Source organism: Mytilus californianus, unplaced genomic scaffold (genome assembly GCF_021869535.1).
Source record: "Mytilus californianus isolate M0D057914Y unplaced genomic scaffold, xbMytCali1.0.p SCAF_7, whole genome shotgun sequence".
Lineage (NCBI taxonomy): Eukaryota > Metazoa > Mollusca > Bivalvia > Mytilida > Mytilidae > Mytilus > Mytilus californianus.
The window spans coordinates 41517722-41774274 of record NW_026262723.1 but is presented as its reverse complement, the minus strand read 5'-3'; the positions used below and the strand labels follow the sequence as shown (position 1 = coordinate 41774274).

Below are 256553 nucleotides of genomic sequence, written 5' to 3'. Positions count from 1 at the left end.
TTGTCGTACTTGAAAACACATGAAATGCCTTGCCATCAAATTCATCTTTCAGGTATTACATTATATTCTAGAAAACAGTTAAAATTTAACTGAAAATAAATAAATATGAATTCCTATATAGTTATCAAAACTTACAGTGCTACAATACATCCGGCTTACTTGTACAAAAAACTCATCAAAGATACCAGGCAATAATTCTGTACACCATACGCGCGTTTCGTCTACAAAAGGCTCATCAGTGACGCTCGAATAGAAAACAATTACAAGACCAAATAAAGTACGAATTTGAAGAGTATACAGTGTCAAAAATTCCGAAAGGTTTTTTTTATCAGAAACAGGGTCATTTCAGACACCTTTACCTGACAGATTGGTCTTTAAACTAAATCCATTGGATGTGTACTGATTGCTATTTTAGTTTTGGAAACAAGATTTATACATACATGTATTAGTTGTAATTGGCCTTGAACTAGCCTTCAATACATACGAGTATTCTAAGATAGGTATGTTTGAAGGCCTTACTTTGACCTATAATGGTTTACTTTTACAAATTGTGACTTGGATGGAGAGTTGTCACATTGGCACTCATACCACATCTTCTTATATCTATTTTGTCTTTTTGGTACTTGTGGTTATTTTATTTTTTTTGTGTCGATCTGATAAGTCAAGCCTTTTTCAACTGATTTTACAATTTAAAATTGAGAACAGAAATGGGGAATGTGTCAAAGAGACAACAACCCGACCAAAGAGCAGAAAACAACCCAAGGCCACCAATGGGTCTTCAACACACTCACGGCGAAAAAATCCTGCACAAAAATGTGTACTAGTTCAGTGAAAATGAACGTCACACTAAACTATGTTTTGCTGTTTCATTCTGTTAAAGATTAGGAGAGGCCGGTTGAGCGCTTGCTAATATGATTAAACACGCCACATTCTACATGTACCTGTCCATTGTCAGGAGCCTTTTATTCAGTGGTTGTCGTTGGTAGATGTCTATCTTATTTTTTACGTTTATTGTTTTGTCGATATTTCAGGCCGTTGGTTTGGTTCATTTGAAATATTATTCGTTTCTAATGTCGAGGGGAGGGGGGAGGGGGTTTATAGCTTACTATACCATATATGTTTTGTTCATTGATGAAGGCCGTACAGTGACATATATATATAGTTGCTTACACCTACGTTTTAATCTTAGCCATTTGTATTCTGATGGACAGCTGTCTCATTGGCAATCATATACCACAAATTCTTATTTTTATATGACATACAAATATAGATATCAAAAGTCAGGCCTGATTTTTATTTTTTGTCTTTTATCAATGTTTTATTAGTAGAAAGTGGGCTTTGAACTAGCGAGCACTCTTAGGTTGACGGCAGAAATTTGTTAATAGAAAAGAAAGGATGCCCGGGTATTCATCCATGACACAAAATCAGTATATGCACAGCAACAAAAAATAAAGGAATTACGCTTTTATTGTCTGTTAGATTTATTTACCACTGTTGTACTCATGGCACCTTAGAGTTTGTTATATTGTATTGGCACCTGTTTATTGTTTAAGACCGTAAGCTGACCTCTGATTTTTAATTTTTTTTTGTTATACTTATTGTATAGTGGCACGCTTTCTATTGTTGAAGACCCGTGTATTTTATTTCTTTTTTTAACTCTCCCTTTATTCATGGTTATATGAATCAAGTAAACTATTCAACAATGCATAAATGTGAAAATGAGGAGATGTGGTATGATTGCCAATGAGACAACTATCCACCAGAGACCAAGGAGATGTGGTATGATTGCCAATGAGACAACTATCCACCAGAGACCAAGGAGATGTGGTATGATTGCCAATGAGACAACTATCCACCAGAGACCAAGGAGATGTGGTATGATTGCCAATGAGACAACTATCCACCAAAGTTCAAATGAAGTTAGTTTTGTTATACCCCTTTATTCAATAACAATTTTTCCGAAGTATCACTGAGTTACTCTAATTTCAGTAATCTTGATTCTGTGAGCATTAAATGACCATGCATTACCATATACCTTGCGTTTCAGATTTATTTCATAGTCGTGATCAAACCAAACCACGCCGTATGTATTTTTAAAACCATTTTACTTCATTTTGTAAGCGCTACACTGAATAGAATTCAGCTTTTAAATTAGAAAATTTTAACAGAACTATTAAAAATAAATAAAAATACTCTTTCATATATAGAAAATTTTGTTTGAGAAAAGTGTACATGCATTTTCAAATTGATTTTTTGGAGGAATTATTTCAACCAATTAGGTAAACTACTCACTGAACTCACCTTCTGTCACTGCATCGCTTTTTGAGTTATGTTGTTTATAAAGTCAGCAAAATTAGATACGATCCCTGTATATTTATTGACCCTTTTTTTTAAAATAAACTTTTTCTTAAACCTTATCAATTTAAACATTTTCTTTTCTGAACTGTCATTTATTTTGTTTTAAATAAATTAAAACATACCCTAAGTAGTTATAAACTGTTTTAGTGTCTCATCTTTATCTGCAGAAGTCACACCAGTTAAACAAGAGACACAACAAACACATTCTAGTACTGAAAAGTGCAAAATAAGAATATGTATTTATGTGGTTAATAGGTAGGAGCCTGAAACTGATTTCAATATATTTCACAATTTATGATATGAGGGCCACGTGTGGGGCATGACCCCCGTCCCAACATAAGGGACAAAATATATGGTGCACTTAAATAGTCTCGTCATGGCAGATAAATAGATAGGAATCCCATCGAAAAAAATTTATGCTGTACTGAGGGATGTTGTCATGCATCCATTTGCCAAATTTCGAAATATATGGTTTTAGGATGGGGATCTGAACAGTTTATATGAGGGGCATGGCCACCAGCGGAAGACATTTATTGTTAACCTGATATATACGGTTCAGGGTTGGTCTATAAACAGTTTTCAAGCTGTTTAATCATTTTAATAATATGCAGAGGTCGGGACAAGACCATAAGGGACAAAACATATGGTGAACTAGAAATAATTATGGTGGGGATCTGAACCATTTTTGGAGATAAATGACAAGTTTATTATATGAGGGACGGGCATAAAAGTACGGACAAATCCTTCGTTGCACCTAAAAGGTCTTGCCTTGGCAAGCAAGAATGTACTGGTATATGGTTTAAGGGTTGACATATATAAATTATAATTTTCAAGATTATAGGCAAAAACGAAAAAAAAAAATTGGTCAATTTGTCATTTAAGGGGAGTTACTCCTAGAAGAAGTCGTCAGACAGTTTTGATGCAAATAGGTAGAGCTCATCATTCTGAACATGTCTACTCTTGTGTGATTTTCCCTATTTATAGCGGTTTCAAGGTAATAGACAAAACTTATAGTTTATCCATATGTTTTATTTTTAATTAGCCACGATGGCCATGTTGGTTGGCAGGCGGGGTCATCGGACACAATTTTAAAACTAGATACCCCAACATGCAGTGAGTGTGGCCAAGTTCGGTTAAATTTGGCCCAGCAGTTTCAGAGAAGAAGATTTGAGTAAAAGTTAACGGACGACGACGACGGACAACGGACGCCTAGTGATTAGAAAAGCCTATCGGCCAGGTGAGCTAAAAAGAAAAAAAACACGGCAAAAATTGTGATGAAAGAGTTATTGCTCTAATAGGGAGCAAACTGACGATTTCGGTCATTGACACTTTAGATCACTTTAATATTTGTAGATCTTGTTTTGCTGATTATTTTCGCTATAAAAAGTTCATGTCCATCTATTATAGTTTTGAACATAATAGACAAAAATGAAAACATTTGTAAAATTCGTCATTTAAACGGCAATAATTCCTACAAGAAGTCGTCTGACAGTTTTGATGCAAATAACATATGTATATCTTATCATTGTGGACAATTTTGCTCATGTGAGATTTTCTCTATCTACAGTGGTTTTCGAGAAAATAGACAACACTTGCATTTTACCCCTATGTTCTATTTTTAGCCATTTCGCTCATGTTGATTGGTATGCAGGGTTATCAGGGTTATCGGGCACATTTTTTTAACTAGATGGGGGTCTGGATGGGGTTTCAGAATAGAGAATAATGGGCAAAATATAGAAAGAATAGAGAAAATCAGGCAATAATTTTAAAGAAGAGAGAATAATGGGGTACTAAAATATAAAGAATAGGGAATAACAGGCAAAATTTATAAAGAGTAAAGAAAATGGCCCGAAAAAAATAAAGAATACAGAAATATAGAACCCTCAATCATGACCCCCTAGATAATGCTAATAATGGTCAAGTAACACAGTTTTACAGTAAGATATCAATTTGATGAAAATCGGATTAAGTTTGTCGGATTGTGATTGTGTGATTTCTTTCTTTATAGAAAAATTACATTCTTTGTTTTACAAGCAAACCCAAAAGGACTTGTCGACTCACATTGATAATTAAGTCTGGGTCCAGTTATTAAGCCTGGGTCAAACATATTTCTTACTAGTTGAACTTGAAGCAATTAAAGTAACATTGGGAACCACTATAATCAGCCGGTAAAGTGTTAAAAAAAACGACTATATAAATAATTTCGCCTAAAAGACAGCCAGCAGCATGGTATTTGAGAATTAGAACAACTAGCAGACAGTTCTGAACTTCACGAAATGAATAGAAAAAATAGGGACTTAACAATAGTCGCCCGTTTTATACGGGAATTCCCTTGAAATTTCAAGGCTGAACCATAGCGCAAGACAAGCGACTCTTTTCACAAAAAATCTTACGATTAAAATTGATCGTTAGTTATACTGAAATGTGTATGACTTAAGAGTATTTTTACTCTTAAGATTTTTTGTGAAAAGAGCCACTTGATCTTTCTTCATCCTACTGAAATACCAAAATAAGTGCTGGTTCTGCCAACAATCCTTTCTAAATTGGTAACATCTGTTCTATTTATATCAATCTAAATAGCGCTTCAAACTACTTTCTCCAGGGAGGTGTCAATACGATGATGATTCTAAAAAATGGAAAAAGTTTGGGAATCATCAATCGCGAATCCAGCCATTTTTAAAAGGGGGTTCCAACCATATTTCCCCATACAAAAGCATTAGATGTCAAACAAAAAGGTGGATTCCAACTTAATTCTAAAGGGCAAATAACATGTAAAAAATTGGCAGTAGATGATTAAAAAAGTGTATAAACTTTCTGCAAGTCATAATTAAAAACACATCTTTAGATTCATGATATTTCGCGATTTCTCGATTTCTCGATTTCGCGTGAAAGTGAAAGGAGAAAACGCGAAAAGGCGAAACGGCCGCATCCGGCCTCCATATGATATGTCTTCTACCACAGGCACTTGTCTCTGAAAAAAAAATCCTATATACCTTAATATATAAGGTATATAGGAATTTTTTTTTTCGGAGACAAGTGCCTGTGTCTTCTACTCAGAATGCTGCACCATCTTCAAATCCCGAGTGATTACATAGATCTAGCAGAGCTTGATAAAAATACACCCCCCCCCCCCCCCCTTAAAAAAAAAACAAAAAAAACACACACATTAAAGACATTAAATTACCAAACATACATACAATAGTGACCATCTTTGCACAGGGTCAAAGATTTAGGGTCAATGTGTCTGACTTGACTTAAGAGACTGAAGCCTGAAGGCAATGTATATCTTCAATCCTGCATCTATTAATATTCATCAAACATTTTCCATTGCTTGGTCATAAGGAGAGCTTGAATCAACAAAGGACAATCAGAGACAAGAAATGATTTTGTGTCACACACTGGTTTATATGTTTGTCTTTCATCTAGACAGAAATGATTTCTTTTTAAGGTATTTTAATTATATTGCTGCAAAGTTTGGTTAAGATGGTAGTTTGAAAGATGATTATGAGATTACCCTAAGGATTCATTTTGAACAACTCACATTGTTTAAAAATATTAGACCATGCAGTTTTAGAGGGAAAAAAATTTAAATTTGAACTTAAAATCAAAATTTAGAATTGTTTCTGTACTGCATGTTTGCTTGAATAATTTGAAAAAATGTGGCCTTTTTTTATACAGGACCCTTCATTGTTTAGTGAATAGTTCCTGTCCCTTTGGATTGACCGTGCTAAAATACTGTAAATTCAGAAATTATTGCAAGGTTTCTATTATTGCAAATAATGTGACTGGGTGAGTATCGCAATAATAAGAACTCGCATTCTGATGTTTGATAATATATCTGTATGTGGATTTTTTGGAAATCGCAATAATTAATCCCGCATTTTTGTCCTTTCTTAAAAAATCGAATAATAATAAATGCACACAATAATTTCTGAATTTACAGTACTTTGTTTCAACTTTATACCCATATAAAGTTAATCAACAAAATATACAATTTGCAATTGTAAGAATTTAAAGATAGGTTCAAATTTCAACTTTTTGTCTTGTCTGAGATGAAAGTCTTAGAATGTGAGACATAAGGATTCTAATCTGTTAGCAGTGACAATGGCTTTCCTTTATTGCATAAAGCCTAATATTTTAGAAGGCAGATGAGCTAGACAATCCATCTTTTTAAATACAGTCTATTCGATAGTTTAAGAGTTGTTTTCGATCCACTTCATTTAGACTGTGTTGGATAGTTGTCTCATTGAAAATCATACCATCTTTAGTTGCTATTCTTCTACATCATTTGGTGTCTGGTTGAGAGTCGTCTCATCGGCAATCATACCACATCTTTAAATTTTTATACCAAATCTCCTTATTTATAATATTCTCTAAAAATTCTGTATGCTATATGTTACATGTCTTTGACCTCATTTTTGTGATTCAACCCAAATGAATAAATTTTCAGTTTCTATGTGTAGGTCACTTTCTCATTACTGTGAATAAATGGTTTATTAAATTTGGACTATATTTTTAAAATATTTTCATATGTGTCTGACAAGATTTTTTTTAACCCAGACCTAATTTCATTGTAGAAACATGAAGTTTTCATGCTTAGTCACTTTCTGAGACAAGTAATAGGTGAACAATCTATGGTCTACAGCATCATTCTGTCTGACAAGAGTCACCTGACCTTGATCTCTTTTTGTAGTTAAATGAGCTAGTAGATATTATCTTGTTGACAATTTTTGCTGTTTTCTCTCTATCTATTATAATTTTTAAGAAAATATATTTTTCATGATAATTGCCAATAACAGAAAATTTTTGGAAAAACAAATTGCATGTCATGTAAGGTCAATAACTCCTCAAAGGAGGTTATTGGCAATTGTCATAATTTTATTTTGTAGAACTTATCTTGTCAATCATTTTGCTGTTTACAACTTCTCTCATTCTATTATGGTATTATTTGGAAGATCATACCCAAGCAGCGGTAATAATCCTCATTTCAGGGCAATAACTCCTATTGCAGTAGACTGACAACCTATTTGTAGATCTTATCTAACAGATAATTTTTGCTGCTAAAGTTTCTCTCTAGCTATTATAGTTTTAAGAAAATAGCAAAGAACACACAAAAATAAAAGAAGAATATATCTGAGGACACGAATGCCCCTGCTCAAGCTTAGGAATTTTCCAAGTTAAAAAGGAGCATAACTCTAGAACAGTAAATGACTCACTGCCCAAATTCGAACTCTGTCTGTGTTTTGTTTTTTTAAGCATTGTGTGAGTTTCATAAAATTTGGATGAGGCAAACTTACCTTAGAGTGTGGATTCAAAAAGAATTTGCAATTTTTCAAGTTATAAAGGGGCATAACTCTAGAACGGTAAGTGACTTACAGCCCAGCTGTCTTAGAGTTTTTGATCTAAGTATTGTGTATTGTTTTCATAAAATTTGCATGAGGTAAAGTTAGAGTATGGAAATGAAAATGGGATGAAAGGAAGGACAGACAGGCGAAAAGATGGATGGATGGGGCATAAAAATTGGAAAAACAATAATTCCTTTAAAGCAGTCTAATGACAAATTTGGTCATGTTAACTTATTTGTAATACTTGATTTGCTTATTATTTCTACTGTTTACAGTTTCTCTTGAACTATTATAGATTTCAAGAAAACAGCCAAGGAAACTTATAATGGGCAAACATTGTCATTTCAGGGCAATTACTTCAGTTAGGAATTATTGACAATTTTGGTTATGTTACTAGTTATAGATCTTATCTTGATGAACATTTTTACTGCCTATTGTTTATATCTATTATAGTTTTCGAGAAAATAAAAAAAAAAAGAGCAAATATTGGCAAAACTTGTAATTCAAGGGCGATAACTGCTAAAATGAGTCGTTTGAAATTTCATTAGTGTTGACTTCTTTGTAGATTTAAATTTGATGATCATTTTACTCCTACAGTATCTCTAAACCTGTTTTAGTTTACAGAAAATGACCAAAAGATGTCAGACCACCAATTCACTTACTCAATTTAGGATGTATGTAAAAGGGGCACTTCCCTGACAAAAAATAGTGCTTTTGATGTCATTGTTTACTTAAACTAACCAACAAATTTGCAGAAATGAAACTTGTGTTGAAAGAGAAATATATGCAGATCATTTTGAGCCAAAATTTACTTGTCCATGAGTTTGCTTTAAAAACTGAGAATTAATGCGCTTTTAAGATTTCAAGAAACCAGGGGTTATTTTTAGCAGTACTTGTCTTCCAAACATTAGTAATTGGCTACAAGACTTTAAAAACACTGCTTGAAAATTGACATGCACAAAGGTGATACATGTACTATTCAGGATATACCTGGTTTCTATGAAGTTAAAACTTAAGGTAAAATATTTAAAAAGCTGTTAAAATTGCAAAATTTGGTTGAATAGATAGGGATTTTGAATTGGTGGCCTGACACCAAAAGGGCAAAATACAGGTCAAATCTTTTCATCAAGGTCAATAACTCTTAAAATAAGTCTATTGATTTATTGGTAGATTTCTATTTGCTAATCAGTTTAACTGTTTTTACCAATAAGGAATTAATTAAGAATTTCCATCATGCTGACGTGTTTGTAGATCTGATCTTGATATTGGTTTTCACTGTTTACAATATCTCCCTATCTATTATAGTTTTCAAGAACACAAAATAATTGGCAAAATTTTTATCTCCTTTAAGAAGTTGAATAACAATTTATGTCATGTTGATTTATTTTTAGTTCTTATCTTGCTAATGATTTTTGCTGTGTACAGTTTCCCATATCTAAATTTTAGTTTTCATCAAAATAGCAAAAAAGGCAAAATATTGGCTTAGCTTGTAATTTAAGGGCAATAACTCCTTACATGAGTCTATTGATCATTTCAGTAGTGTTGAATTCTTTGTAGATCTTAAATGCTGATCATTTTTACTCTTACAGTATATCTTTGCCTGTTTTAGTTTTCAAGAATATGGCCAAAAACACAAAATATTGAAACAAGAATGCACATGCTGAAATGTTTCTGACCATTGATTTAATGCTGATAGTCCTAAATATAAAGCTTTACTACAAGTATCACATAACTTAACATGATCCAAAATAAGGTCAAGGTCAGATAAACCAAACTGGAAATGCATGTACACCTTACAATCATTCCATACATCAAATATAGTTGACCTATTGCTTATAATTTATAAGAAACAAACTTAACCAGGAAAACTTAACATTTACCAATGAACCATGAAAATGAGGTCAAGGTCAGATGAACCATGCCAGACAAATGTATACACCTTACAATCAATATATGCATTAAGTATAGTTGACCTATTGCTCATAGTATCTAAGAAACAAACTTAACCATGAAAACTGAACATTGACCAATGAACCATGAAAATGAGGTCAAGGTCAGACGATACATGCCAGACACTGAGTGAGACATGATACATCTAACAATCATTCCATACACGAAATATAGTTGACCTATTGCTTATAGTTTCTAAGAAACAAACTTAACATTGACCAATGAACCATGAAAATGAGGTCATTCAGATGATACCTGCCAGACAGACGTATACACCTTATAATCAATCCATGCATTCAATATAGTTGACCAATTGCTTATAGTATCTAAGAAACAAACTTAACTATGAAAACTGAACATTGACCAATGAACCATGAAAATGAGGTCAAGGTCAGATGATACCTGCCAGACACTGAGTAAGACATGATACACCTGAAAATGAGGTCAATGTCAAATAAATCTAGCCAGGCTGACATTTACATTGTAAAATATTTCCATAAAACAAACTTAACTATGAAAACTGAACATTGACCAATGAACCATGAAAATGAGGTCAAGGTCAGATGATACCTGCCAGACACTGAGTAAGACATGATACACCTGAAAATGAGGTCAATGTCAAATAAATCTAGCCAGGCTGACATTTACATTGTAAAATATTTCCATAAACCTAGTTGACCTATTGCATATAGTATTAGAAAAAAATACCAGAACACAAAAACTTAACTTTAACCACTGAAACATGAAAATAAGGTAAAGGTCAGATGACACCTGCCAGTTGGACATGTACACCTTATATTCCATACACCAAATTAGACCCATTGCTTATAGTATCTGATATATGGACTTGACCACAAAAACTTAACCTTATTCACTGATCCATAAAATGAGGTTGAGGTCAGATGAAAACTGACAGGCATGAGGACCTTGCAAGGTATGCACATAGTAAATATAGTTATCCTATTTCTCATAATAAGAGAGTAATTAACATTACAAAAAATCTTAACTTATTTTTTCAAGTAGTCACTGAATAATGAAAATGAGGTCATGGACAATGGCAATAAGACAGACGGAAACTTCATAACACAAGGCATCTATATACAAAGTATGAAGCATCCAGGTCTTCCACCTTCTAAAATATAATGCTTTTAAATAGTTAGTTAACACCGCCGCTGCCGGACCACTATCCCTATGTCGAGCTTTCTGGAACAAAAAACTTGAACTTTACACTTGATACCCTTAGGAACATTAGGTCAAAATTGTTCAGTTGTTTCATAGAACATTTACAAAAAGTTTTATGACAACAACTGCAACAGCTACAAGTGATGGCAATAGCTCACTTGGTCCACTGGGATAGTTGAGCTAAAAGGGTGAATATCTTCAGTTCAAACTGTAGAGGAATATCTTCCCAAATTGGAGATAACTCTGAAAAAAATTGATAGCCTAATAAGAAAAACAAGATTGATAAGAAAAGAAAAGATTATGAAAGTACATGTATATTTTTAATTATTCAAACAATCAATCACCAAATTCACCTTGTAAAAAATATTAAAAAAACTATTTGAATAACTAATTTACCCATAATAATAATTTGATACAACTAATCATAATTTGATTATGCAAAACTTTTTAAGTATAATATACTTAACCCATGATAATATTTTGATAAATCTGACACTGATCATATTTTGATTATGCAAAATATTTTAAGTACAATTTATACAACTGATGATAATTTTATTATGCAAAACCTTTGAGGTACAATCTTTTTAACCCATTTTAATGTTTTAAAACAACTGACTATAATTTGATTATGCAATAAAATGCTCCGCTGGGGCGCAGCTTGATATGACCGCAGAGGTCGAACCCTGAACAGTTGGGGCAAGTATGGACACAACATTCAAGCTTGATACAGCACTGAATTTGGATTAAATATTTGACACAGCATAGGTTTCTGATACAGAATGAATGTGGTCTAAGAACTTAAATTTTTTTAATTTACCTATTCAAACCATATCATTATTATTTGCTTTTATATATAAATCAGAAATAACCAATTTAAAATGGAAAATTTTAAAGAAACCCCCCCCCCCCCCAATTTTTTCAACCCCCTTATGATTCATCATTCCAAACTCAATCCCAGCCTTCCCTTTGTGGTATGGTACCTTGCAGTACAATTTCAGAGAGATCCATACACTTGAACACAAGTTATTGTCTGGAAACAAGAAAAATGCTTGTTTTTTTGCCCCTTTTTGGCCCCTAATTCCTAAAATTTTGAGGGATTTACCCCCAAAATCAATCTCAGCCTTCCCTTTGTGATATGGTACCTTGCAGTACAATTTCAAAGAGATCCATACACTTGAACACAAGTTATTGTCTGGAAACTAGAAAAATGCTTATTTTTGGCCCCTTATTCCTAAACGTTATGGGCAATTACCCCAAACTCAACTGCAGCTTTCCCTTTGTGATATGGAACCTTATAGTACAATTTCATAAAGATCCATACACTTACACACAAGTAATGGTCATGAAACTAGAAAAATGCTTGTTTTTGACCCCTTTTTGGCCCCCTAATTCCATTACTGTTGGTACCATAACCCCCAAAATCAATCCCCACCTTCCTTTTGTGGTATTGAACCTTATGGTAAAATTTCATAGAGATCCATTCACTTAAACTTAAGTTAGAGTGCGAAAACCAATGTGTCTTCGTACGACGACGACGACGCCAAAGTCATACCAATATACGACCGCAAAATGTTTTTGCGGTCGTATAAAAACCTTTTAAATACAATCTATTTAACCCATTATAATATTTTGATACGACTGACAGATCATAATTTGATTATGCAAAATCTTTTAAGTACAATTTATACAACTGATAATTTGATTATGCAAAACCTTTGAGGTACAAATGTATAATCTTTTTAACCCATTTTAATGTTTTAAACAACTGATTATAATTTGATTATGCAAAAACCTTTTAAATACAATCTATTTAACCCATAATAATATTTTGATACAACTGAACATAATTTGATTATGCAAAACCATTTACAGTAAGTACAATCTATTTAACCCATAATATACAATTGATAATAATTTGATTATGCAAATCCTCTTCAGTACAATCTATTTAACCGATAATAATATTTTGATACAACTAACAATTTATACTTTGATTATGCAAAACCTTTAAAATACAATCTTTTTAACCCATAATAATATTTTAATACAACTGATCAAAATTTGATTATGCAAAACCTTAAAAGTACAATGTATACAACTGATGATAATTTGATTATGCAAAACCTTAAAAGTACAATCTATTTAACCCATAATAAATTTTGATAAAACTGATCATGATTTGAGACAAGAATGCAAAAAACCTATTTTACAAATAATGGTATTTTGATACATTGATCATATTTCGATTATGCAAAACATTTTACTGTGACTAATGACTGAGTGATTCTTTCAACAAGAAGTTCATTTTTTTCTGCACTGCTCAGTGTGCAATAAGAAAACATACTTCAATACATTGTTGTTCTATTTGATTTGATATTCACTACCAGGGCTTCAAAATCAAATAATCAAAATTCAAAAACTTAAATATTCTATGAAATCTGCTAAATTTGATATCTAGGAACAGATAAAATAAATGCACAGCAAGGTAAGCTGGTAGTTCTTTACGACTACTTGTACTAGCACAGAGGTCTCACATGGTCAGCGCATTACTTCTACATGGGTGTTTTAACAAAAATCACTACCCACGAGGGACACTAAAAATCTACAAAAGTAAACAATTAAGCTTCTAAATAGTAATAAATATAATATAACTGGTCTTATATCCAAATCTATTTACTTATTAAGCAATTGATGACAAAATAACGATATGAGGTTGTAAAGGGAGATAATTTGCAGCAATATAACCTAAAGCAAAAACGATTACTATGCAAGCTGTAGTACTTGGACTGGTAAGTCATCTCTTCCAAATAAAATATCGACAGCAATCATATCAGTAAGTACAAAAAAAGAGTAGTAGAAAATACAAAGAAGTTGAAAACTAAAATTAGGGGAAGAAACATCAATGAGAGTCTGGATCCTTCATCTCATTATTCTTTATTTTTTTATACCATTTTTCTCAATTATTTATTCATTTTCACCATTATTTTCTTTTCTTTATAATTTAGCACCCTTTTATCATATATTCTTTATTTTTTTGGGGGGCTTCTTTTTCTCTATTCCTTATTATGCCAATTAAAATTAATTGATAGATTTTCATCCCCGCCCGCCCCTCTGAAATCGTCCCGCCCCGATTTTTTTTATTTTGAAAAATTTACAATTTCCGGAATTTGTTCATTTCCGTTACCGGTAATCGTCAATAATTTTGTTTCATTCAAAACTTCCTGTTTCAAATTTCGGTTTTCGTACTTCTTCGAGTAATCAACCAAACATGCAAAATGATTAAGTCGACATATTCTGCTGCTCTATGATGACACCATATGATCGTCTACTGAGAATAGAGATTGATTATGAGAAGGGCGTGAAATATTCGGGTTACCAGTAATACACGGTGTCCAAGAATGCAAATCGCGGTATTTCACAAATTTCTGTGATTAGAAAACCGTGGATTTTTTGTATTTATACAATGACTTTGTCTATGGAAATTTGGACTGTGAATGATATCCAAAGCGCAAGAATCGTGGAACACATTGGTACAAAAAACATGACTGGATTAAAGAAATTGACACAAGCACGAAGTTATTAGATTTATGACTGTATATTGTGTTCAAAAAATCGACAAAGCCCTTAAAATTTACACATGGCTGTCTTTTTTTGTTGACAAACAGCAAACACCCTCTGTCCCTATACCTTCATTAAGTCATTAAACAACTTCTTTTTTGTTAAGTTCATGTTTTACATTGTAATAGAATCATGTGCAAAACAGTGTACAGTATATTATATACTTATATACATATTTTATTTGCGATCATAAAATGTACGAAGTCGTCCATTACTATGTAAATTGGGTCGATTAAAAAAAAAGCTGAATATGTTTCTGTTGCCAAGGGTTTTTCACAAGTATAGTAGTTAGCAGAAAAGATCACCAAACTATACATTTTACCTATTCAAAAACGTAAATGCAAATTTCACAAGGCTTGATCCAAATAGCCTTCTTACTGTCTAATAACTTGCAAGTACGAAAAAGACAGGAAAGTAGTATATTTTGTCTATATGTTTTGTGTTTGCACACTTTTTAAAGTTGATCATGCATTCGTTACAAAAATAAAATTTTGACCAGATAAAAGTTAAAAGATAACATAATTGGACAACCGCAATTGTTAAATCGCTTTGACGTCCGAAAAAAAGATAATAATCAACACATCCATTGTAACTTTTAAAGCCAGTTAAATCCTTTTTTGCTGAAAGAACGTCCGATATCATAAAAATTCATTATCAAAACATAACAAAAACACAAATCAAGAACGTTTAAGTATTCAATATAAATCAAAACACAAAGGTTATTCCTGATTAGTTTTTCGAATTATTTTATTCAGGCTTTGAGACCCTTTGGTGACCCCACAGTTTAAATGTCTATAATAAATACGTCGTGAGTTGTGGGCGTTACAGACGAACGTTCACCTAATCTGACCCAGTCAATGGGATATTTTAGCGCGCCAATCAATGGTCTCGGCTACACTGTTTTGCACATGATTCTATTATATTTGCATATTGAATAAGCACCAACCCTATTTTTTTCAACACTGTTTGAGTTTTCATTTTATTCTCAGACTGTACTCATAATACTTGTGTTGCATACCAATGCATTTGCTTCATTTTATGGGGACCACAAACCGTAGCTTGGAAAGTAAAATAAATTTGGTGTAGGCAGTCCAACTGAAGAGAGCATTTATCCACGTTGTTGTTGTATACTATTAATAGGTTTCTAAAGCGGCAATGCAATTGCATGTAGAACAGTGGTTGCCAATCAGAGATATTTATTTAAGAATTAAAAAAAAAAATGAACGATTCTTTATACATGTATATACATGATATTAGCTTATTATTACACTTGCATGTATGAAGAACACATCAAAAGAGTGTTTCATATGAAATAAAATTTAAAAAATAAAATCCTCCCACCCGCCCCATTTTTTTCAAAAATCTGGATGAAAATCTACTAATTAAATTTAGTTGGCCTTATTTTTGACAATTATTCTGAATGTTTTGCCCAATATTCTCTATTCTGTAAACCCCATCCAGACCCTCATAAATATCTATTATAAATAATTCACTCACACATTATAAGACAGATAATTGCTATAGGCTAGTATAGCTATATTGAGTTGTTTCAACAAAAAAGAAGTAGAAGGATAAATCATTGTTTTGTCCCTAAAATAGCAAAAAAAAACCTTTAAATCTTCAATTCTTTAAGGATTACATGTATGTACCTTTTTGCTATTTCAATGCTAAACATATGGATATTTTACAGAAAATCCACAGCCTTTCACATTGAACAATTATATTTGACAATTTTCTGTACTTTATAGGTAGGGGATTACTGCATGCAGTGAAAGCAATGATTTCCCCTAAAATAAGTTTTTTAAATAAAGATTTAAGTTAAAATAAGTACAAATATAGACCCATTCTAGTACACTTTCTAGGGTGCGCTTACCGTAAATCTGCACAAGGTTTTTTGGATTGTTAAGGATGTTTAGGAATTTTGTAAACAATAAACACTAGTACAAAAAGGACAAACAAGTAAGATATCTATGTTTAAAATGTTTTGACGAAAATGCAATGAAACAATAATTATTATTGTTGTGAACTACGTTTCCCTTTGGTATACATACAAAATGGCACATTGTTTTTATTCAGTATTTTTGCTGTTTTAAATTATTGCAATTTGAAAATTCATAATACACCTGCCTACAGAAGGGTCATTAACCTTAAAATTATACCAGGTTTATTGGAACAGAGGTAGATTTATAAACACTTATTGCTTTGGAGAGAACAATCAATTAACTGTAAAATGGGAGATAACTCTTTACATTTATTTTATCAACTAAGAATGTGGTCAATTTAATTTGATAACTGTGATCTGGGAGCCTTCCGGACTGGGACATACTTTATATTGCATTAGTTGTCCTCTTTCCAACTGTGATGCAACTTTATCACCATATGGGAGTGACACCAGGTATTGGTACTAGCTGAAGCAGAGAGTTGTTGTAAATTTGTAGTCACAGGTCAAAATTTCAATTTTTTATGCACTTGTAAATATTGCAAATGTCTAAAAAATTTCTATTATGATATGTTGGTAATTTACCTGTTCTCCATATCATTTAGGAATGTTATACATTAGCGTAAATTAAATCTGATAAAAAACTACCATATCATCTAGTGTCGTAAAAAAGAGGCACCAATTACTTCAGTTCAAGAGAAGTAGCCAATTTAATGCTTCTTAAGATTGGATATTTCTTCCTATTTTTCTATTGTGACCAACTATAAATACACAGACCACAATTTTCATAAAATGTCTTTAAAAATTATGTAAATCACAAAGACAAAGGTTTGATAGTGGTATACTGCAACTTATGTATTGATATGTACTTGAGCTAGTACTAATATCTGATGTCACTCCCATACTGTGTTTATACAAGTAAATTTCTGACAAATGAATCAGTATTAAATAATACTATTAATCAAATAATTACAAATTCCTATTCTTAACACTCGATGCACTGACATGAAATACTATGCTACAAAAAATAGTATCAAAACTATATAATAAATAACTGGTAATAAGGTAAAAACTGATATTTTAAAAGTATATATTTTGTATCCAAAAATCAAAAAAAGAAAATGGCGAGTCCAAAGTTTTGACCTAAAAGTATCCTAGTGAGAACGCTGTATAATCTTTGTCCACTTTTTTTATAATTTATTAAAATCCTACAGTACACAAACTACCTGACATCATGAGACATTAATTCAACTTTTTTAATATTTCAAATTTTTGTAGATATAAACAGTATGTATGCAAGCTAGTGATTAATTTTCCTTTTTTTGCAAGCTAATGTTAAATTTTCTCTCTGTTTTGCAAGCTTATGTTTAATTTTCTCTCTTTTTTGCAAGCTAATGTTTAATTTTCTCTCTTTTTTGCAAGCTAATGTTTAATTTTCTCTTTTTTTTTTGGCAAGCTTATGTTTAATTTTCTCTCTTTTTTGCAAGCTAATGTTTAATTTTCTCTCTTCTTTGCTAGTTTTGATGTTTAATTTTCTCTCTTTTTTGCTAGTTTTTATGTTTAATTTTCTCTCTTTTTTTGCTAGTTTTTATGTTTAATTTTCTCTCTTTTTTGCAAGCTTATGTTCAAGTTTCTCTTTTTTGTGCAAGCTACTATTTAATTTTCTCTCTTTTTTGCAATTTTTGATTTTTTTTTTTGCTAGCATTTGTTTTAATTTCTCTCTTTTTTGCAAGCAATCTTTAATTATTTTTTTTTATAGCATTTGTTTAATTTTCTCTCTTTCTGGCAAGCTAATGTTTGATTTTCTATCTTTGTGTAAAATAAAAAAAGAAACTTTAAATGGAGTGACTGCCTTAAAAAGGAGAAATTAGTTTTTTGAAAAAATAATCTTTTGGCAAATATCAAATAATAAACACAAGCACAGCTGTTTGATTTTTTAAATGTAAAAATATGAGGTAAAATAAAAAATAAATTATAGACTTTCACAACTTTTTATATAGATAAAGGACAATTTAAAAGCTGGCATATTGTGTAGACACCTGTGTATTGTTGCCCTCTAGAAGTCTTGATTATTATTATTATTGGGTTGTTGACTCTTTGAATTAAATCCCAAATTTCTTTTCATTCGTTTTAAATGAATGAACATTATTTTTCATCCCAAATTGATACAGTAATGTCAGTATAAGTCCAATAAAAAAAATATTCTATGACCTTATCATAATGTTATCATAATTCTCCCGTGTTATGAGAGTTTTGCTTCTTCTTTAGTTGAGAATAGTACATATATGTTAAAGATGGATCTTCCTCTCCTCTACGTAACATTTCTACAACAGCATCAGCTACTGTCTTTGTATCTTCATATGTAAATGACCAGTGTGAAGAAGGTCTGAAAATATTGATTTTGTAAAAATTTTAAATATGTAACAGCTGCCATCAGAAAAAAACAACATATACAGTTATAAAAACTTGTAAACATTTAATGCCAATAAATGCCTGACAAATTCTAAAATCACAACCTCTGGTTTAAGTTGTTTCTCTATTTTTTTTTAATTATACATTGTAGAATATGTATTTGAATGCCCCTTTAAAAGCTTCTTTTTTCAGACTTGATGAGGAGATATAGATTAATATAAATAGAACTGTTGGTGAAGAAAAACAAATATCAAACAATTGAATATTTACCAAACCTGGAATACGTGAAAATTTGCCTTCATTTCATGTTATCATAACTAATGTTGTGAATGAGGATATGGCAAAGTGTTATCCTCTTATATATGTTTACATACATGTATATTTAATTGACTATGTTGTTGAAGATTTCACGTAAAGACCATACATACTGTAATTGTTCACATAATGAAATACTGTAACAGTATCCTTACCATTTTTATAATTAATGGTGCCAATTCAAAATACCGAATATCTATAACAGTTAACAATAATAAAGTCACTTACATTTCCTGACCTGACAATGGTGAAAATGGCTTTGGACATCCAAGATGGGAATTGTCAGCTATTTTTGGTGGAGGCTTTGGTTTTGATGGATCTTTTTCATGTTCCTTTAATGCATTCATTCGTTTATGAATTTCACGACAAACATGACATTCAAATCCTTGGTAATAATCAACTTTATCCTCAATGTTGTAAAAATAATATTTGTGATCATGTGATCCCCAGTCACGGTTTAGGACTGTTTCCTTTAACAGTGTGTTTGTAATGCCATTTGGCTTTTTAAAATTTAGATATTTTAAATACTCTTCATCATTTTCGTCTAAATATTTAATAAATTCGGCAAGCTCCTTGGGGCTGTTGAAGTCATTGACCATGATAATAGAATGATTATTTGGCATCCAATCTTTTGCTTTAGGTGAGCCATAATAAATAGGAACTGAGCCTAAATGTAGAGGTCTCATTAATTTTTCAGTCATATAATCATCACATACAGCATTTTCAAATGATAAATGGAACTTATATCCAGCAATAAAATCAAGAAACTGATCTTTTTGGAATGATTCTGCAGGATTTATTAAATTTTCTGGAAGATCTTTATTGTGCAAGCACGTCCCATATGAATCCACATCTATATATTTCATCAGCTCTTTAACATATGAATCACGGTATGATGGTACATCAGCATGAGATTGAGTGTACATTAGAGCAGCAAATCCATCTGATTTTTGTTTTTCATTTTTAACCTTGATATCAATAGCTTGTCGCTCTGTGAGATACTCTAATGCAAAAATGTCTTGAGTAGTGATTGGGTAATCTGATTCACGTTTGAATGTAGCAGTATGGTTGAAAAGATGTATGAAATGTTCATGAGACAGGAGGTAATTGTTTAATGGTGACTCTTCATGAAACAAACACCATTCATGATCTTGAAGTCTTGGGAGTGGTAAATCCAAAGGATCTATTCCAGTACCATAGAACATAATACCTTTTGTGTTTTTATTGTCAAGATATCCTCTAGACTTTGTAGAATAACATTTAACGTCTCCACATCTTATTAGCGTCATGTTGTCATTTGTATGCGGATATATTTGTTGTGTCCACCACAACAAGATTGGCAGGTCCCCCTTTGCAAAATGTTCAACTGCTACAAAACTAAGAATAGTAAACATTGATAAGAAGAAAAAAATTAAAGATCTCATTTTCACATAGAAGAATATCTTTAAAATAAAGCGTGACACATTTCTAATCATTGCTTTTGCCGCTTTATGCTTGGTAATTTGGATATAAAAGCAGTATCATCACTACCAACGTGCTACATCCGCTTTCCAATGTTTACAATCCCACAATGCAGTCGATTTCGTTACGTGGCAGGAGTGCGCATGTGCCAAATTCCGGAAGTTCTCCTTCTGTACGTGGCAGAGAATTTGTGTATTTTGATACGTGTTTACGTATATAGTGTTAAACTCTAAGTCATTCATCATACATAAGTAGCAAAAGCTAAGCAAACCTCTCAAATAAGATAACTACACTTCGAGGTAAGTTGAAAGTCTCTGTGTGTATGGCGTATCGTGATATTTAAAGTCATGTCAACCGGCTTTGACAGTGACAGTCATGATTTTGCAATATGTAGTAGTATTTTTTCTCATTTTAATTTTCCTTTAAAATGTAATATATACTATTACATGCATATGTTTTGGAGAGGATAACGAATAGTGTCTCATATCGAGAACAAATTAAAGATGTGTATTTTTGATCTGTGTAAAGAAGAGCATAATTTTATAGGCCCTCCCAGACTTTCTGTCAAAGAGAGGTGATGGATACCAAAGGCAAAGGGACATTCAAACTCACAGGTCAACAATAAAATGATAACACCATGGCTAAAAATAAAAGACAAACAAACAACAGTACACAACACACCACATAGAAAATTATAGACTGAGTAACACTAGTCACTAACCACATCAAAAACGGGGGGTGATCTCAGGTGCTCTTGAAGAGTAAACAGATCCTGCTCCACATGTGGCACCCGTCATGTTGCTTATGTTAGTACAAACCCAGTAATAAGTCTAATTTGGTAGGTCACATTCAGGGAAAAGGGGACGGGATTGAAGTAACAATTGGAAATCTATGAAACTGATATTCCATAACAGTCAACTAACTCGTGATGCCGTCCGTAAAATTTACGAAGGGACGATTAAAACTTCACCAATTGGAACTCTTGGTTTAATAGCTTCCTTGTGAGCAGCAACCCTTTATTAAGGAAATCATGATTGGAAATACATGCCCAGGAATATCGTATCAACTGGGAGATATATACTCCGTATGCAGGTGCTGCTAGAGTGTTGCTACATAGAAATGGGAAGTTCACAATTGGGAAGCTGAAATCACCTCTTTTGTCTTAAAGTTTTGTTTTCAACCAACCATCATTGTCAATTTCTATAGCTAGGTGGAAGTCAAATAAGAAAAAGAAAAAATCTATATAGAGTTGCTGTCATGTAGAAATTGGCACCTGGTTTTTAATCAAATATTTTTAAACTATCAATCGTGTTTTTCACATAGGGGAATCTGATATATTAAAAAAATCACTACTGCCCAACCTTTTATTGTGATAGCACTGTATAATCCTAACCTTAACATTGTCCTCCACCTTGTGAGAATTTCAATAGTGGAAACTGACATTTTTACATTGGAAGTGTTGTTTGGCGTTTCATGTTTAGTTTATTTACATATTTTCCGGACTTGTCACCACTCAGAACTTTTGCCCGATTGCAGAGTAAGTCCAGAGAAATATTCTATTGCAGCTGATAGGTTGCTGTAAAGTGCAGGAAATTTTTTATATCAATGACACCAATATTACCGGAGAGCAATGAATATTATGAAAATAGATGATCTTCATAGAAACCCAAGATGGCTGATTTACATGTACAATGAAAACCATTAAGTAAAATGTGAAGGTCAGGATTATACCATGCAATCACAAAAGGTAGTAGTCGGTTTTGGGAAATATTTTAGGTTCTGCTAAATGGAAAACGTCATCTTAAATGAAAGCCATTGATAGTTTAGAAATACTGGATCAACCACCTTGTGGAATTTGAGCAAGAGTTATTTCTCTTTTGTCTCCAAAATTCCTTCATTAATCAGCTTAACCCTTTCACCGATAGATGGCCTGACAGAAGCTACTCTGAGACGATGGCTTCCCTGGCTATTATGACACAAGTGGGAGATCTTCATATTAAATATCAATAAAAACTTGTCTGTAGTTATTTATGTCTTTATATTATTCACTTACACCATGGACACAGTTTTGTTAATGTTTTGATCATTTTTTCTTCATAAAAAATCAAAATTTGCAAATTATCGGCATTAAAGAGATGAAATTCAACTTTTTGACCCAAAATCGTAATTTGTTAACCCAAAACGGCAAAAGTTTGAAAAATTCAACAAGGTTGTACAAATACCTTACACTGAACGATATCCATTCCAAGTGTTTTTGTACATAAAACGGCATTTTATGTCAAAAAAGTATACTATTTTGGCTTCAATTCTTCCATATTCTTTCAAAAAAAATGTTTCCTTATTTCAAATTCTAGTAAAATCTGTAAATTTCATCTGATTTTGACACGGTTTTCAACAAACGGAAGTGCCATGTTTACACTTTCATCCGGGTATTCAACAAAGAAAGATAACTTGTGTTTCCAATGTTTTTAGCGGGAAATGTAAAAGAGGTATTCCGATCCCGGTAAACTGGGACTTATCGTCAGCTGTCTGAATCGTGAATCGCGGTAAACCAGGATTCGTCGGCGAAAGGGTTAATTCAATTTGTTGTCTTTACAAACAGTTGTTTTTTTATTGCCATTGAGACAACTATCAATCAAAGTTCAAATGAAGTGTATGTAAGCAATTATAGGAAACCATACAACCTTCAACAATGAGAAAAACCCATACTGTATACATGTAATTGACTACAGAAGGCCCTGACATGAAAAAATAGGAAACAATTCTATTGATAAAACTAACCTCCTTATTTATAACAAATCAATTTACCAAAAATAAATATGACAGACATAAAGCAATGACAACCACTGAACTACAGGCTCCTGACTTGGCTTCATTCATCACTTATACTACATTTACGTAGGGATCTCATGTCAGACTTGAATTTACCACATAGTTTAATCTGGATAGGCAAATAAAAAAATACCCATTTTGGTGGCCAAGGGAAATAACCCAAACTCAATATGGCATATTGATAGCTATCTATACAGTGGAATAGCCAGTGTCCTTGCAACTAGTGATATTGTGAATTACCTGATTTAGTCATACCAGCAATGATAAATAAGTCAAATGGTTCTTGTAACTGTTTTAGTGTTTCAAGTGGACTTAAAATGTTAAAATTAATAAGCTAAAGCATAAATTTATAATTGCAATTCCTGGAATCCCATATAATTTAACGGTATTCCATTGAAATTATGAGATCTTCCGTTTACGGCAAATTCTATCAAAATGAAATAAATTTACTGTAAGTTTCTATATAAACCTAACTTATCCAGGGTTCCTGGAATCAAATATTTAAAAAATTCTCTTTTGATATGGGGTTTAAAGGCAATAAGCATGATAAGCCCAATTTTATTTCACATACTGTAAACCAACTTATTTATGGGGATACTTTATTTCTCGTTTCCCTCTTTCTAGCCCACTTTGCGTGATAAAAGTTCACGATTTTAATTTTCTTGATGTATTTGAATTAGGAAAGATATGAGTTTTACATATTCTCAACGATTTATTTTCACGTTATTTTTCTACTCGCGAAAAATAAATCGCTTGCGAAAATTAGTTGGTCTACAGTATTCTCTAAAATAGACATTTAATGTTCAACCATGTCTGATCTCTATGATCAGGAGTTGGGAATATTTTATTTGTTACATTATTTATGTAGATAAAAACTGCCTAGTTGAAGTTACATGTACAATGTTGATATATACAATATGTAGTTTATTTTTACACCTTTTGTATCAATGAAAAAACAATGCACTACAAAATTCAGGAGAGTTTGTAACACAAAAATTGACAAAATGCATTTGGCAGTTATACATGTAGATCCTGTGAATACTACACGTGTTTGTCTGTACTCATTAAATTTTGTTGCTTAAACACAGCCATATTTGCCAAAAGGTTATAATGAACCACGTTAAGCATAAATTGCATGTATATTATTGTAATTTTTCACTTATATTTTATACATTTCTTTGATATTTTTAGAATAAAATGAAACAATGAATCCACAGTACCAAGGAAATCAAGGCCAAATGCCACCAACAGGTTATGGACAGCCACCAATGGGACCAGGTCAGAGACCACCTGGTCCAACACAGAACATGTACAATGGTCCAAGTATGAATCAACCACAATTTCAACATGGTCCGGGATCAGGTATAACAGAAGTTCGAATACCAAAAAAGTCTTGGTCACCCCCAAAAGTGTACTACTATGCAAAAACTATTGAAGTTGTTGAGGATAAGATAAACAAAGGAACAAAGACAAGAAGAACTTGCTATTATAATTATAAGTATTCTCCCTATAAACTTCATATAGCATCACAACATAATCTATAAGAAAATCATTTCATATAGCATCACATCAACATGATACTAAAATGCCCTGCGGTCAACACTAATAATACAGGGCAAATTTCTATCTGCAGCTGCTACTTTGCTCCAAGTGTCATCTGCATAGCGTATTGTAGTATGCAATAGAACGGCATGTGGTGGCCTTCTATGGCAGCATGAAACTGCCACTTCAAAAATCTGTTGTTAACAAATATAAGTCATCAAGTTTATGTCAAACTTTAATCTTCTGTTATAAGAATCAACAAACTTGACAATCAATCATTACAAAGTCGGCATGAAAGGAGTAAATGCATAAAAAACTGAAAATAATTTGGTTTACAATACATATATTTGAAATTGGATTTATATAACTTAAATATTTTGACAGTTCATTGTTCACAAATGTAAAATAAAGTAATGTTTCAGGTCAGTTTGGGACAGGACCCCCAAAGCCATATGGTGGACAACCTCCAACTCAAAATGGTCCTCAACCAGGGCAAGGATCAGCTGGTCCCCAGGGAGACAATCAGTTTGGTATGAATAGGTAGGAATCTTATGAAGATAGAATGTCTTTCTACTTGGGAATAAGAGAAGCCGCTGAGATATTTGATTCCTCTGTGATAGCCAATATTCGTGTGTTCATGATACATTCGTTCAAATGAAAGAATTTTGAATCAAATTTATATAAGATGTCAGATTGAAACTTTTCAATGAAAATATCAATGTGCACACTTTTAGAAATCTGTTTAAAAAATGAGGGTTTGGCTATTTGCTGGTAAAAGAAATATTATATTTAGCCTAATGGGACTACTAGGCAGGCTACTTCTTTACAAATATTCATTAACCGGACACATCATCTTGTGGACACACTCTAATTCTTATAAAATTGCATGATCAATATGTTTACTTGTTTCCCATAATTTACATGAAATGTTGACATGAATATTTCAGAGGCCCACCTCAGATGGGTTCAAGACCACCAGTTAGTATGCAGAATTTTCCAGGTCACGGCGCCCCAAGACCTGGACCACCTGGAAGTCCAGCAGGCCAGCCAGGTTTTCCTCCTCCATCTACAGGACCAGGTGGCATGCCTATGCATAGACCAGGTCCACCATCATCACAACCAAATATGGCTGGGCCTGGTGGGCAACAGCATAGACAAGGCTTCCCTCCTCCAACAGGACCTGGTCAGCCACCTACTTCTGCTAGCCAGGTTTGTTTATAACAATACAATACAATGAATAAACTTGTTTTTTTTTATGGTATGCAATAAAACACAAGCTGTCTGATACCATTTTGTCACAGTCAATATCTGTTTTATTGGTATAGTTTGAAGTTACATAGTTTATATCAATCTGTCAAGAGTCAGGTTTTTCTACATGAAAAGAAAACTTACTAATAGAAATAAGTAGATGTGGTATCAGTGCCAATGAGACAACTCTTCATCCTAGTCACAATGTTTAAAAGTTAACAATTATAGGTCAAAGTACGTCCTTCAACGTGGAGCCTTGGCTCACACCGAATAGCAAGCTATAAAGGGCCCCAAAATGACTAGTGTAAAACAATTCAAACAGGAAAACCAACGGTTTAATCTATATAAAAAACAAGATACGAGAAGCACTTATGAACCACACCAACAAAGGACAACCACTGAACAACAGGCTCCTGACTTAGGACAGGTGCATACAAATGCAGCAGGTTTAAACGTTATGTATATTTGAGAGAAATTATCCATTTGTTTTGTCATTCGATATGAAAGATTATTCATAACTTTAAAACTGAATTGGTTCATCATGTGCATGTAAAATATACCATACCTAAATTATTATCACAAATAAATTTAATGCATAAACATACTTAAATGAACCTACTGTGACCATTTCTCTTTTCTTGGAGAAATGGAAGTTACTTAGGAAAGACGTTCTATTGTTTTAAACCTCATGCAACATGTAAGAATTGTTGCTTGCTTAATGCCAGTGGCAACTATGTCATGCATATTCAAGATGAGAGCAAATGACCAATTAATAAAATAAGTGGGTTTTGCATGGTATGTAGACCAGTATGGAAGGCAAAATATTTGAAATGTCGCTGGAAAATGAGGGTATGTTGAATAGGGGCAGAAATTTTGACTAGCAACGTCAGGGTTTAAGCTAGGATTTTGAGGGCTTTAATCACTTTTGCGCGAGATGAAAATCAACATTATTTTGGGTAACAGCAAGGGACCAAGGATGTATGTATATTACTAGCTATACATCTTTGTCAGACTTTGAAGGACTAAGGCATCAATTTACTAGGCAGTAATTGCATGATTTGACTGATGTGTCACTTATATATGAAGATTAGGATATAAGATCTGAAAATCTAGTTCAAAATTTTACTTCAATTAGTTTCAGGGGACATTCCTGATCAACAAACGCTGGGTTCCTTTTTGTAAAACCAGGAATCACAGTATAAATGAACTTGTTGAACTTTGTAAGACTATTACACTGCATAATCATTATCCTTATAAGACGTTTAAATCAATATTTTGAATTGATTTCTATAAAGTTGGAACCAAGGATTTGTACAAATTCACATGGAACGATTTCAATAACTGTAAATTGTAAATTAATCGAGAATTGATTTCGTTTACTTTCGATTTTCAAATGAAATGTAAACGGGAAGTGACAAGTAGATAATAAATTCAGAATGAATCCGGATTCATCTACAGATTGGTTCGTGTTTTAAAAAGGCAGGAAATTATCATTTTTTATTTCAATTTGCTTAGTAAGAACTATATTTGTCTCTCTCATTTATTTTGGCACTAAATTTATTTCGTGTTTTACGGTTTAGTGTCTATAAATTCATAAGGAAGCACCTGTTTGACTCGTTGATGATGATGGAAGTATTTAACGTGAAAACATTTCTGAACGTTTTGAATAAAGTTCTATCTTTTTAATCGAAATTGAACGTTTTATAAAGATGACGAAAATAAGATCATTTGACGAAACTACGACAAACGAACTGCAAATTATGATCGTTTTAGAAATATTGATATTGAAAAGCGAACTGTCCAGGGGAAAACAATTTTGTTCAAATGATGAAACTACGACAAGCGAACTGCAAATTGTGGTCGTTGGCCTTGAGAAATTTTGAAATTAAAATGCAGACTGACTAATTTTACTGGGGAAAATAATTAACGGGATTAGTGACCCATCCGATAGCAATAAGCGGATTAGCTATAATCACAACTTTATAACACCTGTTGTAAATGTTAATTAGCTGAGGGTCATAAACTTGTCAGAAACATGTAGACCGGTAGAATTATAGTATTTTCATGCAAAATATTTTTACACTTTCCAAATTTAAGTGACGAAATTAATTTGAAATACTTTCGTCATTTTGAAACAGTTTCGTAAATTACGAAAGTGACGAGCGCTAGCAAAATCACTGAGCTACATGCCACCTTTGCATCACTCAGAGAGTTGTTTTAGGGCTAATCAGGGACTCTTTAACCTGTAATGAGTGTGGCACTCTCCCTACAGGAGGCATTGGAAGAATAGTAAATGTAATTGGATTTATAATTTATATTTTACAGTTGTCAAATCAGATGGGAGGTATGAATTTAGGAGGACCTAGTGGACCTATGCCACCTGTAAGTAAACTCTGAAGACATGGAAGAAAGGATATTTCCTTTAACAAGGATCAGTGACCAATAGTTCATATAATTTCTTTGAGAAAAAAAAGACATAGGAAATAAATATTGAATGAAATTAATATAATCAGGTTCAAATCTAGTTGGGGAAATGGAAAAGAATTTCCTTTGACAATATTTTATTTTTTTTAATGTACCTACTGAGCATGAAACTCTGTATTATAGAATGATGTGATATTTAGTCTGGAATTATAAAAATGTTCAGTTGTGTAAATGATTTATTGATTTACTAGGAAGTTACTCCCCATTTGACATAACATTACATCATCATATGCAGCTCCTTGTTATATATGTTTAGATGATACATGAATGCTATCAACAAATTCTAAAATAAATATATGAAAAAGGTTGAATGTTAGTGATTTAGTATGAAAAAAACATTAATCATAATAATGATGATGAATTGTGTATAATGTTTTTAAAAAATGATTTGATATAAAAAGAAACCCATTAATCATCTTAATGATAAATGAATTATGTAAAGTGTATTTAAAAATATCTTAAATATCTATCTGAAGGAAATTTGGGGCCTGTCAAAGAACTGTTTTTATGTCTGACTGTAGCTAGTATTATGGGTCAAGGATGTGATATTTTTCCGTGTTGAATTTTTAAAATATTTTGTTTAGCAACCTGGAAGTGGACATGGCCCACCAAGTCAGTTTGGTGGTCCACCATCTTCGAAAGCACCACCAATGATGGGACAACCTACTCAAATGGGACAGCAACACTATCCACAGCCTAATCAGGGACAGCAACCTAATTTTGGTGCTCCTCCTACTAGTACATTAAATGGGCCACCAACAAGTGGTTACGGAATGCCTCCTACAAGTAACTTTGGAATGCCCCCTACAAGTAATTTTAGTGGACCTTCAAGTGGTATTGGGATGCCACCAAGTAGTAATTTAAGTGGACCTTCTAGTGGAATCGGGATGCCACCAAATAGTAATTTTGGTGGGCCACCCACAGGTGGCTTTGGAATGCAACCAACCAGTAATATGAGTGGACCACCATCAAGTGGGTATGGAATGCCACCTACACCACCGATGGGTCAAGGTCCTCAGATGAACCAACCAGGTGGATACATGGGTGGGTCAATGCCAGGACAGGGTGGATTCCCTCCTCAGCAGTTCCCTGGACCAGGTCAACAGAGAATGCCAGGGCCTAATGCAATGCAACAGCCTCAAGCTAAGAAGTTAGATCCAGATTCTATGCCTAGTCCAGTAAGTTTCTATTTTAATGTAATGTAATAAATGAAAATATCAAAAATGTTTCTGTTGAACAGTGTAGATTTTGATCTAACCATTAGAATTGTAATTTTTATGTTGAATACTAAAATGATTAAGAACTCCCTTCATAAAGAAATAAAAGGTACTAGTTATATTTACATTATGAATCATATCTGTGACCTCCGTAGTAGAGAACAAGAGTGAACATATGCAATTAATTAGGAGATGCATTCAAATGCAAAGAAAAGAAATTTCGAAATTATGTAGTTTTGGACGTCTAACCACAGGTTAATTAAGTCTTTGTTATTTTTGCAACATTGATGGGTTAAGGTCATTGATTGTTTGAAAATTTCAAAATAAAATGGTTTGCATGATGATCATACAGTTTATCAATTTATCAGTTTAGTTTCTAAAAAGGTCTTTAGAACTGGAGAATGAAGACTCGAGAATCTACTATATGCTGTGTTCTACAAAGGGACTTTTACACATTTAAATATTTTTTATTTGAGTATGATTTCACTAGAAAAATACAGGTAATTGATAACATGTTGCAGGGGACATGGAAATACCGGGCATCCGTCCGGTCTTGTTAGCGCTCTCACAGGTACAATTCTTGCCAGATTTCTATAAAACTTATACTATAGGTTAATATCAGCAATATCTCGGACAAGTTCTATAATAGTGAACAATCGACTTTTTTAAAAGAGTTATGCCCCTTGGAAATATTGAATTTATGGAAAATGGCCTCATTAGCGCTTTCACGTATACAATTCTTGCCAGATTTTTATAAAACTTATACTATAGGTAAATATCAGCAATATATCGGACAAGTTCTACAATGGTGGATGAGCGACTTTTTTTAAAAGAGTTATGCACCTTGGAAATATTAAATTTATGGAAAATGGCCTCTCACAGGTACAATTCTTGCCAAATTTTTATAACAATTTTAATACTATAGGTTAATATTAGCAATATCTCGGACAAGTTCTATAATGGTGAACGATCAAATTTTTTAAAAAGAGTTATGCCCCTTGGAAATATAAAATATGTGCAACACGGAGGACATTGGAACTCTGTTCTTTTATTTAATTATATTTAGTGGACAAGTTTTAAGATATGGATGTAGATTATATTCAACAATCATGTCCTTTTTTTACAGGTACAAGTTATAGAAGATGATAAACTAAATCGTAGTGGACAATTTCAGACCACATCAAGAGGAAGTGTACCTCCTCTTGTCACAACAGACTTTACAATTCAGGATCAGGGTCAGTATACAACTCTAGACTGTTCCATTCAAATTGATGTGGGATAGTTGGAAGGGACCTTTAAAGTCACTCATAAATCAATATACTTTATTATTTGTACTCTGACATTAAAAGCAACATAAAAATGAAAATTACCAGCAACCAGTCGCCTAAAAGAAACTTCTTTCTACTCTCTCACATACATGTTAATGGAATACACCTCTGAACTAAACACAATTTAAGAAACTATAATTATGATGTTCAAAGACATCTAAGTAGGAAGATATACTTGAATATAAAATAAGTTGGTTAGATTGTTTCTATTAAATTTGTATGCAAGTTCTGATAAAGTTAAAACTTGCTAAATGTATTTTGCAAGCTCCTGGTTTATTAGAAATTTTATAGATCGCTTAGTATTTATGAAAACAAAAAATCCACTCACACAATTCATTTAAAAATGGAGGGAAAAAACAACTGCTATAGAAAGATTTTTTGGTGGTGTTTAAGACAATCTACTGAAGCATGGCCGTATGTTCAGGAAACTGGAGTAGCTGGTATAAACATAGAACTATGAACTGATACTCTCTCACATACATGAAGCATACACTTTTCCAATTTTGCAATCCTGGGACACATACTTTACTTAGAGTTATCATTTCAAGTGCATTTAGTGCAACCATCTTGTTAATAATACAAACTACATTAGCAAACTAGTATCTCAATTGTTTGTAAAACAATTGAAAGGTCTTTCCTGTTAAAGTGATGTTTTCGTAATGTACTTTGTACGACCTTTCATTTGATATACGACAAGCATACCTTCTGAAACTTTTCGCATTTTACACTTAATGACCCCATCCGCCTTAATTTTCGAGATCGGAAGTATGATATATGTAATGTAGACTTGATGATCTTTCATTTGATATGCGACAACGCCATGTTCTAGAAAGTTTGATTTTAGCACTTAATAACCCCATCCAACTCATTTTTTGAGGACAGGAATCTGATATTTGAAATGTACACGTTACGACCTTTCATTTGATATACAACAACCTTACCTTAAAAGAAAATTTTATTTTTTGCACTCAATGACCCCACCCAACCCATTTTTTGGGGACGTCAATTTGATATTTGAAATGTACGCTTCATGGACTTTCATTTGATATGCGACAACCTAACCATCTGAGAAGTTTGAATTTTTTGCACTAAATGACCCTACCCTTCCCACTGGAATGAAAAAGGGGTTTAGAATTTTCATTTTTGAGTAGGTTTTAAGACCTTCAATTTGATATATCAAATGACCCCATTTGGCAAAGTGCCAAAAATGATGCAATATCAATTGTATAAATAGAACTTATGAAACTCACAAAGTCAATGCAAAACATGAAAATTTCAAATTGATTTTTTGGGGTTTTTTTTTGTTGAATGTTTTTAGTATTTGGTCAAACATATAACCATGTTAAACTCTTCACTTTCTGAAAATTTCAGGTGGTTACCTGTTGTTAATTCAGAAATATATGCCTCCGCTCGCAAAATTTCAAACTGCATTATCTCTAAAACGACAATAGATATCTCAAATCTGTTAAATGATAAACGATCTGCAGTTGTATAAAAATTTGGGACAATTCCAAAGTTCATCAAGGTCACAATGAATCATCAAATATATGATGCAATATCAAACTTGAGAACCGGAAGTCGTAGAGACCTGGGACTACCACCATCAACTCAGGACTACTTGACTTTTCAAATGTCAAAAAGTCAAGGTCATAGTACACTCTGAAGGTCAAGGTTAAATTTCATCATGACCTGACCTTGACCTCAAATTGAAGGTCTTGAATTACTGATCATCTTTCCAGTTTATAGAAGGTTGATATCTGTTACCTTTAAAAATATATACATATGTTATTATAGTTTTAAGAATTATGTTAATGTAACTTTTGAACAGACGGTCGGACATTTTTGAGCTTAATGTATAAAATGTAGAGCTCGCCGAGAGGAACATTTTATACACAGTATGTATGCAGCAAACTCTTTATCGTTTCTTAAAATGCAAGCTTCAAATTGCAGCGTAATTTTTTCTTGCACTCAGTGACCTTTGACCTTGGATGCAAATTGAAGGTCACATGAACTTTGAAGATTATTGGTGTAGGTCACAAGTCTCTACGACTTCCAGTTCTCGAAATACAATTTTTCTAAAATTGTGTATATTTTTTCAAGAGAAATAACTCCTTATAAGGGTCAATAACAAAATTATTTTATATGTTCATTAACATTGCCATCTGTTCTTGTACATGTTGCCGTTTTCAAATCGATTCTATCCCTTATACTTTTTGAGAAAAATGTAAAAGAAAGAAATTGCTTCAAGAGGATATAACTCGCATAGGGGATAATGAAATCCTATGCAGTCTCATATGTTAGTCATGAGGAGATCTACCTATTATCTAAATAAGGTCGTGATATCTTAAAAAATAACGAGAGGGGGCCATGTCGAAAAAATCCAATAAAAGGGAGATAACTTCTACAGGGGATGATGAAATCCTTAACAGGGTCATGTGGTAATACCTCATGATGAGGTCTATCGATGGTCCATATTTGGTCTTGATAACTTCAACAGAAACGGGGGGAGGGCATTCCCAAAAAAATGTTGGAAGAAAAAAAAGAAAAAAAAAAAACATTAGAAAAACAATAAGGTCTTTCCTAACGGAGTGGAAAGACCTTAATTAGATAATATTCACAAGAAGTTTTTCAGATATTTAGAAATAATATGTGGTATAATTGCCAATGAGACAAATCTCCACCAGAGACCAAATGACATGGAAGTTAACAACTATAGGTCACCTTACTGCCTTCAGCAATAAGCAAAACCCATACCGTATAGTCAGCTTTCTTTTCTTTTCTTTTCAGGAAATTGCAATCCAGCATTCATTCGTTCAACTATGTATAATGTACCATGCACATCAGACATGATGAAAAGTAGCCATATACCATTTGCAATGTCAATATGTCCTTTTGCCAAACTTAGAGATGAGGAGGTAATATTATTTGATAGTGATTTTTTTGGTTTTAGGTATTTCACAGTTAGTGAAGACGAATTAAATAAATGAATATCAAACCATAAAGTGAATACAAATTAAATAAATGAATATCAAACTATAAAGTGAATACGAATTAAATAAATGAATATCAAACCATAAAGTGAATACGAATTAAATAAATGAATATCAAACTATAAAGTGAATACAAATTAAATAAATGAATATCAAATTTTATGGTTATCAGAAACTATTATAAGACTGGCTGATGCATTTATACGAATTCTTTACAACCGAAAGTGTCATTTCATATATATTGTCCATTCAGTCTACTAATTTATTTTATAAATTTTGATTAACATGAGAACTACTTACAAGTGTATTTAATAAAGCTGAATCAGTTATCTTCATTCTAAAACTAAATTTTTCATTTAAGGCAAATTACTTGTAAAAAGGTTGATGGCATATTGTTAAGATGGTAAACATTTTAGAAAGTTGCTTAATCAAGTTGTGATGTTGTACTACTCGGTTAAAAATAAGATATATTTTTTTATAATTGTAAATTTTTTTAATTTTTAATTCTGTTTCAGCTACCCCCACCAATTGTAAACATGGGAGAAGTAGGTCCAGTCAGATGTAAGAGATGTAAAGCATACATGGGTCCGTTCATGACATTTGTTGATGGAGGGCGTCGTTTCCAGTGTGTCTTCTGTGGAGCATCAACTGACGGTGATTATCTCTTACTAATTATTATGAAAATTTTAAATTTTAATTACATTCTACTCTGTAATTTACATGGTCAGTTGAAATTTAGGACTTTTTAACTTTTTCCTGCAGTCTATTCTGTGTCTGTCATTTCCTATTTGTCATTTGGAAAAGTGTTTTTATCCCTTATGCAATTTGGGCAGGACTTTAAAACTTGTAATAGGCAAGTATGTTATATGTCCAAGGACTGAGGATTCCTGCAACAATAGTAAGAACTCAATGAAACTATTTCTGTGTGTACAATGAACATTAGTTTATGTATTTGTTAGGTTTCCAATGAAATTAATATTATTTTTGTTTACTACCAAGTAAGAGCTATAATTGTCATTATAAAGCAATCAAATTGTTGAACAGGTAAAGAACCTGTTTCACCAGTATGTCTATATATGTACTATAGCTTATATAAAATTCGTGGTTCACTAAACAAATAGCAAACTTTAATTGTAAGTTCTAGACTCAAATGGTTACCTATGAAAAAATTTAAAATTGCATTAATTTTTAACATGTCAGATCACACAAATATACATATCATTGCAAGTATGTGTTTATTAACTTCTTGTAAAAGTGGCTATTGATGGTTATTGAATAGTTAACCTACCTTGTTTAAACTGTTTGATTATGTAGACAAAAATTTCAAAATGATGTTTGTTTTGCAGTTCCACAAGAATATTTCAATCACCTTGATCACACAGGAAAACGAGTGGATGCATATGACCGACCAGAATTGTGTTTAGGATCATATGAATATGTAGCTACAAAAGATTATTGTAAAGTAAGTTCATTGGTGTTTAAAAAGCATTTATTTATTGATAAACCCCTCCTCAAACAGTCAGGGGCATTACTTAAACAAGTAACATTTAAAATTACCTGTACAAGTAATGTTGAAAACGAGGCTATTTTAAATATTACTTATATAAGTAACTTTTCTAAATATTATTTTTATAGGTGTCCAACTATGCATATTGTACTAGCTTTAACAAATTTTCACGGTCATCTGGTTATTTTTCCCATGATATATAAAATCTAATCTTTTTGAAACACTAATTGCCTTTCTGACGCACTTATCTTTCATATCAACGCTTTTGTGTCAAAGATTGGTTCCTTGGGACTATTAAAATATCATTTTCCTCAAAAATCTTGAAGGTAGACAGATATAAATAGATAGAAACTTGTGGATTAATTAAGACTTGAAGTTATTTATAATTTGTAACCAAAAACACTTACATATGTTCCTTAAATAAGTGGTATTACTAATTCTTTCAAAGATGTATAAAATAACTTATTCAAGTAATATTTTTGTCATTATTTTTAAAGTAACCCTTTATCTCTATACTCCTCTAAAATCTAATAAATTCATCATTTTATGATATAAAATAATGTAAAAATTCATGAAAACTGTATTTAGTCCATGCTTCTATTGAAATTTAAAATAACTCTATTGAGTAATTTTATAATTTTTAAAAACAAAAATTACCTATGTAAGTAACTAAAAAAAATTACTTGTTTAAGTAATGCCCCTGACTGTCAAATATATTTGAATAGAAATATTATAAGTGATTTATGTTGTGTATCTTTGTACAGTTATAAAGCTGCAGGTATTAAGATAACATTAGGCAAAGGTATAAATAGATTGAAAAGAAGTTAAATATTTAATTGAAAATATATAAGGTGAATCAACGGTAAAGAACTTTTTTTTGGTGATTCATGTATAAATCCTTTTTGTCTTGCCTGGAAGTAAGACATAGGGGTGCTGTTCTCTGGGAGGACAACAGCAGTGGCGGCCTCAACAATTGTTGAAATTCCTGTTTACTTCAGTTTAAGAAGGTCCACAAATGGTATTTCTATGGAGATTATTTGGTTTGACCCTTCAGTCATTGTCCATTCGGCATTGACTTTGAAAGTAAACAGGTTAAGTGTTGTTATTTAATTTTCAACATTGGCAGTTTTCTATGGAAACTATATACAGGCAAGACATATCTCTGTGTCAACTATTTATAATGTATTACAAATGAAAAATGTTGCAGTATTCATAAATGAATAGTTTAAGTTGGTGTATTTTTCTCTTTGTAGAACAGTTTATTGCCAAAGGAACCTGCCTTTATATTTATGATAGATGTGTCATATAATAGTGTAAAAAGTGGTCTAGTCCATCTCATCTGTGAAAGATTAAAATCAGATATATTGTCATATTTGCCAAAGTAAGTACATGTATGTTATACACTACATATTCTTCCACATGTGATAGCCCTATTGACTATTTAACTTCAAAGGTTTGTTGAATTTGTTTTTGATGTTTCTATGCAGGTCAACTTCCATTCTTTGGTATTCTGATGATTTAACAATTTTTTTTCAAGTTACTACATCTATTCAGTAAGTCTGAAGACTCTCTTCTAGAAAAAAAATCCCAATATTGCTAACTTAATACAAAATATAAGTTCAGGTTTATTTTGTTTTCATTTAATGACCTTTTAAACAAATCAGAACAATCTGTATTGTAGTCAAGAAACATAATACAAAAATAAGATGTGGTATGATGTCTCAACTCTTCACCAGAGACGAAATGACATAGAAGTTTACAATTATAGGTCACTGTATGGCTTTCAACAATGAGCAAACCCTACACCGCATAGTCCGCTATAATAGGCCCTGAAATGACAAATGTAAAACAATTCAAATGAGAAAACTAACGGCCTGATTTATGTACAAAACAATGATCGAAAAACAAATATGATATACAGCAATAAACGACAACCACTGAATTACAGGCTCCTGACTTGGGACAGAAACATACAGTTTACAAGATAATTTATGAATATGTCAAAGAAAAATTAAATCATAAATCACACCCTGTACATATTTAGATTCATGATATGTGTTCTTGTATTACAGGGATATGGGTGCAGAAGAATCTGAGGTCAGAGTTGGTTTTGTAACTTATGCAAAAGAAATACACTTTTATAATGTTAAGGTAAGTTTGTTGTTTGTTTTACAGTACACTTAAGGTGATTAAGTTAAAGTTGCTATTGCTAAAGTTGAGTTAATCACTTTTAAAGCTGGTAATTGAAGGTGATATATCTCTCAGGATTTACAACCCTGTCATATCACTATTTGCATGTACAGAGAAAAAGCTTTGAGTGAATTGACCTCACACTCTGTGCCATGATTGATTTTTAACTTAATAACTCTATTTGTCTGGTATTGAAAGCATTGTTGTAAAAGGACATCAAATAAAAGGAGAAACAAATTTGTCAGCAAAATTAAATATATAAATATCTGACTCAAATGCAGTGTGCAGCATATAAAATTGATGAATACATGAAAAAAGAGAACTTGCAAGGCATATGTATATAAAAACATTCTTATATTTGAAAAAAAGTCGAAACCAATTTTGAACTTTAAAAAATGCATGTGATATTAGAGAATCTGACCCTTAATGAAAAAAAAGGGATACAGTGTATTAATTCATAAACCTAATTCCCTACACACACTTGACAAACCCAAAGCAAAGGAACATATTTTTTTATTGCTGCCCTTCATCTCAAATCACATTGAAGCCTTCCACAAGTAACAAAAGCCCTTACCTCATGTATGAATTCACATTGGTTTGTAATTTAATATGAGGATTTTTTTTATAGAGTAATTTAGCACAGCCACAAATGTTGGTGGTATCTGATTTAGAAGATGTATTTGTTCCTTTACTTGATGGTTTCTTGGTCAAATTATCAGAATCTGAAGCTGTAATTGATAGGTAAGTTGATACATATGAATAAGAAGATGTGGTATGAGTGCCAATGAGACAACTATCCATCCAAGTCACAATGTGTAAAAAGTAAACAATTATAGGTCAAAGTATGGCCTTCTAAATACCATATGTTTATTCAAAGTATAGTCTATATATACCTATGTGGTATATTTATGCACATCATAGTCTGCATTTTTGGTAAGGTAAGATCTAAGTTGGAACTGAAATTACAAAGAATACTCTGAGCGGACAGATCTTTGCTATAATTTTTATATGCTTAGTGGAATAGCAGTAAATACAAATATTCAAGTCTTTGGTTTTACTTGGCAAAGGATCGAATCAATAAACTCCAAGGGTTGATTTGAGCAAGAGGTAAAAGCAGTAAAAGGGCAATATTACAAGGAGGGGCGGGGAAGATGAAAGAAGGTGGAAAATGAAAACTTGGAGAGGGAAGAGCAAAGACTAGAGAAAACTTGACCCTATTTATTTAAAAATTCCAATTTAATTTTTTGTGATATTAGATCATATTATATTGAGGATTCTTGATTTTGTCATTCTCTGATGAAAGCAACTGAAAAAAGGCATTGCATCATATTTATCAAAATTTCAATTCACCATCAAATGTAAAAATATGAAATCTAAATGATTCTGAAAACTTTTATCTTGCTGTAAAATATCAAAGCTATGTCTAGTCATTGCTGTGCATTAATTTGTATTTTCCTCTTTTCAGTCTTTTATCACAAATCCCTCAGATGTTTGCTGAGTCTAGGGAAACAGAAACAGTCTTAGGACCTGTTATTCAGGCTGGTCTTGATGCATTAAAGTCTTCAGATAGAACCGGAAAACTGTATATATTCCACACGTCATTACCCATTGCTGAAGCTCCTGGCAAGTTGAAAAACAGAGACGATAGAAAATTATTAGGCACAGACAAAGAAAAGGTAAATAAAAGAGATAATTGGATTTTGATATTTGACATTTAGGTCTATTCATTGATTTTCTTTATCTTTGTGCCGGTAATTATGTACATCTTATTGATTGATTGATTGGTGGTTGCTTTACGCTGCCTCAGCACAAAAAGGCGATATCACGGCAAGATACATCTTATTTCTTTTTCCATTGAAATTTTGAGTGAAATCATTACCTATGAGCAGTTTGTTATCGATTTGACTATCATAAGACAAAGATTTTTTTGCATTGTATGCTTCCTTTAATCTGACCTGTTAATTTGTCTTATGTTATAAATGTGAAGAAAAAAAATTGTTTATTCCATAGAAAGTAAAAAATACAACCCTCTTTATATTTCAGACCATATTGACACCACAGAACAATTTCTACACTAAATTGGGCCAGGAATGTGTTGGGGAGGGTTGTAGTGTTGACTTATTCCTTTTTCCTAATTCTTATATTGATGTGGCAACAATAAGTGAAGTCAGTCGACTAACTGGAGGCAGTGTGTATAAATACAGTTACTTCCAGGTAAGTGATAATTAGATTAGCTGGTTACTATGATTACCACTGTTAAAATGCAGAAGATAAGAAGTAAAAAATAAAAACTTGATCTGTTGTGGAGCAAAACATTTCTTTTTGTCTTGTGAATTTCGTTTTAAATTACATTTGTACCTTTGGTCTTATCGTCTCACATGACAACAAAGCTGTAGTGACAAACGAGATCACTTCTGTCAGCTTGCTTTGTCATCATAGTCCCGTAAACTTTGTTAATCTAGAACTCCTTGAAAACAACCAAATTTGCACATATTTTTCTACACGACATGAAGTTGTGCATCTAATATTTTCATTTTTTATCCAAATGAGGGTTTTCCATACCAAAACAATGGCCAGTAAAGTTTGGTTATTTTGTAGGCTGATTTAGATGGTGATAGATTTTTAGAAGATTTAAGAAGAAATATCCAGAACCAGGCAGGATTTGATGCCATACTCAGAGTCAGAACAAGCACAGGTATTGTCACAATTCTTAGTTTCTCATTTTAAACCATAGTATTAGCCCTGGCAGAGAAAGATGATTAAAATTTGACATTTACAAACCAACCTGAAACCTTTCTACTTTGACTTAGATACAGTAAAGTATTACTTGCTTAAAAGTGAAACTGTCATCTGTAAGATATGTGCATCTACAAGTAATGTTTGTAGCAGTTTTACTTTGACTTTTTTATGCCCCCGCTGTAGCAGTGGGGGCATTAAGTTTTACCCTTGTCCGTCTGTATGTACGTACGTCCCAAAATTGGTTTCTGTTTTCTAACTTGAGTTTGCCTCAACCAAATGTTAAGAAACTTATACACAATGCTTATTACCACAAAACACAGATCAATTTTGGATTTTGGTGGCGTCACTTTAACCGTTCTAGAGTTATGCCCCTTTATAAATGGAAAAATTGCAAAATTTTTAGTTTCCGTTCTCTAACTTAAGTTTGCCTCAACCAAATGTTATGAAACTTATACACAATGTTTATTACCACAAAACACAGATCAAGTTTGAATTTTGGTGGCGTCACTTTAACCGTTCTAGAGTTATGCCCCTTTATAAATGGAAAAATGGCAAAATTTTTAGTTTCCGTTCTCTAACTTAAGTTTGCCTCAACCAAATGTTATGAGACTTACACACAATGCTTATTGCCACAAAACTCAGATCAAGTTCAAATTTGGGTAGCGTCACTTTTACCGTTCTTCAGTTATGTCCCTTTATAACTATATGATATGCAAGCAGGGGCATCCACATGTGGACACTATCCACATTTATTCATAAATAACTCATTCCTGAAAATCAAACTGCTTGAAACTAATCACACAAAAAGTATTTAGCACATGAAATAGAAATAATGCAGATAAAGATTTTAACAGCATAATATTAAAATAAAAATTCCAAAAAATTTAAGTTACTCAGTAGTTCATGAGAGCTGCATATTATGACTGATGGATCTGTTAGATATTATTGTGTTAGCTAGGATTTAATTAATTCTTTAGTTATTATAAATATTCTTATTTATGTAATGAAATCTCCCTATGTCATCAGTTACACAGTTACAAGATGATTTGATATACATGTAATATAGCCATCTTGCCCTAATGTGGAATTATGAATACTACAGATCAATCATTAGAATTTACTATGAGCAATTATCTATATAATGGCTGTTTCTTAAACAACAAACATGTGACCCAGGGCAGGCACTTGGAAATCTCAACTATTGTTATATGGTGGGTGTCAAATACTGTTTCGTAAAATGAGAATGTAAGTGAAATTCTAAAATTGGCTTTATAGGTGCTAACACCATTTCAAAGCACCTTCTCTGGTAACCATATAAGTTTTAATGGAACAGCCCTAAGGGAGATATTGAAAAATAATTTTCCATAAGGTAATAAAATGATTTGCAGGAACATTCAAGAATTAAAATTGGCATAGCTATTAGGTTGTATGTATATGTTGGAAAATATATCCAATATTTAAAAAAAAAAATTCTATTTCAGGTATACGCCCTGTAGATTTCTATGGGAACTTTTACATGTCTAACACAACAGATGTAGAAATGGCTGGAGTAAATTGTGATGATTCTTTGAATGTAGAAATTAAACATGACGACAAGCTGTCAGAAGGAGATGGTGCTTATGTTCAGGTTATTGCCTATATTTAACTATTTACCTTCAATAAAAAATAAAAACGATTGTAGGGGTATTAATAATGAAAGAACTGAAGGACTTTTTATCAAAATATTAGAATATTAGAAAATCATTGATTTCTACGTCAATATATGGAATAATTGATATCCTGATGGAAGATCGTGAAATGATACAGTTATCTGTAGATTCTCTTCAAAAGCATCATAATAAATTGCAAGTGGAATGATTTTATTTTCCAATACATTTTTATTTAAGATTTTTTAATGAATTATTGATGTGCAATCTTGTTCACTGGAATTAAGGAATATTTTTGTCAATTTATAATTTTAGGTTGCTGTACTGTATACATCTGTTGGTGGTCAGAGACGATTACGTATTCATAATTTATCTTTCAATTGTTGTATGCAAATGTCAGATTTGTTCCGTAGCTGTGAACTTGATGCTCTTATTAACTTCTATGGTAAACAAGGTATGTATCTTGACTGGAATTTGTATCTAATGATTATATAAAGTCTTCTTACTGAAAGGAAATTTGCCTAAAATAATCTTTAGCCATTTGAAAAAGTTTCATGAAGTTAAATATTAAAAAACACATATATTAATGGTAGTTCTACATGGGGTAGATCACCTTATTCTTTTTTGACAAAGGAGACAAAATGCCATTTTGTCTCGCCTGTGATGAAAGTCGTGAAAGGTGAAACATAGCTGTTGTTTTTCTGGCGGCGTCAACAGTTTTTGAGTTTTCTGCTTAAGTCAGTTCGATAGGAACTACTTGTGATAGATCAATGATATTGTCTATAAAGTTGCATTACTATCAATACATATCATTTTGACCATTTTAAGGGCCACCCACCCTGTAGGTCATGGTCAAGTGACTTTCAATAATTACCAAATTTTCTGCTTAAGTTATTTTGATAGGAACTACTTGCGATAGATAATTATATTTTCTATAAAGTTGCAGATTACAATCAGTACATCTCAGTTTGACAATATTTTTGATGCACTGCCCTCTTTGTCATGCATTGTCCAGGAACTTTGAATTAATTAGCAATGTTGCTGTCCATCAGATTTGTTTTGTTTTTTTTATTTTCTGCAGACAGTCCAGACATATCTCTGTGTCTACAGTTGATTTTAAAAGATACCTTGAACTGAATAAGAATAACCTGTACATCAAAAGCACTAATAACAATATTTATTTTTGTCATTTTTCAGCTATTAAATCATTACTGAATAATAATCCATGTCAAGTACGGGAGAGTATAACTAATGATGTTGCCCATATACTGGCCTGTTATAGAAAGAATTGTGCCAGTCCGTCATCTGCTGGACAACTCATATTACCAGAATGTATGAAATTATTACCAGTATATGGAAACTGTGTATTAAAGAGTGATGGATTAAGGGGAGGTAAGACATTATATAATATATGGTCAGATAATATTCAAATGATTAGTAATTAATAGGAAAGTCTAAGATAACAGTTATTGGAAGATGATATTATGCAATTAATGGGCAAAATCATCTCAATCCTACACGCTTTGGGTTTTGCATTACCCTGTTGGTTAAGAAAAATTGTTGCAATTATTCTAAATTATGTGAAATTAAACAGAATTATAAGTTATCGTTAATTACACTAAACTAGGTATACACTGCAATGAATTCTGAATCAAGGAAAAATTTGAATTTATGCTTTTATTAGCTTTAATATTGAGTTATGATATTGATCAGTTTTCCTTAACACTTTGTTTATATGGTTTCTTGATTTAATAGACAACTTTCAAATGCGTACATTTCATATGTTATTGTGTCACAGTAAGAACTGATCAACCAATGTAACTCATTTATAAAAAAACAACTCAAGATTAGTCTATAGGATAGGTAATTTTTTAAAGAATTTATTGTTTTATTGCTTCAGGTCAAGAGATATCAACTGATGACAGAAGTTATTTAATGTTTATAATGAATTCTATGGATGTGAAATTTTCAAATGTGTTCTTTTATCCAAGAATTTTCCCAGTTGTAAGTATATATATATGAATATATGAGTTGTCAGTAAGGATACTTGTTTGGTTTTCATACATTTAACCCTTACTTGACACACATTGCTTTATCAGCTAAGTAGTAAATACTAATTAAATATGCAGCCTCGTTGACATCGTGTGCAAATGAAAGATCCATAAAACATTGAAATATCTGAAGGTCACTATTGCATTCAACTATTAGAGGGTACTCATACTTTAGAAAAAGATGGATGACTATAAATTCAACACAGAAAATAATATCAGGTCCGATGTATCTGATTTCATTTGTTAATTTTTGTTTACAGTAAAGGAAATGGCATTTCTTCACATTTCAGCATGGAGTGATATATCATTAACAGGTTCAAGAACATGTAAACAACAAGAAACTTTTAACTATCAAGTATTTCATTCTCAATTTCAGCAGAATACAGTTTTTAGTCAAACTTTTATAAATGATTATATCATGTATATTTCAAATAAATTTTATACAGTGAGACCTATCTAAAATCATACTTTATAGGACTGAGGTGTATGCTTTGTTTAGACAGGTGTTTATTGAACTCAGGTTATATTATAGTTATATTCGTTGTATGTCCTTATGAAGAAGTCCGGTTTGCTCATGTTTCTTGTATATGTCACATTTTGGGTTGGCCATGTTTATGAAAATAAGGAGATGTGGTATGATTGCCAATGGACAACTATCCATCAGAGTTCAAATGATGTGGATATTTGCAACTATAGGTCACTGTATGGCCACTGTTTTTTTAACATCAATATCTAATAAATCAGTAATTTAACATTAAGAAAAACTTAATAGATATTTATTGTCTGTCTATTGTATAAATGTAATCCTATTTTCAGCATGATTTAGACGATGAAGCTACAGATATACCCGTCAGTATACGTTGTTCAGCAGAAAGATTGAGTGAAGATGGTGTTTATTTATTAGGTAAGTTGAATATAAGATGACATAAACTTTTAATCCCTATGCATTTATTTTGGTAAAATAGGAAATTTTTAAAGCTTTGGAGGGGATAAAGGTAACCATTCAAATACATTATTAAACTGCCACAGCAAGAGCATTCTTTTGTTATTGGGTCCCCTACAAAACTGAATTCAGGTAAACACTTGTCAAGACCTAGATCAGTTGAAATATACTGGATAAATTAAAAATGAAATGCATTATTTAATTATATAATGGGCTTCTTTCAAGTTTACTTTAATCTCAAACCATTTAATTAACAGAAAATTTAGAATGGGAAGCCTTTTATTGTAGAGCTGGGCTTATACAAATACCATATCTTTAAGTCATAGTTGTTTCTAAGGTATTTGTAGTGCTTTCTCTTATTCTGGATTTGTTGATGGATACTGTAAATTCAGAAATTATTGCGTTCATTTATTATTGCGATTTTTCAAGAATGGACAAAAATGCGAGTTTTATTATTGCGATTTCGAAAAAAAAGTGCAGACATGTCTATATATATGTTATCAGAATACAAGTTCTTATGATTGCGATACTCACCCAGTCGCATTATTCACATTAATAAAAACCTTGCAATAATTTCTGAATTTACATTTTACATTAAATTTGATTACACTAACAAATGAATTTTAAGTTTATGAAGATAAGCAAATTTCTATATTTTCTTTGCAGAAAATGGTATATCGATGTTCTTGTGGATAGGACATAATGTTGACCCACACTGGGTACAACAAGTATTTAGTGTTCAGAGTGTGGCACAGATAGATATAGATAAGGTTAGCATTTCATTGTTATATATATTTTAATTTTGTTACAAAAGTTTATACTGAGAGAAGCAAATTTATTGAAAACTGCAAGGTTAGTAATAAGTTTTTATTTATATTCATCTATCAAAACAGATAAAAAAAAAAAAGAAGAAAAAAAAAACAACAACAGAAAATGGCAAGAAGCATGAATGAATAAATTAGTAAAGATTTATTACTAATGGCTTAAAAATCAACTTTGAATAGAGGTGAACCATAATCATATATTATGGTGAAAATGTATAAAGTTCGGATACAGATTATACAACATAAATATATCACAATTGCATGCAATTTACTTTTAATAGGCAATCAATATGACATCAGATTTGTTTTATGTGTCATATCTTTCCAAGGTTTCATTTATTAGACCTGTTCAGGTCAATTTGCAAATAACTTGATTACCTGATTATTTTCACTCAATTAATATTGTAAAGTATGATTTAATTCATGAACAAGATTTCTTTTACCTGCGATGTTATTGTGTTTTGAGGACAAAACTGTTTTATTTGTCTATTTAACTGTTAAAAATATTTTATTTTTCAGAGTAAAATCCTGGACCTTGATAATCCAGTATCAATCAGACTCCGAGAAGTCATAGCTAAAGTCAGGTCACAAAGATCAAGATGTATGAAGGTCAGTAAATGTAATAGTATTATTACATTGTAGAAGAAATGGTGCAGTTCTATTCAATCTGTTAGATTTAAAGGGATTTACTTCTTTCTTTTCTTCCATGCCAAGGACTGGATAATAAGAATTAATTTGTAGTCTATTCAATACATTTTTAAACAAATTATTAACCTTTTCTTTATATTCATCAGAAATTTAAAAAAAAAACATCTTTTCTTTTGTAACTTCAAAATCACAAACAACATGTTTTGTGTAGGAGATGACTGTCAAGACAAAGCATGCCTAAATATGTTTTGGTGGTGTAAATGTAAGATATATTCCTATGAAAACTAATATATATTAAATTGTTACTAAAAATTCTCACTCTGAATTACTTTCCTGTGTATGATGTTTTTCAGTTTTAACTAAGTCAGTAAAAATTGTTTTTTTTAATTTTCAGTTGACAATAATAAGACAAAGAGACAAATTAGAACCCTGGTTTAACCATTTCATGGCTGAAGACAAAGGAGCCAACGGCAGCAGTTCTTACGTAGACTTTCTATGCCACATACATAAAGAGATTAGGAATTTAATGAACTAATTGTTATTATGGTGCAAGGACTCTTTTATTCACAATTAAATCTACGATTCATGCATATCTCGGATTTGTCATCAACATAATAGACTAGAGATTATTTGCATGATATTGACGAAATCCTAGCCGAGATTAGAATGGATTATCGGAGCATTAATTCAAAAAGAATTTGAAGCTTTGATTGTTTCAAACCAAAGGAAGAGAAAATCTCTTAATTTTTTAACCAATTTATTTTACTCTATATTCATGTGGAAAAGTAAAGAGCTTCATTGTAGAGAGATTCACAAACCTAGTGATAGTTGAATTTCAGTTAATGGGTTCATGATTTCAATGAAAATTATCATCGTCATATCATCTATAGTCAGAAAATTCAGCTATAGGGTAGTATTTAAATACTACACAAACTGAGTGTAGGAAATTATTCAATCTAAACCTTGCAGTTGTATGACAATACTTTGGATTCATTTATATTCATGGATTGAGGAAAAAATGTATTTTCCAGGATATTTGATTTCATTGTTTTGTCAGTCTTCACGTACTAGGTTATAAAAAGATTGTTCTTTGTTGAACATTTAAATATGTGGTTCACATATACCCCCAAATTCTATGATAATTGGTTTCCTTTTAATGATAATGAATACACAGTAACAATGTAAGAACAATTTGATGTCCATGCGAACCTCTTTTATAAAATTATGAAATGAGTAAAATAAATTGGTTAATTATTATTTTGTTTTGTTGTAATTAAATTTATGTCACTTTCAACATAACCAGTCCATATATATATTAAAAAAATAGGGTTCTCATAGGGGTACAAAAACAATATTTCAGAGTTCTCGAAAAGTGGTGGTCCAAAGGTTTTTGACTACCAAAATTTTGCAAAGGGCCTACACCATTTTAGTATTTTCGAGTAGAAATAATAGTGAAGAACAGGAGATAGGGCCACCAGGGGAAAAAAAGATTTGAAGAACTCTGCAGTGTCAGACATGGAAAACAAATGAAACATTACAAACAGCGATATTTTATTGAATGTTGTGATGAAGCATATATCTCTTATGTATTTAAGTCTTCCTGTGATAACCTAGTCAGATGCAAGTATTTAAATTTGTAAAATTTATATGAACGCTTAAATTTTTTCTTAGATAGGTTGTCTTCTCTTGATACAGATTTCAGAAATAATCATTTTTATGAAAAATAATGCTGAATTACAACCATGGAATATAATTATATTAGATAGTTTATATTTTAAGTTAGCTCAAAGTGTTAAACATTTTTTTTCATCCTATCAATTTTGGTTATAGCTATTTACTAACACACTCATTTATATGCATTCAACGGCTACAGTAAAGTGTACACCCTCCATTTAAATCAAATTGCATATTTAATAAAATTCTATATGCAGTACAGTAATGAGCTTACTATACAGTATGGGTTTTGCTCATATGTCTCCAAGCTATGTTATGTTAATAGATTATGAAGCTAAGATGGTTATATATGAAAAACATTTGGTGACCTTCAGTTGTTTTAACCCTTGTCCTGCAGTAATTGGTGGCAAGTTGTCTCATTGGCAATCATACCACATTTCCAAACTTCTATATAATGTAAATTAATATCAATGTATATTTTTTTATTTCCCGGCACCATAGTGCTATTAGAATTTACTTTTATGTTAAAACACTGATTTAGTTGTTGTATTGGTATCAGTAGTGCTTAATGGTAATCGGTTGTAATGTCAGTATTTAATATGTAGTTATAAATATTTTCACCATTATGTCTGTGTTAAAAACGATGGATGGATGGCTGTTTAACTTGCAGTGTATTAATAAAATATACAGATATAATAGATCTTAAATATGGCTACATAATGATTTAAAGGAAAAGTTTGAGAATTTTGACGTGTAGGAGTAGAATTATTTTAAAACAATTTAATGGATTTTAAGTTTTAGAAGAATTGTTTATAAAAGTCATTTGGGTATCTTGACAAACCAATCATATCATTAGCTAATCTAATCTCAGATATATTTTTGGAAATATTTATTTCTATATATTAAACAATATACTGTATAAATATTTGAGAATATGCCTCTAAGTCTGTATAAAACCAATTGAGTTGCTATATTTATAAAAAAGTTAACACGGAAAACTGATGTTAACTGTTCCAAATCAAAATAAACTTGAGTGTACTTGTCTCTGATATAAAGTTTATTCCAAGAATACAACTGTTTCCCTTTTGAAATCATGAAAGCAAGCATGGCAGTCGATATTCAAGGAACTACTGTTTGCGATGTAAACATATAAAGTGTCTTTTGGCACAATTGTGATATTAATATAAACAATTTAATGATCACTTAAATGATTTAATCATATTTTATGTGCAATATCCTACAAAAGTATAGATAATGAAGCCATAAGTAAAACTGTTATATTAGATTGCCTAACATAGGTTTTTTATTCAGAGTTCAATAATGTTAAAGCTAACTTAAGGGGACAGAAAATAGGCTCCTATAGTTCAGAGTCCTTTACCACAGGAGGAACACTAATGTATACATACTAAATTCCAATATGGATTTAAAATTTCATACAAGTTTTAAGAGTTCAAGGGTTTAAAATAATCTTTGCTTTACAGAGATTATTACTTGATATAGAATTTTACAAATAGATAATTTCTGTACAACTCAGCCCTCAATGATTATATATTCTATGATTGGTTTTCTGTTTTATATATTGTTTGGCATTGAGAGTAAGTTTCCGAGAAAATGAGTTCATTGATGTAAAACAAACCCAAATTGAACCATTACTGTAAAGTTATTATTCTTTTATGTTATATTGCTATTAAAATTACCCAGTAATTGAGATATACATGTGTTCTGTGTTCATGTACAAAATGTCTGTTTCTGTCTCCGAGCTGTTTAATGTTTATCTGGTTTAAGTGGTATTTATATGAATAGATTCTGTGATATTTTTCAGACCATAATGCATGTACCTATATATTCTTTCAAACTTCCTAACAGTATTGTCAAGTATTAAATATTTGTAAAGAGCCTTCATCAGTTCTCATACATTGTGATGTTTTCTCAAAACATCAACAATTAGGACTTTAAGGTGGTACCCAACACCTTGACTAATATTAATTTGGCTCGTTTAATTTTCCTAAAATTTTGATAAAATGTTAACTTTGACCCTTTGACAAAAATATAAAAATTTCAAATAATTTGAACCAATCACTTTATCAGAAAAATTTCACTGGCTATATAGCAGTTTGACAAACACTAATTTTGATCATCGAGAAGCTTAATATTTCCTTAACAATACAACGTGATTAAAACGTTTAGTTGATTTTTACAGAGTTATCTCCCTGTAGTGTTAGGTACCACCTTAAATATGAAAATTTAAAAAAATGAAAGACTGAAAAGTATTCAGTTTTGGAAATTTTAAGATTATTAGGAACTTTCTTAGGTGCTGGTCTGTCCTAAGTTCAAAATCAGCAATCTGCAAGTAATCTGCACTAAAAATTTCTAAAATAAATAAATGTTTTCCCAGTATGAAAATGTTTTAATATTGTAAAACATCTGCAGTGATTCACACTTTGAAGTTTATAAGGGAAATAAGCATTGGTTAATATGAGCTAAAGAGCTTCATATTGTGTTGTACAGTAAACATTTCAAAATACACATGTGTGGTCCCAAAAAGTCCTAACTGGGTAAGGGATTGATATGTCATTGTTTATAGTATTGCATTTTTGAAAATAATAATAGGCTGGGGTCATCTCATTGTCAGGGAAGACACAAATGTCAGTAAGTAGTTCAGGACTAAGCCATGTCATTGTCGATCGAACGTTTGAAATATAAATAGGAAATATGGATGTATTATGGTCTGAAATGAGATTGACTTGTGACATCTACTAGGAGGATGATATTCATAGAGTAGATTTTTATAAACTGTATTGTATGCATGTACATGTATTAAAGTGTTATTTCAGCTCACCATAGTAAATGCTTACCTTAGAAAACCATGTATATATACCCTTAGAAAGCTGTACAGTTAAATATACAATGGATTTTAAAATCAATTGTTAAAATAAAAGGAAGAATGATAGGATTGTGCAAGTTGAATTAATATATACAAATATTTTGACTTTGACAAGATCTCCCAACCCTTACAGATTTTTTAGATGTATGCATTAATGATAAACTTAAAGGTCAGAATTTTACAAGATCCTCAAGCTAAAACCTGTTTTCTGTGTATATTTCAACATGATTTGTTTGCCAAATAATTTATTTGATGGAAGTATATTTTTTTGTTGCTGTATCTTGTTATATTTGTGGTTCAGGAGTGATAGTGTGAATGTTGACATGTAAATGATGTATAAATGGCAATAAATTATAAATAACATATGGAGGCTTTATTGTTCTTCCCTGGCCTGGACTCTAACTCATGCTACTGAGATATCGTGGCACCAAATCGCCTTGCACTGTGCCTGCCCCGCTAGACCACTCGACCACCTAGGCTCTACAATTATAAAGCTTTCGGTGGCCGGGTGTTACCTTTCCTCATCAGTTTTAATCTAGCTTCCTAATACAGTACATGATATATAAGGCATGAAGATGTAATTGTTACAGATCAGCTGAATTATCTATTGTAAAGGATCCTACAAATTAATGTAAGATGCAGTCACAGAAATATGTGCATGTTGAAGATAATGGATGGCTGTTGAACATCCTTCAGGAAATTATATGCATATTCAAGACGAGAACATGTTAATCCGATTTGAAAATAACCCCGCTTTGTACTAGACTGACACGCTTATCCAGATTTTTAATGTGATAGTTTGCAAGGTAACAGTTCAAAGGAAGACATGTCACCCTACCAGGACACGACTCCGAGCCTTCCAGTCTTTGCTCTTACTCTCTAAAGAACCCACAAACATCCACAATCGAGGCAAATAACAGTACGCTATAACCTATTTGCATGTTGGAAGGCTTTTAAGATTTGATGGTTGGCTATCTTGAAGCTTACGAAATAGAGGCCATTTGAGAGCAAATTAATGTTTTTTTTCAAATCTCCACTAATCACATACATTTATTACCGAATTAGCTTTAATGCTGTTAGTTTACTGCCTCTTTCTAAAAATTCTCCTGTTTTTAAGCAATTTAAATGTAGGGTTTTAATTGAATTAGGCTTGTAACACAGAGATGGAGAATATGGGAAAAGTTGTTATATATAAAGCAAATGTTCAGTGAGTAATCTAATCATTCCTCTCATTAGACATTATCATACTGTTACAAAAATGTCAGGAAAATGGTGGCTGTGCCTTTCTAATGCTGACAAATATTGATGTTAGCATGGTTAATGGGATGCTGACTAAATTTCCTTTTGAATTGCTTATATCCAGAAGTCATACTTAGTGAATTTAAGTAGCTTGATTTGTCACAATCAGAATTGGTCTATGTAGTACAGTTGGTTAATTTTCATAAAGTCAACCTTGCCATTTTTTTATTGAAGGTTTGATTGCCTAAAAACACAATTGTGTCGATACATAAAAAAATGTCAATATCACTTCAGAACAATATTCTTTCATTTCATTTCTTTATCAGTCTTCAATAATTTTATTTTACCATTTACACCACAAAATGGTGTTTTTATTCAATGATACTATATGTACCTAGAAACTTGCATCAGCCTTCTGTGATAAAAAATCCATTACTTTTCAAGTACCGAAGAAAAAACTTTCCAGCAATGAATGTTTTTCTATCCATTCAATAAGAGTTTTGTCTCGCCTGCGACAAGAGAACATAGGAATTACTATCCGGCAGTGGCTTTAAACAATTTGTATAAAGCTTTATAAGAAGGTAGAAAACCTGGACGTTTCATACCTTGCATGCAGAAACCTCATGTTACAAAGTTTCCGTCTGTCCATTGTCGTCCACCTCATTTTCATGGTTTAAGTGACTGTTTGATAAAAATGTTTAGTTGTTTTGTCATGTGAAATACTCACTTATCATGAGTAATAGGATATAACTATATTTGGTATATAGGATCCTGCAAAGTTTACATGTCAGTCAGATAGGCTGCACTTGTCCTCAACGTCATTTCATGGATCAATGACCAAGGTTATGTTTTTGTGGTCAACTCTTTATCTTGGATACTATAAGCAAAAGGTCAACTATATTTGGTGTATGTCTGGTAGGGTTTTATTATCTTACCTTTACCTCATTCACATGAATCATTGAAAAGTTTTTGTGATACTTGCGCATGTTGTAACCCCTTTCAACAAAAATTCAAACATAACAGGCAAGACTTTTCAGCATGTTCACTGTTTCCACATATAAATATTTCCAACAGGCAACAAGGTGAAATGAGTCTCTGCTACCAGCCATATTGGATGGCTAAACTGCACCAAAATTAGAACACTGCAAATAGTATATAGGGAACCATTTTGTTATACATGTATTTGATATGTCCTGATAGTTAAGCAACTTTATATAAAACACCAATGATCTATCACATGTAGTTCCTATCAAACTAACTTAATAGGTATAAAACTTAACATTGAAGATTGCTGATTAATTCAAAGTCACTGAACTCTGACCTAGGGGGCAGAGCCTCGAAATAGTCGTCAAACTGATGTACTGATAGTAATGCAACTTTATATCAATGATCTATCACAAGTAATTCCTATCAAACTAACTTTACAATTGTTGAAGACTATGACGATGTTGTCATCATTGAGCCGGAAATGCAATCCCTGTGTTGCGCTTTCTGCAACTTTCGTCACAGGTGAGACAAAAATCATCGACGGACCATTGAAGCCAAGTGATTGCAGCTGTTGTAAAGGACATTAAAAATTTCCTTAAAAGATTCAATAATACTGCCATATAAAAACTTCAATTTCAGTATTTAATGGTGAAAATTTCATTAATATAAATACAACTAAGAAGATGTGGCAACTCTCCACCAGAGACCTTATGACAGAAGTTAACAACTATAGGCAATCATATGGCCTTCAATAATGACAAAACCCATATCCCAAACCAAGCTATAAAAGGCCCAAAAATGACAAATGTAAAACAATTCAAACAAAAAACTAACAACCTGATTTATGTACAAAACAACAAGCATTCTGTGAGTATTGCCTGGCAATACATAGTCCCCTACCAGTTAAAAATTTATTGTACTGGAACAAAATGCTAACTTGATCTATAACTTGTCATGGTGTAAACTATATAACAAATATCAAGTCAATATCTTCAAGCATGACGGAAAAAAATGTGGAAAATTGATTATTAGAGTAAATTTTCTAAGTCCAAGGACCATAACTCTGCACAAAATCATCAGACCGGAACAAAATTCGAACTTGATCTGTAACTTGTCGTTATTAAACTATATACCAATTATCAATTCAATATCTTCAAGCATGACGAAAAAAAATGAGGAAAACTGATTATTTGAATGAATTTTCTAAGTTCAAGGACCATAACTCTGCACAAAATCGTCAGACCAGAACAAAATTTGAACTTGATCTGTAACTTGTCATGATAAAACAATACACCAATCTCAAATCAATATCTTCAAGCACCAAGAAAAAGTGTGGAAAACTGATTTGCCGGACTGACGGATGGACAGACAGACGGACGGAGTGCAAACCTAATAAACGAAAATCAATGATATACAGCAACAAACGACAACCACTGAATAACAGGCTCCCGACATGGGACAGACATAATGTGGCAGTGTTATACATGTTTGCTGATGCAAAACCCTTCCCCTAACCTGGGACATTGGTGTAACAGTACGACAGGAGAACATGACATACATGTATAGTTTACATATTTATTTCGTCACAGATGATATTACAATAAATAAATACTCAAGAAAATATTATTATACAAATTTCATGCATTAAGAATATGAATTCTGTTTTATGAAGACAACATAAAAATTTGCATAAAAATCAGTTTTTAAAATCACGGTCACAAAACCATTTTCTGTTACATAAAAATCATATATATTTTACATCACTTTCTATCATAATATTATCAAAATATCAAAATCCCAAATTTTTTGTCTAGACATGAAACATTTCCGCTTTAGTTATTTGCAGGATTAAAATGTCATAGATATTTTTGTGGCTTAAAAATTCAAAAACTTGATTTGAAATCCTTCTGGAGGGTTCAGGCTGAATAACATAAATATGTTTTGTTTTAAATGCAATGTGCAATAGTGTTTAATAGGCCAATATATGTGCACATTAATAGTCTTATCACTGGTAAACAGCTCCTTCAAATATATTATTGTAATTAAAATGATCAAGAAAGAGAGACTAAGTTTAAATCAATTTCCTTGGAACAAATAAAATTGTACATTCACATTTTTTATATTCAAGAGAGAGACATTTTGATCCATCACATAGAGATAACATACAAATGTTGAGAGCTTTTCAAAAATTATGTACAAAAAAAACATATTTAGTGTGCAGACTTACATGTTCCCAGGATGGTCTTGAGCAGTTGATCAAATTGATCCATATTCTGTAAAAACTTTTATTACCATTGGTGTCAAGCAACAAATTTTAATATTTAGTTTTCTCTAATTGTGGTTTCATAGATCTATACAAAAAATATATTATCCAGTTCTATATGCATCAATGCATGTCAAGGTGACCTGATTTATTTACATGTCTATGGGAAACAATTTGTAAAGGCCTTGTACAGTTACTAGTAGATTTCTTTGTAAAAGTTTTATGGATCAAATCTGAACTTTAATAAAAAAAAAATTTGTAAAGGGAGCCTGTGTCTAGCCTGTTATTGCTACTGTCATATGTGAAGCGTAATGTAGACAGACAGCCGAAAACTGAGTCCATTCATCAGTAAAATCCAGAAAATATAAAAAACTAGAGGCTCTCAAGAGCCTGTGTCGCTCACCTGTACTTACTGATGCTTTGGAAATCATGTAAAATAAGGTTAAAATCATAATTCATAGTATTAGATATTAGATATTATAATGATATCTAAGATAATAACAAAAAAATGCAAAATTTTTGTAAAATTATTAACTCAGGGGCAGAAACCCAACAACGGGTTGTCGGATTTGTCTGAAAATTTCAGGGCAGATAAATCTAAATCTGATGAACATTTGTGCCACCTGTCAGATTTGCTCTAAATGCTTCAGTTTCAGAGATATAAACCAAAAACTGCATTTTACCCCTATGTTCTATTTTTAACTAAGTCGGCCATGATGGTTGAAAGGCGGGGTCATCGGACAAATTTTTTAAACTAGATACCCTAATAATGATTATGGCCAAGTATGGTTAAATTTGTCTCTGTAGTTTCAGAGAAGAAGATTTTTGTAAAAGATTACAAACATTTACGAAAAATTGTTAAAAATTGACTATTAAGGGCAATAACTCCTAAAGGGGTCGACTGACAATTTTGGTCATGACAACTTATTTGTAGATCTTACTTTGCTGAACATTATTGCTGTTTACAGTTTATCTCTATCTATAATAATATTCAAGATAATAACCAAAAACTGCAAAATTTCCTTAAAATTACCAATTCAGGGGCAGCAACCCAACAACAGGTTGTCAGATTTGTCTGAAAATTTCAGGGCAGATAGATCTTGACCTGATAATCAGTTTTACCCCTATGTCAGATTTACTCTAAATGCTTTGGTTTCAGAGATATAAGCCAAAATCTACATTTTACCCCTATGTTCTTTTTTTAGCCATGGCGGCCATCTTGGTTGGTTGGCAGGGTCGAAGGACACATTTTTTAAATTAGATACCCCAATGATGATTGTGGCCAAGTTTGGTCAAATTTGGCCCGGTAGTTTCAGAGGAGAAGATTTTTGTAAAAGTTAACGACGACGGACGACGACAGACCCTTTGGACCAGGTGAGCTAAAAATGGAATGCAACTTAGATCAAATACTACCCAATTACTTAATATACCAAAGGCAAGAACAAACACATTTAGAAGATCTTTTTCATATTCTGGCCCAACTTTATGGAATAAACTACCAGAAGCACTAAGACACATGTCAAACATAAATACTTTTAAAACAAACTGCTTTAAGTTTTTACTTGATAATCCAGGAATTATTTAAATGATTATGTATCAATTTTGATTATGTTTTCTTATGTTTATCTTTGTTATGAAGAAATTGTGTGATGCATTGTGAGTGGTGTGAGGGCCTCAAGGGAGAATAGTGTTTGTACTAATTGAGCATACCCTCTAGAAATAAAGATTATTATTATTATTATTATAAAAGTTTACTTTAAAAAGTACTATTCTTGAATGGGCTTATTGCTGCTTAGTCTTCCCCTAAACACTAACCTTAGCAGTCATTCATCCAAGAAATTTAGGTCAAATTGACTAGATTTTTATATGGACCTGTGAAAGCTAAGAGATATTCAATGATAAAAGACTTTCTTCTATTATTTTTTGCTGTTTTCAAATGGATGTCATTGCAAATTTAACCGGATAGATGAACAAACCAAATTAACCTACGAATGAAATGCACTGAATGATAGGAACAAAATGATAATACTACTAAATATTTTGGTAAAAAAATCTAACCTTACTATAGAAGAATCAGACAAACCTTTCCTTCATATTTTCATGAAATAAAGAAATATCGAAGAAAAAGTTCAACATAAATCACTGCTTTAATTTAGAAATTGATAGTTTACCAGTCTAATGTATTGGGGGAAAAATGTCAAACACTAGATAGAAATCAGTTTTTCTACATGTATATCACATTCATAAACTTCAATATGTACTTCAGACATACTGATAAATATTAATTCAAAGAAAATGAAATAGATAAAATATCATAAATCAGTCAAGAGTCCACTGTTCATTGAAAACTTGTAAACATGACATCCAGAGTTGTGTCTTTAAAATTCAATCCAATGTTGTCAAAATAATGATGAAATCTGAAAATACAAAAGATAATGATAGTGAATTTGTGTTTTATGTCCATCATCAATAATAACATGCATATGATGACGATGTTGGATTGATGTTTAACATCCAGTGGCAATTATTACAGGCACATGACGACAGTGTTGGATTGATGTTTATTATTACAGGCACATGATGACGATGTCGGATTGATGTTTAACATCCAGTGGCAATTATTACAGGGATATGACGACAATGTTGGATTGATGTTTAACATCCAGTGGCAATTATTACAGGGATATGACGACAATGTTGGAGTGATGTTTAACATCCAGTGGCAATTATTACAGGGATATGACAACAATGTTGGATTGATGTTTAACATCCAGTGGCAATTATTACAGGGATATGACGACGATGTTGGATTGATGTTTAACATCCAGTGGCAATTATTACAGGGATATGACGAGAATGTTGGATTGATGTTTAACATCCAGTGGCAATTATTACAGGGATATGATGACTATGATGAATTGATGTTTAGCATCCAGTGGCAATGATTACAGGCATATGATGACGATGATGAATTGGTAATTAACATCCAGTGGCAAATATTACATGCATATCTTGGCGATAACATGTTAATGAGATATGAATGTAACCCTGCTTTGTACTAGAACCAACACCCTGAGCCATATTTTTAATGTGCTAGTTCACAAGGCAACAGTCTGCAGTAAAACACATTATTCGGACTCACAGGCGACTCTTTTTCTAAATGCTATGTGTAGCGAGAAGCAGCAAATACCAATTTTAAGTGTTTTCTTTAATCCTGCTGTGTATCAACCCCACAAACTCCCACACCTGAAGGTGCGAACTACAACATTCTTATATTTTGCATGTTAATTGATCCAAGAAATACTTAGTTGTAAGATTTTTTGTTTACACACCGTACACTTAACTTCATTTTATACTATAATGTATGTTAGCCATTTTACAAAGAACTACATCATTCACCATATTCATGAAATGCGCTAACACATATACATACCGGTAATCATTTTGAATATTTAAATCAGCACACCAAAAGACAACTATTTATGTAAAATAAATTTAGACATAAGTTAATTTTCTCCTTGATAGGCTTTATGCCTAGTGTGAAAACAATTAACATTTTGGGTGATCCACTTCACATGCATCCATTTCCTACTTTAATAATTTAACTAGTCTGACGCCAAGAGGAAGAAAACTTTTACAAATAACTTACCGTCTTTTAATTTTCGCCATTTCCCTGAGTTTTTCTGATTTACTGATTTCTCTGAGAGTAGGCATGTAGTCCATGACAACAGATCTCTGATGACATCTGACTGCCAAGGGGAGGTTACTCATAACATTATTACTGGCTTTCTTCAGGACTAGATTTTTACTGAAAAGAAAAGTAAGATTTTCATTTACTATAAATAAATATTATTAAACTGGTAAAAAATGTTCAGACTTATTATTTGTGATATGTAAATCATAATTAACTAAAAAAAATGAGTTCTGTTCTAAACCATCAGAAAGATATTAATTTTCAAAATGTGTAAGGAGACACGATTACTGCCAAATTATTATAGTTCTAGGAAAACGATCAAAATCTGACATTATGTTTAGATATAACCAAAGAAACAACTGTCAAATTTCTAAATTTCTTCTGTTCCAATATGTCTCATTTTTTTGGGCTCAAATTTCGGTTTTTCTAGCAGAATATTTAGAGTTCACTTAACGAGTCCTTTAAAGAGGGACATATATTTCCCTTCCCACTTGGGGAAAACCAGGATATCCTATCTATTGCACATTGGTATATTAAGATCTAAAATTGTGTTTCAATAAAGTGTGCAACAGGATTTTCAGTGACATAGATGGTTCCTTATTGACAGAGTGGTCTAATTAGTCCAACTACTGTACCACTAGCCTGTCAACACTGAGGTTGAGTTTGAACATGCATGTGGCAAGTGCACTTGACTCCAATCTTAATTGACTAGGATTATCACTTTATCTGATTAAGGTCATGGTTTTCTCCTGCTTCCTATGCCAATAAAAACTGACCGCCACAAAATAGCCAATAAAGCTGAAAGTGGCATTAAACATCAATAAATTGATGAAAAAACAACAAAATGAAATAATGGTTTCATTTCAACAAGCACATTTTAATATTAAAATCTAACAACATATCAAGTTTTTATGTAATAGAGGTTGTGATAACAAATAGGTTTCTGAGCAGATTAACGTGTCTTAGGCCAAAGGGCAATATTCTGGGATAGTATATAAAAGGTATCCTAAAATTTAATATCAAACTAACCTATTACTGGCCCTGTTGACTAGAACTCCTTGTGACTGACTCCCTGCAGAAGGTATACTAACTGATTCTATGTGCTGTCCTTTTAAAGTGTCCTGTAAATGTCTCTGATTTGTACACAATTTGTATAGTGCTCTAACTTCTATCTCTGAACACAAATTATCCTTGTCAATATACTCTAATGAACTTGTAATATCTGTGTCATGAAGGCATCGTTTACTGTGTAAAATAAAACTATTTGACGATTCAGGCACTTCTGAACCTATCGTCACTGAATCGATGAAAGACATGTTGTCATAAAATTCTGTTAATTGATCTAGTGATCTTATAATTGCTACTTTTTCTTCCTTGGTTTCTTCTGTTTTTGTTTCTTCCAGAGACTCTTCTCTTGGTTCGTCTAAGATCCCATCATTTGAAGCCTCACTATCATACAAATCAAATGTTTTTATTCTTTTTAATTGAGTTTTCTTTTCCTTAATTTTAGTTTTTATAGATGGAGGTGTCGTCTGCCGACTCTTAGGCATGGGTAACAGATCAATGTATGTATTGTAAACAATATTATACATTAATTTCCTGTATTGATCACATGCTTCTGTTACCACAGTGACAAGGTCATCTCTTTGACCTTTCACAAGCTGCTTCAGTAAATTCATAATTCCCTCTGATCCCCCTAAACTGAGCCCCAAAGAACTATTCAAGCATGACAAATGAACTGAGGACTGCAATGCTGCTTCAGGTTTCACTGTAGATTCCTTTGGCAGAGGAAATGTTTGGGCACTACTTGATGATTCATCATCGCTAATCAGAGGTCGTTTCCTTTTGTTCACGACAGGTTTAATGACGACAAAGTCATCATCATCATCAAACCTGGATTTTGAATCCCCGGATATGCTTGAAGGTTTTATAGCCTCTTGTGAGCATGTGTCCTCACTCAGAGGAAGTGGCTTCAATTTGACAGGGGAGATAATTTTCTGGACTGCCTGTAATGTGCCACCTCCTGATTCTATCCAGTATTGTAATGCCAGCAAGCATCGACGGATATCTCCTGATAAAACTTTTACAAGAGTCATGATTTCTTCAGAGTTTGTCCTTATACTCTCCGCCAAACATATCAACTGTAAATACACTGTTGTTTGTTTCTGAAAGTAGAATTTTAAATTAAACAATATTCTATACATTTTGATAACATTAACTGTACTAATATAACTGCACCAGATGCACTTTTATCCAATAAATGTCCCTTCAGTGATGCTTGTGGCCAAAATATTTGAAAATTCAGCACTTCTTCTACAATTGGTCTTTCCAAATGGATAGAACTCCCCAAAGGATATTTCTTAGTCCAAAAGCCAATTCAAGTCACTTTTACACGATTAAGAATTTTTGCGGGTATTGCGACTGGGCTAGTGTCACAATAATAAGAACTCACACTCTGATATATGATACATATCTCTGTATGCAGATTTTCCTAAAATCACAATAATTAATCTCATATTTTTGTCAATTCTTCTGAAATTGCAATAATTGCACACAATAATTTCTGAATTTACAGTATTCTTGTGGATGTATTTCAATTTTAATACTGATGAGATATACTTACCATGGATGGTGTTTTGAATAAAAACTGTTCATATCTTCCCTCAAACTTAGAAGACAATGTAACATCGTTTGTAGTGAGGACAATAGGAATCTTAGTTGAATTCATAAATGTCTGAATAGCTGACCAAAATCCCTTGTCTTCTTCAAACACAACATCAACCTGAAAAAATATATTTTGGCGATTAATATAAATATAAGAAGATGTGGTATGATTGCCAATGAGACAACTCTCCACTAGAGACCAAATGACATAGATGTTTAGTATAGTTTCAACAGGTCTTCCAAATTATTTACTATAAATAGATGTCCATTCTACACAACTCAATGAAATTACCCAAAAAAAAATGTTCACAAAATACAAATAAACAGCAGTGCCATAATTGGCCGTCCCAATTAATTGGACCATATTTCTATAACTCCAGAATAACAGAAATCAAAACATAAAAAAAAAAACAACATCAACCTGGTATAATTGGCTGTAATTATGTAGCTTCTAAGAAATACTTATTTTTTATTTTTTCAAAATTTAATGCATGTACTTATTATTTAATTTATCATAAAGCTTAATAACAAATTTCAGGAAGCTCCCCTTCCATTGGAGAAAAAAGTAAAATAACAAAAATACCGAACTCCAAGGAAAATTTTAATCGGAAAGTCCCGTATCAAATGGCAAAATCAAAAGCTCAAACGAGTTTGAGCAGGGGTATAATCATACAAAAATTTCAGGGAAATAACTGATCATTTGCACAGTTTTAACAAAATCTTGGTCATCCAATAACATTTTCACAGTTCTGTTAAAATATATACTAACATCTTCAAACAGTATGAGAGATGTGCTGGATAAATTCAGTCCTTGGTTAGTTGCAGCAGTCTGATTTGAAGTGGTAGGAATTAAGCCATCAAACTTTACTCCTTTCTCATCTTTTCCTTTCTTCTTTTTAGGTGTTTTCTCTGCATCACTTTCTTCCAAGTCCCTTTTTCTTTTTCTTCTGTTCTTACTATCATTTGACTTTTTGGACTTTTCAATTTCTACTTGTATAGAATTTGTTGTTTTGTTGAAGAAATTAGCAAAGGAAGTTGGCACATTCTTCTCTGGTTTCTTTCTAGGAGAAGGTTTATTACCTGTAATTAAATCATTTCAATTACTTGAAATTTTGTTTTGAAAAAAATCCTTCCATTTTCTAAATTTTTAAAACATTAAAAATTCTAATTGGCATATACCCTAATTGACAAAAAAAAATCAAGAAAATTGTATATTCTGGTTTAAAATTATTTCCTAAGTTGGTATTTTTTCATAGAAAAATAGTTGGAATCTAATTAAAAGCGTTTCTTTTTCAAAGGGACATAACACATATATAGTAGCTACATCACAGTATAACTCCCCTCCATCTGTATCCAATAGTCTATTGCAACTTAGTGAAACACAGTCTCAACAAGCGTATTAAATGCAATAAACTGGAAATATATCTTAAATGAATAGAAAGATATATTAAACTGACAACTATATGCATAATCTGAATTATTCAAGAACACTTAATATGATTATTGTTTCCATTTCAGGAACTGCAAATTCAATGCTTCACTTGGGGGTACCTTTTTCTTTGTTTTTAATTTTTAATTTAGGCATTGTTTCAATTTCAAACACTTGCTATAATGAAACATGGATATCTGATTCTGCATACAAAACTATATGAAATTTATATCGTGTTGAACACATGAATTAGTACCAATAATACTTCACTTTTTTTTTTTTATCTTTCGGGGCCGGAATGGATAGAGCCATAAGTAGGGTTATTTAGCATGAGGCATCAAAAGAGGACTTCCCTTTCTATTTTAGGCAAGCTGTAATACTGTTTATCTTACCTCCTATAGATTTCTGGGGATATGATTGGTTAAAGGACTACAGGTGGTGACTACATATATTTGATATAGGGTGTCCTAAAAAATATGGGGTTAGTTTCCATATGGGGTTAGTAAGGAGTTACTGCCCTTTCAAAACAAAAAAGAAATCTGAAAGATTTCAACAGACGAAGAAATTGATAATGAACGATTGAAATAAATTCATAAAACAAATTTAAAGCTAACAAGTTGTTATTGTTGGCATTTGTTTTGTGTATAAACAAATGGAAGAAGATTCTTAATACTAAGTATTGAAGACTTAATCACTTTGATAGGCCGCTAGTCTAAATACCACATGTGAAGATAGTCTGTAAGATAAATTCGTTACATGGTGTGCTAGTGACCTAATACGATATATATGGGTCAGTACATTCCATATGGGGATTCGAGCTTCGTTCTCACCCCATATGGTATGTACTGACCCCATATATATCGTATTAGGTCACTAACACACCATGTAACTAATAATACATGTATATACATAATCTTTTTACCTTGTGTGAATATAGAAGCTGGACCTGCATCGCCATGTTTGTTATGAGACACCCTATGTGATTGTGTAGCTTCCTGTAACTGTGTTAATATTCTTTTCCCATTCCTTATTGAAGATGCATTCACTTCAAAAACCTGCAACATTAAATAGCTTTAATTCTTTTTTATTATACAAAGGACAATGGAAAAAAAACTCAATGTTATTCAAAAGCTGAAGATGAAGAGTTGGTTCCTTTCAAGTTCTGAAGTAATAAAAGAAAAATATGTCAGAGGACAGGAATGCACCTGCTCAAGCTTTGCAATTTTCCAAGTTTTAAAGGGGAATAACTCTAGAAAAGTAGATGACTCACTGCCCAAATTTGAACTCTGTCCGCGTGTTGTGGTTCTTAGCATTATGTATGAGTTTCATAAAATTTGGATGCGACAAACTTAAGTTAGAGTGGGGAAAGAAAATGAGACAGACGGACGGCCAGAAGGTCAAAGGTAACACTTAATGCCTCCTTTGCCTACGGCGGGGGCATAAAAAATACAAATGAGTCATACTGATCATAGAGAAATATATTAGTACTTTACATCTTATCTTAAAAGTGTATGCTTATATCTTAAAGTAGAAGTAACTAGTTTAATTGCAAATCTAATGATCTGAATAAATTTAACTGACTTTTAATCAATATTTCCAGGCTTTATTTTATGCTTATTTCTTCTTTTGTTTACTTACTTTAAATCCAATCTCCTGTGCCAGGGCATACACTGTGGTAGATTTGCCTATACCTGTAGGACCCATTAACATGACAGTATTGCACAGTTTATCTTCTTCTTCTTCACTGCCCTCACTGTCAACATTAAAGTCACTGTCATCGTCTGCCCACCAATCATCCTCTGTCAATCAAATTGGTACTAGTTATCAAAAAAACTCAGGGCTGTTCCAGAAAATACTATGTGACTCCCCCCCCCCCCCCAGGGACCGCACTTTTTTTTAACCCCCACCACCCACAGAAATAAAAATAAATTAGAACAACACTCCCTTTGCGTTTTGGTATTTTCTGGAACAGCCTTCAAGGAGAACCATTTGTAATAATATTGAAGGTTTGTTTTGAAAGTGACAATAGTTTACTTTCCTTTGGCAGATTGAACAGATGATACCTTATCTTATCCAAAACAGTAGCATATTGGTTTTAGTGGTTAAAAAGACATGTTGGAAAATAACCATAGTTAGTTTATGTCCTGCTATTACAAACTATTTTGGAAATTTCCCTATTTAGATTTTTTTTGCAATTAAGTTCTGTTGATGTTATAGTAAAATAACTTTATATCATTCCATTTCATATTATTTGCAATAAAGTTCTGCTGATGTAATATTTAAATAATTTTTGAACTGTTTATCATTTCAATTTTGTTTATAAAGATCTTTTAATTACTATCTAACCCTAAACATTTCAGATAATTTGTCCACAAGATCCATATTTTTACATAAGGAAGCACAACTATGTAATGCTGCTTTTGTTGGATATCTGTGTAATATCTAAACCAAGATCCCATGAAAAATACATTTTTCTGGAATACACAACAACCAGTTCCCATGAATATCTAAAAGTCTACAAACCTTTCTCTTTTGTCCTATTTTTCGATTCTTTCATCGCTAACTTTTTCATCTTCTTTGCTTCTTTATCCACTTTATGTTTCCATTCTATCAGCCAAGTTTTCAGTTTCTTGACATTATTAGAATTACCCACTATTTCCGATGAGTGTGTTGGTTGATACTTATCTGTCCATGGCACTACTATTGCTGAAATATTAATACAATAATATTAGGTTTTTATCTTTCGTGAAATTTCAGTCTCTGTGGATATGTGGATATAGCAATTATAGGTCATGGTGAGATCTTCAACATTGAGAAAAACCCATATTGTGTAGTCACTATAACAGGCCCAGATATGAAAAATGAAAAACAATTCAAATGTAAAAATTAACAGCCTAATTTATAACGATACAATTTACGAGAAAAAAAAAATAACATACATGAGCCAAGGACAACCATGCATGGAAGATAGAAAATGTGAAAAGATCTACAACTTTTTTTCTCTTTCTGAGTTTGAAAATAATTACATGTATATTCCATATTAGAGATACTGCATATAAGATCATTCTTAGCATTTGAAGTGACTTAAACTTTTAATATGGTATCAGTGTTTCAATCTGCAAAGTTTTGAATGCACTTCACGAAAAGCTTTGACAATTACAAGAAAATTAATTCATACCTATTTCCTGTTTATTGTCTCCAGAACTGGTTTCCTCAATAACTGGTTCTGGACTCCCTAAATCTATTACTTCCATGACTTCGTCTTTCTTTTTGAGACGGAGACTTCTCCTCTTAGTTTTCTTTTTAACTTCCTTCCCTGTATCAGCTGATTCATCTTTCTTTGATTTGCTATCTTTTTGTTCCTCAATATCTATAAAATAAAATATATAATTAATTAAACCAGACAAGATTTGTTCTAATAGCTACTGCCATTTGCTATCTTTTTGCTCCTCAATATCTATAAAATAAAATATATAATTAATTAAACCAGACAACAGATTTGTTCTAATAGCTACTGCCTGCAATTTCCTGTCATTTATTTTGTTTTAAAAAAAATAAGGAAAGCTAAGGTCTATTTAAGGATTTAAAATACAAGCATTCCAAAGAGCAGTATTCATTTTATTCTTTGAAGCATCACTTTTAAATTTTTTTTTTTTAAATTTTCATATGATATTACAGAAGTAATAGAAGAATATGTCCATGGGACACAGATGCCCTGCTTGTAAATATGCAACATTCAATGTTCTAATTCAAACCTACTGAAACTTAGCGACATTTATTTCTGTATGTTGAGTGTGCAAAACAGCAAATTTAGCAATTTTTCATCTATAAAGGGGCATAACACAAGAACAGTATAAGTAACACCACCCAAAATTGAATTTGATCTGTGTTTGGTGGTAATCAGTATTGTTTACAAGTTTTAGAACATTTGGTTGTGGTTAAGTTCAGTAAATTTAGAGTGTAGAAACTGCAAATTTGCCAATTTTTCCATTTAAAAAGGACATAACTCGACGACAAAGGTGACGCCACCCATATTTAAACTTGATCTGTGTTTTGTGGAAATAAGCATTGTGTATAACTTTCATAACATTTGTTAGAGAGAAATCAAAGTCAGAGAACGGAAACTAATTTTGGGACATATTGACGGACGAACGTACAGAAGAACAAGGGTAAAACTTAATGCCCCCTTCATAAAAATACTATCTAACAGCACTTATCTTTCATCTTGAAATAACTTCATGAAAAGAAGAGTGCTCTTAAAATTTTCTTTTATACTTGATAAATGCTTTACAATGGACTCTAATTCCTAGTACCAGGATCTGGGTTAGTTGAGCTAAACTAAGCATTCTGATCACACTAACCATATGTCATTTCAGCATCCTGATCTTCTTTCTTTTCCTTCAGTAATTTGTACATTTTATCAACATTATAACTAGGACTGACTCGTTGAATTTCTTTTAATAATGGTTCTTCAAGACTGCCTTCCACTTTTGAATGTTGTTTAAAAAGCTGAAAAAATAATGTTATTTCTCAATTATGTGATTGAATTATTCAATATTTATCAGATATTTGAATCTCCTTTCATTAAAAATAAACAATTCCTGGTTCTTATATGAAAGAGTATTCATAACAAACAATTTACACTTTTGCTTTGGATCAATGATTAAACATTTATGACAACTAAATACAAATTCCTTCCACATTCAAATCAAGTTAAGAGTATCTCCATGACAGGTATGCTATAACACATCTTTAAAATTTTAAAAAACATTTCTCATACAATTTGTTCCACTAACACTTGAAACTTAATTAGTTTTATAATGGTCTGCCTACAACTTTTTACCTTCAAATGGCGAAAGAAATTATTGTTTTTTATCAACATTCACAAACAAAAGCAATTTAAATGTCCATAATACACAGATGCCCCACTGGCACTATCATTTTCTATGTTCAGTGGACCGTGAAATTGGGGTCATAACTCTTAATTTGGCGTTTAAATTAATAGAAAGATCATATCATAGGGAACATGTGTACTAAGTTTCAAGTTGATTGGACTTCAACTTCATCAAAAACTACCTTGACCAAAAACTTTAACCTGAAGCGGGACAAGACGAACAGACCGAAAAATATAATGCCTAGGTGGGGCATAAAAAATCCTGCCCTGAACCTATCAGGTCACTTCTATCACATGTTAATGGTTTAAAGACCTTAATTTGTAGTTTTCAAATTTTTGTACTCAGGCTTGGGGAAAAATATTTCAACTGTTAATGATATAAGTTGCAATACCTTTATTTTAGATAAATCACACATATTCTTGTCTTTCTCCAGTAAGCCATGATTCCAATAAGTTTGTATAACTCCTGTATTATCAGTTTCTTCACATTTCTTAATCTTAAGCTGAACACTTGCTAAATTCCATATATCAATTCCAGATTTTCCAACAATGTCTTCCGTCTGCTGCACATGCTTAATGGCAGGAAAGGGAGGTAAATCAGAGAGAATGACAGTTGCGCTTGCAGCTATTGTTTGTTTCTTTAAAGCTTCAGGTACACCACTCATCAGAAATTCTCGTCTCTGTCTTTCTTGCTCTGGATCCAGAACAGGTTTCTTTGGTTCCTCAACTTTTTCACCAGCTTTCTTCTTCATAAATATTGGAGCAAGTTTTCCTGCAAAAACAGAAATTTACCTTATTTATTTCTAAAACTGGTTGATATTTATAGTGGGAGGCACTCAAATTAATGAATTGTTGGTGGTCGCATTTTGTTAAGAGTTTTATAAGAATTAAAAGTAAAATGAAAGTTTTATATAATGGGTGGTTGGGGTTTAAACTTCATTTTATGGTCCAAAAGTTTAAATATTTTAAAAACTTTTGTAAAAAAAAATTCAATGTATATGTGAACATTCTAAAAAGTTTGAAGGCTCTATGTCAAAAACTACTTAAACCAAAAATTTGAAAGACATGAGGATCCTGTTGTATGCCCGTCTGACAAATAAGCGTTAAAAAAATACCTCGGAGATATTCATAAACTCACGATCAGAAGTCTATTAAAATAATTTATCAGCTTAACCATAGATCTTTTCAAAATAAAGTCTGCTTTGCCCTTACGAGATTTTATATGGATCTGTGATCCTTTTGACATTTGACAGTTAAAATACCTGAAGGCTTCTTAGGTGTGCCTTTACTTGTAGTTTTGTTCTGTAGTGGGGTTTTAGGTGTTGATGGTTTTCTGCCTTTCCTAGGAGTACTCAGGTCTTTCTGTTTCTTCTTCTTTCCTTTGTTATCTTCATCATCATCTATAATCATGATTTCATCATCATCATTGTCATCTTGTGACTCCTCCCTAGATACATGAAATTTATCTGCAAAATAAAAATCAATGTATTGATTCTATGTTGCTGTAACATAAAAAAAAACAATAGAAAATTGAAGCTTGCAATCCCTGAAGCAATTTTGGGTGGTCTATTATGGTCTTTGAGCACCAAACATTTAATATTTTTGGCTTACCAAACTTTTGATCTAAATCCTACTTGATGAAGGTCATTCATGAAACTTGTGTTGAGCATACGGAAATTGTTACAAATTTTATTACCAGGATATGGTGCAAATGGCAATTTATTAAGATATCAGGAAGGGATTGTACTTTACCTGATAGTCTTGAACTTCTTCTCCTGCTAGAATTTTCATTTTTATTCTCAACTGGCTTTCTTTTTTCTGCAGCACTTTCTTTTAACTTTGACCCCTTCTTTTTGTTCTTTTCAATGGCATGTTTAATCTGTAGCTTCAGCTCTGGTGACTTTCCAGCTTTTGTTTTCTTTGCTTTCTCTAATAGTTTTTGTGCTCTGGTTTGTTTAATATTTGACTGGAAGAATAATCACATAAACATACATGTTAATAAAACGAAATTCAATGATAATTACTTATAATATCTTTGTTAGAACCATTTAGGAACTGTTGATTTGAGTTTTTTAACTCAATTTTTAAAATAAGCCTTTAACATTGCAACCATGAATAATATTTGATTGTTTCTATTAAGATATAAGAACTGATAAAAACATTATGTACTGTTAGCTATTATACCCGGCTACATGTTGTTGATTATATGTCATGTAAATTTCTTATACATGTATATGGGCACTCATACCACATCTTCTTATTTCTATATACGACATTATAAAGATCAAAGATTTTGGCAACAGGAAGTAGTACTTCTCATGCAAAAAACTGTCTCAATGTATGGTATAACAAGATAAAGCTTAGTGTCATCCATATAAAAGAATAAATCATTAAAAGTTATTAGAATATGACAGAAGTAGTATATCTCATATTCTATGGGTAAATGAAACATGGATGCTTAAATAATTATAGTCTACACCAAATATCCATTGTTTATGGAAATGAATCAGAAAACGTATGAGTTGTCAACATTCACCAGAAAAGTATCTCCTGACAACATCTTTTTACAACCTCTGTCACATGCAACTAAAACAATGCTCTTCAGTCTCAAGCTGTGTATTGAATAATTTCTGCAGGGATACCGTTCTGAGGGTTCGATGGAATATGTATTTGTACCACAAATTTGATTTTTTTTTAGAAAAATAATTGCGCATGTATATTAACTTTTATATATATGTTTTGGTATAGCCATCTTTCCTTGGAAGATAAACAGGAAGGGCTTTAAATATTAATCAAAGGTGTGCAGCTCGTAAATGGACATTGACAAAGTCTGGGAAATCTCGTTTTATTAATACAAGACATTATCAGTTTGATTTGCCCACATCCAGAAAAAAATTGTAAAGAAGTGCTGTTGAAAGGTATATGGCTTCTGTAGGACTGTCATTTGACACTTACCTTTGGTTTTAATGAAAAAGAAGCTTCATCTGTACTACTGCCACTTTTGTTGCATCTGAAATCAATAACAGGTGAGGTTTAAAGATAGTAACACTAATAAAAAAACATGCAGTTTATACACAAAAAGAAAATTTTGATATAAATACTTAATATATGTAGTTTGAACTTACTGCCACATTCAGGAAGCAATTAGATGAAATAAAAAATATAAATGCCGTCTTGAATGTCTTGAAGCAAATTTGAAATTTTGTTGATTTTCATATTTCACACATTTGCTGTTTATAAAAATGACTCAATTGATCTATACATCTCTGCACCTATCAAATATTTCCTCTTTTAACAAACTAGTTCCTCTTTTAACAAACTAGTAAGTTGTAAATAAAATATATTCAATCAAGAAGACTCCAATGGCAACTTGTCACAAAGGGTTTCGGATTAATACTGCTAATGCACCTCAAACTGAGGAATTCAACTATTAATAGATAGAAAAAAAATCTGTATGCATTGCTATTGTACATGATGCTTTTTTAGCAATTGACTGAGCTTAACCATTTGTGCTTTTTTGAAGAACAGAAGACAGTACAATTTAGATGTAAAAACTTATTTTATCTAAATGTGTGTTATTTTATTACAATTTTGAACAGATTAATTTGTCAATTCAATGTATATTGAAAGGGAAACATCACCTTGTAAGCCTCATCCTGATTGGTGTTCTATTTTTAGTATCAATACTGATCATATCAACTTTGTATTTCTTCTTCTTCCTCAACGATCGTCTCTTCTGTGTTGCTTTATCATCATAAACTTCAATTGTATCTTCACTTTTTTCTACACCGTCTTCCAAAACCGACACATTACTTAATTCATGTTTTGAACCATCTGATGCATTTTTCTTAATTTTGTTTGTACTGCCTGGTGGTCTTCCTCGACCTTTTGTACTACCTGGTGTTTTTTCTCCCCCTATTGTACTACTTGGTGGCCTCCCTTGACCTCTCTTTACTGGTGTACTTTTGGACAAAGGTGATTCACATGTCATCTCCTCAGGTACTGATTTACGAATTCTCGTTTTATGTGAAGGTTTACTTGACATTTGAAATCCACCTTTAACAAAGCTAAGTGTTGCTTGAGAAGTTTTATGAGATCCTGATTGGATATTATCGCTTTGAAGAAATGCTTTTTTCCTATCCAGTGCCTCTTTTGTTTCTGTTGCATCTACAGTGATGCTATCATCCGAAATTTCTACTGTTTCTGTCAATTTCTGATTCAAAGACTTTCTGGCAGATTTCACTGGTTTGTCTTTCTGCTTTATACTCCTTTTCTTTGCTGGACTTTCAACTTTAACAACTTCAGAACTGAGTATTTCAATTTCATTCAGTGTTGAATCACTTTCTGCAGAAGCACATACTTTCGTCTTTTCAGATTTATTTCCCTTGGTAATTTTAGGTGGTGTAGGTTCTGAATGTATGTCAGCTTTAGTAGTTAATGTTTTGGGACTATTCTGCGTACTGATAGATTGTTTGGGAGCTGGTCCTGACAGTTTGGTAAAAAAAGATGTTATGCTGGGATAATTTTCATCACAGGATGAATCATGTTTACTATCCTCAGCAGCAACCGCCTCCTCTGATTTATCATTGTCACCATCAGCTTCCACTTCTGATTCTCCAACACCATTTCCAGTCAATGTCTCTGATTGTTTACAGTCATTAACGATCATTGTTTCAGTTTCTGTTTTATCAGTTATTATTTCATTTCCCTTTTCTTCAGATTTATTCTCCAATGACTTTAGAAAGTCTAGGTAACTTATTCCTGAATTTTCATCTTCATTTTGTTCAGACTTTCTAGCATTATCCTTATTTGTCTTTGTACTTTCATCAGTAATTTTCTCCTGCTTATCTTTTGATAATTTTTCATCCTTGTCTTTAGCCTTTTTCCTCTTCTGAGTCTCTTTGTGTACTTCCTTTTTCTGTATTTTTTCAATAATATCTTTCTCAACATTTTTTTTCTTTGTTTTTGAAATGTCTTTTGTTTTACTTTCAGCATTTTCTTTTAAAGCCTCATTATTTGCTTTTAGAGACTTTTTTGTGCCCTTCTTTTTTTCTGTCTTTTTAATTTTAGTGAGAGAATCCTGACCTTCAAACTCAGAAATTGATGAATTGAGTGAAGATATATTGATTTCCACCTTCTGATTTTGTTCTTTACTATTAATGCCATTCTGAAACCCATTCTGTAAGTATAAAATAAACTGAAAAGAAATTTTATTTCAACTAAATTTATAGATAACAAGAGGCTCTCAAGAGCCTGAATCGCTCACCTGTATTTCAGAGGAGAAGATTTTTAAATGTTAGCAAACTTGATGAACAAATTGTGAAAAATTGTCTTTAAAGGGCAATAACTCCTTAAAGGGTCAATTGACAATTTTGGTCATAATAACTTTTTTGTAGATCTTACTTTGCTGAACATTATTGCTGCTTACAGTTTATATATATCTATTATTATATTCAAAAGAATAACAAAAAACTGCAAAATTTTGTTAAAACTACCAATTCGGTGGCAGCAACCCAACAATGGGTTGTTTGATTCGTCTGATAATTTCAGGGCCGATAGATCTTGACCAATTAAACAATTTTACCCGATGTCACATTTGCTCTAAAAGATTTAGTTTTTGAGATATAAGCCAAAAACTGCATTTGACCCTTATGTTCTATTTTTAGCCATGGCAGCCATGTTTGTTGATGGATACAAACTTCGGATACAATTTATAAACAAGATACCCTAAGGAACATTTATTTAAGTTTGAAGGTAATTGGCCCAGTAGTTTCAGAGGAGAAGATTTTTAAATGTTAGCAAACTTGCATACCTGCCAACTTTTGAAAGTCCCCATGGGGGTTTTAGTGCGTGACAACAATTCTTTGCGACATATTTTGCGAGTGCTGTTTTGTGGTCTAGAAAAATTAAGTGTCATATTTGTATGATGAGCTTACAAGCCTTTTTCTTAAGTTTATTAGCATGATTCTAGTTATTATTAATATATCAGTAGAAAAGATGAATCTGTAGCTAGAAGACCAGGATTTATTTTCTTGTGTTAGAATATTAAATGATTGTTGACGTTTAAAATTTAAAATTATGCACAAAGAAGGACTTTTATCAGGTTGGGAACAACACCCCAAATGAGGGGTAACCCCTCAATGTAAGGACATTAAAAACCAATTTTAAGTACAAATGAGCATATATCTATATTATTTGAAGAAACTTTTCCTAAAGAATTATACATCTATCTGGTATTATATGGTCAAAACATGTCCAAGAATTTTGTAATGTTCCTGGATTTTTATCTTCTTTATCATGTTTATTATTAAAAATAATTGGACCCCTCATTTAGAAAAGACTTTAAAGTTGTTCCAAATATAATGAATTTTCCCACTTTTAAGTTAAAAAAATCTAAATTTTTCTTTTTTCTTTTTTACAACATTAAATGACTCCTTGTCTTAATGTCTTGGGGACAGTCCCTCATTTAAGGGATATATCCCTCATTTGGGATTTTGTTCCGAACCTGTTTGTTTGGTCCTTGTGAAAAATGAAGTACAAAATGTATAGTACATTGTACTTCAATTGATTTGCCCCATTTGGTAATTTAATTGAATACAAAAATGACATATGATATGTTACAGCAAGTGTAATGACAATAAATTAGTGAATAAACTACTATTTATTATCTTTATGGTAGTACTGCATCATTGAATTTTGTCAATCAGCCATGCTTTTATTCTTAAGCTGTTTAAGAACCTCCTTGCAGATGAAAATTAACCTTCCATGTTCACGATTTTACAATTCTGACTTACACACAGAGGAATACCCTACAACACAAGTTCAAAATCTAGCATGTTAGAATAATCTTAAGAGAAAACGTTTTTGATTGGCTTATTAATTTGATCATGAGAAACACAGAATTTGATTGGCTGATCGTGATTGTCTTCCCTTGGGAACAGTTCAATATCGGGAACCATCATATTTTTCGTGTAGATTTTCACAAAATCGTGTTTTAGAGGTTTTTTCACGATCCCGATCGTGCAATCGTGACAAAGGGTTAAAATCGTGTAGTACACGCCTAAATCGTGAAAGTTGGCAGGTATGAACTTGAACAAATTGTGTAAAATTGTCTTTAAAAGGCAATTACTCCTTAAGGGGTCAATTGACAATTATGGTCATCTTAACTTTTTTGTAGATCTTACTTTGCTGAACATTATTGCTGCTTACAGTTTATATATATCTATAATAATATTCAAAATAATAACAAAAACTGCCAAATTTTGTTAAAACTACCAATTCGGTGGCAGCAACCCAACAATGGGTTGTTTGATTCATCTGAAAATTTCAGAGCTGATAGATCTTGACCAACTGAACAATTTTACCCCAGTCAGATTTGCTCTAAAAGCTTTAGTTTTTGAGATATAAGCCAAAAACTGCATTTGACCCCTATGTTCTATTTTTAGCCATGGCGGCCATGTTTGTCGATGGATCAAAACTTTGGATACAATTTATAAACTAGATACCCTAAGGAACATTTAGTTAACGTTTGAAGGTATTTGGCCAAGTAGTTTAGAGGAGAAGATTTTTTAAATAGTTTACGACGACGACGACGGACGCCAAGTGATGGCATAAGCTCACATGGGGCCCTTTGGGCCCCGATGAGCTAAAAATAACTGCATAAATCTTCATACTTTTTGAAACAGGGCTCACACTCCTGGTAAACATGGGTTCAGAAATCCCTTTCCTGACTGCAAAATTGGAATTATGATGCCTGACAGTTGCCTTCGTTGTTTTCTGTATTGATCAGAAAGTGAGCATTTAAAATAACACCATTCATAGCTTATTTCCTATTTATTTTTTAGGATTTTTTTGTTAATATAAACAAACGGAGATGTAGGGATACATCAATACCATAGCAACCTAATGATAAAAACAACCAAGACATCTAGAGGGAAACATACAGCATGGAATGTTTCTCCAGCAACAGAAAAAAAATGGTTTTATTCTGTTATTACGCTTTTATTTAACCCAAACTGAAACCTTTCAACTACTGATTACAAAAGAATGTACTATTGAAATAGAGATTTGTCTTGGCCTGTATGTATTTGGAATAGTAAAATGCAAATGGTGAAAATCAAAAGGACAAAACTTTAATATGTAAAATATGTACAACATTTAGTCAATGAACCTTGACTGACGGTGCAGTGACAAGCCTGCTAAGTCTCGCTTTTGCAACATTGTTGAGGCAAGACAAAAACCAACAAATGTGGCACAATGTCATGCTCTCACTATTACATTAGTAGAGTGAGTCCTGTGATCATAAATGTGTTTAGTTGTTTCTTCTTGACAAGGCACCTAAAATAATAGGATTTTTTTACTAATTAATAAATAATAAAAGAATGTTCCAATGTCCCCCGTGTTGCACATATCTTTTCTATCCAAGGTACAAGGGCCATTACTAAAAAAAGACCCACTTTTTTTTGTTCTTTAAATCTTTTCTATAAATATCTTAGAGAAATGAAGGCTTCAGAGCAAAAACAATGCAATTTTCGTTACAACTAATATTTCCAAGGGGCATAACTCGTTAAAAATATTTCATCAGCACTTATTTTCAAAAGTGTCAAAGACATTGCTGATATAAACCTATGATATAAGTTTCATAAAATTCTTGCAAGAATTGTACACAGGAGATTCTGTCTGAGACATTGATAATATAAACCTATAATATAATTTCATAAAAATCTGGGAATTGTACACGAAATCGCTCACAAGGCAATTTTCCATATAATTAATATTTTTAAGGGGCATAACTCTTTTAGAAATAATTGATCAGAAGTGATTTTCGAATTCATCAAAGACATTGCTGATATAAATATATGATAAGTTTCATAAAAATCTAGCAAGGATTGTACACATGATAGCAAAAACAATGCAATTTTCCATATAATTAATGTTTCTAAGGGGCATAACTCTTTTATAAATAATTGATCAGCACTGATTTTCAAACTCGTCCAAGACATTGCTGATATAAACCTATGATATAAGTTTCATAAAATTCTGGCAAGAATTGTACACGTGAGAGCGCTAACGATGCAATTTTCATTATAATTAATGTTTCCAAGGGGCATAAATCTTTTAAAAATAATTGATCGACACCAATTTTCTAACTTGTCCAAGACATTGCCAATATAAACCTATGATATAAGTTTCATAAAAATCTTGCAAGAATTGTACAAATGAGAGAGCTAACGATGCAATTTTCTATATAATTAATGTTTCCAATGGGCTTAACTCTTTCAAAAATAATTGATCAACACTGATTTTCGAACTTGTCCAAGACATTGCTGATATAATCCTATGATATATAAGTTTCATAAAAATCGGGCAATAATTGTACAAGTGAGAGCGCTAACAAGACCGGACGGACAGTATTTCTATGTCCCCCGCAACGTGTTGCGCTGGGGACAATAACTGTATGTACCAAATAATTTACAAAGAAGTCAATAATTTAAATACCACTTTTCCATTTGCTTTTTCTGTTTTAGTTTTACTGGACACGGTGTCTGTACTTTCTTTTTGTTTAGGAGCTTGTTTGCCAAAGTAACTCAATAAATTTTTAGGCTTTTCATCTGGTTTGGTAGGTGATTTGAAGAATTCTAGTATTGACCTTTGTGGAGATGCAATTTCTTCCAACTTGGATTCCTTCTGCAATTAGAACATTAACAAATCAGAGAAAAAATAAACCAATACTTAGGAGTCATTATTATTCTTGTGATACATGAATTAATTTTAACAGATTTCATGGGAAAAGGTGATCCAAGATTATAAATTTCCTATAGGCTTGTATACAGAATTTGTAAAACTACGAAATCAAGTATCCACGAAAATGCAAGTTTTTCTCAATCCTTGAAAACAGTAACAATGAAATAATTATCCACAGCATGAACATATTAAAGATGGATCAACTTCATTTTTCAGGAATGTTGGCACTATATACTTTGTGATTAACCGATGTGCTAGTATGCCAATATCAGATGACTGATTCAGAGGAATATATAACAGGTTCAAAATACAATTTAATATAAATATTTTTATCTGTAATGCACAAAAGAAAAGTAGAGAACAAATGATTCTGGAACACCTGATTTTATCTGGTTGCTTTATCTTTGGTTTTCGGTGTTATATTTTGTTTACTGCTATTTGTTTTTTCTCTTTCTTCAACATACAATTTTTAATTCAATCTTAGTATAGTATTACTGTAATCAAGCTTGTATAGTTCGCACTGGTACATAGTCTGCACCCCCTTCTCCCCACGAAATTTCAGGTAAAAAAAACTTTTTGTAACTGTTAGAAAAGGTCTAATGAAACTCCAGTAATTTCAAATCGTGCATGGTTGTTTGCGGTATTTTCTTGGAAAAACCTGTTTTCCATCATCAAACAGAAGCTAAAACTGCTTGTAAATGATTCTAGAACACTTCAGGATTGTTAAAATAAGTCTAAATCACACAAAAAACAATTTAGAAACTTGTGTATGTTTAAACCGGAAGTTTGAATAGCATGTGTAAAAGAAGAAAAAAAAAGGTGAGTGTCGAAATCCGTACATCATAGGACTTTGAAAGTAAAACAGTTCCATCTTCATGTAAAACAGTGTTTAATATATCTATTACATTAATGTTTGAAGGGTTTTAAGCTAATATAAAACATATTTGTCAGTATGAAACACGGAAAGGGAACGGATAATAACCAATTACGTTTTGTAATTTACACATCATAAGCTGGTTTACGGTTGTCTTTTTTACTTTTTTTATATCGTTTCATTCAAGCAGATACCAGTTTATTTTAATCAATGCATTGAAAAGAAACAAGAAATTTGTAATGAAGTGTTTAACTTTAAATTTATCAGTTTTAATTTGATATTGAATAAAAATAACATATTAATATGGATTAGGTAAAATTATTAGTTTGAAAAATGATAAGAGCGCCCTCTACAATATCAATAACAAACATGGCGGAATGTAAACAAACCACCTCACGATTTTTTTTTTCTCTTATTTCTTGCTTATTGTACTCTTATAGTCCGCACCCCTTCTGGCAGGTTCAATTTTGGAGAATAAAACCGCGGACTATACAAGCCTTTTAACGGTATATTTTAAAGAAACTCTGGCACACGAGATAAAATGTAGTGGTGAAATAAAATCACTTTGGAGACTGATAATATCTCACAAGGCCATATATACTTAAGCTTGGCCCAAAAATAAAAAGTAGAATTGTTTGATATTTCCAACCCACCCAAAAAATTTTATGACACAAATCCTTTCAATTTTTTTTTCAATTTTTTTTCAAGCTCTTACGTCAATTTCCTGTCTAAAACAAGTAACTTAGGCTGCTGGCCAAAAAACGAAAAAAAAAAAATCCCTACCGACCTACCAACCAAACCCTACAAAGCATGGGTTTGCAACATCAAACAAAGAATTTGTTAAGGGTGGCCTTGTTTCCTGCATCCTGGCAGATCACATAAGGCAGCTACAAGGTCATGAAGGTAAAGTTATTCTATTCTTTTCTATATTTACTTAGAAAACATGTACATAAAAAAATGGTCTGGACTTAAAATGGTGCTTATACAAAAATGTCTTTATTGGTGCTTAATCAAAACTGTCCATAAAAAATTTTTTCCTCTTAAATCTTACATCTTCCTCTGTTCCTTTTTCTTCTTCCATTTCCATAACAATACCTGGCATGTTTTCATCTAATGGTTTAACATCTACAAAAAAAAAATTATAATGAAATGCACATTTTAAAAAAAATTTGACCTCAAGATGCCTTTTAGTTATCCACATCACTGGGTTGTAGTCTCATTGATAAATATCTTCACATCTCTTTTTAATCACCATAAAGTAACATTAATCCCCCTTTTGTGACTTTTTACACAATTTTTTTGTAAAATCTGATGGTTTCCCTGTATTCTTATTTTTAAAAGTCTATAGAATAAACGGGAGAAATATAATTTCAGGTTCTTAAGACCATGTATCTTGAATGACATCTGTGCATAATATCAATCAATCCATTATCATGATAATCAGAACACTAGAATTATGTTTTTCCAGTAAAAAGCTATAAAGATCAACAGAAAAGGATATTCAGTGGAAGGAAAATAATCTAGGAATAGACATATTTACTCTTTTAGGTATTTAGTTGAATTTGCTTCAATGACTCTAGATCTGTCACTGAAAAACCTTCTGGCTTCATGCAAGGATCACTTTTCAGTTATAATGTCAAATGATTAAAATTGTGACTCAAAATTTTGTATGGAATTGTTCACTTTAAGTAAAGGCAGACAAATTTGCATAAAGTGTCACTACGTCTATAATTGTAACATTACAGCAAATATATGGCAAGTTTCAATTATTAACTGCCGGTTTTCTACCCTTGTGGGCACTGGATAATAGGGTACACACAATTATATTTTTAGAAATGTACATAGATGAAAATGTGCTATATATATATATCTGACCTGTAGACAAGTCCATTTGATATTAAACAGGTTGGGAAGGATCCTCATAAATGGATACTATCACAATTAATGGGTATTATACCCAAAACAGGGCATCAATTTACAGTGATAAAAAATTGAATTGTGTATTTCATCATAATTGATATCATGGCACAAACATTCACATAAATTGCAATATTTTCCCCTTTTGGACCATTGTTCAAACAAGAACTGATTAATGGCCTCCAAAAATCCTTTTTTAAAGACTATTAACTTTTACCCAGATGATATTTCGGTCATGGTGTTTTGGGGTAAAATGTTGTCATTTATGTGAATGTTTGCACCATGACATCAAATATCTTGAAATCCGAAGTTTAAATTTTTATCCATGAAAATTGGTACTTGTTTTGGGGTATAATATCTAGACTATCTAGAAATTGACAATGATGGTCGGTTGAAAACAAAACTTTACGACAAAAGAGATGATTTCAGCTTCCCAATTGTGAAGTTGCCATTTCTATGTAGCATCATTTCAACAGCACCTGCAAATGGAGTATATACATGTACCTCCCTATTAATACGATATTCCAAGGCTTGTATTTCCTATCATGATTTCCTTGATAGATGGTTGCTGCTTACAAGGAAGCTATTTAACTAAGAGTTCTGAATGGTGAAGCTGAAATCATCCCATCGTAAATTTTACCAACACCATCACTAGTTGGTTGACCGTTACGGAATATCTGTTTCACAGATGACAACAGATATGTTCCAACTGTCGCAAAGACTAAACTTAACTCTTTTTCTCCAGGGGCCAGCTGGGCCCCCAAAATATTTTTTTCAAAAAAAGGTTGTGTGTGGTAACTTTATAATATTTGAATTACATATATCATAAGATTTGACAGTACTGAATTGAGAACATTTCCCGCCAAAATCATCTCCCTTCAATTTGAACTTCCTGTTGACAAAATAGCTGGCTGTTTCCATAAAACATTAAAAGGGGTATACATGTGTCAAATCTAGACTTCGCATCGAAAACTTAGTTGTACGACTGTGTTTTGGATATTAAAATGACCTTACTGGTTTCCGGAAATCCTCCATTCCATTTTCCTGCTTTAATTAGACAACCGGGTTTCCGTTTGAGAACAGTTTTTGTTTATATCGTGGGGGAAAGGATAGACATGGGATTCAATGCAAAATATTTTCGGTCGCCAGCTGGGCAATCAGGATGATAAATATATTTGCCCAGCCGAAAATCTGGTCGCATTGGGCATGTTGGGCGACTGTTATTAATCCCTGTTGTCGTAACTACATTCCAGTCCCCTTTTCCAAGAATGTGACCTACCGAATAAGACTTAAACAGAGTTTCTACTAAAAAGAGCAACACGATAGGTGCCACATGTGGAGCAGATCTGCTTACTCTTCCGGAGCACCTGAGATCACCCTCCATTTTTGGTGGGGTTTGTGTTGCTCAGTCTTTGGTTTTGTATGTTGTGTTTTGTGTACTTTTGTTTGTGTGTTTGTCTTTTTCTCTTTTTTTATTAGCCATGGTGTTGTCAGTTTATTTTCGACTTTAGTTTGGTATCTTTCACCTCTCTTTTTAGAGGACCTGCTTCTGATCAATGAATGACCATCACATCGAACTGTCTTTGGTTATAAATTTGTCAGATGCAGATCCAGGATTTTGAAAAGGGGTTTTGGGCAAATTAGGCAACGCTTAGAGTGGGGGAAAAGACTATGAATGAACAATATCTGAAGCTCAATAATGGGGGTATGCCCCCTACCCGTCCTAAATCCGCCTCTGATTGTTAAATTGTGTTGTACTTGTTTAGTGTTATTCATATGTTGTTCTGGCCTGAGACTACTATAACTGTGTTATAGTAGTCTCTATATAAACTGTGATAAGTAGTCTCAGTTCTGGCGGAATCGCACTTGTCAAAAAAAATTATAATGGTTCTAAAAGAAATTTTACTATGGATAGGTAAATCTTGAATTGTGAATTATGTTGCATTAGTATGCTGTAACTTTTGATATATTTTAAAATTACATGTGTTGTGTAACCCTATTTTTTGCTTCAAAATGTTTCCTTTTTGTTGTTTATTTTCTGGCGGGATGGCGGGAAGTTGAATTCTTAACGCAGAAGTTTTTTCAAATACACAGTTTCGCATTTCATTTTTCAAAATGACCGATTTTAATCGTATCTTGGAAATTAATTCATTAAAAATGTTTATTTTTGGTAGTACACTCATAATTTTATTTTAAAATTGCGAAAATAAAAAAGTCCATATGAAAGTAATTTGAGCGGCAAATTCAAACCCGATATACAAATTCGAACCAGAGACATGTAATTTGTATTATATTACTCTTTTCGCACCATGTTGTTCGAGATAAAAAGACCAAATAGATAAACTATGAGTTTTAAACCATTGAAATGGATCGGTCACATTTTCCCCCTGATTGACTCAATGTACAATACACCTAATCGCTATTTATTCCATTCCGGATAAGTTCTAAAATTACACAACTTTTTCATCCAGTTGACGCTATCTGGGACCCTGTTTAAACAATGCACCATGCATGATACTTTTTAATGAGACCTGTTTAAAACATCGTAAATACTTCAAACACAATATTTTTTTGACTATAATTTGAGTTTGGAAAAAGTGGATCATAATCTATCAAAGTTTCCTATTGATCGCTTTCTAAATTTTTCCCTCCCTCAGCTCGTTACTGATGACCTTTGTTTGCGGCCTGTTGACCCAAACAGGAAGTTGTCTAAATGACTGTTTTTTCCGGATTGGACTAAATAGCGATAAGGTGTATAGCCTTTAGGAGAAATTCTATGATAATGATAGAAATGAATTTTAGAATGTTGGAAAGGGTAGTATAATATTCCAATCAGCTGTTGATCAGTTTTAGCAAGTTTTTGAGTTATCAAAATGCAATAATTTTTTATTGGCACTGGCTACGGTTACATGGAAATGTAACAATAATAAAATAATTATTGTTACATTGGAGACTAATTGCCGGAATACAGGGTTGGGTAAGGAACCGATTAATTCCGAATCACGGTAACAATAATATTTGTGTCTACGGTTACATTGCGTCATTGTTACATTAAAGAATGCCACGATAATAAAAATTTCTTGAAACTTTAACCTCTGTAGTTTTGTTGCTTAATTCTTTGATATGTACTAGATAATATTTGTAATAATGATAATAATAATAATTTATTTATATTCAACAAAATGTGTTTAAATAGTTTTAAGTATTAATTGTTTTGATGTTCTTAAAGAAACTGGTCCAGTTAAGTAGTGCCAGTGTCAAAGGCGAAAAATATAGTTCAATGGTTCGTTGTTAAAAACTTGAACTGAGAAAAATGTCCACTTCTATGTATTTAACTGCACACCTCAGTACCCTTATTACTGTCATTATACTTTGAACAATGAATGAAGTGATTCCTATTACCAAATTTGTTTTGGGTGAAAAATTTAAAACTTCAGATGCGTTTAAATCGAAACTAAAACAATATCTAGACTCAAATTTTTATCTTCAAAAAAGTGCAGAATGGAATTGAACTATATGCAATACAAACGTGTAAAATGTCGCATCACTGTTTGTAATGGCTGCTTGGATCGAGTGGTTTCACCAACAATGCGTCGGACTAAAACATTCTCCAAAAACAACACACTGGATTTGTAGAAACTGTCATTGTAAATAAGAATTTCAAAAATTGTTTGCAATATTGTAAATATCAAATAAAGATTTTACAAATTGTATGCAATATTTTAAATATCAAATAAAAGTTTTCAAATTTTATTTTAATAAATATTTCTAGTCCCATCGTACATTGCAGTATATTGATGACGATGTAACAATAGCGCAATGTAACCGTAGACACAAATATTATTGTTACATTCGTAATTAGTCGGTTCCTTACCCAACCCTGCATTCCGGCAATTAGTCTCCAATGTAACAATAATTATTTTATTATTGTTACATTTCCATGTAACCGTAGCCAGTGCCTTTTTTATTTTATCAAGAAAACAATTCATCAATAGTCTTTCAAATTAAATTAAAATTGTATTTGTTCATAGTGTGTTTTTTACTGGCCGGTAAAAATTACCGCCAGAAATTCGTAGTTTTTCTCAAATATAGTATAGTTCATTGTCATATTTGTATATATTTATGTTTTGTTTTTAATTTGCCAGAGGGTCTCAGAGAAGACTAGTTATATGCTAACTGTATTCTCCTCAAATGATTTAACAATTACTTACTAACTAATAAAATAGATATATATGTAATCTGGGACTAATAGATATTTCTACAGAGACACATTGTATGTATATGTCTCTGATAGATACAATACAAATTCATCCAATCAAAATTATTTTAAGACTAATAAGAGATTGCTCATGGATAACTGAATTGAGACTTATAAATCTCCATTTTCAAGTCTACATTACTTAATATAAATCCGAATAGGCCTTAAAGAGATGTTAGGTTTTTGTCAATGAGACAACAGCACCCTCACCCCAAACGCAATCAAAACATTTTAGATAGGCATCTATACTATATATCAAGCTCTAGATCGTCAAGGGTATTAAACTGACGCAATGGTTATAGTTTTCAAATGATGGATTTTTGTATACCTTTAACGTTTGTACAAAACTAAGTCAATCAAAACAGTCCTATGTGATGGAATAATTAAAACAAATAGTTGAATTGTGACCCATTTAATTACATTTATATAAAGTAGCTAACCAACATGACATGCTGCTAATTAAAAAAAATCAGTAGTGGTTTTAGGCAGAAATATTTTCTCTTAGTTCAATGTTTCAGATCAGACATGTATGCACTTTATTGTAAATTCTTCATAAGTACAGTAAGCGGAGCTGTATTTCCGATATACTCTGAATTTCAATATCGCAAACAAAGATATATTTGTTAATAAAATTTGTGGGTAAGGTTGCTAACCTATTGACTTTTACGCACTATCTCAATACTTTTATCATAGATATAATTATATCTATGTTTTTATTTACCAGTGTGACGGTAACGAAACAATGATAGTATTACGTTCACTGTTTGAACTAGCGATACATACACACCATTATTTAACTCAAATGTGAAAGAAAGGGAAACACCGTATTATTTCAGCTCTTCAAAGTTATGTTTTGGATTTTAAACATCTTGGCCTCAAGCATCACTGAAGAGATGTCCAATGAACATCTCGTGCAATAAAATTGGCACCGTTAATGTTATCAAACCCACTATTTTCTTCGGGAAATAGCTGTACAAAGTTCCGTTGGATGATATAGGATCATATATAGTCGATCGTTTGGTTTTGTCAGTTTTAATAGACTTCCTCTTTTCGTATTTACCCTGGAGTTTGATATTTTCGTTACATGTCCTTTTTACATTTTTCGTACTTAGGTACAAAACAATCAAACATTGATTTTATCTTCTTTTCTTGGGATTAGATACACGTCTTTGGTCGCTTTTTCGTGGATTTCTCATAAATCCACGCATGGATACATGTCATGAAGTTTTTTGTTGTAATGGTTTATCGTAAACCCATGAACAATCTCACTTTTAATTATTAGCGTTAATAAAGATGTGCTCTCTATATAGCGAGTATTCTACTTTAGTCATGTTTCGACAGAGGTTTCGATTATTTACTATGTATACCAAATGAAGTTGTTCCCGACTCTCATGAAGTACAAAGAAATTGTAGAAAGGGATATGGTGTGGAGAGACAAGGGGATCAAATCTCCTGACGTACTGCAACATAGCCAATATAACGCAACCATGTTATTGTAAAACATCTTAATTCATAATCCAACATAATTTCTTTAAAATGTTCACCCTTTGAACACATCCATTATATACTCTTAACGTTGTGTAGACTAATGATAGCATCTAGTTACTCACATGACAGACATTATTATTTTTCTAGAGAATTTTTACACTGGCCAAATACGCATCCATATTCTTGACCAAATGAAGTCAATCTATAAAATCGGGGGAAAACGTCTTGTTTTCTTTATTGTTCACCACGTTGGTGTATGAAACAGTGGTTAGTATTGAAGGAACAGTTCCACTTATTCTATTTTATCAGATTTTAACTCTGAGTTTAATCTGTTTATCAAAATAGTTCTCAGCTTTTAGCTCTCTTTCGGGAACTACGAGAATTCTTTGATACTATATTATTGAGAATTGTATTTCTTGTATCCTGTGATTTTGTCATCTGAATTACTGCTGCACTTTTTCGAACTAAATTTTATTGTACATTTTGTCATTCCACTGCTTGAGATAAATGTTGAGACTGGTTTAGTACTTTAAAATCTGCCAAATTTTATTATACATGTCATGAGTCAGGAACTTGCCAGTGGCTGTTTATATTTCAGTATATTTTGTCCAAGAGTGTAGACCTTGCATTGACGTATAGATTTCTGTTCTGTTGTTTTATTTTTTGGTTCACGGTTTCAAAATCTACTTTCAGTCATACACATTTTCCTACAGGAACACATATAGGCTAATCCATTTAGGGAACATAGAAATCTTGCAGGGTATTTTATTCATTGGTTGTCTAATAAAGAATGTAATAAACATAACAACACATAACAAGAAAGGGCATCACCAATACATTGAAAGAAAATTTGATAGAAAAAAAAAAGACCAAAAATTGGTTACCAAACTGATGAACATACAAAAACCCAACTTGAGCATAAACAAAAGTGCACATTCTGAAATGTCTAGCTTGCTTAGATTTTAATCAGAAATGAATAGTAATGATGAGGTCAAGGTAAAATGGACCCTGCCAGACAGACATGTTCACCTTATAATCATTCCATACACTAAATATAGTTGACTTTTTGCTTATAGCATCTGATAAACTGACAAAACCATGAAAACTAAACATTGATCAATGATCCATTAAAATGAAGACAAGGTCAGATGAACCTTGCCAGACAGACATGTACACCTTACAATCATTTCATACACCAAATATAGTTGACTGTTTGCTTATAGCATCTGATAAACTGAAAAAAACCATGAAAACTTAACATTGACAAATGCTCCATGAAATAAAGGTCAAGGTAATATGAAACCAGCCAGAGACATGTACACCTTACAATCATTCCATACACCAAATATGGTGTCCCTATTGCTTATAGTACCGGAAAAAGACCAAACCACAAAAACTAAACATTGTTCAATGAACCATGAAATAAAGGTCAAGGCCAGATGAACCTGCCAGTCAGACATATACACCTTACAATCATTCCATACACCAAATATAGTTGACCTATTGCTTATAGAATCTGAGATAAGGACTTGACCACCAAACTTAAACCTTGATCACTGATCCATGAAATGAGGTAGAGGTCATGTGAACCCTGTCTGACAGACATGTAGAGATTGCAAGGAACCCATATACCAAATATGGTTATCCTAAAACTCATAATAAGTGAAAAATTCCAATGACAAAAAAAACTTTTTTTTCAAGCAGTTGCTGGTCCATGAAAATGAAATCAAGGACAATGGACATTTGACAGATGGATACTTCTTAACACAAGAAATCTGCATATATACGAGGTATGAAGCATCCAGGTCTTCTACCTTCTGAAATATAAAGCTTTATACAATTACAAAAATGTAGTACCAAAGTCTTATAGATATATATTATTTTTTTTAGCTTTTTATTATTTTCTGCTCTTTTCACAAATATGCATTGTTATAGAGCTACAGTAACAATTATATTTCAGAAGGGTTATATTTCCTGAATGATTATTTATCTGCCATAAATGTTCAGTGGTTTCTAACAGAATAATATACAGTGAGATAATAAAACACTCTATTAGTCCAGAAAGCACTATAATTTGTAAACAGAAACAAATCCATGTTTAATGTGCATCAACCCTTTTAATATTATGCAATGTTGCATATAACTCTAATATAATTTGCAGTAGTTGATAGATATAAGAAGATGTGGTATGAGTGCCAATGAGACAACTCTCCATCCAAGTCAAAATTTATAAAAGTAAACCAACACAGAGCCTTGGCTCATACCGAACATCAAGCTATAAAGAGCCCCAAAAATTACTAGTGTAAAACCATTCAAACAGAAAAATCAACGGTCTAATCTATATAAAAAACGAGAAACGAGAAACACTTATGAACCACATCAACAAACAACAACTACTGAACATCAGATTCCTGACTTAGGACAGGTGCAAACAATTGCAGCGGGTTTAAATGTTTTAATGGTACAAAACCTTCACCCTTATCTGAAACAATAGTGTAACATCACAACATAGAAAGACACACTATAAAATATCAATTGAAATGGCTTAACTCAATCAAAAGACATATTAACACCAGTGAACATACACTAAAGTACACTGGTATAATTTCATTGGAATAAAATATCCATTTGAAACTGCCACTAGTTTGTTGCATAAAATTCTCATCATGAATGTTCATTTTTTGTTGTAGTACTAGTACATTACTGTTACTCTGTTATCCAGTGATATAAAATCAGACCTTGTTTCAAATGGAAGGAACATTACAACTAAACTGTTTGAGAACATTTTTATTTATATTACAAATAATTACAAACTCAACAAATACCATATTTGAAGAAATGTATAAATATATTTTTGTCTTATTTTTCCTTAAAAAACCTTGCACTTTAATAAATCTACATAATTTTTTGAATGAATTATTACAGGTTACATCATCATTCTAATTCCATCAGATGTCCTATGAAGGAATAGCAACAGAAAGGAAAGAAAAAGACGTTTTCCAAATATGGTCATATAGTTTTATTGTTTTGATCAGAACTGACAGTTTTAAAATCCTATTCCATTTAATAACATTAATAGTATCTATCTTTACTACACCAGATGTTTTACCAAGTCATGTTTTTTCAGGGAGACTTGAGGCCAAAATATTTGAAAAATCATGCGATTAGTAAGTATTTAAAGACAAAAAATGTAGAAATATGCTCTTTACAAATGCAATTATAATGAAGATTTGAAATAAAACTAATCTATTTCATTAATCTATTTCATAAATAAAATATCAAAAAGAATCAATCATAACAATTTTTAAGGTAATCATCAACATACAATCCATTCTTAAGAAATTTCAAGATTTCTATGTTGTTATGAATTTTATATCCTCATTCCTGACAGAAATACATAAATATTTTGTAAGTATTGTAGACCTGTCTTGAGAGACCAACCTCTTTTGGTCTTTAGGTATAGACGGTGACAATTTCAACTCATCATCACTTATATCTTAACAGATTAAATCATCTCAAAAGACTGATTTTTAGTGACAGAAAGGGTGGTCTCTCATAACAGGGTACATTGTATCAATTTATTATTTTATTGCACATATAAATTATATACAAAATATAAACAGCATTTTGCAGTATGGCATCCGTGCTATGATGTTGACACCACTTTTGAAACTTCATTTATAATGTCCTTCATATCTGCTTCTAAATTCAACAATAAGCCTGAAATATATACAATTTGAATTAAAGTACATGTAAACTATTGTTTATTCACTCCTTCTCTGTATGGGTTTTTATGTGTTTATTGTTGCATGAGGTCTGTGATAAGAAATATCTGAAGATTTAATTGCTTCAGATCACTTCAAACTTCAAAGTTGTGAAAGCAACTTTTTATATCAATATGTATTGTAATTTTGATCAATGTACAGGTAAAACTATTCTTGGTTCCTTCTGTATGGGTTTTTGTTTATTTGTTGTGAAATGTAGACTTGGACAAGAAATGTCTGATGATTCAACTGTTTCAGGTCACTTCAAAGTTGTGAAAGGTACTTTCTATAAATTTCAGAATAGTTCTTTACAAATATCTTATGTCTATTCAAACTGCCAGCTATTACTTTTGTCAGTTTTAAAGTGTAATGTTGATTGCCAAAAACTAAGTCCATTTATCAGAAAATACAGAAAAATATCCAAAAATTCATTTTGTCTTCGGACTCTATTCTACATTCTGCATCTGCTTGCCCAAGTCAGTATATTCTGTAATTCAGTGTTTGTCGTTTGTTGCTGTATTTCATATATGTTTTTCATTTATTGTTTTGTAAATAAATCATGCCATTAGTTTTCTCGTTTGAATTGTTTTATATGTCATTTCAGGGTCTTTTACAGCTTGCTTTGCAGTTGGGTTTTGCTTATTGTTGAAGGCTGTACTGTGGTCTATAGTTGCTAACTCCTACTTCATATGGTCTCTGGTGGAGAGTTGTCTCATTGGCAATCATACCACATTTTCTTATTTCTATATTTCTTGACCTTTAAGAAGCTTATTTCCAAGTTTCAAAACATTCCATAAAGGTTTGACAAATTTATTGATATCTAAAGAACATTAACTAAAGACTGTATCTAAATAAACTCATCATAGATACCAGGATTAAATTATGTACACCAAACACATGTTTCATCTATTAAAAGACTTATCAGTGATGCTTGAATCAAAAAAGTTAAAAAGGCCAAATAAAGTACGAAGTTGACGAGCATTAAGGACCCAAAATTCCGAAAAAGGTTTGCCAAATAAAGCTAAGGTAATCTATTCCTGGAGTAAATGTAAACTGCAAAAAACTAGGTCCTCTTTATCAATAAAATATGAAACAAGAATGTGTCCATAGTACACATTCTTGCCCCACTCGCACTATCCTTTTCTATGTTCAGTGGACCGTGAAATTGGGGTAAATTCTCTAATTTGGCATTAAAATTAAAAAAATCATATCATAGGGAACATGTATACTAAGTTTCAATTTGATTGGACTTCAACTTCATCAAAAACTACCTGGACCAAAAACTTTAACCTGAAGCAGGACAGACGGACGGACGGACAAACGAACGAACAGACGCACAGACCGAAAAACATAATGCCCCTAGGTTGGGCCATAAAAAAAAGTACTTTCAAAATTTTGCTGTGGATACTGCATTTTGCCCAAGTTTCATGTCATTAGAGCTACGTCGGATAGAAATGGACCTTAAGCAAGTGCACGTATAAATGTACATGTATAAGACTTTGAATTATTTTGGAACATTCAAATACGAAATAAAAGATGAATTTTGGTCTGTTTTGAAGGATATCAACTCAGTTTTCAAACAGTTACAGACTTTACATAGAAATTTTCTCAACCGGATAAAGGTAAACAGATGTTCATGTGCATAAGGTCGATTTCTATCCGACGCAGCTTTTGAAGTTTTGACAAAGTTATGAATTAGAATGTCTGAAAAACCTTAACCTCAGACTGTATCTTAATATTAACTGCATAAAAACCTTTTATCAGTAAAATACGGAAAAATGGATAAAAAATATCTAAAAATTTAACTTTGGATACTATCTTTCATAAAGAAACATCGGTCCAAATCTTTCACAATTCCATGAAGGTTTGACAATGTTATTAATCTTTAACCACAGACTGAACCTAAATGTTGATGATGACAACAATAGAATGTAGGATCCCTATATCTTGCTGTGGCAACAAAATGTTGCAGACTTGACAAAAACATAACAGGAATAATAAATAATTGGGGAATGTGTCCATGGGACACAGATGATGCCCCCGCTTGCATATAATGTTATAAAAGAAAATAACTCAAGAACAGTAAAAATGAAGCTACCCAAATTCATACTTGATCTAAGTTTTGTGGTAATAACCATTGTGTATAATTTTCATAACATTTGGTTGAGGCAAACTAAAGTAAGAGAATGGAAACCAATTTTGGGACGTACGGACGTACAGACGGACAAGGGTAAAACTTAATGCCCCCTCCGCTATGGCGGGGGCATAAAAATATTCAATGGTACAACAGTACACACTAGCTAGTCACCATCTCCTAAAACAAAACAATCAATAGATGTACAAGGAAAGACAACCGACCATGAACAACACATGTTTAAGATAGCCAATATGTGAGGTTAACTGAAACTTTTGAAAGGACACAATGAATTTTCTTTTTTAGCCTTTTTAACCATGTTCCTATTCATAAACATAACTCTAATCTTGCTCTTTGCAAACTATATACTTACTGCATGTTAAAGGATTAAAAGTAAAACATATTCTGATCAAAATACATAATCAAGAACAACATTAACTAGAGGCTCTAAAGAGCCTGTGTCGCTCACCTTGGTCTATGTGCATATTAAACAAAGGACACAGATGGATTCATGACAAAATTGTGTTTTGGTAATGGTGATGTGTTTGTAGATCTTACTTTACTAAACATTCTTGCTGCTTACAATTATCTCTATCTATAATGAACTTGGCCCAGTAGTTACAGTGGAAAATATTTTGTAAAAATTTACAAAAATTTACAAAATTTATGAAAATTGTAAAAAATGGACTATAAAGGGCAATAACTCCTTAAGGGGTCAATTGACAATTTTGGTCATTTGACTTATTTGTAGATCTTACTTTGCTGTACATTATTGCTGTTTACAGTTTATCTCTATCTATAATAATATTCAAGATAATAACCAAAAGCTGCAAAATTTTCAAAATTACCAATTCAGGGCAGCAACCCAACAACATGTTGCCTGATTGGTCTGAAAATTTCAGGTCAGATAGATCTTGACCTAATGAACAATTTTATCCTTGTCAGATTTGCTCTAAATGCTTTGGTTTCAGAGATATGAGCCAAAAACTGCATTTTACCCTATGTACTATTTTTCAGCCATGACAGCCATCTTGGTTGGTTGGCCGTGTCACCGGACACATTTTTTAAACTAGATACCCCAATGATGATTTTGGCCAAGTTTGGTCAAATTTGGACCAGTAGTTTCAGAGGAGAAGATTTTTGTAAAAGTTTACGGACGACGGACGCTAAGTGATGAGAAAAGATCATTTGGCCCTGTGGGCCAGGTGAGCTAAAAATATATAATTACCAGTATTTGTATTACTATCTGCAATAAATGTTAGCACCACTGGAGTTTTGTTTATCTGAACAACCTGGAAAAAAAACAGGTTAAAAACGATAACAAATTTAAAAAAGTTCCAAAAACATATATGGAGACATCATATTTATTTTATTTTATAAGAATTTATTTATATTTTTACAACTGGTGCAACTAAGATATAAAGTCAGATTTGTTATCAAATGGAAGGAAAACTACTACAAAACTATTTGTAAACATTTCCAACTAAATATCAAATAATCACAAAATTTGATTATTTTTCTTAAATTTTTGTCTGATTTTTCTCTTCTTTTTTTTTTAAATCTACAGAAAAAACTTATTGAGATATGTATAACAAATGAACTACCATCATGCCTATGACTCAATTCTATTCCAGACTTAAAGTGGTACCAAACACCATGACTAAAATTAGTTTTGCTCATTTAATTTTCATAAAATTTTGACAAAATATTTACTTTGACCCTTTGACAAAAATATAAAAATTTCAAGAAACTTGAACCACACTTTATTGGAAAAATTTCATTGGACATATAGCAGTTTGACAAACACTAATTTTGATCATTGAGAAGCTTAATATTTCCTTTACAATAGAATGTGATTAAAATGTCAGCTGATTTTTACAGAGTTATCTCTCTGAGGCCATTTTGATCACTCAAATATTTTACCCATATGTGGTGATTACCTGATAGTTCTGATATAAACATATAAAACTTTTACTCTGCTGAAATCCTATTTTGTTGGCTTGTTCTATGGCTGTACCAAATGTAGATAGAAAATTTGGACGTAACGCTAGTTCTGGTACCTGGTCTGTTGATCCTGAAACCATCAAATTTTCTTTTAAAATTATCTAGATTTGAATTAGTTATGCTCTTCAAATGTACATTTTATATTGAGACACAACTTTCTTGACCTTGGGGGAAGTTTGACCCTGACTGCACACTTGCTTATTGACTACATTTCAATCACTGAATCAGGCAGTATAAATTGATTTGATTTCACATCTTTTCTATGTTTCTCATAGCAGTGTTCCCCTCACAAATTCCAGATTAACTGGAGGAATTTTGAAATAACTCTTTTTATTGTAATGAATTTATAGCATTACATCCATTACAATATCAACAAAAAACATTTCAGATTGAATCACATTCAACCATAATAGCATCACATAAGCAAGATGCTTAAAGTTCGGTGGGAGAACACTGTCCTAGTATATTTTTGTTTGACAGGATATATAGGTAAACTGCAAAGGTTGAGCGGTCACCTTTTCATCATCACTTGTTATTGATTAGTAAAAGGCTAATCTTACTAGCTGCTGATGACACGATAAATCAATATATTATTTGGTAAAGTCCTAGATTAATAAACTGTAAAAAAATGTACAAAAGAGTGCAGATAATTCAATTTACTTAAATTCTACGAAAATAAATGGGAAATATGTCCATGGAACACAGATGATGCCCCTGCTTGCATATAACGTTATAAAGGGACATAACTCAAGAACAGTAAAAGTGACACTACACAAATTCCTATACTTGATCTGAGATTTGTGGTAATAAGCATGATAAGCATTGTGTATAAGTTTCATAACATTTGGTTGAGGCAAACTTAAGTTAGAGAATGGAAACCAAAAATTTAGCAATTTTTCCATTTGTAAAGGAGCATAACTCTAGAAGGGTAAAAGTGACCCTACCAAAATTCAAATTTGATCTGTGTTTTGTGGTAATAAGCATTGTGTATAAGTTTCATAACATTTGGTTGAGGCAAGCTTAAGTTAGAAAACGGAAACCAAAAATTCAGCAATTTTTCCATTTGTAAACGGTCATAACTCTAGAAAGGTAGAAGTGATGCCACCCAAATTCATACTTAATCTGTGTTTTGTGATAATAAACATTGTGTATAAGTTTCATAACATTTGGTGAGGCAAACTAAAGTAAGAGAACGGAAACCAATTTGTTTTAAGAATTTTGACGTATTCTTCTACATTACTTAAATACTTAATTGACAGTGGCTCTCGATAGAAAATTTAGTAAGCCATTCAGAGTTATCTATCTTATGTTGTCAAAGACGTTTAATCCTACCTGAAGTTAAAATAAAGCCCACCCATGTTTATTAATAAAGGCAACAATTTACCAATTTCAAGTGGTAATCTACTCTTTTAACTTCTATTATTATACATGTTATACTATCTATGAAAACAGAACATTATTAAAAAAAAATGTAAATTATAACTGAATTGTCATAATAATGGCTGTAAATTATTAATCAAATTTCAATAATAATATCCATCAGCTATACTTCATCATGAAGTCTGGACTAAAATAACTATATGATGTCGAGTGTCATTTAATATAGTGTGAACCAAACAGGTGCCTGTGGGGGAGGAAAAATAGTTTCTTTCACCAGGTCCTGATATAGTTATCTGAATGAAATATTATGCAAGATTGAATGAAATTTGTTTGATAAGAAAAAAAATCCATGATTGTTTTTGTCATTTTCATGCTTTCAAGACATATATCAAATCTCAACACTTAACATTTATTATTTCTAAAGATATATCTGTGGAAAATCTTAAATTGATATATATCTGATAAATATTGATAAATATGAAAATTTATCTCTGGTGTAGGTAGAAATATCTTGTCTGTATTTTCCATTCATATAATGTACTATTACTTTTCAAACAAATGTTTATTTTAAACAGATCAAAATCTGATATCACTCTGTTCTGCTCTGTAGCAAGTTTTCAAAAAGAAATTCTATGGCAAATGCATAACTACACATTACATATGGACATTTTTGGCAGATCTTTTAATAATAAGATTTGTTTCTCGCTTTTCTATTTTCAATTAACTAGTAAATGTTACACTTTACCTTTCAAGAGCGGTACGCCATCTCTGTCTGTAACTGCTATTGCCAGTAAACCATCAACTCTGAAAGAACAAAATCAAATTAATATAGATACAGTTGGGCTTTTGGTCCCATAATCATGATAATACCCTCAATCTCAGGGACAGGTGAATCCCAAAATCTGAATCCTACTTAATTTTATTTTTATATAATTAAGAACCCTAAATGCATTAAATAAGTAAAGGATGCACTACAAATATATTGAAAAGTGTTAGAGGTCATATATATTTTTTTTACTCAAATCCATTTAAAAAATGTTGGAAGCTCGGTTGGAAGAGAAATTGAGTGCAGGTATCTCCACAATTCCAACTCCAACTTACAGGGGCAGATCCAGCCATTTTTCTTTTTTTTTGGGGGGGGGGGGGGGGTTCCAACCATATGTCCCCATTCAAAAGCATTGATCATAAAACAAAAGGGGGGTTCCAACCCCCGGAACTCCCCAACCTGGATCCACCACTGAACTTAAGTATAACTTGGGAGCCAAAAGCAAACATAAAATACAGGATGCACGAAAACACTAAAAAATAGACAAGTAAAAGAGAGGCGAAGGATACCAAAGGGACATTCAAACTCACAAGTCGAAACTAAATTGACAACGCCATGGGTTAAAAGAATAAAATGCTTCCCTGAGTGCAGCTTGATATGACCGCAGAGGTCCAACCCTGAACAGTTGGGGCAAAAATGGACACAATATTCGCGCTTGATACAGGTCTGAATTTGGATTGTAATTAAATATTTGACACATAATAGGTTTCTGACACAGAATAACTGTAGTCAAAGAACTTAGAATTGGTTATATGATTTGAATTTATATTCAATTTTTACTTTTGTGCAATACACTGTGCATGTGTGAATTGACACCCCACCCCAAAAAAAAAAAAAAAATTAAAATTAACCCCCTTTTTTGTTTGCTCTTGTGCAATACACTATGCTGTTGCGTATTGGACCCCCCCCCCCCCCCCCAAATATGTGAAGAAATTTTGTTTAATTTCTGAAATCTGAAATGAGAAAAAATTGCCCCCCCCCCCCCCACTTTTCCAAAAAAAAAAATTCTTTCCCTCATGATATGGTCATAATCTCACTTCAAATTACCAATGGAGTTTGCAACCATAATTACCAATTTAAATACATCATAAAAGTCTTAAATAGATAATTTAAAAGCAGTGTAAGGGAGGTAATCCAACATTGTACAATTTTGTTTTTGGATTACCTCCCTTACACTGCTTTTAAATTGTCCATTATCCAGGAAACCCTTTTTTCCCCCTTTTTTTGCCCCTTATTCCTAAACGGTTTGAGCCGTAACCCCCCCCAAAGCCAATCCTAACCATCCCTTTGTGATATGGAAACTTGTGGTATAATTTCAGAGAGATCCATACACTTTAACACAAGTTATTGTCTGGAAACTAGAAAAATGCCTTTTTGGTCCTCTTTTTGGCCCCTAATTCCTAAACTGTTAGTTCCATAACCCCCAAAATCAATCCCAACCTTCCTTTTGTGGTATTGAACCGTATGGTAAAATTTCATAGAGATCCATTCACTTAAACTAAAGTAATTGTGCGAAAACAAATGTGTCTTTGGACGACAACGATGATGCCAACGTCATACCAATATTTTTGCGGTCGTATAAAAAGACAAACAAACAACAGTACACAAAACACAACATAGAAAAATAAAGACTGAGCAACACAAACCCCACCAAAAACTAGGGGTGATCTCAGGTGCTCCGAAAGGGTAAGAAGATCCTGCTCCACAAGTAGCTGTTATCTATGGATGGAAGAAATCTGGCCAGTTGAAGATGTGACAGGATGTGGACTGCAGAATATTTTATTTAGGTAAAATAAAATGCTTCGCTGGGGCGCAGCTTGATACGACCGCAGAGGTCGAACCCTGAACAGTTGGGGCAAGTATGGACACAACATTCAAGCTTGATACAGCTCTGAATTTGGATTGTTATTAAATATGTGAAACAGCATAGGTTTCTGACACAGAAAGAATGTGGTCTAAGAACTTGAATTTTTTTAATTTACCTATTATGGTCCAATGTCCAAAATCAAAATACATGGTTAGATTCAGCATATCAAAGAACCCCATATATTCAATTTTTGTTAAAATCAAACAAAGTTTAATTTTGGACCCCAACTTGGACAAACTTGAAAACTGGGCCCATAATCAAAAATCTAAACACATGTTTAGATTCAGCATATCAAAGAACCCCAAGAATTCAATTTTTGCTAAAATCAAACTAAGTTTAATTTTGGACCCTTTGGACCTTAATGTAGACCAATTTAAAAAACCGGACTTAAAATTAAAAATCTAAATACACGGTTAGATTTGGAATATCAAAGAACCCCAATAATTCAATTTTTGATGAAATCAAACAAAGTTTAATTTTGGACCCTTTTGACCTCAAAATGAACCAATTTGATAGCGGGGCTCACAAATAAAAAATCTAAATTCATGGTTAGATTCAGCATATCAAAGAACCCCATATATTCAATTTTTGTTGAAATCAAAAAAAGTTTAATTTTGGACCCCAACTTGGACCAACTTGAAAAATGGGCCCATAATCAAAAATCTAAATACATGTTTAGATTCAGCATATCAAAGAACCCCATATATTCAATTTTTGTTGAAATCAAACAAAGTTTAAATACTGGACCCTATCTTGGACCAACTTGAAAACTGGGCCCATAATCAAAAATCTAAACACATGTTTAGATTCAGCATATCAAAGAACCCCAAAAATTCAATTTTTGTTAAAATCAAACTAAGTTTAATTTTGGACCCTTTGGACCTTAATGTAGACCAATTTAAAAAACAGGACCCAAAATTAAAAATCTAAATACACGGTTAGATTTGGAATATCAAAGAGCCCCAATAATTCAATTTTAGATGAAATCAAACAAAGTTTAATTTTGGACCCTTTTGACCTCAATATGAACCAATTTGATAACGGGGTCCACAAATAAAAAATCTAAATACATGGTTAGATTCAGCATATCAAAGAACCCCATATATTCAATTTTTGTTGAAATCAAACAAAGTTTAATTTTGGACCCCAATTTAGACCAACTTGAAAACTGGGCCAAAAATCAAAAATCTAAATACATGTTTAGATTCAGCATATCAAAGAACCTCATATATTCAATTTTTGCTAAAATCAAACAAAGTTTAATTTTGGACCCTTTGGACCTTAATGTAGACTATTTTGAAAACTGGACCCAAAATTAACAAGAAATGATTGTAACAGGATGCTGTTACGAAGTCTCCCAAACGAAGCTCCCATAATTCGTAATTCCCAGGGTCGCCTGACATTGGGCAACGTCCAGTGAAAATTGGTTTGGTCCAGTAAAGTTATATGCATTAGTGATGCCTGGGGACTAACCTTGTATATCATTCAAATCATCTTGGCATGACAAACCTGAATATATATGGTTTAGGGGTGGGGATCTCGACCATTTACAAGATACTAGAACATTGGGGGTGGGGAGGAACCCCTGGGGACTGGCCCTATACGTCATTCAAATGTTCATTACATGACTAACAGGAATATATATGGTTTAGAGGTGGGGATCTCAACCATTTACAAGATATTAGAACATTGGGGGTGGGGGGAACCCCTGGGGACTGACCGTATATGTCATTCAAATGTTCGAGACAAGACAAATAGGAATATATATGGTTTAGGGGTGGGGATCTCAACCATTTACAAGATATTAGAACTTTCTCAAATGGCAGGGGGTCGGGATGACCCCTGGGGACTAACCCTGTATATCATTCAAACCATCTTCGCATGACAAACCAGAATATATATGGTTTAGGGGTGGGGATCTTGACCACTTAGAAGATATTAGAACTTTCTTAAATGGCAGGGGGTTGGGGTGACCCCTGGGGACTAATCTTGTATTTCATTTGATGTGCTTTATCATGACAAACCAGAATATATATGGTTTAGGGGTGGGGATCTCAACCATTAACAAGATATTAGAACTTTCTCAAATGGCAGGGGGTCGGGATAACCCCTGGGGACTAACCCTGTATATCATTTGAACCATCTTCGCATGACAAACCAGAATATATATGGTTTAGGGGTGGGGATCTCAACCATTTACAAGATATTAGAACTTTCTCAAATGGCAGGGGGTCGGGATGACCCCTGGGGATTAACCCTGTATATCATTCAAACCATCTTCGCATGACAAACCAGAATATATATGGTTTAGGGGTGGGGATCTTGACCACTTAGATATTAGAACTTTCTTAAATGGCAGGGGGTGGGGGTGACCCCTGGGGACTAATCCTGTATTTCATTTGATGTGCTTTATCATGACAAACCAGAATATATATGGTTTAGGGGTGGGGATCTCAACCATTTACAAGATATTAGAACTTTCTCAAATGGCAGGGGGTCGGGATGACCCCTGGGGACTAACCCTGTATATCATTTCAACCATCTTCGCATGACAAACCAGAATATATATGGTTTAGGGGTGGGGATCTCGACCATTTACAAGATATTAGAACTTTCTAAAATGGCAGGGGGTCGGGATGACCCCTGGGGACTAACCCTGTATATCATTCAAACCATCTTAGCATGACAAACCAGAATATATATGGTTTAGGGGTGGGGATCTTGACCACTTACAAGATATTAAAACTTTCTTAAATGGCAGGGGGTAGGAGTGACCCCTGGGGACTAACCCTGTATTTCATTTGATGTGCTTTATCATGACAAACCAGAATATATATGGTTTAGGGGTGGGGATCTCAACCATTTACAAGATATTAGAACTTTCTCAAATGGCAGGGGGTCGGGATGACCCCTGGGGACTAACCCTGTATATCATTCAAACCATCTCAGCATGACAAACCAGAATATATATGGTTTAGGGGTGGGGATCTTGACCACTTAGAAGATATTAGAACTTTCTTAAATGGCAGGGGGTGGGGGTGACCCCTGGGGACTAACCCTGTATTACATTTGATGTGCTTTATTATGACAAACCAGAATATATATGGTTTAGGGGTGGGGATCTTGACCACTTACAAGGTATTAGAACTTTCTTAAATGGCAGGGGGTGGGGGTGACCCCTGGGGACTAACCCTGTATTTCATTTAATGGGCTTTATCATTTAGAACATTTTCAATTAAAAAGATTGTGTCTATCACAAACGGTTTTCAATTTATAATCATTTGAAAATTTAAAAAAATAAAATCCCATAGGGTTCTATAGTAAAATCCTCTTTTCTTTTTGCCCCTCAAAGTACCCCTTTAAAAACCCCATTGCACAAACAAAACCCTGATTGCACCACTAGACATGTTAGTCTAACATATTGTGAAACCCTAAGTTAATCTGACAAGCGGTTTTGGAGAACGGGTGCGGACAAGTTCAAATTTAAAAGCGGCGGAAGAAGAAGAAGAAGAAGAAGAAGAAGAAGAAGAAGAAGAAGAAGAAGAAGAAGAAGAAGAATAATAATAATAATAAGAACTGATCAAAAACAATAAGTCTTCCCAAACTTTGTTTGGGAGACTTAAAAATCTAAATACACTGTTAGATTCGGCATAACAAATAAATAAATGTGATCAAAGATTTAACAAATCTAATGCGCCATACTGTGCAATTAAAGATTACTTCTTGAAATTTTTCAATATTTGAAATTTGAAAAAAAAATAATATTTGAAGAATAATTCTTTTTAATTTCTGAAATCTGAAATGAGAAAAAATTGACCCCCCACAATTTCTTTTTATCCCCCCCCCCCCCCCCCCCTTTTTTCCCAAAAAAAATTCTTTCCCTCAAGATATGGTGATAATCTCAATTCAAATTTCCAATGGAGTTGGCAACCATAATTACCCATTTAAATTTACCATAGTGCTAACTTAATCTATTTTATAATAGAATTAAAAATATAGTGTCAAATCTTTCATATGGATTTTTTTGTAAAAAAAAATGATGCAACATTTGCAGATATTTTTACTGGTCTTCCTTTATAAATATGCATTTCTTTAAACATAATTTAAAAGCAGTGTAAGGGAAGAAACCAAAACGTTGTATTTGGATTACCTCCCTTACACTGTTTTAAATTATCTTTATTGTTCATTAACCATTACTTTATACATAATTTAAAAGCAGTGTAAGGGAGATAATTTCAATGATGTATTTGATTTATCTCCCTTACACTGCTTTAAATTATGTTTTGTACTAAAGTATTTGTCCATTAACCAGGACAACCTTGTTTTTCCCCCTTTTTTGCCCCTAATTCTTAAACGGTTTGAGCCATAACCCCCCAAAGCAAATCCTAACCATCCCTTTGTGGTATGGAAACTTGTAGTATAATTTCAGAGAGATCCATACACCGTTCCACAGTTATTGTCTGGAAACTAGAAAATGCTTATTTTTGGCCCCTTTTTGGCCCCTTTTTGGCCCCTCATTCCTTAACTGTTGGTACCATAACCCCCAAAATCAATCCCAACCTTCCTTTTGTGGTATTTAACCTTATGGCAAAATTTCAAAAAGATCCATTCACTTAAACTAAAGTTAGAGTGCGAAAACCAATGTGTCTTCGGACGACGACGACGACGACGTACAGACGACGACGACGCCAACGTCATACCAATATACGACCACGAAATTTTTTTGCGGTCGTATAAAAAGAAATGAATGACAGACCATAAATTTTAGTGTCTACCCTAAATATTTTTTTGCCATTTTGAACCAGCATTATTGAAGTCAGAATGTTTTCTCTGTTGACACAAATTAGAAACTTTAAAAACTAGAGGCTCTACAGAGCCTGTGTCGCTCACCTTGGTCTGACTCTATGTGCATATTAAACAAAGGACAAAGATGGATTCATGACAAAAGTGTGTTTTGGTGATGGTGATGTGTTTGTAGATCTTACTTTACTGAACATTCTTGCTGCTTACAATTATCTCTATCTATAATGAACTTGGCCCAGTAGTTACAGTGGAAAATATTTTGTAAAAATTTAAAAAAAAATGTACAAAATTTATGAAAATTGTAAAAAATTGACTATAAAGGGCAATAACTCCTTTAGGGGTCAATTGACAATTTTGGTCATGTTGACTTATTTGTAGATCTTACTTTGCTGTACATTATTGCTGTTTACACTTTATCTCTATCTATAATAATATTCAAGATATTAACCAAAAGCTGCAAAATTTTCTTAAAATTACCAATTCAGGGGCAGAAACCCAACAATATGTTGCCTGATTGGTCTGAAAATTTCAGGGCAGATAGATCTTGACCTAATGAACAATTTTATCACCATCAGATTTGCTCTAAATGCTTTGGTTTCAGAGATATGAGCCAAAAACTGCATTTTACCCTATGTACTATTTTTTAGCCATGTCGGCCATCTTGGTTTGCGGGCGGGGTCATCGGACACATTTTTTAAACTAGATACCCTTATGATCATTGTGGACAAGTTTGGTTAAATTTGTCTTAGTAATTTCAGAGGAGAAGATTTTTGTAAAAGATTACAAATTTTATGAAAAATGGTTAAAAATTGACTATAAAGGGCAATAACTCGTTAAGGGGTCAACTGACCATTTTGGTCAAGTTGACTTATTTGCAGATCTTACTTTGCTGAACATTATTGCTGTTTACAGTTTATCTCTATCTATAATAATATTCAAGATAATAACCAAAAACGGCAAAATTTCCTTAAAATTACCAATTCAGGGGCAGCAACCCAACAACGGGTTGTCCGATTCATCTGAAAATTTCAGGGCAGATAGATCTTGACCTGATAAACAATTTTACCCCAATGTCAGATTTGCTCTAAATGCTTTGATTTCAGAGATATAAGCCAAAATCTACATTTTACCCCTATGTTCTATTTTTGGCCATGGCGGCCATCTTGGTTTGTTGGCCGGGTCACCGGACAAATTTTTTAAACTAGATACCCCAATGATGATTGTGGCCAAGTAGTTTCAGAGGAGAAGAATTTTGTAAAAGTTAACGGACGACGGACGAAGGACGCCAAGTGATGAGAAAAGCTCACTTGGCCCTTTGGGCCAGGTGAGCTAAAAATGAAACAATTTGGGGGAAAAGATACCAAGAAAACCAAACAACACAATTGCCAGAGGAAAAGTGACAAAAGGACAAACAAAAGTCCATGAAACACTACAAACGAAACTAATGAGTGAGAAACATGAACCTTCATTTTATGAATTGAACCCAGAAATAAAACTGGTCCCAGATACTGTAAATTCAGAAATAATTGCATGCATTTATTATTGTTTTTTTTAAAGAATGGACAAAAATGCAAGATTAAATATTGGTATTTCAGGAAAATCTGCATACAGATATATATGTATCAGATAACAGAATGCAAGTTCTTATTATTGCAATAATCACCAAGTCACATTATTCGAATTAATAAAAACCTTGCAATAATTTCTGAATTTACAGTAGTCTGGAAGTGAACATTTGAGATACCATTAAAACATACTGATATCATGTTTTTTACTACCCCTACATGGAGGCTATATTTACATTGCGTCATATATCAAATTTATTTGTTCAGTGTATGATCACTTGTTTTTGTTAATACGTCTTTTGATTGAGTTAAGCCATTTCAATTGATATTTATAGTGTGTCTTTCTATGTTGTGATGTTACACTATTGTTTCAGGAAGGGTGAAGGTTGGTGCCTATTAAAATGTTTAAACCTGCTGCATTTGTTTGTACCTGTCCTAAGTCATGAACCTGATGTTCAGTGGTTGTCGTTTGTTGATGTGGTTCATAAGCGTTTCTCGTTTCTCGTTTTTTTATATAGATTAGACCGTTGGTTCAACTTGGTTGTCCTGTTTGAATGGTTTTACACTAGTCATTTTTGGGGCCCTTTATAGCTTGCTGTTCGGTGTGAGCCAAGACTCTGAGTTAAAGGCCGTACTTTGACCTATAATGGTTTACTTTTACAAATTGTGACTTGGATGGAGAATTGTCTCATTGGCACTCATACCACATCTTCTTATATCTATATAGATTTCAAAATATCTTGTATAAAAAATTAAATAAATGGTGCAACACTACACGTCTTTGAATTTGGTTTGTTTGTCTGATGAGTACATGACAGTGTGATGAAGGCATGGAAGACAATACATGGCAATTGAAAGATAGGCGACACTAAAACTACAGGTTGCCTTTAAGAAATCAGACAAGATCAAAACATTGTATAAATCTGGAATGCAGTGAATGTTTTATTTTATATATAATTTGGCACCAACAGTGAGGAAACAAAAAGATCATAATAACATATTACAAGATAGAAATATTTCTGTCATTATCATACATAAAAAGAAGTATCAAGGGCAGAAACAAAAATAGTACATTGATTAAACTATTGCTGTAATAAATATTTTGTTTATTCTTCTGGCCTGACATCAAAGAACAAATGATATAATCAGTAAAGGAAATAAGAATGACATTCAAGTATCTTATGATAACTATGATTAAATGGGTAAAAAATGGGTAAAAAAATAACATGAATGGTACCAACTTTTCAGCACCAACGGCACATTTCAACAATGCATGTCTTTTGAGTGTCAGATGCTCAAACTAATATTTGAAAATCCAAAAGTTAAAACAAACATTATAGGGCTGATAAAATCTAAAAGGAACACAAAAAAAGACCCAAAAGGCCTAGCAAAACTAAGGAAAACAAGTAAAAAGTTAATACAGCAAACCAATGCTCCCTGAGCCCCACACTGATAGATAGTCCCAAACAATAATTCTGAAATATAATATAGTCATAGTATTAAAGAAATCCCAGAGCCCTAATATACAGAAAAGGATGCCTAACCAAAAGGAAGTGAGTGCCATTGGTAAACCTACAGCAATTGATTGACTTTACAACAACTACAGCATTTGAGTGCCATTGCCAAACCAAAAACATTTGATTGTCTTTACCAAACCAACAGCGTTTGATTGCCTTCACCAAACCAAAAACATTTGATTATCATTGCAAAACCAAACACATTTGAGGTTAATTGCCAAACCAAAAGCATTTAAGGTTACTTGCCAAAGTAAAGGCATTTGAGGTTCATTGCCAAACCAAAAGCATTTGATTATCATTGCCGAACCAAAAGCATTTGATTATCATTGCCAAACCAAACACATTTGATTATCATTGCCAAACCAAAAGCATTTAAGGTTACTTGCCAAAGCCAAAACAGCAAATGCATTTGACTGCCTTTACCACACCAAAATCATTTTATTGCCTTTACCACAACAAAAGCATTTAATTGCCTTTACCAAACCAACAGCATGTGATTGCCTTTACCTAAACAACAGCATTTGATTGCCTTTACCAAACCAACACAGCATTTGATTGCCTTTTACAAACCGACAGCATGTGATTGCCCTTACCAAACCAACAGCATGTGATTGTCTTACCAAACCAACAGCATTTGATTGCCTTTACCAAACCAACACAGCATTTGATTGCCTTTTACAAACCGACTGCATGTGATCACCTTTACCAAACCAACAGCATGTGATTGTCTTACCAAACCAACAGCATTTGATTGCCTTTACCAAACCAACACAGCATTTGATTGCCTTTTACAAACCGACAGCATGTGATTGCCTTTACCAAACCAACAGCATGTGATTGTCTTACCAAATCAACAGCATGTGATTGCCTTTACCAAACCAACATCATTTGATTGCCTTTTCCACACCAACATGCTTGATTGCCTTTACAACACCAAATCATTTGATTGCCTTTACCAAACCAACAGCATTTAATTGTCTTTACCACACCAAAAACATTTGATTGCCTATACCACACCAAAAGCATTTGATTATTCACCACACCAAAAGCATTTGATTGCCTTTATCACACCAACATGCTTGATTGCCTTTACCACACCAAATTCATTTGAATGCCTTTACCAAACCAACAGCATTTGATTGTCTTTACCACACCAAAAGCATTTGATTGCCTTTGCCATAGCAAAAGCAATTAATTATTTACCACACCAACAGCATTTTATTGCCATTGCCAAACCAAAAGCATTTGATTACCATTGCCAAACCAAAAATGTGATTCCCATTGTCAAACCAATCTATGACACAAGAAAGACCTCAGGAATTTTCTTTTGTTTTCAAATTTTGACTGAACCAAAATTTTAACTGTAAATCAGACTGTGGAGAAAAATATTTTTAAAGTATAGACTAAACAAAATAGCCATCATACAGCCTTGAAAATCCATTTATACTCAATCCTAAATACCATGAAGCAGAAATGGCAAAGAGTTTGTTTGTTGAATGAATAATGCATTTACTTAGATGTAATCAGAGACATGAAATGTTAATGTCAATAAACAGCTACCTTGGCCTAACAACTTGTTAGATAAGAAATTACAATTAAAGATCATATCTTCCTTAATGAGACCAAAAAATACAAGTTTTTATTTCGCAAGCAGTAAACTAGAATGAAGTATTTGGCAAAAACTATAGAAACTTATATAACCTTTGAAGAAAAACTATGCATAATATTTCAAATCACAAAGTGAAAGTAAGCGATAAGAAATGTAACTTACGAATTGATCAGTTTCATCAAATAAGTCTTCACTTCCTGAAAAAAAAACCATATATCTCTTTGATAAAAACTGGAATAAACAAAGTTTCAACGCTCAATATCTGACAATGAATTATATGCATTTAGATAAAAAGAACCATCTTTAAACAAGTTAGGCAATGCAAGATTTAATAAAAGATTTTTATCTAGAATATGCAAAGTTTTTTAGCTAATAAGTATTGAATTCATGAAGTGTGTTAAAAAACAAAACATATGTAATGTTTTATGGATATCATACAATGTCATTGATTGATTGATGTTTGTTTCACGTTGCCTCAGCATAAAAAAAAAAAATCACAGAAAGAGTGGTGCATCCACTTTCTGTTTGCCGATAGTTTGAAATTTTACAACACTCACTGTACAAGGAAAATTTCATCAAATGGAAGGAAATAATCAGTTATGCTTATGAAATAATCCGTTATGCCTATGTTACCCCCAATCAATTGCATGCAGTGATGCAGGTCCAGAACCTGTATTATTCCTGTTTTCACCAGGTAACAGTTAACACACATTTTTTTATATTAATCTCAACAAAAATAGTACAAAATTAAAAAAAAAAACTGATAGAAATTCATTTTCACTTGTTTTTTTACAAAAAAGTACTTAAATTCAATATCAATTTTATCATATTTTTTTTGTTTCTTAATTTAACACTCTTGAACATGTTGAAGTGTTCTAGAATCATGTATAACTAAGTGTTCTATGTATAACAATTTCACTTATTTTAACAGCAGTTATTTCTAAAAGCAAAGATTTACTAGAAAATCTTCTGGATGTAATTATTAGCTTAAAGTTTGTGTCATTATATGATGATGACTGTGACATCCTTAAAGGTGATATATTAAGGAAATTTTTTTTTACAACAAATTAGCAATTTTCAGAAACTTTTTAGCTAAATTAACCAAACATTTTCCAGCAAGTGAGGAGATGATTGCAAAATACTCTTCCAGCTTTAATTTAATATGTGAGGATTGCGCCCTACATTAATTCTCTGTATGAATCCCTGAACTATTAAGATTTTGCGCAATTTTGTCACTATACTCAATTGAGTCACTATAATCAATTTTGTCATAGTGACTATACTCAATTGTGTCACTATACTCAATTTATTCTCATACAGTTCATTTTAGAGACAATTCTATTGAAAAATTCTGCATGCCATGTAAGATTAAAACCTGTCAAAAGGTTTCAGAAAATATTAATGAGTACTTATTAAGAATACAATAGGAACTGTCTTAATTTTTCAATATATATATATGTTTCTCAGGTTTTTGGAAGGAAGAAAGAACAGACTTTTAACACTGAATTTTCTTTGCATTTTTATCCTCTCGAAAAATGAACCAAAAAAAAAAGAAAAGAAAAGTGCTATTTTTTAAGCTACACAAATATCACACTGCGCAATTCATTAACTAGACATAAGAAGAAATAAACGTTTGATGTAAACAAACAAATTAAAGAACGCCCACTGACTTGCACCATAGGTGCAATGAAACAACATCAGATTAGTCAGTATGGATATGCCAGGACAAGAACAACCGTTTTATCATTTAAACAATATATCAAATGTAGAATTACAATTTAGATAAGTTTGGATTCTTCCAATAAATTGGAAGAATCTCAATGTACTTTTTACAGATTAATTGATACAAATTGCATTACTTAGTGAAGATGCACAAGTAAATAATGATAAAACCTAATTGCATATAAAGATAAATAGTTTCAAAGCAATGTAAATTTCACTGAAACACAAATGTCTATTCTGCAGTTACTTTATGCACTCAAGACGCCAATTCACCCTGTTGTAGATACAGTTTTAGAATTGATAATTCATCCTACACAAGAAGGTTATGATAAGACTATGCATAAAATATCAGAGTTGTTGAAAGAAAATGACAGTATGGTGATTAATAAAATTAGGAAAGAAAACAATTTTGAGAACTTCTTTAAAATATTTCATGGCATGCATCAAGAATGTAAGAATTGGGGAAAAAAATATAATTATGACAGTTGGATGAAGTAGAATACATTGACAGACAGTGATGTACAGCTAAGAACAACGCATTACAATATTTGAAACATAAATATCTGGAGTTCATCAATGAAAGTACATTTTGTACACCAATATAGTCAAATATCAATATCCATATACTACCCTAGTGCAATTTGAAAGTCACAGATACTTGTGTATAGGTAAAAGTATTCTGGTGCACATTGAAAGGTATAGATATTAAAAACTTCTGGAGTAATTTGAAAACTGCAGATATTTAATTGTAGGTACATTTGTATTGGTCTTCTAGAGTAATTTCAAAGTTACAGATACTAAGATATAGGTACAATGTATTGGTCTTCTAGAGTAATTTGAAAGTTGCCGATACTTGGGTATTGGTCTTCCAGTGTTTTTTGGAAGTTGAAAATACTTATGTAGGGATCTTCTAACAAAATATTAAAGTTGCAGATACTTAACTATAGGTATTGGTCTTTTAGAGTAGTTAGAAAGCTTTTGATACTTAAGATTATTCTTTTAAAGTTATTTGAAAGTTGCAGATACTTGGGTATAGGTATTGGTCTTCTATAGTAATTTCAAACTTGCAGATACTTATTTATAGGTGTTGTCCTAGAGTAATCAGGTAGTTGCAGATACTTGGGTATAGGTATAGGTATTGGTCTTCCAGTGTTTTTGAAAGTTGCAGATACATGTACTTGATAAAAGTAGGGGTCTTCAAGAGAAGTTTGATAGTTGCAGATACTTAACTTTAGGTAAGTTTGAAAGCTGTTGATACTGGAGTATAGGTATTGGTCTTCTAGAGCAATTTGAAGGTCACTGAAGATTGCAGATATGCAAGTATAATAATTGGTCTTGTAGAGTAATTTTATAAGTACTAGAAACTTGGGTATAGGTCTTATAGAGTAATTAGAAAGTTGCAGATACTTAATTATAGGTATTGGTCTAGAGTAATTTGAAAGTACAGATACTTAAGTATAGGAATTGGTTTAGAGTATTTTGAAAGTACAGATACTTAAGTATAGGAATTGGTCTAGAGTAATTTGATAGTTGCAGATACTTGGGTATAGGTATTGGTTTTGTAGAGTAATTTGAAAGTTGCAGATACTTAATTATAGGTATTGGTCTAGAGTAATTTGAAAGTACAGATACTTAAGTATAGATATTGGTTTAGAGTATTTTGAAAGTACAGATACTTAAGTATAGGAATTGGTCTAGAGTAATTTGATAGTTGCAAATACTTGGGTTTAGGTATTGCTATGGAGTAATTTTAAAGTAGCAGATACTTAAGTGTAGGAATTGTTCTAGATTTATTTGATAGTTGCAGAAACTTTGGTATAGGTATTGGTCTTCCAGTTTTATTTGAAAGTTGCAGATACTTGTCTTTAGAAGTGGACTTCTTGTGTAATTTGAAAGTTACAAATACTTGAGTGAAGGTAGGATTTTTCCAGAGTAATTTGAAAGAAACACATCTTTGAGCATACCAATGACAGATTTAGAGGGGGGCTAGTCCCCCCTATGAAGCTACATATTTGGTTACTGTTTAAACTTTTGACAATTCCCACTCCTTATGTTGCCTTGGTGCCCTTTTACTCAAAATCCTGAATCTGCAACTATACAGATATAATTATGGTCTTTTACATTAATTTGAAAGTTGTTAATACCAAATTATGCAAGTCAACTTGTTTCAAAGTGCATACAAGGTGATTCAGTTAAAACAAATTAATCTTACTAATGATTTGGGGTGATTAATTCAAAATTTCTTTAAATATGAAATAGAAATATGCAGACCGAGGTCCTAAATCAAAAGAGTTAACATCAAAACTCACTCGACAACATTCTCTCTTTTGCATGCAGTGAATCAATCAACACAAGTATCAAGAGTGGGTTTAAAAAGAATCATCTTGTACATGTATAGATCGTTCATCAACATCTGTCAGAATACAGAACTAACTGCTAACTAACTTTGATTAATTTTTACATATGAATTAAAAGTTTAATAAGTACTTTTTGTTCATGTTCTACACTGGCATAGGAGTTGAAGGGCAAGGAGGGCAAAACTTTAGTTTTTGCCCGCCATACTTTTTGGCAAAAAGTTGATTGACAATATAAAACGAAAATGAAAGAGGACTGACTAACTCTGAGATTATTAGACTATAGAAAAGCTTTTTTTTATTTTGCTTGTCTCTTTCAGAAGTCCCCCTCCCCCTACTTTTCTGTCCACTCCTACACAACTGTGTAACTACATGAATGTTTAGATTTACTAATAACTTTTATGTCAGTTTAAACTTCATAAATTTCATGCTTTGGACAATAGTCAGTATAGCTAAATTTTACTTCAAAAACAATTTTACCAAGATGTACTATGAGTTATTGCTCTATAACTATATCAACTCTCAAGGTTTTGACTTTAACTAAGGAACTGAAATTGTGTCACATGATATGGCAATAAAATGCTCCACTGTGCACAGCTAGATACGACCGCAGAGGTCGATACGTGAAAAGTTGGGGCAAGTATGGACACTACATTCAAGCTTGATACAGCTCTGAATTTGGATTGTGATTAAATATTTGACATAGCATAGGTTTCTGACACAGACTGAATATGGTCTAAGAACATAAAAATTTGAAATTGGACATATACCCATTTATGGTCCAATATCCAAAATCTAAATGCATGGTAAGATTCAGAATATCAAAGAACTTCAACAATTCTTTTTTTTATGAAATCAAACAAAGTTTCATTTTTGACCCTTTCGACCTCAATATGGACCAATTTTATAATTGGCCTAAAATCCAAAATCTGAATACATGGTAAGATTCGGCATATCAAAGTACCACATAAATTCAGTTTTTGTTGAAATCAAACAAAGTTTAATTTTTGGCCCCGATTTGGACCAACTTGAAAACTTGGCCCAATAACAAAAATCTAAATAGATGTTTAGATTCAGCATACCAAAGAACCCAATAATTCAATTTTTGTTAAAATTAAACTTCAGTTTAATTTTAGACACTTTGGACCTTAAAGTGGACCAATTTGAAAACCGAGCCCAAAATGGAAATCTCAATACATGGTTAGATTCAAAATAAGAATTCATTTTTAGTTGAAATTAAACAAAGTTTAATTTTGGACCCTTTGGACCTCAATGTGGACCAATTAAATAATGGGGCCCAAAATCAAAAATCTAAATACACAGTTAGATTCAGCATATTATAAAACCCTAAAAAAATTCAAGACTTTGAATTAAACCCCATTGAAATTGTTCAAGAAATAAGCAATTTATACAAAGTATTAGAAAAGTATTGTTATTGGCCCCTTTTTCATTAATATTAAGGACCATAACCCCCAAAATCAATATCAACCTTCCTTCTTTTGTATGGAACCTTGCCATTGTGGTTCAATTTCATGGAGATCCATAGACTTATACTCAAGTTATTGTCTGGAAACCAGAAAATCCTTGTATTTTTGCCCCTAATTTCAAAACGGTTTGGGCCATGACCACCAAAAGCAATAAAAAAAACAAAAACAAAGATGCTTGTTTTTGGCCCCATATTCCGAAACAGGTAGGACAATAACCCAAAAAATCAATCCCAACCTTCCTTTTGTGGTATGGAACCTTGTGCTACAATTTCATAGAGATCCATACACTTATACTCAAGTTATTGTCTAGAAACCAAATTTCTTTGACATCGTTATAACATTATATGAACGCAAAGATTTTTGCAGTCATTTAAAACCAGATGAACCTCTGCGCAATATTCTAACAGATTTTCAGTTGCTGAGAAAAATGTGTCATAAATGTGTAATAGACAGACAGATGAAAACCAAGGAGGAAGTTTGAAAAAATAAGGCAGGGCAGGAGTTTTGAGTAAAAATAAAAGAGCAACTTGACAAAAAAAGAAGGCAGGATGACAATTTATGTAAAAAAAGTCAGGATAAATTAATATAAAAAAAAGGCAGGAATGAATAGAGTGAAAAATAAAAAGGCAGGAGAGAGATTACAACTAAAAAAAAATGCAGGACAATTTTTTTATCCTAGCCCCCCCCCCCCCCCCCCCCCCCCATAAAAATCAAATGGTAGCTCCCTTACTGAAAGTATGATAGCATGCATTAAGAATAAAGAAAAACAATTGTATTGTGTCGCCTTGAAGACTTTGAAAGGATACAGAATACCAAATATTGTTATCCTATTACTCTGAAAGTGAGAAATTCACTTGAAAAAAAAAAAAACTTTACAGTTTCCTTCAGCAGTTGCAAACCATCAAAATGAGGTCCAGAACAAAAGACATCTGCAAGAAGCAAGACAGAAACTTTGTAATATAAGGGGGGAGGGGAGGGGGGGTTCCTTCATTTCGGAATTCTTTAATTTTTTAGGCCATTTTTCTCTATTCTATATAGTTTTTGCCCATTATTCTCTATTCTTTATATTTTAGTAACTCATTATTCTATATTCTTTATTTTTTTTTTTTTCCATTTTTCTCTGTTCTTTATATTTTTGCTCATTATTCTCTATTTTTTATATTTTAGCAACTCATTATTCTCTATTCTTTAATTTTTTAGGCCATTTTTCTCTATTCTATTACTCTATATACATTTTGCCCATTATTCTCTATTCTTTATCATGTTTATATTTAAGCAGCTCATTATTCTAAAATTTTTGGTAAATCCTGTTATTTATTGTTCAGGCCTTAATCATGTAGCCAATGGTGAAGGGTATTTCCACTTATGTATATACAGTAAATGATTATCTTTAAATGATTTTTTTGTAATGTCATTACACAACATACAAATATTTGATGCCCTATGGTCAAAGGGCAACCAAACCAGTAAAGCAAATCTGACCTTTGAACCCCAAAAGAGATTATGGTCAGTGACATATCAGAAAAAAACTGATCTGAACTCTGAATCCCTGTAGAGAATTTATATCACCAAAATTCACTAAACATCATAGCAAAAGCTGTGTACAGTATTTTCTAAACTTTGATTTTGATGATTTTTCAAATTCAAGTTCAACATGACTGATTAAGGGTTCTGTGGGTAGCCAATTCAGAAAGAAAAAAAAAACAGTTCTAAACTCTTAATTTGAATAATTTAAAAAGATTAGCAAACTGCAACTATATTACAAGATATCCACAAGCTCTTAATTGCTTCTGTCAAAAAAAAATCTATACACATAGATGCCAACTGACATACAACTGTTTACATATGTTTTTTTTTCACATGGCTGTACCGGTATACATTCTACATCTTTACATGCAAGTCTTGTGATGCGATCACACACACTCTAATATATTCTGTTTAACATGTTTGTCTGTTGTGAAACAGGCTTTTAATTTATCATGTACATACATCAGGCTGTTAGTTTTCTCGTTTCAATTGTTTTACATTTATCATTTCAGGGCTAAAAATTTTTACAGCTTGCTAGGTCATATGGGTCTTGTTGAAAACTGTACTGTTTCCCATAGTTGCTAACTTCTACGTCATTTGGTCTCTGGTGGAGGGTTGTCTCATTGGCAATCATACCACATCTTCTTGTTTCTTTATTTTGTTTTTTTCATTTGGTACCAGTAATTAGTGGTACATAGTGGTGTGATACTTGTTTTTTACTGATCTATTACCAATGTAACTGTCACAAAGTTTCAACTACAACCAAAAATTATTACAATTGCTCTACAAAATCCATACAGGGCCACCCTTAAAAAAATCTTTGTTTGATATATAAGCCTACCCATGCCTTGTAGGGTTGGGTAGGTAGGTAGGGATTTTAGACCAGAAAATGATGTAAGAGCATAAAAAAATCTCTTTAAAAAAATTGAACTGATTGGTGTCATAAAAAGTTTTCGGGTAGGCTGCTTTTAAGGTTGGCAGTTAGGCAACAACAAACAAAAACAAAATTATTTTGGGCCCAGGAAAATGCCTGATAGTAGCTATATATATACATGTACATGTATAAGAAGGTATTGTTTTCTGGAACAGTTACATTAGTTTGGTGGTTCAGTAGCTTCATCTGAAGTAAATCTGAGAATCAGAGTTTAAGTGAATAAAAGAAAGTGTTTGTGGGTCAAATCATGGACATAATGGGTTTTGCACCCTTTGTAACTTTAAAACGTGTATACATTCACTTGGATCTTCAAAAAGACGTATACTTAAAATACAATAAGTCAAACCATTTTGAAACTTGTTACTGTAAAAAAATCTATCAAAGACAAAGCCTTTTTCATCCCTCCTGCCAGGTGCTTGTAATGATTTATTAACTTTGAGATATTCTATTCAAACTTTCTTTTGCAAAATTAGGTTTTTGATATAATGAAAATTTAACCAAAACTGAATTAAACTTGTCATAAATATGAATCAATCCATGATGTTTTTAGATTATAATGCCAAACAGTAGTACTAGAAACCTACTGCAGGGACTAAACTTGGGAATTTCAAGCTGGGAGCCCAGACCAGATATTTCATAATTAGTTTCTATATGTTCAACTGAAATTTACCTGAAAGTTTAGGGGCCCAGCTCAAAATATAGGAGCCATGGGCGACTGGGCTCCCTTCAAGTTTTGTCCCTGCTGAGTGAAACCAATAATGAGAAAACCCAAGACCACCCTTAAGAAATTCTTTGTTTGATGTTGCCTATCCATGCCTTGTAGAGTTGGATAGGTAGGTAGGGATTTTTTTTTTTGGCCAACAACATAAGTTGCATGTTTTAAACAAGAAACGATGTTAGAGCAGGAAAAAATCTTTAAAAAAAAATTTTAAACGATTGGTGTCATTAAATTTTTCGGGTATGCTGCTTTTTAGTTTGGTAGGTAGGCAACATCAAACAATCAAAATTTTCAATAGCAAAACATTTCAGATGTTACAATGCTTTACAGCTTATGTTTTCAATCACAGTAAGAGTCCATTGTTCAATGACGTTATTTACACAGATTGACCTCTTGTCAACCACCATAACTCATTCATAAAAAAAAGAAGATAAACCTGCAACCACAGGATCTAATGGTAAAAGGCAGCACTCTAAGCAACTGAGCTACCATGTATTAAAAGAAGACTTTCTTTATTAAACTCAATCAAGTAAAACTACCTTTAATTATACAAATTCTTCTGGGTTCACCCTGATTCTTTTTCCATGCTGGGTATATTTTTTTACAGCAACAATTGACTGTGAGAACAACTGACATAAAATATAGCATCTAGGACACATTTACCCACCTTAACAATAACCATGGATAAGAAAATGCAATGCCAGCAAATTTGTATACATGTATCTGATTACCAAACACTTAAAATTTATGATGAGAAATAAAACAAACATGCACCAATAACGTTCTGAAGCTCATCCAATAGTAGCTGTGAAACCGTAGCTCTTAGATTTATATTTTTGAAAATTTGTGGACAGCTACTAGATTTTCTTTAAATATCTTAAATGTATGCATTGTATGGATGGAGGGTTTAATCATCAACTTTCTTGCTTTAGTCTGGTTGTTCACGAACTGCAAATCAATCCTCAAAGCATGGTAGTGATGTGAAAATCCATGGATGGTACAAGTAGGATTCGAACCCTCAATCTAGGGATCTAAAGGCAACACTCTAACCAATTGAGCCAAAGAAGATCTTCCCTAACTCAACTAGTTAGACTACCTTTATATCTCCAGGTCTACAACACTCTTCCCCCAGAGCTCCAGATCAGAATTCACAAATTGGTGTTTTTACCCACCATTTTTTTTATGTAATTGGGTGATAAAGTTTTTTAATTGCATTATCAATTCCAATTCACCCCTCAAGCAAATATCAAATTGGGTTTTTCACCACCAAGCTCCTTAATGAATTGGGTTTTTTCATCAATACAATATTGAATATTTAGGCATGTTATAATCACATTATATCAACCCCAGATGTGTTTCCATCTTAAATGTGTTTCTTTCTTTGTATATGTGCTTAGCTGTTTTATTTGGTTTATTCACTGACGAGCAATTGTACGTTTAATTTGTGTCCTGTTTTAAACGTTCTGTCAGTTTTGTATTTTCTCAAAACTTATGTAAACTGCAGCTGGTGTCACTAGTTGGACAGTAACTTATTGCCTTTCTAGATCCCATATGATCACCCTACAGTTTATAGTTGGGGTAGGTGTGGCTAAGTGTTTAGATTTTTATGTAATATATGTGAAATTTAGGTGCTGTAAGAAAGTTTTGCCAGTCCTTTCACCTATTTGCCAGATCTACTTTTTAATAAAAATAAAAAGTAGTTCCCAGATTTAAGATATACCCCAAAACCTTGAGATTTATAGGGTGGTTTAATGATGGAGACCACATTCAACTTAAATTTACAAATAATTCTGCAACATCAAGTAAATAAATGACAATGCTATACTGCACTTGCCAATAAGACAACTATCTTAAGCATCCAGAACAATTAGACCAAAACAAAGAAAGTGTCAAGCTGCATAATTTGACGTAAAAAACAGATATGTGTAATCATTCATCAACTAAAATGAAAAAAAAAATAATATATAAACTGTTTTTGTTTAATTCAATTTACATAAATCTGGGTTAAGTTGTCCCTTATCAGAACTTTTGGTTTCCGATGCTTTCCAACTACATATCATGTTATAATTGATTTGGCCTTTCACTTTTTCCAACTGATTTCGTTTTTGACAAAACCCCGTGTTTATCGTTCTATAGCAATGTTCTCGTTAAGGTACGCAAACACGCCCGTGCGTTCAATGGACGCTTCCTAAAATCACTAGCTGAGTCTTGTTATCATCATAACTTTCCCTCAGCTATCAAAAAGAAGCCGAAAACATGCTTCTATTCAATATTTTTATGGGACATTTACTTTCGTTTTAATTCATTGTATGTTATGATAAATCCCGAGCAATTCGAAAAAATATGACAGCATGTCACACGCTAATTGGATAAACGCCGAGAAGATCGAAATGTTTTCATAAACAAGTGTACCTTTTGAGCAACGGAAAATTCCAACAGGGACCCATTACAGCTACTTGATGCAGGGCTCTATTTTAACAACGAAAGGACATTTCCAATTATAAATATTATAAAAATAGATTTACGCGACGACTGTAATAAGATAACTGTAAATAACACAAACGATAGCGAATAAAAGCATTAAGAACTCATGGTTTTGGCATATAATTGGGTTTTCCTTTGAATTAATTGGGTTATTGATCCCTGCAATGGGCAATTGCATTGGGTTTTTAATTATTTGTATTGCGTGATCACGCAAATACGCAGCTTATCTGGAGCTCTGCTCTTCCCCCTTTTCTTTTTTCGGGCTGTGTACCATCCATCCGAGCAACTAGCAGGTCCACTACTCTACAACCCCGAGACATCTACTCGGAAATCCTCTGGCCAGTTCCACCTAGGTATGTCACGGTCATCCACACATGACCATATCAAACTGCCAGGCACCTATATCATGTATATACACTCGTTTGTACAAGTAGTAATTGCTTGCAGCGCCAATGATGTGAAAATCCATGGATGGTATAATCGGGATTCGAACGCTCAATCTCCGGATCTAAAGGCAACGCTCTAAGTTCTAACCAATTGAGCCAAAGAAGATCTTCCCTAACTCAACTAGTTAGACTACCTTTATATCTCCAGGTCTACAACAGTAGTTATCTATTTAAGGCAGTATTGGTATCCACAAAGTACTCATACACATACAGATGAGGTAATATCTACATCACATAACTAAATTAGAGGACTGCTCTGCAAATTTGGAAGAAAAAAAGTTTAAAAAACTGCCTGTATGGAGACCCTCCCAATCCCATTTTTCAAGTCAAGGTTATCACTATGCGGCAAAACGACAGTTTGGCAACTTAGGATATGAACAATTTTAATCAAAATTTAACCCATGATCTTCATTTACCTAAAAATATAGAGCTATATGTGTCTGAAAAGGGGAGAAATCAACTGATAAAGAAAAAAATTCTTACGTCTGTCATGATGTACACTGTTTTTGTCTCCACAGTAAAGAGCGCATAATGATGAATCCTAAAACTTCAAAATAACTTTAAAAAAAAGATAAACCTGCAACGCACAAATATATTTTCACCAAATGGTGTCATACAGCTTTCTTTTGTATATTTTTAAATCAGCATTCAATATAATTGTTGCCTATCAATATTTGAATTTGGAATATACAAAATTTTACAGGTTACGTAGGTTATGTAGCATATGATATTTTGTTGGTAAACATTAGTGCACTGACATCATGAATTTTTATGGATTAATCGTCCGATGCAATATTTTAAAAGAAAAGATGAAAAGTAAAATCTACTTTAAAAAGAATGCAAGTGGGATACATTTTACTTGTTTAATCAATATTATATTCTCCTGTTAGTAATCAATAATTATAGATTACAAGTTCTAGTTTTTCACTGAGACAACTAAGCAAGAGTTATTGACTTTCATTTGTTAATTACAAGGTCTAAACTCAGAAAAAAATCTAAAAAGATATATAAGCTTATTCCCCTTTGCAATGCCTTTTTCATGATATGGTTTCTTAGATACCAGAAATGTGTTTTTTTTTTTAAAGAATAAACCCTAATTTTGAAAGTAAAAAAATCGGTAACTTAAAAAAAAAAAACATTTCAATGCCTTTTAAGGTAGCTAGGGTGTCTTCCTCCAACTTGGATTTTGAAATAGCAGATAACAATCGGTCTAGATCTTTAATGAAATGTGCAAATTTCGAGAGTAGTTTGTAATTCACGTGTAAGAATTTTCATGGTAATATAGAAAAGTATGTGTTTTATCATAATTACGCCTGTATTTGACAAAAAAAACCCCAGAATATTTCAGTTTGATTAATTTTTTTCCCAACTTTGTCATATATATATCTTTATTTCTCAATAAACCATTTACATTGGAATGGTACAGAGAACACTTAATATTAATAACAAATCAACAAATCAACAAATCAACATGTATGAGAGAGATGTCAGCCCGGATCACACAACCCTTTATTAACAATTTTAATAAATTTGCAGAGTTTCGAAAGTACCGATTTTCTTTTGCAGGTCATAAGATTACTAAATTATGCGTACCACATAAGGGGAGATAGCTCTGATCTAATGGGAGATAACTCAGATAAAGTAACTTTTATAATATAATGTGTTGTGAATTTACCTATTTTATTATGTAGCAAGAAATCGATTCCGGTGACCCCATTTTTTTTCTTTTTCTTATCTGAAAGCATATTATAAGAGCTATCTTCTCGTATCTTATCTTAAAATTCTATGGTGTAGTTTTCTTTTTATCACACAAAATTGGGTTTCTTTTTAACTTTTTTTTATTCGAGCGTCGCTGATGAGTCTTTTGTAGACGAAACGCGCGTCTAGCGCAAATACCAAATTTCAATCCTGGTATCTATGATGAGTTTATTTCCATTCATAATCTATACAAAATCTAAAAATTTTGCACAACCTGTAGCGTGAAAAAAGGCCCTGTGACCCATACTTTTAATTATATTAAAAAAAAAAAAAATCATATAAACTACATTTTGACAAATCATTGAAAAATTCTGTGGATTTTAATTTAGACCCCCATCTACCTTAATTGGAAAATATAAATTAAATCAAACTTCAATAAATATTAAAAAAATACAGCGCCATCCTTTGAGTTTCCGCTATCCAACCATATGAAAACATTATTGAAAAATTATCATGGAAAAAAAAACGACGTGAAAACAATGCACCTTCTAAATTAAAATATTTAAAGAATTTGTTATGGAAATGTAATATCCTCCAACTTTGGTCGTCAAAATAAAACTTTCATTCTTAAGATTGTGTAAACGAAAATTGCTCTGCGCACACTACAATCGTTCAAAAGGCATTTCTTAGAGGAATTAGAAAAATAGTGAAATGACCCAAATATAGATAGATATTTTTTATTATTTCCAATTATGGGCCCCAAAGGGCATAAACATTACAACATCAATAATTTTTCATAATACAATACAAACAATGAGATAAAAAAAAAAGTTTAACGAGAACTATTTAAGTTCTTAAAGAATACGTAGATAAAGAATCTATAGTATGTTTTTTTTTAATACTAATGCATTTTATTGCAAGTGTGGTTGATATAGATAACAAACAAGCAGCCCAAAAAGAAAAAAAGAAAAATAGATATCCATATATGTATAGTACACAAAAAGTTGGATCAATTAAACATATAATAATTAGCCAAAAAGAAAGTAGAAATTAAGCATGTCCATGACTCATCCTGTGTCAGCAGCAAATAGGAAAGTATTATGGTTTCCTAAAGGCAGCTGACACCAGGGGGCGATACCTTATGGGCCATAGGCATGTAAAATGTGTGTAAATGTCTCTTTCCTACCTGTATCAAAAGCAAACCAGGAAGCATCATAGGTAACTTGAATGCAGTTGATACCAGGGGACGATGCCTCAAGGATATAAGAGAACATTTGAATAAATTATAAATAATATATCTTAACAATTAATTTTTTTTTTTAATCGGCTAGTATGTTTGTGTGCAAATATAACAATTTGCCGGTGAATTTGGTTGGACGATGGTATTGAGTAAAAAAGTCTGAGAACATACTTATCATTACGTCACAACTCGTTTCGTCTCTACAAGACTCATCAGTGGCCCTCGAGTCAAAACATTTGAAAACAAAGTCAATTAAGACGTTAAGGAGCATTTAAAACCAAAATCCGTGCTGTGCCAAATATGGCTACTGCCACCCTAAATCTAGGGTTATAAAGCCTTAATTTAATGTTTCGAATGAATTTAAGAATAAATTAACATTTTATGAACCGTCACAACATTAACTGCACCAATTGTACTGCACCAGATGCGCATTTTGACAATCAGTGTCTTTTCAATGAAGAAAATGACCCTTAATGATTTTTTTGCATGCACAGGCATGCTGACTATTGGGCCGGCAATACATTCGGAGAGGAAACGTCTACCAGCAGTGGCATCGACACAGTGGTTGTAAAGACGTAGCAAAGTCACCAGGCTTATGATTTAGCAAACCGGCCGTGTGTTTCACCGGTTGCTCGAACCAAAATAGTTGGAAACCAAATCTATTAAGAATTTAAAGAGCTAATGTCATCTTTTTGTGGAGGTTGAAAAACCATAGTGCTTCGAATGGGTTTAATATATAATGAACAGACAATGACTACACCAATGCTATTCCATGAGTGCTGACTACTGGGTTGGTGATACTCTGGGAGACACACAACGTCCACCAGCTGTGGTTTCGATCTAGTTGTTGTAAAAAGTTATCCAAGATACCAGGCTTTTTATTTTGTACACAACACGCTCGACAGGTAAAACTGGTGTCTAAATCCAGTACACCAGACGCTCAACAGGTAAAACTGTTGTCTTAATCCCATCATATTTCGATTTGTTCAGCCTTCAGTCCATTGATACAATTTTCCACTAAATTATGAGGATATTTTGTCGTATATAGAGAAAAATAATATTATTTTTGAAACAGAAATCGGGCGGGAAAAAAATCTTTGACATGTTATTAGCATATCTTTTATTGATGAATTTATATGTACAGCAAATAATTGATTGTTACAGTTCAAAGAAAGCAAATCTTATCTTAGCAAATTTCCTGAGGTAAAAGAAATTGAATTTACGTACATTGTTTTATATACCCTGATCATGCAAACAATACCAGATCATACCAGTGGCATGCATTTCCTGATTGAAATAATATCTTGGGACTGTCCAAAAAATATATATCAATGCAAATGACCAACAATGTCGAACAGTACGTAGTCTTTTGTTTATTCCAATACCAGTGGCAGATAGTGCATTTATTTTCTGCTTTTTTCAAATAAATAGGATTCCTAAAAGTTATAATATGATTATGCACAACCTTTCTTGAAATGAATCTATATTAACGATGTTACAAATTATTCTTCACAACCTTATCTGTTTTGGAACATTTAGAAAATAACTACATGTATAATCATTTTGCAAAAGATCAACAGAATAAAGATTACGATAGTCGTTTATAATTGCAACTATCTTTTCCTTTAGACATTATTTTACTTACTTTGGAACACAAATTTCAAAACTGTATAACAGAATAGTAACTGTTCAATAAAAAAAAAATGGTTGTCACATCTTATTGCGTCTTATGTATTTACAACTGATACACACGTAATCATTGTAGCAAAGAGATATAATGATAGATTATTACAAGTAGCACCATATGTAGCTAAAATTCGACTTTGGAATTTTTAAAATGGCCGCCGTTACCATGGAAACTGCAAAAATGTGATTTTTTTTTAAAATGCTTCAAATTTAATGAAATTTTACAGAGATGCTAACGAGTGTATGTAGATTTGGAATTTGACTTTGGAACAAAAATGCGAAAAATCTAGATTTGGTCCAATCTTTATGAAACTTGACAGAAATGTGAGCTGTCATGTGTAGATGTGCCATCCGACTTTGGAATTTTCAAAATGGCTGCCGTTACCATGGAAACTGCAAAAATGTCAAAAAATTCAAAATGCTTCAAACTTAATGAAACTTTACACAAATGTTGACTGTCTTATGTAGATGTGGCATTTGACTATGGAATTTCCAAAATGGCCACCGTAACCATGGAAACACGAATGCCTAAATTTGAAAATTGGTCCAATTTTTATGAAACTTGTAAGTAATGTGACCTGTCACGTGTAGATGTGATATCCGACTTTGAAATTTCAAAATGGCTGCCGTTACCATTGAAACAGCAGAACAATGGTTGGGGGCCGTTTTGGCGACTTTTGTGTTAGCATCCTAACATAGGATTACTTGTTATTATTATTCTTCTTCTTCTTCCTCTTCCTCTTCCGCCGCTTTTAAATTTGAACTTGTCCGCACCCGTTCTCCAAAACCGCTTGTCAGATTAACTTAGGGTTTCACAATATGTTAGACTAACATGTCTAGTGGTGCAATCAGGGTTTTGTTTGTGCAATGGGGTTTATAAAGGGGTACTTTGAGGGGCAAAAACAAAAGAGGGTTTTACTATAGAACCCTATGGGATTTTTTTTTTTTTTAATTTTCAAATGATTATAAATTGAAACCCGTTTGTGATAGACACAATCTTTTTAATTGAAAATGTTCTAAATGATAAAACCCATTAAATGAAATACAGGGTTAGTCCCCAGGGGTCACCCCCACCCCCTGCCATTTAAGAATGTTCTAATACCTTGTAAGTGGTCAAGATCCCCACCCCTAAACCATATATATTCTGGTTTGTCATGCTAAGATGGTTTGAATGATATACAGGATTAGTCCCCAGGGATCATCCCCACCCAATGCCATTTGAGAAAGTTCTAATATCTTGTAAATGGTCGAGATCCCCACCCCTAAACCATATATTCTGGTTTGTCATGCTAAGATGGTTTGAATGATATACAGGGTTAGTCCCCCAGGGGTCATCCCGACCCCCTGCCATTTGAAAAAGTTCTAATATCTTGTAAATGGTCGAGATCCCCACCCCTAAACCATATATATTCTGGTTTGTCATGATAAAGCACATGAAATGAAATACAGGGTTAGTCCCCAGGGGTCACTCCCACCCCATGCCATTCAAGAAAGTTCTAATATCTTGTAAGTGGTCAAGATCCCCACCCCTAAACCATATATATTCTTGTTTGTCATGCTAAGATGGTTTGAATGATATACAGAGTTAGTCCCCAGGGGTCATCCCGATCCCCTGCCATTTGAGAAAGTTCTAATATCTTGTAAATGGTCGAGATCCCCACCCCTAAACCATATATATTCTGGTTTGTCATGATAAAGCAAATCAAATGAAATACAGGGTTAGTCCCCAGGGTCACCCCCACCCTATGCCATTTAAGAAAGCTCTAATATCTTGTAAGTGGTCAACATCCCCACCCCTAAACCATATATATTCTGGTTTGTCATGCCAAGATGATTTGAATGATATACAGGGTTAGTCCCCAGGCATCACTAATGCATACTATGTATTGGCTTCCGAAGCTACACAAAACACCTTACAAATATAGATTCATTTCGTCTTCAAGCCATTGTTCCACTACTAAATTGTCTATTCTTCTTACCAGTACACTTGGTACAATAAAAAATCTGATAATAAATTGTTCAAATAAGGCCTTCGAAAATAGTGGAATTAATTACTTTTGGAGTGTCAAGAACTCGTTGGAAGTACTTGATAAATTGCATGCATATATTGGTGATTTTGAATCTGTTCAAAGTTTTGATTTCTCTACCCTATATACCACATTGCCTCACATTCTCATTAAGAAAAAATTCACACTCCTAATTAAATGGGCATTTAAAAAGTCAGAATGTGAATATATATGTTCAAACTCTTTTAGGTCATTTTTTAGTAGCAATAAACAAAAAAACTATGTCAATTGGACATGCTTTGATACTATATATGCCCTTGAATTTTTACTAGATAACATTTTTGTTCGCTTTGGAGATTCCGTATATCGTCAGGTTATCGGAATTCCAATGGGGACTAACTGTGCACCACTTATTGCGGACCTTTTTTTGTATTGCTATGAGTTACAATTTATGTCAAAATTCAGCAAAGACCCATCGAAACAACATCTGATACACAAATTTAATAATACTTTTAGATATTTGGATGATATTTTGGCTCTCAATAATGACGACTTCAGTATGTATACTAAAGAAATTTATCCTGTTGAACTTACTTTAAATAAAGCTAATACCAACAATGACCACTGCCCTTTCCTCGATCTTGATATCTATATCATTAACGGAAAGCTTAATACTAAAATATATGATAAAAGAGATGATTTTTCATTTCCTATCGTTAATTATCCAATTTTAGATGGTGACGTTCCCTTGTCACCATCTTACGGTGTTTATATATCTCAACTTGTACGATTCGCTCGTGTATGTAACAATGTTTCAGATTTTAACGAGAGAAATTTATGTATTACTGAAAAATTATTACACCAGGGTTTTCGATATCACAAACTAGTCAAAACATTTACTAAATTTTATCATCGGTATAAGGACATCATTCGTAAATATAGCTCAACATGCAGACTTCTTATACGTTCAGGTATTTCACATCCAATTTTTTATGGAAATATTCTTTATAAAGCACAAAAATGTCAGTATTCACCTCTGAAGCTAACAAAACCTTTAAATAGACTTATTAAGAAGGGATATAGTTACGATACTGTTGTCAGGTCATTTAAGATTGCATATTTTGGCGTTAATATTGATTCACTTATAGGGTCTTTGCATCGGCACTAAACACATTTATTTAAAAACCAGTTGTTGGCATGACACGGGTTATGTTCTTCTCATATATGTTATGATGGTATGATACTAAACCCCTAACGGGAAGGATTGTGCCTGATATTCATATGATGAAGACATAATCTTTCAATCAGTTTAATTGAAGTCTGGAGCTGGCATGTCAGTTAACTGCTAGTAATCCGTTGTTATTTATGTATTATTGTCATTTTGTTTATTTTCTTTGGTTACATCTTCTGACATCAGACTCGGACTTCTCTTGAACTGAATTTTAATGTGCGTATTGTTATGCGTTTACTTTTCTACATTGGCTAGAGGTATAGGGGGAGGGTTGAGATCTCTGAGTTTAACCCCGCCGCATTTTTGCGCCTGTCCCAAGTCAGGAGCCTCTAGCCTTTGTCAGTCTTGTATTATTTTTAATTTTAGTTTCTTGTGTACAATTTGGAGTTTAGTATGGCGTTCATTATCACTGAACTAGTATATTTATTTGTTTAGGGGCCAGCTGAAGGACGCCTCCGGGTGCGGGAATTTCTCGCTGCATTGAAGACCTGTTGGTGACCTTCTGCTGTTGTCTGTTCTATGGTCGGGTTGTTGTCTCTTTGACACATTCCCCATTTCCATTCTCAATTTTATATAACTTTACTGGACCAAACCAATTTTCACTGGACTTTGCTCAATGTCAGGCGACCATGGGAATTACGAATTATGGGAGCTTCGTTTGGGAGACTTCGTAACAGCATCCTGTTACAATCATTTCTTGTTGTCACTACCCTTTGCAGATGTGCAGCTCTTTTACAATTTAGTACCAGTCAGTTCCTCGACAAACTGTACGATGGCTATGTAAATATAAACATTCTGTTGCACTTTTGAACCATACGCATGCATATGTATATTCGAATTATTCTGTTATGGTAAATTCTTGTTTTTGAATTTCTTGAACACATTTTTATCGAATTGATCCTGATTAGTATTGACCAACCTAACTATACAAGTACATAATCGTTGCAAAGATACTACTTTGAAATACAAGTTATAATTATAAATTATCACATGGCTATTTTTATATAAAGAGATAATGATATCATTCCAAGAAGGGCTGATATCATGAACGAAAACTGAATATGGATCTGAAATGATAAATGCCATGTTATCATCTTTTTATTATACACTAAAAAGAAACTATAAATGGACATCTTTATCTAAACGAATTACAAAATAATACTTTAAGTTTAAAGACACATCAATCAATGGTAACAATATCTTTTTTTTTTATCAAAACGTCGGTATTTCTATGGAAACTAGCTGTATTTCTCTCAGGCCTATCTGGCAGGCTAGTTCTGTATTTGTATGTGACAGACCACATAGAGATTCACAAGAAATATCAAACGAAATAGAAACTCGACCCTCAAAATCCACAATAAGGGTCGTTTGAGAACTAAGTATATGACTGAAGAGTTGACTTCAATTTTCCAATTATAAAATTTCTATTTTTATATATTAACAACATTCCAAAAGAAACTACATATGGAGTATTTTTCTCTAAAATTATATGACATTTCAGAGCTTGCGTTTACTATTATAATTTATAAAAATGTTGCTGCTTACAAGGAATCTATTGAACCAAGATTTCTTTATGAAAATGTTTAAACCATCTCTCCAAAAAATGTTTACGGACGCCATCTTAATATGACTGATCGATCGTTACGGGATACCTATTTCATAGATAAGGATAAGTTTCATTTGTCGTAGCCGCGGTGCCGTCTTCTTTTCCGTTTATAATTTGTCATTGATTGTGAATTATCACTGACTGTTACATCATTTTATTAGCTACACATAGGTACCACTAGTGGAGGAGGAATTATTTACCCTTCCGGTACATATGAGATGAACCCGGATTTTAGTGGGTTTAAGTGTTTTTCAAACTTTAAATTTCAGTTATACTAGAAAAACCCGCGCGAGCTCGGGTTGAAGACTACTAGTACTTGAAATGATAATGGTGATACTGCTTGGGTTCGTGTTTCTCAAACTATTTTTATGCACTGGTGCATTATGTTGATAGTTTTGATTAGTTTGTCAGTTCTCCGAGTTCCATAGGAGTTTGAATGTCCAATTAGTAGCTTCTGTATCGGTGTTACACAGGTGCTCCTAGAACGGAGGAAATAACTCAGAGAAGAAGAAGACAACCTAGAACACTCAGTGGTGCTAGTTTGTAGTTTTTTTTTCAAATGATGCGAGTCAAGTTCTGTCTCTGTGTGATACGGATGCTCCAAGAACGGAGGAAATAACTAAAAGAAGACAATTTAGAACTCTCTTACGATTTAAAACATTTCTTCAGTGGTGTGAGTCTGTAGTATTTTTTTTCTTTTTCGAGTGGTGCGAGTTCTGTCTCTGTGAGACATGGGTGCTCCGAGAAAGGAGGAATTTACTAAGAGAAGAAGAAAACAATCTAATGATTTAAAAACACATTTCTTCGAGTTTGTTATATTTTTTTTTTTGAATGGTGCGAGATTGATAAAGTGATGCAAGTGGTAATAATTAGTGAGAGTGTTTGAGTTGGGCGAGTTGGTAATGGGCCAAGTTGTCATAAATTCAAGACAAATTGAATACAAAACCATTTCCGCCAGCTTACAAAACGTAGACGGTAAGGAACCAGCTACGGAATTTATTTAGGGTTTAATTAATTAAGCTACGCTAATTAAAGCAATTACTATTTATTATTATATAAAACTTCAGACGATCGTCGGCTCGGAGACAAACCGGGCGGCTAAAAAATGTTGGTCTTCAAATTTAATAGTATATAGATTCCTTGAGTTTGTTATACTTCTTTTTTTCTTCTCTTTTTTGAGTGGTGCGAGTTTGATAAAGTGATGCAAGTTGTAATAATAAGTGAGAGTGTTTGAGTTGGGCGAGTTGGCCGTAGGCCGAGTTGTTATAAATTCAAGACAAATTGACTACCGTGAAAACCAATTCCGCCTGCTTACAAAACTTAGACGGTAAGGAACCATGCAGCTACGGAACTTTATTTGGGGTTTAGTTTATTAAGCTACGCTAATAAACGCAATTACTATATGAAGTTATAAAGAACATTACATACATTAACTATTTATTATTATATAATACTTCAGACGATCGTCGGCTCGGAGACAAACCGGCTAAAAAGTTTTTGTTTCGAAATTTAATAGTATAGATGTATTGTGAACTTGTCTCTTCACTTCGTCTTTTTTCTTAAATCATGATGTTTTCTTTCCTGTTTGATTACCACGTGATATCTTCTTGAATGTTTAAAACGCAGTAAATTCAATTCAATTTAGTTTTCTTAAAATAATACAAACTCACATCTTCTATCAGTATGTTCATTTCTGAAATACATGTTCACATGCAGTTATTCCTTTTTTCTTAAGATAAACTTAACCATTTCCAATTGATTTTTACATTGTGTTCTTGCATGTATTGTGCTTTTTCTTCAATGTCCCAGGTTAGGGGAGGGTTGAGCGCTAATAAATATGTTTAACCCCGCCACATTCTTTAAGTGCCTCTCTCAAGTCCTGAGCTTATTATTCAGCAATTGTCGTTGTCTTTTCCGTTCGAATTGTTTCACATTTTGTCATGTCTTGGCCTTTTCTAGCTGACTATACGGTATCGATTTTACGTATTTTTTGTTACCTCTAATTGCTTAAATCCACGTTATTTGACAGTGTGGATAGTTGTCTCACTGGCGATTATACCACCTCTCCTTACTTTATATTGTTCTCTTTTTCCAATTTAATGCAAACAAATGAAGAAAGATACTCGGAACTGGTAAAGGTTTTTTAAGGTCAAGGTACAGTAAATGGGCTATACCACATATTTGAAAGGATTTATTTAGTAATATTTTAGAAAATAAAACAGATAAATGGATTATTTTTTCGATTTTATCAAAATCTGTTGCATAGACCATTTACTGTACCTGGACCTTAAATATTGATTTCTTTATCATTAAAAAAAGATTTGGTATGCAGTTTTCCATTAAAACGAAATTTGGAAAATCGACCAATTAGGGTTATATTTTTCTTGCCAAATCTAGTTATGTGAAATTCTTAAAAGATACATATAGATTTACATATTATGCAAAGTTAAAGCACGACGCTTGATGCAAACTGATATAAGATATAATACACAAAATAGCTTTTATAAAGAAACGTGTAAATCAAAAAGGAAAAATAAACATCTTTATAATATTTGTAGCATACTTGAGGTTAATAGATATTTAAACATGACAAGTAAACATTTTTATTAGCACCGCACAACTTCTAAATTGTTGAAAATTACAATTATTCTCAAATAATGAATGTTTTGTTACCGATAATTGACCGACCAATTATCTCTATTAGTAAACGGTGTATGTTGTGTAGGTGGCCTCTTCCACTTCTTTTTATTTAACAATTTTGATGATTTATTTACTCACTAATTAGCAAAAGGTTGAAGTATCTGCGGTTTGAACCGACATTGGGAGGGTTACTTCTTCAAGGATTTCATTGACCTGTAAACCACATCTTCTTTAATACTACATCTTCCAATTAACGTCTACACCAAGTGATCTATGATATAAACTCTGATATTTTTTTCAATTATCATAGCAGTTTACGTACTAGTAATAGAGCTGGACGAAACGAATAATATTTTTGGATCTATTTTACTATCGGTACCTTTTAAGCTTGCTATGCGGTATGGGTTTTGCTCATTGTTGAAGGTCGTAATGTGCCCTATAGTTGATAATTTCTACATCATTTGGACTCTGGAGAAGAGATGTCTCATTTGCAATCATATACCACATCTTCTTATTTTTATATTTACTATGACGTTTCGTTGAATGTCCGAAAATAAAGTAACAGTACCAAGTTAAACAGTTCAAATGAAAATTTTGTAAGGAATATACAAGTCTGTATTCAAGATAATAAATTATAGCTACTTGTATATCATTTGGAACCTTTCATACTGATCAAGTAGCATTTGAAAACGAGGAGATGTGGTATAATTTCCACTTACGAATATAAAACTATAAAATACTAAGTTATTACTCAAACATTCGCTTAATCGCATACGATATAAAAAAAATTCTAAACAAACAAAAACCTGACGTATGCGCACCTTTAGCATAAATATTCTGTTAAACATGCAGAAAGGTTCTAGCTTTGAAATGGTCAAGGAAGATAACATTAACGAAGACTGAAGTACAGCTGATCAAACCAGGCTATTGAGAAACTGTATAATATTATATATGTTATATTTAAGAAATATTATATTATGAAGTCTACTGGTCACAACGCGTTGTTAAAGAAAATGTAAAGAGTTAAACAATTTTGGAATTGATAATAATCTATTTTTTATGCTTTTCTAGGTCATTAATTACTCATTTTATTGCGTGCTATATATCATATAAAAATAAGAAGATGTTGTATGATTGCCAATGAGACATATTTCCACCAGAGACCAGAAGACGTAGAAATTAGAAGTTAGCAACTTATTTGTGAACTAAAATATAATTTGACAATTTTCATTCATTTCATGACCAAACGTCAGGAGAATTGTAATTACTCTCAGTATGCTCATAAAATTATGGGAAAGGTTATTATCACAATATTCTAGACAGTTAATATGAATGAAATTCAACTTACCAGACACAATTAGCAAATATAAACATTTTACGTAATTCAACTAAATATATTGCTCTCAACTATTTCTCTGGAGATTTGCTATGGTATTTTTTAGTCCGATGTCTAAAAACTTAATAAAACGTTTTCCTCCACACACGTCATTTAAGTCGAAAGTCAAGATCCAATAATAGAGAAAAAAAGTTAAATCTTACATAATGAATTATTCATAATCAATGATGAATTATCAAATTCGCAAACCAAAAACACATACAAACCCAAAAGACTTTTGAAGACCTGTGCTGGCTTTCGGCAGGCACAACACAACAGTCAAATCCGACTTTTTTTACTGGACAAATAGTTCTTCCATTTCCCATTTTTAATAATATAATACAGACTAATTAGTAATAAAAAAGACTCCTTATAAAGCATATGCCCTTTTGCATTCCTGATTATTGCAAAAAAAAAAAACACCCAGTAAAATAATATAAATATATAAGCAGATGATTCAGTAGAATGATAAATTACAGTTTCTGATTAGAGTCCATGAAGCTATTCTGCAGGTCAAAGATCATAAGTCCCTAGGAGCCATTCTGCAAGTCAAGGATCATAATTCCTTAGACGCCATTCAGCAGGCCAAGATCACAAGTCCCTAAAAGTCATTCTACAGGTCAAAGATCGTAAATTCCGAGATGACATAATAAGGTTAATAATTTGTCCGAAATTAATTGATCGATTGATTGATTGATTGATGTTTAACGACACTTTCTGCACTATTGTGACATGCTAGTGACACAGTTCGACTACTTAGACCGCTCGACCACCGAGATTAGATTTCAAATAAAAAACCATGATGCAGGAAATTACTACCATTTACAACCATTTAATCCAAGCAATAACAAACTTTTCTGTAGATCCATAATTGATTGTTGTTTGTTAACGTCCAGTAACAAATATTTCATGCACATTCATGACTAGATCAAATCAACAATAAATCTGATAAGTAAGCCCTACAAAATGTTACGACCGAGATCAAGGGTTGGAAATATGGACTTCCATTTCAAAATAAGGGTATGTTGGATATTGGCAGAAATTTTGCCTTGCCACAAGCAAACTGCGAACAACAAAATCTCAAAGAGTAGCACCTTTAAACATTTAAACTGGTCGTTACGAATGATTAGATTGTGTTTCAATTGTGATTATATAGAAGACGAAAAACATGTATTGTTAACATGTCCATTATATGAAGATCTAAGACGGTCTTTATTTATTGATATAAATAATTCATCAACATAATAATATGTTTTTAAGTTTATCAGATTATGAAAAATTTATATTTTTATTCAAAAATGAAAATGTTTGTAGTTTGTTGCCAAAACCTGCCATAATATTTTTTGCGACGAAATAGTATTTTACATCGTTGAAATTTAAAGTTGATATTTTTGTGTACATATGCATCATTTTTATCCTTGAATGTGCATGGTGATAATGCACTTTTATGTTTTGTGTAAATAGCAAAACTATGTTTTATTCTGATTTTTTAATATTGTATATAACAGTCTCTCATAGTTCTTTTAAGAATGGCACAGGCATTCTAAATTTTATATTGTGTATTAAATGTCATATTGTGTTTATACTTGTATGTATGTGGTGAGACTCCAATAAACTATTGAACTTGAACTTGCAAGGTTTCCTTTAAAGTGCAGGGAGCGTGGCACTCTCCGGATATAACGTCATCAAGGAGTCCGATAGCGATAATCCGTGTAGCAGAAAAAAAGGTCTGCACTGAAATATTAATTAATTGATTAGAAATCAGTTTGATAATCTACAAAAGTTAACGGTTATCTTAAATAGGATAATTTTCAATTACATAGCTCATTAAGTTACTCCCGACCAGGTCAAATGTATAAAGTAATTTAGTTCCTGTAAGCTGATTAATTACCCTCTCATTTTGAGCAAGAAAATATTGATTTTTATTTCGACAAAGTGCATGGTAAATGCACAATAAATCTAGTTTGCATGAAATATGCATTTAAAAGAAGAAGTCACATTAGATGAACATACAGTAAATAGAAAAAATATATTTCAAAGATAAGAACCTTCTGCAGAATCTCGTAATTATGAAGACAGCTAGAACCATTGATAGCTGTTTTATATACTTTAGACGTATAAATAAGAATGAAAAAAAAAATAATCACTTCCATGTGTTGCCTGGTAACTAACACATTTTTTTGTAGCTACGAGACATATTGTTTAATAACCATTGTCACATGTTAGGGTAGGGTTGAACGCTTATAATCGTAAGACGATAACAAAGGGTGGAATAAAATATATTAATTCAAAGAAATTTTAAAAAATCGCATTCCTCGACTTGTTTAAATATATCTCCTTTTATCATGCTTTTTGGGGTATATGTCAATAAGACATCAACCCAACGACAAACCAAGTATTTCGAGGTAAATACTATTCGAGGTGAACTAGATTACAACTCCAGATGAAATCAATGTAAGGCTTATTTCAGCTAACGAAAGTTACATTTCATAAAGTCTACAGTACAGACGATATTGCCAAGATGTCACAGACGATATGGGATCAAACCCTGCTACACAAAGGAAGAAATATTTTGTTTACTTAACACTGCGGGACTAAATCTCGCATCACGTATCTATACTAATTCGAACATAGCATAGATATAAATGTATGTACTTAACCACTTATCTTTGTAGGACCTTTAATCACACTACAGGTTTCTAAAGAAAAAATATCATAAAGGTCATCAAAGATACCAATATTAGAATAGGACTGGAAACATGCTATTTGACAATCATGTCTCAAGTCTCATCGACAGTGACACCCGAATCTCAAATTAGTGGAAGTTCAATGAAGGGAGAATTTGACGAGTTTCACACTAAATTTTCCTAGAATTGATACTTAGGCCGAGCTCAATCGTAACATGTGAAAATTAAAATCACACTTTTTTTAAGTAGTTTTAATTTTTTTAACTTCAAATGACTTAATCTTATATATTTTTATCAAAATTTACTAACAAGGTCAAACTATTTAAACAAATTTCAACTATAATTAAGTTAAGTTTTAGTTTAATCTACGTCAGTTCCAACCAATGGTTTTCATCAGTGCTCGGTACTTACTGTTTGACGAATATCACCTCAGTAGTCATAGCGACCACGTGATTGTTATAAAACAATTGTCTGTTCGCAATAACTCTGCCATAATTGTCTCATTTTGCTTGTTTAAACAAATGTAGGCGGGAATTAATTTGAATTTGAAGCGTTATGATTATAATGAATGAAAAATCGCCTGAAAGTTGTAAACTAAAAATATATTTAATAAACGTTCACGCTGTATATCATGTCACCAAAAAGCTAATTGTTCTTAGTTGATTCCCCTAAGGTTTCGTTTTAATCCTCTGAAGTCTGGTTTCGATATCAGTATAACTTGACAGAGAGCTAACTTTCCTCCTACACAAATATTAAAACAAAAGATTAAGTTAAAATGAAAACACAGACAAAGGTTGATAGATATGTTTGATCTTACATGATTGAATATTCATCAGAGGAATGAAATTTCACTTTAACATCTAATATTGAGAGCAAAACTAAGTGAAAACATTTACCGATGCTATTTCAGTATTTACAAATATTGTATATCACTCCATGATTCATGTTGAGCATTATAATTATTCCCCGGAGACAGAATTTTGAACAAAACAAGATATTACACTACAAGAATAATTCGAAAACAATATTGCAAGAGTTTTGGTATAAGTCAGTGCGATATCTCACACAGGAAACGTCTAATAATTCATTTAAAAAATTCAAATCAGTTCAGATTAGGCAAGAGCAGTCAATAGAATACTTAAATACTATCGACACAGACACGATGTCTGAATGAATGAATCTGTTGCAGCTATAACAAATTCTGATGCCATTTTGGTCAAATCTGAAGTACAATTAAAGATACTTATACAACCATATTAGGTACTTGATAATCGTATGTCGCAATTTGTAGGTTTAATTGGGTGCAGGCGTGAGAATTAGTCAGAAATGGAAGCAAGTAATCAATTCACGTTGCAACAGTTAGACGTAAACATATATTGAAAGATTAAAGAATGATCAGATATATGACCAAGCTTTATATGAGATATACAGCCGTCAATACGACTTACGACTTTGCAACTATCGAGACGTAGATAACAATGTAATGCATAGCGTATTGGGAGAAGATGAAGGGCATTAAAGAGATTACAAAAAAATAAAGGTAAATTGATTAATTGTTGTTTGCTTATCGTCCAGTGACAAACATTTCATGAATATTCAAAACAAGAACAAGTTAGCAATTTATACAGTTTGTGTGTTAAAATTTTGCAAAGTGGTTCAACTTGGACAAATGACTGGTAATTAAGACTGTAATGGTAAACGAGGGATTGTTGGAAAGGGACAACTATTTGCAGGCAACAGGGGTCACTAGTAGATCCATCAAAGAGCGTTGCAAAAGTCTTTAACGTGCGGAGAGCTAGGCACTATATCCTGCATAAGGCATCGCATTACAAGTCATCATTCAGACCAAACGTGGCTGCGTATTTATACAAGCCGCATAGTCCAACGGACTACTCCCTTTAGGCTTTGGTTTATTTACAGGACGGGGGAAGTCCAAGTTTCTCTTAGGTTAAAAAAAATAAGGAAAAATTGAAAACATGAGAAGCGAATCAATGTAATCCACTATGTTTGAAAGTAACGCGCTATCTGCATCAAACAGAACAATTGCAATACATTTTGGAGTGATCCATAGGTGACCTTTTGCAACGCAAAATTTCTGATCTAAAAAAAATACCCCTTTTTCAAGTGAAAATACAAATTTTATGTCCTTCATCCCGGTCATAAAATCTTATATAAAAATAGGAAATTTGGTATGATTGCCAATGAGACAACTATCCGCCAAAGATCAAATGAAGTGGATGTAAGCAATTATAGGTAACGGCCTTCAACAATGAGAAAAACCCATACCGTAAGGTCGACTATAAAAGGCCCCGACATGAAAAATATGAAACAATTCAATTGAGTAAACTAACGGCATAATTTATAATAAAACAAATTACGAAAAACGAATATGAGTTGACAGAAAATAAACCAACGACAACCACTGAACTACAGTCTCTATGACTAGGGACAGGCCCATGAAGAATGTCACAGTGGCGGGGTTAAACATGTTTGTGAACGCTCAACCCTCCCCTAACCTGGGACAGTGGTGTAACAGTACAACAGAAGAACAAAATATAAAAATCAGTTGAAAAAGGCTTAACTCATCAGATGGATACAAATAGAAATACATCTAACAAAAACAAAGAGAGGACGTGGACGGGTACTAATATATCCACACGACAAAAAGACACTAAGTACAGATCTGAGAGTTCTCGCAGTTACTGACAGCTAGTTCAAAGCCAATAACAACTAATAAAAAATCATGTATCTAAGACTAATAGTCGGCATTAATTCTAGATTGTTTTTGACTGAACAAAGCCAATTCTTGGTTAAAAGATTTGGCCTGTAATGAGTTATCCTCAAATTCTATGAATCATGCCAACAATCTACTTCTGTCTTGTCTTTACACCATTACAACACGTCATTAAATTTATACGATAGAAAATATAACAATACAAAATAAAGAATTGGTTCTACTTATAAATGTACACGATGAAATCGAAAAATACAATCTGTTATATGCCAAATAAGTTGTTCTTTTAAATTGACAACAGTGTATACACAGTCGTTCACAAAATAACATCAGTGTTCACTGACGCTTTATTTAATGAAATGACGCAAGAGAACACAAACGTTAACAAAACGGCATCAGTGTATACTGTATGTTCTATTGTTTTTGAAAGGATATCATGCACACACACGATATAGTTATAAATTCAAAGCAAATATTCGTATGTTGTATGAAAAGTACACATTTGAACTTAAGTTTTTGTATTCGTAGGAAAATTTTGTTCTGTTATGGCTATTATATCCCCGTGAACGAACTGAAAGTCAGGAAATTTTGTTTGACCAGTCAGCATTGCTATGGGAACGAACTGTGCCATTCCCCTCACTGAATTGTTCCTTTTGTCACATTAGGCAGAATTCACAAAGAGGCTTTACAAGAAAATAGAAAAGAAGCTAAAATTATTCTTTTATTTTACGTTCCGCTATATAAATGTTGTCCATTCCCTGAAAACAAATCACATCAGATCGATTCCGGTTTTCATGTGATTTGAGTTTTGGAGTTTCTTCTGTTTTAGTTTTGCCATTGATTTTTCCATTATTCATCTACTTATTTTTCATTCGTTTCCATAATGTCTTTCCGATTTTAATTGAGTCGCCTTTTATGTGTCTCATAATGAGGCTAAACACATTGTATTTTTGGACTTTTGACTTCAATTTTATTGGATCTACTTTATCTTCTCAAAGACAAAAGAATACATGTATATATCAATGTTCGTTACAAATGTCGCAACATATTGTCAGTTCATTAGTTTTTGTTGGGGTTTATGTTGCTCAGCCTTTGGTTTTCTATGTTGTGTTTTGTGTACTGTTGTTTGTCTTTTGGTCTTTTTCTTATTTTGCCATGGTGTTGTCAGTTTATTTTTGACTTATGAGTTAGAATGTCTCTTTGGTATCTTTTGCCTCTGTTTTTCATTATGATGATTGAACAGATTCTCTTGTTTTGATGATGCATCATTCGTTTGTTTACACTACCGATACTGGTATTTCATGTTTGTCAAAATCATTCATTAGCCTTATTTCTAAAGTAAATCTTTATGTTGAATCAAAAAAGTCATTCATAAATATTGTCACCAAATGACCTTTCCGAACTTTAAAATAGATGTCAATATCCACGAGCTATGTTAAAGGGAATACATTTATTACAAAACATCTTGATTGTTTTGTCCTTTACAGTTTGTTTTGACCCAAGAGACGTCTCGATCAATCACCAAAGAATACTAGCAGAAAAAGGTTACATCTTAAGATCGTCATAAGGCCTTACACAGTGAGTATCATTTATAACTAGCTCCGAAAGGCTGAGTGATAAAAATCTTTTTACTTGTTTTTCAAAATGAAAATAAGCGAATCAATATTGATGCCTAAATATAAAAGGTGCAATGATTTCGAAATATCTTATATAGATATAGGAAGATGTGGTATGAGTGCCAATGAATTTGCTTTATGAATAAAATTACACTATACAGCTGGACGTGAAATATTCCTCGTTAATAAATTCATGAAAGTGGAATCATTCTTCCAGAATAATTCACTATATTTTTGGTAAAATGTAGTCAACTTTTTACCCAATTCATATCTGTATTCTACTTAAAAAAAATTCGCACTTAAAATCAATGATTAAATTCATTGAAATTTGGCCTTGTATTTATACACATTTCGAGTACGATTATCAACTCAGAATTCAACTAGCAAAAATACAGAAAAAACTAGATTATTTATCTTTTTAATGTTTTGAGTCATTGCAATTGGTGTTTCGGTGGGTCTTTGTGAACGTAAGCTACAAACTACAAGCTTCAAGCACAATATACCTCAAAAATCAAAAAAAGGATACGCGAACATTTCTGTAATATTTGATAGCTAGAATCAAAATATAAGTCTTTGTTTCTTTTGCTTGTTTGTTCCAGTTTCATCTCCTTAAATAAAATCACATTCCACACCATAAAACATGTTGCAAATATTCCAAGTAACCTCTTTTAATATTGAGCTAACAAACGCTCCTGTTGTTAATACAAACATGCATCATTTTTATGTTTGCACTAGCGTTGGCATTTTATTATTGTCAACATCATCTATTAACTTTATTTGTATTCAACGTTTGGTTTTGATAAAAAGATACGTTATCCATTGAGACTGTTACATCACGACCTTGTAATTATATCAACATTAACGACAAACATCATGCATTGTTCTACTTTTGAAAGTCATATTTTATCAATAATATTCATACACAGAATAAGCTTTAAAAGAGAGGCGAAAGATACCAAAGGGATATTCAAACTCATTAGTCGAAAATAAACTGACAACGCCATGGCAAAAAAAGGAAAGGACCAAAAGACAGCAGTACACAAAACACAATATAGAAAACTAAAGACTGAGCAACACGAATCCCACCAAAAACTGGGTCAATCTCAGGTGCTCTGGAAGGGTAAGCAGATCCTGCTCCACATGTGGCACCCATTGTGTTGCTCATGTATGTACAAACAGGTGATAAGTCTTAATATTCTTGATATACCGATATAATAATACCGAAGATGACCCTATACGTTTTACAACCAATATAGACTTTAATCGACTGAATTTCATTTTTATAACATTGGCTGATTAAGTTCTGTTTATTTTCTTTAATTAAAAAAAAAAAATGAGAACAACACTATATAAATTTCATGCGTCCGAAGTGGTTTTCCGGATTTACCTTCATCAGGAACGCTCAAAGCCGAATATCTAAAAGACAAGGAGGTATTTATAAGAACCGAAACAGTTGAAGAGCTATATAGATATAAGAAGATGTGGTATGAGTGCCAATGAGACAACTCTCCATCCAAGTCAAAACTTATAAAAGTAAACCCATTTATTTAGAATCACGGTTTTTTTTTTATTCTCTCTATCCTGTGACCATTATTTGCTACTTCACTGTGATTTTTTACCCCCACTAGAGTGGTAAATTGCATTCACCTTGTCCGCCATTTTTGTCCGTTCATCCGACAATTATTTCCGTCACACTTTTCGCATGTACTCCTGAACGGAATGACTTCATATTTTGTCAGCAGCTTGATAGTGATAAGTTCTAATGAATTAACTAGACACATACTTCCTGTTTGTCGATATTTTTAATTTTTAAAGTTGAAAGAACTTACATTTTTCGTCACCCATTTCTACAGTACTACTGAACAGAATGACTTCAGCTTTCAGCAGCACCTTGACAGTGATGAGTTGTAACGTGTGATCACTTTTCGGATATGTCAGACATCTCTTTCTGTGCCTATATTTTGAAATTTTCAATACGTTGAATGAACTTAAAAGCTTTCGCCACATATTTCTTCGGTACTCCTGAACAAATAGAATGACTTTATTGCATCAGCAGCTTGACAGTGAGGAGTTGTAACGTGTGATCACTTTTCAGATATGTCAGACATCTCTTTCTGTGCCTACATTTTGAACTTTTCAATATGTTGAATGAACTTAAAAATTTTCGTCACATATTTCTAAAGTACTACTGAACAGCTAGAATGACTTTATTGCTTAGGCACCTTGACAGCGATGAGTTGTAACGTGTGATCACTTTTCAGATATGTCAGACACCTACTTCCTGTGCCTATATTTTGAACGTTTCAATATGTCAAATGAACTTAAAATTTTTCAGAACACATTTCTCAAAAAGTACTTTTTGACTTTATATAGCTTGGCGTTGACGAGTTGTAATTTGAAAGCGACTTTAAGATTTGCCAGGTACCTACTTCATGTTTTCCTATACTTTGAATTTGGGTCATGCTTGACACAACAACGCGTGCATTCTTATGTTAAATTAAAAATTTGAATCTAAGAACTGTAAAACAATTTTGTATCCAAAATGGTAAGCATTGTGAATATGAAAGATCAATTAAAGTAATTGTATACTGTAAACCAACTAATTTTTGCGAGTGATTTATTTTCGCGACTCTCGCGAGTAGAAACATAACGCGAATACAAATCGTCGCGAATATTGTGTAATCGTTCCTTATTTGACTACATAACTTATATTTCAAAATCGCGAAATGAAATCGCAACGAAATAGGCTAGAAATTGCTAAACGCGAAATAAATTATCCGGGAAAATAATTTGGTTTACAGTATATGTATTAAAATTAAAATTCGTCATTATGATCAGTTCACACATAACAAAAATCAAATGTATGCAGAGGTATGAGAATGTAAAAAAACGCAAAACGTATTTACATTAACTTAAAACACCCTAATGATATCCATGTTTCGCTGTCATGGTAAAATCTAGACAATGTTAGCTTTTTTCTTAACATTAGTCAGTCGTCAAAGTCATTGCGTAAATTTTTATATTTTATTTCTTCTGATCAATCCCTTGGTATAAAAGTGCACTCTTGTCAAAATTAAATTATTCATCCGAGATGACCGTAAGAGCCTTTAATTTTGCAAAATTCGAATCCTTCTTTGAAAATTCTTTGATAAATTGAACCAATGTTCTAGGACTCTTTTTTTGATCTCGTTGGAATAGTATCCAGAAGATATTATTATGTTCTTATTCTGAACCATTCCACCAAATCAAGGTAGAACTACATTTGATGCCGAGTAGATTTAATTCGGAGGAGATCCAAACTTTCCTAAAGGGATAAGCCAAAGTCATTTTGTGCAAACGTTACTTAAGAGAGTTTTAATTGTAGTTTTTATAAAATTTATTGGCCAATAATGCATCCAAATTTGGAATAAATAGATGTAGTTATTCGGAAAAAAAACATTGCATGACAACTTTGCAAATAATTACACGGGAGACTACCAGTTCACTAAGAGACTTATTGTTTTCAACAGTTTCATTTAAACCACTGGGTCAAATGAAATAAAACTTTCATTAAAATTGCAAATGGAAAGTACCCTCTCATATGATATCAGCACTTTCACTGGTTGACAAGAGCTTCTAACTGGTTGCGATCATTTCGTCTACTTTAAACCATTGTAACAATTTTTTTTCCGTTCGCTTTTAATAATGATATCTTAATTGTAATATCAACATAGAAAGTTTGTGACAAAAAAAAACAAAAAAACAAACATAATATAACAAAAAAAAATTCTATAAGAAATGAACACATGAAAAAAAAAATGATAAGACTTGTGCCCTCAGTTCTAATGACTGTTTTATAAAGGAGCCTATATTTTTAACATGCTCCATGATAGAAGGGTTTAGCATTTCTTTTACGTTTTGTTCTTGGGTAAGAGACACAAATTTATGTGCAGGTAAACAATTTTCAAATCCTTAGTTTTTTGATTATTTACATTCAAGGAGGAAGTGTTTTTCATCATCAAGCAAGCGGCAGTTTACATATTCTTTACTTTCTAGGAATCATATAATAGCGACCTTTTTACTACATCTAAATTATGGTAATTAATTCTCAACTTAATGAAACATTTTCTTATAGAAAAGTCATTGGAAGCTAAATAAAATTTTCGATCCAAGCTAATTTTTAAATTTTTATAAAGTTACAGATAACTATTTTTTCATCGTAGCTATTTATTTTATTTTCAAAAATATTCAATAGTATATATAGATTACACCAGCGCCGGATATATCAGGTGGTTACACAATCAACGATAAACTGAAAACTTGTAATGGTTTAAATCGGAGTGGCAAAAAAAAAGTATAAACAAAAATACCGAACTCCAAGGTAAATTCAAAAGGTGGGAAGTCCACAAAACAGGACAAAATCAAACGTTGGACTATATCAACCATCAGAACAAATGGCAACAACTGTCATATTTTTGACTTAGTACAGGCAAATGTATGTTAAAACTCACCAAAGATTCAAAGCTAATAATTCAAAACGCCAGAAGCGGGTTGCGTCTACACCAGACTCATAAGTTGTCCTCGAATCAGCTAAAATTAGCTACGAAGTCCAATAGTATTGAAAACCAAAAGTCACAAAATTCTGCAAAATCTTGAAAACGTAATCTATGTCTGGATGTAGCAAAACCGTATAGTATTTTGAAATATTTGCACTGCTTCATTAACAGTTAATATACAGGTAATGACCGTATAAATTATATTTTGTCAACACAAGAGCACTGACTACTGGGCAGGTTATACTCTCGTGGATGAAATCTCCATATACGGTGTCATCGACCGAGTGGTAGTAAAAACTCACCGAAGATATCTGTCTTGTAATTCAATACGCGTTTCGTCTGCACATGTCAAAGATAATACCAGTGAACGAAGAACAAATATGGAAGACAGGAACCAACTACACAAACCGCTTCGATGGCACCAAATGTGAAAGCATGATTGGGGCACTTATTTGGCCCCTTGAATTTAAAAAAGAAATATACAATCTACAAAATAACATACTACTGATTTTTATAAGACATTGGTTTTGTCAGACAATGTGTATTTTATATTTTTGAATTTTGTCTTATATTTTTGCACAAGGGTTTAACACTTTTTGTTTCAGTTTAATGCAAAACTGCAAAAACTGTCAAAATATTCTCATTTTAAGATCTTGTCACTTATACTTAGATATGTGTAACAGCTTTACCCCCTAAAAATATTTTCCTACAAGATGTATTATACAAAGGAGAGGCGAAAGATTCCAAAGGGACATTCACACTCATAATTTGAAAAAAAAAACTGACAACTCCTTGGCAAAAAAGAAAAAGAGTAGTACACAAAACACAACATAGAAAACTAAAGACTGAGCAACACGAACAATAAAGATGTTATTTTGTATAAAATATCTTTTTAATTGAAGCCGTTACTCATATATATTGTGCCCAAAACTATATATATATATGTTGTGTACAAGTTATCATTTTGTACAAATTATAATTTGTACAAAAAAATTGTACAAATTACAATTTGTATTTTGACTTTGTACAAATTGTAATTTGTACAAAAAGTGCTTGTACAAATTACAATTTGTACAAAATTTGACTAAAATTCACTTATAACTTGTACACTATTTTATAGTATGGATTTTGTTATAAAAAAGCATTGATACACACTATAGAATTTTTATTCAATGACCACACAATAACCTCTATTTACAAAATACAAAAGTACCCTGATGGAGACAGGAAATGTAATTGACATATGCATGTCAGTTAATTCTGATAGTACAATAGACATTGGCCCCCGTGACAATTCTGATAGAATAACAAAAATTGGCCCCAGTGACAATGTGATAGTACAATAAAAATTGGCCCCAGTGACAATCAGGATGACGCTGACGTTAAAACACCAAACAAACATGCAAGGAAGCGTGCGCTGTCTGTTCAACAGACCCAAGCCGAAAATCTAACCAAGAAAAGAAACAGAAATAATCAGAACTTGCAGTGGGGGGTAATGTCATTATACCAGTTCCTCAGTATGATCGTGCCCCAACTGATCCTCGAAATATCTTAGGTCGTAATTATTGAATCTGGAGAACTTGGGTACCGCATTGAAACAGCTGTAGGAATTTTAACAGGATATTTGTCGAGAAATCAAATTGAAGCTGTTAAAGACACATCTTTATTCGCCGTAACGGTTTCTGAGCTTCAACTCTCGTTACGTGAAGCAGTTAAGAAGCTTTCAAAAACTGGTGGTCAGGGGTATCCTTCATGTAAATGCAAAGGGGATGCACCTCTTCTAAATGTAAATGCAAAAAGCAAAAGATGTTGTGCAATTCCCGATGCCATAATTCACTCACATGCTCAAACAAATGATACAAAACTATTTTTGTATTTTTTTGTAAATAAGGTTAATTGTGTGGTCATTGAATACAAATTCTATAGTGTGTATCAATGCTTTTTTATAACAAAATACATACTATAAATTATTGTACAAGTTATAAGTGAATTTTAGTCAAATTTTGTACAAATTGTAATTTGTACAAGCACTTTTTGTACAAATTACAATTTGTACAAAGTAAAAATACAAATTATAATTTGTACAATTTTTTTGTACAAATTATAATTTGTACAAAATGATAACTTGTACACAACATTTACCATTTTGGTCAAAAATGTAAATTTTTATGATATCATAGTGAAATCACAAGCTACCTATATGTATTAAAGAGTCCATATTATATTAATCTGTTCGTTTATTTATAAAATGAACATTATTTTGAAAGGCTTGAATGGTTTTAGTTTTTTAGCTCACCTGGCCCAAAGGGCCAAGTGAGCTTTTCTCATCACTTGGCGTCCGTGGTCCGTCGTCCGTAAACTTTTACAAAAACTTCATATCCAACTATAGCGGTCATCACGTGACATTGGCGACGTCACACATCACCCGTATCATGCCCAAGTAAAATGTATAGAAATGCACAGGGGCTTTCAGGAATCGATAAAATAAATTACTTTAAGTTCATGATAAAAAAAGTGTGGAAATATATAGTAATTCCTCATATATTTAGAAATATATTTATGCCTTTTGGAAAAGTTTAAATTTTGGTCTCCTCCCTTCCAAATGCTTTTGAAAATTTGTCTTGTTGCCTCGATAATTCACACTGTTAAATCATCCGAATGTAGGACAGAAAGTCACAGGACAAATAGTCACGGACAAAAAGTCACGGACGAAAAGTCACAGGACAAAAAGTCACAATTCAGTTTTGAGATTATTTTTCTCTGAACAAGAAAACACTAATTTTAAAAAATAAATTTTTGATTTTTTCTTGAACTATAATATATGAAGCAACTTTGTTATTAAAATTTATTCAATAAATATCAATGATGATCAAATAATTGTTATGATAACAAAATGTCAAAGTGGTTTGGCACTTAAATGGCTTCATGGTGCCACAAAATATATCATTTGCATGATTAAAATTTAATAATTTTTCATTTATCAAGGCTTATGAACAATTTCCTAAACTTAAATATGAATAAATGTAAAAAAAAGAAATTATTTGAAGATCTTTCTCTTATATATTCAAACAATTGTCAACAAATTATTTGTGACTTTTTGTCCTATCCAATTTGTGACTTTATGTCCTGTGACTTTTTGTCCTGTGACTTTCTGTCCGTTTACCAAATCATCCAACTCCGATAAATATTGGATTTTCTGTCGTGTTAAACCTAAAATTGCGATTTAAACAAAACAGATGGAAAAATTGTGGAAATATGTGCTTATTACTATATTCATAAATATTTGAAATATCGTACATGCAATAGTTGAATTTTTTATTACGTCCCTTCCAAATTGATTTGAAAATTAGCTATTTTCAGAAAATCGGGTATTATTTTTCAAGATGGCGACCACATTGACAGCGTGGGCCGACTTAGTAAAAATATATTTTGTAAGATTGTTACAATGAAAATCAAATAACTGTTGGATGCTCGCGTTTTCAGTCATTGTCTTACCTTAAAGCAGCATAGAATCAAACATTGGTTCCTTTTGATAAAGTCAATACATGCTGTTGTTTTTTTTTATAAAAATTGAAAAAAAATGGCGACCAAATAATTTTCAAACGTAGACGATGTTCGACACTTATTTTGTCCATGCAAATAATTCAATTTAATTTCACTGTTTATATTGCAATTAAATATGACACGTTATTGTCACTATAATGATAGCCAAGGACATAGCTAGACCAAGGAGATATTAAGTCATAACATCAACGTAATCAAAGAAAACAAACATGGCACCTAATCACGATGTAAGTTTTGACAATACCTATATCAGAGACATATAATTGTATTATATGTCTCTGCCTATATGTAGATGTATGTTTTGACAATACCTATGTTGATTAGTGTGTCAGATTCTCAATGAAATTCATTACGATATTATTTTATATTTATAAAAGAAGACCTCGAATGGATATTCACCGAGGTGAAATAACTATATTTTTCAATTTTCTTTAAACCATTCATCGGATAACTAGTAAATTTTACATAATCCTAATTAAACCAGTAACATGCAGAGTTATCGAACGTAATTATGACTGGAATAGTTGCATATGTCTTCTCCTCTGAAACTACTGGGCCAAATTTAACCAAACTTGGCCACAATCATCATTAGGGTATCTAGTTTAAAAAATGTGTCCGGTGACCCGGCCAACCAACCAAGATAGCCGCCATGGCTAAAAATAGAACATAGGGGTAAAATGTAGATTTTGGCTTATATCTCTGAAACCAAAGCATTGAGAGAAAATTTGACATGGGGGGTAAAATGTTTATCAGGTCAAGATCTTTCTGCCCTTAAATTTTCAGATGATTCGGACAACCCGTTGTTAGGTTGCTGCCCCTGAATTAGTAATTTTTACGGAAATTTTGCCGTATATGGTTATTATCTTGAATATTATTATAGATAGAGATAAACTGTAAACAGCAATAATGTTCAGCAAAGTAAGTTCTACAAATAAGTCAACATGACCAAAATGGTCAGTTGACCCCTTAAGGAGTTATTGCCCTTTTATATTCAATTTTTAACAATTTTTCATAAATTTTTGTTATCTTTTACAAAAATCTTCTCCTCTGAAACTACTAAGATGAATTTAACCAAAGTTGTAAACAATCATCATTAGGGTATGTTGTTTAAAAATTGTGTCTGATGACCCCGCCCGCGAACCAAGATGGCCGACATGGCTAATAATAGTACATAGGGTAAAATGCAGTTTTTGGCTCATATATCTAAACCCAAAGCATTTCGAGCAAATCTTTCACAAAACAAAATTGTTCATTAGGTCAAGATCTATCTGCTCTTAAATTTTCAGACCATTCAGGCAACCCGTTGTTGGGTTGCTGCCCCTGAATTGGTAATTTTTAGAAATTTTTTCAGCTTTTGGTTATTATCTTGAATATTATTATAGATAGAGATAAACTGTAAACAGTAATAATGTACAGCAAAGTAAGACCTACAAATAAGTCAACATGATCAAAATGGTCAATTGTCCCCTTAAGGAGTTATTGCCCTTTATAATCAATTTTTAACAATTTTCATAAATTTTGTAAATTTTTACAAAATAATTTCCACTGAAACTACTGGGCCAAGTTCATTATAGATAGAGATAATTGTAAGCATCAAGAATGTTCAGTAAAGTAAGATCTACAAACACATCACCATCACCAAAACACAATTTTTTCATGAATCCATTGTCTGTGTCCTTTGTTTAATATGCACATAGACCAAGGTGAGGGACACAGGCTCTTTAGAGCCTCTAGTTTTTAGTATAATCTGGTGCCAAATAATGGCTCTTATCATACCTTCTTCATTAAGTGTAATTTTCAGACATATCAGATCGGCACACATTTACAGAAAGCTAGTTCAAAGCCCAATTTCAATAATAAATTGAAACCTTTTTGTAATATTTGCCAATCAGACAAATCAACACCTGGAAGCATAAATTAGGCGGTGATCACAATCAGAATTTCCTAGGAGTGTACATGTAATTCTCAGTCATATATTATTTCGTATCTTCAATGACGCTCGAATATAAAAAGTTGGAAAGCAAACATCAGTTCTTAGTTGAAGAGCATTAAAAACCAAAAGTTCCAAATCAAGTTTGCCACTAATGCATGGTTGTAGTAACAGTAAATTAACAGGTAATAACCATATCAATAAGAATTCATGTTAACACAAGATCATTGGCTATCATCCTCCAGTAATGGCATCGACCCAGTGGGTGTAAAAACCCATACAAAATACATAGTTTATAGTTCAATACGCCAGAAGCGTGTTTCACCTACATCAGTGGCACTAGAATATTAAAGCCGGAAATCAACTACAAAGTTGAAGAACATTAAAAAACTAACAGTCCAAAAAATTCTGCCAAATCAGGGTTAGACCATCTTTGCCTAGGAGTTGAACATCTTTGTGTTTTGGGTGATTTTCAAACGCTTTCGTTGCAGTAGATTTATAATAAATGACCGTGTCGATGTTAAATAGTAAATGACGGTAATGCTCGTTATTGATCATTCTTGAAGAGACATGCATAAGAAAAGGAGACGTAATTGTCCTTTATAAACGCAAGATATTTTTGATTTTTTGTAACTATCAACCTTGACATAACAAGAGTAAAACTTTCAAAGAAATTACTTCAACTACCCGAACATTTTGAAAATATTGGTATAGAAGCTTCATTGAAATCATCAAAAAGGAAATCAAGATATGAGAGATTTAATACTTCATTTGCAGGTGCTACATACAATTTTGACAGCTCATAATGGAATACTTTTCTTTTTTGTCGTAAATGTGAGTTCTCCACCTACATTCGCTGTCTATTTCTAATTTTAATTAGTTAATTCATGTAAGCTATCAATAAATTTTGATATGTTCGATCCTATTGAAAGAGGTAGGGTCAATTTCCCAATAATTTACTTCACACGAGCAACATTTGAAATCTTTACGTGAATTTATAGTATCACACCTTCATGTATGTACTTTGTAAAACACAATTGTGTAGCTTAATTCTAAGCATATTACCAATTCGTTAAAGAGAGATCAAAGGTATTAATTAGATAGATTTTAGCGAATTTACATTTGCATAAAACAAATATGAAATGATTCTTAACAAAAACTAAAATTCATTTAGAAACAAATTATTTTTCATATACAAACAAATTTATTGAATTACAGATTTTATAAAAAAAAACAACATGTAAAGTTAGCAATTTTACATAAAAAATGTCTTCAACGGCAATAGATTGCACTAAATACTCATTTTTACCTATTATGTCTGTGTGTCAATATAAAGGAATTTTATGCAACTGTCATACAAGTGAAAGGTTTAGCTAGCTATAAAACCAGGTTGAATCCACCATTTCTACTTAAGAGAATGCCGGTAACAAGTCAGGAATATGACAGTTGTTTTCCATCAGGTTGATGTGTTTGAGCTTTTGACTTTGCCATTTGATAAGGGACTTTCCGTTTTGAATTTTCCTTGGAGTTCTGTATTTTAATTATTTCACCATTTTTTTTTGGTTATTTATAAAAGCTCATCAAAGACACCAGGCTTATAATTTTGTACGCCAGACACGCGTTGTTCGTAATAATAAAGATTTTCTACCCAATGTATCACCTTCGCTAGTAATAAATTATCACATGTTTTGGTGGGGTTCGTGTTGCTCAGTCTTTAGTTTTCTATGCTGTGTTTGTAAACTGTTGTTTGCCTTTTGGTCTTTTTCTATTTTTGCCATGGCGTTGTCAGTTTATTTTCGACTTATGAGGTTGAATGTCCCTTTGGTATCTTTCGCCTCTCTTTAGACTGTATTTGGTAAAACCTTTCTGAATTTTTGGTCCTCAACTGCGTAATTCATTCAAACTTTTAACTTATAAGATTAGTGCAACTGATGAGATTTTTATAGACAAAACGTGCGTCTGGCGTACAAAATTATAAGCCTGGTATCTTTGATGAGTTTATTTAGTTTGTCTGATCCGAGCATTTTTTACTCTAGATTTATTCTCAGCTACCTATTATATCGTAAACTATAGAAAAAACCTAGTAGAATTCAACTTTTTATTTATATGTCAGTTGATTATATGTATATTTTCATATCGGATTTCTAAAGATAATTAATACGCCCTTGTCTAGGATTGGGAACAAACTTCAAGTAATCGTAAAGTGTTTTTTGTTCGTACTGCCCATGAAAGCAGCAAAAATGCAGAGTTATGACGTAAATAGTACACGGACGTTGAATGGAAGAATAAATTCCTCTACTTTCAAGAACGTGGGCTCCACTGATAGTAAAACAGTAGAAAGTAAGATAACAAGAATACCGAACTCAAAGAAAATTCAAAACGGAAAGTCCCTTAACAAATGGCAAAGTCAAAAGCTCAAACACATCAGACTATCTTAAGGTTTCTTCTGAACAATTGAAAGTTCCTATTATGTATTGGCTACTCAAATTATTAAAAAAACCTGTCACATATCGTTTATCTCGGCTTAAGTGTTCCAAAAGTAATTTGTCTGTACTGTTAGTTAGTTCCATGGGTACAGTTGAAAAACCTAAAATCAATGTTTCGAATAAGGCATATGAAAATAGTGGAATTATGTTTTTTGCAGTGTAAACAAAAACTTTGGAAGTTTTAAATAATTTCATTTTGTCATGGTTGTTAATTCGATTGAAAGTAATCTACAGTACATTTCCAAAAATTCTTGAAAATGCTTATTGCCAATTTATTTGATGCAATTTAGGCAATATGCAATACATAGACTTCATTCGCACTGGTATGCACTTTACAAAAAAAAAAAAAAAACGGACACAAGGAGTAATGAGGGAGCACGACTGATATCGACACAACATAAGTTTTACGGTCACCATCACGAATTGGTTGACCGATTCGATACATCTGTGTCTGAAATCGCTAGCGACATGTTTTCGCAGTCTTTGATCTTTAGATACCTAAATAATGTCTAATCTATATTCTTACCGATTGTTACTTATTCCCGATTGTGACGTTTTGACTGAGTCTGGATTCACATGGCATGTGATGCATGAACAGCAGGAGACACTTACCCTGTCGACGTAACCGGTCTCGTTAGTTTTGGAGTTCATGTTATTCCTTTAGTTTTTATTTTAATATCTTGATTTGTCTTCTTAATCGATTTATGAAATTTGAATATCGGTAAGCGTCTGATACCGATTTTTACCGATGTTGAAATCTCCTGTAAGAATTTTCTTTTAATGTAGAAAATGATGTAAGAACTTTAGAAAGATGATGATACGACCCGGTATTGTTCTTTAGAAGGATTTCTTTGAAATTGAGGTATTCAGTCTGAAGATGGCAGATTTTCATCGGCCTGTTTGAAGTTTTTTGTTGTTGTGACTTTCTATAATCTTCGCTTTCATGAATAATGTAGGGGTATATGTTAGATACATATCAACATCATATAATGTAATAAAAAGGTAAATATGCTAGATACAACTACTGGAACTGTAAGGAGTTGATTTTAGCTGTTAGTTTTCTCCTTGAGAACATTTGTGTACGTTTTTTGTAGGTTGAATAGGCATTTCCATGAGAACCAACTGTTCTCGTCTTCTTGCCGACTTTATCCTTTATTCAAATTAGGCAGACATTATGCAGCAGATTTTTAAGAAGGATGAAAAAGCTACCATTCATTTAACTTCGCATTCCGCTATAGAGACGATTTTCTCTTACTAAATAATTTAAAGTTTGGCGACATTATATTAATCGCATCTATTCCATCGAAATTGAAATAAGGATACCACCGATACAATCAAGACTGCTCTTACATCTAGAAATTGACAATGGGGTTCGGTTGAGAACAAAATTTTACGACAAAAGGGTGATTTCAGCTTTCAAATTGTGAATCTCATTTCTATGTAACTTGTTTGTTTTTTCTTCGTCTTTATTTTTTGCCATAACGTTGTCGATTTTTATGGACTTATGAGTTTTTAATCACCCCTTGGTTTCTTCCGCCTTTTTTTTTCGTAGGTATTCCGATGGGCACTTATTGCGCATTGTTAATAGTAGAATTGTTCTGTATTGGTACTATGATTAAATACCTTCAAGTAGAAAAAAATGAATAATATTAACCGTTGCTTTGAGCCAATGTTTTCCTCTACATATATTCTCTAATTTACCCAAGGACACTGACTTAAAATAAATTTAATATAAACACCAATAATTGTCTTTTTTTTTTAGATTTTGACGTTTCAGTTACACACGATAAATTCTTTTAAAAAAATGACAAATAAAGAGACTGTTTATCTGTTCCCATTGTAAATTTTCTTTTTTTTGGACAGTGATGTTCGCTGCCCCATCTTATCTTGTGTTTATTACCCTACCCGTTCGTCTTTAGTGAAGTTTTTAAATTTTAATGAACGTTATTATTACTGATTACATGTAATTTAATAGTCAGGGATTTCGTCACCACAAATTACTTAAAACCTTTACTAAATTCATTCATATATATACAGATTTGAGTTTAGCTGTACCTGTAAAAACCTTAGTACAAACAGGATATCACATCCACAATTTTTACGTTGATGTTGTTTCTATTGCCAGTGAATTTAGACACGGTTCATTTAAACTGACTCATTTTTTTAAAAAAAATATTCTAAATTGTTATTGATTTAACAATGTAGTAAAAGAGAGGTGAAAGATACCAAAGAAACGTTAAAATTCATAAGTCGAAAACAAACTGAAAACGCCATGGCAAAAAAAGGAAAAATAACCGAAAGACAATCCACAATATACAAAACACAACATAAAAAAAATAAAAACTGAACAACACGAACCCCGCCAAAAATCATGTGTAACCCGTCGTGTAAAAAAATACAAGCACGGGAATGCCAGGATCTCGCATAGCACCGATACCGGGGGCGTCGATAGGGTAAGCGTCAACAGCTATGCATGCATGACCAGCCATGCAAATCTACGTTCAGTCAAATTTTCATTCGGGAATAGCACACAATCCTAAAGATTAGAACAAGGGTTATCATATGCATTAAAAAATATACGAAATCCTAAAATAGCCGGTCAATGATATTTTAAGAAAATCTATAATCTCAAATGAATAATGATTATAGCTATCCTGTTGATGCTCAAAATAAATTACCCTAGTATCATTTACTTTGATAGGATTGTTTATTTGTTTCCATTTTTAAACAAGTAGCAAATAATATCGTTATCTATTGGATCCTTAGACTTTCTAGGATTTTCAGTTAACACCTCTCATGAATGATGTAAATCAAATGTTCTTATTCGATTTTTATTCGAGATATATTTGTCTGCTTTAATTATTTATCTATGATTCATTTGTACAAGTTAAAGCACAATAAGCTGAAATTATAAGAAAAAAACCCATATACATGTAAAGAAGGAAAATGCAGATGATCCCGCTAGAGCAAATTTGTCACCTTTTTCTTCAGATATAGTTAAATTTAAATGAATACCTGCTACCGTGTTTTAATTGTTTAAAATAACTCACCAAAGATCCAGGTTTATAATTTGGTATGCCAGACGCGCGTTTCGTCCACATTAGACTAATAAGTGGTGCTCGAAAGACTGCCTTCCAAACGTATTTACATTTATATCATTAAAACATAGCTGCGACCTCCTTCCAAATATGTCGAACCGTTCAAATCAATGAAATTTGACCACATTGATCTATATTTTGAATAAACTGAGTGACAGTAGAAATGAAACACATCATATTACCACCCCATTAGGTCTATTTGTAAGACACAATACAATGTATTGGCTACACGTTACTTGAACTGTTTGATTTCACACCGATTTTCATCCGTTCCGAAACTTACGTACGTAAAGTTTCCTAGGGATGAAAACAAAACTCACAAATGTTCTTCAAAATCTAACTTTACTGAATGATAAAGAAAAATGACAAGCTGCATTAATATTTGATAAATTTTGCTCAAGGGGTTTATTATTGTTAAAATATTTTCGATCTCTTTTATTTGGTTAAATACGCCGAAGAGAAAAAAACATAAAATTTATATTAACTGTATTTGACTACACAAAAGTTCAGTAACCCCTATAGAAAAGTGAAATGGAAAACAACGTTTAAACATCGTCATTTGGTCCTCAGTGGTCAGTTGTCTCATTGACAATCATACCACTTCTTTTTATTTTTATATTAGAGGTGCAATAAAAAAAAATAGGGGGGGGGGGGGCTTCATGATTAAAGTCTTCCAGCCCTTAAAACTCTTTCGTCAACACTTATATTTCCTCAATGCGTTGATGAATTAACGTGAATGGAACAAGTTTTACATTGAATTCGTTCACTTGAGGAATACACTGTTGACTGTTCTATTTTCCTACCAATGAAATAGGAGAATCTTTTTCATAGATCCCCAACGTCTATTTCAAAATAAATCCCATATGGCATTTCATAGTTTAAAGCTTTACAGATTACGCCGACACGTAAATTTTATTGTGGAAAATAAGTTAATCCCTACCATATTAAATAGTCTAAAATCCAAAGATTTCACGCCAATACATAAGTTGAAATTTATGTCAAGGCCAAACAGGGAATTCACAGCCTTCACAAATGAAGAAAAGGTTAAGTTTGTCGAAAAACGAGATTCTGTCAAAATTCATAACAACAAATAAAACTTCTTAATCTTTTAAGCACGTGGGTAAAGTATATTGTATTATTTCTAATAACTTGATTGATTTCGATATCTAAATGGTCTAACTAATCATTAGAATTAACCATAAATATAAGTTATTCACTGAAGCATGAATTAATTGAAATATTATTTTGTTATGGTAACGTTGAAAACAAAGCAAATAAGTTTAAGTGTGTTCACTTGGTTCTTCTATTGCCTTAACACAATCTTCTTCTTTTATTTCTAAGCCATAAATTTAGACTCGTTCATATCACCATGCAGTTATCCTCATATTAAGGTTTTCGTTTTGACGTATTGCAATCTCTTTTTATTTCCAGAAACTATTAGAGCTTAAATAAATAAATCCATGGATGGAGTGACAACTTTCATAGTTTAAAGCCTTACAGATTACGCCGACACGTAAACTTTATTGTGGAAAAAAGGTTAATCTTACAATATTAAACAGTCTAAAATTCAAGGATAAACACTCCTTTGTTCTCGCCAATAAATAAGTTAAAATTTATATTAAGGCCAAACAGGGAATTCACAGCCTGCAAATTTTGTTCGACGAGTTGAATTCATATAAACACTGGGCGAAGTAGAAGGAGACCCGCTCAGATAAAGTTACTATTTGACTATCATGATTGCTCTACTAAAGTATCGTTGGCGGGTTTTGCAGTTATACATATGTGCTTGTTTTTTTTTATATATATAGCTTAAAGCTTGAGCTAAACAACACACGTGTTAATATAGAAAAGCGATTTATAAAAGAATTATATACCTTTTATATTTAATATTCTTGTACGTGTCTATAAATAAAACAAAGCTATTTTATTTTTAGAAAAAATAATGTGATAATATAAACGTCACAAAAAATACGTCACTTTTTGTGATGTGATCCATTCATGTGACGCGCAGTTTATATTTCGTTTGTGGTGTCCTGGTGTACTGCCGTAAAATCATGGGAGGTGTCCGTTCTTTTTCTGCGGTTTACATGTTGTTATGTACTATCATATTATTTATTTATGTATTTCTCTGTGCTGAGTGTTCTTGTGTTTGTTTGTACTGTATTCCTGTCACGTAGTGTTATCATTTTAGCTGTATTTTAAACATTTACATATAAGCGAGAGGTTTGGCTAGCCTTAAAACCAGGTTCAACCCACTATTTTTTCTTAAAATGTCATGTACCAAGTCAGGAATATGGTAGTTGTTATTTACACTCCGTTTCTATGTATGTTGGCGCTTGCTTTCGTTGTAGTTGAGTGTTTCTGTTGTTCCGTTGTTTTCCTCTTATAGTTGATGTGTTTCCCTCGATTTTAGTTTGTTACACGGATTTGTGTTTGCTTAATCGAATTATGACTATTGAACAGCGGTATACTACTGTTGCCTTTATTTATACAACCGATAATATAATGTGTTCTTTGAAAAAACTTCAATATTCCTACTTTACTCTACTTATTAATAAACTCATCATAGATACCAGGATTATGTTAGGGTTAATAAACGTTGGATTTAATTTCAACCGATTACGTTCTTATCATACTCGAGTTTCCACCTTCTGGTAATCTGGCTGTATTGGAATAAATCTCTTCAACGCACTCTAAAATTTGATTACAATTATTTTGTTTTCATTCATGCTTTAATAAGCTATCTTTTGTTTGAACGTTCTGACAAAGACATTGGCGAATATTGTAGTTCCTGTATTATCAATAAAATTGCAAAAAATATAAGTTCCCTCACAAAAATTATAATAATGACAATGAATGAAATATAATTAATAATGAAAGAAAAAAGATGACTTCTCACAGAAACTTTAAAGTGGAAAGTAGTTTGTGCAAGATAGGTCAACTGGGAAAGGACAGGAAAGTAGGACTGCCACTGGAAAATGAGGCTATGTTGAATAAGGACAGATATTTTATCCTTCAATAGGTCACCTACGAACCCCTGAGAGAGTTGTTGCAAGGGTTTTTTAATGTTCAAGGGAGCGTTGCACTCACCCTACACCAGGCAACGCATTTATTGTCCCTATTCCAACTAGATGTGACTGAGTAATTATACATTCCAAAGTTAAACGGACACCCAACTGTATAAGGGGTGCCAAAATTTAAGGTGAGGTCAAGGGAAGACAATATTTCTAAACCCCAGTCAAGCCTTGTAGATTTGAAAGAAGATAAAATTCTCATCTAGTTTTATGACAGAATGAAGTGTCAATCGTCAAATAAAGAAGACGCGGACTATTTTTAACACTGATTGAGTCAACACTAGAGGTTTCAAATTATTTACAGCTTTTAGAGAAAACTGGATGATTCTAAAAGAGAGGCGAAAGATACCAAAGGGACATTCAAAGTCATAAGTTAAAAATAAACTGACAACGCCATGGCTAAAAAAGAAAAAGACCAACAGACAAACAACAAAACTCAAACCACAATATAGAAAACTAAAGACTGAGCAATACGAACCCCACCAAAAACTGGGTGTGATCTCAGGTGCTCCGGAAGGGTAAGCAGAACCTGCTCCACATGTGGCACACGTCTGGTTGCTCAAATTAGTACAAACCTGGTAATAAGTCTAATTCGGTAGGTCACATTTTGGGAAAGGGGGACGGATTGTATTTACGACAATTGGAACATATCCGCTATCATCTGTGAAACGCATGTTACATAACGTTCAACTAACTCGTGATGGCATCCGTAAAATTTACGAAGGGATGACTTCAACTTCATCACTTGAAACTCTTGGTTTAATAGCTTCCAAGTGAGCAGCAACCCTCTATCAAGGAAATTATGATAGGAAATAAAAGCCCTGGAATATCGTATCAACGGGGAGATATATACTCCGTATGCAGGCGCTGCTGGAATGTTGCTACATAGAAAGTGAAAGATCACAATTGGGAAGCTGAAATCTTCCTTTTTGTCGTAAAGTTTTGTTTTCAACCGGCCCTCATTATTGTCAATTTCTAGATGTAAGTCAAGATATGATGCAGACTTAACTGTATCTGTTGTATCCTTTATCTCAAAATTCGAACAGATTGACTGACCTATAAAAGAAATGTTAAAACAGAAATAAGATCTCAAAAACTCAAAAAGGGACGATATTATTGGTTCGTCAATATCAAAGATATGTTTTACAATGCTAGGTATTAACAAAAGGAGAACTGGGGCATACGTCAACAAGACGGAAACCAAAATGCACAACACACTAAAATACAGGGCAATTTATTGGTCTTAATTCTATACAACGATCATGCGAAGCTCTTAATCGACCCGAGTAACACAAATTGTGTATGAATAACAGGAACTATCATAGAACCGTCACCAACAAGATTTTGAGCTCATATTATTTTATTACACGGTGATATATTACATTCCGACAAATTTAATCACCGGAGTTTTGTTGTCGATTACGCAGTGATCCATCATATTCCGACAAATTTAATCACTGAAGTTTTGTTGACCATTACACAGTGATATATTACATTCCGATAAATTTAATCACTGACGTTTATTTTCCGTTTCACACAGTGATATATACATATATTCCTACAATTTCAATCATCCGGATTTTTTCCTATTACACTATATTATTATATTCAGAGGAAAAATTTAATCACTGGAGTTCGGTTTTCTTTTGCATAGTGACTTGACACATATTAAACATGTACTGGATATTACAAATAACTGACCGTAAATAGTCCTGGTAGTAAGATGTTTATCACATGAGAATCTTCCGGAGCGTCTATTATCATTTATTTTTAATGAGTATTTGCTAGTTTTAGTGAATAATGATGTTTTTCCGTATATTTGTTCCTTTTTTATACTAGTATATATAATGAGGAACGGGGGACATCATCTCCCTGTTTTAAACTGTTTCATGAATTTTCAACAATTGTCCTTCATTTGCAGGCGCTGCTGGACTTTTGCTACATAGAAATGGAAAGTTCACAATTAGGAAGCTGAAATCATCTCTTTTATCGTAAATTGTGGTTTTCAACCGACCCTCCTTGTCGATTTCTAGATGTAAGCCAAGATATATAGCAGACTTAACTGTATCTGTAAGATAATGCTAGCTTCATTTCGTTCTTCCAACGAAGTTCGAAAGTCAGCCTCATATGAATAAAGGAACAAGTCCAAAAGAAGAGGAGCATAGTTGCTTCCCATGGGAATGTCGATTGTTTGTTAAAAAGACATCATAAAGTGATAGCTAAATGCAAAATTGCATTTGACAAGGGACTTTCCGTTTTGAATTTTCCTTGGAACTTCTTTTTTTGTTAGCTTAAATTTTGCTTGTTTTGCCATGGTGTATGCACAAAGCAAACGTCCAATTAAGCCATATCTTTTTTTACTTTCGATATTTGTCTTATTATTATTATCATTATTGTTATTTGAAATTAAAAACAGAACAAAAAGATCTTTCTTATTTTATCTTTTTGGGCGTCAGTATCCAAAGAACAGCTGCTGTAGCTACATCGGCTAGCTCCTTGTGGTAACTAGCACATTGTAAACGATCTTTCCAAATTATACGCCGATTTTTTTGAATATTTTTGTACAAGATTAGTGGTCAACTTGTTAAAAATTATATATAATCAAATTGATTATTTATACTGATACATTGTTTTTTCAACAAAAAATGTCCTATCACGGCAGTATAGTACAACCTTGAAATGTCTGCATATAGGTCTAGTGCAGAAAAGTTAATATAGAAATATTTCCTGCCTTGTGCAATACCATAATCAATAAATGACCGATTAAAGAACATCCGAATATATTTTTTTCTATACATCAATTGTCAGTATTTAGATACCATCTACAAATAATGAATTTCCAACAGTCTGAACTGATAATGAAATATTTTCAAAAACACGTCTGACATTGGAAGTTACAGGATGATTGAGAAAACACATAACTGACAAGAGTCCAAAAGTCAGTTTAATAGTGTTGATTAACTCTAGACAAACTCACATCTAGCAAATATATCAAGAGCTAAAAAATCAAACCGATGATTATTAAAAAATATCTCAGCATCAGACAGTTACGGTAGATTAAGGAATGCATGAAAGACAAATCAACACTTTACTACAAGGCATTACGAGACTCGGATACTCCGTGAAAAGGTCATCAAGTCAGTGGAAGGTTGCTGAGTATTACCAGACAAGTCTCTCACACAAACGAGAATAATGGAAAAAAAACGGCATTATTAGTTAACCGATTGTCATAGCTCGTCCATCCATTTAGAATATAGAAATCAAGGGGGAAAAAAGAGGGAATTGCATGAAATAAACAACAGAGCGATACCTGGTGGTGTCCATTGGAGCGTCTCTTGCTATGTTTGCATCACACGCCGTACGAATTAACAACCACTAAAAAAAATATCACAAAAGAAAATAGGACACAATCGCAAAATATACAATTGAGACGACTTTTCCTGATGAAGGTAAATCTAGAAAAGCGCTTCGGACGCATGAAATTTATAACGTGTTGTTTTCATTTTTTCTAAGATCTAGAAAAGAAATTAATTATGAGTTGAGGCACAGACACACAGTATCGGTCAAAAGAACACCGAATATCCAAAGAAACAATACAAATTAAATTTTGTTAAAGCGACATACAAAACACTGACAGTAGGCTATAAACAAAACTAACAAACATTATTATAAGTTACATTACACTGAGTGCTTTTTAAACATGATAATACATCTTACAGTCCGACAATAATTGAAACGCATTTTCTACCCAAAGGACTTGCCAAAGTCCTGACACATATACGGCAATAACTCGACAAGAATCGTATGCTAACAATGGAAAAGTTTTTTTTGTCATCATTATCGATTTGGTAGTCGTTTTAAAATAACATTTCCTTTAGAAATTACTAAACTAATATAATAGGTAACAAGAAATATACTCACAATCATTACCAAGAATAGTTTAAGGTATTTTCTAAACGTAAAGCGGCTAATGTTTCATATATATCGTAGAAAGTCTTTGCAAAATGAGTCTACCTTGAAAGGCTAGAAATTTGGACAGGTACTGGACACAAACGGACGAATTGAATAGGGCATAGACTTCCTACATATGACTCTTCAAACAGTTATTTTAAGGGATTAAGAATGTTCAAAGAGCATGGGACTCTCCCTTAATGAGGCTTCGGATTTAACATCTTCATTTCGAACGTACGGGGGCCTCAGTGGCCGAGTGGTCTAAGTAGTCGAACTACTGTATCACTAGCGTCAACACTGAGGTTGTGAGTTCGAATCCCTCACGGGGCAGGTGCACTCGACTCCAATTTTAATTGACTAGGATTGTCAGTTTTCCTACCGAAGGTCGATGGTTCTCTCCGGGCACTCCGGCTTCCTCCATCAATAAAAACTGACCTCCACGAAATAGCACAATAATGATTAAAGTGGCGTTAAAACACCAATCAATCAATCAATCGAACTTACGAACCTGGATATTTATACATTCCACACAACCAAAAAGATAACCTACTGTATCCTAGGTTTTACTGCCGGATTGGAGAAGTCCAGGTGAACATACTTCTAGACCCTGTTTAATTTTCGGGATCATTTCATATAGGCAACCTAACCTGTATGACAGATTTCAATATTTATAAGATGAAGATAATTTTCAGAAAGTTGGAAAAGATTACTTTCGAAGAAAATGTATGGATTGTATCGTCAATGTTATAATAATAATGAATGCAGAATGGTTGCTTTTATTGACACAACCTGACCAACCACCAACAGTAGCTTGAATTAATTTTATTTTAATAATACTAACCATCAACTGAAAAATCTTAACATTATTCATTATATATGGATGTGTAGTTACTTGTTCAAAGACAAAATGTCATATGCAACATACCTTCTTTAGACAGTTAAACTGCTCCGTTCGTTTGATTCAATTTGCAGAGGCGCAGTAGATTTGTGCGCATGATTTTATCATGATTGGACGAATTCATTTTACAGATATCAGATGTCATATATATTGATAAGTCGTAAAAATCATGAAGAAAAAAATTAAACTTTGAAAGAAAAAATATTTATGGAAATAATGTTTTGAAATACATTATCCATATACAATGCATCTAAAATTGTATTTTATCAAGACATAAGAAAAGAATGCTATCGATTTCATTTAGACAAAAATTGGCGGCGTAAAATTTAGAAACTTGGTTTGAGCTCTGAACATAAAAACAAGCCGTCAAAACTTATGAAAGTGTCTTTTAACGAAACGCGGGTCTGGCGTACAAAATTTTAATCCTTGTATCTATGATGAGTTTATTGGCATCACAACAGCGGACAGATGTACTACCAAACGACCCAGTATCATTAATTCAGCACAGCCATGTTTTTTGTGTTTCATGGCATTATGTTTAATGTTTAAACAGTATCAAACTAAGTGGAGATAACACACAGGCAGCTATACGCATATTTTTTAATGAGAAATCTGTAAAATAAGACAGGCTTTTAGGTAATGAATATTGAAATATACTGTTACGGCTCTACCAAATTGATAATTTTTTAATTCGTAATTCATTTCTTCTATAATTTGTTTTCTAAGTTTTCTGCATAAATGTAACTTCTACTATTATGAAAGGGAAATTTACATAAATTTGCGTAATAGATGATATAAATTTATCACCGCTCTTAAAACTAGGGGAAGTCCACAGCTAAGAAAGTGAATAGTGAAAAAATAAAGCAGTAATCATTGCACCACTTCACGATGACACCACTCCGGAGTCCAAGTTAGACTTCATCGACATACCAGTCATGTAATAAACCTCGAAGGAAGAGCCTTTGTACTTTAGCAGCCCCATGTAGATTGGAATCCCGATGGTACTTATACATTTGTTGGAAAAGCCAGTCTAACACATCTACATGACCAGTAGTAGTGATTGGTCGCAAGGAGCAACCCACAGTGCATACACCCCTAGCAGTAGCAAGGAAAACTACATTATATTTGTGTACTAATCTTGGGATGATAAAAAGTTGTAACCACTCTTAATTCGATGATTGCAGATCACCTTTTAACGTGTATGTGCCGTACATTTCAGTCAAAATGACACTATCGTGGTTTTCTGGTACTTTGCTGTAGTTTAGCAAAGTTTTTAACTATCATAAGTAACATTTTCAATTTTCTGTAGCGGGTCACTGCGAATCTCGGGGTCGTCATTTTGTTACATTGTTTTCTCATAACAATCATCGGATGTGCAAGTTGAAATCTATGTCCTTACGTCATTCGCCATTAGAAACATCAAAATTATATCCAAGTCGTATAAACAACGTTATTTATTTTTCCTCATTAACTTGATGTGTTTACGTTTCTTCAAAATTTTGAGGTTAATAATTTTCGGTAGGATAACTTTATTTAATCATTTATTCTACCTGTAATTAAGATTATTCATACACACATACAATGCAATAATTATAATACATTTTATTATAGATAAGCCATCATATTCAGATGTATGAGAGACGATAAGAAACCTTAACAACATGTCTTTGGATTAAAGAGTTAACAATACTATACAACATAATCCTGATAGTATTTACAAAATAAAACTTCTCGTACTCTTTTCGGAAAATAATAACAGGTCTTTGCACATTATCTTGTTCCGAATAAGAAACATTATCTTGTTCCGAATAAAAAATGGCAGCCTGTATATTCTAAAAATATTTATCAATTTTAAGAGATTCAGTAATTATAATGTATCTAATATCTTTATAAAAAACACAATGCAACATATGATTTTTATCTTCACTCATATTTAAACAGGTAAAGCAACATCTCTATTCCAGTGGCAAATATGTGCTACTCCCTCTAAATTTAGTAAAAGCACTCAAATATATCAACAGTTAACGATAGGTTTCAAAAACATAACCTTGTTTAAAAATACTATTATAAGTTCTTCATTTGTTCAGCTCATTCCTCCGTCTGGAAGAGGATGAATTAATTACGCTTTTCTATTTATCTATAAATTTATCATTTTGTGATTCCTGACATGACTGTATCAACCAAAAAGATCAAACTTAACAGCTCAACGAACTGTCTTTCAATCATGAAATTCCAATCTTTAACAATTTTATATTTCCGACTAATCTCGTCTCCACATTTTTATTTTAATTCGATATGGTTCCATTATTCCTTGTTTATCTATATACATATATCAGTGTCTTTGGAATTAACACCAACTATGTATGGTAAGTTGTCATCCACCCTAAGTCTTTTATTACAGCTCGATTAAGTATGTTTTTACCCACACCAAGGAAAAATCGACAATCTCTAATCTGAATAGCATATATAAACGAAAAAAACTTGCAGTTCAAAATTACAACGCCATTTTAAACAGTAGGACTGATAAGTGAAGCACATACTTTTATAGACATCATTAGAAATGCCACTAATATAATAAGCTATGTTAAAACTTGACCTTTAGCTCTGTTTGCTGACCTAGCAATTTGTTTTGGCAGTAATGCTAAAGTAAAGAAATTCATACAAATCAAGGTAAGGATATTCACTGTTAGTTACTGTAGCAATTTTCATATCTCCACACATAAAAGTCAGGACTTTATCGTTCAAAAGTGGTCAGTCTGAAATTCACAACATTACTCTTACATGTATCAATATGCATGTTATTGTCAGTACAGTGAAGTACATCAATGAAATAACTCATCTAAATGGGTTTGAAGCTCATTATCGGTGTTTGATGACAGTGCAATGTCATCTGCATATAACAAAATACAAATTCTCCCCATTGTTTACGCCAATATCAAATAATGTTAAGTTGAAATTCATTACTTTTTTTAAATGGTTGATAACAGAAGGAAAAGTGGACAACCCTGTTTACCGAAAATCAGTCTGTGTTAAAAAGTATTAACTCTACTCAAACACCATATCCAGTTTAAAAGTGACTTAGTAGTTATACACATCTTCCTTTCTTTACTCAATAAAAATGTTCTTTTATTGTATCATAAAAAAATGAAACAAGATAATTTACTTTTGATTAATAAATGCGCAATAGGTTGATTTTAAAAAATCACATCGGGCGCACAAAATTTGAAAATTATATAATGTATACAAAATATAATAAAATTCTGGATTACTCCAAACATCAGTTGAAATCGTATTGACGCCTAAGACTTTACCTCTTTTGGTATTGTTTATTAGATCAACAACCTGTTTAACTGAAATTCTTTCTGTTAAAATGAAGTAAGTTTTTTGTCAAAGCGTCTTAGCTACGATCGACTTGGCTACTCGTGTTCATAGTTACCTGATTACCTGCTTAATTTAGCGGACCGGCAATATCCGGTTTTCATTTCGATAAAACACCATCACCATTTGTATATGCTTTACTATTTGCGTCTACATCTTCCATAGAGATTAAGATTTTGCGTTCAGATGCAATTCATATCTCACCTATCTTTTTTCCCAAAACGTATGTTTGGTCGGGTATAGATCTCGCATTACACCAAGTCATATAAAGGCTTGATTTATGATCAAGTCAAAAAAAACTTCCAAGTCTTGAAAACAAATGGAGTTTTTCATTGCATGTAATACAATAATATACAGCAGATTGACATTGGATAAAACGCAAGTAAAGTCATTGTGTGAACCAACTATACCATTTAGGTCAAACATTGTTACTTGTTAACAAATCAATAAATGCAATACAGTTACTATTAAGTTTTAAAATCTATAACACTTCTTTTATTTACATCAACTACTCCAGGTATATAATGATATTCATCAACACATCAACTATTAAAGTCTCCACAAATATAAAATAAACCCTCATTTTGGAATAAATAAACCTGTGATAGTAATGTGTCGAACAAAAGGACATATACAAATACTTATAGATTCCGGACAGGGATTTGAATTAAGGCGACAGTAGTTTACCGATTTTCAAATACAGACAAAAGTGACTGACTTAGACTATAAATATAAAAAAGAATGAATTACTGAATGATGAACTGGGCGCCTCTCCTTGTCGTCCTCTTCTTATTTTCATATGAATCAGAGTTCCTTCAGACACCAGATTATATAATTTCACGTTCAGATATATTGATGATGTTCTTTCCATTAACAATCTAAACTTTTCTGATTGGCTTCCATTAATATATCCTCCAGAACTAGAAATTAAAGAAACAACAGACACGGCTTTCTCTGTCTCATTTTTAGACTTATACTTCGAATTTGACATAAGCTGTCATCTCCGTACCATAATCTAAAACAAACGAGACGATTTTCAATTTTGAAATTATAAATTTACCCCACCTTAACAGCAATATACCAACTTCACTTGCATATGGGATATACATTTGCCAACTCATTCGGTATTCAATAATTTGCAGTTTCTACTCAGAATTTATAAAAAATCACCAGTGTCTGAGCAGAAAGTTGATGAGACAGTGTTATGTCAAAGAACGTCTCTAAAAAAATTGATCGGAAGAAACCAAGACCGTGTTGATAAATATTCCGTATCAACTTCACAAATAATACATGATGGTCTTGAAGTATAGATTCTAGGTACTGACGTTGTTTATCATCTTGATTACGTGTTATGGTGTTCTTTTCATTTGTCCTTGTACATTTTTGACCTTTACTGTTTAGTCAATTTTTGGTAATATACTTTTGGCGTGGCTCGGTACTTATACATCCCGCCATTGTGTTATTGTGCTATGGTCAATTTTGTATTCTTGTCTTTCATTTTTGCTTATGCACTTTGTCTATAGAGTGTCTTTATGTCATTTGTTTTTTCTTTGTTGAAATAGTTATTTGTTTTTATAGTGATTAAGATTATATTACAATGTTGACGGCTGTTACCAAATTTTTTACATTTTTGCCTACTATGTCTGTTTGTTTTGCTTATGCATCGTTTTCAATATAATGTAATTCTATGCGATTGTCGTACAAGTGAATGGTTTGGCTGGCTGTGAGGCCGGGTTTAATCCACCATTTTCTACATTGGGAAATGCCTGTGCCAAGTCAAGAACATGACAGTTGTTTTCCATTCGTTTGGTGTGTTTGGGCTTTTGTTTTTGCCATTTTATAGAGGACTTTCCGTTTTGAATTTCCGTTGGAGTTAATTTTGTTTGTTATTTTACTTTTTACATATACATAATAATAACATAAGTTTGTTGAGAATCTAAACATTAAATTAAAGTGACCTATTTTGCTTAGTAATTATACTTGCCTCTTGTTGTTATTTGTGATTGAAATATACAATAACAGTCGTAAAACTTTCAAAGAGATGACTTCAACTTCGCCTAAAGGAGCCTTGGTTCAATAACGCGTTTGTAAAAACTCACCAAAGGCTATAGTTTCGTTCGTCAGACGTGCGTTTCTTATGCTTAACACTCACAAGTGACGCGCGATTCATCACAATAGAAAGGCCAAATCAAATACGATATTGACACTGTGAGCATTAATCCATCAATTTCAAAATTCTGATTTATTCCGTTGAAGATTATGCCAGGCAGTTGACTAAACACGATACAGGAGATGTAGATACGCTTTTCGAATGGGTTAAGATGTGACGTCATTGATACAAATAAGAATTTAAAAACTGAAAGAACTTGTCTTTTTTGTATACGAATGACCAACTTAGATACAAATATCTTGTTTCTAAAGGAATAACCTCTGATTCAAGCAAAAGCATTCCCTGACATCTTCAAGATGCTTCATTTTTCTTGATGGACATTTGAAGGACGTGTTTTTAAAGAAACAATCTCCATACCTATTGGAACCAACTTTGCTCCTCTTCCTGTCGGCTTGTTCGTCTAGTCAAATGAGGCGGATGTCATACAGGAACTTAGGAAAACTGAAAAGAAGCCGCATTATCTGTTTAACGGATATCACAGGTGCAGTAAAGTTTTCATAATATCTTAAATCGCTAGTAATTGACAATGCGGGTCGGTTATGAATAAAACATCACGACAAAAGAGATGATTTTATCATCCTGATTGTGAAGTTTCCATTTTTATGTGCTAGTAGCAATAATCCAGTAGCGCCTTAATATGGTATATATATATAAACAAGTCTAAATTGAAAACAACGTTCAAACCTATGATTGCGTTGGATAAAAACCGCAACTTTTTAACGTGTGCATGCAAAACAAATTTCTTGGTAGAGGGGTCTAAATGCAGCACAAACAACGTTTTCCAAAAGACCAAATGAGTGAAAAAGTATATTTTAACAAAACGCATTTGATATATATATATCTTCAGTCGATACTATGTTCCAGAGCTTGCGTTTCCTATCGTGATTTCATTAATAGAGGGTCGCTGCTTACAAGCAAGGAAGCTATTAAACCAAATGTTCAAAGTGTTAAAATTGAGGTGATCATTCGAAAATTCTACAGACGCCATCACGAGTTGGTTGGCCGTTATGGAATACCTGTTTCACTGATGACGACGGATATGTACCAATTGTTGTAACAATAATCCCGTTCACTTTTCTGTGAATGTGACATCACCTAATAAGACTTATCGACAAATCTTTATTTCCATGAGCAAGATGACAGATGCGACAGTTGGAGCAGAATCCGCTCACCCTTCCGGATCACCTACTTACAAAACCGGTTTTTGGTGTGGATCGTAATGCTCAGTCTTTAGTTGTTTATGTTAAGTTTTTATACTGTTGTTTAACGTTTGTTGTCGATACTTAGAAATGGAAAGATCGCATTAGGAAAACTGTTATCATCTCTGTTGTCGAAACTTTTAGTTCTCATTTTCAATTTCTAAGTTGAGAATGAGGAAATACAAGTTTAAATAGTAGAGAAGTAAAAATTTTTTTATACTTTTGCACGAGGAAAGAGACTAAGATTGTATGTACTCCAACAAATCAGGAATTTTTAGTATCCATACTTGATTCACATCCCCCCTAGAGTACAATGTAGGTTGTTTCACAATAACTCTTCAGTTTTTGATAAGATATATGTTAATAATTTGGAAAGAAGTTTTTGACGGAGCAATCAATTATAAAACGTTATTTGTAAGGACACTTGTGCCATTTGAATATCAAGAAATGTGCTGATGCCATTTGAATATCAAGAACAGGACTGTGATGATGCCATTTGAATATCAAGAACAGGACTGTGATGATGCCATTGAATATCAAGAACAGAACTGTGATGATGCCATTTGAATATTAAGTATTGTGATGATGCCATTTGAATATCAAGTACTGTGATGATGCCATTTGAATATCAAGTAATGTGAAGGAAGATCCAGTTCTTCATCTTCCAAAAAGAACATAAAACAGACCTATTATTGTTCAGGATTCCCTCTTTGGTTAGTATCGAGGGAGTATTTGTTGGGTTTCCAGGTAAATTATAATACTAAATCCCTTCATCAAGCAGTTTAAGTAATGTGCTTTACAAACGAAAACGATCTGCGGTTGTTGCCATTGAGGTAGAATTAGTGCTTAGCAACATTCGGGTCTTTGAAGCTAGGTGTAGCGAGAGTGTGCACAGGCCCGTAAAGTTTTTAAATTTTTATTTGTGTCAACGACCTCACATCCTTAATCCTTTCGGAAATAGTATCTGCGTCTTCTTTTTCATGTTTAGCCAATTGTCTGGCATAATTCCTCGATTGCATTCATTAGTATTGTAAACTTGTGGTTCCATTTCATGGATTTAGGATCACGGTATTGTGGCTCTTCGATTCACACATTTCGCAGAGAATTATTGTTATAAATGTTCAAGTCAACAGTAGTACCGTCGTCAGCCGGATCATATATTAACGGGAAACTAACTGAGGTTCAAACTTTAAGTGGTCAATATAGAGATCCTTCAACTTATGTATATAGTTGATAAATTTAGTCTCAATATATGTTATATAGGTATAAGAGAAGAAATACTGATGTTTATAGCAGGGAGGTATCTTCGATTGGACTAATCATTGTTTTAATTGATAGCATAAAGACCAAATATACAAAAAATTAAACTCACCAAAGATACCAGGTTAATAATATTGTATGTCAGACAGGTGTTTCGTCTACAAAAGACGCATCAGTGACGCTCGAATGAAAAAAAATTAAAAGTCCAAATAAATTACGAAGTTGAATAACGTTGAGGACACAAAATTCCGAAAGGTTTTGCCAACTACAGTATAAACAACCTAAGGCTTATTGGAATTTTACTATGCAGTTATTCTTCCACAGTGTTGGTAATGTTTCGATCGGTTTTGCATTCGTCATTCATCTAAGCACCGTACTGGTTTCTATGATAAAATATCTAGTAATTTTGTTGACCTGAGCACTAGATAGCACAAACGCGTGGACTTATGCCATTGATTTTGAGGAACAAAACCGAGATATGCATAATCAGAGACAAATATCTCTAGAAAAGGAATACTTGAATGAAAAATTTGTAATTCGCAATTCATAAAGAATCATTGTATGAAGGGAAGAACCATTTCGTTGAACAAAGGAGTTGGGTCAAGTTTATCGAGCAATACTTTATATAGCATTGGTATCTCTTGGGTGCCTTTATCTATTGATAATACAAAGCCTGAATACCATCTCCAATTATAACCATGTGTTTTAGGAAAGTTTTCTTGTCTTTCAGCTTTTTGTTATGCCAAAATTGAATGATATGTGATTATTCTGTACCTATATTTTCTAACAGCATGGCAAAACGAAAGCTGCTATGGATTGAATTAATAGTCAGTTACTGTAGGACCCATTTATATATATATATAGGATTCGCCCAGTCTGACTAACGCCAGTTACTACCATCCACATGCGCTCCTTAGGTCTTTTACACATGCGTTTTATTCTTATTATTTTTATTAATTTGTGCATATAAAATGAAGGCAACACTATTTAAGCGGTGTAACAAAAACTTGAAAAATAAAAAGAAAACAAGATGTGGCATGATTGCCAACGAGACAACTATTGTAAGACCGATATATAAATATACATTTATCAAAGATAACTTTGGAGTTTAACTGTTTAGTATGTAATTTCTTTGTTTTTCCTTTTCCTCCAATTCTTCTCTTTTGACCTTTAAAACTTTTTCACTGGCCTGGTCAGTAGCCTATGAGATGTGATTGACGGCACTATTTTCTATTTCTTGGTTGATAATTCAATGTGGATTCAACTTATTGAACCTCAACTTCGTAAACGTCAAACAGTATTTAATTCTCATTGTCAATGTCTTGCAATAACGAGACGATATCATCCATCGGAGCTTAACTATCGTCTAAGGATTGTAATGCAGAATAATCAGAACTTTCATAAGAAACTGTAATACAAGTTCAGCTTGGAAAGTAATGGGGGAAATTATTCAGCTGGTTCCGCTAGTAAACCTTGTGAAGTGTCTAGTCCACTCTTAACAGTTTCAACTGATTCATGTATTTCTTAGTTTGGGACTATAGAAGGATGACCGTACATGTCTGATAGCAAGTATGCAGAATCCGAAACATCACATGGATTCAGTGGCCAAATATTGGTGGCCCTAAAACTACATTATATATTATCCGGTGTGATTCTACGAACCATGCATGGTAGAAAAATTAGCCCAAAGTAATATTTTCCATAGAATTCTACATGAGATGTTTGCGTTTTGGACATCCTGAAACGATCTTCGGTGGTAACTAAGATTTTTTCTGCAAACAGTATTTTCTATTTCCAAAGGAATGGCTGGTTTCTTTCCTGATTTGCTTCTGGGCTTTATTATACCATTTACCTGGTCCATAATGTTAGTTTTTTGTGCAGGATAGATTTTACAAGCTGAAGAAAAGCTCATGTTTTGTTGAATTTTGATGAATATCTATGGTATTTTTTTTTTTTTAATTTTCTTAGCGTTTTGCCATTCAAAAGGAAGACAAAAATCCTTCCTCCCGGGTATTGACCTACACTCATTCAAAGTACTATAATGGAAGTCATACTATCGTAAAGGTAAATACACAATACATGGTCACTGTGAAAAGGGCGAGCTTTTTCGTATTTTTAACGAGTCCAAATAAGTTATATATTTTCCGACAAAAAACATGAACTGTTTTATGCTGCAATGGTAAAAATAGTTTGTTCACTATAAAAACAAACTCTATATTTCAATAAGTTTGATTCCAATCGTTATCTTTCCGTCAAAGTGTTTGGTTTTAGGTGACGTTATTGGACGTCATCTGTGCGTTTGTTGGGGATAAAATCTACATCAGTACGTTGAGCTAAGGGATGAATATTCTAATGGGGATAACTTCCTTATGAATGCTTCGATAACTGTTTTTAAATGATAAAATTAATTGCCTTTATTTATATGCTCAAATTCATACGAACAAAAAAAGCATAGGCATACTCAGGTCATCTTAGTCAGAACGTAGTGACGATTGTGGATGGAAGGCACTGGCATAAATAAAGGCAACAGTAGTATACCGCTGTTCAAAAGTCATAAATCGATTGAGAGAAAACAAATCCGGGTTACAAACTAAAACCGAGGGAAACACGTCAACTATAAGGGGAAAACAAAGGAATAACAGAAACATTGACGTGCAATAAAAACAAACGCCAACATACATAGAAACGAACTATTTGATAACAACTGCCATATTCCTGACTTGGTAAAGGACATTTTGAGAGAAAAATGGTGGGTTGAACCTGGTTTTATGGCTAGCCAAACCTCCCGCTTATATGGCAATGTTTAAAAATATCGCTAAAATGACAACACTACGTGACTGAAATACAGCACAAACACACGCAAAAAAACTCATCACAAAGAAACGCACAAATAAATAATATAATAGTCGATACATGTAAACCGCAGAATAACAACGAACATCTTCCATTAACGACAGACAGCACAGGACATCACAAACAGTGACGTATTTTTGTAACGAATATATAAGCTTGAAATTCATACAATAATTTTCACAATACTAGTCCAAACAGTTATCATGATAATGACGGTATTGAAAGGCTATAAGTCAGACTTTGGGGAAGCTATATATATATATAGAGTCTTATAGTAATTCAAAGAAAAAGGCTTTCGATATACAATGCTGACTGATAATAGAGGCACAGAATAATCACAAATCAATCTAAGTCGGGATAACAACCCAAAAGCTGAAAGACAAGAAAACTTTCCTTAAACACATAAGCATAAATGAAGATGATATTCAGGCTTTGTATCATCAAAAGATAATACTAGATAGTGTTTTACCCGAAAAACAACCCACCTCTTTCTTGAGCGAAATAGTTGTTCCCTTCATACAATGATTTCTTTAGATTGAAGAAAAACGAATTGCATGCAAGTATTCCTTTTCTATTATTACAAATCGTTTTAAAGATTATTATTGAGTCGGCGGTCGAACTTCCTCAAAGTACATGAAGTCAAGATATTTGTCTTTTATAAAGAATTCTCGGTGTTTCCCTCAAAATGGTGTAAGTCAATGCGTTTGTGCTATCTGGTGCAAACTGTGAAATTTCCTGCACTTTTGGTATAATTATTGGCTTGTCTGAGAAATATTCTGATCTAGTTTTCGGCTGTAAATATTCCAGTCATCCATTATATTATATAGGTTTATTTTGACTGGAGTTGTCACTCATTTTTATAAGAGTTTAGATTAGTTTATATATATTTCACATTCTTCCCCTAACTTACGATGAGCACTGTTGATGTAGCCTTTAACGTCCCTTCAACACAATATTGTATTGAGATATTCAAAATATTTGAAGACTTTGTAGACGTCTGGTATCTCTATTGCATATTCTGCAATCTGTCCCAGTCTTTTGGTATAGAAAGAGTAACTTGAAGTAAAACATCTGGATGTTAAAATAAGATGGATGACCTTTTTCTCTTGCATATAAGTTATATTCACAATGACTGATTTGTATTATTTAATAAGTTTATGAACAAATTGTTCAGAAGGATTCAACACATTTATTAACGTAACAAATTAAGGGGACTATAGATTACCGATGATCAAATCTCGTAAATCGATTAGGCAGAGATAAATCAAGGAAACACACAGAAATTGTCACAAATACCATTTGAACATACTACTGTTTGGCCTCTCCTACTCTTATCATTATTTGTTATTATGTTAATGACTAGTTTATGAAAATTGGAAACCTAAATCATAAATGAAGACAGAGGCAAACAGTTTCTAAATAATTTTAAAACCTGTTATCGGGTCCAACTTAAACTACTTTTTCACAGGTACCTAACTAAAATGATTGCAATATAACTTTATTTACACCAAGATGTCGTTAAATGCAATTTTATACGTTGCATTTATGAGGGTAGGAATGCCCTCTACCGTCAGGCGTCAAAAGCTCATTTCGGCTACCGTTAGCGTCAAGTTGATTAAAATTTTACCGTGATTCGTCAAAATATCCTTATCGTGATTCGTCAGAGGTCTCAAATAACTATCGTTACCGTTATTTGTTGAAAAAAATTAACGTGATTCGTCAAAATCAGTCGATTTTTTTTATCGTCTAAAAGAAAGTGTACATTTTATCGTCATGCACAAAAATTACCGTTAACGTCATTTGGCAAGATTTTTTACCGTTATTCGTCATAAAGGGACCCCCATTACGTCCCTCATTTATCAAGCTTTTCAATAACATATGATCAAATCGCTGAAAGACCCCCTTCTAAATTATTGAAAACGATCATTCTGCATTGACATTGATATCTTGGTGTAAATTACATACACCCATTCGGGCTAAAGCCCTCAAGGTGTATCTAATATTAACAGAGAATATTTCGTAGTTAAACAACTCTTCATGAATTAAATGAAATGAAGGGTAATCTTTTATCTTACCCAGTGAGGGTGGTCTTTTATGTTAACCAGTGATCATGTTTATTTCAACGCAGTTACAATAACTTCTTTTCTTTTTGACAACTCATACTCCTAATCTTTATCCTTTATATTGGGTACTGTCTTTCGGTTTGTCTCGGGTATGGGAGTATGGTCACCTGGACTTTTTCCAACCAGAAGTAAATCTTACTCCGAAGTGATGTCCATTTAGCTGTCCATGATGTATAGTTAAATCCGTTATCTTGCATATGGATAGTGTGATGCCCAATTCACGTTAAAGAACACTTGCAACAACTCTTTGAGGGGTCCATAGTTATAATTTCCCATCCAACATATTCCAGGGACAGTTCAAAATTCCAACTGTTCATTCCGGTTGACGCCCTCTGGTATCTTTCGTCCCTCTTTTGCAAAATCTACTTATCTGATTTGTTTATTTTCTCATTTCTTGAATATGCCAAAAAAAAGCAGTTGTTACAACTTGATGTAAAGTAAACAACACAACCCTACCGAACACCGGGTGTGATCTCGGTTGCTCCGGAAGGGTAGGCAGATCTTGCTCGACATGGTGTACGAGAATATGTTTAATGTGTGAATTTCAACCATTACCATTTATGAGTCTTTTGTTTGATTTTTTTTTGTTTGTTTTAAGAAAACAGTAAATCATATTGTATTTCATATTTTATTACCAATGATCAATGCTTTTTAATCTCAATACTGAAATAAATAAAGTTTAATACATAACAACATATCAAAATATATAACAGGATGGTAGCCTCAAAATTTTTACAAAAGTCATATTTGATATTTAAGCTCAACATTTAATAATAAATACATCTTTGGATAAGATAATGAAAACAATGCTGAAACATTTACATAATGCCATGATTCAACAAGACCAAATTCTGTTCATTGCTTTGTTTTTTGTTAAATCTATGCCATTGGCATAATCTTAACATAGTAAGTTTTGACAGAGAGTCAATGATATATATGATCAGATGAAAACAATAAAACAATAATTGGTTTGTCATGGTATTTCATAATAGCTTATACAAACAAAGCAAATACAATGTATCTAATAACGTCTTCGTTTTTTCTAAGTGCGTTATCTCAAACTGACTAGTAATTATAAATGCTATAATTTTAAAACTTTTTTCAGGAATATAAGAAGCAACCTATCTCAATGTCATTGCATTTGAAGGTAGATTCAGATACTTTGCAGTTCATGTGGGGGAAAAAACAAATTGGAAGAAATTAGAACAAGCTTAAAGTAAACCATTTTAGTAGAGTGATCTATTACATAAAATTAGAATTATATTATTTCGTCTCAGACAAAAAAAAAACAAAAACATTACTCTTCTCATCATCATTTACTATCAACCGATTTTACAGTAAGCTTTTACAGAATATTTTCCCGATTAATACAATGTCAACCTTCTAACACATGTGCCTCGGAATACTTTTTGATAACTAATAACTGTTCGAAATACAGAAAATGATAATACTGTCCTTTCTAATCATTGAGAAGGTTGAGAGCCGTTTGCGAAAATGACTTGACTAAATCTATAAATCAAAATCCATATAATCATTCATATATTCCTGTTTACAAAATAGTTTTTGGAAGATGAAAGAAAAAGAACACACACTTGTTTGAAAATTATCTGCAAATCATCAAAAGAATATAGCAGCTTATTTATTGACAGACATCAATGGCGTGAAAAAAGTTATTTTTGTCTTAAATCATAGATTTAGACTTTCAAAATGTCGAAGTTACATAAGAAGATAGTAAAGATGAAACCATATCTTATCCGATAATCAAAGCTACTGAGGGAATTCAAGTTTAGATCAAAGTTACATTATCATCCTTGATGACCCCCTACAAAGATATAAAGTAAGTAAAAATTAACTTTAAAGGAGTTGTATGAAATATATGGTCACTGAACAATATTGAAATAAGAAACATTTCAAAATGCATTTTAAAATTTAAAAAATGCATTTAGATTATGCGATACTGTCAGTGACTTGCAATATAAGATTTATAATAATAATTTAACAAATAATTTAAAATTTTTCAAAAAGCATCGACAAGAGAACAAAGCATTCCATCATTCTATAGTACTAGGCACGGAGGCATTCTCACGTGACTGTAGATAGTTATTATTAAAATGTTCAGCTCACTTGACCATGGACTTTAAAATAGGTAAACTTGATTTGTTCGAAAAAAAATTAATAATAATTCGCTAACAAAAGATGCAGTCATGCAACGGGCAAATGAGTAAGCAAGAAATTGTGTTAAAATAGTATCCTGACCGGGTTAAGTTGTGTTGTAGTAGTAAAAGTGAGGAATTTAATAAATGTATACATCAAATAACTTTTAGTAAAATGGAAATTTTAAATTATAACTGAAATTGAACACAAGTATATTATGGTCGTAAACTATATTTCAATTTAAGTTTGCTACCAGCGGGAAGAAGACACCGTTACAAATTTCAAACAAAATATGCCCTAACAAGTAAATATCAATAATAGCTTCCCCGACTAATTATTACATAAATTTACGAGTCTGTTTTGCAAAAGTTCGCTGAAGGTCGACCACCGTAAGTTATTAGCTGTCTTTTCACATGATTAATTCAAGAAAAGAAACTATACCTATCGGAAATCGTAACTGTAAGAATCATCAAAATTAATCATGACCAATTTTCATCTTATATAAAAGATGAATATATTATTGGGGCTAATAAATAGTCTTGTTATGAATGACTCATACATATTGACCATTACTCTTTAGTGGACATAGTAATTCATTAGACGGCTTACAGACATTTATGAATAATCGATGCAAGGAAGACTAAATTGGAGTCTTTCATATAAATAACACTTACATTACTACAAGATAAAGATCGGAAATGAGACATGTCCATTAGTTTTCGTCATAATAATACCACGGGATTGGAAGTTCCAAGGTTTTGTTGCAACACCTTGTATTATTTATATCGAATATAGTGGGTTCGAAGTAAGTCTTCCTAATGCTTTAAATGCTCATTACATCACCAAACTGTTGCATCGCAATACAGGAAGGGCTCATGGTGTTATAAATATACAGCCGCCTACATTTTTCCAATAACGAAAAATAACTTTCCGAAAGCTATAAAAAACTGATGAGGACATTCGAATCTGTCGCAAAAGGAAAGGAGGGGATTGGTATAAAAGGAATTTTTAAAGTCGACCTTAAGGCGGAACCATTGTTTCATCTATAAGGAAATCTTGCATTGTAATTGATAACGAAATTTTTTAAGGCATGTACAAGAAAAAAATGTTAGTTTCGCTTAGTTAAATATAATGAAAATAAAGTAATTGGGCCAATAAAAAGGATTTTTGCCCCTGATTGAAGAAACAGGGTGGAAAATAAATTACGAAATAAATTGCACAATCTGATATTTAATTCAACAATAAAATCATTTATTTACACTGGACCCTTTGAATTTAATGATATAAAATGACGCATATGAAATCTTTTTTCTTTAATGAATGGCAGTTCACAATCGTCATTTTGTAGCTTGAAAACTATGACCACGCACAGCCGATGAACATTTTTGACATAAGTTTCATCAGTGTGAGTGCTATTCAAATAAATAACTAGTTTGAAAATGACGCAGACATCAATCCAAAAATCATGTGCTTTTTACATTTTCATTAAAAATGTACACTTACTATATCAATATGAATAAATCATGAATGAAAATGCATGAAAGACTTAAAATCTTGAATAAACTTTTTTGAACACAAACACTTTAATATGAACATTAACATTCAACTTTGATAGACAACAAAACATGAAAGACATATACATAGAAAACACTGGTGCAGAAAATTCGTTTTTTTTTTCCCTTCGTTTGAGGTTTATATAACGTTCTTAGTATTTACGTTTCAACAGTTTTCTCTGAAATTATCAGCTTCGCTTTCACTATTTTTTCTTTCTTAATTATTGCAAAAGTTAAAAGCGAGGATTCTGTTCTTAAAATATACAAAATGTCTATACTTTCTTAAACATAGACAGCCCTTTACCGAGAGCGACAGTGAAAATAACGCTCTGCTTCAAATAATATTTGTTGATTGATATTCGGTTGATTGATATTCGGTTGATTGACTGATATCATATTACATGTCTTAGACCGAATGATATAGCAGATATATTTTCATTGGAACAGGATTTAAGGTAAAATTGGGTGCAAAGAGTGTAACTCATTAAAACAAAACAAATTTTCTGCACCAACATTTTTGAATTAGACATTTGCATACAATACAAAACAAGACATATAATTGCAAATTATTTTTTTGACTAATCACACATATTCGGAATGACATTTGAAGTGTTCAACAAAGGCAGTCCGGGCTATCACAAAAGACGCCCCAGAAATCACAGACAAACATTTCGAGTTCTCGTTCTTGTACTTAAACAATAGTCTATAGTCCCAAGTGTCAATCGAGGATGCGGTTTGGAGCTGTTTTATCAATAACATATAAAATGTACCGTATTGAAAAAAACCTAACGCAAACGATCGGCTATTACAAACTTAACTTAAAAAAAATACAAGAAATGTCATTTGAATAAAAATCAGGCATTACAGCTGTACAGGTTGTATCATTAAGTGGTAGAGGTGAACAGGAAGTTGTTTCGTATAATATCAATACATGTCTGTGGTTAGCTTAACATCTAGGAAGCGAACAAGCTCAACAATTTATAATACTAAAATTGAGGAGAAAACTTTACGTAAAAGGACCATTGCTTATGACAACCTATGAAAATGGAGGGTTATGAGTTTTCGTCGAATTTAGCCCTTTTACCACCCATTTTATGACAATAAAACATGTTTCAAACGTGTATACATCGTTCCACCCTTAGAAAACGACAAACTTTGAATTGTGTCGAACTATTATTATATCCAGCTAAATGAAAGTTGTAATCTACTTCTTACTACTTCTTACTAACGGTGTCTTTTAAAAATATGCTTTACTATGTTACACGTTCAAATGTCTCATTGAAAGGCATCCTCCTTTAAAAAATGGATTGACACTTGGGATGGCACAAATACCTCCATAGGCTAATAAACGCACGTTTGATACCGATTGGGTGCAGACGACATGTGCATCTGGACTAATCTTCATCAGGTGCGAGTTTTAGAACTTAGAGAAGCTCCCAGGAAACTTTTCCTCCGGAGAACCGGATATTACCTATGTACAATTATTTCATAAATGTTGTTTTGTTGCTGTTTGTAAACTGTTATACAGTAATGAATATCCTTTACCGAGTTGTATAACAACATCGAATTGGTAGAGAGTGTTACTTTTTAAGTTTCTGATTTGATGGTTTAGCACCATGTTAGGTTTTTGATGTCTAACTATCATACATTTCACTTTTTTACTATCTACAACAGGAGATTGACTCTTATTACTACACTGATTATAATTCCGCCGCCGTTTCCGTCGGGCTAAAATTTCCTTTTGATATATACAAAATTTCCGTCTTGATTTGGTTACCCGCCAACCTATAGTTAATGAATTACTTGTAGTACTATTGTCCACCAGAAATACTTCAGATTTCCGTGGCAAGATAGGGTACCTTAGTTTTGACTGTTTTTTAGATACCACTAATCGTGCTGTCTTTGGAACATCTCTTTGTCGGCTAACTATATCAATGAAATAAGTATCCGCCTTCAAATCTTTAAGTGTAAACATGGAAGAACGTTTCACTTTTTTCACTAAAACTGACTCACCACGTAATGAACCACGTGTTACTTTTAACGTCACTTTACCAGTACAAGAATGGACGGCAAGAAATAGATCACTGGTATTTTTAAGGTCATATTTAAAATCAAATCTTAATTTTGATTTTTTAAACTCTAACTCTTGAAGTTTTCCATCTCGCAATTTTCGAATTCTGTCCCGTTTCTTCCGCTTTTTTGTCTTTACTTCTAATTTTTTATATGCACTACTCATATTAGTCCGTTTATTAATCGCATACACATTTATGTAATAAGTTTTCCCAGGTCTAGCCTGGGTGTAAATATATTTTGTATTTGTACCTACACAGGTATAGTGAATTTCTCTTGGTTTCACCTTTTTCACTGGCCTTGCTTTACTCTGGAATATTTTTAGCACTTCGTCCTCCCACGCAAAGAAGAATCCTCTACTCTTGGATACTACCGGCAATTTATCTCCGAACATATAAGACATGAGTGAGCAATAGGTATCGGAACTCCTTTTAGCACTCACAGATACACAATACGTTATAATATTCCCATAAGGGGTCTCGTCCTGACTACGGTTCCAAGAAACTGTGAAACTTTTTCGCCGTATGCTATCTGCACGAACTGCGGAATTTCTAGGTAAAGATGGATAAAATGTGCTATCCCTTGCAAACTTTTTTAATCGAAGGAAGAATTTAACATAAGTGTCACTTTCAGTCGGCCTTAAGAACACTGTATAAATTCCAGTTGAATTAACACTTCTTTGAAATGTATGAGCCTCTGAACCCACATACGAATCCAACTGTATCCCTGCTGGATTTGTTGGTTTTATTTGCTCTTCAAACAATGGATCATCTGAAATTGGATAGAATTAGCATATTTATAAACTTCAGTACTAATCAATCATGTTTAATGCACTAAGTTAACCCGAATAATTCAGTCGTTATATTTCGCTGATCTACGATGGCTACATTAATCCTCGCTTGGAAGAAAATCGGACACGGAGAGGGATTGAATTATTCGAGTTAGCACTAAGTATGGTAAGAGTATCTTTCCTATTAATATATCTTTAAAGATGTCTCCTTTTGTTCCCTCGTGTGTGATTTTAGCATTATTACCATTTGTGACAGCATGATGCTTCATTTTGTGTGTTTTTTTTTAGTTTCAATTTTTTACACAAATTGCAAAAAATACCGATCAAATATATGTTGCTGTTAACTTTGCACGCATGGTGCCCTTGACGATCTTTTATTTAATGATTTATTGCTTGAATGTAATTGCATATCTTTTGAAAAGATCGTTTCTTTAGGGTAAATAACATATTTGACATTGAAAAACATCTTAGCAAAACTTAATAAAGATACTGCTGTTTTATAAGCAAGAAACTGTTGAGATTACAGAACGAATGACATTGAATATACCGTAAAATTGTGATTAATTTTTATAATAAAAACAGATAGATATAACTGTTTATGCATAATATTTATCTTTTCTTGCAGTACGAAAGGTTCATTGTTCTTTTACGTTAACGAGATTTCCAAGACCTGTGCTTGATTTTGTACCCAAGTGACCTTTCTTACAGTCTTGGCACAATTCAACATGTCGAAAACTCATTATACTCTATGCGCTAAAACATACATAAAAATAACACAGCGATATAATTCATAGTTCTGTAAAACGTTGTCATTTACATGTCTAAAATTACACTATTGTAATTAGTGGTTTTCAAACTTCAAAGAAAATTATTATTAAAAACACCATCTAAGTGGAATTCCAGAAATAAGAACAATACATAGACCTAACACTACGATAACATAAAAAAATATCTGTATGCATAATGACGGTCTGGAATAAAGCTTGCCATACGCTTTTTCAATTATTGAAAATATATATGTTTTGTCTGCTCATTGTAATTGGTTGCAGAAGTTTTTTTAGGTGACGAACTCTGATGATGCACTGTTGGCATCGCTGCAACATGGATGTCAATGAGGAAACTGAAATTTTAAGTGTAAACGAAGTAGAGTTAACAGGACATTTACAATATATCATCCGGAGACCGCAATATCAAGCACTAAAGCTGATCGCAAGGTATCGGAATCGACCGAGGCGATATCGAATATTATACGTTATATAAATTTATCACTCATTTTAACACCAACAATATTAACGAGAGCTCATCTTTATTAATTTTCCTAACCTCTGAAAATCATATTTAGACATTTATAATGCTGTGCAATGTATTTCGTCTATCGGGTATGCTCCTACTTCAATTAAAAGTATACTGTTTGTAGTGCAATGATGTCATATTTCTGCATGTCAACTTCAATTTTGAATCATGAAATGACACCCATGGTGCACATTTTGATTGACTACAGATTTCATAAAACATTTTTGAACAACATATGGTCAGTTCGAACCTAGCATATTTAACACATTAGTATTTAGTTTTCTAGGAAATGTTATAATATAGCTGCACGTTAGGCTTTATACGAAAGGACGGTTACGAAATTTTCTGACTGCTTTTCTCAATCAGTGTGGATCTTATGATTTCTCAGCTTATGAAATAAATGAAATAAAAAAGTTTGCACAAGATTCAATTTTTCAATTAAATAATTTAGCTAGTTGGTTAGTTGTGAATTATTTCTGAATTAGTCTTCGAAAATATAACCACCTCGGTGGTCTCGTTTTTGCCTTGAATGTTGCGGGAGGTCGTGTGTTCTTAACTGGTTCGGGTCAAACTACAGACGTGAAATTTGAATTTGCTGCTCAAACTAAGTGGCATAAGAGTAAAGTTAAGAATGGTCGACCCGAAATAAGAATTAAATGTCCGGATTGGGTAACATATCTTCTATAGATTGTTACTATTTGAGCTAAAATTCTAACCCAAAGTGTCTTTCTAGTACATATCTGGGTTCATGATTAGGTCACATTCATATGTTATCGACCTAAATATGCATGTAATATTTGAAACGGAAAGTGAATTATCCAAAATTTCAATAAATATTCGCTAATAATTAAATACAATACAATAGAATGCAATGTCAGGGTGTAACACAGACGCGCAAGAACACGCTCTTGATGAATTTAACATTGTCTTCAACCATTTTGTTTTCACTTTTCGTAAAAAAAATTTTTTAAAAAAGGTAGATAAAATACAGATACATTCGTTTTACGATATGAATACACAAAAGAACCTTTTAACAATGTTCAACAATTACCCCAATTAGAGGTAATAATAACATAATTGAAAAAGTAGGAGAGTAATATGGCTACCGCCATGTGTGGTCAAGTAGTTTACTACTTTGATTGACAAGAAAGAAGTTAATTATGACTGTTTTCATTTGTAAAGAACGGTCAATGACATATTTGAGTCACTGTCCGTATTTTGACGAACTTAATAACAATGGAACGTGGTGGCTGGTTTATTCAAAACTGGTGGAACACAACTTAACACAATATGTTTTACTCAACAAACCAACTGAAATCCATACATCAAAATAAAAAAGGTAGCTATCCAGAACAAACAATCCTGTCCGAGGTTAAAAAACGACTTACCTTCATAGTCTTTACTATCAGATATACTTTTATATAGAACACTTGATTCGACAGCAGATGCACACGGAGTGATTTTCAAAGACACTGGATCGTCCTCTTCGATCAGAAATAGTACCCTGGAAAAAAAGTCATACACATAGAAAAATAAACATACAATATCAAAATGAAAATAAGATTGATATACACAGTACATATCCTTTCCAATGATGTGTTATTTACTAAAAAAATGAAACGCTAAAAAGTGTTCTCAGTTATAAACCCAACCAAATTGTGTATCTGTTCCACATCCATCAACTATGTGTTGTTTGTTATTGTTTGTTGTTGTTTGACTTTTTGTTTATTTTCACAGAGAAGCCGTTTTTGTGTGGTTTTTGAGGTCTGTTGTAATGTCCAATATTTTCAGTAATACCAGTAATACTTTTATGAGTCATCAAAGAAAAATTTTGATATGTCATTTTATTTTGCCCCTCATTTGTGTCCGTGCTATGTCTGTTTTGAGGATTAAACCTTATACATATGGTTTGTAAGATGTGCGCTGAATTATTTAGAGTCCCCACATTTCATCTAAATTCACTCTCTGGCTGATTGTCTCGTACAATACAAGAACGTTTCTATTTCAGTGTTTTATTTAATCCAGTGATTAACTGTGTTATGTCTAATGCAAAGTCTGTGGAATCTTTGATAGCCTTTTTCATTTTCTTAACATCTTTTCAATCAATGTGAAATAAACGTTTATTATAAGAGAATTATAGAGTTGTTGAAAGGTGCAATTTCACAAATGCATATGCAAAAGATTCTGTTTTTAATTCTAAATTTATCCTTGGAATGTGTAAATCACTTAAGAAATGCATTTCATCAAATCTCGAGTTCTGACTTATTGCATAAATATATTATAAATAAATGAAAAGAAGGTTTGTCCTCACAGAAGGTCAAGGTGTTCAATTTTATTTTTTTTAGCATTTCGCATAAGAAAACATATACTAACAGCTACATTTTACGAAACTTGTGAACAGAAGATGCCAAGACAGTCGCAAAGTCGAAGGAAGAGGTAAATCAAAATATGTTAAAACTTTGCAAAGATTATCCATATCCTATGTTGCAACTCCCAGAGGCAGAGTACATCTTTGACGAATTGACTTTTTAAAATTGTTATTCTCCTAGACGTTTTATAATTTTGTATTTCCGTGGGTTTTTTTTTATCTCCAGCGTACATCGGTTACCTCAGAGGCGCGTGTTGTGGTCACGGAAATCACATTGTTTTCTTTTACATCTTAACCATGGTAACCCATGGCGCTCGTTATTAACCACAGCTCACTCGACATTTTAACGCAGAAATGTATACCGCGACTAGTATAAAGTTCATGCCTACTTTCCTTACAATAAAAAAAAAATCTGTCCTTAACATGGAGGTTTAAGAATTCATTCATTTTAAGACAAAAGGTGTGCTGATGAATGGGTGGTATAATAAAATCCGCACTTTTACAATTTGGATGTAATATTATACATAAGCATTCTTATTTACGGTTTGCTTGAACTTTTAGTGCAGGAGTGAATTGTAAAGAGTGCGTAATCTCGCAACTTTTCAATAACCGTAAAAGAAATTAATGAAATAATAGATCTGGAGAATCTCAGCGGTGTAGCTGTTCGGTAGTTATAATACGGGAAAATATGTTGACCAAAACCAATAGATAGTAAGATAGGAAGCTAGATTCGCATCGTGTTGTAAAAAAGGGCGAACAGAATTCCGCCCAATTTCAGCAATTTATCATAGTTATATTTTAAGAAACTAAACTTGGATGACATTCCTTTTCACGAGTAAGCTCAAAACCATTGAATTAGAGGTGAACTACATTAAAACAATTGTTAATTAAAAGCCCCATTTTCAAGATCTTGATCCAGTTAATAAAATGGTACGCATTCTTAGACCCACCCCTGAACTTGTTTGACATACTGGAGTTTTTATTTAACAGTCTTCAGAACTGAGGGCGCCAGACCAATGTCAAACAGGTTTATGATACATATATGTAGTAACTTCAATATTACATTTGGGTATTAGCTTAATTGTTTATTTGTTGTATTCTTGTATGTGTATTTTATTTGTTATTACTTGACCCTTATGGGTGTAATTTTGCAATAAAAATGGTGTGTTAACTATTTATCTAAACCAGTGCACAGCTATAGCGTTAAAGGCATTGAGAAAAAAGAATTTGCTCAAAAAGGCCGCCTTAACCTGTAGTGAGATATGAGCCTTTGCTCTATGTTGAAAGCCTCACAGTGATGTTTAGATGAATAACAACAATAAAAACTCATTTACCTTAGGTTTTGTTGACCGTATTTAGTTATTTTGTGTCATGAATTAGTATATTGTAGGACATAATGATATAAATAATATATTTCCATGATACTAATCTAAAAAGGCAGTTTTGGGGAGCAATATACTTGAAATTGCCACCAGTAGTTAAGTGTTACATTTGAAGTTGCAACTGTGGTATTTTAAAATTTATAATTTAACCACCGATTAAAAAATATGTCATACCGATTTAAGAACCTTAAGGTGTACTGTGAATTTTAGTGAATAATGCAAGACTTTTTTAATATGACTCTGCAGTGAAATAATTTCAGGGGAAATTACCTTACGTCTTTAAAAACTTATGAACAGTGTCAGTCCGGAAGGCACAGAGCTATAGACACAAAGGTATAGTCATTATAAATGACAAGGGGTTCAGAGTAACATCCCTCATTGTTTGACAAATATAGGAGCTATATTGTGAACTATCTTTTGACATTGTAAAAAGCATAAATTTCTCTACTTTTTAAAAACTAACCGAACAAAAAAATGAAAATTAATAAATAAAATTTACTTTCAATATTTATTTCTAAATCTTAACTCATTAATACTTTATGTGTTTATTTCTACACATCTTGTTTTGACGTCTTATGCAAAACATTAAATACCTATTTATCATATACCACAGCATACCTCACGTTTCAATCTTTGAACCTTTCATTCGTGACCTTTAGAATAACTTCCTTGATTCTCACATGTAAATTAGCTATAAAGTCAATAAACTTTATTCTGAGGAATTTTTTAAAAAATTTTCCTCGTAAGTGCCAATCTGACATTTTCTTGAGGAAATTAATTTAAATTAATCAATTTGCATTTTGTCTATTAAACTCGATTCATATAACTAAAACATAAAATCACTGCAACTCCGCGAAAAAAAAAGATAAAACATGAAAACAAATTTCAAAGCATTATTTGGATGTAGTCGTTTTTGTTCTTTCCCCTATAATAGGCTTTTCGATGTCATGTCGTCCTTACTTCTAATATCGGTGACTGTACATCATAGAAGATTTCATACAATAACGCCATCAACTGTACAGGAAGTCACATATACAATGTGGTTGGGTTAACCATGTATGCGAGTGCTCAACTCTCCCCCTAAGAAATCTCTTTTTCAAAGGATGTTATTTTACTTCCTCTTCAATACACATTCTTTATTGAAATATATTTTTGTTTACAAATTATTACAACCTTGTAAATCAACTTAACCACATCCTTACAACCTTGTAAAGTATATACTTTTTTTGTTGCTATCATTAATTTTGCATTTCGTGAAGTAGTGAAAAAGCATTATGAAAAATATGATACCTCAATATGCACCTGAAAGGGGTATAAATCTTGAGTCCTTCTTATCTAATGTGTTATAAATCCGATGCGAGATGTATCTAATAATCATTACCATACCTAATTATCATTTTTATTCGCTTACCTGTCTAAGGTACGTAGACAAAACGGTAAGAAAATGTACGACTAGTTATTAAAAGTGATAGTTTTACGGCAGCTAGAGTAATTTGAACAGATAATTAAACAGTGTGTAATGAATCGGTCGTGTGCCCTTAAACGAGGCCACGTTAACAAAATTATTTGTTTTAAATTGCAATTTTCACAATATAAAATCATATCTTTAAAAAATAATTTGGTTTTTCTTTAGTGGTATTTTGATTGTTCTCATCGCCAATTGATTGTTCTCTTAGCCAATTGATTGTTCTCATCGTCAATTGATTGTTCTCTTATAGCCAATTGATTGTTCTTATCGCCAATTGATTGTTCTCATCGCCAATTAATTGTTCTCTTAGTCTATTGATTATATTCATCGCCAATTGATTGTTCTCTTTGCCTATTGATTGTTTTCATCGCCAATTGATTGTTTTTTCGCCAAATTAGAATTTGGCAATATAAGGCTTCATGGGCAAATGTGATCTATTTTAAAATGTATGCTTCAAATAAATCTGATTTCCCTTCAGGTCAATTCATTGACCCTTTAGCATTAAATTTACTTCCCTTTTCCCAGAAACAGTGGTACTTTCGCTTTACCCGAGTCTTCAGATTTAATGTCCCTATTCCGACAGCATACAGAAATATGTAAATAGAACAACCCACAGTTGGTAAAATATTCTATTTTATTCCCATTTTTGCCGACGCTATATAGTTAGTAAGTACAGGATTATAATAAATACCAACTCTCCGGTCTGTTCATTTGCACAAGTTTAATTAAACTGCTGTAGTAAAGCAAAATGAGATCCTAACCATTTAAAAAATAAGGAAAAAGAAAAAGTCATGTACATGTATATGATAAAACAGCACATAAATTTCAGAAATTGCTTAAAGAAACACATACTTTTTCATCAAATCCTAAAAAACTTAGGTCAAGGCTGAGAGTTGGTAACAAGAAAACCGAAATCGTACAAACGGTTAAAAGAGTGATAAATGAAAGCCGTTATAACAGCACTTTTGAAGTTTGGACTTACTGCTGTGAGCATTGATCAGCTTAATGGACGAATAATTAAATGCAAAGAGATTTGGTAATTAACTGCAATAAAAATGATGAAAGGATTTGCAAAGAAATGAAACTCGATTCACCTGTGAAGCCAATTAAGTAAACAAAGTGATGTCTATAAACAATAATTGCGGTTTCATCTAACGTAATACTGAACCTATTCCACCAACTCTAAAAAACAGTCGATGACGCAATGTCAATGAATGGGTAACAGCATACAACCAATCTATGACTGATTGATTAAATGATGTTTAACATCAAACAATTTGAAAATAGAGCCATGTTTATGACGAGAACAAACAACACAAAACGTTTATCATATTCTACAAAAAAGTGAAGCCATGAAAAAAGATGGGGGTTAGGACTTTTGCCTGAATCGCACTCAATCCGACCAGACGTTTCATTATATCGCTGAAAACATCTAATCCGAAGCCTTTAAATTTGCAAATCTATTTATATATGAAGTTCTCTTTGGCTTGTGTTTTTCCCCTTCTTGTTCTAGCACCTTTTAATTGCTCTCGATGGTCTGCACATTCGTTCGGGCTCGTCTTATGTATGCTTTTTCTATGATACTATCATTGTTATTGTTCTAATATTATTTTGAATTTGTCCTTGTTGATATAATCTTTTGGAACTTTCTTTAATTTTACGTATGCAAAGGGTTTTCGCTTGAATGATTATTACTTGCTAAACGTCGAGTTGCAAGTATTTCATGCATGCATATTCAATATGACGCGCATATGATAACCTTCACTGATCTGTTAAATTAATCATATCATACAAGTTCTATCAGATTGAAATTTATTTTTTTAACTATAAATCTAGCCTTAAGGTGATACATAACACTATAGGGAGATAACTCTTTAAAAATCAGCTGAACGTTTTAATCATGTTCTATCGTTAAGGAAATATTAAGCTTCTCAATGATCAAAATTAGTGTTTGTCAAACTGCTATATATCCAATGAAATTTTTCAAATAGAGTGTGTGGTTCAAGTTTTTTGAAATTTTTATATTTTTGTCAAAGGGTCAAAGTAAATATTTTGTCAAAATTTTATGAAAATTAATTTTAGTCAAGGTGTTTGGTACCACCTTAATCTCTAGCCAAATAAATGTACCCTGGTGGTTAATATGACCTTGTGCAGTAGAAATGTTAACGATTGAGATCAAAAGCAAGAGAAAATAATCTATTTTAGTGGCAGAAATATGATGTATGTTACTGTCTGAATTGACTATGATAGATACACAGAAACATTGCTCTAGACCTAAACGGTGGCAGATTAAACAAGAAATCAATATTTGTTATGGCAGTTATGACAAATTACAGCAAGGTTATAATATATTGTTTTGATTAACACGCAGTGTAGCATTTCTGCGACTGACAAATATTGCGTAATAAGGGTCCAATGTCATAAAAAAAAACCCAACTCAAAACTGAAACGGAATATGATTGAAAGTATAAATTCATTCGTAATTTTTGCTTTGTAATGCTCAGTATAATTTGTTAATACAAGCTAAGATTTATTATGTGTGTAATAAACACATAATTCATTTTTGTTCGCCATTCATATAAGTCTTCTTCCTTGAACACTATCATAGCATTTAAGACGATATAAAATGTACTATCAATGCGCTCAAATGTCCTCCGCCGATAAAAGAAACCCCAATAGAAGCCATGAAATTATAGTGTTTAAAGGCTTATAGAAAAAAAAACATAACTATAAATAATCAGTCTACATATAGTTTTGCTGTAGGTTCTCTGATGAATATAATAATATTTTTAGACCTTTGAGACGCGCCCTATATGTGCGATGACTTAATCCAAATTCCAATTGGTTAATTTGTATAAAATAATAATTTGATAAACAACTTTGATCTACTGGAGGTGACAATAGTGAACAGCAATAATAACGAATCTGCATTATCATGTTTCCGTGGGGTAAATACATATTTGATCTACATTACTATAAAATATAACACATAGCTCAATATAAAACAAACAATGCCAAATAAAAACAAATATCTCGGTGTTGGTCAATCTTGTTTAAAAAGACACGAAATGAATGATTTTTATGTTTTAATCCCTTTATGAGATAAAAGGATATTTATTTATTTTAAGAAATGGCAATTATACCAGTTGTGATCAACTACACACTAGAGTAAATTTACTTGCGTAGATAATTCCATTCACAATTTTCTCATAGCCTCATTCGACAAGTAAAGCTTTTATCGAACTTTGATACAAAAACAGCATAGGCCGTACGGTGACCAATACTTGCTTAAGTCCGCTTCATTTGGATTCTCTTGAAAAGATGTATCATTGACATTCATATATTTATTTTATATGACGTATTGAATACCAAGATTTCGATGCATACATGTTACAAATACCTTTATAGAAGTGCAAAGTGCACACTAAGAATCGTTTAATGCAGAAAACCAACCATCCCCTTTTTGCAAATAAGTAGGGCCAATATTTTCTATATTATTTCACAGCGGTTTTCGACAATTTTCCATCTTTTACTGCTTCTTATTTCTAAACATAAATACCCAAAAGATAACTCAAAACCGGAATTTTGATAGATTTTAGCAAATTTCGAATATTTATCCAAAAATATATACGAAAGACATTCATAACTAAAACCTAAATATATTTCAAGAAGTTCATAAATTGTTTTCTATTTTAATTACAGATGGCATTCGATGCAAAATTTTACAATAATGCATACAATTTTGTATCTAGATTTTTATGTCTCTTCAACAGCAATATGTGCTGCATACCAGAATTTACATTGGGTATATATACTAATTTTGAGACTTAATCCAAAAATATATAAGAAAGACATTCTTCACTAAAATCTTTATCTATTCCAAGTAGTTCATAAATTGTTTTCTATTTTGATTAAAGACGGCATTCGATGCAAAATTTTACAATAATGCATACAATTTTGTATCTACGGTCTAAACTTTTATGTCTCTTCAACAGAATTAAGTACTGAATACCAGAATGTACATTGGATATCTATTCTAATTAAAGATCACATGAAACTTCTAGGCCAGATACGACTTAACAAGACTGTAAAGACAAACTTCATTAATTTAATTTCTAATAAACCTCCCCCTCTTCCCAATGTGTTCTATGTACAACTCCACATCAAAGCCAGATTAAACATATATACGTGATTTTTTTTTATTTCCGTAATTTTAGGTCAATTACGTAATGTAAAGACTAATTATTCAGTTGGTTTGCATGTCTTATTTCATGCATCTTTGAATCGTTCTGTACTCGATGATCGTAATTTACAGCACATACATAAGTGCTTAGATGTTTGTTTACATGAATCTATTTCTGAGTTTACGATTGAATCCAAGACTTTCTGAGGTGAACTGTAACCTTGTTATGTCATATGTTCGAATTCAGAATGTCATTTACACCTTTGTGTTCAAAGGAAATCGGATTTAAGAAATTTCCTTTCCTTGATACATCAACCAGTCAATGAGTGCAACGGAATTCGATTTTTAAAATAATCATACCGTTTGTAAATAACACATTCTCTTTTATTTTTTAAGCTGTAGAAGAGCTCAAACTACAGTGCGATAACGACTTTTTTTCTTGAGGCACGTGTTTCTATGAAATAAACTTTTTATGAAGGTTTGAAATCAAAGTTGGGAAAACGAAAAAAAACCCAACAAAATGTATATTTAGAAACTGAAACAATTATGAATAGAAATACAACGACTTGATTTGCGCTTTAAACAACAAACGAAAAACAAATAAGGCAGACAGCAACAAACGACAACCATAATTGTCAGTATGGAATTATGCTTATATGATGCATAAGATAAAACGATTTTATTCTAAAGATTAAGAAAAACTTGCAATGCACAATGTTAGTTTTATATACCTTATAAAAATGTTTTTGTTTATAATTTTCTAATGATATATATCAAATATCGTTTCAGAATGGGAAAAAGGAGCTGTTTGTAATGTCATATCCGAGGGTCATCATCAAATTTTCAAATTTAAAACATTTCAGTCTTTGCACCGACAGCAGATATTTAGAAAAGAGAAAACATGAATAGTATCGAAATACAACTATTCGGAAAATTCACCTTGTAAAGTTCATTGAAACAATTAAAGACAATTACAACATACAGGGGGTATATGTATTGAAAGACCAAAGACATTTAATGTCCCGCAAATTTTGAAAAGAATAAAAAGATACAACCTCAATATTCTTTAAAATACACATAAATCAAAAATTAATACTATAATTAACCCCAAAATTGAACTCACTTGGTCGTTTCGTTGACTAGAAGATAGGCTTTTACCTCCGATCCTTCCGGAAGTACTTTGTTGGTGTCATAGGTGAAATCATCGGTGTTTACATCGGTGTAGTAATCGTGGCCGGTCTGTGCTTGTTTTGAAGGGAGTTTTCGTGCAGCAATTCGATCTGACATACCAATTAAAATGACAAGTTTCACAACGATTATTATGTACTTTTTACAATTAAAATCTCGTATCATTGTGAACCTGAAAAAAATAATAATACATTTTTTTAATAAAATTATTTTCACACGGTTTAATTTTGTAATTGTTAATAAGAATAATCTTTGTATTTATATCAGTAACATTGCCTATTGTCATGGCATGGAAGTCAAGGTCATAACCAAAATGTATCCATCGAAACAGAATATATCTAATGTTTGATTGATTAATTTAGATATAAACGATGTAATGCAAAATATACTTTTTTAAAAAACCATGTTTAATCAACCATTTTCTGCATCAGGAAATGCCTGTACCAAGTCAGGTATATGACAGTTGTTTTCCATTCGTTTGATGTGTTTGAGCTTTTCATTTTGCCATTCATAAGGAACTTTCCGTTTTGAATTTTCCTTGGAGTTCGGTATTTTTGTTATTTTACTTTCTACTTGTTATTAGACATTGACAATAAAAAAGTATTTCTCAGTGGTTATAATAAACATTCAAAGTATCTTCAAACGGCTGATCTGAAAAATAATTTCTCAGTGGTTACAATAAGCATTCAAAGTATCATCAAACGGCTGATCAAAAAATCGCTGACTCATCATCATGAAGGTCAAGGCCAAACATCAAACCATTCCTTAATACATAATCTGCGTTATAAGTAACGAACAATTCAACTCTTAGTTGGTATAATAAAAAATATCCTTCCCAAATATCAAACAGAAGCTTAGTAATGTGTACCGAAAAAAAATCCATAGCAGTTACGGAGAATAATACATATTTAAAGAATCTACAAACAGATAGCAACTGTCGTGCAAGTCTGAAATCGCTTACATGGGTACAACTCAACATAAGGTTCCAGGTCAAATATCAAATTATCCCTCAATCAGAATAATATATAACAAGTTATGAGCAGACGAAGGGATGGACAGGAGGACAAAATCATTACAGTTTACCACCCACTCATTCAGTGGTGGCACAAAAAATGAAAGATGATAATTTCATTCAATGTTTTAGCTTTATTGCTGTAGTTTACCATAATATGGGATAACAATAAATGTAATCACCAGGATAATGATTACAATATAAAAATGTCAGATGGTTACATAAAAATATATTTATCAGGCTATGACTAAATGAAGATAACTTGTATTTTGCCCCCAAACACATAAGATTTATATGAAACCCTTCAAATTGAACAACGAAAATGTTTTTAAAAAAAGACATGTTTAACTAATACGAATGACTATTATAAAAATGTTCGAATAAACTACTGTATACAAAATGGTAAGCGCAACGTGCAAGAAATCAGAAAGTCACAAACCATAAATACTAAATCTTCGTGTTTTTTGCTAAAATAACGGTTAACAGAAACAATCTGTAGAGCATCGTGGGATTTTGAGACTTTGTTTGCCCACAGAGTAAACATTTTCAATATCTATCAAACGCACATTGCTATAGTCTGTCATCCACGCTGATCGAAATAGTAAATTAAATGCTGAATTTAGAAATGAGCTGCGATACTGTGATATCTTTTCATTTGAAAAAGAATGTCGGAAGCAGAACATTGATAACACGTGTCAGCTACCATGAGGTTTCATTTTCATTAGTATGTCACTGTGTCAGATCCATGTTATCTCTTACGATGTTCATTTTTTTCTGGTGTAACTTAAAATTAAAAACGGGTTTTACCTATCTTTTAATTGAAAAATGACTTAGTTATGCTCTTTACGTATTTCCTAAGTTGCATTTACCATACGGAATTTCCAATCCGGGCAAGTTCCCAAGTTAGAACGAAAGTCCGAATGAAGGCTTATTGCATTGCTCAAGTATGATAGTTGTCTTCTCGGTTCAATAAGAAAAAGAGTTGCAATATGGTGGGTTGTAAAAACTGTGCTGCAAACAAATGTATTTTATTAATTGAGTTGGTATGTAGTGTTCGCTTTTAAAGAACGGTTTAATGTGCATGCTTGTGTCTGGTCCTTTAGCAAAGGTGTTAAAGTTTTATATTTAAATTTATTTTTCATATAAAATTTGTAGTCATAAAATTAAGTGGGGGCATATGTTTACTTGAGAATACAATCAAATTGAAACATTTTTTTTACATGTACAAATTAACCAATCTAACACTTGAGACACAGCCAAAATGATACATGAAACATTCAATTAATCACACATCTGCCTTTTTAAATAATAAAAAAATATTAATTATATAAAATGAAATGCGAAACAACTCCCAGACAAAAATTATATAACGAGATGACCATTTAATTTAATAGGATTTTAACGAAAGACGAAGACATCAGTTTATCGTTTTACAAATTACTAATTTTCTCCGTTGTGCTTCTGAATAGGTTGAGGTCAACGGCATACACATTTGTACTCTCCGACATTCTGAATCATTATATCTTTCTTATTTTTTTTGTTAAAGTTATTAAAACACGAAAAATGTGTTCGAAACTTGATATATCTATACGATGTTTTACTCGCATTACAATATATCAAGCAAAAATTTTAAAAAGGTAAATGAAACCAAACAAATAAGCTTTCAATGTATGCAAAAGATATATAGTTAGATGTAAACAGCTTTGGTCGCATTAGGGATGAAGTCATCTCGTACACTGGACAAGACTGTATGTTACAATTCGTCAAAATATGAAACATTCAGCTGCAAGGGCATGTTTTCAAATACTCAAAATGGTAAGATATAATCAATACAAGAAGTTTAAATGCTCTAAACTAAATATAATAAACATAAAAATGCATACCTTCAATGAAGCAATGCTTCGTGCATCTTGTCCTTCACATTGCTGATCATCTGGAAAAATATAAAGATTTATAATTCTAAATTCAAAAGTTTTGTTAAAAGCACTTTCCATTGCGAAATTACTTCTAAAATAGAATATGCACTCCCACAGTGCATCTTGCTAACATCAAAAGTTAGCGTATGTAAATCGCATGATATTATTTAGTTCTAAGTGAATATCATATTTTTTCAGAGATAAATCTCCGCAGAGTAACCGCATGTCTGCTATCGATCTCTGCTATCGTCTGTCGTAATCAGGAGAACCCCAATGTCACAGGTGAAGTCAGGACTATAGCTCAGTAATTTTGTTAATTACTTTTACAATAGCTTCAATACACTTGGGATTGTTAGATCAATAATATACGAAAGATTAATAAGATGTTCAGTCGAAAAGATAAAAATTAATAACACCATCTTAACTGGGGACGTAACGACTGCATATATCAGTTAAACACATTCATAATTCTAACTTTAAAAGACAGATGATATATGTAGTTCATTATTCTTCGTTTGAAGATATATAATAATAACACGAAAATTATACACATAATTATACCATTTAGTAACTATCTTAAATTTTTGTCTCCATTTAATATTATTTTTTTAGCTACAATGTATACCTTATATTAAATATTTTGACGAGGCACATTTTTTCTCAACTTAAACCGTATAATTATCTTCCCTAAAATATAAGTACACAAGCCCCAATAAGATGACTTATAACTTAACACCTGTGAATTGTAACCTTTATAAAATCTTATTAACAAACTGTCAGTTTCACAATGAAATAATTTCACTTATAAATCAACGTTTTATTAGACATTTGATAGACGATTCGATGAGCTTAATATTGACAACTTTATAACATGAATTAAGAATTAATTGTTTCTTTCATTTGTTCACGATTTATAACCAATTGTCTTAGAGTATTAATTAGTTTTTTTTCTAATCGTAGAAAGTGTATTGGAAAGTGAGTGTGACAAGGGTTATGTGCAACCATTAAAGCACCTAAATCATAGTATTGTGTAAAAACACGTGCATCTGTTCGTGAATTATGTACTTAGTTCCACAATCAGAATTATGCAATGCGCATATATAGTAGAACTAAATTAAAACCAAACTCTCCAATTCGACGGTACGGAATTTCAAACATGCATATATTTAAGAAACATTTAAGAAAGCACTCTTCAAAAATAAATAGATGTGATTGATAAACAATTAACATCCCAAAAAATGTATTTTCACTTAATGAAAGAACTGATTCAATGTACATTCATTTCAACCGGTTTTATTTCATTTGGGTTTCAAAGCAACATTTGATCCTCTAGTGCAACTGAATGTTTGACAATATAGCTAGCAAAAATACAAAAATGTAAATAAGCTTTCAATACAAAAGGCAGAGTTAGTTATGCAAAAGTTAACTGCATTTCCCTCGTATTGCTAACGAAATCATTGTGTACACTTGACCAGGCCAGTGTGATTGTTACAGTTTGTAAAAATCTGAAATGTTCAGATGCAAGGGAATGCAATGTTTTAATTCCCCGAAATTGTAAGATATGATCAATGCAAGTAATTTAAATGCATTATACTGAATATAAAGAGCATACCTTCATAAAAGATATAAATGTTTTTAAACACGCTCGGTTTATCAAATTTAGAGGTACAAATAAAAAATCTTTGTAACAGAAGTTTAGAATCCACTGTAGTCGACTGGTTTTAAAAAGGAGTTGAGAGGAAAATGAATATACCACACGACAACCATCTCATAGTCGAATAAACAATTCGATCAGAAAAAAATGTAATAGTAGAATACTCTGATAAAATGCATTATCACATTGGTTGCAATGAATTACACTGATTTCCCATTGTAATAAAAACCGATAATTTCACATGTGAAATAAACGTGGTTATTTCACTCCTCTGACGTCATACAACAATAGGTGTTGTCAAGACGTTGTAGATGACGTCCCATCAAAGCAAATTGTGAATGCGTAGAAAAAGATATAGTTCCTTACATTTTCTACTTTAATTCCATTAAAAAGCCCATTGTCAATGTAATAACAAGAATAACTAATCAAAGAAGTAAAATATCGAAAAATATTCAACTTGTGACCGAACAACACTGATAATTGACTCATGCGCTGGGCGCATTCATGAATTAATGTGTTGTTCGGTCACTCGTTGAATATTTGTCTATATTTGAATTCTTCGATTAGTTATTCTATAATTCGTGGTTGTTGAAATCTAATAACTATATACTATTTTGTTATCAGAAACACAATCATTTTGATAAAGATTTCAGTATATTGCTGATTTACTTTCCCGATTATCAATCAACGTTAGATCAAACGGTAATAACAGATTGCCTAGACTAGTGAAGGTCAAATTTTTTTACGAAAACTGGGTTGAATATAAAACGCAATTATTAAAATCTACAAATAAAATATCAAACGCCAATCAACATTAAACGAAGAACGATCTCACACAAGAGGCTATAAAGACTTGCTATGTCTGGGTCGAGTTTAGCAGTAAACAAATGTAGTAAAATACTACAGATTGGAATATATCCAGCCTCTTTTACAATATTTCATATGACTACGACGCCATGGGTACTGAACGATTGTAAACAATAACAAAAGTGAACTTCAGACTGGCCTGAAGAACCTCATGACAAGACAGCAGCACTTTGTTATAACATATACAAACTTCTAGACGAAAGAAAAGAAAAGTACAGATTGTTTAATTATTGATAAACTTCGGGGTAAAGAGACACATATGGCAAATCAGGGAAAAAAATTGGGTGCAAGAAGTAGTAAAAGTAGTTTAATATAAGTACATAAAAACAAGGTCACCAGAATACTGTTATTTAGTGCATAATACTGATTCAATTAAAGCAATAACGTCATTTTGCGGCAAATTTATTTATATGAAAAGTAAATATTTTCTTCATGAGCAATAAAAACGTAAGCTTTGATGTCTCACACTAATATAAGGATTTTTTGTAGATATCTATACAAGAAACTTATAAATTTGATCTTCATTTTTAGAGGTTTGTTTTATTCTATTGACTTTAAAGAGTTTTTTCTATTGGTATATTTAAAATTGATTTACGAGTTTTAATCGGTTAACGACTCGTTGTTGTCTCTGATCGCGAAGAGGTAAACTACTTGTTGTTGTCTCTGATCGCCAAGAGGTAAACTACTTGTTGTTGTCTCTGATCGCCAAGAGGTAAACAACTCGTTGTTGTCTCTGATCGCGGAGAGATAAAATAATTTTAAGATGAAACCTTTGACACCACAGCCCTAGCGGTATAAGTCAAACATTGTTTCGGGTATTGGGAATTCAAAACTTTTTTTTAACGTTTGTATAAGTTTGAGTGATGTTAAAATATTCATTCTATTTGAGTCATTCTGATGGAGCTTCAAAATTTTGAGAATCTGCAAAGTTATCTGCGCTACAAAACGTTTACAGCTCTTTATATGCCTATTGTTACACAAACTTATAGACTCCATACTTATTCTGGTTTTATCAAGCTGTATCATTAATGATATTTCAAACCGTTGACGTTATTTAAAAGATATTTTTATCATATTCCTTGATTGGTAAAATGTAAATGGTTATTCCATTGTCTAGCGAACATGATGCAATATTTGGACATTAGTGAGCCGACTATTCCAACGCGTATTTTATAATAACACTACGCGTAATAACACAGAGATGTAAAACCTTATTAAATGTAACAATTACTTAATGAATAAGTACGGAAGCAGTTGGAAGTCTGATACTACCTTGATGGCATTCGCTAAGACACTACACATCAAAACAAAAGTAATAATGGAATCGATGTCAATATTAACCACGTTGGCTTTTTGACCTTCAGTATAACTATTTGCAATTAAAGATTATTTATGTTGGACAAACCACAAGACGATAGTGCCAACATATAGTATCGTAGTAACCTTATACAACAACTCTTTGGCAAATATAGGACAACGAATAATCCATATCAACCTTTGTATTTAGCTAAGCATCTATTTCGTGAACGCTGGCGGCGTAGCAGGATTTAAGACTGTATGTTAATTAATACAACAAGGGATTGTTTTAGAAAGGGGATAACATGAAGCAATGTATCAAAATTATGTGGACGATTAACTGAAGCATGTAACTTCCGTAAATAAGGATCAATCCTCGAATTGGGTCAGGTTTAATATATCTCTATAAGTAAAGCAAGGCAGTTAGCAAAGAGCTTAGTATAACAAAGGTTTGTTGGTATTATTAGACACTGAAAAGGGGGAGGAGTGATCAAATTGGTAAAACCAAACAAGAAACAAAAAAACAAGAAAACATGTGTTGAAATATGTAAAACGGGACATTACGAAACATCATCCACAATAAGTGAGGGTGTGAATGGGAGGAAAGTGGACAAAAAAAATAAAGAATTGAGATTAATGAGGTGCTAAAATATAAAGAATAAAGAATAATGGGCAAAAAGTATAAAGAATATAGAAAATGGCATAAGAAATAAAGAATACAGAAATGAAGGACCCCACATCCAGACCCTCATAAGTTGATTAAGGAAACAAACATATATATTATATTAATTAATGCCTTAATCATCATGACTAGAACAAGCCTAACAGTGTGAGGTTCAATAACATAAATAGTTAAATCGTTCCTCATTATTCATTCTTTTAACAAGAACGTATCAGATAACTTAATGTATCGAAATATTTAATATATCTCTCTTAAATTAATGTCAAAGATTTGATTTATGAAGATTTTTTCACGGTTAGAAAACATCAAAAATAAAGGGACAAAATCAATTACTACAAGTCTGATTGCGTGCCGAATTTGACAACTTAATGAACAGTATCATTTAACTCCAAATGGATCATAATCACTAGAATTTTCTTTCTGTATTGGTGGGAATAAACTTGACGAAAAAAAATATCCGAACTCTAATTGATGACCAACAAGGCATCAAAAGCTAGAATAATACACCCCACAACGATAATTGGTGAATAATTTAACAACGGATTTTCTCCGCTTTGGGCTTTGGTAATAGTTTTTCTTTCACCATTGAAACTCAAGGTCGCTAATTGGTCATTGTTCTAGAAATCGTATGGTATAATTGAGAAAACGCATACTTCATTCACTAAATTTAGCGCTGATGTCGAATTTAGTCTTATCGTCGTAATGGAAATACTAAATTAAAAGACAAACCCACTTGGTGTTGATGGCAATTCGTTGATAGTGTCTGTTAAATTCGTTCACAAGTTGATGTTATTCAAATTTATTGTAGAACGTGTTCTATTAAAACATTTTTTTTTTAAATCGGAACATTTAGAGCTTGACATATTGTTAACAAATCACATCAAACTGTTGATGACCGTATTTGTGTTGACCTTTAAACGTCCTTGAGTTTTGGTGTGTCATTTGGTTGCCGTCTCATTGACGTTTACTCCGTATCTACTTTGCCTTATTTGTATAGTTTTACAATAACAGGAAAATATATATGTTTACTCAATATAATTTAAATATTTTATACTAGTTGCCACTTTTGCAGGACGAATTCTACTGCTCTTCGACATAAACTACAATGCAACTGGTCTTTACCTCTGTTGGTTGACTGTTAGTCCCCGAGGTTATAACTAGCACAGTAGACGTTATTACGATTATATGAAAATACGAACATTGTAAAGGAATTTATCTCCGTCATGCAAAACTCTGAGTTCATGTCCGGGTTTGGCTATACTTTGGGTACTTTTTGGTTTTATCAGCTTTTAACGTTGGTATTAGATTTTGGATTTAATATTTTGGCCTCGAGCATCACTGAAGAGACATCAATTGACAAAATGTGCATCTGATGCAGTGAAATTGGTACTATTCATGTTATTGGTGATACAATCATACAATCGTCCGCTATAATAGCAATACTGTCATTAAAAAATCATCACTTTGACTTTTAAAGCTATTTATCCGGCTGATTGAAATAAAGTTGATTGAAAACAAGTAACCGACCATTGGCCAAAGTCGAGTCATTTGCCGCGCTCGCAGATTGCATATACTATAGTAAGTATTTGATACACCCTTAATTTACACCTTGAAACAATGATAGCTTTCTTTTAGGAAGGGGTTCTTTCAGCAATTTTACCTTAATTCATGGTAAAGTATGATAACTCCAGAACATTCAACTACGTATATCAGGGGCAGATAATAACTCATCCAAGCACTTATATAGGATTTATCATTTGTCCCCAAAGATTGCATATGCAGCATGCGGTCGGAATCAATAATTTCCTAGCTTCAAAATGCCACTTGGAAAGAACATGACCTTAATTATTTTCGGTCAATATTCAAACGTCATGGTCACAGGACCTATATGTTTCCAGACAGTATCTTTTGCCGTCACGAACCTATCAATTTGTATGCAATTCAAACTAATCTAATAACTTTTGTGTTTTGTCTGGCTAAAAAAAACCTTTGCCCAACTATTGAATCACATTTTTAGGATTTTGAGCGTTCCCATGGAAGGTCAAAGCAGAAAATCGTAAAATTTCTGCATACTTAGTTTAAGTCGCATTTGACAACTATTCATCGCGACGGGCATCTCATGTGCTTATACTAGTACATACTTAAACCAGTATATTGACAAAAACATATTTAGAATTATCACTCGTACATTGTTCTTCCAGTTTCCAATTTTCACACTCCTTAATAATAACAACATTTTTTTTTTAAATTTGAAATTTAAGTTATTTTGACTTTAACATTTTTTAAGTGCTCTTTTCGATTAAGTATTGATTTATCAATAGACTGAATGCATACAAATACTAGAAATTGTATATCTTAATTATGACTGTCAACAGATGTATATCACATTTTTGCGAGGTTACTCAAATATAATGTCGTCTGACTGAATGACAAAAGATTTGATCCTTTTTGTTTTTTTGTGATCAACACCTGTGGTTTATAATTACAATTGTTGTATTCATGTCGCTGCTTACTAAGCAATTTGTACACATGTTTTGAAAATAATTCATACATGCATAATTAAACAATCGAACAAAATTGACAGTTAATATAAATATGCATCACCATGTTGCATTTTATGAATGGATATAATATTTTCATTTCAACTACATGAGAAAGGGATGATACCTTTTGTAGACAGTTGAATTACGCTGCAGGAGCTGCAATCTACCTTTGATTTATTGCAATTCTTATATTGATGAATCAAAATCCTTTCCGGAATTGAGATAAATAAAAAAAGGCAGACGACACCAAAGGAACTTTCAAATCTCTTAAGTTGAAGAAAAACTGACAAAACTATGGCAAAAACGAAAAACGACGTAAAAGATGAACAAGTCTACAAAACTCCACATAGAAAACTAAAAACTGAAGAACACGAACCCCACCAAAAAAAAACAGGAGTAAAACTTCAACTTTCCTCACACTCACACACTAATTACCTTATTTAAGGTTTCTTGTGATTAATTCGATGATGCAGGAGGTCTTGAGGAATTAGTTTGACAATATCTTTAAAGATATAAATAAGAAGATGTGGTATGAATGTCAATGAGACAACTCTCCACCAGAGACCAAATGACGTAGAAATTAACAACTGTATGTCACCGTACGGCCTTCAACAATGAGCAAAACCCATACCGCATTGTAAGCACCATTTCATCACCATTGAATCATAAATTATTGAATTACGCGCAGTTATTTATTTAATAACTAAAATCAATGTTGACCGGTCCTATAACATCAAAAAACATAATATATATATATTGTAATATCTCTTAAACGTTCACCTGGGACTTTATCATAATTTTGTAATTTGCAATAAGGAAACGCGCGTTCGTGGCTGCTATTACGTCACACAACATATGTAGGTTTCTCTAACGAAGTGTAGATCAGTTAATTGTAAAATATTACCCTAGTGCTCTAAATTTACACAAAAGGTCAATTGTTTTAAATAGTTAGTTTTTTTACTACTTAATCACAATATTTCATGAAGAAAATGTGATTTGGCCGATATACTACATATATACTATTCTAACGTAATAATTCTCAACATGAACTAAAAACTTGTTTAATGAATGTGTGATAAGTTTTCTTTCATGAAAGTGCTTAGAACTGATATCTTATTGGCATCGCGTTCGCAGACACACGTGAATTAGGATCTCAATGCAAAAGAAAAAAAATATCAAATGCATCTTGTACCAATATAATCGAAGATATTGAAACCTGCATGGTGTGCAACCTGTTTTATTAACATGAATATCAGTATTTAATAGATATGTCTATAGCTTTGGAAACTCCACTTTCTTAATTTTCTGGTTAAACCCAAACTTTTTGTGTATTATCATATTCTACCACAACGTTCCTTTGAATTTGAATTAATTGAATGAAAGATTATTTATATAAGTATCGTAGGCATCAGAATTCGGTATCATATAATCTGCTATATCTTCTGCAGCACCCGAGATCGCCCAGTTTTGTTTTTTGTTTTGTTTTGTTTTGTTTTTTTTTTTTTTGGGGGGGGGGGGGGGCTCGAGTTAATAAGTTTCTATGGAGTGTTTTTAAAAATTGTTTGTCTTTTCTTCATCTTTCGTTTTTTATACCATGGCGTTGTCAGTTTCTTTAGACTTATAAATGAGTTTTTTTTTTATTCTGATTATAGAATTATAGAATCAATAAATAGCCTATGACATATCCAAAAACACAAGAGACACAAACACTGAACCGTCGTAAAAAAAACAGTCACCTGTACAACTGATTGCTTAGACTCAGTCCAATACATGGTCTTTGCTAAGCTACACGTCATCTGAAAAAAAATATGGTTATTTTTTTCTCGCATCAATGGAACCAGGATTAGCTCAAAAGCAGAACTTTCTCCCAATTAGCAGACAGATGGTACAACCTATTAGTCATCAAAAATGGCTTAACAAGGTAGTTCGAAACTAGTGCAGTGTGGCAAGGTTATTCAACTTGACGAATTTACAGACATCCAAATTACACAGTAGCATTAAAAATAAAGACACTGTCGGAGATCAAAAGAAATAGAAAATTGAGAAAACTAACGAAGATGATCATAAACTGATAGACTTCAATAGCACAACACTTGCATGTCTGGCGTGCAATATTTTAAGCTTGATATCTATCCTATACTTCATAATGACCCGTGCTGAGGGATGTCCGGTTGGTTGTGCAGGATGCATAAATACTAATCAGCACCCTGTCGGAATGTGGACGATTAATCGCATGCCCAGTGTTGAGAGAGTGTCGCTCTTTCTGTCCGTAAAATAACCCTTGTAATGTTTCTTTTAGGAAGTCTGCAAATGGCCTATTACAAAGATAATATTCTGCTTCACTAAACTTTCCCCCCCCCCCCCCCCCCCATTGTTATGTTGGTCCTCCTACTGCTCAGAACCAAAGTAGTGCTCTTTCGTTTGGATGCAATATTCGCCATTTGATGTTTAACAAACAATTAGCTTAAAGATTCCAAAAGTACACAATGTACCGTTTTGTGGAGACATCATATAGTCTTTGGTCTTATCCGCAGTCGTCACACAGACTTGTACACTTAAAGAATACAATAAACTGTAAAGACGGTACGTAATATGTAGGTAATAACATAGATGAATTAATTACCGTTAGTAAGCATGTCAGATATGTGTTCAATTATTGTCAGGTTGTATGTAAAGATATAATAAAATCACATGAAACAATTCCAATAAATGTAACAGATCAAAGCGAAAAATAATCAATTTTTATATTATATAATCAAATTACTTATGAATCAGCAAACAAAAATGCTAATTATATGATCAATTATAAGAAGATGGGAAAAATCATCTCATTTGTTTTCAGGTCGACAACTCTTGCCTATGATAAATCAAATGGAATTTTGAAAAAAAAGATGTGTATATCGCGATGTCTCAACATTGAGCGGCAGATTTAACGTCTACGTTCGGACAGGATGCGGCTAAGTATTTATGCATCCTTTAAAATCAAACGTGTTTTTTTTTTTTTTTTTTATATATAGGAGTTTTTAGTTTAAAGACATTTTACCGTTTTATTATGACACGGGACATATGGAATCTTCTTTAAGAACTTATCAACTGCATTGTGTTGTTCAAGAACGTTTGTGATCTGTTAAAGCTTTAGATCTCGTGCACACCCACCCGGTCAGTATAGAGCATTCACTGTTTTTTGTCCAGGTTTCACTTTTGTTTCATCTTAAACTTTATTTTTGTGTGCTGTTTAATGTTCTCTGAACAGTTTGGTTTTTTTTATAATATAAATTAGAATTGCCCAATGACGCAAACTTGCACTTCGTTCGATTTTGGAACATTTAAAGTATTTTTCCAGTGACGTTAACAAAACCAGTATGTACATGACTGCGACATAAGAATTGGTTTGATTAAAACTAAACATTTCCAAAACTCCTCAAGATGGTAAAACAAAAGTGCAAACGCTGAAATGTCTCACCTGTTTTACAGACCATGATTGATTTAATGTTGAAAGTCTTAAAGATAAATGTTTACTAGAATTATCACATAAACTTAACATTATCAATGATCCTTGACAATATGGTCAAGGTCAGACCCTGCCAGAAAGACATGTACACCTTACAATCATTCCATACAAAAGGCAAAGTTGATCTTTTGCTTACAGTATCAAAGAAATAGACCAAACCATGAAAACTTAACATTGACCAATGAACAATGAAAATGAGGTCAAGGTCAGATAATACATGCAAATGAACATGTTCACCTAACAATCATTCTGTGCATCAAGTAAAGTCAACTTAACGGACTTAACCAGGAAAACTTAACAGTGATCAATGAACCATGAAATTGAGGTCAAGTTTAGATGATACATGCCAGACAGACATGTACACCTAACAATCATTATATGTACTAAATATAGTTGACCTATTGCTTATAGTATCAAAGAAACAGACTTAATCAGGACAACTAAACATTGACCAATGAACCGTGAAAATGAGATCAAGGTTGGATGAACCCAGACAAACATGTACACATTACAATCATTTCACACACCAAATATAGTTGACCTGTTGTATAAAGTATAGTAGCACATTCCTACATTAGTTAAGATTTGCAGACATATGACTAGCCATAATAGTTTTATGAGGACAACGGGAATATCATTTTACATATCAGTCAGACTTATAGCATTAAGTTGCTGCGTTAGACGTTAAACACCCCCAACCGACCGAACTTATAAATATAAAAAAAGAATTATACATTGATGAAGTAATAAATTTTCTAATGCTTAATTGGTGTTAGCGATTTTATATCATCACTACCACAACTACTAACTACTTGCAATTTTCTTTTATAGACAGAGGTACTTAATGAAACACTTAACAGACAGTTATCCGACTATATGATATGATCATTACAATTGTGACAAAGGCACATAACAATACAAACATCGTGATAAAACTCTTTATGAAACCAACGGTCAATACTCAACACGACGCAGGGGTTACTATTGTTAGCACTTAACCTTGTGATAAAGAAAGACTCACCTGAACCAGTGGTTAAAGGGGGAGTCGAATTATATGTCAGATTAGAAATACAATACATTTTACTATACTCCTTCATTTTTATTTTCAGTCACCTTTTTTCAAAAGGAAGAAATTAGAAAAAAAGTATGTGGGAGTTAAATTTATATGATAGGATAGAATTATCACAAATTTTACTATCATCCTTCATTTTAATTTTCAGTCACCTTTTTTCAGTGGAAGAAATAAGAAAAGGTATGGGGGAGTTAAATTTGCATGAAAGGATAGAATTATAAGAAATTTTACTATCATCCTTTGTTGTTTCTTTTAGTTATCATATTTCTTTGAAGGAAAAAATAAGAAAATGTTACTCGCATGAATGATGGAAGATTTGAATAGCAAATAAGAAGCTATATGTCAAATTTTCGTAAAATTGTTTAGGTCATCCTGGCTACTTGTCATGTACAACGTCAGGGCGATTGTTTTTGTAGTAACAACAAAATGAAAAAAAAACCTTAATTAGTATGACATTAAAGTGTTTGTGCTTTTTCTTCTTCTTTTGAATGCCATAAAAGCAGGACTTACCTCTCAGGAAAAGGAATTAGTATTATGCGTATAAGGAAACAAATTCTGATCTTATCTGTCTTCAAGTGGAAATACATGTATGAACTATCCTAAATTGGGAATGCCGGAATGTTTAGAATATCATGCCTTGTAACTGTCCATAATACATTCTACAATATTTATTTTTAAATAAAAATTTTGTATCCGATATTTGAAAATAAATTATTAGTTTATTATTCTGATTCAGACGTAGTCATCTCGTTAATAAAATAAACATTCAATTTCGGTAAATTTTTTGCAATATGGAAACCTCCAAACATGAGTAATTTAATGTAACAAATCTATAGCGAATAAGAAACCTCTGTTTTATATTTCATTTATGATTTATACACGTTCATAATTTATTTAGAGATCGTTAAATGAATGTAAAGGGACCTAGTCTTGCCAAACTAGTACAAGTCACGCACGTTTATGTATCATGTATCGAATACACCAAAATGTATACGTCATTTGTTGAAAAAGTTTATAAAATAAATTAGGTACCAACTGGGGTCAAATAAATGAGGTCATCGAATAAACAGTAGGTTGTGCCAAAAAGGCATGATTGTTATTTATTTTTCTGACATAATATATATTGGATATATATATACGCATAAAATGGTGAAGTCAAGAGAAGGGTGACAGGAAAGGAAAGGTTTCTACCACTCGACCTCAAAAGCCTGGACTTTGATAACACTTCGTGAAGATCTTACAAAGAAACCTTTTCAGACGTCTTGGCAGTGGTAGTAGACCTACGCTGTAAAAGATGGAGAATTTAATAGCGTAGCTCATACTTTCTGAGAATAGGTATATAAAAAATATAAAAATAAGGAGATTTGGTATGATTCAAATGACATAACTTTCCATAGTAAACAACTACAGGTCAACTTATGGCCTTCAACAATGATAAATCTCAAACCGTATTGTAAGCTATAAAAGGCTCCTAATGGCAAAATGTGAATCAATTCAAAATGGAAAACCAAAGGCCTGATTTATATCATAACAATAAACGGAAAACAAATACGACAGAGAGCAACACATGACATCAACTGGATTACAGGTTCCAGACTTAAGACATGCGCAAAGAACGTGATGCATCAGGCTTGACATGTTTGTGAGCGTGTCCTCCCCGTACTAGGTACAGTGATGTAGCAAAAACACATAAAAACAAATTGTAAAAGCAGTTGAAAAAAAGAATTGCCTCATCAGATCAAGGCTTGGCACAAAACAAATAACTAAAAGACAGCAGAAAGATTGCATCGATCTAAGACTATTCAATTCCAAATTTTAAAAGGTACTATGAATTAAAAACATAAATTAATTTTTCAATCAGTATTACTTCTAACTTGTTTATACTTTTTTCAGCTAAACTCTTATATTTTTCAGATTTGATCTATCAATAACTTTTTATACCATATTTTTACAGCTAAACTCTTATATGTTTAAAATTTCATCTATCAATATCGTTAATGTATTTTTTGTCTATGGTCAGCCAACAATTACATGGTCAATTGCAATGGAAAAGGCCACATAACTAGTACCACATTACAAAAAGGCATCCACTCAGCACGGCAGTACAAAAAATAAGCTAAACATGCGAACTCTCACATCATACTAAAGATACATGTACATTAGATAGGAAGTTGCAGTGGGTGGCTATAGATTGAAACTATAATCTTTATTACATTTAAAACATTATACGTCAGTGGGTTTGATAGAGAGTTATAATCTTCATTATTCTAATAATACTTTGCACACTAAAGTAAATATATATATCCGCATATTTTCTGTATCAAATCTATTAAATTTAATATTGTTTTCAGAAGATACCGCCATGATTGAAAACTATTTACAAACATAAGATATTTAGGAACCCTTCAGTGGTTTTCTTTACATAGGTGTAAAAGCAATTATCATAATTGCAGATACATAATGACAGTTCAAATGACCCGGAAATATTTAACGTTGACCCGGAAACAAATCGGGGTGATTAATCTCTGTTAGTGTTTCTGTATTATCTGGGTAGGCACTAGAAATGATCTGTTTTACACATGTTAGCAGAAAATAACACGGTGTACTTATATTATAAACGTACATAATTATTTGAGTGTCTGGGACAGTAGTTCGATATTTTTGAACCGAAATGGCCTCGAAATAATTCCGTTGCATAGTTATCAATATGCCGACCACCCATTGCATTTTGAAAAAAAGAAAGAGAAAATGGAACGTTTAATTTGATCATTTCTTTATTACCATTTATGCCTCTGTTGATCTGTGAAGACGAAAAAATAGGATAGAGTTGCTCTTTTGCAGGAATCAAAATAAAAACTACATATAGACAGTTTGTCTTGGTATATTTAGGATGTGTATGCGACTGAAAACATGTTCTTATTATTCCTGTCCTTTGTGCTCGTCCAATTATGAAATGCCGGACGCCATCAATCAAGGACTACTTAACACTAAGTTCCAATATGCGTTTTTATCTCAGGCTTGGAGTTACAAGTCTCGAGTTTATAAGAAGGTCCATAGCTAAAAGTATAGATCTCTTTCAGGAATGTTTGGAAAGATTTACCAGATTTCTAATGAGAATACATGAAACTAATGGAATTGATACGTCTCAAATTTAAACCTCAGAAGTCTGTCACAGTTCCAAATTTGACGGTTAGCAATGAAATTATACATGTATGAATATATCTACTTCAGTGTAGAAAATGCATTTGACTCTCGTTTAGCTGTCTGCTTAGAACATATTGCAGTAGGTTTTTTGCGATAATCCAGACATATAATGTTGGCGTTTTTTCCCAAGCCGAATATTTTGCAATTATCTTTGTTATCTCTTTTAAAAGAGTTTAATTAAACCAGATTATAGCACTTATCAGTATTTTAAAACTGTAGCTTCTTATGTTTTCTTAAGAATGTTACCTCCTGAGATAATGTTTTCAGGTGGTGATCTCGTTTCTCTCTCATCAGCAAATAACAGGTTTTGATAAACCATACCCCCAGCGTCTAATCAAATAATTTTGGAACCGAGGCTTAAAAAAGAAGTTTGACCAATTCGCAATTGTATCGTACAAGCACAGCATGCCATGCCTTATGTGAACGACAACTTTTGTGAAATTGTTTTATACATAGTTGGTAAAATTGTACAATGTGCATACATTTCTGTAATACATTTATAAATTTCAATGACATTGCAATACTGCCTAAAACCCTACACCTCTATATATAAAACAGAAAACATCTTTCACAGGTTATGAGTCGACAGACTTATGTACCCCTTTATAGCATTTGCAAAAGTGAAAAGAGATAAGGATGAGAATATATTTTTGTTTTAAAGTTAATTACATTTTCCTTGTTTATGTTTATAATCTTTTCTATATATATAAATATTTTTTTTTTAAATCGATAGAAAGCGCGTACAAGGAATATATTTAACTTTGACGACGGAATGCATTCAAATAGGAGGTTCAAAATAAACAAAATAGTGGAGTTAGTGTAAATAAAAGACTACTAATAGAAAATCAAACGGGTTCTTTAAATTTTTAACCGCAAGAATGCGTTACATAATCGTTGATTTAAAGAGATATGTGCGAGGTGATACACCTGTAAAGGCTTCCGTAGACTACTGTTCAATAACGATATTAGCGCTCATTAAAAGAAAGTCACAATAATTACATCTACACTTAATAGGCTATAGTTTGTCCTTTTCCTTTCAACCACGATAATGTCTGTTATTTTTTTACCTTTAATTTCTTATTGGGTTTAAGTAAGCTTCTTTTTTTTCTATTATATCAGTCGTGATAAAACACAGTAAAGATATAGATTTTTATCATCAATAAAACAGCATCAGAAAATTTAAAGTGAAAAATATTTGATATTTTTGCACACACCAAAATTATAATAACTTTAACGACGGTACCAATTTTCTTCACCAGATGCGCATTTCGACAAAAAATGTCCCTACAGTGATATTTTTGCACACACCAAATTATAGAGTGTTATTTTTATTTCAAAAAAAAATAATTTGGATTTCAAACCCGACATAAAAATCAAACACAATACTAAGAACAAATCCAAGATGGCATTATGCATTGTGCTCTGTCTGGTCGGATGGCATACAAAATACACATAAATAAACAGAATAACATAATCTATAATATAGTTAATTCTCTCTGTTCGTTCTACATCCAAGAAAAACAATGTCTTAGCAAGTTTATACTTTATGTAAACTACAAATCATTTTGGCAGACATTTCATATCCCCACGCTGAGATCTTACCGAATTTACCCAACTAAAACAAGCTTAATCTGCTATTATCTTTAAATTTTAGCTAGGATCTGACATTCTCTTCCAATGGCGCTTTTCAATTTACAAACTTAAATTCAGAAAACAGGTACCAAGTAGAATGTTTACTAGCGTGGTGGTTACTGAAGGAATCCTGTGTAACTTCTTACAAAGTTTATTAGATAAGAAAAGAATTGTTTGAATCGTTTAAGCATGTATGTAATATGTAAAAATCAACAGACTTGAAAGTTAATATATAATTTCAATTAGGTATGAAAAAAAAACTTACTTGAGAATTTCATCCAGCGCTATCTGCCTTTGAAATTTTGATAAATTCCATTATTGAACACATTTTTGAAAATAAATTAATAATCGGTCCTTGTCATTAAAACTCTTTGTATTGCAAGAGATGAAACAAGCATCACCATACTTGTAAGCGCGCAAGCGTGTTAAGACATACTGCCACGTGATACAACTGATAAATGGAAATATACAGAAAAAATATAATGCTTAAACAAAGTATAAACAATATAGGCTTATTGTCCCTTTAACTAAAAGTATATGATTTTAAATATAGAGCGCAAGCATCAACCAACATAAATTTATTTATTTAATCTTATTAAGTATCATCAAATATTGATTTGGATTTTTGTTTCTTGAAATATCAATTGTCAAATTTATTTGTTTATTTGTTTTTTTGTTGTTGTTATACAAACCTGATAGAAACGCTTATTTTAAATAACGGACAATACTGTACATTCCCCTTCCGGCTAATTATTCTTATTTCATTTTTTAATATTTTTTCAAGATTCAAATACATTTAATGTAAGTTTATGAAGATCAAGCATACAGTATGCTATAATCAAATCATATTTGCTATTTTAATGCACATAAACCAGTTCTCTACGTAATCGTCGACTTTTTCAATTAAAACGATTTAACTGTAAAGTTTTTTCCCGTCTGCGTTACAAGATAATCTAATCTTGATCTTAATTAATCAATGCAATTGGACAACGTATTACGTTCAAGCTAAGTCATACTCTACTAGATTGTATTGTGGCAAAATATTTAAAAACTCTTGCATGATATTGTTTATAAATTTATTACTTCAAAGTGCATATTCTTGTGTCATATAATATTTACATTTCGCATAATCGATAAATTTCTAAAATTCCTACCCGAATTTTATACCAGAGGTGCATTCCTCTGTTAAATGCCGAGCTGTAATCCAATCAGAGTGGTGTCACAGTATATATCCCTATACAAACTATTAAGATATGAAAGGTAAAACTTCTTAAGGGTAGTATTTCTTGTTATAGCCCTTACTTAACTATGAAATAGTACTCCGAGCAGTACTTTCAGGTACGAAATATAATATTTCATTTTTGGTTTTCTTTTTCGTCGTGGTATATACGTAGTAAAATTTAGCTAATTGCTTTCAATTTTGAACGGAAAGACCCATAATTTAATGGAGTTAGGATAACATTACACTATGTCATTCTATAGCATATTTGATTAAATATTCTGCATGCCTTATTTGTATTGTTGTATGAAGAATGTTTCCGTCTTAAGGAGTCCTCGTATTACTGAACAAGTAGTTAAAATATACTAATTGGCATTTGAATGTAAGCAGAATAATAGATTAAATTATTTCGTTTGTTTCAAATTCAACGTTTCGATATACTTGTGAGAACGTGCATTTTCCCTTTTTAACGACGTTTTTATGAGCATTAACAAATAAGGAAAAGCATGTTCTATCCGTGTGACTCCGGTGATAAACTGCATATCATGCATATTTTATACGCATGCAATTCTATATGCATTCAATTTCATATTACCAGAGAACGACACGTCTCAAGTGTGAATACTTCAATATGAGTGCTCAATTACATCAACTGTGATTAAACATCTTCATGCCTGTTAGGAAAAAAATTACTAGTCCGTGGTTCCTTTGACAGGGACGAACGCGTCTTGTTTCAGAACTACTGTCTGTACAAGTTATTAGATCTCTGTGGATTGATCGATCGATAGCTAGAAAGTTCCAGTGCAGAATAGTTTATGTATATCAAAAAGTCACAAATTTCATTAAATACCTAAGTTATGGCGAACATTTATATCCTTTTATTCCAATGTTATACATGCATACAAAATATGCGTGTGCTTACCCCGCTGTCCTCCCCACCCCCCCAAAAAAAAATATTTGTAAAAATGTGGAATTTTAGTACCAGTAATTATTCGTGACGAATCCCCTTTTCTTAACCAGACAAAAAGACACAACAAACCAATTTTAACTAAAAACCAAATATTATGAAAATGACACAAAAGTCTGAAACAATCGTGGTAAAACCTAACTATTAACAATTTAACAGCCGTAAGTATAATATCTGTCATTATTATACTGATTGCTATTCTACTTATATAGATCGTACCTATTTGGATGTGTAAACACTGATTTTGACCAACTTCTGATTATAGCGAACCACTTATATAGCAGGAGTTTATGGAAAAAAAAACAGTTAATTGTAACTAAAGTGGTACCTTGACCTTTCAATGATTACTCTTACTGCACTATATCTATAAATACACCTAATGAAAGTTCTTGGAAACAAATGAATCACATTATAATACCGATGATACGTTATTAATACTGTACATGATATCAATTGGAACGTAAAAGGAGGGATAAAATCCATGTCATAGGCATCGATTCTAGATACTTTCTAATTAAACCCCCACTCTAAAAGTCGGGCTATATTGCATCCACCTTATTCGTCCGTCCGTTATCAAACAAATATTTCCATCATACTTTTCTCAGGTACTACTTAACAGAATGACTTCATATTTGGTCAGAATCTTGCTAGGGTTGAGTTGTACCGTGCGAGCACTTTTCGAATTTGTCGGACACTTACTTCTTGTTATCCGATACTTCGAAATACGGGTGGGGGATATGTTTAGCACCACAACGCGTGTATTCTTGTTTAGCTAAACTGTGGTCATTATTGTTCTGATTTCGTGCCTCATGCATGGGCAACGGTATATTGTGATAAAATATACTTCCAATTTTTTAGAGTAGCAGTTTTACAAAAAGGGGAGATTGGCAGCAGTATCATTCCAAAAAAGTGATCCCAAGACCTTTTTTAAAATCTTTGACCGTTATATTTATTATCGGTCAAGTAATTACAACATTCCATAAGATTCCCATAAATTACACGATTTCCAACCAATATAATGAGTTTTTGTTCCAAAGACATCAAATCTTAAATCTAAGAGATATTTCGCCATTACATAAACTTGCATATTATTTCAATATAAAGGAATACATTCCGTCCGTCCGTACATTCATTAATTTTTTTTTTATCCTAAAAATCTGGTCTAGAGCTGATCGCACTGATTGTCATTCCAGGAACAAGGTTCGTGCGCGAACTGAAATCGTTACGTGTATATTCCAAACATCAGTATTGTTGTACCTTTCAAACATATTACGAAACCACTTATCAATGTCAAACAATATTATTTTATTAGTTTCAACAAAACTACGCTTTTCATATTTTACTCTCACCGCATGTAGATAAACATCAATACATACATAGATAAAATAAAATGATTGAACTTTTGATAATAATGAAAACAAGTGAGAGTAAGCGATAAGCGAAAACCTATAAAAATATCTGAACATATTATTTGCTTTTTTTCTTACTTACAACAAGGATTAAAAAATAAAGGTATCAAAATGAATATTTAAATGAACTATTATTTATAAATAAATCAGACGTATATGTACAACCGAAACACAATATATATGAAATTACAAAATAATATTAAAAAAGATTGTGTATATGAGAAAATATTTTAAAATAGCGACTTACACATCAGCTGATTATTCGGGAATCTATAAATCCAACTGTGTAATCCATCACTGATTTAAATCTTATATTAAACCAAAGTTTGGAATGATCTAACCACATTATTAAGTTTAATTAATCCAGTCAGATGTTAATTGGCGTTTCCTACTTCGAGGGAGGTCAGGTGTGGCTCCACACTCAAGACCCACTCACACAGTATGTTGAACGACGACAAAATAGATTTAACTTAAAGGTATATTCCAATTCTCTATAAATAGCTGTTACTATAAAGAGGCGTTATGTTATCTCTGATATGTAAAGCGTCGGTTCGACAAATGATTTTTGCCTTTTAACCTTGTTTACAGATATAACAATTAGTCAATTATTATGACAAAAGATTTATTATTAGTAATCAAAACATACAACGTATTTTATAGCTGTCACAGCTTCGATTCAAATCAAAACAGATGAAATCTATTTCATCGTATTATTGAATGTATTATATTACCAATATAATAATGCATGAAATACCAACAATTTATATTAGTTTATACTCATATCATATCCATATTTCTTGTTTGAACCACGTTTATTTGTTTGTATACTTTGTCCCATTAAAAACAAAATCCTTCAAAACATGGCCCAACAAAATCATAATTTCTTTTGTTTTTTAATACTATTAAAGAGTACTAGACAAAATCATAACTGTGATGAAACTGTGCCCTCATTTTGATAGAAGCCGGTCGCAGTCTTTTTAAAAATGTTTTCTTTAAAATAGCAGCCCTGTCATACTTGTGAAAAATATGAACTGGGCTAATACTATGCCCTTGTTTTTAGGTCAAACCAGTGTTACAAATTATAAACAATGATTTGCTAATTTGTAATGCAAATGATTGTATCTTAAATGAATATGCAAATGTAATGGTAACATTAAATCGGAATACGTCTAATATTCTATACAAAATAGTATGTTTGTACTTTGGGTTCGCTCACCCGCAAATCTTGAAGTTGGAGTTCCCCCCTTTGATCCAGAGGGAGAATAAAAGGGAGGGAGGATTTCTATAACATTTCAAACTGATACTGTTATTAGTCTAGTTTCCAAAATGTATAAAAAGCTTGAAATAAACGCAAAAAATTTAATTAAAGAATATCGGTTTAACTGTATTCGAATCGCCATTCTCCATAAACAGCTCAAAGCAACAACAAAAAACCCCAAAAATATGAAGAGCCACACTTCCAAGAGAGTTATAAAAAGAAAAGCCGAAACCGTATAAACTTAAACTTGACTGAGGCAGTGAAAAGGTTACAAAATTAATAATAAATTTATAGAAATGTTTTGCTTAAAACATGTCCTTCTGATTTAACTTTTAACGTAAAGTTTGATTGATTATGGTCCAGTGACAAATATTTCATGCATATTCAGGCTTAAAACAAGATAACAATACTTACAATGAATATAAGCTCTGTCAAGTGGATCGACCGAGTTTTGTTTTTTTAAATACAACAGGAAAAGAGAGAATATGTTGGATAGGGACAGAAATTTTGCCTTGCAACAGATCACTAGACTTGCTACAATTCCCTTTCTTTTATTTCTTTCTTACTAATTTATATGTTTCTGAAAACTGCCAGTATACTGATTGCCCTTGGAGAAAGGCTTCCTAGATGCAGATGTCAGTATAATGGTAATCTCTTAGTTATAGCAGGAAAATTGTTAAAGGGGCAAAATTGAAAAAAAAAAATAAGGAAGGGACATGTAGCAAGTCTAAACAGATCACCTACGGACCCTTAACGAATTGTTGCAAAAACAGATTGTTTAACATGTGGAGAGAGAGTGGTACTCTCTGTAAATGCGACATCGGATTAATCGTACCAATTTCGACCAGAAGACCAGACAGCCAAACGACGTCGCTCTTTAAAATGTGTTTGATTGCCGTTTGATGTGACCATATTTCTGTACTCTGGTCAACCCTTTGGATATGGTATAGTTTGTTTATAGACATAAAACCGACATATATAAATTACTGAAGGCCGTACTTATGCATCATTTGGACTCTGGTTGATAGTTGTCTTATTTGTATTAATTACGTCAATGGCAAAGTTTTTCTGTGTCTTTTGCATGAATGACAATTTATGCTACGACGTCAGTTTGAGAATGTAACGCAATGATGGCTCAACCAGCTTGTTAAATTGATGGTCTGCCTAAGGCTGAGTGGCAATTTTTTTTATAAATAATTACCCACAATAACAAATTAAATTAAAAATCAAAAAGTTCTGCAAAGTGGTTAAGGACTTGCAATTTGGACTGGACTGTGTAAGCAACTATATAGAAATACCTCCTACACTTGTTTTTATGCTTTTGTTTGATAAACATTATAGATAGCCTGGTGAGAGGTTCGGTATCTTTTGCCTCTCTTGTATAATATTACTATTTTGTCGTTTTGATAACGAGTGTGTTTGGTACAGATAAATCGGTAACGTAGAATATCAATATTTCTTAATTTGCTAACATTCCGTAAGACATTCGAAAGCACCATTTACTGTGAAGTAAATGATAAAAAGTGCTAGAGCTTAAGGTATATTTCTCCATCAAAATATCAGTCATTATTTTGCAAGTTGCTATCATTATTTGGTTTTTGTCTGGTCTAAATACTCAATAAACAGGTTGCCATCATCCTGGACTTTCATTTGACCTCATTTTAGTGCATTTTATCAGACACAGTCTCTCGGGTGAGACTTTTATAATAGAGATTAATTATTTTGTCGGTCAAATAAATATCGGTTTAATACTTAGACAATATTGGCTATCTTTTAAGAACATTACATTACAATCAATTGTATTTATTTGTAATCGTGTCATATTTGGAACAATTAAATACCATAAGTTAACACGAAATCCCGGAACCAGTACTAGTCTTGGAATTCTCTGTGTACATATACATCAAAGGAAAACAAAAGATCAAAGATGACGATGAACAATACACATAGATAGTACAAATACTGTACTTCTTCAACTAAATAAAGCAAGTTTATGCAAACGGAAAACCACGTTTGATTTCCTTCCTATGTATAAACGAGTTGTGGTACATACAATTATACAGAGAATAGTCGACGTAGACGTAAATTTGAAAAAAAAGTACTAGTAGTATAGCTAAGTCTAAGTATTTGCTTGACTGCGGGGACCCGACTACTAAGAAAAGTTTTCAGAATGTGGAGAGTAGTCCAAAGAAAAAAAACTGTTGGAATACAAAGACAATAGGAAAATAAAATAACTCCTTGTTTTTTAACTTAACACCCATTTGTGGGAAAAATTGCTCTGGTGTCATTCGGGAGCATTGGTAATCAGTTTAAAACAAATCCCAAACGATATGTTATTTACATTCCAGCATGTCCGGTCTGCGGCGTCCAATATGTTTATGAGTCATTCCACAAACGGACATGAAAATGAAAACAAGTTTATTAATGTAATGCGTCCGAAGAGCTTTTTTAGATTTTCCTTCACCAGGATTGCTCAAAGCCGAACATTTAAAAGCCAATGATGTATAAGAACCGAAACATTTGAAGAGCGCTATATGACCAAAATGAACCTAAAATAATAGCCAAATCCATCTAAGATCAACTTTGCCTGATGGAGTTGAAACCTTAGTTTCATAATAACTTATAAATGTAGATTCATATCGCAAGGGAGACATACCTCTGAGTGAACCAACACTTCAGACAGTTGGACCACAACCTCGTTGACTAAACCGGAAGACAGTTCCAGTGATTGAACATAACTTTCATGTGATGCCCAACAGGAGGAGCTGTAACGATTCTGGATTTATATGTCTTATATGCGCTTCATCCAAATAAAATTTTTACAGTTAAAGATGTATTCATCAGTTCTATTTTTGGCTGTATGTAAACATTTGTGCATGCCATGATACAGTTTTGGATGTACAAGTTAGGCACTTACGCCTTCGGTATTGAGATTTACTTTTTTAAGACGTCCAGGATTACGGAATAACAGTTAGAATCACCTGTGTATATGAGCACTATTACACAAAAAGGATTTTCATAATGCATAATTTCATTTTGACAAAAGATTGACACTCACGAAAACCGTTTGTTATGTGCCTAAATCTTTGCCAATAAGATATTTCATCTTTGTACATAATTATGAATATAGTCAATATAAGTGTATTGACTTGACATGCTGACGATAGTAGATAAAAAATGAAAACAACACGTTATAAATTTTATGCGTCCGAGGCGCTGTTCTGGATTTACCTTCACCAGGAACGCGCAATGTCGAATGTTTGAAAGCCAAGGATGTATAAGAACAGAAACATTTGAAAAACTGTATAAGGCTTAAAATATTCGGAGTTACATTGTATTGACTTGACATAATAACGAGAGAAGGAAAAGCCTAATAAACGGAGAAAAATGATAGGCTCTTCGGTTTCGTGCCGAATTCTAATATCATGTCAAGCTAATATACTATTGTAGTCTTTTTTAGTGTTATCATTTTGTTTTTTAAAACTCATTTTAAAGGTTTATCCTTTTAAAGACCTCTTACTTCGGCGGAGTTAGTGACTGAATATCATATTAATTTATTTCCATATACATATCAGCGATCCGTACTTGTGAAGGTGTCAGATCGCTATGAGAAACGATACAGTAAAAAAAGATAAATTATTATTCATCTCAAAAGTGTACAACATCACCAAATTTAAGTAAAAATTAAAACAAATACAAAATTCAATAGATATTTCGGATAACAAATATCCTTCATCGGTATAAACTGCCTGATGTAAGTTGGCGTCGTTATCTTTTCTACTGGATTAAACAATAACGAAAAGAATAAGACGCCATTTTGCTTCCAATAGAACCATTTTTGTATAGAATCACCGCGATATGTTACTTTCACGGCCCACTTTTGCGATAATACCATATGATATCAACTGCTTTAGATATTTTTGCTGTTCCTGCTTAAAGGTTAATTGATGATATTAAACGGAATAAACAATTTGTCATGTGGAATTTTCTTGGAATTGGGCGTCGGTACTGATTAAACCCACTGAAATGGTCCTTAATGCACAATTAAATACTCGAAACTAGCCCTAAAATGAGTCAATATTGCATATTTTCTCGGAATGGCCATAATATCTATTTTAATCAGAATATCTTGTTGTTTACTCTGTAATAGATATTAGCAACGACAACAGCAAAGCCAAATATTACACAAATCAAACACTGCCATTCAAGGAACTCATTAGATGACGTTTCCAAATTAGTTGCATCATTGTTAGTTTTACTCCCTCGCGTACTCTTATATATGATAAAAACTTAGGAGTGGAATGCCGAAATATTTATACATGGAAGCATGATACATGAATAGTTTACTTTTAAAAAATTCAAAATATTGGCTCTGTAAAAAGAAACGCCAATTGATTAATTTACAAATGCATTAAAATAATATTTTTAGCAACACAACTATCAAGGAGCCGACAAAATGTTCGTGACCGAAATGACGTCAACACTAATGCTTTCATCAATGAATTCCACCCTGTTTAATGAATGAATGGAGTAATGTAAAATAAATGAATCTCAGTTATTGACTTAATGTTTATGTGTACAAAAATCAAATTAAAACTAATTAATAATCTAATAATTCAATGCGATTTACATGGATACATTCCACATTATAATGAGACAATGTAGGAAACGTGAATTTAATAGCAATTGGACAAACCTTCAAAGTAATGATTGAAGTCACCCGGAAGTCAAAACCATCCTACCCGATTTCCAACAATTTAAACATTATTAACATTTGCGTAACACATCAGATGCTATAAATGGTATCAAAATGACTTAGCAAATCAACATCAAAAGACTTAAAACACTTCTGAAAAAAGAACATTTCTTCTTAATGACAAAGTCTACTTAATCGAGTTTAAAATAACAAAAAACTCAAAAGACGCAGACATTTGTCGCCTATTTTTTTTTTCTGGGACTCATTCTATGATAGCGGGTAATTATCCTTCAGCTTCGTTCTCTGAAGTCATCATTAATGTAACAACTTCAGAAAAAAGTGCAATAGTAGAAAAAAGGCATCAATAGGTTATCGGTGATCAAAGTTTGTTATACAAACTAAGAGAACAATAGCTAGGGAAGCGTTTGAACTGCAAACGGATACGGACCGGGTGTCTTTTCAAGGAATATAAGTTCCTTTATAATATCATTTCCAAAAGGGAAAACAAATATTCCTGAATGTTATTTCCAATGGAAGAAATATAACAGTACTTGTATTTGTTCCTGACTTAATTGTTTATAACAAAGTTCTAGAGGAAAACATATATATGTTGACACTTCGACAGGGTAAGCGTCTCCTGCTATAGTTCATATACATTTTAACGCTCAGGTTTAGTTTGGTAGCATTAATAATGTATTTAATAATCAAAAAAGAAAAAAGAAATGGGCATAATAATATGTTTACTATGCAATTTTCCATGTTCCATGTCTTTTAGATACATCGGATGCGCGTTGTTTCTTTAAAAAGATACAATAAGCCCGGAAGTATTTAAGAAAAACATAACCAAATGAAATATAGTTTTAAGAAGGAAACGACATATATATTCTTGACCCAGAATTGTTTTTCATAAGAATCTGATGAATCAGCTGAAGACATAGATGTATGCTCCCTATTTGGATTGCCAGTTCAGATGATATGCAACCAGACAAGTTGCTTTAGCAGGAATTGTAATTTTTAAATTGTTCACTTTCAAAACGGTTATGAAAGTTTTATATTGAAAATACTTACACATTGTCTTCCTATTTAAGAACTGCTGACATATAAAAAGAAAAGAATGAGACGGGATTTTGACTTTTTAGTAACTGGAAGATGGTAAGAAACGAGTTAGCAAAACGTAACGCAAACATCAGTTGTATAAAACTGGATCTTGAAGAAATTACTAAAGACGAATTTTTGTATTCTTTGTCAAAGAGAGGCGAAAGATACAAAAAGGATATTTAAACTTATAAGTCGAAAACTAACTGCAATGTCATGGCAAAAAAAAAAACCCCAAAAAAACAAAAAAGATCAAAAGACAAAGTACATAATACAAAACTCAAAATAGAAAACTAAAGACTGAGCAATAGGAACCCCGCCAGTAACCGGGGGTGATCTCAGGTGCTCCGGAAGGGAAAGATTAATTTGTAAAGTCTTTAGAAATAATGTCGAAGATTATCCAGATCAGACATTGTATGAAATTCTTATAAATATTCAAATGTATTTAAAAATAATAAGGTAATTGCTACACATTTCTGTTTTGCAAGTGAAAAACACCCTTCACAATAAAATGAAATAAAAGACTTCTGCTGTTTTAGGAGTATACAAGAAGAAAGCCAAAACTATACTAGTTGGAGGAGAACTTTTGTGGCAGAGAGGTATTTTTAGGTACAGTAATCCAGCAAGGCTTATGCACACAATGGTGTACCTTTTGGTTTGCAATTCGCTCTTTGGGCTGGGAAAGATCACCACAATTTGAATTTGCGGATGAAAAACTCTTCAGAAGTTACCTCACTGAATAGGAATTGAGAGACATGAATACGATAATCAGAGTATATATCATACAGCCACCACTAGACCTTCTCAACAACTCTCGACACCGACTAATGACACCTACAGTTTACAGGTAAAATGGAGGGGTCGTCTCAAAAATAGAAATCATTCATGAATAGTATTACCTTTACTGTTATACACTATTTTGATGAAAGAACATATTTCAAACAAATATGGATATCTCTCTCTTTCATATAATATTCTTATTACATGTATTTATATGACATTTCACTACGTTGAATTTATAAATTTCACATCGTGATCTGCTTTATTTCTTCTTAAAATGTATGATTATGAGTATTTAGATAAGCGAGTCTGTCAACAGAGATTGTACCACATGCCAATAGAGATTAATTCATTTTTGTAATTCTATTTATGAAATTTGCTGAAGGAACATTGTAACAGGACTGTCAGTCCGTCTGATAGAATTTGTGTTTCTCAACCGATCGTCACGTCACGTGGTGTACACATTCAATTTTGGGACGGGTAAAAGCCTATTAATTTCAAAGGTCAAAGGAAAAGTCCACATCGAAATATTTAGTTACAAGGGACTACTCCGCTTCAAGATAAATGAACCATGTTAAAGTTGAGGTATTCCCCTAATGAATTGGAAACATTAACGGCATCATTTTTTTTTCTGCGCCAGATGCGAGTTTTGACAATCAATGTCTCTTTAGTGATGCTCGAGGCTAAAATGTTTGAAAATATGTAACAATATTCCATCAGTACCTTATATCTCAACAGAGCTTGTTGTCATTGAAGAGTCTTTTTTGGATAGTGCCGCAATTCTGACTTTAACAGGACATTTTGGCTAACAATTTAGGTAATCCTTTAATAAGTTCTATGGTTGTCCGTGTCCCGAAAGACAACATACCTTGTCCCTTTGTCATAGATTCCTTTCCCCGTTCCCGAAAATGACCTTCGTGTGTCAGTAGTAACTGCTTACCCTTTCCCTTTTCTATAATTTGGTTTTTCTACTCTTTTCTATTTTTTCCATGCGTAAATTATTTTTAAATTTCATCTCGGACTATAAAGGGGAGGTTTTGGATCCAATTATACTTGTAAAACACCGCCGCATGTTTTATGCGCCTGAAACAATTCCTGTTGTCTTGTTGGTCATTGGTACGTCTTTGTTACAATAGAATTTTAAATTTACAATTTGATATTTTGACATTATGGTTCGCCTTCATATTTGATTCCGTGTTAGTCGATCAAAGATCGCTAATTTTTTCTTATTTTTTTTGGGGCGGGATGGGGTTAAGATGACGGTCTTTAACCAAAATGCAGATCATGAGGTTCAGCATTTGGTTGCTTGGCAGCAGGTCAAGCGGTGGCACCGTAAGCCGAAAATTTAAAGATAAAGTGTCGAAAATTGAATTGCATTGTCGCTGAATATCGAATTTAAATTGAACATCATATTGGCGAATTGAAAAGAAATAAAGTAATGAGTACATTGAGGCACCCGAAGCCAAAATTAAAAGACATTATAAACATGTGCCGCTCTAATCAACAGACATAAAACATTGTTTTATTTAACATCTACTACAAAAATACAGGTTTGGTTTTTTTTTTACAATTTCCATCTCGACGTCTAAAAATTGAAATATCAAAGCCCTTCTTTTTATCAAAAATAACTTTAATTTAAATTAGCAAATCCTTAATAAACAAAACAAGGTACGGTACACAATAATTGCGTAAATACACGTCATGTTTGATAGTTGTCTCATTGGCAATCAATATAATCATATGCGATCAATAATTTTTTTTTCAATTTTATTTTTGAGACGACCCCTCATATCTCACCTGTCGTAGTCGTTCTCAACTGTAGGTGTAGACAATTGTTGAAAAGGTCTAATGAGGACTTAAAACACGAAATACCAAACAGAAAGATGTATATCCATACGAGTATAAGACACATCCAATAAGGCGTATGTTTTCGTCTTCACAAGGAATACATTAAGCAAGTATTCAGATAACATTTATTTGTACCCGTATACATATAGAGTATTGGAAGACTATTGATGGCCTGCTCAAATTATAATATGTCAATGAATTTAGATTTATCGACTTACTTTCAGTTTTGAATCAACGACCAGAGTGAATCGATTGATTGTTATTTGCTATACCTCCAGTGGCAACTGTTTCATGCATATTCAGAACGAGAACATATTCACGAAAATTACAAATGGTAGGATCTGCAAGGTATCAATCAGGATCAAGGGCGGGAATTTGGATTGCCACTGGGAATGAGTGTATATTGGAAATGGGCCCACCTCCAAACAAAATATAGCCTTGCAGAGTTGTTGCAAGAGTTCTTCAACATGGCACTCTTTCCACACAAGGCATCGGATTTAACATTCCCATCTTAACTGGACGTGACTGTGTATTTATACATTCTGCACAGCCAAACGGACTCCCGGCCACATCTGCAAGGATTTCTACTACCGGAACTGGAGAAGTCAATTTTACTAAACCCTAGTTAACCCTTGGGGTTTCCATGAAAGGAATTGATGAAAAAAATCTCTAGACATTACTTAAAAACTCGTTTGCATAACATTTTTTTAATTGTTGAGTTTTACTTGGATAAATCACAATTTGTTGTTAATAATAAATAAGTCTTTTATTCAAAAGCAATATAGCAAAAACTAATGATTTATGAGCATCGAAACAATGCATTGCAGTTTCATCATTTTAATCCAGTCTAGAACAGACAAAAACAAATGCTTTTAATCTGAGGCCTTGTCAAAACCCAAAAGAAACATTTGGTACGTAGCGAAACAAGTCCGCTACATATATAATATATGTTCCTGTTGGAACATTTATTATATACCCTTTATTCCGTAATATAAATGTGCACAGAAGCAGGACTTAGTTGAATTAGATGGAACCATCCTTATCGTGTCGCATCATCAAGCGGCCTGTATATGAATGTGGAGTTGATGAACAAATAATTTCACAAGTTACTGGCCACCGCAGTGACGCAGTAAGCAAAATTATAAAAGAACCAATGAAACAATGCACCAACACGCATTTAGTACTATTATTTGCGGTATTGTGCCTACAAATCAAAGTGTCAAAGTAAATCCGTATTGGAAATCTGGAATTGGACATCATTATCAATGTTGATGTTAATGAAAATAAAAGTAAAATTTAATTTTGTTAGTCAATAGATTTCATGTTTGATTGACTTTAAGATTCAGTGATGTGCACTCATCTAGCAACAATAAGCGGGAATGATATATTGTTGCACTAACGAGCTTTTCCAAAGGCTTTTACATTGTTTAAACATCTTGGGTTCGTAAAACAAATCGAATAAGTAATATCCAGTGGTAAATATTTGATGCAGGTTCATCAAATTAACAATTGATACGATATGTAGAATCTGCAAGGTAGGGGCCGACTGGAAGGAAGGGAAATTTTGGTGTCCACTGGGAAATGAGGGTGTGTTGGATAAGGACACACAGCGTGCCCTGCAACAGACCACCTACGAAACCTGAAATAATTTTTTGCAACGGATCTTTAGCGAGAAATCCCCCCCTGCACGAGACCTCACAGGGTCGTTGTAGAGATCTTTAACGTGCATGACAATCTTTCTTCCCAAGACATAGATGTTGCATTTTATCGGGAAATAAGACATCCCTTCAGATCATCACGTGAAAGTTGTTTTAATTATTCCTTATTTAACTGTTTGCAAACTATCTGATAGCAGATTCAGAATCAGGATTAAGATTTTTAAATTGTTGTAATTATATCAAATTTAAAACCGTTATGTCCAATTGCTTTTTATAATGACTGTTGGCTTGATTTAATTTGAATATGGTTTCCAATTGAAATATGGGACCAATTGAAATGTTATTTTATCTTAATAGTTTGTCTTGGAGAGATTTTATTCTTATTCTTATAATTATAATTGTTCAATGAATTTGTTAAACAATGTTCAGTTACAATAAAGGCGGAAAATAATTTGTGAATCGTGATACTCAATCTTCTTTGTCTGCTTTTTTTTACTTGCATGTTTTCCCCAAAAGTAGACTATGGTATATAGATATGATCTCCTAGTCTCTCTGGTCCGTCAGTTAAAACCAATACTGACGCTGAATTTTTTTGTAGTAGCGGATGTACAAATACACAGAAACGTCCAGTCGGAATGCGGTCGTGTACAATCCGAATTCTCTTGTAGGGAGAGTACCGGTTCTTTGAAGGAATTAATTGATTTTTGTCCTGGAACATATATAACAATGAGTCTTACCTGGTTACCGATCTTCATATCTAACTGAGGTATATCCTGTTTGGTGATTCTTCGAATCTTTATTAAACCCACCAAGCGTGGAAATTTTCGTTAATGAAGCTAGTGGGAGTATCCATTTCATGACAACGTGCGCAGTTTATTATTATCTGATGCATGATTTAATATACCCCAAACAACAAAGTTGCGCAGGGTATAACATTTTGACCTGCTAGCTCGTCCCTTCGTCTTCACTTTTTTAGCCATGCTAGTGCCTTCATTTTTGTCGGATTCACTCAATATGAAAATAAAGAGATGTGGTATGATTGCCAATGAGACACTTATCCACCCAAGTTCAAATGAAGTGGATGAAAGCAATTATAGGCCACCAATTTGGATGAAGGTTTCCACTCATTAAATTGACAGATGAGTTCGATAATAAGAAAATCTTCAATAGGGGCCGTTTTTGCTGGAGTAGTACTTGTAAAAATAACCCACATTGTTTCTTGTCGCCGTGTTAGCACTTTTTTTTATCCAATCCTCTTCGGATGGAGCTTTCCACTCGACAAAATAATGGATGAGTTCGTTCGATAATGAATAAGAAATACCTGAAATGGGGGACCGTTTTTTCTGCCCAATACATTCTTGTCGCTGGGATAGCACTTTCATTTTTCATCAGATCTTCTTCAAATTTGTATAAAGGTATCCACTAATCAAAACCACGGATGAGTTTAATAATCAGCAAAATCTGAAATTAGGGAGCAATTCCGAGAGGGGAACTTTATTAAAATTTTTAATGCGTGGGGGGTGTGGGATTTTTTTCATTTAAACGATGTTTTCAAATGATTTTTGTTCTTTCGATTTCTACTAAAAATATGATTTTTGTCATTTGTAAATGGGTTTACACATGCAAAATTTTTAAATGTTGCACAACAGTTCAGGTTTCCGTGATACAGATTGTTTATTGTCCTTTTTTTTGAACACATTTATTTTTAGGGACAAATTGTAATGTACTTTTATGGCAGGAGTAGGCGTTTGAAACATAAGAGTTGGTATTCAATAAAATGTTTTATTTTTGTCTTGACGTAAGTTTAAACTTGATTCTATGCTATACTATTGAATTCGGCATCATCGCGGAAAGAATTAAGTCTGAAATTTGACTTTAAAATCCTCGGATAAGTTCATATATCTTACAGTAATACAAAACTGCATTAAAATTAGATATATCATCAAAATTAAGGAAATCCGTTAAAACAGCGTCAGACAAGTCCATGTCTCCGGAAAGGAATAGATAACCTTTGATTTGCTTGTAACATTGATTGATTAACAATAATGCATATTCAACATTCCAGACGCGTGATTCTTCTACAAAAGACTCACCCATGACGCTCGAATTAAAAAAATTAAAGGCCAAATCAGGTACCTAGTTGAATAGCATTAATAAATAAGTAAATGTACCCGGAGAAGTCAATAAATTAGACTACTGGACATTGATTATAACCTCATTGGTTGATATCTTTGGCGGAAGTACATGTGATACATCCTCATTCTTTCAATATCCAATATCCAAGCTGTGGGAAGGTCGTGCTCCACGTGTTGTCGGCAAAGTAATTATATTCTTTAACTTTTACTTACATTTGCCTTGGTGGCAATATAGCCTTGGTGGCTTTAAGAACTTGGTGGTCATTTATATATGCCTTGGTGGCAATAGACCTACGTGGTCATTTATATTTGCCTTGGTGGCAATAGACCTAGGTGGTCATTTTTATAATTTTTTACATTTGCCTTGGTGGCAACATTAAATAGAAAATACTAGCCTTGGCTTTAAGACCTTGGTGGTCATATATATTCGCCTTTGTGGCTTCTTAATAGACCTAGGTGGTCATTTTTTACCTTGGTGGCGAAATGATTTGTGATTTAGACCATGCCATGGGTAGTTATTAATAACCCAGGTGATCAGATATTTGTTATGCCGTTCGTCGGTTAAACGCCGGACAAAGTGCTATCGCGTTAAGATATATTATGTATAATATTGGGGCTCTGACCAATTTGGAGATATGTATTTGAAAGTAGAATAATAAATTGTGTATAGAGTAAATATAGTTTCTTTTGTAACTTCTGAGTGTTATGAATTTTTTATTTATTATTATAATATCGTAGATGCTGATAGAAAATGCCCTTCTACGACTTTGTTAGAAAAGAATAGTAAGATTGAGAAAGTGAAAGAATTTAGTGTGAAATTACATGTCACTTGGTATTTAGTTTTGTTGGCTGGAGTGATGTGTATATGAATTATAAGGTGTCTTCATCGAGGTCCGCGTTCAGCGGTCTGTTTGAATGTACATAGAATATGAATAGAATGTTTGTTTTCAGATGGTGTTACCCACAGGGACTCGGTTACAGATTAAAATTTTGTTGATCAATGTTTTTTATATTTTTTTTAGTATTTCCTGTCTATTTGTATTAACCTAGGATTTTTCAGTATACGGATATGAATAGAAAACTGCACATTGCTAGAAAACAAAGAAATATCGATGTCATCGTCAAATACGTTAATAAAGTAATACAAATAGACAGGAAATACTAAAAAAAATATAAAAAAAACATTGATTAACAAAATTTTAATCTGCTAACCGAGTCCTTGTGGTGTTACCTACAGTTTTGACAAGCTGATGAATGAAGGAGAAGCAATATGACATTGCACGATAATTCATGTCAATGAGTTCGATCAACCTTAAAGGACAGGGTTTTTCTGATCAGAATCTTGTGAGTGCAAATTGCATTTTTAAGTCATGATTTGATTTCAGAAAATGACAGATAAAATAATAAAAAAAAAAAAAATAAAAAATTAAAAAAAGATAAAAAAATAGTCTTATAGATATAACACTAGCCTGGGGTCCTGGCTAATCTGTCAGTATAGCCAGGCGTGTATCAATGTCCTGCCTGTCAATGATTGGTTAATACTAATTTTGTCGCGCAATGTTTGTTTTACATCTGTATCCAATCAATTTTTGTTTAACATCAATTAGTAAAAATTAGACTGTATTTATTTTTCTTTATGAATTGATGTACAGTGTTATCATATCTAATTATTAGTATGATGATAATTAGTAAGCAGAAAAGGGTTAATTCTTATCAGTAATCAACTGGTGAGAAAGTTAAAAGTTTAAGATTTCACATGACCAAGGTGTGAATTGGATTTTACTTTTACGACCTAATTTACATGTACACATGTATCTCAAAGGGCAAAATATATATGGAAAAAAACATAAAAAGTAAAGGCCAACAAAAATTGCAGTTATTTTTTTTTTTGGGAGAGGGGTTACATTTCAAATGATGTGTACATGTGCGAAGATACACCATCGTACATCTATTTTAAATTATAATTACATTAGACAATTACAATATTTATTAAATTTGATTTTTATAAATAAAGAGTTGTTTCGTTGACTCTTACCCCATATAATCCTTCCTGATAAAATATATATTAAATGTACAACATTTTTCAAAGTTTCTTTTGATTACACATACTAGTATTTATTTATACTGTTTAATATATATTTATTTTATTATATTACTGACAATAGGGACTCGTCAATCTGAGAGCAAAATGTATTGAATCAGAAGCAATGTTTCTTAATCATTGGTTTTGAAATCTCTGGTTTACATCAAACATCAAAATTTATGCAAATATTTATTCAGCCTCACTTTAGATTCAGAGTCAACTGGCACTGAATCGATCACGTGGTATTTGTTCCCCACCTGGCCCTTGCGACGCGCAGCTAGATCGGGCCGGGATGCCAGGCTAATATAACACTAAATTATGTTTGTCTGTATTGAAAAGAGAAAGGTAGAAGATGCCAATATGGCACGGTACTTGAATTAAAAAAAAAACAAAACAAAACAAAAACAAAAACAAAAACAAAACAAAACAAAAACAAAAAAACTGAAACAGCTTTATGTTTTGATGAACCTATTTAAAGGTAATTCTAAAAATGTGTCCGTAATTTTGAGATGTTTACTAGTGGATGTGTATATAATTTCAATGATGTGTTTAAAGATGTCACTAAAATCTGTTTGACTTGGGAGATTATTTGCTGCCATAATTTTGTTTCGTTTTATTTACTTAATATAATGTTGAATGATTTTGTATACCAATGTATACTAAAATTTTATGTATGGTGAAATTTTTTAATTTAAATTTCTTTGTCTACAGTTCGAGGGACACTGATTACCTAGTGGTTTTCCACGTGGATTGTAGGCGAAGGGTTTTTCCTTTTCAAAGTGTGACTAATGTTGTCCAAGTACAAATAAACAAGTTGTTATTGGTTAATATATTTTCAGCAGAGTTGTGAAGAATCGAGTGGAAATACAATTGTCAATGTTTTTGATTGGGAAATAAAGAGTGAGTTTGATCCAACAACAGTAAAGTAAGAGACAAGCCAGCATAGTTGACACTTGGAGGTGAAGTCCCTTTGCTTACAACAAGCTTTCCACATGCTGAAGATGTGATTCAAATAATTTTCATTTGATATGAGTCCATTGCCTTAACCTTTATATAAAGTTTGTATGTGGTCGAATTCATGAGAAGTTATTAAATTATGAAACTATTTAAAAGAACTGTGTACACGTATCTTGAAATGGTTAGTAGCATTGTAAAAAAAAAGGAATAATATTTAATAAAAGAGTTGATGATATTTTTGCTTTGAGTTTTGGGAATTCTATTTCTTAACAATGCTCAAGGAAAAGCCTTGCTATAGTGGTGTAATTTGAGATTGGCCTGCAAATATGCTGTATTGACAACAGAGTTTTCTATGCCCATAACTTAACATGAACTGGATGCAAAATAATATAAATCACTGGGGATATGGGTATAACCTCATTGGTTGATATCTTTGGCGGAAGTACATGTGATACATCCTCATTCTTTCAATATCCAAGTGGTTGGTTTAAGGGCTATATTTGGTCAGGCAATACATATTGACTGTTTGGGTTGATGAGGTCCTTGATATGTTCCCCTTCTTCCACCCATTAGTACCAAAATGTGGATAGGTTTTCATATTCATATTTTGATATTGGTATTAAATGTATGCATTTTAGGTTGACGAGCAAGAGACGACATTAGAAAAACACGAGAAGTACCATTTGATCAAAATGTTGACGGAACATTCCTTCACTTTAGCGTGTTATGAGATGATTTTCACGGGAAACGTCAATGAGGGCAAGTGGATTTGTATATTTGTGCTCGCTATTTCATTACAATGGTAAAAATAAGATTATAGATCTCAGATGACAATATTGTTGATTATAATGCTTCATTTTTTATCTCCATAGTTATCATGTCAACAACTCAGAGCTATATCCAGTGAGCTCTTGTGCATTGCATTGTGCATAGTAGTCCACATTTTGGTTTCTGAAACGTATAGATATTATCTTGTATTCGGTTATCTCCTCTAGAGCTTTCTATGCCCATAACTTAATGCGCATATGGTGCAGAAAAATTGGTACCGTTTATGCTATTAACATGAACTGGATGCAAAATAATATCAATCACTGAGGATATGGGTAGAATATAAATTTAAAAAAAGATTACGAACTGATACATTTGGGAAGGTGATTTTTTTTTTTACCTTTTACTTTAACGGGGAAAGCATATCATTTGCCAAACATCTTGATCTTAAACTTATTACTCAATTTTGGCGAGGTTCGTGTTGCACAATCGATATTTTCCTGTGTAATTTTTAGGCATTGTTGTTTGTCTTTTCGTCTTTATTTTCTTTTTGGTAATGGTGTGTATTTTTCTGTGTTGTGATGTTGTACTATTGTTTCAGAAAAGGGGGAAGGTTTGGTACCATTGGAGCGTTTGGTCCCGCTGCGGGTGTTTGCACCTGTCCTGGGTCGGGGATCTGATTGCAGTGGTTGTCGTCTGTTTGTGTGGTTCGTGCGTGTTTCTCGTTTCTCGTTTTTGTATGAATTGGACCGTTGGTTTTTCGTTTGAATGGTTTTACACTAGTAATTTTTTGGGGCCCTTTATAGCTTGCTGTTCGGTGTGAGCCAATGCTCCGTGTTGAAGGCCGTACCTTGACCTATAATGGTTTACTTTTATAAATTGTAACTTGGATGGAGAGTTGTCTCATTGGCACTCATACCACATCTTCCTATATCTATTGTCTGTTATACGACTTATAGTTTTTATTTATTCCTTGGTAAACTCTGTCTATTTTTTTTTTACCTTAACGCTGTTGGAACATGGAGTAGACAACGACTATTCCTTGGTTGGCATTAAATGGATATAATATACTTCGGATACAATAATATTAAGATATTTAAAAAAAAAGGGGATGTGGTATGGTTGTCAATGACACAACTGTCTAACAGTTCAAATGACGTGCATTTATCAATTATAGGTCACCGAACGGCTTCCAACAATGAGTGATGACAAAACAATAAACAGATACAACCGACAGTAACCAACGACAACCAAGGAATTACGTGCTCCTGACTTGAGAATGGCACATACGGAACATGTTTGTGAGCGCTCAATTCTCCTCTAACCTGGGACAATGGTGTAACAGCACAAGCATAAGAACAAACTGTAAAAGTCGGTTGGAAATGGCTTGACTCGCCAAATCGGCACGAAGCACTTAAAACCCCAAGTTACATTAAGACAAAAGAGACACGGTACCGATCTAAGAGTACTTGCAGTTACTGAAAGCTAGTTGACAGCCAGTAACAATTATTAAATCAATCAATGTTCTCCCAGACTGAATTATCAATCAGCACACACCCAACGGATGGATAAAAGACGTCATAAAAAGTATGAGAAAACATGACATTGTGCAATGCAAAAATATAAGTACATAATATCGACATGATATAGTTCATAAGTTTTCATAAATGTAAAGCAATACATATTTAGTTACGTTTTAATTTATCAAATAGATATAAGAAGAGGTGGTATAAGTGCCAATGAGACAAATCTCCATCCAAGTCAAAATTTATAAAAGTAAACCATTATAGGTCACAGTACGGTCTTCAACACCGAGCCTTGGCTCACACCGAACAGTAAGCTATAAAGGGCCCCAAAAATTACTAGTGTAAAACCATTCAAACGGGAAAACCAACGGGTTAATCTATATAAAAAAACGAGAAACGAGAAAATCAATGTTAGTACCGATAAAAAAACATATTCAAAGATCTTGCTACGGTATTTAAATTATATTCTTAGTTTAAGATTAAGTGTATTTAAAGGAGCAATAAGTTTACATGGATCGTATTTATATTTACTTGCTCTATAAACTACATTATGCCTTAAGAATTAGAATAAGATATCCTGTTTTTTACAAGAATGCTACAGGTATAGTCAAACTTCTAAAGCAAATCTTTGTATCTATGAAAGAATTAAATTAGTTACGCTAATTTTTTGTTTGTTCTAAAAGTATTTTTATACAAATCAATATGAAGGTCCTTAAAGTGTATCGTTTTTACATATAACTAACCAAAACAAAACACGTTGCTTATCCTTATATTTTACAGTATCTACTGTCTATATCTATAAATTATAGTACCTTCAGCTTCAAAGTTGAAAATCAAAATTAATAATTTACAAAAAATATTAAAAACAATATATGCACGACAAATACATGCTCGACTTTTTTCTCAAATAGGATCTGGTTTCTTTCGGGCATATGTTTTCACACCATTTTTCAGTTGTATTGTTGGTTAAAATTACAAAAGGTTACTTTTTTCTTTTGAAACTACGTTGTTTGATCCCATTCTGAATAACAAATGTTGATTTTACTTAGGCATTTTGAATTCTCACAAAAGTGTTAAAACATGCATGTATGATCATATACTACAGAAACCGTTAGTTTGTGTTTGCCATGCAGCACAAATATTCAAATAACACTTGCACAATTAGTTCACCTCTTGCTATTTATGCGTGCATCAGTACTGTTTCGATCTAAATTTAGCGGTTTTTCAATAAGGGAGATGCATGTTTAACACAACATTAATTAAAGCCGTTAAAACTAGCATCGTGTCCACCTGTTTTGAAATAAACATAACTTTGCTATGTATACATAAAGTGCAAACCTGGTGCAATTTAACAAAACATCTTGAAATTGTAAGAATAAATCTGACAAAATTATTAAATTGTATTGGTACAAAATAATCATTGAATTTTGGTTATTCGAATAGATTACAAAAATGAAGAACTTGTAAACAAGACAACCACTAACGTTCAAAAGGTGATATAAGATTAAGAAGATGTGGTATGGTAGCCAATGAGACAACTCCCCACTAGTGAAAAAATGACATAGAACGTTAGCAACTGTTAAACAAAGTAAAAATGCCTGTGTTTCATCTCAAAAGTGACATGTTTTCATGGTCATAGACTTTAAATACTATTGTGACATTTTTAGTAATGAGTGCGGATTCGCATTGCGGGTAATGCATGTATAGCAAGAGACGTTTCAACTGTTGACGCACCCTGTCTCACTCCGTTTGGAGTTAATGCGATCCCCTCAATATGAAAATAAGGAAATGTGGTATGATTGGCAACGAGACAACTATCCATCAAAGTTCAAATGAAGTGGATGTAAGCAAATATAGGCATCCGAGCGGCCTTCAAGAATGAGAAAAAACCCTCCGTTTGTTTTTTCTTTTTTTATCTCGACTTGTATATTCTAAATGAATTCACGAGATTTGAACATCAGTAAACTTCTGAAACCTCCAATTTAACAATTAAAATCACAATGTTGTACTTTAACATATATATGAACATGTTAATGCTTTGCATAATGTCCATGTTACACGAGAAGGAGATAGGGAGTATATATCAGAGAATAAGCAACCCAGCAACACAATAAAACAAAGAAGCATCGAAAGGTAACAACACAATAAAACAAAGAGGCATCGAAAGGTCTTCTATTGACGTGTACCAAATACCATATGTCAAGTGCCGAATTGCATTTCAGGACAAGAAATAAATCAGCATTATATTTGTAAGTTTTCGAAAAAGGGATAAAAACGTGTAGGAATTTATTTTTTTTTTGCCACCAGAAAATTGGGATTTGTTTACATGTAAGAAATATCATCTCTACTTATGGAGCTATGATTAAAAGTCAAAAGGTTTATTTGAAATACAGCAAGCATGGTACTGTTCAAGACGGAGGCCTCCGATTGGTTCATACTTGGTGTTTTGACACCACTTTCAGCACTATTGGCTATTTCGTGGCGGCAGTAGTAGTTGTACAACTTAGACAAATCGGCAACCGAGGCCCCGGCAGAGGCTTCCGATTTAATCAAACATATCAGATTAAACTACAATTACTTCATATCAAATGTAAACGGTAAAACTATGTAGTGCCGATTGATTTAAAAATTGTATTTATCATGTAAAGGGCAGAGGGTACATCAAATAATAACAATACATGCAATATCACAGCGGGACTACCTCAACTATGTGAAGTGAAAAATATTTAAAAGAAATAATATCCAAAAATGGAAAAATTACTAGTCACAATGACATAAGTGTCAAATACATTGACTTATCTTTTATGACGAGTTAAGATATTTCCTCGTTACATGTAGGTAAACTTATTAAAAGGAATTCAAGAGAAAATAAAAATATGAAATAGTTTTCACGTATAATTTACAACTTGGTGTAACTTTGTGCGATGATAACAAGAGTATTTACTAATAATCTGTGTTAATATAACAAAGTTTTATTGCAGTTATTTGACATAAAAGTATGTTTACCATATAATTTCAAACAAATCACTTAGGGCTGTCGGTAATTTGGTAGACAAAGAATCCTTCCAGGGGGTCATCCTATAAGCCAGGTAAGTCCCATCTTCATTCGGACATGCTGTGTTGCTCTGTGTATGTCGAGTTAAACTACTTAAAAGTAGGAAGCCTATGTAATAACTTGTGTATTTTTGGATTAGGACCGAGCGTTGAACTACCCGGCATAGGTGATTTATTACAAAACTAGACATTCGCTAAAGAAGTCAGTGAAATCAACAATTGTTAAAATAAGAGATACGTAGAGTTCACAGTTCTCGAGTACAAATTGTTTGTAAATCCTTCCTATGGGGTAGCTATATTAGACTTTGGCGAACTTCAATCAGGCGAAAGTTTTGTTGTACCTTCCTACACGGGATTAAATAAGACATTCTTGAAATTTTGGAAGATTTATTGGGTTTTAACTTTTAAAAGTTTTATTGAAATTTAATTGAAAATTGACGCAATTTCCCCCAAATCATCTTTGTCATTCCATTAATGCAAAATGTTATCAGAGCTTCTAAAATCATATTTATATTTGAAAAGGATATTAAAGTCACACTTCAAACTTCTATCTATGTTTTAAGTTAATCTTGTTTTGATATTACGTTCCTGACTTTTATTTCAAATTATTTATTTTCATTACTCCTTTTTATTATCATTGTCGACATATTGTAGATAGCATATATTCCCATCTTGAAATAAAAGGGTTAATGTGCAAGCATTGCTTGGCAGCAATTGTATTAACTGAAATAAAACCTATTATACATATAACAGTGCACATGTTTTTGAAACTATTTTCATTACAGGAATACACTCGAGACAAGGAGTTTGAAAATCCACATACAAGGGAAAATGAAATAAAAAAGGATTGAATAAAACAGTCAATATCGACTAAGTAGATATAGGAAGATGTGGTATGAGTGCCAATGAGACAACTCTCCATCCAAGTCACAATTTGTAAAAGTAAATCATTACAGGTCAAAGTACGGCCTTCAACACGGAGCCTTGGCTCACACCGCAAGCTATAAAGGGCCCCAAAAATGACTAGTGTAAAACCATTCAAACAGGAAAACCAACGGTCTAATCTATATAAAAAAAGAGAAACGAGAAACACTTATGAACCACATCAACAAACGACCACTGAACATCAGATTCCTGACTTAGGACAGGTGCAAACAAATGCAGCGGGTTTAAAGGTCGACTTTACCTTATTGCATTTATAATACATAGTGCAGAATCTGGTGGATGGCAGTGACGAGGTGCTATGGTCCACTAGCAACGGCACCTAACAAATTAAGGCTGTATATGCTAGATTTATTAATTGTTGCTGTTTGCTAAACGTCCAGTGGCAAATATTTTATTAATCTTCAGGACTGAATAAAATTAATGAGCAAGTCCACAAGTAAGTGTTTGTAAGTGTGTCGTCCACGATGAAGGTAGAGAAATGTGGACTGCTACCGGAAAACGATGATACTTAATAGAGCGAGATATATGCCTTGCAACAAGTCACCTATAAGAACCCCTTGTAGAGCAGCTATTACTAGAGGATTGGGAAGTTCTGGTAACTATATTTATAAACCCCCTGAATCTCGAATTTGCACTAAGGTATTATGGTAAATTTAATGAAAATTTATTTAGTTCAGTTACATTGTAAGGCATCTTGGCTAAGAATGTGATTATTATCGGAAGTGGCTGTGTATTTATACATCCAACAAAACCAATCTGATGATTCTGCAGTAAGTTGACCGTTTTTCTATAACCCAATTTGGGATTCAAAGTTCTAGTTTAAAAAGAAAGAAAATACTTGTGAACATTTAACATATCCTCTTGATATATGCTGATCGTTGTGGACTATTTTAAATGAGTCTTTTGTTTCACTCCATGGTCGGGTTGTTTTTTTCAAACAGCACTGAAATGATTCCAAAAATCACTAGTATTTCGGTATCGTCATGGCAACAAATAAGGTTTTACATGCATGTGTAAACCCGTGTCATGACGTCACACGTACAAATTCCTTCTCATTTGACAACAGTTCTGTAAGTGTTGAAGTTGATGATTTGTGCATAAGTTTAGTGCCTTTTGGAATTGTAAGCAATGCATGTTAGTTTTAAAGAGTTTTTTTTTAACATATTCACACTCGGCCTTTTACTAGTCGGTCACGCAAGTTTATGCACCAATGAACCATTACAACTATAACAGCCAAATATTGCTAAGAAAAACCATGGAATAAGCCGAACATAAAAATCGAAAAACTTTTATGAAATGAAACCTCTTAAAATGAATTCGTTTATTTTCAGCATTTGTTATTAGTTTCGGGTCGAACTGTCACGGGTTGGAAAGTGAGGATAAGGCATTAAAAACATTTTAAGTAAACCAAACTTTTTTGTATCAAGTCTTACTGAAACTATTTGATAATAGTCAAACTTAAAGACAGAGAATAGACAACAAAATTACCGTTACTGGAACATGTTTTGCAGAGAAACATACTTTGCTTTACATTAGGAACCCCTTAAAGAGACTTTTGCAAAGTGTTCTCTAAAATGTAGACTCGCTTGTCTACAACTCGTTCATGCTTGTCATTCTTTAGATTCAAACTGGGAAATGTGGGGTATGTGGAACAGCTGACATTTGTTATCTTTCTTCACATTGATAGAATAGCAAGAAATAAATGAAGCATTGTGTTATCTTTTTCGCAATGGTGTGTTCGTAAAGAATTTTGTGGCTTTTAATTTTGTTTAATGCGACCACAAGAGTGACTGGGATATACAAATGTATGTTAACTCAAACTTTACCCATCCAACATAAAGACGCATGCTGAGGGGGTAGTTCATTTGGCTGTGCAGGATATATTAGTATTCAGTTACTGCTGATAGTGTTATAGGCTCTGCAAGTGGAGAATCAATCCACTGTCTCCTGCTGGTACAGTGTTATAGGCTCTGCAAGTTGAGAATCAATTCACCAATGCTTTGAGGGGTTTGAAGGTGACCTATTGCCAGGCAAATTTTCTGTCCCTTACTAACATAGGCTTCTTCTCCGGTGACTTTCCGGATTCCCTTTCCCCAAAGTCGGTCGCACTTCTTTGAAGACCCTACTTTGTTATTCGTTTGATCTCGTTCTGAATATGCATTACATATTTACCACTTGATGTCAAACAAACAAACAGTAATTAATATTCTTTTGAATGTTAATGGCTCTCCCTCGACTCGACTTAAATCATTTTTTTTAAACTTAAATTCTATTTAATTTGTTGCATATTAAGGAAACTAGGTCACACTTACCTAACATAGTGTGTTGTAGTGTCGTCTGCTGTATGTTTGATATCATATATTTCCATAAGTAGAAAGACTACTAACAATTCACAATTAATATGAACTGTAAGCTTTTAGGAATATGTTAAAACGCACATATTAAACTTTCCCACAAATTTTCACAGAATTTAAAGGTATTATGTATGGACTTTTAACCATATATGTGATTGTTTTCGTATTTTACTACTCCTTTATGCCGCCAAATTTTTAAAACTCTTGAAATTTTTAAACGCCTTCAATCACGATATGTTTGTCTTAAGGGTAATTACGAAGTGATTATTTACAGAAAGTGTATAAATATAAAATGCAAGTTGCAAAACAAATGTTACCAGGCGTCATCTTTTAGATAAATCGGTAGAGATAATTTGATATCAAAGTGTTCTGTGCAAGCTTTAGGCAATATGTGATGAAAATTAATGAAGCCGAAAATTTTGAATTGTCATTCATGTTTTGATTGCACACGATAATAATAAAAATATAAGGAACAGTTAATATTTTAACATTCTTTTCTCATCTTGTACACTCATATAAATAAATAGATGGTTTACCAATATGAACCTACATCTGGTCAACACAAAATTGATACACAAACATGTGCACCGGAAGACACCATTTACACGTGACATAACACCTTCATTGAAATAATTTTAAATGAGAAGGCGGACGGTAAGACTGGTAGGGTCAGAGGGTTGAGGAAATTCGGAGGCAAATAACAACGAGATTAGCGAACCGAATATTACAGTTACTAATCATCCTGTGAGACATGCATATGCACGGAATAACTCTAGAAAGGTCAGAGGTCAAATAAATCATGTTAACAAGGATTGAAATGAGTATCATTGAACACCCCTCTAAAATAAGACTAATTTATTGCGTACAGGAAACTCACATGAACATTGATTTATACACATTGAACTAGATTTAATTCATACATTGAATTTTAATATAAATTCGACATACTGTCTATACATTTTGTACTTTGTTACGGGTTCAAAGTTAAGTTGTTCAAAGTTCGATGTTGTTCGATTTTGCTTTTGTGTCTCATTTTCCGGAGGAGTTGGACTTTGATGGTTAGAGTGGTCCGTTGTGCTGTTCAGTGTATTTGATGATTCCTGTTATCCCTTGTATTATTTCAATAAAAAAATGTCTCTCTCCATATTATCAGAATAGGGTCCAGTTTAAGAATTTGACATCATAGTATAAAATTATCAAAATCCGGAATTAGGCAAAGTACTATAATATTGTTACATAAAAAAGATGAGAAGGGTAAATCGTTTTTGGCATTTTGACTTCATTGACTATTATGTAATCATGTCACAGATGACCATTTGTCAACGTTTACTAAGTATGATATATCATCGAAATTTATATATATGTTGCGAGGAACGCAACGGATGATCTTAATGGAGCAGGTCTTATTACCCTTCCGGAGCTTCTAACATCAACCTTTACTTTCCTGTGTTATAGGAATAAAAGAAGAAGATGGACTATTTTGTCTTTTTTTGGGGTCAATGTGATTTTTTTTTTTATGTTTTTCATGTCATAAAGTGTTTTGGTTCTTGGTGTCTTTGATTTTTTCGTAAAACAAAATTTTTTGATCTTAATAAATGATCAAAACTTTATGGTTAATTGTATAGATGTTACCGAAATACGATTCTTATCCAGCATACAACTCTGAAGAATATCACAACGAATTACATAACCCAAATAATTCAGTCATATATTCCGCTGCTCTACGATGGCTGCATTAATTATGCCTCGTGTGGGAAAAAATCGGACACGGATAGGGAGTGAATTATTCGAGTTACAAGTTGCATTGAAATAAAGATTGACTTATGTATTGATATGAAAAATTAAAAATACAACAGCAAATATTTTAGTCATACTATTCTAATTCATCAATTTAGCGACAGTGCAATGATTGAACATAAAAATGAAGATAAATGTATAAATTTGATACTAAATTGAATACCTCCCACGTGTATTTTACAAATCAATTTTCATGACTGTTTTACGTTTAAGAACAGATTTACATATATATTTTTATTTGAGCTGAATTCAATCTGCCAGCACTCGTACTCATTCATAAGTTCAAATTTTATTCATTATACTAATTTTGTAATTTCTGATATAAATTGCTGCAATAAATTATTTTTTTTAGAACTGATTCATAAGAATGAGTGCATATTTAATACAAGTTGAACTCCTACTGTCTGCAAGAATTTAATTGTCTTAAAATAAAATCAAATATATCATGGACCATATGTTCTTGAAGGGCGAAATAGTCGAGTTCTGTAGTAAAGAAATAAAAAGAACAGTAAATGGAGCATGAAGAATTGAGCAATCAAGTTGTAAACTGAAATTAGAAATTAGCACTTAAAATGTGCGTTAGATAATTAAAAAAAAAACGTTTACCTTTTATTTTATATTTGACCACTGTCCTATTTTGTTTCCCCACGCACATTCGTTTGTTCTTCATAGGTTATATACATAATTTTCCTATCTTCAACCAAGTCTCATCCGAAAGAGTTTTGAATTATTTTGTTTCACTGACAGGGTCAAATACAGGAAAGTGGTGAACTTACTAGTCTAACACTTAAATATTAACGAGGCTAAATAGTATACTTATTTTTTTCAATGAAATATCAAACTGAATTTAGCGCTACACACTGCTGCTGAAACCAATTTTACAGATATCAAATTGGAATTAAGCGCTGCTATACATTGCTGCTGAAACCAATTTTGCAGATATCCAACTGGAATTTAGCGCTATACATTGCTGGTGAAACAAATTTTGCAGATATCAAACTGAAATTTAGCGCCACACGCTGCTGCTGAAACAAATTCAGCAGATAGCAAACTGAAATTTAGCGCTACACATTGCTGCTGAGACATATTCTGATACACTATTTTAAATTGTAAATGTTTTGTTAAATATTGCGAACAATATGACAGCCAGCTGAATCAAATTTATTTAATTTGTGTCTGAAAAAAACATAACTATAAAAATTGCAGTTTTGGGCCATCTTTTGGCTTATGGCTTGCTCAATTTTTAATGTTCAGAAATACGCCAATACGGCAAAATACACACATGATGCTGTGAATTTTTGTTCAGATTGAAAACAGTTTGTGTAAAATAAAATCATGTGTGATAGACCGAAAGCAACAAAATGTAGTGTTCAAAATGCAAATCAGAAAATTTGAAAGTGCTGATTCCATGACAAATGTTGCAGCATTTTCCAAGTAATGAACTGTTACAGTTTAAGGCCTTTTCTCAAAGTTGAAATACAAGACGGTTGTCAAAAGAAAAAAAACCTTTAAAAGTAAAAAAAAAAAAATTGTCACCCCAAACGGTATAATATAAATCGAAAACTATAGACAAAAGGGACCCAAAGTGAAGAAACTATCAATCATTTACAGGCGAGACTGCAGCTGCATTCTTAGCTAAGAGACATTACTGCTGTTTAGGAGCTTTCTGTTGAGCATCGAAAACGTAAATAATTCCTCTTTATTCCGAAGTATCCTCAATTGAGGCTACTATTTATTTTACCTTGAATTTATTTATACAAGTGATTGACAGATGGAACATCTAATAGACTCTATATAAGATCATGCTCACGTTGAATTTTGATATATGTGTACATAGTACATACATATCATTTTTCCTTTATCATTCCGTTGTATAATCAGGGTTATTTGGAATGTTTGTTTTAATTTGATAAGCACTTTAAATCAAGATTAAAATAACCACTGTTTAATGTTTTTATTAGGGATAACCGAGTTGTCGAGTCATGATTAATTGTATTCTATCACACGCTTATATAAAGTTCATATTATATAATACCCAAATAAAAATACCTTTAAGATAGTTTTCAACACTTTAGGGCCTAGGTATGTTCTTTTGAAAATACATACAAGAAAGATTCAAATCTTTATATTTTACGATACACAGAATTGATGGAATATGTACTTTAACAAATCATAAATGCTTGTCATAACTGTATTTACCTCCAAACTGAAGACCAATGGGGAGGGTTCACGAGTGCATAGAAGTCGGTACATGGGTTTTAAGGTGAACAACTGGTTTTACCCGTTGGAAACTCTATTACAACTTTCAGCTAACTTCCGAATGTACATGTTGAATGTTTTAGATAAAGGTGAAATATTGCCGATCTTACAACAATACGTTTTGACTTAAGGTTTTAAACCATATTTCTTTACTAAACGGGAGCGAAGAAAGTTTGAATATCTTAACAATTTGTTTTCTAGTAAGATCGACATTTATATTTGAAACGACGAAAAGAAGCTGGAGTGGTCATTTACTGTTAATTGAAACCAACCTCAACCAAATACCTCCATGAATTAAAAAGTATGTCGGAAAAGCAGTTTGTGACTTCATAAGAATCAAGAAGATACCAAAGGACAATCAAAACAATAAGTCGAAGTACAGGCAACACCACTGTTAAAAGAGACCAAAAAAACTCAAAAGTATCCCCCCCCCCCCAAAAAAAAAACAAAACTAAACCAAAAACCAAAAACGAACAACTCGTCACACGTTATTAACTAAAGGCTCTAAAGAGCCTGTGTCGCTCACCTTGGTATATGTGCATATTAAACAAAGGACAAAGATGGATTCATGACAAAATTGTGTTTTGGTGATGGTGATGTGTTTGTAGATCTTACTTTACTGAACATTCTTGCTGCTTACAATTATCTCTATCTATAATGAACTTGGCCCAGTAGTTACAGTGGAAAATATTTTGTAAAAATTTACAAAAATTTACAAAATTTATGAAAAAATTGTACAAAAAAGACTATAAAGGGCAATAACTCCTTAAGGGGTCAATTGACAATTTTGGTCATGTTGACTTATTTGTAGATCTTACTTTGCTGTACATAATTGCTGTTTACAGTTTATCTCTATCTATAATAATATTCAAGATAATAACCAAAACCTGCAAAATTTTCTTAAAATTACCAATTCAGGGGCAGCAACCCAACAACGTGTTGCCTGATTGGTCTGAAAATTTCAGGGCAGATAGATCTTGACCTGATAATCAGTTTTACCCCATGTCAGATTTACTCTAAATGCTTTGGTTTCAGAGATATAAACCAAAATCTACATTTTACCCCTATGTTCTATTTTTAGCCATGTCGGCCATCTTGGTTCGCGGGCGGGGTCATCGGACACATTTTTAAACTATATACCCTAATGATGATTGTGGACAAGTTTGGTTAAATTTGTCTTAGTAGTTTCAGAGGAGAAGATTTTTGTAAAAGATTACAAAAATTTACGAAAAATGGTTAAAAATTGACTATAAAGGGCAATAACTACTTAAGGGGTCAACTGACCATTTTGGTCAAGTTGACTTAATTGTAGATCTTACTTTGCTGAACATTATTGCTGTTTACAGTTTATCTCTATCTATAATAATATTCAAGATAATAACCAAAAACGACAAAATTTCATTAAAATTACCAATTCAGGGGCAGCAACCAAACAACGATTTGCCTGATTGGTCTGAAAATTTCAGGGCAGATAAATCTTGACCTGATAAACAATTTTACCCCATATCAGATTTGCTCTAAATGCTTTGGTTTCAGAGATATGAGCCAAAAACTGCATTTTACCCTATGTACTATTTTTTAGCCATGTCGGCCATCTTGGTTCGCGGGCGGGGTCATCGGACACATTTTTTAAACTATATACCCTAATGATGATTGTGGACAAGTTTGGTTAAATTTGTCTTAGTAGTTTCAGAGGAGAAGATTTTGGTAAAAGATTACAAAAATTTACGAAAAATGGTTAAAAATTGATTATAAAGGGCAATAACTCCTTAAGAGGTCAACTGACCATTTTGGTCAAGTTGACTTAATTGTAGATCTTACTCTGCTGAACATTATTGCTGTTTACAGTTTATCTCTATCTATAATAATATTCAAGATAATAACCAAAAACGGCAAAATTTCCTTAAAATTACCAATTCAGGGGCAGCAACCCAACAACGGGTTGTCATATTCATCTGAAAATTTCAGGGCAGAGAGATCTTGACCTGATAAACAATTTTACTTTGTCAGATTTGCTCTAAATGCTTTGGTTTCAGAGATATAAGCCAAAATCTACATTTTACCCCTATGTTCTATTTTTAGCCATTTCGGCCATCTTGGTTGGTTGACCGGATCACCGGACACATTTTTAAAACTATATACCCCAATGATGATTGTGACCAAGTTTGGTTAAATTTGACCCAGTAGTTTCAGAGGAGAAGATTTTTGTAAAAGTTAACAGACGACGCCGGACGACGACGACGACGACGACGACGACGGACGACGGACGCAAAGTGATGAGAAAAGCTCACTTGGCCCTTCGGGCCAGATGAGCTAAAAATTAAAAGTTAATTAATTAAAGTAACAATTAATCATGTGAACTCAATGGTCCGGAAAGGTAATAATTTTCGATTCCACTAGAGGCAACCAACGTATTGCTCATGGCAAGTTAAATATCGTATTTCTCTTACATAATGATATGTTATTTGCATATCATTTCATAATTGTGATGTTGATTCTCATTATTCAATGTTATATGAACCGTTAACAAAGATTTATATAAAAAAAACAAGTTTGAATATAATTGCTTTGCTTTCATCGTATGCAAATTAGAAATAAATTTTGTTAATCACTGGGAGAGTGAAAAAATGCAACTGTTTCGTGGGAAAAACTAGTTGTACACGGAAACCTGTAAATTGTGTGTTCTCTTTACCGCAATACAAAAAACTACTCTTTAAAAATGACGTGCGATCGAAACGCTTTTCCGGTTTTATTATAAAGCTCCTAAACTTTTCTACAAATAAATACATCCATGGCTCTCAAAATATTTTGGTTTTCATCAGAAACGCTCTTGATGAAAACCATTTTTTTTTTAAATCCATGGATGTATTTATTTGTAGACAAGTTAGAATCTGTAAGAAAAAAAAAAACGGACATAAAAAGAATACCCATTGGCAAGTTCATCTAAACCAACTTTGCTGTGAAGGTATTGGAACGTTGGTTTCTTTAAAAAAAAATCATAATTTGTCAACAGGGATTTCTAAAACAGTGTTATAAATCATTTAATAACCCGAAGCAGTGACGACTTAGCTGATGATAGCCTCATGAACTAATAGTTCACCAGCAGTGTTATCGACCAAGTGCAAGTAAATGATTTGATTTTGATTTTGATTTTTGGTGTTTTAACGCCACTTTGAAGCACCGCTTTTGGCCTATTTCGTGGCGGCCAGTTTTTATTGGTGGAGGAATCCGGAGTTTCCGGAGAAAACCACCGACCTTCGATAGGAAAACTGACAATCCTAGTCAATTAAGATTGGAGTCGAGTGCACCACTAAGCCACCGAGGCCCCTCAAGTAAATGAAAATAACACTTTATAAATTTCGTACGTTCGAAACTTCTCTGGATTAACCTTCATCAGGAACACTGAACCAGATTTTTTTAATGTGAGAGATGTATAAATGTGTAGAATCGTTAAGGGCCTCATGATAAATATGGACCTAAAAAGAATAGCTAGCTTCATCTAAGGCTAACTTTGACTAAGTGAGTGGGTGCAAATGTAGATATGACTTCGACATCAATGTATACTTAATAACGATTGACAACTGACATGTATTTATTGTAAACACACAACTGTATCGGTAACTTTAGAACATACCATTTCACTCTTTTCATATTTATGCTTTTAAAAACTAAACGAAATCGTATAAATTTATTTTTTATTATGAAATAAAATCTGAAAGGTGAGTAAAAAGATCAGCTATGCACATAGTTTAAATTTTTCTTCGTGATTCGGATTGCAGTTAAATTTATTGTATATGTGCTGAAGGATTACTTTTCTTTAAAGGAAAATCTTATTCAAAGCAAATGAAACTTGACCTTTCATCATTTCTCTTATACTAAATTGAAAGTCTATTTTAAGTCAATATGGTAAAATATTCGAACTCCACCCATTCCCACACAATGTTAGACGGAATGGTACGCAGACACTGTTTTAAGTACTAGTCTTTTATTTTTTTTATATTTTTTTTTGGTATCAAATTACTTGTGAAGTAATCGTACGATATTTATTTACTGACTTTACATGAAAAAAAGCAAATTATACAGTTGGGCTGACAACGGATAAGTTAAAATGAGAAACAGACCATATCGTTTCATTTCCATGATTTAATCAGGAATCATGGGACTTGGGTAATGTATTATTAGAAATACACTATCGTATCCAGTAAATAGATAAAAGGAGATGGATGCAGTTGGATAGGGATCCTAAAAAAAATTGGCGAATACCACCTGAAAGACCTTCATATCTAAATTAGGCTACATAACGCACATTTTGTCAAAGTTTAGATTGCCAATGATAATACTTTTATTCATTGCTTTTTAGACAAATACCTTCAGCTGTTTGATATACTAGTAACATAAAAAAGTAAAATTACAAAAGTACCGAACTCCAAGGAAAATTCAAAACGGAAAGTCCCTTATCAAATGGCAAAATTAAAAGCTATATGGTAAACTTAAAATTATGACTAAGAATTACCAAGTGTGGAGCATTTTAGAAGACGTTACTAATATCTATCTATATAAGTGAAAAGGCCGAGATTGATTCCAACAAATGCATCAGGCAATATTCACGTGACAGCTTTGTGTAATACGAGAAGGAATTATAGTTGGTTGCTAAATTCTACGTCACATGGTCTCTGGTGGAGAATTGTCTCATTGGCAATCATACCGCATCTTCTTATTTTTTGGCGCTTTAAAAAGAAGGCTTATAATCATGACCAGTCAATTTATACTACTATTATTTCAGGCAATCTTTCATAGTTTTGATAAGAGTCAATTACCAATCCGCTATTGCGTGATGTCTTATCACTTGATATAACTTATCAAAGTGTTTTAAAGGAGTAACACGACGAGTGTCACATGTGGAGCAGGAACTACTTAACCTTTCAGACCACCTGAGGTCACCTCAGGTTTTTAGTGAGATTCGTGTTGCTCAGTTTTTAGTCTTCCATCTTCTGTTTTGTTTACTGTTGTTTGTTCTTTGGTTGTTTTTCCCAATGGTATTGTCAGTTTATCATGACTTTTGAGATTGAATATTCCTTGGTATCTTCCGCCTCTCTTTTTTGTGCTTTTTCGCTGTCTGAATACAGACTCATATATAGATTTTTATATAGATTAGATCGTTGGTTCTCCTGTTTGAATTGTTTTACACTAGTCATTTTGGGGCCCTTTATAGCTTGCTGTTCGGTGTGAGCCAAGGCTCCGTATTGAAGGCCGTACTTTGACTTATAATTGTTCACTTTTTACACATTGTGACTTGGATGGATACTTGTCTCATTGGCACTCATACCACATCTTCTTATTTATATCATCATGTTTCTACAGTACTGTCTTAAAGTTGATATTAAACATATAATGTCCCATGACGATCGAGCGTTTCATGTGTTGTTATACAGTCTGCAATTTTATACTGAAATTGTTGATTGGGTACTAGTATACTTTTTTTAAAGGCAAATGTGTATTTCGAAGGAAAGAGAGATGTACCTTAGTCGACAAACACCCTAATGGTGTATTATTCTTCTAAATAAACCGGGATTAGGAGTTGCTATCCATTATCCCTATTGTTACTAGTAAGTCTTCAGCGATGAGATACATAAGATACACCAAAATGAAAGATAAAGTTCACACACTTATAATTGGTACCGCTTGCGATTTGGTTAACCCTTAACTACGGTAAAAAATGGTATGAATGTTTAAGATACAATATTTTTACTGTAAATTTTGGTTACTTATTGTAAGCTTGCATCAATTAAGGTCGGAGTCAAAGCTTATCTATTCTGTTTGGCGCATTTGGTTATGATGCTCACACACGGTCTAAATATTTGGCTGTTAAAATTTCTAGTATATGTGATAAAGATTATTTCGGAAAAGCCTACCGTCAGTATCTTTGGTTTCTTTTTAAATAATATGTAGAAAAAATGAAAGTCAAGGGAGGACACTTACAAAATTGATTCGCAATGGAAACAACGCATCGAATATATTCGATCCTTTCATATGTTTGGTTTGAGGGTTCTTGGTGAAGGTAACGCTATTGATATAAAAACAAGGAGATGTGGTATGATTGCCAATGAGACACCTATCCACCAAAGTTCAAATGAAGTTGATGTAAGCAATTATAGGCAACCGTACGACCTTCAACAAAGAGAAAAACCCATACCGTATTGTCGGCTATACAAGGCCCCGACATGAAAAATATGGAACAATTCAATTGAGAAAACTAACAGCTTAATTTATAACAAACCAATTTACGAAAAACAAATATGACAGACATGAACCAACGACAACCACTGAACTACAGGCTCCTGACTTAGGACAAGCACATATATAATGTGGCGGGGTTAAACATGTTTGTGAGCGCTCAACCCTCCCCCTAACCTGACGCTATTTTCATTTTCATTACCTTATTTAAACTGATAATTTATCATAAATTGTATCATTTATCAATTATTCATCAAAGTAATTTAAACCTGTAATTCAAAGGGATTTCCTGAATAATACATATAATTCACAATTAGCAACACTTAAGGATGAACTTTTGACAAAAATATGCAATATATAATGGTTTGTCTTACTTACCGTACTAAGTCTTCCTAACAGTCATTGCTTTGTTTCAATCAATTATCAATGATCACTCAAAGTTCCAGTGTCAATATCTTAGACCTATAAGCCATTCCACTTGTAACACAATCATGAATCCCAAGTATATTCCTCTTAAACCGATAAACTGGCACGATTTTTTTTTATCGTAAAAAATTCAAAACATTCTAAATACATTGATTATGTAACTGAGTTCAAAAACCATAGTACTAATGCAAATATTAAAAAGAACACCTTTAAGGATTCTCCAAATTCCATCTATAACTTTGTAAATAGCTGAACATTTTAATATACGGCTATGAATATGGTCTTCCACTTAAGAAATACCGTATACTAAATGATTTTTTTTTACAAGATATAAATAACGGATAGTAATATGAATATTTATAAATATATGATTTCACAGACCAAATACTCTTCAAAATAAAAGCATATTCGAGCCGTTTACGTTGCTTATAATCGATAGATAAATATTATAACAACTTGATGTTTAAAGTCTAGATACATTTTACAATTTTACAATAGAAAAGTAAATAACACAACATTGTGATATAGCTAATGCGACATGATCCGCCTGCAAGTTCATATATACATATATGTTTGGATTTCGGATTTAAAACTAGACAACAAAAGTAGAGCATTAATATCAAAATTTACTCTTAGCAACTTAATGTCCGGGATTTGCAGAATTTCATTTTTTTATGTTTTTGATATTCGATTCATTAGGGAAAATAATGAATGTACAAATTATTGCAATTCATTTTAATTTGTGTGTGTACAACATTTTTTTAAACAAATTTTTGGTCTACTAAATATTTTTTCTACTATCAGTTGCAATGGTAAAACATAAAGTTGAGAATGGAAATGGGGAATGTGTCAAAGAGACAACAACCCGACCATGAATATATTTACGCTATTGTCCGCATGTTTATATTTCAGATGTCAGTAAAAATATATTGTAGACCAATATAGAGGTCCTTACTTTCTTTTGATATAAAAAATAGTGATTCCCTATGGTGCGAAGATAAACTCCACCCATGCTAGGAGGGACGTTCATTTGCCAGAGCGAGGTGTTAACTAGAAATACATAGCAACGTCTAGTCGGAAGGGGGCGTTAAATCCAATGCCTCGTATAGGGAGGATACTGTCCTCTCTGCACGTTAAAAAAACCCACTCGAAACAACACTGTGAAGGTTCGGATAGGTGAACTATTGCCAGGCAAACACTCGTTCCCTATCATAAATATAAATATTGTTATAGCTTCACATTTTTCGTTGCAGCTGACCTTTTTTTTTGTATCCTCTATCAACAAGTCATGAATATGCATGATATATTTGCCGCTGGACGTTAAACAAACAACGATCAATCGTATAGATATATGCACCATAATTTATGTAAACTGAAATATAGCTCAACAATATTGAATTTAGCAAATTTACAAGTAATGTATATTTATATACTTTCATGGTTTTGAATTCAGATCAACAGCGCCAGATTTTGGCACAGTCGGTGACAATAAAAGGCAGATTTTGCACTGTAAAAAGATGGAGATACATGTAATGTGCCGGAAATGTTTACTGCCATTGGGAAAAGATGATATAATGGGGATTTCATCAACAGACAGATTTACAAAAAAAGTTATTGCGAGGCCCGTGTTACAAATTCGTTTATTAATATTTAAATACATATTTATATTTCTACTCTAATGCTGCGTTCACACGTAATTCGAATTCGATTCGCATTAACTAATTCGAATTAGTTTAATTCGCATTCGAAACGTTTAACGTCTAACCGTAAATTCTAATTCGAATTGCAATGCGCGTCAAATTCGCTTTACTGTCCTAACGACGTTAACTTTTAATTCGTCTTAACAAAAACGCATTTCTAATGCGAATTGGATAATGCGATTTAGCCAATTCGAATCAATTCGAATTAAAAAAGAAGAAAGTGTGAACGCGATTAGCGAATTCGATTCGCATTCGATTCGAATTCAATTCGAATTAAATGTACGTGTGAACGAGGCATAAATTGATTTTAATATATGCTATGAACAGACAAAGCACAGACTTTTAAAATATGTCAAGGAGTCCGTCTAAAACCTCGTATAACTTTAACTTAATGTTAGTTCTCAAAGGTTGACGTCTTCTAATGATAAATTCTGTCTGGTTTAATAATTTTGCTTTTTATGGAGAAATCTGTACTTATATGTGATAAAATGAAACTCACAAAAATATTTGCATTGACAACTTAGAATTAATTTACAAAAAATGCATGTCATTCAACAGTTAGTAACTACCACAATCACAGATCAATC

The 256553-nt window shown here is 32.5% G+C and overlaps 5 protein-coding genes and 1 long non-coding RNA gene across 10 annotated transcripts; 1 reads left to right on the top strand and 5 right to left on the bottom strand.

The window, feature by feature from the left end:
• Positions 1-17746: 17746 nt before the first annotated feature.
• LOC127709472 (alpha-(1,3)-fucosyltransferase 11-like) lies at positions 17747-20685 on the bottom strand. Its single transcript, XM_052215062.1, has 2 exons — positions 19351-20685; positions 17747-18781 (listed from the first exon to the last, which is right to left on the bottom strand). Exons 1-2 carry the CDS (start codon positions 20595-20597, stop codon positions 18622-18624), a joined length of 1407 nt encoding a protein of 468 aa, XP_052071022.1. The 5' UTR covers positions 20598-20685; the 3' UTR covers positions 17747-18621.
• Positions 20686-20726: 41 nt separating this feature from the next.
• Positions 20727-51695, top strand: LOC127709462 (protein transport protein Sec24C-like). Its single transcript, XM_052215045.1, has 24 exons — positions 20727-20882; positions 24607-24777; positions 25380-25497; positions 25905-26166; positions 28531-28587; positions 29274-29867; positions 31033-31141; positions 34022-34149; positions 34740-34878; positions 35571-35686; positions 36985-37112; positions 37804-37882; positions 38550-38662; positions 39387-39597; positions 39965-40135; positions 40520-40616; positions 42142-42287; positions 42622-42760; positions 43504-43698; positions 44207-44310; positions 45174-45261; positions 45967-46070; positions 46644-46733; positions 47167-51695. The coding sequence occupies exons 2-24, from the start codon at positions 24621-24623 to the stop codon at positions 47305-47307; spliced, it is 3486 nt and encodes a 1161-aa protein (XP_052071005.1). The 5' UTR covers positions 20727-20882; positions 24607-24620; the 3' UTR covers positions 47308-51695.
• A 3422-nt stretch (positions 51696-55117) lies between these two features.
• Positions 55118-249924, bottom strand: LOC127709491 (uncharacterized). Its single transcript, XR_007985686.1, has 2 exons — positions 248589-249924; positions 55118-56924 (listed from the first exon to the last, which is right to left on the bottom strand). It is a non-coding gene; the product is annotated as an uncharacterized LOC127709491 (long non-coding RNA).
• Positions 56523-83104, bottom strand: LOC127709461 (ATPase family AAA domain-containing protein 5-like). Of its 2 annotated transcripts, none has more exons than XM_052215043.1 (18): positions 83017-83104; positions 80170-80243; positions 77999-78187; positions 72142-73697; positions 71456-71510; positions 70253-70466; positions 69763-69966; positions 68893-69272; positions 67968-68115; positions 66785-66976; positions 66130-66312; positions 65245-65405; positions 64529-64661; positions 62947-63257; positions 62137-62295; positions 60543-61678; positions 59469-59627; positions 56523-58236 (listed from the first exon to the last, which is right to left on the bottom strand). In XM_052215043.1, the coding sequence occupies exons 2-18, from the start codon at positions 80218-80220 to the stop codon at positions 58158-58160; spliced, it is 5310 nt and encodes a 1769-aa protein (XP_052071003.1). In that variant the 5' UTR covers positions 80221-80243; positions 83017-83104; the 3' UTR covers positions 56523-58157. The 2 variants fall into 2 exon arrangements, with proteins under 2 accessions (XP_052071003.1, XP_052071004.1); XM_052215044.1 differs by having other exon boundaries at positions 72142-73679.
• LOC127709487 (ragulator complex protein LAMTOR3-like) lies at positions 89553-120451 on the bottom strand. Of its 2 annotated transcripts, none has more exons than XM_052215085.1 (6): positions 120406-120451; positions 108413-108447; positions 96809-96867; positions 94620-94753; positions 93908-93971; positions 89553-90501 (listed from the first exon to the last, which is right to left on the bottom strand). In XM_052215085.1, exons 1-6 carry the CDS (start codon positions 120412-120414, stop codon positions 90428-90430), a joined length of 375 nt encoding a protein of 124 aa, XP_052071045.1. In that variant the 5' UTR covers positions 120415-120451; the 3' UTR covers positions 89553-90427. The 2 variants fall into 2 exon arrangements, with proteins under 2 accessions (XP_052071045.1, XP_052071046.1); XM_052215086.1 differs by lacking the exon at positions 120406-120451 and adding an exon at positions 120339-120378.
• On the bottom strand, positions 177575-254533 carry LOC127709469 (protein NDNF-like). 3 transcript variants are annotated; one of them, XM_052215056.1, is made up of 5 exons: positions 254219-254533; positions 198305-198354; positions 195345-195581; positions 186209-186324; positions 177575-183508 (listed from the first exon to the last, which is right to left on the bottom strand). In XM_052215056.1, exons 3-5 carry the CDS (start codon positions 195572-195574, stop codon positions 182154-182156), a joined length of 1701 nt encoding a protein of 566 aa, XP_052071016.1. In that variant the 5' UTR covers positions 195575-195581; positions 198305-198354; positions 254219-254533; the 3' UTR covers positions 177575-182153. The 3 variants fall into 3 exon arrangements, with proteins under 3 accessions (XP_052071016.1, XP_052071014.1, XP_052071015.1); XM_052215054.1 differs by lacking the exon at positions 254219-254533 and adding an exon at positions 218641-218873; XM_052215055.1 differs by lacking the exon at positions 254219-254533 and adding an exon at positions 215064-216943.
• Between the last annotated feature and the right edge of the window lie 2020 nt (positions 254534-256553).

What these genes read in the sequence shown, in the direction of transcription:
- LOC127709487 (XM_052215085.1), bottom strand. An exon ending in TGGCGTACCGCTCTTGAAAG is followed by an intron (nt 94,754 to 96,808) that starts GTAAAGTGTAAC and finishes TGATGGTTTCAG; the next exon opens with GATCAACAGACCAGGTACCA. An exon ending in AGATAGTAATACAAATACTG is followed by an intron (nt 90,502 to 93,907) that starts GTAATTATATAT and finishes TATATATTTCAG; the next exon opens with GCTTATTGTTGAATTTAGAA.
- LOC127709461 (XM_052215043.1), bottom strand. Translation starts at nt 80,220, where the DNA reads ATGCCAGGTATTGTTATGGAAATGGAAGAAGAAAAAGGAACAGAGGAA. An exon ending in ATCAGGATGAGGCTTACAAG is followed by an intron (nt 71,511 to 72,141) that starts GTGATGTTTCCC and finishes TATTGATTTCAG; the next exon opens with ATGCAACAAAAGTGGCAGTA. An exon ending in AAGAAGTTCAAGACTATCAG is followed by an intron (nt 69,967 to 70,252) that starts GTAAAGTACAAT and finishes TTTATTTTGCAG; the next exon opens with ATAAATTTCATGTATCTAGG.
- LOC127709462 (XM_052215045.1), top strand. Translation starts at nt 24,621, where the DNA reads ATGAATCCACAGTACCAAGGAAATCAAGGCCAAATGCCACCAACAGGT. An exon ending in CAGATTCTATGCCTAGTCCA is followed by an intron (nt 29,868 to 31,032) that starts GTAAGTTTCTAT and finishes CTTTTTTTACAG; the next exon opens with GTACAAGTTATAGAAGATGA. An exon ending in ATCCAAGAATTTTCCCAGTT is followed by an intron (nt 44,311 to 45,173) that starts GTAAGTATATAT and finishes TCCTATTTTCAG; the next exon opens with CATGATTTAGACGATGAAGC.
- LOC127709472 (XM_052215062.1), bottom strand. Translation starts at nt 20,597, where the DNA reads ATGATTAGAAATGTGTCACGCTTTATTTTAAAGATATTCTTCTATGTG. An exon ending in CCATTGTCAGGTCAGGAAAT is followed by an intron (nt 18,782 to 19,350) that starts GTAAGTGACTTT and finishes CAATATTTTCAG; the next exon opens with ACCTTCTTCACACTGGTCAT.
- LOC127709469 (XM_052215056.1), bottom strand. Translation starts at nt 195,574, where the DNA reads ATGATACGAGATTTTAATTGTAAAAAGTACATAATAATCGTTGTGAAA. An exon ending in CTAGTCAACGAAACGACCAA is followed by an intron (nt 186,325 to 195,344) that starts GTGAGTTCAATT and finishes CTTTTTTTCCAG; the next exon opens with GGTACTATTTCTGATCGAAG. An exon ending in TGATAGTAAAGACTATGAAG is followed by an intron (nt 183,509 to 186,208) that starts GTAAGTCGTTTT and finishes ATCCAATTTCAG; the next exon opens with ATGATCCATTGTTTGAAGAG.